Source organism: Furipterus horrens, unplaced genomic scaffold (genome assembly GCF_987537825.1).
Source record: "Furipterus horrens unplaced genomic scaffold, mFurHor1.1.pri manual_scaffold_11, whole genome shotgun sequence".
Lineage (NCBI taxonomy): Eukaryota > Metazoa > Chordata > Mammalia > Chiroptera > Furipteridae > Furipterus > Furipterus horrens.
In genome coordinates this window covers 84,157,823-84,446,180 of record NW_028327181.1, presented here as the reverse complement: position 1 = coordinate 84,446,180, position 288,358 = coordinate 84,157,823, and the positions used below count along the sequence as shown (strand labels likewise).

The following is a 288,358-nucleotide window of genomic DNA, read 5'->3' as shown; positions in this document are numbered from 1 at the left end:
TATGGGCCCACCCAGGCTGCTTTTCCATAAGAATGGCTGGCCTTGGCTCATGCTTCACAACTTCCCTAAATTCTCACAAACAAGCAACAGCTGGCCCCAGTGAGCCCCAGGCCCTGCACTAGCAGCAGCCAGCCTAGATTCACAGGTTGGCTTCACCTGGGAATCTCCAAGCCCAGCACAAGCAGCAGCCATCTCAGATTGCTTTATAGCTCGGGCAGGGTGGCCACGGGCAAAAGACAGGTGGGGACTGACCTTGGCCCGCACCGTCTGGGGAACCCCAGGTCCAGTGCATTTAGTGGACAGCTACAGACCACAATGGAGCACCATTACCCTGCCCCTGCACAGCTGACCCTCCACAGAAGGAGGAGGTTGGTGGTCAGTAGTTACGGTGAGTCCTTGCAGTTGACTGGCCTGGGTAAATTACTCCAATGGATCTGCCAACAGCAACCAAGGCTCAACTACAAGAGGAGGGTGTACTCAGCCCACACGAAGGGCATGCCTTGAGTACCCAGCTTGGGTGATAGGGGAGGCTGTGCCATTGGAACCTACAGGACACCTACTACTTTAGGCCACACTACGAAGACATGGAGTCAAAGCAGTTCTACCTAATACATGGAAATGAACACAGGGAGGCTGCCAAAACAAAGAGACAAGGAAACATAGCCCAAATGAAAGGATGGATCAAAACTCCAGAAAAAGAGCTAAACGAAATGAAGATAAGCAATCTATCAGATGCAGAGCTCAAAACCTTGGTTATAAGGATACTCAAGGAACTTAGTGAGGACCTCAACAGCATAAAAAAGATCCAGTCAGAAATGAAGGACACACTAATTGAAATGAAGAACAATTTACAGGGAACCAACAGTAGAGTGGATGAAGCTGAGGATCAAATCAATGATTTGAAACATAGGAAAGCAAAAAACAACCAATCAGAACAACCAAAAGAAAACAGAATTTTAAAAAACGAGGATTGTATAAGCAGCCCTTGGACAACTTCAAGAGGTCCAACAGTTGCATCATAGAGGTGCCAGAAGAAGAGGAAGAGCAAGGAATTGGAAATCTATTTCAAAAAAAAATGAAAGAAAACTTCCCTAATGTGGTGAAGGAAATAGACATGCAAGTCCAGGAAGTACAGAGAGTCCCAAACAAGATGGATGCAAAGAGACCCACTCCAAGACACATCATAATTAAAATGTCAATAGTTAAAGACAGAAAAATTTAGAAGCAGCAAGAGAAAAGCAGTTAGTTACCTACAGGGAAATTCCCATAAGACTGTCAGCTGATTTCTCAAAAGAAACTTTGCAGGCTAGAAGGGATTGGCAAGGAATATTCCAAGTCATGGAAAGCAGGGACCTACAGCGAAGATTGCTCTACCCAGCAAAGCTGTCATTTAGAATTGAAGGTCAGATAAAGAGCATCCCAGACAAGAGAAAAATAAAGGAGTTCATCATCACCAAATCATTATTATATGAAAATTTAAAGGGACTTATTTAAGAAAAAGAAGATCAAAACTATGAACAATAAAATGGCAAAAGATACCTATCTATCAACAATTGAATCTAAAAAACAAGCCAAGCAGATGAAGAGCAGAGATGGAATCATGGATACAGAGAGTGCTTTGATGGTTGCCAGATAGGAGGGGGGAGGGGAAGAATGGGTGAGGAGGTGAGGGGATTAAGAAGTACAAATAGGTAGCTACAGAATAGCCGTGGGGATGTAAAGTACAGTATAGGAAATGGAGAAGCCAAATAACTTATATGCATGACCCATGGACATGGATAGTGGTGGGGGGATTGCCTGAGGGAGTAGTGGGTGCTGGGGGGAGGGGAGCAAAGGGGCAAAAGTCAGGACAACTGTAATAAACTTATCCTCAGGTAAGAATCTATTTTAAAAATAGATAAATCATATAAACATAATGTTAAGTAAAAAACCCAGACTTAAATGAGTACATGCCATGTGTTTTCATTATACAAAATCCAAACAGGCATAGGTAATTTGATGCTATTAGAAATTATGGTGGAGGTTTCCCTTGCAGAGGTGGGTCGTGCCTGGCTGGGGCACAAGGGATGCTCCTGGAGCACCAGTGGGAGTGTTTTTTGGTGTAGGTACTAATCACAGGAATGTGTTCACTTTGTTAAAATCATGAAACTGTACAACTATCATTTGTGCAAACGTTTGTGTGCATGTTACACTTCAAAAAAGTTCACTAAAAGTTTATTAAAGAAGATAATCTTTAACCAATTAAAAAGAGAAGAACAAATTTCAAGTTAATAAGATAGGTTCTCTACTCCTAAATAGTCCCAGTATCAGCTTAAACCTACAACTGTTTTTAATTCTTACATTTTTTTTTTGTCTTTAAGGATGTTTTTCATTTTCTTAAAAGTTCAGCTGTGTATTTGAGTAAAAGTGGCTATATTTGCTCCACTTTTCAGGTGGCTTTTCAGGAGGAGCATTTTCAGGTTATCTAAGTCACATTATTGTCCAAAACATAAGTTCTCTATGAAAAAGTCCTCAACTTTAATAGTCATCAGGGAAATGCAAATTATAACCACCTTACAATACTTTTATACCCCGATTTGTTTGAATTTCCTTCAGCAGTTTAAAATTTCAGGTAACCGTTCTAATTGGAATAGGAGTCTAGGCTCAGTTAACCATAAGGCAAAAACACTGGTGATTTAGAATAACCTTAAATTAACAAATGGTTGCCATACATTACCCTGGATTCACTCATGTGCTAATCATGCTCCTGTTGAATAAGGTAATCTATCTGCCAGCAAGATGAGGAGAGAGAACAGGAGCAAACTTGGGTTTGAAAAAGTTTGCTTTTTCTTTCCCTTGACCCTAGTCTGTTAGAGAATGCTGGTCCTTATGGCTATTCCAGCAGATTCATTCATAAAAGGTCTGTATAAAACGTGCTTAGTTGAAGCAAAGAAAAACAACAAGAACATGAACACTAAATCTTGTCTTCTGGAACTGTTAGTTCTCAGGTTGGAGGGCAGAAGTTAGATGAATAATTTTGATATAGTGATAGTTTTGATTAGGTCACCAAGTGGCTATTTAAGTCTCTCCTTAAGGTTTAAGTCAAATTAAGACAAATCCACAAACACAGGATGAATCGGGTCGTTTCAGCCCTCTTCCTCTGTGGTTAGCTCTCTAGCAGATTTCAGATGAGAAACAGAAGGGAGGACATGCCTCCATAGTCAGGAAGCTTGTTATTACACAGAACTGGCTCATGTGCAGGAGCAGCAAAAATGTGGGGTGTAATTACCACCCATAACGTGGGTCAAAGAAGTTCAGGGAGCTTCTTTCCTTTGTATCTCCTAACTTAGACCCTTCCTTATTTTTTAAATTGTGTATTGTATTTATCTTAATACATATTTCCTAAGTGTTTGTTTCTGAGAAGAAAAGTTTTATTTTGTAAATGGGTACCATTACTCTCTTAGCTCTAGTGGTTTTTACTTGGTTCTCTTGAATTTTCTACTTTGATAATCTTATCATTTGCAAATATTGATAAGATTGCTACCTCTCTCCTCCCCTACCAAACTTCTTTCCTTTTATCTTTTTGTTGAATAGAATTTACTTTAACGACAATAAGTGTAGTGATAGTGAACCTTCTTGCCTTGACCCTGACTTCCATTGAAATCTTCCAGTGTTTCATCCTTGTGTTTTCTTTTATTATATATTTGATTATCGCATCTGTTCCCATTTGTTTGATTCTTTTTAAGAGCATTATTTATCCACTGGCTTCTATGTCTACCATGTTCTCTCTCATTATGGTTTTCCTCTTTTCCTTGGAATTTTGCATGAGTTCTTCTATAGCTTAACTTGGGCTCTATACACGAATGATTCAGAAGTTGAGACAAATTACTTCTCTTTTGAATATCAACATCTGTATTTCTGTTGCCTTCTGGGTATTGTTACCCGATGTCCTATGGATGCGCCAAGCTGTTCATGTTCAAAACTGAACTCTTTCCCCACACAAGAAAGCTCCGCCTCCTGTGTGTCCTAATCAGAAGCCGATGACTTATCAATCACCTGGTCACCTAAGCTAGAAACCTGGGGGTCAGTGATGTCTCCGTCCTTTTTTCCCCCTCTCCTTTTTGCATGTATTCAAATACAGGTGTTTTTGTTAAATAAGGCAGAAAGAGTGAAATAGCAAAATTAGAGACTGTCATGTGCAAGGAGCTATGAATGATGTGAAATAGGATATGGCCTTCACACTTGCAGCGGTGAGGAAAAATTCTACTACAAAAAAACAAAAACCCTGATTGCTGCCGCTTCTACTACAGGAAAGTTGAAGAATTGACCTTGAGGATACATAACATTATTGTTTAGGAAATACCCTGATGCAGCGGTTCTCAACCTGTGGGTTGCAACCCCTTTGGGGGTCGAACGACCCTCTCACAGGGGTCGCCTAAGACTGTCAGAAAACACATATATAATTACATATTGTTTTTGTGATTAATCACTATGCTTTAATTATGTTCAATTTGTAACAATGAAAATACATCTGGCATATCAGATATTTACATTACAATTCATAACAGTAGCAAAATTACAGTTATGAAGTAGTAATGAAAATAATTTTATGGTTGAGGGGGTCACCACAACATGAGGAACTGTATTAAAGGGTCACGGCATTAGGAAGGTTGAGAACCACTGCCCTGATGGAATTCCTGGCTGAGAAAAGCTCAGCCTAAATGTGCTGGGCAAAGAGAGAGCTGACATTTCTGCAGAAGGGAGGGAGAAGGCTCAGGTTTCCGTAGAGAATCCTGTGAAGAAGATGGGGTGGGACCACAAGACAGAGATATATGTTTGCAAATATGAGGAAGGACTGGGGAGAAGGAGGGCCTAGGAAGACAGCAGTAGGCTAGAACTAAAGAAAAGAAGGTTTTTTGGGGGCGGAGGGGACAGACGGGGGGAATTCTCTGTAGCAGGGATGGCCTGAGGACTCTAGGACCTCGACTCTTGCTTCCAGGTTGTCTGCTGTCCTATGCCATTAGCTCTTCCCTGACTCCCATGGAAATAACTATCCGTAACAGCCTTGCAGAAACGGTGTTGAAGGAAACTAAGGGCGAGGGAATAAAAAGTGAAAACTTCTCTGCATCCCCTCCTCGAGGCCAGTGTGGCTGGTGGCAGCAGTGTGGAGGGAAGACAGTTCAAAAGTATACCTTGAAACACAACTCCCTTTCCTCAATCTCAGAAGAAAGTAACCTTTGAAAGGGGGCATGCAGACACTCACAGTCTAGAAGAGGGGGTAACACCAGTAAAATCATAACCATGCGACAAAGCAGTGTAGAGACAAGCCGTAGAGTTTTATATACAAAGAACTATTGGTGTTCATTCAATGAGCAAAATGGAAACATTGAAAATCAGTGCACCAAGGGAGGGCTCTGGTACTAATGAAAGTACAATGAGGCAGAAGTACCTGGATGTGCATGTGATAAAAGCGATGTGCATACCAACAACACGCAGACAAGTGAGCTATGAATTACTAAAACTGTAACAATAATTTCCGTAAGAGTAAATGAAGAGCACATTTTAAAGAGTAAAACTGACCACTCAATGTTTTTTGATTAAATGAACGGATGAAGAATTTGTTACAGTAATTCAGAACGGGAACATGGTAAATGAACCAGTGCAATTGATCAAGCAGGAAAGACTGCAAAATAAAGGAGCAAATGGCTTACAAAAATTATCTCAGCTTCTCGGTGACAGGTGATTGGCATGTTTTCTAAGAAGTCAATTTGACTAGAGAGAGAGTGAGTAGCACAGATGCTAGGACATCTCATCACACTACCAAGGTCACAGACCTTGGTGCTAGCCAGGGTGAGGACAACTGTGAAAAGGTTGATCGGGAAGGAGGGCCTTAGAAAGCTTCTTAAATTGTGATAAAGAGCAGAAAAAGTGGGATTGGAGGCTTTTAACCAGAACACCACACCACTGCGACGGATCATGATTCATTTTGATCGTAGCTGACTACCCCGAGTAGATTATAGTAACTAAGAAATACCTGTGCAGAAGTGCACACGCGCGTGCGTGCGTGTGTGCGTGTGTGTGTATGTGTGAGAGAGAGAAAGAGAGAGAGAGAGAGACAGACAGACAGTTTCTGTGGCATTTGTGAATGAAACTTTGTGACTGACAAAATGCAAATCAGAATGCCTAATTGTACTTTGTCATAAGTGATCCTCCCTAAGGTTCTATGCCTGTAAAATAATATTGGTTTTTCATTTGACAAATATATGGAGCATTATGCATAAGTTGAGTTGGAATGGTTAAACACATGGCATTAATATTCCTGAGTATTTAAAGAAAAGGAAAAAAGTCAGAAGCTCTGGCCAACAATTATTTCTCTACTATGATGTCCACAAAGGCCAAATGTACAGATGCAAGTCGGAGGATGGTAGAGGAAAGATTTTTTGCCAAAGGTCACAGAGGGCTGAATAGGTTGACTGCTACTAAGTGACTGCCCTTCCTATGGTAAAGGGAACAAACACCTGTTGGGAGCTTTGTGTCATGTAGGTACTTGCTCTGTATCATCTTACTGATTCTCACAAGGGAGTAAGGCAAGGACCTTCATATAACAGACAAGAAGACTGAGAACCGGGAGCTTACATAGTGGGTAAGGATTAAAACTTGGTTCAGGTACCAGGTTTGTTAGCTCCATCTTTCCACACCACCATGAACCCTAAATAAGGGTAAGGATTCCTTTTTACAATTTCTTACTGACTCTCAGGAACCAAAAAAATCTCTTTGAGACTTGAACGGTTGTTTGACACTAAGCAGAATTCCCCCAGAACAGGTGAAAGTTATCAACAAAAGCCTGTGCTTTTTGAGGGCCTCTAGAGACAGACTCCTGCTCTGGAAAATAAAGAAAAAATGTGTAAAAGAAACTGAATCAACTCCAGATTGATCCCAACCAATACTATCCGAGAGGCACTAGGGAAGCCATTCACTAAGGGTGAACTAAATTCCAGCTTATCTTTCCTCCTGTGAGAAGCAATTATATAAGAAAAGAACAAAGATAGTAGTAACAAACTATATTAAAACTTCTGCTTAGCAAAAGTCAGCATAAATAACTGAAAAAAAAGTCAGTAATATATTTGTCACACATCAAATGATAAAGATGTAGCACATATAATTTCTACAAATTAATAAGAAAAAGATAATTTCATAGATAACTGGGCAAAAGACTTGAACACGTGCCTCACAAAAGAACAGATATGATTGACAGATAAACATGAAAAGATGTTTAACCTTATTGGAAATAAGAGAATTTAAAAAATCAGAAGAAGATAACATTTCACATTATTTAGATTGCCAAAATTTAAAATGTCAAATAAAACCAAGAATTAGAAAGACTATGGTATGTGTTTATCTTATTATTCTTCTGCCTACTATTTACTTTATATACATTCTTTGGATGCATAATTCTAAAATATGAAGAAAGAAGTAGTAGTAAGGGCTCAGAAATGAATTTACTTTAATAGGAACCTTACTAACTTCCCCATCCTAATCAGTTACTATCCATCAGATACTTTTACTTTGCCTTAATGACTCCCTTGGAATGGAATTCACAGTGAATAAAAGGATTAGACAGCAGAGGTAAAACTGCTAACTGTTGGTAGATCTACAGTTTGCTTTAGACATTTAAAAAGTAAAATGTTAAACTTCAGGTTTGGTCGACTCCTAAATGTTCCAATAGTGCCTCCTTTAATGAAGAAGATTTTTTTCTGAAAATCCCTTTGTTGATAGAAAGACACGTTGTTTCTAGAGACAGAAATCATGTCGGCAGCTTGGGGTTGGGACTCAGAGCCATGGATTCCTCTCCTAGATCCCAGACCAGGCACCACAGCCAGATGCCGGGAGCCAGGGGCAGCTCTCTTCTGCCCACGGATGGGGAGGTCCCCTATGGTGGCTGCCCAGCTCTTGCTCTGTCTTTCTTCCAGCTGGGGCATGTGCCCGAGTTACTGTCGTGGCTCCTCTCCCTCAGCTACCAAAGTCCTAGCACTTGAGAAGACCAGACCCTTCCAACTTCCCTCCGATCAAGCTGACCACTGTAAGGAGACCAGCTGCCTGAGTGAGTCATCTGACTCACGTCCTCGCAGCCCTCCGTGACTCCTGCCACACCTGTAGAATTATTAGCTTTTGTCGCTTGTCTGATTTCTCAAACTTGGTATTTATAATGTCACTCTTGAGAGTTTTCTCTTGGGAAGTAGTTTTCCAATTTACCTAATATTTTGAATGTCTTTACTAGCTTTAGTGGCCAGCTTTAGGGGGAGAGCGGAATAAGTGAAGATCTTAAGATGAAGAGGTTAGAAGAATTTTCACTATTAATTACTATAGATATTTTCATGTCTCTGAGTTACCAATAAGTGGCTACCAATAAAGGCCAGTGTATTATATGTCAGGCTATGTTGACTTATCTTTTCTGTTTGTATGAAACCTTCATGGCAAGTATAATTGAGGGTTAAATATCTATTGGTCAAGGTCACATCACTTGTAAAAACCTAAGTCAGTTGCTGACTTCAACCCTCCACAGAGCTGCCCCACTTGGAAATTTAAATGTCTATAAGGGCGAGAACAGCTCTAGTTCCCGGTGGTGAGTGGCAATGAAGGTCACATGACATGTAACTCTGAATATGCAATAACATTGGATTCCACTCATGTCCACTGCCCTACTTCAGCGTGTAGGAAATCCACATTTCTTTTAGAACAATAGCCTCCTCTCGTGTGCTCCCTGACTGGGGACCGAACCCGCAACTCAGGCATGTGCCCTGACCCAGAATCTCACTGACGACCTTTTATGTTGTGGGCTGATGCCCAACCAACTGAGCCACACTGGTCAAGGCCTTAGAAGCCCATTTTTACCGCACGAAGTTTGAGGGGAGCTTATAGGAGTCCCCCAAATGTCTCAAACTAGAAACGTCTCCATTTTTGAGCACACAGCTTAAGAACAGCTAAGAGACCGGATGCCAAACTTCAGCCCAGAGTGAATTTTTATGACTAGAGCCGCAAGCCTATGAAGTTAGGGGTTTAAAATGGAAACGCTGACAAAATCTGCACTTGGTAGAGCGCTGAGTGCAGGTGGGGTAGTGCCCTTCTCCTGCGGCTGCTGGCCTCTGCTGTGCTGGGGGACTTCCTGTCCAGCTTTCTCCACTTTGGGGCCTCTGGCTCTCCTCCCAGATCTCCCCAGCCCTCCCTCTGGCCCAGTGAGGAAAATCAGCTCCGATCCAGGCCCATCGGGAGATGTTCGGTGTGAGGCCGGGACTGGCTGCCGAGCCCAGCCTGTGGGAGCCTCACTCATTTCAAAGCTCTCTAGTGCTGCCCTGGGTCACTGCCTACCAGGCTCTCCAAGTCTCAGATCGCTCACATGAGAGGTACTGCACTGAGCTGTCATCTTTCTGGGGCCAGCTGCCACCTTCCCGTGACCCCTTCCCATGGTGCCGAAGGGCGCCATCCCTGAGATGCCCAGGGCTGCCCCTTGGGTTGACCAATGACTTTTGGCTAGTGCTCAGTTTGCATCCTGCTGAAAGAAAACCTCTTTCAGAATTGTTTTCCTTCGGGGCAGCAGGAGTGATAGTTATTGATGGCCATCTGAAAGCTAACTCAAATCAACATGGCTTTAAGAACGTTGACTTTGTCAGATTGCCCGGATTCAAATCCTTGCAGTACCTACTCACAGGATTGTTTTGAAGATTAAATGAGGTAATATTCGTGAAGTGCTCCACACTCACTAGGGGAGTCCTAGGTGAGGGCATCTTCTTTTACTCTGAATCAAGTGGCGGGCCCAGAACTAAGAGGACTGGCCCTGGGAGGACTGCACAGGAGTGAGCCCAAGCGGGAGGAGGATGGAAGTTGTGACTTCAAAATGAAATGTTATTTGCATGGTGCTTTACAGTTTAGGCCTTCCAATTTAATCAGATTTTCCCTATAAGGTCAGTTCTCTCCATTTTACAGACTGAGGTTCAGAGAGGTTCAGTGACTTGGCCAAGGTCACATAGCTAGAAAGTGGAAAGCCGGGGCTTAAACCATGCCCTGATACTGAGTTTGGTGCTTTTTTCACTCTTCCATGGATTTCACGAAATCAGAGGAATGGCTGGTGGTGGTGGTGGAGTCCTCATCACCTATGGGTTCTTAATTTAAAAGACTGATTTTATACCTTTAAAAAGACTCCCTTTCTAAAGAAAGCTTATCTCACTTCTTTATCACTGAGAAACCCATAAAAGGGCCTTGGAGTGTGTACAAACTAGGTTCAAATGAACATAAAGTTTTTAAATGGAATTGAATCGAGTTGCCTAACTTAATTCCGCTTTTTAAATATTTTTCCAATTTTAGCTTTAGTAATTTTCTTTTCCTCAGACATTGGGTTATAACACCTTTCAGTCCATGATTAGAATTTAATTAGAAAACAAGAGAGTAAAATGACATAAAAACAAAAATAGCTAGGAATTTTTTCATAATTCAGTAAAATGTGCTTAGGTATTTGATGTCCACATAGATTTGGGCCTGAAATAATTAAACAATAAAACTCAAGTTTTGCTACAGTCAGAAAAGAGATACGGTGGGACACAGGAACTATTATTTCTTCTGCACAGTAGAGAAGACTTTTCAGGTTGGTACAACCTGAAAACTGTTTTTTTGTTTTCCCTTAAGAAACAAAACAGAGAAAGACAGAGAAGGGGAGAGAATACAGACAAGGGAGTGGGGCGAGAGGAATCCACGCTGTACCAGGTAGAGAGCGATGGTTCTGGGGTGCCTTTTGCAGGGTGCACAGTGTGAGAAACAGAGCCTTCCTATATCATAGTTTTAAATGGTTCCATCAGCACCAGATGGGGAACAGCTTTGCTAGTGCTATGGAAATACAGTTCCAAAGACTGTAGTTAAAGGCAAATTTTGAGGAACTGCAGATTGAGGAGCTGAAAATTCTCCGTAATTCGTTAGAAGCACCTGAACAAGGTGGAACAGTGAGGACTATAAGACAGCGTGGGACCGGAAGATGGCAGACAGCAAACCACCAGGCAGTGAACAGGATCTGGAAAGAGCCACCCCGCTGGTGCTTGATGTCAGAATCGCATTATTTATTACTATAGATGTGTTTATAGATTTATGTTTCAATTAACTATTTGATAAAATATAGTTCATTCTATAAATATATTTAGTCACTATCAAAAGATCCTTTTAAAGGTGTTTATGAAGTTCAAACTGACAAAACCCTTAACTGTTGATGATACTTGAAACAACTGAACTCCAGCTTACAAATATTGTCAAGATTTTATGTCAAAAAATTTACCAAACAAGACAAACAGCTCAAAATAGTGCCTGATGACCACATTTGAAACTGTATGTATTGTATAAATGTTTGTGTTATTGATTTTTTATGCTATAGTCTTCATATAATTGTCTTATCATCTTGACATTTTTTTCTTCCTTTTTTCTTTTATGGGTGGAAAATTATAGTCATACTTCATCTTGCAGCTTCTCATGGTCTCAGTTTTCTATGGTATCACCACTATCCCTATCCAAACAAATTCCAAAATTTATACCATTAGAGCATACATCTCACTGGAGACAGTGACTTAACCAGACAGAAACACAGGAAAATCAGGAAGAAAATAAAAATGAAGGGCAAAATAAGGAAAGAGAATATGTATCAGCTACTATATGTGTAGGACCCCATTATATAGTTCATATATGTTTCTTCATTTAATCATTGTCATTCTGTGATATAGGTTTTATTTTCTCTATTTTAGAGATGAGAAATCTGAGGTTCAGAGAGGTCAAGTAACTTACCCAAAGTCACACAGCTAATATAAACAGAGTAGTTAAGATTCAGACTGAGATTTGTCTAACTCCCAAACTCTTGTTCTTTCCACTGCACTACACTGTTTTGTGAAAAGGTCACTGAATAACCAAGACTTATGTTTCAACCTGTAAGTCCAAAATATGTGATCATGTATTTAATTTCACATATATAATCTAAAACCCTCACGCAGAACTTGGTTGCTCTTACACATAATTTTAAGTCATGGTCACCCAGTTTCTAAGTCCAGAGCAGATCAGAAAGAACTAGCAAATTAAAAAATGGGAGCAGGGTTTTGTGAGCAAATACAATGATCACAGTGAGAAGAGACAAACGGCAGCTTGATGGAAGACTGAAAACCACATTAATAATAGGCAGATATAAGAATAAAAGCATAAATATGAATAAAAAGTTCACATTAAGTGATGCTAATACTAAACCACTGTTATTTAAGAAGTACCTACTAAGTGTCAGGCTTCGTGCTAGATGCCATGATTTTAAATACTCAGAATATTCCCACTTTTATTTGTTCATAACGGGGCGCTGCGTGAAATTTCCTTTGTAAAAAGAATTTGGGGGTGAAAAATACTTAAAAACGATGGCATTCTATCACTTACTCCTCAAATCATCGCTGTTAAGTTGGATTCCACCATTCCCATTTTCTAGACCAGAAACCTAAGAAAGCTGCCAAGGTCGCGTAGCTATTAAGAGCAGGAGCCAGCATTCAGACGCCGGGCTGCTGACTTCAGAGCCTGCGCTTTTTCCACTGTCATCCTGCCTCCGCCTTCATCAGCATGGCTCTGAGTCATTAAAAGAAGCTTAACTTAAAAAGTTTTAAAAGCCTGGGGTATGGCACTGGTTAAACTAATGGAAGCGTGTACTTAAATGGCAAGCTCTTAGTGACCTGGAAAACGTAGCTTTCTAGAATGAGCAGATAAATAATAATAGAGGAGCTACTACGTAATAGGGTCCTTACACCTTTCCCAACTTGATCGTTATATTAGTGTGGTTTTGTGATTTTCATGTCTCTCTTTCTTGTAGATGATCTTGCACGGTCATTTCAGTGGGCATTTTGAAGAAAATCCAATTCAGAAAGGATTTTGTCCTACCAGTCGTGAGACCTGGACACTTTTCAATGGGGTGTGTGTTTTCCTGCCTTCTTGGCAATTACTTTATTAAACCACTCTTTATTAGTAGGATATGTACAAACACATAAATATAATTTATGAATTATTATTAATAGAAAGATCTTTGTGAATGATAAGCTGGGAGCTGCATATCTTTCGTGACATCTTTCTAATGATATTGTTGGAAGGAAAAGGAGTGCTTGTAAATCATTCCTTAAATCCCCCAAAGGCCGAAAGGTAGGTAGTAACTAGTCATTTTCAGAACTCATTGGATTTACAAGTTTATCCTTGAATAGGTTCATGACTGAAAGTAAGCCTCATTAATCTTAATCATATCAGAGTACCCAGTAAAGTTAGGTCAGAAATGGCTGCTATCAGAGACAGTCAGGACATACTTCAGACAAGAATGCACTCACTTCTTAGACCCACATGCCCAGGCCAGATAACAGCCAGGGATTTAGGCGAGATTCACTGGAGACACAAATAATCTCAACAATGACAATAGCTGGAGAGAGGATCCCAGAGGCAAACACACAGCTAATAAAACCACTGAGCTGCAGGGACAGACCAGAGCTAACCACAGAGCCATCCAGAACATTACTGACTCTATTAAAAAATAAAATAAAAGGGCAACAGAAACCTTGTGTGCAGCAAGTGGCCAATTTGGAGCTCCAATGGGTAAACTGTGATGGTCCTAGGAGATAGGGCTGGCTACCACCGAGGTCAGGAAGAACTCTGCTCTGAGCCTTCCATTTAGCTGTGGGAGCTCAACACAAGATCATTTAAAAAATTTAAAAAGGGAGAAAGAAGAACCACATAATATAAGCATATTTTTGCATGTGTTGGAGGGTCTAAACTCCACAAGTTTAGATAGACCTGACCACAGAAGTGAAAAAGAGTCATCTATCACACTGTGCTGTGAGCATAACAAGTCGGGTTAGTATTTTTGAATTTTTTTAACCTTGTGAAACATACAAATTTGCCAAGAAATTCCAGGATAGATATTATCTTCTCCCTCCGTCTCCTCAGCCCAAATAGATTGGTTACTTACTCTATCAAATTTCTCCTAGAGTAAACTCTTTATGAACAAGAAAATCACATTTTATACATCTTGGTTTCCCCTACAAAGCCTAGCACAAAACATACAGTAACTGTTTGTGGATTTTAACCACCCTCTCTATTTACCTCCTCCTTCATTGTTACCATTAACTAAACCCTTTGCCTCTTGGTCCTAATCTTTAGAAGTGGAAAGAAACGCAGGACTTGAAACTGACAATGGACGCTCTCGTGATATAGAGAAAGGTCCCAACACATGAGGTCTTAGGGGATGTGATTCCAGTCAGTCTTGACTTTCTGAGCTTTCAGATTTGTACTTCACTTTATTATTATTATTTTTCTTTTTAAATTTTTATTTTTCAGTTACAGTGTACATTCAATATTATTCTGTATTAGTTTCAGGTGTACAGCATAGTAGTTAGGCAACCATGTACTGTACAAAGTGTTCCCCTCCATAGTTCCAGTTGTACCTGGCACCATGCATCGTTATAACAACATTACTGACCACATTCTCTATGCTGTACCTTACACCCCTGCGACTACTAATTTGTACTTCTTAATTCCTTCACCTTTTCCACTCAATCCTCTACCCGCACCCCCCTCGGGCAACCATCAGTCTGTTCTTTGTATCTGTGAGTATGTTTCTATTTTGTTCATTTATACTTAAGCTTCCTATTTTTCTTTATTCTTTTTAAACATTTGGAAGATTTTTGTTTGATGCGTCTTTGTTTGGCTTTGTAATAACGGGAATAAGTGCTCTAATGATAACACTTTCTGCCATTGATGCATTTTTTTAAACAGCTTTGTCAAGATATAAACATGTACCATCTAATTCACCTATTTAAAGAGTACCACTCAAGCATTTCTAATATAGTCACACAGCAGTACAACCAATACTATATTTACTTTTAGAATATTTTCATCACCTCAAAAATTAATCCTGTATCCTTCAGCTCTCACCCCCTCAAACCTCACACACCCTAGCCCTAGGCAATCACTGATTGCTTTCTGTCTCTATATATTTGCCTCCTCTGACACTTTATATAAATGCAGTCATGCAATGTATGGTCTTTTGTGACTGGCTTCTTTTACTTTCACTTAGCATAATTTTTCAAGTTTCATCCATGTTGCAGCAGGTATCAGTATGTCATCCATTTTATGGCCAAATAATATTCCATTGTATGCATATATTATTTTTACTTAACCATTCATCATTTAATCGACATCTGGGTTTTTTCCACCAATTCAATCTCTTTGTCAGTTCTATTAACTTATATGTCTCTCAGAATCTGTCCATGTCATTTAGATTATCTAATTTAGTGGCATCTGATTCATAATTTATAGTATTCCTTTATAATCTTTTATATTTCTGTATACTACCCCCCTCTTTCCTTTTGGATTCCAGCAATTTGAGTCTTCTCTCCTTTCTCTTTTCTTTTTCCCCTCTTTTTCCTTTTCAATCTAGCTGAAGCTTTAAAAAATTTTGTTGAACTTAAAAAAAACAGTTTTGCAGTTTGTTGATTTTTTTTCTATTCTTTAAGTGCTCTAATATTTATTATTTCCTTCCTTCTTCTTGCTTTAGGTTTAGTTGCTCTTCTTTGCTTGTCATATGGAAGGTTACTGATTTGAGAGCCTTCTTTCTTTAAGAAGATACAGCTGTTAGAGCTATAAATTTCCCTCTAAGTATTGCTTTAGCTACATCCCATATGTTGCTATGTTGTGTCTTCATTTTCATTCATCTTAAAGTATTTTCTAATTTCCCTTTAGATGTCTTCTTTGACCACTGGAATGTGTTAATTTCCACATAGTTGTGAGTTGCCAAAATTTCTTTGTGCTATTGACCTCTAATTTCATTTCATTGTAGTAGGAGAACATACTTTGTATTCTTTCTTTCCTTTAAAACATATTGAAGTTTGTTTGATGGCCTACGTTAAGCTGTAGCTAAAGAATCATTAGATCACGGAGAATCTGAATGAGGAAAAAAGCACTATCCAACTGGGTTCCAAATTCAACTTTTCAATTTGCCAACAATATAGACTTGAAGACTCCATTTTCTTTCTCTGGGATTCAGTTTCCCTGTTTGTATAAAGGGGACTGGTTTAGACTACAGGGCTTATAAGGTGATATGATTGCTTTTAAATTCCAGTTTTCTCATTAGCTTGAATGAATCCCTTAATCTCTCTGAAGCAAGTTTCCTTATTTCTAAAATGAGGGCAATAATATCTTAATTTGCTAACTTGTCTTAAGAATAGAATAACATATGCATAACTGCTGGCACATGGTAGGCCCTCAAAAATGAGGTGTGTGTGTGTGTGTGTGTCTAATGATGATAGTTGTTGACTCTTTTCTATGTTCCCTGTGAAAGGTCTGATAGATTCTCTGAAGCTGTTTGAGGAGTTGCTTTGGAATCACTTGTCTCTCTCAGTGATTCAGGCCGACCGTAACCCAACAGGCTGAGTTCATCTTACACAAAACTTCTCTGGACTTTGCCCTCCCAAGCCACTAACTGATGTTAAGATCCCATGGACATAATATACTAGAAATGAGACATCTCATGGCAGAATCAATCCGAGCCTCAATGAGACTTTTTTACATAGTGATGCTTACTATTTTATACTTGATGTCGATTTTCCTCCTTGGAGATCATGATGTTTGATAATTGTTTTCTTTATACTTACTTAGGCAGAACTTCTCTCTTAGAGGGTGTGCAGTCAATTTTTCTAAGATATGGAGAGAAGCAGCCAAAGAAACGTGGGACTCAAAATAAGTATTGGGACATACTAGGCCCTAATCCAGAAAAGAAAGGCCTCTCATTTTAATAGCTTTAACAGCCAAATTTGTACGCGCTCCTTGTCTTTAGTCAATCCAGCTGAGGACGAGGAAAACAAGGTTGAAACCCAGCAGAAAGAAAGAAGAAATGCCTTATCAGAACCCTACAGTGTATGAAGATATAAAATCTACCATACAATACCACACAACATACATACACACAAGGGGCTAAACCTGACAATATAAGTTGGGGCACCAGATTCAGAGACCTCATAAATATAAGGTAAAAAAGAAAAGGCCATTACTATCGGAGGCTTGCTAAGATTACCCAGATCCTGATAACAGAAAAACCGACTCAATTTTGAAGAGTGATTGTGGTTTATACCTTTTGGGTAAAATACCGGAAAACACCTACTGTGGGATACTATGGCAGAGAATGACCAGGGGAGTGGTAGGCATTAGCCTAGGCATTTACAATATGTTTTTCTGAAGAAGCCTGGCTCTCAGATGTGGCACAAAATATGAATTTGCTGCCAACCTAATTTGGGTGCTGAAGAGGGGGTAGGAAGAAGCTAGAAAAAACTATCTCCACACTCTCTTCCTTTCCAAAAAGTAAGCCTGTTAACAACTCCAGTATCTCATTTATTCCAAATTTTGTTAATACAGGAACACAGTCAAGTTTAATTTATTCCCAGACAAGAATTTGCCAGGAGTCTACCAGGTGCCCCATCCCACATCCCAGAGAACAGCAAATTCACTAGAGGAATTGGCAGCGCTTCCAAACCTCTCCACTGGACCAGTCCTGCAAAGGTACAGCAGCCACAATGCTTTCCTTGGACCAGCCTCCAAGCTTTTATTAGCTTTTTGCTGTTTTTCTAGGTTAAACCCATTGGAAATTGGATTCCCTTTAAAAAGAAGTCTGTTTTGACTGAGGATACAGAGTGTATGGTATAATCAAGTCACGTAATCTCTGGGGCTGTGGATTAAGAATTCTCTGTCTATAATATATCATAGTTAGCATTTATTTTTGATGAGAGGTTAGTCTAAGAAACTGTATAGAAAAATAAGCAATGATAAATTAGGAAGAATAGAAACAATGTTTGACTTAAGTATTCAGTAAATCTTGAGGATTCTGGCTTTGTCCTTTTTGCTTGTTTTGAGTTGACAGCTGTTTCCAGAAAAATGAGTCATATTGTTTAATGCCAGTATTGGGAGCCAATAAAAGAGGCTGGATTTTTTGGCTCTTAGATACAGTGTGATTTGGAATTTTTCTCTCTACTACATTAACTATGCATTCCTTAAAGGGTACTTATAGAGTCCTGGGATGAATGTAAAATGTCAACACTGAACTAAGATCACAAAATTCCTGGAATCATAGCAAACATGTTATTAAGGATCAAACTGAAGATGTGCAAATCAAAAACAATAATTTAAATATGGTTTCAGCTTTTCAGTTCATCCTAAAAACTCATCTATTGCTCCCAACACAGGGAAATGGCCCCCGCCCCCCCTTCTACGTACTACTCTGAAGAGCTCAGAGCACTTCCAGACATGACTTCATTCATTCTCCCAGTAACTAACAGTAAGAAGAGGATAGCAAGAGTAATTCTTTCTATATTACATATTGAGGAGAATGCAGCTTAGAAAAGAAATTATCTTAACATTGCATGGGATTTCAGGTGGAAGATTCTGCGAGCCTCTCGTATCTCCTGACTTGGAAAGGCAAAGTCTCTAGAATGTGAAAGCTGGGAGAAAACTTGGATGCTATCTAGGGCAGTGGTTTCCAGCGTTTTGAATTCTATGTACAAGTAAAGTCTCAAAATAAATTTAAGGATTAACTATAAGTTTTTCCAAAAAAGGGACATTTGAAGAATAATACCTGTCATCTCATGAAAAAGTGATATTATAATACCCTGAGACAAAAAAAAAATTGATAACACATGATGTAGAGGGAGAAGACACTTTGAACTTTAAAGAAGAAAATAATGACATTCAGGATAATAAAATCGTAATTAGAAGTGAGGTTGAAGATGGTAGGTACCCAAGCTATGAATTAGTATGTTAGAAGAACAACCTAAAAATAAAGAATAGTCTTTCTCAATTAAGGACCCTTTGCAACTTTATATCAACAATGCATATAAACACAGTATATATTCCTAATTTTTATATTTATCATCAAAGATCAGCATTAGTACAAGGGGAGATATAGGAATTTAGCCTACATTGTTATTTAACTTGTGAGAAAATTAAGACCTGAGAAAGAAAGTAGCATTGCTAGAAAAAATACAGGACCCCCAGTTAAATTTGAATCCCATGTAATATCTGGGATATGGTTATACTAATTATTTATATGAAATTTCAGTTTATCTGAAATTCAAAATTAACAGGGCACCCTGTATTATTTTTATTTGCTAACTCCAGCGACCTTAAAAGGAACTGGCTTCTTGTGACTTGATTTGAAGTAACTGTTGCTTAATGGGAGAATTAGGAGAAATTAGTTCTGACTCCAGTGGTTTTTAAAAAAATACACTGTGTCATCTTTTAATTCATCATAGTCCTGCCCTAATTCAACATAACCTACCAACTATACTAATTCATAGTTTTAACACCTACCATCTTCAACCCCCACCTTTAATCCTAATTCCATCATTCCAAATTCTGTTACTTCACTCTTTAAATCCCAAAGTTTCTTCTCCCTCTCTACCTGCAGTTCTCAAAATTTTTGGTGTCAGGATCCTTTACTCTTAAAAATAATTGAGGACCCCAAAGATTTATTATGTATGTGAGTTATATCTATCGGTATTTACCACACTAATACAAAAGTTCAGAAAATTCTGTGTACTTATTAGTTATTTAAAAATAATATGCCCATTACATATTAATATAAATAACATGTTACTTAAAAACTGTATTTTCCAAAACAAAAGATATTAGGAAGAATGGTAATGCTTTATATTTTTGCAAATCTCTTTAATATCTGGTTTAATAGAAGACAGAGGATTCTGATACCTGCTTCTGTATATGATTTGCTGTGAAATAATTTGGTGGAGGCATAGGAAGAAAAAGCAGCCTCACACAGACATGTAGTTGAAAAAGAGAGAAGTGTTTTAGGTAACCTTTGAGATAATCATGGTTATTTTTCTTAGATAATATACCAAAAATTAACAAGTGGTAGTTTATTAAATGTTTATTGCAAGATAGAATCTGAAATCTTATCAATAAACTTTTTGTACTGTTACATTAAAATCACTGGTCTCTCACGTACTATTAATGGATCATTTACCCCTGAACAATTTGTATCAACATTCATTGGTAATTTGGAAAATATTTGTTCACTGAGTTTCTAAATGTTGGCACATATCATTATACAATCTCAAAAAAAATCACACATTAATATCACTATTGATATAATTTTTAAAAGTCTTAAAGTTTTTCAAAATTCTATTTTTGCTTGGAACCTAGACTTTAATCATTGGCAAAAGATACCGTATTAGTAGCTGGCTCCCCTTTTTCACCACTGAAAAATATGTCTTCCAAATCTGAGTAACCACAACTTGCCTGTCAGTAATTTTTTCAAGTAAAAATAAGGTTTAGTGAAAAACGCAGCTAGTTCAACCTGCAACTCAAACACCTGCCCAATGATTTTCCTTGAGAGATCCATCACACTTTGGTACAGAGCAAAAGTGCTTTATGTACTTCGTGTTATACAGACCATTAAAATGGTGCTGTACTCAAGAGTTAAGATTTAATAAAAGTAATAATTTTTACTGCTTCATCAAAGATATTCTCAAGTGAAACTGGCTATTTGTGTTTATTGTCATGTTTTTGTTTTTCTTTTCACTGCGAGTGTGTGTTGATGAAGAATGCAATGACTGCTATTATATGTTGGTATTAACAGCTTTATCTACCACTGCTTTTGATCATCAATGCAAACGTCAACATAGTGAAAAAGGCAAATAATGTCTTAGTGTTGTTTTAAAAAATTGTTTCGCTTTATGGACCCCTTGAATGGATCTTGGGAACTCCCAGGGGCCCCTCCATGTTGAGATTCACTGCTCTATATTACCTTTGTTTTAACACACAACCAACTGAAATGCTTAACAAGAAATGCAGTAAGTCCAAAACTCATTAAAAGGGCCAATCCCTTTGTTCCAACTCATTACCAAAGTACATAACCTGCAGAAAAGCCTCAGAAGTCACTTTCTTTAAGTATCAAAAGATAGCTGTGGCTTACATGGAGGAAACTGGACTGTGAAATTCTCCCAAGCATATGTTGTTTCTTGGGCCTAGAATGTTCCTTAACCCTTTCATACCCCTAACTACCACATGATCTTCAAGTTTCAGCTGAGGCATTACCTCTTCTGGGAAGCTTTCTCAAATCCTCAAAGACTACATGCCCATAGCACTGTGTCTGTCATCAAGGGGAAGGGTTAGGATGGAAGTAGGGAGAGAATAACATTGTTAAGTGTCTACCATATTTCAGTCATCACGCAGGATATTTAACATGGGATACTTACAAAAAGTTTGTGAAATAATTTTATAAATGAGGAAACCAAAGTTTAGAGAGGTTGAGTAATGTAGCTAGTAAGAGAAAGAGCTGTCTGAACCCAAAGCATATGTTCTTTGTATTTGATCATGGTGTAGTTTTTTATTGCTTAGAGAAATTTGACTTAGTTAACAAAATTTTCCATCTTATTATTTATGAAAGGATTTAATCAATAATCTGATTCTTTTTAGCATTACAATTTTAAAATTTAAAAATTGCATTAAAAGTTTATAAATCTTGGCTCCTTAAAGAGCAACTGGTCTTTTACTTGGCAATCTATATAGAGATAATCGTAATTTTTTACATTTTGCTGAAAACCAGAGAATGCAGCAGAAAGGCTTAAATGGAGATGGGAGAGAGGAGGAGCAGAGGTAGGAAAGATATATTCAGTCTATTTGTTGAAGTCACCAGATGGCTGGAAACTGATGTTTAAATAAAGTCATACTATTTGAAAAGCCAGGAATAATTACACTTTCAAAATCCAAAGGCATCATTTTGAAAAGCAAGGTGGAGAAATCTGTCCCACCAAAAGTCAAGATCTATTATAAAGCTGTAGCAGTTAAGACACAGAAAGCATAAGCCACAAAGGAAAGATTAATACGTTTGACTCTTTTAAATATTAATACTTCAGTTTATCAAATGACACATGACAGAAAGGGTGGACAGGCAAGATATCAACTAGAAAAAGAGACATGTAATACACAGAACCAACACAGAATAAGTGTTCAAGAGATATTAAGGATTTTTATAAATCTGTATAAGAAAGACAAATAGGACTTCCAGCCAAAATGGAGGCCTAGACAGATAGCTGCATCTACCTCTACAACTAAGAAGGAATATAACTACCTCAAAACTAGAGACAACCAGAAAATTGAGCTGCATGAAGTCCAACAAACAAAGAAATACTCATCCAGACAGGTAGGAGGGGCAGAGCGGAGAGGACATGATGTGGTGGCAGCGGCGGCAGCAGCAGCAGCAGCAGCAGCAGCAGCGACAGGCCAGTGAAAGGCACAGTAACATTTTGACAACTCGGGAGGGACACCTAGGGAGCACTCCCAGCACCAGACCAAACCACGCAGCTCATGGTCCAAGTGCCAGGGAAAATAAAGCCTCAGTGCTTCCGACTGTGCAACCAGTGGGAGTGGGGGCAGAGGAAGAAACTGCCGGTCTCTCAGCAGAGTCCACTTGTTTAAAGGGTCCCCATGGTCCTAGAATGTCTTCAGACCCACCAACTCTGGGATGACGACCAGGGCAACAGCTACAGAGGCACCAGAACCATATGGAAGTGGGAGAAGTACCAGGAAAAGGGGCGAGTGCTGAGCAAGCAGCATTGTTCCCTCTCAGATCCCTCCCCCATATCCAGTGTCACAACGTGGTAGAATGAGTCCCCCATACTGACGAATACTTAAGGCTCTGCCCCTTACAATGTAATAGGTGTAACAGCTCTACCTAAGATGCAGAGGCAAACAAACACAGGAGCCTGTCAAGATTAGGAGACAGAGAAGTATGGCCCAAAAGAGGGAACAGATCAAGGTTCCAGTGGGAGAACTAAGCAATAAAGAGATAGCCAACCTAACAGACGTAGAGTTCAAAACACTGGTGATAAAGATGCTCACAGACTTGACAGATATGCTTAAGTACAGCAAACACATAAGGGAAGAAATAAAGGCTATACTAAATGAAACGAAGGAAAATTCACACAAAACCAATGGTGAAGGGAAGGAAATCGAGGTTCAAATCAATGATTTGGAACATAAGAAAAAGTCAACCAGTACAGAATGAGGGAACAAGAATTGAATAAAATGAGAGAGGCTTAGGAACCTCTGGGACAACTTTAAACATGCCAACATCCAAGTCATAGGGGTGTCAGAAGGAGAAAAGGAAGAGCAAGAAATTGAAAGTTTCTGTGAGAAAATAATGAAGGAAAACTTCCCAAGTTTGGCAAAGGAAATAGACATACAAGTCCAGGAAGCACAGAGAGTCCCAAACAAGCTAGACCCAAAGAGGACCACACCAAGACACATCATAATTAAAATGCCAAAGGTTAAAGATAAAGAGAGAATCTTAAAAGCAGCAAGAGAAAACCAGAGAATTACCTACAAAGGGGTGCCTATAAGGCTATCAGCTGATTTCTCAAAAGACACTTTGCAGGCAAGAAGGGACTGGCAAGAAGGATTCAATGTGATGAAAAGCAAGGGCCTACAACCTAGATTACCCTATCCTGCAAAGCTATCATTTAGAATGGAAGGGCAGATGAAGTGCTTCCCAGACAAGGTAAAGTTAAAGGAGTTCATCATCATTAAGCCCTTATTATATGAAATGTCAAAGGACTTACTTAAGAAAAAGAAGTTCAAAACGATGAACATTAAAATGACAACAAACTCATAACTATCAACAACTGAATCTGAAAAATAAAAACAAAACCCAACTAAGCAAACCAGAGTAGGAACAGAATCATAGGTGTGGGGATCATTTGGAGGGTTATCAGCTGGGAAGGGGAAGGGGAAGAAATGGGGATATGCTGCAGGGATTAAGAAGCATAATTGGTTGATACAAAATAGACAAGGGGAAGTTAAGAATAATATAGGAAAGAGTGAAGCCAAAGAACTTATATGCATGACCCATGGACATGAACTAAGGGGGGTGGTACTGCTGGAGGGAAGGGGAGTACTGATCAGAGGGGAGCAAAAGGAGAAAAACTGGGACTACTGTAACAACATAATCAATAAAATATACTTAAAAAAAAGACAAATAATCCCCTTGTCCTCCAAAAGAGAAAAGACATAAGTTTATATTTTACAGAAGATGAAACATGAATGGCTAATAAACAAGTAAATAGTAAACCTCCCTAAGTAATCAGGGAAATAAGATTTTATATCCATCAGATGAGCAAAAATTAGAAAGTGTCAGAATGTAAGTGTTGCTGAGATAGCGAGCGACACAATTCCTGGCAGTGGGGGCATAATTTGGTTAAACCACTTTGGAGAATACATTGATAATAAATAGAAAAAGTGATACATTTACTTTTGAGATATGCTCCAGAAAATTTTTGCATGTGAGCACAAACAGATATGCACAAGAATGTTCCTCGTAGCTATGTTAATAATAGCAAACAATACTAAACAAGCCAAAAGTCCATCAACAGGAAATCTGTAACTATGGTATAACCATGCACTGTCGCACCAGACAGCAGGGAAAATGAACAAGTCAGAGCTAAATGTATCAGCATGGATGAGTCTCAGACTCAAAATTTTGAGAGAAGAAAGCAAGTTTCATAAGAATACTCATAGTATAATAACATTTATATAGTTTTAAAAAAATGAATGGCAATGGGACAAAAATGGGACAACTGTAGTAGAACAACAATAAAAAATGGAAAAAAATGGATATTACTCCTATATATTGTTTAGGGATACATACATGTGTATTAAAAATACACAGAAATGCCTGCAAATGATAACCAGCAGGAGGATATAGCGCGGGAGGAAGGCACACAGAGGGCTTTGATTTTATTGCTAATGTTTCATTTCTTAAGTTAGGCAGTGAGTAGAGGTGTTTGTTGCATGATTTTTTACAGGGGTTTGTGTATGTCATAACAAATCTTTAAAAACCCAAGGACAAATGCCTATAAACAGTCATTCTTTAGGTATACCGATGATATAAATATATTCTCTAGGCAACCAAGAACTTTTTTTCTATGTTGAGAATATTGGATTGTCACTATTGAATTGCATTCGAGAATGGTTTTAGGCAACAAAACCTCGTTCTCACTAGTTAAGCTTCACGTCGTGTGCCTTCCGCATTAAAACCATGCAAAGCGGAACCCAGCTTACGCCACGTGAGGGCAGGCGAAGGAAAAACAATGATACCTGGCAAACAGCGTGGGGAAACAGACCCTGTGTGCACACAGCTTATTTGTTCAGGCTTGCAGCAAGGAGTAAGGGAAACATGAAAATACCGTGGTCATAAATTGTCATGTAAAAGACAAAGAGAAACTCTGGAATATTATGAAACTATAAATCACTTCTGCTGAAAGGGTAGAATTTGCAGTATCCCCTTAACCGAGGTTTCACCTCCCCGTTTTTGACAGAACAACTCCTGTTCTTTGGAGAAAAACACATGAAATAAATGTAAAACCCGAGAGGGAAATCATCTAATATGTACACCACCTGCCTAATAAAATGAGAATAAATTTGGCTTTTTGGCTAAGTAGATTTACTTATGTTTTAACTTAGTTAGAGGCACACGCCATCTAAATTACATGTATATTTTTATTTCAAAAAGCCAACATGAAGGGACAAAAAGTAACTTCAGAATGTTTAAATGGTTTGCTTTCGAAGCGGACATCATACAACAGAACTCATACTTCTAAAATAAGCCACAATCAGCTCTTAGCTTAACACGGAACCATGTCCATGCATTAAGGACACTAATGAGATTCGGAAACATCACAGTTTGGGGACGCCAGCTCAGTCCTGGGCTCTGAAACCTGTAAATGCTGAAGTGCAGGGCCACAGAGCCACATACTTTTACTCCAGACATTGCCAGCAGTTTAGTTACCGAGCTAATGGCTGCAGGTACCAAAACAATGACTCTCAAAAGTAAACATCCCTACTCATTTAAAACTCTTTTTCTCCCAAATCCTAGAAGGCGGCAGGCCTCATGAAGAGCTACCTGCAAAATCCTTCCTTTGAAGAAATACACAAATGAGTCAATCCCTGTTAAAGATTTGCTAAAAACGAAGTTCCAGGAAGCCACGTAAAAATGATTTGTGAGGCTGCTTGATGCCTGACATTTTAAAAAAGTACCCTTTCTATGCCCCATTTCAAAAAATGCATCTGCAGGCAGCTTGACTGCTATTTAAGGCTAAATGCTGGTCTCAGATGTATATTTGAGGCGTCTATTCAATCTGGAGTTTACTACAGCCAAGATCTAAATCATAAAAATGGAGTTGGTAATGAAAACAGGGAAAGCCTGAGAGCCAGGGCCAGATCCCTATCCTGACTCGTCCAGCACCTTTCACTTGTGAATAGTCACTGCCAAATGACGCTGTGAGTCCCTCTTCACTGGCCAACGCGATTCACCATACTGGAACCCTGCGGTGCCTTGGCGCTGCTGGTTTTTGGGGTTGTGTTTGGTAAGACATGAAGCTAGAACTTCAAAAACCCATTCTGTGGGCGTTGCTTTGGCTCGATTCCATTCATTATATTAGAGGATACAAGCAAATATGTATTTCTCAATATTCTGTATTCTGTACTAGAGAAAGAATGGCCAGTATCTGAGTGTCAAAATAGAACCTCTTTTTGGAACCAATTGGTTTTTGTTTTTTTGGGAAGAAAAATTATAAGAAAATTACTTCAACAAGGATTTACTATGAAAAATAATAGTCATTTTTTTTTTGAGGGCTTACAAGTTAGCCACTCTGCTTAGTGCTTTTCAGACCCTGAATTGTGTGATCCTCTTAACATTCCTAATAATATGACTATTATCTCTGCCTTATAAATGAGAAAACTGAGGCCCTGGCATTAAGTAACAGGATCCAGATCACAAAATGACTAGGTGGCAAACTTTAAAACCGTTTTCACTGCCCTGTAGTGCTTCTTCAGAGTTGTTTTGTGTGTGAACCACTAACTGTGCTGTGAGACCAGAACACTTCGATACGTTAAAACACATTTTGTTTCCCTAAATAATGCACAGCAGTGGTAGGTACCAAAGCCTCCACTCCGCAGTGGGAATAAAGTATGAAGCAGTCGGTTATTTAGTTTAGCATTACACTGTGAGGAAGAGCTGTGGTCTTGACTTGACCCTTGACTTCACCGCTCTAAGAAAGTTATAAAATACTCCTTATATGACTCCTCTTATTCTAACCCTGTGTTTGATCTGACAGCAATAGTTTACAAAGCCTCCTTTGTTTCAAAACAATGTTAAGTAACAGAAGGGAGAAAATTAGTCCCCATCCCCCAAAGTCATGTACAAATAAATTGGCTAAAAATACAAAAAAAGCAAAACAAAACAAAATACTATGAGCTCTTTTTGGAATTCATTCAAAGAACCATTTCAGTATCCATATCCCTTTCCATCAGCCTTCCCATCTGGAATTTATTTTTTAGGCACTCATTGCTTCTCACAGGTTCAATGTTACCCATTTCACACCATTTAACTATTGAAAGCACTTGAAATTCCGGACCCTAGAAGCAGAGCTCGTGTCTTTCCCCGTGATGCAGCTAATGTGTCAGACTTGTAAAAGAGCTCTTAGTGGCGGGCCTCCATTTAGAGAAAGACGGAAACTAGCTTTAAATACTTAGACCTTTAATATCTAGTCCATTATTCTGAAGCAGGGTCTTGTAAAGAGTCAATTATGGGATACTTCTGATTTGATCCACATGCAAGGGAAATCCGCTTCTTTGCCTTTAAATCCCTGTTATAAGTGTCTTGTTTAAATAATTAGTGACACTTTTTCTTTGATCAAATTGATTCATATTGTTATTCTTCTATGCTAATTTAAAACTTAATCCATGTAAAAGTCTAAGGCAGATTTTAATCTCTCATGGAGGAAGCTTTCCCTGAAAATGGAGTTTTCCAGAAAATATTAATTAATTGAAAGTAAATTAATTTTTCTATTAGGGATTTGTGAGTTCATCACAATCCAAGATGGTACTTTTATTTTTTTGTAAGTGATGTATTTCATACACACACACATATACACAATACATAATACATAAGCAAGCAACGAATATTATCGAGACCTTTTAAGACAAAGTAATCTCATATGATGGCTGAGGGCTAAAAAGTTTATGTGTATTTGCAACATACTGTCAAAGGGTTAATATCCTTAATATTAACTTATTCACAAGTAAAGAATTAATAAGCATAAATAAAAACAAAATGCGAAACTTTACTTATCAAATTCATATTCTTAAAAATTACAGTTGGTTGGGGTACTGGGAAACTGGTACTCTCATGAGCTAGTGATAGGTATTAAATAATATTTACTGAAAGGCTTCTGGAAATAACTTATCAAAGACCTAGAAAATGCACATTACATTTGATCCAACAACAACACTTCTAGCAACTTAGGAATCTAGTCTCAGAAAATAATCACAATAAGAACTTTGTTATAGAGGTATTTCAACACTAAGAAATACTGGGAAAAATTTAGAAGCACAACAGAAGATTGGTTAAACATATTATACTTTTACTCATCACTGTAGTCCTAGTATTTACCTAGTATTTATTGAACTTTTAAAAGGGATAGTGTACACAAATATTTTTATGTTAGGGCAGATAATCACAATTTAAAGTGCCATTTTTATTTTTAAAATGCACATATGTGAATTTTAAAATTGACAGGTTATATATCAAAATGTTAATAATGTCTTTTGGGGGGGTACAGGCTCATTTTCATTTTCTTGTTTTCCTTCTCTGAGTTTTCTATAATAAACATGATTGCTTTTATAAAAGTGTCATTACAAACATTTATGTAAATTTTAAATTGTTTATACAAGAAATATGTTCTCATAAAATTTTTCAAAATATGTAAGTAGATAACATAAATATTGAAAAGTTCTTTCTTCTTTTTACTATCTCCAATTCTGCTCCCTTTCCAAGATATAACTTCTATTAATAGTTTGGTATGTCCTTCTTGACCATTTTTCTTCATATTTACTCTTATATGTGTGTGTATATTTTTTGATTTTTAAATTGTTTATAAATCAGATTGCATTTCAAGAATCCATAGAACCAAAGTCTACTTAGCTTCATGAAGTTATAGTTCTATTTTGTATTTTGCTATTATAAACAACGCTTCAATAAACATCCTCATATATATTTCAACATATACGGGCTCAATTATTAATCTAGGATAAAAGCTGAGAAACTGAAGTGATACGTGGATGAGAATGGTTAATGAGAACTTAAAATCAGTCTCGATGATTCATGTGAGTGCCTGCCTATTGCTTACATCAACAATGAATATTACCTCTATTTAAAAACAAATTTGGTCAATCAGATGAGCAAAAGAGTTGCATCTCATTTTTCTTTTCCTGATTGCTAAAGTATTTGAACATCTTTTCAAATCTTCATCGGCCATTTTTATCTTTTTCTGTCACTTGTCCTTTTTGCTCTTGCTCTACGATGTCTCTAATTGCTTTAGAGCACTCCTTGTATTTTGAATGGTCCCATTACTTATTACATGTGTTGCAAATATTTTCTCCCTGCCATTTTTTTTCTTTCCCTTTTCATAAAAAAATGAGGTCTAATTTACATATGGTGAGTGTACAGTTCAGTTTTATAAAAGCTTGCTTTTGTCTCATTTTTGAACACTGTGTTTTCAGTTGTAAAGAAGCTTTTGTTTACTGTCAATCTCTTTAGTGGCTTCTAAATTTTCTTCATGCTTAAGAGGGACTTAAACAGACCAAATTTAGAATATTCTTTTATATTTTTTCTGATACTTTTTGATACTTTTTATTTTCTATATTTAGCTTTCTAATCTATTTAATTTTAGTGTTGTATTTCATATGAGATTGTGATATGTTTTTGTCTTATTTTTCTAACTTGACAGTTAATCATCTCAGCAGTACTTGCTCATGCACTTGAAGTACCATTTTTATCATAAACAAAGTTTCTTTGTACGAATGTGTCAGTCTCTGAGCTCCATGCTTGTTCCTTTAACCCAATTGTCTGTTCCTGAACAAGCTTCACAATGTTTTAATTATCGTAGGTTTATCTATGTTTTCATATCTGGCAAGGCTCTGCCCATCATGAAATCAGATAGCTCTCTATGGTCTTATTCAGTTCCTCTTCATTACATAATTGATAACCAGCTCGTCAGTTTCCATGAAACACACTTACTGGGATTTTGACTGGGATTGCACTGAACGTATGGGCAAATGAGGATAACTGACATTTTATAATGTTGGGTCTGCCAATCCAAGAATATGCTGTTTATCTTCATTGATTCTTTTTTTTTAAATGACTTTTATTGAAGTTCAGTAGTTTATATAGGTCATATACATTGTTTGTTAGGTGTACTCCTAGGAATTTATTTCATGTAATTACTGGGATATAAAAAAAATCTATTGATTTTCTATATTGATATTTAATGAGCTATTTTGCTAAATTAAATTCTCATATTAGTTTAGAGCTGTGATTTTTCTAAGCAGACAATCATGTGGTCTGCAAACAATGCAACTTTTGTCTCTGTTTCCAATATTTACATTCCCATTTCTTTTCCTTTTCATATTGCATTGGCTTTCAATAGAACATTACAGCAGTTATTGTGGACATCCTATCCTGTTCCTGGTTTTGAGGGGAATGCTTACATGTTTGCTGTAGATTTCTGATTGATAAACTTTATCAAATTAATGATATTTACCTCTATCCCTAGTTTACTAAAATTTGTTATTTTTTGTTTTTTTAATGAGGAATGGTGCTGAGTTACATTAAGTGTTCTTTTTTGAGTTGGGGACTATTGAGATTACCTTCTTTTCCTCTGTTAACCTGATCATTTGTAGAATATTAAGTTATATTTGCATTCCTGAGATAAATCCTAATTGGACATAATCACTTGTCTTTTAAGACATCACTGGGTTTAATTTTTGAATATATTATTTAAATTTTTGAATCTTACATAAATAACATTGCCCCATATCTAAGTGTATGCTGCCCTTGTCTAGTTTTGGTTTTAGCTTAGGAGGCTGAGTTAGAAAGTTTTAATCCATTCCCTATGGCACAGAGCATTTTATCTATCAAAAGGAACAGTAATGCCTTAAGGCTACGTAGAATTCATCTGTTAAAAAACTAGGTTTGATGCTTTCTTACAGGATGACTTCTTCCCAGTTTAAAATTTTCTTTTATTGTTGATATATTAAATTGTTTATCTTGTGGAATAGATCTTGCTAAGTCATACTTTTCTAAAAAGCCTTCCATTTCATTTAGATTTCAATTTTTGGTATTGAAGCACAACTTTAAATCCCTTCTAATGTATTTATCTGCATTTTTTTCTGGGTCAGATTTACCAAAGCTTTGCATATTTTATTGGTCTTTAAAAACCCTCCAATTTTTTGTTTTATTGGTTCGATCTATTCATTTGATCATCACCTTAATTTCTGCTTTCATTATGGTTAATTGTTTCCTCCTTTTAGGGTTTATTTTCCCCACTACATCTCTGAGTTGAATGTCTTATTAATTCATTTTTAATCTTTCTTATATTCTTTTTTTTTTGAAACATTTTTATTTTATTTTATTTTATTTTAGAGAGAGGGGAAGGAAGAAAAAGAGGGAGAGAAATGTCAATGTGAAGGAGAAATATGGACTGGTTGCCTTCTGCAAATGCCCCGACCAGGTATGGAGCATGGAGACCAAAACCCAGGCATGTGCCCTGGCCAGGAATCAAACCGGACACCTCTCTGTTTGAGGGACAATGCCCAATCAACAGAGCCATGCTTGCCAGCGCAATCTTTCTTATTTTCTAATAAATGCAGGTAAGGCTCTAAAATTCCCTTCAGATTTCACTTTGCATCTACCAGGTAAGTTTTGCCTTTATTGGGTTCCATTTCTAGATAGTCTGTGATTTGATACAATAGCATTGTTTAACTTTTTTCTTTGCACAGAGATTTGGGGGGTGGTGATATCCTTTAACTATTAATTTCTAATGAATGTTTTTACTACATTTTTATTAGAGATTTGTAGAATGAAAGATTTGTGTTATTCTGGTATTTCTTAAAATTTCCATTGTAGTTTACTACATGGTTAAATTCTAAGAATCTTCTATGACTATATGAAAATAGGTGTATTTTGTCTTTGTTTGGTATAACATTCTATGTTTATCATTTAGAACACGCTTGCTTGACTCTGTAATTTAAATCCTCCTCTATATCTTTTCGTGTGTGTACTTGATTATCTGATTTCTGAGATAGAGTTGTTAGAATCTCCCACTCAATAGACTTGTCAATTTCTCCTTGTATTTCTATCAATTTTTAACTAATATTGTGTATTTCAAAACTGCATTTTTAGATGATAAATTTCAAAATTCTTATTTATTTTTGGTGCATTGTACTTTTCATCAATATGAAAAGTCCTTCTTTGTCCTTTTAGTTGCCTCTCACTTTTTAGACTGAAACTAACACTTTGTCTGAAATTATTATTGCTATATCTGCTTTCTTTCTGTTGACATTTACATGGATATATTTTTCTGTTTATTTATTTTAAACTTTCTTTACCATTTTATATTATACATGTTTCTTGTAAATATGATATGGCAAAAATTTTTAAAAACCCAATTGGATTTTCTATCCTTTAATTGGAGAATTTAACTTATTTACATTAATTGCACTTATTGGTATATTTAGACTTAATCTTGCTACCTTATTTTATGTTTTCTATTTACTATGATTTCTTATTTTTATTTCTTCTTCTTTATTGTCTTTGTTGGATTGATTCAGTTTTCCTTTTTCCCTTTATTGTCTGGGAAACTATATATCACATTCTTCTAATGGTTACTCTTACATTTTTAACTGATTTAAAATTTTTTCTATCATTTTTTCTATCAATTAATCTATCCACACATTTCTTGCCCCCAACACAAGAATCCTAACAAGCATTCACTCACTTACCTCTCCTTTCATCTTTCCCCTTCTGTTGCTCATCCTGAAATTATCTGGTATTTTAGTTCCAGGTTGTAGTTAATTATTTTCATTATCCACAAACATCATTCGACTTACTTTAGGTTTGTTTTTTTGCTTATCGACTGTTTTTTAAAAATATCTTTTATATTGTTTTGAATTCCTTTCATGGGAGAAGGAGCTGAGTTACATCATTTTGTAATTCTCTAAAGAGAAGGTTTGTAAGTGATAAGCTAGCTTCCAAGTCTTACCACGTCTAAGAATGTCTTAATTCTGCCCCTTCCCCACCCCCAACTTAAATGCCAACTCAGCTGGAAATAAGATTTTAGCTTTAAAATAATTTTCCCTCATTATACTGAAATATTGTTCATTGTCTTTTGGCATCTAGACTTAGTAACAAAACATATAATGCCAAGGTGGTATCTAGTCCTTTGTAGATTATTTGTTTTTCCTCACCTTATCCTTGGTATTCTGATGTAGGTCCTTCCAATGTGAAAGCTTCTATTTTCCTTTAAATCTAGGAAACTTTCTTCTGCCATTTCTTGGATTGTTTCCTTTTATTCTTCGTGGGCTCTTTCAGGGGTTCTTCAAAATGTGTAATCTGGTTAACTTTTCCTTCTTTTTAATATGTTTTCTTACATTTTATAATTTGGGGGGAGGGGAAGTAGGCACATAATCAGATGACAATTTTAATCCAATCTGTCTATGCATTATCAAGGAAATTTTAAAATATATTTCAAATTATACCTTTAAATGTGATTGAATTGGGCTCTGGCTATTTCCTCAAAGAATCTTATTTGTCTACCTTTGGATGGATTCCCTTCACAGAATCTTACAGAATTTTTCACTCACCTAACTTGTCTGGCATTGTTCTGGGTCCTGAGGATACAAAGTTGAAAAAAAGGCACAAGCCTATAGTCTGGCATTGTTTCTCAACCTTGGTACTACTTTTCTTTTTGTTTTTACATTTTCAACCATATATCAGTTATTCCATAACTGGTTGACTATTGACTCTGAAAGCCAGACCATATGGGTTTGAATTCTGGCTCCATTGTTTATTAGGTCATCTTGGGCAAGTTACTTAATTTTCCTGTGCCTTAGTTTTCTATCTATGAAATGAGGATAATAACAGTATCTGTCTCATAGGGTTGTTGTATTAAATAATACACAGCACTCAGTGCTCAATAAATTATAAACATTCTCAATAAATGTTACTTCTTATCATTCCACACATTACCACCAGCCTGAGGCTTTTCAACACATGCTTTGTAGATTTTTAAAAATTAATTAAGTTAAATTTATTCATCTTGTTCAGAATGACCTTGGAGACAATGACTGTTGAAGATTATGAGAAGCTGAAGATACTTTCCCAAATCACCTTCATGGTATTTTGACCAACTTTAAATAGGTCTCACCAAGAAAAAGTATCAGTAGCAAATAGCAAACTATCAATAGCAGATTATAAAAATACTTAAGGTAATTGTTATTCATCTGAGCCCCAGAAATTAAAAAAATTAAAAATAGAAGATAAGTGACAGTGTTGAACTTAAGGAAAAAGCTGTGAAATAAGCACTGAATCAACATACACTTTAATTGTTTTAAAGAAAGTATGTACCTTTTCATCAAATTTGTAGGGAGAGAAACTGACATATGTGAAAGCAATTTAGATGTACTTTGGATATAATTACACCACTTCACAGTATTGTTTTTCCCGTTAACAGATCTCCCAATACCCCCTTTTCTGTTACAATTACAAGAGGCATGCAGACGCATGTGAAGAGTTAGAGAAGGGGGAGATATCAACCCTCCTGCAATGTGCTCACATGGAAGCATTTCCCCGTGACTCTGTGTTCCTTCCTTTGTCTCAGAAATGGGGAACAAGCTAGAAATGTAGTTTTGCAAGCCTTGGCAACCTGGGGTTTCTATCCTGTATATGGATCACGAGGGAATCTTGAATATGCTTAATTTGATTGGTGAAAATTTCTTCCATTTCCACCCAGCAAAGGCAGCCAATTGCTCAAACAAGACAAAGGCTGAGTATCTCAGGCTATCATTCTCATAATCTAATACAGTCCTGGCTGAAAAGGGATGTCCCTTGGATTTTGTTCAGGATGATGGTCAGTCTTTTTAAAAAATATTTATTTATTTATTTGTTTGTTTTATTTTTAGAGAGAGGGGAAAGAGAGAGAGAGAAACATCACTGTGTGGCTGCCTCTCACTCGCACCCCCAACTGGGGACCTGACGTGCACTCTAGTCATGTGCCCTGACTGGGAATCGAACCAGCGACACTTGGCTCGCAGGCTGATGCTGATGGTGAGTCTTCATACTCTTGTGAATGACTTTAGAACTCATGGGATCATACAAGCCATGCACCAGCAGGTCTAGGACAGTTTTCTCATACTTTCTATCCTATTGGGATTCTCACAGGCCATGGTTGCCAGGCCTCTCATGGCCATGTGACACTTTTTAGCACTGGGATCCCGGGCTCTTTCTGCCAAGATGGAAAAACACATTCTTCAGAGGCTCCTGGTCCTAGAATCTCGGTTTCTAAGAGACCTTAGAAAAGAAAGACATCATTGATGTCCCTTAGTCCTTGGGCCAGGAGGTGGGGATGGGAAGGGGCTGGCTCAGGATTCTTCTCTGTGTTTGGTCCATCAAATCAGACTCACTCACTCTGAGCTCCAGTGCTAAGGCAGTAGTTTGAAAGGTACCAGGGACAGACAGGGAGGAACTGAGTTGTCTGGCTTCAGGGTGAGAGCTGGAAGGGCAGCTTTCTCCCAGACAGAAATGCTGGCAGTAGCTGTTGTTCCTTTGCTGAACCCTTTTCACTGAGCTGGCAGATGGGTGCCATATCTGAGTCTCCATCAACCTCAACCTTGGTACTGTTGACATTTTTGATTGAATAATTCTTTGTTGAGAGGCTGTCCTCGCTTCTGCCCACTAGATGCCAGTAGTACTCCCCTGTGTGACCATCAAAAAAAATCTCTAAACATTGTCAAATGTCCCCTGAAGGGCAAAATTGCATCCTCTCTCCCCAAAGCACTGGTCTAGCAGGAGAAATGCCTAATCTAATATGGGGGGGGTATGTTAATGGAAAAATATACACCATATACTATTCACACAAAGAGATTAAGAGCTAACCCTGCCTGAAAAAGTTAGGTGTTTGACAGGCAGACGAGGAGAGACAGAAGACTTAATGGCAATATTAGAGAGAAACACAGCATGGAAAAACAGAAAGGTTGAAATAGTTTGATGTGTTTGGAGAACTCTAGCTCAGTATCAGTTGGAATATAGATTTGAGAGCTGCGGTGAAGGGAGAAGGAAGCAATAAAGATGAAGATGTAGTTAGAGACAAGGTTATAAAAGAACTTGCAGGCCATGCTAGGAAAATTTGGGCTTTATTGAGTCATGATGGTAAACCACTGAAAATATTAAGCAGAGAAATGGCATCTTAGAAAGGTAATTTAAAAAATAGGCTGGGAATTGTAGAGAAGGAGATCATTGGAAATAGAGAGATTAGTTAGAAAACAGCTACAATAGCTAAGGGTCTGCACTAGTGCTGCGGGGCCTAAAGAGACAGGAAATGGCACAATCAATACATAGGAGGTAGAACTGATAAGAGTTAGTGATAGTTTAGCTGTGGAGGGGAAGGAATGGAGAGGCGTTAAGGACAGTGTCAGATGCTGGTGGAGAGAGATGGTAAGTGGGAATGTTCTTAGTGAACTGTGTTCACAGGCAGATAATTTGAAGAATAAAAAAAAACAACAACAAAGTCCATCTTAAGTCCCTTGCAGATCCTTGGTTCTAAACACAATAGACAGCAAGTAAATTGGCTGTTATTAGAAAACCAGAACTGACCTCCAAGACTCCCCAAAAGTCTTTGCTCTTCTTCATCTCGAAAAACTTTAAAGTATTTTAAAACATTTCCCTATGGCCTTTTTATTCCAAAATTTCAAGAGGATGGTTTATTTATTTATTTTTTCAATGTCCCGCTGTTGATTTAACTAATTTTTGACACATTATTTTGGCTTTACACAAGATGGTAAAATTTTAAGCCACAATCGGAGAAGAACTAATTTTTTTCACTTATTAATGATTTATTAATAGATAATTGGAACCATAAAATGACGAAGTTCTTCAAGTACCATGAATACCAAATAATTCAAAGGTGGGATACTTTTTCAGCATCTTAGTTGAAGAACTATGGTACTGAGGACCTCTACTGTTGAGAATATGAATAGCTTCAACATTAGGATTAAACGTTCAGTAAAACATCAGACAGGTACGGGCAATCGACAGCCTGCCCAAGGTTCAGAAATTATTTTCAAAGGCACACGGAGAGTCATGGCACTGGAACCTGTCCAGAAAGACTAACAGGGCAGAGTGTTGGTGGGTCTCCTCCCAGCTCCGCAACACTTCTTCACCCCCACACACCCAGCATTCTAAGGGTGTCTTCGGGCCTATCAATCTGTATTGGGCCTGATTCCTACTGTTTTTTGTTTTTGTTTTTTGAGGCTTAAAGTTTTTCTGAGGCTTTTCTGAGGAATAATTACAAAGCAAATTTAATGTTTATGCAGTTTAAATCTACTGATACTAAGAGTTGGAAGTATCGATTATCTTGTTTCTCCCAGTCTGCTTAGATCCCTTTAGAAAGGGAAGAGAGTGTTTCTTCTGCCCAACCCTTGCCTCTAGAAACAAGAACTCCATCTAAAATGGTTAGTGATTAGAAATGCAAAACGGTTAATAAAAATATTCTCTTTTCTAGTTAACTTTTCCTGTATGTAGTCTATGCCGATGCTGATATGTTGGCTAAAAGCACCAGGTTCTCCTACAACTTATACTCCCCCCACAAAGTCTGAATCCGAAAGATGTTTGATTCTGCCAAGCAATTGAGCCTCAGACACACATTTTCCTTCAGACTTCCTTACAGTTATCACAAAAGATTTTTAAATTGGATGATTATTTCTAAAGTGTTTTTTCTTTTTGGTGAGAAGCTCTTCTCAAATGCCACAAGCTATAGGGTTGGGAAAGCCTTCTGTTGTAATTATATGTAATATATGCATGGGTATGGCCCTGTACATGGTGAGCTTTCCCTTTAAGGGAGCCTTAGTTCCATTATTTACATGATGGCCATTGATAGCAATTAAACTGACCCAAGGGCCTCCCCAGGTATAGCTTGGCTAATAAGGATCAGACACGCTAGGGTTTGAATTTGAGCTCTGCTATTTATTAATTTATTGTTCGAATTCTTTAACCTTTCTCTCAATTTTCTCCTGTGTTAAAATGGGGGAAAATAATATTTATCTTGCAGGTTTTATGAGGTTTGAATAACTTCACATTTATGAAAAATATATGACAGAAACTAGCACAAAACTAATGCTCAATGTATCTAAGTTTCCCTTCTCTTCCTTTTCTTTCCCTTTATAAAGAACACGATAAATAATCACTCCAAAGTGAGAGTTATCTTTGTTACAAAAACATGCCTAGGTGGGGTCCTCAATCAACACCATGTTTTCAAGCCAAATATGAATCAAATCAAATTCTTCTCTTTACCAGATTGTGTTTTTAGCACAAGAAAGGCAGTCAAGTGAGGGTTAATGCTGACGGAAGAAACTGGGAATTAGAGGGTTTGGCTGTACACAAAAAGTACCAAAGGCATAATCCACTTTGTATAAGGAATTCAAGAGGATGACAAAAGAATTTAGTCAGCTGTCACATGTGCCCATGTCATTTGGAACAGGGATCACTGACGGAAAAAACCCTCTGAAAGTTGAAATGTGAAGCTGAAGCCCCGAATGCGGAGGAGGCTCACACCGTCACGAGCACCGTTTAACCACGTTCACACGCAGCACGGCTCGTAGGCAGTCCATACAAAGGGAGTTCAACAGTGCCCACGACATCTGTCACACATTTCTTCTTGTTAAAAAGGTATCTCCCACCATATGCGGAGAACCACAGGCTATAGTACAAATTCAAGCTAGTACATGAATGTATGTTCATGCTGCCAGGAGATTTTGTTGTTTTCAATGCTAGGAGTGAACTGTGAAAGCTAATGGCTCCTATTCATTTTGAAAATGAAGAGGGGGCAGCAATAGGGTTGAAGGAATAGTGGGTCAGCAATCAAGAGATCAAGGGTCCCAACCTTGCTTCTGTCACTGCCTATCCGTGAGACCCAGGACAATCCTCTAAACACAGTGCTTCAGTTTTCCCCCCAGAATGCTCTCTGTGACAATTCTGGCACGCACCTCAAAGGGAAAAGATAATAAGCATAGAATACTTTGCAATCTTCCTTAAGACAGTGTTACCTAAATCCCCGTCATTACCACCGCTAATACACTAGGATGATAGTACCTGCAGGGAGGTAATCATCACCCTGGAGGGAGAGAGTAAGCTATTAATCACCTCAAATCCCTCAAGTTCTGTGTCAAGTCAAGGACAAGTGGGAGATACGCTAACTAGAGCACTAGTGTCAGAATGATTTTCTGTAAGCCTCAAGCCTTCACTGTGGACATGTTGCTTCTGAGAAAATGATTCTGAATTCAAAGTAACCTCATTGCTGTAAGAAGATATAATCTTGACTGGTTTACCTCTCTTGAGGCTTTAAACCTTGGCAGCCGTGCTGGGCTTCCCACTTAAGCTGGAGTCCGTGTGTAGGATTGAGCTGTCAACACAACCAGGGGGAGAGATGCTGACATCAACTAAGAGAGCCATGTCCAATTTAGGATTAGAAAATGTCTTTCTAAATCCAAATGGTGACTTTTAACTTAGATTTCACCTCTAATTAATGTGGTCGCATGCAGATCAAACGCTTAGATTGATAAATGCGACTTAGTCGTGGAAGGGACTCACTCATGACAGAGCCCAGAGTCCAAATGGGGATTAGCTGACGAAACAGGGAAGATGAGCACCAGACAACCTGGTTTGTCATTTTGCCACTTAATCACATTAATCCCTTAACCAGAAGTTCATCTGCATGGCAGGAAATTAAAAACTGACAAAAATAAAACCAAAGCTCCCAGATCAGTTTAGACACCTGTCTCACAAGAGTGGGTAGCAATTTTTTTCTATAAACATTCTTAAGCTTTTTGACACAAATAATTTTCATAAAGGTGTTGCTTTTTCTATACAGTAGATGTTATATTCCAGGTAAAAAGCAGACCAAATTCTAATTGAAAGCAAAAAGTATCCTTTAGCTGTGGTTACTAAATCATAAGCAATATAATTCCTATTTCAGAAGGAAGTCAATTTAGAGATTTCTTCTAACCGCACCAAAAACACTAAAAGTGACCTGTGTTTCTACACACACGCTTAACCTATTTGATTCTGATAAATTTTCCCTCATGATCTTTACATTGTTTAAATGAATGTTTTATAAGACAGACTCTAACATTCTACAATCCTAGTATATGAGAGTACTATTTAAAGGTTTTTTAAAATCCAAATGAAATATATTAATTTAATAACTTTAATCATTTTTCTTAAAAAAAAAAGAAAACCATACAGCCAGTCCTATAACATCATTTGATAACTGCTTTTCTCCTATGTTCCCTTTTTAATTAAAATTACAGATATAAAAACATGTGCAAATCAATTAAACATTTGAGGAAATATTAGTGAAAAAGCAAAGTAGAAAATACTCTCTTCTGAGAAACATCTACCATTTATAGGTAGTGCTAATTTTTTTTTTATATTTAAAATGGAAAACTTTTAATCAGAGTTCACTTCAAGCAGAACTTAGCTTTCCTTTAACAGTGCAAATGTACAGAAAATTCCAGAGATATTCAAATGCATTAGGCACCTCGAGAGTAACAACATCCAAGCAGATAAAACTTGGGAAAGATCCATGGAGGGTTTTCATTACCACTGAAAAGAGGCGGCCCCGAGTACCACAGCTCTTCAAAACCTACCGAAGTGGGGCATAAAGCATTCAACTCCGAAATGAGCACTCAGCAAGAGCTGCAGAAGTCTTTTACCTAATTAAAAGCTTAAATTTTCAGAACTTCAGAGCATTGCCGGTTCAGCTTAACTTTGCCAAAATAATCACGCAGAATAAAGCAAAACAAATAGGGGAACAACAAGCCCACCGCTCTGGTTTTGATTTGCTGCCCATTACAGCTGAGCAGTTCGGCCTGCTTGGGCTCCACGGATTTCAGACGTCTTCCAAATGCCCTATAATGACACCTAATTTTACATTTCACTATTAGAGGAAGAAGCTGTTTTCCTTGGGACAGCATTTGTTCTATTTGACCATTATCAAACTGTTTGTTCTAATCTGTTGGGAAAAGACCATAACATATTAGGCTCATCTAAAGGCTTTTCCTAGTTCGGAAGGTGACTGAGAAGATTTAGCCCTTTAGCCTGTCTTTAAATCTTCTAAATGAAAGATGATTTACAATGAAGCTAGGAAAATGTGAACACTCTCAAGTCTGGAAAGTTTCAGTCCGAGTGCAATGCAAAAGGCTCTGTCTCGCTGAACCAAATCTTACAAAACTCAGCCTCTTTGCTCAAATCTTGTTAATAAATTATAAAGGGTTTATACACTATGTTTAATTCAGCTACTTTCAGCTGAGACGCTGCCAGTATTTCCTGTAATGTGCCATGAAAAAATAACAGGCCTTAAAGACAAAATGGGATAAAGGACTAGGAAATTGCCACACAAAAATCATTTTCCTACTCTTGACACCTCTGTGGCCCTATTAAGCAATGTCACCCCCCTGAATCTAATACAAATCATTTTCCTTAAGAAAAAAATAAGTACACGTCTAATAATTTGATAATTAGAACAGAAACATAAGGCTGGCTAGGCTCTTCAGAAGACCTTTCTAGGTTTAGTTGCAAATTAAGGTAAATTTTTACAAACAGAATCCTCAAACTGTTTAAATGTTTAACCAGTTTGGGACAATCAAGGTTGGGGGGCTCATTAGCATAAATTCCTTGCTTTCCCTTCTCTGTACCCAGTCAACACCCTTGCCCGTGTTCTGAGACCTTATTTCTATTCAACAGGCAATGCAAGAAGTATTGTAGAAAGACCAGAGTTAGAATCCTGGATTTCGAGCCAGGCTATATACATTCTTTTCACCGGAGCTCATTTTTTTACCTGGAAAACAACAGAATTAGACCAGCATCTCTAAGAATTCACTCCAGTTTAAAGCTCTGAGTTCTCAGCAAAGGAAGAGTACCCAGCAATGGCATCCACATATCACATCATTCAGGTCTCTCAGCAGACCTGAATATTGAAAACAAGAACTAAAGGCCAAGAAACTAGGAGATTTGAAAAAAAAAAAAAAAAAAAAAGAGGGTAAATAGGCTAGATAGATAAAATCAAGAGAGAGAGAAAATTGCATAGAAAAAGTTGTTGCACGCATTACAGCTACACATAAGTTCCACTTCAGATAGTTAAGTAGAAGGAGAAAAAAGAGAATATAAATCCAGAAAGAAGACTATGACAAGAACGAGATTTACAAAACTATGTCAGAAATGACACTTCCCAAAAATACACAGACAGAATTTCTCAGTTAAATTTACCGGGGTGACACTGATTAACACAATTATATAGTTTTCAAGTGTACAGTTCTATGATGCATCATCTGTGTATCGCACTGTGTGCCCACCACCCATTGTCAAATCTTCTTCCATCACCATATATTTGACCCCCTTTCTCAAAAAGGAGGGTGATGTACTCACACCTTTTTGTCCCAGAGACAAGGTATGTGGTGGCCGAACACTGAGCTAGGACGCAGAAGACAGATTCCACTGCAGTTTAGACTCTGCCGCTTATTAAGCATTAAGTCCCTTCACCTGTCCAGATATCATTTTACTTATCTGGAAGAGGAAGAGGTGGAACTCAGTCTTTAAAGTCCCTTAGAGATTCTAAATTGTATACATTGATATAATTAAACAAAAACATTCTTAATTAAAGTTAGCCAAGAATCTCGGGCCTTAAAAGTGAAGATAATAATAATATCCACTTCATACATTTTGGAAAATTCAATGAAATGATGACCATGAAAGTGTTTTGTAGGCAGCAAAATACTATATAAACCATGGTAGTGAAAATTATTATTTATCAGCATTTTTTAAAAATGAGAAGTAAATGTTGATAAAATTTTGGCAGTGCAACAGTAAGTAGCCATCACGTACTTTCTGAATAAACAATGCATTCAAAGTAACACATCTACTCTCATAATGAGAACACCTAATAAACAGATTTGCACATATAAGGGGTGAGCTCATATACATTGTGGAGAACGTGGGAAAATAGGAAGTCTAGTTCAATAACAGAGCAGGAGAATGTTTGGAAGAATTTTGGGGGGTTGGTTGGTTTGTTTTTTTCCCCCACGTTAGATTTTACCTTGAAGGTCCTTTGGTTTCAAAAACATTATGTCAACTATGTGCCAGACTTTATGTTAACTTCTCAAACACAGACAGTAGGTGTTTGGGCTAAATAAGACAGTTCCTGCCCTGAAGCAGCTTACAATTAATTTGGAAGAATGACAAATACATACTAACTATAATAAAATGTGGCAAGTACCAATAATAGATTATTACACATGTAAGACCTTTCACTTCTATTTTTAAATATTCATGTGCAGTATAATGATCTTTAGGCCAAGAGCTGACCGAGGGTTGTCCCATAAGGTTACAATGGAGCTGAAAAATTCCTGTCACCTAGTGACATTGTAACTGCTGTGCTGTAGTGAAGCAGCACATTACACCTGTGTCTGCGGTGATGCTGGTATAAACCAAACTACTGAGGTGTCAGTCATATAAAAGCGTAACCCATACAATTATGTACAGTACATAATACTCGATAGTGATAAAATGACTCTGCCACTGGTTTATGTATTTACTATACTATTCTTTTTATCATTATTTTATAGTATACTCTTTATATATACATAAAAAAATTTCTATAACAAGGTAGGCTGTGTTACTCCAGCATCAGCTTCATCCATCCTGTGTTCACTGCATCTCCTGATCGCCTCATTTTCTCTTGTATCTGATCTACTCTCGTGTTGTTTTGTACAGAGACGTGCTATACAAGCTTGCAGCCTAGGAGCCAGAGGCTGTAGCATATAACATAGCTGTGTAGAGGGCTATAACATTGAGGTTTGTGTAAGTAACTACTATTGTCCCAATGATGAAATTGCCAAAAAATGCATTTCTCAGAACGTATCCCTGTGCTAAGTGGCACATAATCATATTAGAAACTATGGAACCATAAATAAGGGAAAATAATTCTGTTTGGGAAGAATGAAGGGTAGGGAATGGAGAATACAGTAGTTTCCGCAGGGGACAATATGTAATATTCCTTGAAAGATAGAATAGGATTTCACTAAGCTAAAAAGGTCAGATGAATGAGAGTGTACCAGAGTGGAAATATAAGTGAGAACCGGAATCCAAGAGACAAAACCTGAGTACGAGTGTGATAAACTCTGGTTAAGGTTTCATTGTCTGAGACGTAAGAGAAGTCGTCCTCTTCACGATCACAATGCATTTTTTACGGGTGGTATTCTTGGGCAGATGTTTTATATAACAGCATTGTTAACTCCAAAAAGTATCAACATGAATGCGTGTGTTTTGCTGGGTATTTTACAAAGGAAATCAAAAAGATAAGAAAATAATCTCTTCGGAGCTTACTTTTAGACTAATGCAGTTTAAGGGACATCATACAGCTTTTTTTTCTTTTTTAAAGAGTTCATGTCTTAATTCAAACCCTAAAATAGGCTTAAAGACAACATTGCCTGTAATAAATCACACCAAAAACTATGTAGCTAAGTATCTTATACATAAATAAATAAATATACACATATTTAGGGCTTGGACTCTTAGTCTAACCCAAGTCACGTTTAAGTGTTCTCACTTCTATTCTGAAATAGCAGGAGGCCTGCAATGGTGCTGACTTTTCTCCCGATTGCTCCACTGTATTATCTTACTTAATTCCATTTTTCCCCCAGCACATTCTTTTAGCTTTCTTTCAAAGAGGTGGCATATACGTTTCTCACTTTTCTATCACATCTGACTGCTTGCTAATTAGCCAGGTTGAAATATCTTCTCAAACCTGTCCTCACCATGAGTTAACCGTCACTTTTGAGTGCTGCAGTGTAAGGCATACATACTATCCCCAACACGTTCTCAGGCGCTGCTGGATTGGGTCCAGAGTTGGGGACTGGAAATTCAATCAGAACTATGCTTTCCTATGGAATTTGACCTTTATATTATTTCTAACACATACAGTCCAACAGGAACAAACAGCATGAAAAGGGACTTCACATATTAAGCACATAGCAAGCCGAAGAGGTAAACATCCCATATTGCACCAAGTATATAGTTGCTAGGACAACATTATCCGGCAGGTCTCACACGTAGGAGATTCATTTGGCATCTTAGCTGTTAGGAGATGTGAGCCTGTGCATCTGAATGTGGCTGAGTGACACTGAAGCAGGTGGTCTCGCAGGGGTCCTTTGGAGAAGACAGTTCTAGGGAGGTGCAGAAAAAACCCTGGGGCTTTTTTTCAGTCCTTTTGCACTTCCCATGTTTCACTAAGGTCAAACAACCTTTATAAAAGGAAATTAAAAGTTAAAAATCAGCACAAAAATCAAATCACTCTATTTCCTCACCTAACTCCACCAAAGTCAGAGTGGTTGGAGCTCATATCTCCCCGTTTCAACTAAACAGCAGATCCCAATTTAGGATTTTATTAAAAACAAACCAACTGTTTCATATGCAGTAACTCTTCAGAAGAGGATATAATGCTGGTTTGTTTTTTAAGAAGTAATGAATCAGATAATAATGAACAGGATAGTTTGATTTCTAAATCATGACTGAATTTCATTGATTTCCTTTACCGATTGCAACATGTGTAAGTACATTTAGTATATGTGTGATTTTATCTTAAAATACATGCCTATCAAGGAGGAAAACACATTATTTCTAGGTGCCTGAAAGTCCTCATTTGCATGACAGGTATGTTTTGCTCTGTAACACTCCCTTTTGCTGCCAAATGGAATAAACCCACTTTGTTTAAAGCATATATAGTTTCAGATACATATAATGTAAATGGGAAGATTTATGTGGCAAAATTCACCTGTAGGGAGCACACAGTAACTCGTCGGCAGCCGTCCGTCTCGAGAGACGATGGTGTAGCTTCTTAAGAGTCTATCTGCACCGCCGAGAATGGCTGTGCAGTCCGACTCGGGAGTGACATGGTATCTGTCTCCTCCCGTGTTGAATCGACATCTTGTGATGACGCTGAAGCTACAGAGCCTGGGCAGGGTGATATGGAGGGTCTGCTGTTGCCCATGCAGCAGACCCCCCCCTCTCTTCGCAGCTGAAGGGTCCAAGGGAAAGACGGAGTCAATACAGCTTGGCTTCACGTGCGCCGCAGGAGTTGCCGGTGTTGACTACAACGTCAAACCGCCTTAGGGACTCCGGCTCCGGATTTTCTGTCGGGGTTTACTCCCTTAGCCTTTCCCCTGAAGAGGTATGCCGCAAGGCAGCGGAGGTTTTTTGGAGTCAGAGTTTTCCTTCTCTGATGTACCCTGACTGGAAGATCGAACCAGCGACACTTAGCTCGCAGGCCGATGCTCAATCCACTGAGCTAAACCAACACAGTAACTATATTTATAATAATTAATATTTGGGAGGCAGCATAGCATTCTGGGTAAGCACGCTGGCTACGGATTCAGACTGCTGTGCTTGAATCCAGTCTCTACCACCTGCTATCGTAAATTTTTCTTTGCCTTGATTGTCTTATCTTCAGTGGAGATTACAACAGTACCTAGGATTAAATTAATTAGTACGTGTAAGTTACTTTGCACTACATACAACACATACTAGTGCTCCCAAAAGGTAGTTATTATTATTTGCATAATACTGGGTGCTTTAAAAGTGTCCTCACTAGCGCCTCACATGGTCCTCCTAATAACCTTGCTCCTGTGATGCAACTGTTAAAAGGGTGCATTCTGGAATCAGGCTGCTTAGACTAGAAGCCTACCTTCCCCAGTTATTAACTATGCAAAATGGTTAGATTTCTTTTTTACAGCTTCAGTCTTCTAATCTGTAAAACAAGGATGATAAATGCAGCTACTTCATAGCATTATTGTGCACACATGCAAAGTACTTAGAAGAATACCTGTAACATAGCATATATTTAATAAATATTAGCAATTATTATCTTCATTTTAAGATGGAAAAAACTATTTCAAAGAGGCAATTGATTTGCCTAAGGGCGATTGGCTAAAAATGTAATAAAGCTATAAACAAGAAAAAAAACCCACCTACCAATTTCTTATGAACTATTACAATTACTCCAGAAAACAAACAAACATATGCATTAAGTTTAGTGTTAGGGACTCATGCCATAAAAAGAAGACATATCCTCTATATATACATAAATGATTTCAATAAAATATGCTGAATGGAGATTTGCAGAGGCCATTACGGGATTACAGAGAAAGGGACTTAAAGTACAACCTAGGACCCCAGGAGAGTAAAAGATGAGTAACAATCAGCCAGGCAAAGATTCATGGGAAAGGCAATCCAGGTAGAGGAAACATAATGAGAAAAAAGGCACCATAGGTAGGAAACAGCACTTCATACCTCTGTGCATATATTATAATAAAAAAATACGCTATTACAGGAGCATAAAATTCTAGATGGAGGGATGCAGAAAATAAGATTGAGCAATGAAGGGCCAGAGGTCTCATATGCATAATAAAGAACTGAGGAGCTACTGAAGTTTTAAGCAGGAAGTTGTAAGATCATTCAGGATGAATACCCATGACGGATTTAGAAGGTGAGATTAGAGAGAGGCAGGCAACCTGGCTAGGAGGCAAGATATGAAGCAGGTTTGAAATAAGAGTGTTGTGAGCAGGAGAACATCTACAGAACATTAACAAAACTTTGAAAAAAGTGAGACTAGTAAAAACGTTTTGTAGCAGTGATACTATCAAAACATGTTACTATATCACCAATATTACAGTTTTCTTTTAATGACTTTTCTAATTGGTGACAGTTTACCTGGCTATTATTTTGATGTCATATATATCTTTAATCCTATCCATACTATACTAATATATGTTTATGTCATTTTCTCAGCTAGACTGTAAGCTCCCTGAAGGTACTAACCTTTTCTTATATTTGTCTAACACTGTATCTAGTCCATTTCTAAATATGTAGTAGGCATTCTATAAATACTTGATGACTGAACCTTAATTATATTAATATAGTGTGACCTTATAAGGAAAGAATAATTTTTACGACAATAAGCTTAATATCAGTGAATGACATGGCTAATAACAGTAGTTATTAATTTATCTAAATAGGAGAAATTCTAAAAGTAAAATATATTCCCAGAATGGCCAGTAATTAAGTTTTCAAGTTACTTTTATTGAAACTATTTTTTAAAATAAATAATAATAATAATATCAAAAATTTTCAGCAAGGGGAGCTATAACTTTAAGAAAAGTTAGTGCAACATATCTGGGAAAGAAAGCCTTTTCAGAGACATGATCAAAGGATTACCATGTTCCGTTGCAAAAGCAGCCTGCACACCTGCTGAAATATTAGTTTTCCATGAATGTTTACATGGCACTAGACTCTACAGTGGTTTTCTTACAGCTCTTCCATGAGACAGAGAGTTGACAAAAGTTTATTTCTTTGTACCTTTTGAAAATTCTACTTTTATCCAGAGGCTGAAACTTCTTTTGTCCCTCTCTTTTGTTCCATGGCACACACTGGTGAATTTTAATTGAAGTGACTCACCATTGATGCAAGTTGTGAAAAGTTCAGCATAACTGGTAATTAAATGAAGGCAGTTTGGAAAACATTACAACTTTTGTGTTAGTGGGTGGGACCCAAAAGATGGGCCTAGTGAATATTCCCTTTTATGTATTCTGACTCCACCACATTAAAACCAGATGATAAACAAACACTAAATACACTTTAAAGTGCATGGTATTACCAAGCAGAAGTCATTGATCTTGAACCTAACATGTTAACAATGACCAAACAATATCACCTATGAGTAAGAGAGTACTGTATTCTATATAAATGGTAAATTAAGCTCATTCAAAAATATTTTCAATTTGCCTTGAACCTCTTTTCACTGCAAACAGCTATTACCAGGGGCTATTGTCTCCTTGAAAACTAGTGATGAAAATAAGGCAAAAACAAGCTGAAAATTCTTTAACGAACACCTATTTTTCTTTAGAGCTGGGAGGTTGAACATTTTAAAGCATTTTAAAGCTAAAAGAAGTTTCAAATACCGAGATGAACATTGAAATCGCCTTTCTTTATCTGGTTTTTAAACATGCTGGTTGGTCTCCAAGACAAGAAACTGCATGCTCATCAACACAGGCTTCATTTCAAGTGAAAGTTCAAGGAAGAAGCCCGTTTTGGAAGGCATGACAGAATTATGGTGACTAATCTGCCTAAGAACTTTTAGGTATCTTTGTTTTAAGTGTTTTATGTGCTTTTCTGTTACTCAAAGCCCATTTTTACTTTAGGTGTCTCGAGAGCTCTTGGTGGGAAACATACCCTGCCTACCTCCACACACTCTTTTTTTTTCTTTTTCTTTTTCTTTTTTAATTCCAGACTCAATCAATACCCACTGTGAAAAGAAGCCAGGAAAAAATATTACAAATGTGCAAGTCATTACTATAAGCACTGAAAATAGAATGCCTTGACAGGTTCAGATGAGCTCATCTATCTCCTCTGTGTTTACCTAACCAGCCACACCTATGCTTGTCATAATGATTCACGGAGGAAAATAAGAACCCGTATTTAAGCATAAAGATCAACAACAAAAAATACCACCCAGGAAAATAATGTTATTGAGTGAAATCATGAGTTAATCAGAAGGATGTATGAATGATTTGCCGACCTAATGGCTCTGGTACCGGAGGATACTAATTGGAGCCAAACCCCTGGTGCATCTTGGAGTTCTTGCAGCTGATGACTAGCACAAAAAAGAGGCAGAGCGGGAGAGGGGAGGGTCGGGTCAAGGATTTACATCAGCCCTCAGGCCAGAACAAGTGCTTTTCCTGAGTCAAAGGAGAGGCTGTCTTTGTCACATACAGGAGGTATGAAAAGTAGCCACACTGGGGTGGAGCGTGGAGGTGCCTGAGGGATGAATAAAACCATCAAACGCCAAAGTTCACCCCCTGATAAAAATCAGTCTCTCAAAGCAAATATGGTTGAAGATTAAGTATACGACTGTTGCAAGTTCTCGTGTAAAAATGTCACCCCAATACATTTAATTTAAAATTTTAGAAAAAGATATAAACATACAGACCCCATATATAGGTTTTAAATACAGTTATGATCTAGCCCATAGTTTTGGTTTTATATGGTTATCTACATAGTTCTGTTCCCAAATTATCTGAGTATTTTGAACGTGCTTGCCATTTCTCAATAGCGTTAATTTTTACAAAATGCTTGGACTACGTATATGGTTAATGTTCCCCACAAAATGAAATATAATTAAACAAAAATTCTTGGGTATTTACTGTACATTTTAACTCTGGTTTTCTTTGACCACTTTGTCTTATAGCTTAAATTCTGCAATCTTAGTTCTAATAGAAGAATATGTAGACCATAATGAGACCCAAATATCCACCAACCGATGAGTGGTTTTCACCTTTTTGCTATTGTGAATGGTGTTGCTATGAACTTTTGTATACAAAGTTTTGTAAGAACACATGTTTCCAATTCCTGAGTGCGTAGCTGGGAGTATGGTAATCTTATAACTTCCCAAAGAACCACTGAACCGCTTACCCCAGTCACTGTGCCATTTTACATTCACACGAGCCATGCACAAGGGTTCCAATTTTTCTACATCCTCACCACCGCTTGTCATTTTCCCTTTTAAAAGAATTATTATGGCCACCCTAGTGGATGTGAAGTGATGTTTCACTGTGGTTTTGCTTTGCATTTCTCTAATGATAAATGATGTTGAGTGTCTTCTCGTGCTTATTGGCCATTGTCTATCCAAGTCCTTTGCCCATTTTTAAATTGGACTGTTGGTATTTTTGGTGTTGAGCTGTAAGGGTTTTTTATACATTCTGGATACTAGATCTTTATCAGATATATGATTTACAAATATGAACTCCCATTTTTTAGGTTGTTTTTTAATTTTCTTGACAGTGCCCTTTGATGTACAAATTTTTTAGATTTGATGAGGTCTTTTGTTGCCTGTGCTTTTGTAATATTTAAGAATCCGTTGCCAAATCCAAGGCATAAAGATTGACAGCTAAGCTTTCTTCTAAGAGTTCTATAATTTAGATTTAGGTCTTTGATCCATCTTGAACTAATTTCTGTGTATGGTTTGAGGTAAGAGCCCAACATTATTCTTTTGCACCTGGCTACCCAGTTGTCCCAACACCGTTTGCAGAAGAGGTTATTTTTCCTAGTCTTGGCATTCTTAGAAAAAATCAGTGGGCCATGGACACGAGGGCATATTTTTAGACACTCAATTCTGTCCCATTGACCTCTCTGTCTATACTTATGCCACCATGTTTTCTTAAACACACCAGAGATAACAAATTGTAAACACTTTCATAACGATGCAGGATCATTACTTTTAGTATCAATTTGCCTTCAGGGTACACTGAAATAAATTCAATTATTGACTCCACAGCACATAATACCAAGCTGGTATTTTTAGTAATTTATGTTTTATATGGTGTTCTATTTTCCCCTTGATGAGAGGTGTCTTCTTTTTTTTTTTTTTTTTTTTTGCTATGATAGGGTGCTGATCATAACTTATAATCTCATTTCTTCCTTCCTCATTATTTTTAATGCCTCTGTGAATTCAGATAACTGAGCTTTATTCACTCAATAAACATTCTGAGTGCCCATTCTTTTAGTTTTTGAGGAACTGCTAATGACTTTCATACTCTTAAGGTGAATATGAACATGTTCACAATTAGACAGACATAATATGTACACAGCTCATTGTAATTTTATAATTTTATAAGTGTACTAATAAAGGTAAGAATAATGTTGTGGGAACATAAAGGAGAAAGTATCCATTTAAATCCGGAAGACAGGGGAAGATGTCACAGGGTTGATAACAGTTAAACCATGCCTTGAAAGAAGAATTGTATTTTGTTAGGTCTTATGACATAGAAAAAGATCTGAAGTACATCTTAGGGAAAAGGAGAACATATTATGTTTAGGGAATAATAAATATTCTAGCGTGGTTACAGTCATGGAAAAGGGGAGGAGGATGAGAGGGACAGAGGCAGGGGGGAGAGAAAGAGAGGAAAGAAGGAGGAGGAAGAGGAGGAGGAAGAGGAGGGGGAGAAGAGGAGGAGGAGGAGGAACAGAGAGATGAAGACTGAGAGATAAAGAAAGAGGGAGACAGAGGAAAAGGGAGAAAGAAAAAGAGAGAGAGAAGGAGAGAGAGGGGGAAAGGGAAGGAGAGAAACAGATAAGCACAGGGCAAAGTGAACTGATTATGAAGGCAATTGGAAGGCAGTCAAGTTTTTGTCTGAATAGTGATGTGAATAGCTCTGTTTTAGGAAAATAACGTAAGTGGTTTGCAGCATGGTGCTGGTGGTAAGGCTGAGGCAGAGCTAGGAAGTTAGTTTTTAATCGATATATAAAATGATGAGTAGGAAGGGAAATAGATTTGTGATTTATAAAAGTGAACCAACTAAGGCACAATTTAAGGAATTTTCTTGCAGGTAAAGTGCATAAGGAAGTTATAATGTATATAGTCTTTGTGATGCTTAACTTCTGATTACTATGAAGGAAGAACAAGATAGGGTTCAGGACACGCTACCCCAATATATGGTCCCTTAGCATGGTGAATATTTTAAGTTGAAAAAATTTGAGAAGCAACATGTGCAGAAGAGCTTCCTGACCTTCCCTTGAAGCAGGTCAGAAGACCCCGTTGTGAGAGGTGCCCTCCATATGCCTAGAAGGAAGGAGCAAACATCCTTATGTCTGAAGACAGAGGGACACAGAGTGGAGTCTGAATAACCGGCCTTACTAAAGTTCCCCCAGTTCAATATACTTAGCTTACACAATTTTTGTCCTATCACGTTTTCCACAGCTTTCCACTCTTCATCACACCCAGCGTAAAATCACTCAGATGTAATCACGTCTATGGATCTTCATTTCCTTTCCATGGAAAGGCTCCCATGTCATATAAAATCTATATTAAGTCAATTTGTATGATTTTCTCTTGTCAATCTGTTATAGGAGCCCCACCTGAGACCCTGGAATGGTAGGGGAGAAAGATAACCTTTCCTCCCCTACAAAGGCACAAAGAGAGCACAGGGTTTACGGTCACTAGAGCCCCAGCTCTGGCTCTGCCATCCCCTAGTTTGCTCTGGACAAGTTCCTAATGCTTCTAGGTCCTAGCATAACACAGGTTGGTGAGAAACTAGTGATCCTGTCTCTTCTCTTTGAACTCAATTTTTTTTCCAAGTTTTTCACTGTAGTACTAGAGCTAAATTATATTATTTAATGTGCATAACATGCTTTGGTTTATGCTGCCGCTCTGTTTGGAATACCCTTCCTCTATCCCTTCCAGTTGGCTAGGCTAGCCTATAAGATACAACTGAAATATCATTTCCTTCAGGAAGACTCCTCCCCTCTAACCCAGGTAAGTTTTGCCTGCTCTGTGCCCCAATATTACCTTATTATACAATGTAGGAAATGCAATAGTGGAGCTCGCTGTGTTGTAGTCTGCTATTTGTACGTTGGTTTCCCCTAAGTGCCACAAAAGGGCAAGAGCTGCGTATTACAGTTCTTATACTGGGCCTGGTACATAGCACACATTTAATAAATATTTACTGCATAAAGAAAACAAATTTTAAAAATCATCCACCACCCATTTTAAGTGCTTGCAAATTTGATCAATTTTTCTGTCTTTAATCTCTCACGTCCTACCTACCAGTCTGTCTTTCTCTTTAGAGAAGCAGCTGTAATTGCTCTGAAGAAAATGATTTTGTATTTCAAAACCCCTGCATTACAGCCTGGCCCCACCACTGTTAGCTGTGCAATTCTGGGCAAGTCACTGAATCTCTTTGCGTTTGCTTCTTCATGCACAAAGTCTGAATAACTGGGTTTGTAACATGGGTTAAATAACAGGATATAAAAGAGCCTTACATAGTATCTGTCACATAGTGAGTTTTCATCACTTATTGATTACTCATTTTTTCTTAAATTTTGTTAAAATTTAAGTTAGAATATAGCTGGATGTAAAAAAGGACTTTTCGTGAAAAATTGGGATCTTTCACGCAATTAACTGGATTATTCCAATCATCTGGGGGACTCTGTAAAACGGCTTTTATTTTTGGCTCTAACTGTTATCACTAGCACCAGGATGAACCTGTTAACCAAAATAAAACAAAGTAAAACACCCCACCTCAAAGTCATTGCCAGTCATAAATAACTTGAAAGTTATTTAAATGAAGATATATTGCCTCTATAATGGGGTGCTGTCTATAAATCAGGAAGAAAAGCAAACAAATAAAAGACCCATTAATGTGAAATGCTGACAAATCTGTGTTTTCAAAGGCCCTGCAACGGGTATCTTGAGAAGCTCTAATAAAACCCACATTCATGGTGTCTTCCAAACGCCACCACAAACGGAACGTGCTCAAAGCTTTCCGACGGTAGTGAATTTAGAGGCGGCTGCTTGCACAGTAAAGAAAAGTTTTCTCCCTCAACAAAGGAAAGCCGTGGCTGGTTTTCAGTGAATGAACTATAGCCCTCCGGGAGCCGGAGAGCTCTTAACGTCGTTCTCCAATTCAACCTGGGAGGCTTCAGAAGGGACGGACACGTCAGTGTGATGCTGCCACCTAGAGCCAGAATTTTCCATCTGCTTCCAGAAAACAATGAAAAAGAGCAATTGTAGGCCCGTCCAGTGAGCATACGCTTTAAATAATCTCTTAGGTTGCTCAGTTGAGTGAGGACGTACTCATCAGGTCCAAAAGAATTTTTGGCTGAGGTTTCTTGATTAACAAGGAATCTATTTTAGTTTCACTTCACGAGAAAACGAGTTTTCTCCAATTTCCACGGCATGCATTTCTTTCAGACGGGATAATTACAGAAATATTTTTAAAAAAGAATTATGTTTGTATGCTCTAATAATTACGTAAAGTCACTTGAGAGTAAAGTTATAAAACTGTCAGACATAGGCAGGCCCAGGAGGTGCTTATTGCCAAGTATCCAAGTACGGCTCCCTGACTGCCGGGCTTGGGTTTTGCTTTTTCCCTCGTCTTTTGACAGCAAGCAGAAGGGAAAAAGATGACAGCAGAGGGCATCAGTCTTTTCCCTAGGGGACAATGCTGCCTCAGTAAGTAGCAATCAAGTAATATCCCAGAAATAACCAACCAGTTTTACAAAAATGAAAATCACGCCCACTCTTTCTAGTCTCTGCCTTGTTAACAAGTTTGGTCGTTTTCAGCTAAGTAACTCAATTCTGCTAATCGTCCCACATTATTTTCTGAATTTTTCTTATGGCTCATTATGAGTCCTCCTCTTTCCTCAAGCTAAGTTTGCTTCTCGTATATCTCAATGCTCACTTAAAAACAAAATAACAAAAATCAAGAATCTTTCTCAGATATACTAATATGTAGCTCATTTACACCCTTATAGTGTTTCAGTGTATTTTAGATTAAGAGTTCAACTAGTTTCCCAAATATGGACCAAGTTATCCTAAAAAATTTACAGGTAGTATCAAAAATATTGGTTTGTTGATGTCTTTCCAAGGAACAGATTACAGTTACTTGATGTTATACAACTGCTGTTGGTCATTATAAGCAGCCACAGAACTAGACTATTCTTTACTCTCGTTTGGTAGGTAAGAAAAATAAGACATGTAAAGATTAAATGATTTATTTAAGATCATTTCAAGTAATCTGTATAAACACTTAGAGAAGAGGATCTTATCATTAAGGCCTATACTGAGGTACTAGCAAGAATGTTAGGCCTCTGCTTTTTAACTTCAAATTTTTCATCTGTGAAGTAGGTATCAATTTATCACATTGAACAGTGAGAGAGTAACTTATGACAACCCACGTGATTCCTAAGAGACAGACAGGGGAAGAGCCATGATGCCATCTTAGAAAGTTTAAATTGGAGCGTTAAAGGGAAATGGTTTCATCTAAATTCACAGTGATAGTGTTTGGTTTTTATACCTTCCGTAGACAAATCACTAAAAAGTCATTCAGTGCAGGAGTAAGTTATTCAGCTGGTTTATAAAATAGTTTTAAAAAGGTTACTAGTAAGCTTATTGTAAAGGCTTAAGTAGAAAAATCCAGTCAGCTCTTCCACAATCTTATGACATACTTAGGATAAAACACAAACGTCTCAGTTATAATTATTTATCACTTTGACTTATACCTATACAGGCAGTTTTGGGTTTTTTTCCATAGCTTGAAGAGAAAAGACAACTATTATTCCTCTATCACCATCAGATGTTTTTTGTCTGGGCATGATATATAATCATCTGTTTGAATTCTAAATCAACAAAAGGAGACAAATTTTTAAATGACTAAATATTTAAAATAAGTTCAGAAACACATGAATTCTTCTAAGCCCCTTATTTGTCTTTCATTGTATTGCAAAACCATCAAACACACACATTTTTAATTTTTCTAAATTATGTAAACAAACAAGTAGGATTTGGTAGATGGTAGGTTTCAAATTAAATTGAAAATGTGCTCATAACACAGCCAATTATTTCATTAATTCTGAATAGTTTAAATTCTTACAATAGAACAAGGTCTCAAATGAAAAAATAATCTATACATAATACCAAATCCACTAAACAGAAGCAAGCAATTGGTATATTGTCTACACAGTTTCGTTTTGTTTTTGAAATACAATCTATGGTGGTGATTGTATAACTCTGTGAATATACTATAACCACTAAATTACTCTTTAAAGGGACTAATTTTATGATACGTGAATTATGTCTCAACAAAATTTATTTTTAAAAAAGTATAAGCAAATGTTCCATAAGTAAATCCTGCTAGGAAATAATATATGATTTTTTTTCCTTGTTAGCATCATATTTAAGCATATATATGAGTGAAATAAGTAAACTACGTGTTCACTGCAGCTCAGTTAAGGTGAGGCTGTTGTTTAGAGTAGGATATTTTCTGTGCTATAGTTACAAACTCCAACTTCTAATCTCAGAGATTTGTGTGAAAGCCCCACGGAAACCAGTGGCCATTATACTACAAAGCTTAAGGCATAATTTGGCACATTCTGCCATTTACTTATATTTTTAAAGGATTCTTTGTTATAACTTTCATCTGTGTTTGTTTAACTGACAAAAGGATCAAGCGAAAGTTATGCTTTCGTCATGATATTTCTTTAAAGTAAATCTGGATAGAAACATGAAAGCTAACCCAGTATAGCCATATAGATTTGGACTCACTGAAAGTTTTGGAAATAAATATTGGAGGCACTTTCCATTTGGACTTCGGAAGGAGGAGGAGTTGGAAGGGTCATTCTTTTCTGGAAAAAATGGTTTGGGTAGTATCAAAGAATCTTAGAGTCAGAAGCACTTAAGAGATACTCTGGTTAAATCCACTGTCTTCCTCGATGAAGAAATAGAGACCCAAGGAGGTTATGTAATTTGGGCAAGGTCACGCAGTACGCTAGTGAAAGAGTATAATAAAGAATGGGTCCCTTGATTCCCTAACTAAAGCTTTCATCCTTTCATTTCCTAGACTATTATCATCTGGGGAAAATAAAAATTTGTTAGGTGTTCTGAGTTTAAAAAAAAAAAAAGTGTATGTAGACTAAGTTCATGCATAGCAGGAGCTTATTTTTAAATTTGAGTCATTTTTCATTTATTTTCACTGTTTTTTCACACAATACTTTTGTGAGATATTTTGTAATTCATCTCAAAAGAAAGAAAGTTGTACATGGAGAATTTAGGGAGGGTTTAAGGAAAGGGTCAAAGAGCAATCACATTTTTTTCCCACATTCCACTGTGCTTCATGAAGTCCCAAGAGAGTTTCAAAAATCAGGCATTTGAATGAGCCATGTAAACCGAAGCAACCATTCTGGAAAACAAGTTCACAATTTCTATCAAAATCCTTTTAAAAGGTTTTAGATTCTAATCTAATAATTCTACACATGGGAACCAATTTTATAAATATAAATCAAGATCCAGAAATACAATGCCGCAGAGAGCTGTTCATTGCAGTATTACTTCTCAGGATGAGACACGATCAACGCCAATGAGGCAGTGGTTAAGAACATCACAATATACTCATTTGATGGTTAGCATTATAACTAATAAAAGGAAACTGAGAATAATTTAACATGAAAATAAAATATTAAAATGTGATATGCTAAGTTTAAATAGCAAAATGTACAATTTTATATACGGTCTATATTTTTTAAAATGTAAAAACCTGTTCATAGAAAAATGTATTGTTTGCCTTTGAGTTGGTTTTTCTTATATTAACCAATTTTAAAATAAAAATACGTATTGCTTTTATAGTTTAAAAAATCTTCAATAGATGTTATTATTAAATATAAACTGAATGAAGCAGTCAAAAACCAATTCAGAAAATATAATTAGAGTCTACCACTGGAATGAAGTATTTACAGGCTTTGGGCTCTGATGCCTTTTAACTACGTCACATTATCCAGTGTCATCATTTCTCATGTCATTGTCAAATGCTTTTCTTTACAGCATCACATACGATTACTATCAAACATAATATGCAGTTTGTTGAGATTCTAAAGAATACCATTCACTCCAGAGCTTATAAATACTTCATTCCTTTGATTTGCTTGATCAGACTGCACCAATTAAAACCAAAATGCACAGCTCTCCCAAACTTAGTTCAGGTGGAGAGGGTACAGTGGCTGCTTCCTGAGAGATTTCTGAACTCAAGTCAGTCTCTCTTTCACTGCACGTGGTAAAGTCATGTTTTCTCTTTGTCCTGTGACAACATCCAAACTCACACAAAAGCATGAGGGGCCATAATTCCTCATCTCACAAAATTCCAAATTAACCATAGATCTGGAAGGGTAACAAACACTTTAAAGGGAATAGCAGCCATCTACAAGGATAATAAGACATTCTTTTAAACAAGAAAAGAGCCTCTAATGAACTATTAAGTAAAAATGGCCTTCATTTAAAGAAGACAATTTGTCCAAGGGGACTTCAAAATTTGTGAGTCTCACCTTTAAAAAAACTCCCCCCTGTAGCTTACACTTTGGAATTATAAGGCCAGGTAGAAGAACCTTTTATTTCTGTCAGGGTGACTCATGTCCCAACACTTGAAATGAAGAATATCCTCTCCGGACTAGATCTCAATAAGACAACCATGAAGGCAAACTGACAGCCTCAGTTTCTGCTGTCGGAGATTTGCGCATCAATCAATGAGACTCCATATGGCATCTGTTTTCAGTGATCATGTCAGTTACCATCAACATCACATTAAATCCTTGCAGTAAAAATGGGTTCCTTTCCCCATATTCACGAGCAGATGATCTCTGATTTCATCCTCAGGCCTCTCAGGTTGGAAAAAAACAGCGCAACAGTGTCTCCTGCTGCCTGTTAGCATGGTGCCTTGAACCATGTGCACGGGAGGGACTCTTCCTAACGAAAAAGAATGAAGACTTAATCCTTGGCAGTACTTGACTTCATTCCAGTGGATACTTTCTCTACACTCAATTAAACTGTGTTTTGAACTGTGCATTGCTCATTTTGGAGTGTAAGAATACCATGATCTCTGGTATCAGAGCTCTTCTATCATTGAGCAATTTCTGACATTCATTTAATTTTGTACATGTTTATTTCCATACTTGCCCACTCAGCACTCCTACTCTCAAGTCACAGAAGTAATACACAATAGCCAGTTCAGTTTGGAGAACAGTTATATCAACAGAAGGATCCGAATGTTGGAGGCCCGAGAGAAAAAGACCGGTATCAGGGCATATCCTTTCAGTTTCGCAGGTTTGGCATAACATTCCTGGGAGATCATTCTGGATGAGTGCCATGAAAACCCACACAAATACAAGTTGGCTTTTTAGCATTATTTTAGATCCTTGACGGAGGAAAAATACATGTCTGGGAGCAATCACACTCAAGCATATATCTTCTTCTGATGCAATTTTGTGAATCCAAAGTGATAAAAAGAAGTTGTGACTTCTGACATTACTAAATAAATTCTGAGGTACTGTTTGAATCAATCAGGTTACTTCTTCCCCTAAAATAAATCCAGTATGTTTACACTGCTTACCATATGTTAAAAGAATGCATTTGGAAATCTCAGGAGTTAACTTATTTTTTTAAAAGGCGGTGGTGGCAAGGGGGAGAGCTCATGTAGAGAACTGCACAGTGTTGCCCCAACTCTTTTTTTTCCCCTTCAAATTTCCAGTCCTTTTCTAATTTTGAAGATTCGCTCCTGGGAAATGGTTAGTTTTTATTATTTCTTGCCTTGGGAAAATTTGACAAGCAGGGTTGCACCCATTTTAGATGCTAATGTAACTGTCTTTGACTATAAGGGTAGTAAGTTCCATGTGTGTTCAGAGTTAGCCGAGGAAGGGCAATTACCTTCCCTGGTCTCAAAGTAACTACCTAAGTAGTTAGGGTGTAAGACAAAATCATGCTGCTTTAACGCCTCCTGTTTCTAAGGAGCAAAATAGCCCTTTGCTCTAAGATCAACTACAGATCTGGTTTTCTACCTTTCTACTCCGATCTAGCGCACTTATTGTCTATTTTGGCACATAATCACATCCAACCTATTTTCCTTCCAAAACAGGGCTTACTTAAGGGTATCTTGAATGTGCTGTGGTCCCACCAGCCCTAAGTACACTTATTGAAACAATCTCTTCTTTCTTTGCCTTAGTGACAATGCTAGAAGACTTTGAGTGTCACAGAATCAATTCGTTAATATTAGTACAGCACTTAAGAAATAAAGTTCTAAATATTGTAGTAGGTAGGAACTTAATAAGATATAATAAACCAACCATTTCTAACTTGAAACTAAGTATGGACATGTTTTACTTCTGAATATTTTATTCTTCCTTCCTTTTATTGGCTTAAGCATAATACTGAACATTCTGATGACTCAATTTGAGTGGAAAAAAAAATATTTTAGTTTGAATAAGAATTACCATACTATTTAGCAGCATCATTTTCTCTCAGTATACAAAATGTTTTTTTCATTTTAACATGCCATTTTTTATGCCCCGAGTACAAAGACCATTAAAGGTAAACACCTAAGCTAATCTCTAGTTAGAAAAGCATTTGATCACTGGCTTTGCTTTACATTTGAACAAGGACACTCTTTAGGAAGACAGCCAACCCCTCCCAGGGTAGAAAGTGACTACTCATTCCTATTGTATACACAGTTAAACCTTCCATTATGTGTCCTACTAATAATTATATTTGCTTTTGCAATGTGTATGGTGTCCTGGTCTCTGAGCTCATACCTATTATAATCCTCTCGAAATAAATAACATTTGAGTTCCAATCTCCTGGCAGAGATCATTTCCCTCCATTTTTTTCAAGCACTCTAGGGTCCAAGCATATAATGAGAGCCTAAAATTATTTTAAAGCAAAAATAGAGTGAAATGACAATTAGAAGTCACTAAAAATTTATACAATGTTTAAGTGCATTCATCTATATATATATATACATATATATAGATAGATAGATAGATAGATAGATAGATATAGATATATATATAGAGATATATATTTGGCACGATGTGATGTTGAAACCATAAGTCACTCTTAGCTTAAGGTATATTGAAGACAGGTAAGCAAAAAATAAATAAAACAATAATTTCAAGTCAGTAATAGAAAAAATAAAGAAAATCATTAGAAATAAAGATTTTTAAAAAATAAAAATTATAAAGTCTCATTTATCCTGCTGAACATTAGGTTTAATGCTATCATTACTATAATATTATTCTTAAGAGAGAGTTTATTTTATTTTGTGTCCTCAATGCTTAACACAAAGCCTAGAACAATGAAGGCACTTAATAAATATTTGACAAATGAGTGAGAAAATGAATAGATAAGTGGATAAATGGCCAGTGTATTCTAAATACACACTGCAGTTTATACATAAGCCTGTCCCTTACCACTGATGTTGTTTACAGACGTTTCTGAAACAAAGATATAAGAGACAAACATAAAGAATCAGAAAAAGCGTCGTCCTGAGTAGTCAGAAAGCTTTAAGTAAATTCTTAGGTCAAAGTTGGGAAACTTTATTGCTAACAATTCTTCAACTTCTGCTCTAAATAATTTCTAATATTATTTCACAACTTCACTCAATTCTACATTATATGCAAATAATGTTTATATAGGTAAAGGATCATATTATTTTTCTGAAGTATATTTAATTTTCAAAGCCATAACCACAGAAGGAAAAGCACAGGGAAGCTGATCTTCTTGTTGAGAGGAAACAACATTTGGAGTTCTCATTGAGACCAGGGTCAAGAATACCCCCAGAAGTGTGTTTATTGAGGGCAATACAGAAAACCTTGGCATATGTTATCAATTTGGGAACAAGTACATGTATCTACTTTGGCATCAGGCAATTTGTTAGACCCAGAGGCAGGATTCTAAGTGATGTATTAACAAGGCAAAAATAAGAAAACCATTTAAAAAGTACATCATTAGATTCAGAATAAAAACACTACCCCAAATAGTTTATACATAAAACATGCCACCTTGTGGAATAAAAGATAAATGCTTTACTATGTTCTGCCAGTTGTGAATGATGTCATCACTGAGATTACATGAAGAGGAAACTTCTTAGCTCCAGATGGTCACCATTCTCTCTCTCTGGTAGCCCTAGTATTCATAAGTTAGTATAATTTTTGTTCAATTCAATTGTATAAAAACACATTGCCTCTCTCACTGATATGGGTGGATGAGCACATTATCTTATCTTATTACTCTCTTCGGTCTTTGCTAATGTGTTTTTCTATGTGATTTATTCTGTTAGTATAGTGATTATAAGCTTTGCCTAGATAACCAGAATAGACTTTTTAAAACCTCTTTTCTGTTAGTTTCTAAGGGGATCAGAGATCTAAAAAAAAAAAGAACGTTTATTAAACTCTCTTGTATTCAAGCAAAGATACTGCTTTACTTCCTACCTAGATGATGAGCGGTACCCATTAATTAATGTGGAAAGAAAAGAATATATAATTCCTGTTTGTTCACATTTATATACTATGTAACTATCTCAAACTTAACTATTTCCAAGATATCATGGAGTTGAGAAACCATGCGGTTTAATATCATTTTTGAAATTAGGAAATTGAGTTTAAGCAAATCACCCAAAGTTACACTATCAGTTAATGGCTGAGACCAAATCCCAGGCCTTTTATACTCGTTAGTGCACTTTCTACTACATGACACGTTATTGCCTGGAAGTAGAGTGAATTATAAATGGGCTTTCCAGACAGCAAAATTCATTTGGTTTAGCAACCATGGAATTTATTCAAAAGCTATCAATCTTTTGCCATTTTTTGTATTTCATGTCTTAAATGTAATGCTAAAGTTTCACTGTGGTTAAAATAAAGCTATTTTGTTCATTTCCTAATTGCAGTTTTTATTTTTATTTATTTTTTATTTTATTGATGTTCTATTACCATTGTCCCAATTTCCCCCCGTTGCTCTCCACTGCCCCGCCCATTTATTTTGAGACTTGCTTTGTTGTATGTTCATTTTAAAAACCAAGAAGATGGAAACGCTTCTGATTTTTTTCATTAGTTATAAAAGCAACGTATTTGCTTTAAGACAAGAAAACATTGCAGGTATTTACTCTATTGCACAGACGGATTCTGCCAGATGCTGAGCTGACCCACATTACATAAGTTTGATGACAGCTATCTTGCAATTTCTAATTGAAGGAGCTTTAAGTAATTGTGCTAAAGACATGTTCAGTGTGTGTAGCAATGAGGAAGCCCAGACACTGGTGAGGAATCTTTCACTGGAGCTGTTAATAGAATCCAAATTCCAGTTTGTAGAGCAGCCATCTGCAACCCACTTGTGATATGCCTTATGAAGAGGAACAGATGAATTTGATAAAAATGATTTATTTACGAAAGCAAAAACCTGCTATTTAAAATTCACGCTAGCTGATTTAAAAAATACGTCTTTGATTTTGGACTATTACTTGGAAATAAGAATGAGGAACCTAAGTAAAAATTCTTCGGCATCCTAAAATATGCAACACCGAGCATATATAACTTCCTTCTTTTGAAAATATTATTTTTAAATATGGAATTAGAATATCATTTGTATCCTTTCCTTTGTTTTAAAAAATGGGTGGGAAATTCAGAAAAGATGTTTCTTGTATGATTTACATCTGGTAAACAAAATGTTCTAAGTTCCCAGTTGACTCTTACAATAAAATATGAATCAAGTACACTAGGTTTCTTTGAAAGAAAATGTACATATTTGTCAGCTAGGGGAAAGAAGGATCACATTAAATAATAAATCTTATTAAACTTGATTTGGGTAACCTATGTCATCATTTTCTCCTCCTCCTTCTTCACTTCGTTCTTCTTATTCTGGTAGCTGTTGACACTTCAAAGCATTAATTTTCTAACTATAAATTTTGACCAGTTTACATGACACCATAAAAGTCCTAGAGGAAAACACAGGCAGGAAATTTTCAGATATCCCACGTAACAATATTTTCACTGATACATCGCCTAAGGCAAGAGAAATAAAGGAAAAAATAAACAAATAGGACTACAGTATTCCCTCACTTATCGCAGGTATTAGGTTCTAGAACCACCACCACCCCACCACCCCCCGTGACAGGTGAAAATCCGCGAAGTAGGAACCTTACACTTATTTTAGTATTTATATATATTTTAAGGCTTTATAAATCCTTCCCACACACTATAAAGCTTTCCCAGTCCCTTATTAACCTTTCCCACTCCCTTATTAACCTTTTTCACACTTTTATAAAACTACTTATGTTCTTAAACATATTCTACACTCTTAAACCTACATAACTTTAATAACATACGTATACAGTATGTACGGCAAAATCCCATGATATAGCGAAAAATCCACAATAAATAATTAAATATAATATTTTAAAAAATCCCACGATACAGTGAGGCTACAATAAGTGAACCGCGATATAGAGAGGGACTGCTGTACATCAAACTAAAGAGTTTCTGTTCAGCAAAGGAAAACATCAACAAGATGGAAAGGGAACCAACCATATGGGAAAACATTTGCCAATGACACCTCAGACATGGAACTGATCTCCAAAATGTATAAAGAACTTACACGTCTCAACACCAAGAAGATAGGCAGCCCAATTAAAAAATGGGCAAAGGGCCTGAACAAACACTTCTCCAAAAAGGACATACAGAGGGTCCACAGGCACATGAAAGAATGCTCAACATCACTAGCCATCAGAGAGATGCAAATAAAGACCACAATGAGATACCACCTCACACCAGTCAGAACGGCCATCGTCAACAAGTCAACAAACAAGTGCTGGTGAGGATGTGGAGAAAAGGGAACCCTAGTGCACTGTTGGTGGGAATGCAGACTGGTGCAGCCACTGTGGAAAACAGTATGGAGTTTCCTCAAAAAGCTAAAAATGTATCTGCCTTTTGAACCAGCGATTCTACTGCTAGGATTATACCCGAAGAATCCTGAAACCCCAATTGAAAAGAACTATGCACCCCTATGTTCATATCAGCGCTGTTTACAATAGCCAAGTGCTGGAAACAGCCTAAGTGCCCAGCTGTAGATGAGTGGATCAAAAAACTGTGGTACATTTACACAATGGAATACTATGTAGCAGAGAGAAAGAAGGAACTCCTGCCATTTGCAACAACAAGGATGGAACTAGAGAGAATTATGCTTAGCGAAATAAGCCAGGCAAAGAAAGACAAATACCATATCACCTGATACAGGAGACTAATGAACAACACAAACAAATGAGCAAAACTGAACAAGGAACAGAGTAACAGTTATCAGGGGGGAGGGGAGGAGAGGAGGGGTAAGTAGGGGAAGGGTTTAGTAAAGGAACCAGTATAAATAACCCATGGACATGTACGAGGTGGGGACTGACTGTGGGAGAAGGGGTGGGCTGGGTGAGAGGGGAGCAATGAGGGAAAAAGTGGGACAACTGCAATGGAAAAACAATAAAGATAAAATTTAAAAAGAAAAAGAGAACACTAAATCTTTGTATGAAGGTTGAACATTTCCCTATGGAAGAGAGGTCATTTTGCTGACAGTGACAGGGTAGGGAGGTAACTGGTACTTTGAGGCTAGAGGACAAGGTCTGAAATAATATTGATGAGGGTTGTAGGGCAAGTACTGGGGGTGTAGTGGGGGGCAGGGCATGTTGGGAAGGTAGTGTGCCAGGCAGGGCTGAGGGCCAGGTGATGTTCTCCAGTGGTTGCCAGTTCCTGGGGCACAGGCACTGAGAAAGTGGGGACATGGAATTATCCAGGGCTGTGGATGCTAGACAGTGTGAGAAAGAACAAAGGAGCATGGGAATTTAGGAGATTAGCAAGACTGAACAATGTGATGGAACATGACATCTACACTCAATGAAAGACAATTAAGTGTGTATAGGAGACAATGGATTAAAAAAAAATTTTTTTTTTTGACCAGTTTATTGGGTTCTGACCAGAACTTTAAAAAATGATGTAAATAGCCTCAAAGGTGCATTACGTATACTGGGGATAATCACTTTCAGTCTTAAGATAAAACGTATTTCCTACTGTGAGTCATGGTTTAAAAAATTTCAAAGGCACTAATTTAGAGTAAAACATTGCTAGTTTTCGTCAACATTTTGTGCATCATTTTTTTGTTTGTTTATTTGTTTCCTTCTTGGTAACCCTTGACTCATTTATCATTAATTATCATATCCTGGAGTTTACTTTCCACACTTAAAACTTGGCAGAAGGAAGAAATACATGTACTCATAGATAACACATATAGCAGGTCCTCAAATAACATCATTTCATCCAATGTCATTTCATTATAACATTGATGAAATGTCGTAGGAAGTAAACTCGCTTATATTAGCCTATGGTAAAACTGGTTTATTATATGCCAATTTGCTTAAAGTCGCAGCACCTATCAACGGTGTTCAGTGAGGACTTCCTGTACTAACATATGTATTAGTATTCTAATGTATACTAATAATGTATAAAGGAACCCATAGCTAAACCTCCCTAGAAATCAACTTATTTTTAATAAATATCTAACTTGGAGTCAGGATAGCTAAATATTATCGCTATAATTGTCCTAAGACCTTGTACGAGTACTTTGTAGTTCCCTTCTATACTTGGTGAGAATAATCCCTGCTGGCGAGTCCCTTTCCAGAACCCTTGGAAAATTAGTAGTGGCAGCTGCTCTGAGCAAGCTGTAATATAAATACATGGATGGGGAGACATGCTAGAGCAGCAATTTTAAGACCCCTATTAATTCTTTGTATTGCATATTTTCTTTCTGTTTGTTCCTTATATCCTTAAAATATTTTTCTTAGGTAAGAGTTTTCTTCAAGTGTTTAAGCTTCGCATTACAATCTATGAGGTCTTTTTCTTTTTTTCTTTTGAGAATGTATAGCATAACTTAGAGGGCTCAATATGATTTTAAGGCTCAGAAAAGAGCACTAAGAGATGTTTATAATGAATAATTAAATCATGATGAAGAATGAAGGACAGGTGAAAAGTTAAAATTTATGAGGAGCTAGAAACAGATTCTACCCTCTTTAAAATAAACACTGTGAAACCAATCAGGAATATAGACTAGAGGAAAAACACAAAGAGGTGTGGATCAAGTATGCTGGTTTGTAAATAGGTTAAAAAACTGACTTCTAGTTTGGTATATATTTTAATGTATTGCTGATTTTATGACAGAAAGCTTCGTAGTTTTGTTCTAATTTGCTTTAGTTGGATGTTTCCCCATCATTGGGTACAAAGGCTCTTGCATCATAGTATAATGTGTCTACCTACCTACCGAAGACAAGGCAGGCTTTCCTTGAAGGGCCTCATCAAGGGCATCTAGTTTAAAGTGGTAATTAAATTTGGTTCCATTTACATAATGGCATATTCAACGTGGAGATATGACCAAAAAAATGTTATGATGGTCAATTCATTCCCTGGGAGACTGACAGAGCCTGGCAGCATGGTTCTCACCCAAATTGGAACCTGTGCTTTGAGAGAAGGTATAGGTATCAGATTCAGTAACTGGAAATATTTCATCAACACTCTCTTCTCCCACTCTTTTGCCCATATAAGACTATCAAATGGCAAGAAAAATTCCCCATGAGGAAGGATTGGTGCACCGCCATTCTCTCAGAGGCAAAGATCATGAAATGTTTGTTTCCATAGAGTGGGTTATCAAAAAAGGACCTGAGCCTCAGTAACAACTTTTTAGGCTATGAGGTTAGAAGTCAGCCATAGATCTTCAAGGACAGTTGAGAACACAGCAAGAAGATGCTCCATGTTACAGTAAAAAGTCGAAAAAAAGATACTTGACAGAAAATTCCTGGTGCTCATTTTGAAGGAAGTAAAGCTGCCTGAACACCGTGACACTGGTGAGAAGGTGGGCCACAAGCAGAATTAGTGATAGAGAAGAGATTTTAAATGGGCATCTTTGTATAGGATGAAGGTCGGGTTTTAGTTCATTATGTGCTCAAGTAAAGTGGAAAGAACTTGGCATTTGGAATGATGTAGACCAGGCGTCCTCAGTCTAGCTCTTCCAACTGCTAGATGCATGATAATGGGAAAATGAATAAATCTCTCTTAGATTTGGTTTCTTTTTTTTTTTTTTTTTTTGTTGATTAGTTTTTATTTCATAATCATAAACTTAACTCTGCAATCCAGCTAGACTTGGAAGGGGTAAGGAAAATATGAAACCCAATGAACTGCGGCGAGAGCACGAAGATTACAGAACATTTCCAAGCAGAGAGGGGTGAAGGGGTGCTCTCCTGAGCTACAGAAGGAATGGTCTGGTGGTTAAAATAAAACCCACATCAAATGTATTAGAGTTGTCCACAGTCAGTAATGGTAATCTTCTTGCTGGTCTTGCCATTCCTGGACCCATAGCGCTCCATGGCTGTCACAACACCCATGCCATCTTTCACCTGGCCGAAGACCACATGCTTGCCATCCAGCCACTCGGTCTTGGCCGTGCAGATGAAGAACTGGGAACCGTTTGTGTTGGGTCCAGCATTTGCCATGGACAAGATGCCAGGACCTGTGTGCTTCAGGATGAAATTCTCATCATCGAATTTCTCCCCGTAGATGGACTTGCCGCCTGTGCCATTGTGGCGTGTGAAGTCCCCACCCTGGCACATAAATCCCGGAATAATTCTGTGAAAGCAGGAACCTTTATAACCAAATCCTTTCTCCCCGGTGCTCAGAACACGAAAGTTTTCTGCCGTCTTTGGGACTTTGTCTGCAAACAGCTCGAAGGAGACGCGGCCCAAGGGCTCGCCGTCGGCAGCGATGTCGAAGAACACGGTGGGGTTGACCATGGCTGGATGCGGGAATATCCGGGGCGGCGGCGGCGGCGTCTGCAAGGCCTGGTTTCTGAAATGAAAAAAATAATACTTGCATATTAGGTACTTAGCTTAGCATAATTTCTGGCACATAGTGCAAGATCTAAATGAGATCTATTGCTGTTAACAGGGAAGGTAGATTTATTTCTCTAATCTGTTCTTGACCATGATTTCTCCTGTGACAATAATGCATATTTTTGAGATGTCTGATGAGCGCCTGAAGGTACCATCTGTGGCTGGACTCACTCATTAACTTCATTAAACTGAGCCAACCTAATCTCACAGTAGTTGGGACCCTTGAGAGCTATCTTAGTTGGCAAAGGATTATTCTGTGTTTAATAGTATTTTTGCTTGGGGGTGGTATTTAAAGTAGGTGTGCCAAAGGCACTTTATTTTCTGGTGATGTGTGGCCAAATTATGGTGATAATTAATATGTAAGTGCTTTGCACATTATTAAGTGTTCAAAATAATGATGTTGATAACATTTACTAAACATTTCTGGGGTCTTCGTACTATATCATGGTCTCCCTGAAGCTTCGAGCAAGGCTCATACATATGTAGAGATTGTATCTAAAGGAAACAAGAATTATTAAGCAAAACAAAACCAAGCAGAACATTTCTGACTGTATACTTCTAAATGAGCAGTGCCCCCTGCAATGGAGTCCCCTTGGGAAGCTATACAAACATTCTAACAGTCCTGCCATTGCCCAAAATCACCTTTTGAACTTCTCTTCTGAAACTGGCTTTTGACCCAGTTTATGAGATATACAAAAAAGTCAGAGTCTCTAATTTATAAACACACATATTTTTTCACCTCTGATAGTATTACCCAGCTTGATTTTCCAGCTTGGCTCTGAGTGCTTTTGCTGCTTCCAAAATAAAATCTAACCTCAAGGGGTGAATGTTTGTCATTATCTAGGGCATTTAGGAGAATATGGCAAATGTTTTGAAGGCAATCTCAAAAAGAATAGCATTTCTCACGGCAATGAACTTGCTGAGGACAATTCTCCTCTGAACAGAAAGTTATAGTGTATTTTTAAAAAGAAGATTGTTTCATTTGACAAACTGTTACTGAATGCTATCGCTGATTTGTTCACTCATTCAACAAGTATTTATTGAATACCTGCTACTCAATGATAGGCATCGGGCTGTGGATCCAGCAGTGAATAGGACAGATATGGCCACTTACTCCTATAGAAACTTCATCTAGTCAAGAAGGTAAATATTGAACAAGTAATTTCAGTAATGGGAAGTGTAATGGGAGCATATTTCAGAGAGATCAAAGGTAGTCTAGGGATCAAGGTTAACTCTCCCGAGGAAATGACTTCAAAGCTGAAATGTAAAAGATGAGTAGGAGTGTTCCAGGTAGAACCAACAGCATATAAAAGTTTGAGGGCAAGAAAGAATGGTGTTGCAAGAACAAAGAAATTCAGTATGGCTAGACATTTGTGGGCAATAGCAAGAGAAGGTTGGCAGAGGCCAGACCATGCAAGTCCTAATAAGCCATATGAAGGAGTTCAGACTAATTCAGTTGTAGAATGGATGGATATGCAACTCTGGCTGCTGAAGGAATTAGTGAGAAGAGAAACTCGAAGTAGGGAGATCAGTTAGTAGATTATTATTAAAATTAGGAGAGAATAATGGTAGTGTAAATGGAGAGAAGTACATGGATTTGAGAAATGCTCAGGGGAAAGCAACATAACTTGAAGGTTTATAGAATGTCACAGATAAGGACAGGGAAGAGTTAAGGATGATTATCAGGTTGCTGCTCTTGAAATTAGGGTATGATGGTGTCACTCACTGAGCTGGGGACAATGGAGTGGTGCTCATCATTCAGCAGGGTAGGGGTGATCACTTCACTTTTGGATGTGTTATGTTTGAGGTGTCAGCTGTGTATCCAAGTACAGGTGTTAAGTAGGCAGCTGGACATGCAAGTGTGTGTCTCAGAACAAAGACTGAACTTGGAATTATAGGTTTGTGAGTCATCAGCAACAGGAATAAATAAGATAATCTAAGACCAGTGTATGGAGTAAAAACCCTGTACAGTAGAAACCTTCTTATGTAATGTGTTGTGAGTGGGAACTCCTAAAACTCAATAACAAAAGCCCAAGCAACCCAATTCAAAAATTGGCAAAGGCTCGAATAGATATTTTCCCAAAGAAGATAAACAAATGCCATTTAAGCACATGAAAAGATGCTCAATATCATTAATCATTGGAGAAATGCAAATCAAAACTACAATGAGATGTCACCTTACATCCATTTAAGATGGCCACCTTCAAAAAAGAAAGAAAGAAAGAAAGAAAATAACAAGTGTTGAGGAAAATGTAGAGAAATTAGAACCCTTGTACACTAGTGGTGAAAATGTAATATTGTACAGCCACTGTGGAAAAACAGTTTGACAGTTTCTCAACAAAATTAAAAATAAAATTACCACATGATCCAGAAATTCCTTAAAAAATTAAAAGCAGTGTCTCAAAGAGACATTTGTACACACATATTCATGGCAGCATTATTCACAATAACTAAAACATGGGAGCAACCCAAATGTCCTTTGACAGATAAATAAGTATATGTGGTATGTATATATACACACACACACACACAATGGAATATTATTCAGACTTAAAAAGAAAATTCGGACGCATGCTACAACATAGATAAACCTTGAGGATATTATGCTAAGTGAAACAGGCCAGTCACAAAATGACACGGCATGATTAGACTTAGATTATACAAACTTATAGAGCTAGAAAGTAGAATGGTGGTCACCAGTGGCTGAGGAGAAGGAGAAAATGGTAAATTATTATTCAATGAGTATCAAGTTTCTGCTTTTTAAGATGAGAAGAGTTTTGGAAATGAACTGTAGTGATGGTGGCACAAAATTACGAATGTGTTTAATACCACTACAGTATACACTAAAAAATGGTTAAGATCGCAAATTTTATGTTATGTGTATTTTACCACAATAAAAAAAAAATAAAAGATGACTTTCAGCCAAGATGGAGGCATAGATAGACACACTTCACCTCCTCATGTAACCATAAGAAGAATTACAACTAGATCTCAAAACAAATAACACCCAGAACCATCAGAAAATTGAGCCGTATGGAAGTCTGACAACCAAGGATTTAAAGCCACGTTCATCCAGACGAGTAGGAAGGGGCCGATGGGTAGGAAGAGTCACAGAGATGGGGCAGAGAGGCGTGTGGTGCAGAGGCAGCGGCAGAACAGGTGGTCCCACATACACGTGTGGTGGATTCAAGTGGGAAGAAATACCTTGATAGTGAGTGATTCCAGCCCAGGCCAGACTGCATAGCCCAGGGTTCCAGCACTGGGAAAATAAATTCCCATTACCTCTGGCTGTAAAAACCAGTGGGGGTTGGGGTGGTGGAAGAAGCTGCTGGATTTTTGCTGCTTAAAGGTCCTGCATGGACTTATAACATACACAACCACCCACTCTGGGTTTCACCATCAGGGCAGCAGCTGGAAGGGCACAAGTTATACAAGGAAAGTGCGTGAAGTGACTGGAAATGGGGCAAGTGCTGGGAAAACCTCCAGAAGCCAGGCAGCAGCATTGTCCGCTCCCCATCCCGCCCCCCACCTGCCAGAGCCACAAAGCGATGAAGCAGCTCCCCCTGCCCTGGTAAATACCTAAGGTTCCACCCCATACAACTTAACAAGTGCACTAAGACAGGGAGTCAAAGCAGCTCTACCTAATACATAGAAACAAACACAGGGAGGCTGCCAAAATGAGGTGACAAAGAAATATGGCTTGAATGAAAGAACAGAACAAAACCCCAGAAAAAGAACTAAAGGAAACTAAGATAGCCAACCTATCATATGAAGAGTTCAAAACACTGTTGATCAGGATGCTCAGAGAACTCATTGAGTATGGCAACAACATAAGGGATGAAATGAAAGCTACACTAAGTGAAATAAAGAAAAATCCACAGGAAACAAACAGGGAAGGGAAGGAAGCCAGGATTCAAATAAATGATTTGGAGCATAAGGAAGAAATAAACATTCAACCAAAACAGAAAGAAGAAACAAGAATTCCTCCCCCCTCCAAAAAAATGAGGATAGGCTTAGGAACCTCTGGGACACCTTTAAATGTACCAACATCCAAATCATAGGCGTGCCAGAAGGAGAAAAGAAAGGGCAAGAAATTGAAAACTTATTTGAAAAAATAATAAAAGAAAACTTCCCTAATTTGGTGAAGGAAATAGACATACAAGTCCAGGAAGCGCAGAGCGTCCCAAATAAGTTGGACCCAAAGAGGACCACGCCAAGACACATCATTAATTAAAATGCCAAAGGTTAAAGATAAAGAGAGAATCTTAAAAGCAGGAAAGAAAAGAAGAGAGTTACCTACAAAGGAGGTCCCATAAGATTGGCAGCTGATTTCTCAAAAGAAACTTTGCAGGCAAGAAGGGGCTGGCAAGAAGTATTCAAACAACAACAACAACAACAACAAAACACAAAGTGATGAAAAGCAAGGACCTACAACCTAGATTATTCTACCCAGCAAAACTATCATCTAGAATGGAAGGGCAGATAGAGTGCTCCCCAGACAAGGTAAAGCTAAAGGAGTTCATCAACACCAAGCCATTATTATATAAAATGTTAAAGGGACTTATTCAAGAAAAAGAAGATGAAAACTATGAATATTAAAAAGACAACAAATTCACAACTATCAACAACTGAATCTAAAAAACACCCAGCAAACTAAGCAAAAAACCAGAACGGGAACAGAATCATAGGTATGGAGATCATATGGAGGGTTATTAGCTGGGAGGGGGAAGGGGGAGAAATGGGGAAACGGTGCAGGAATTAATAAACATAATTAGTAGGAACAAAATAGACAGGGGATGTTAAGAATAGTACAGGAAATGGAGTAGCTAAAGAATTTATATGCACGACCCATGGACATGAACTAAGGGGAGGATTGCTGGAAGGAAGGGAGTACCAGGCTGAGGGGGGCAAAGGGGAAAAATTGTAATAGCATAATCAATAAAATATACTTAAAAATGAAAGAAAAAGTGCTTGTGAAGTTATCTGAGTGCAGAATCCTACATGCTTATGATCTTCCACAATCTCTTCTTGTTCACCCGAAGCCAATGAGAAAATTTTAAGCTGTTCTCCTTTTATGAATTTTCCCAAAATGTTCAAATTAATTTTATTAAAACAATGATTTTCTTTTTCCTATTTATATTTCATATAACAATTATGTAATGGTTTACCTAATAGTCTGTTAAATTATATAATTACTTTAACAAGTATACCCAGCATAAAAGTTTGAAAAACACAACTGATTCTTGATAAGTCTACCAGTCTAACAAAAATCCATGTGTATACTAGGCAGTAGCATATTACCTATGGTTTCAGTGTGTTGTGGGCATCAGCCAGTATGTTTTATAGAGGTCATGGAGAGTACCCATTAATTTGTATTGTGTTGGTTAAATAGAGGTTAGTTACGAGTTTCTACTTTAGTTTCAGAGGATGACCAGGAAGAAGTCAGAGTGCAGTGTAGAGAGTAAGTAGAAGTTAAACGAATATAAAGATTGAATCAGACCATTCTTTCAAGAAGTTTGATTGTGAGGGAGAAGAGAGTATAGTATCTGAAGGCATAACTATAGTTGGTGGAGAGATAAATATACAGTTTTCTTAAGACAGTTGAGACTTGAGCAAGTTTAAATACTAGAAGGAGTAAATAAGTATAAAGGAAAGAGAGAAGATAGTCAATAAAGGCTCTGAGAATTATGCAGGAATGAAATAATTATGCACACACATAATAATTAATCTTGAATAATAAGAAAGGCATTTTTCCATTGTAATGAGAGGAGGAGGAGGAAAAGATGAATATGGGGGGTACAGGTAGGTTTTAGTTTTAGCGGCACAAAGGACTTCACATCTGATAACATTTTTTTCCCTAAGAAGTCAGAGGAGCCATCTGCTGAAAGTGAGGGGAAGGAAAGAGAATTTAATGTTTATGGACAATGGAAAATATTTGAAATAGTTGTTGCATAGGATGGAGAAAATGATCACTAAAAAAACGCAGTAGGATTTTAACTGTTGAAGTTCTAGTTGACAGGTAAGCACTGTGTTACATGTTGGGTTGAGGAGAGTTAGAATGGGAGGCGTACGCAAAAATAAATAGGACATAGTTCCTGTTAATCAGATGGGGAAGACAGACATATAAACAAATAGTTTAAAAGAATATGTAAATTATTGTTAAATTTAGTGAAGTATGGCTATACATAGCAACATGAATGAATCATAAAAAGTGTTGAGTGAAAGAAACATGGCACAAAAGATGCAGACAGTAAAATTCCATTTCTACAAAGTTCTAAACCAGATAAAACTAAACTATATATTATAGGAATGCATGCACATATATGTGATAAAATATAAGGAAAAGTAAGGGAGAAATTACCACGCAAGCCAGGTTATGGTTCCGTGTGGGAGAAAGAAGAAGGTGCTAAGGGAGGGACACACAGGAGACTGCTGGGGTGCTGGCGATATTCTATTTCTTAACCTGGATCATGGTGCATTTATTCCTAGTTTAATCAGGGAAGCAGACCACTGTGGATTAGGAAGAAAGATTCATTACAGGAATTTAACCTTGGATAATTATGGGAGGAACTGGAGAAGTGAAGTTCTTCAGAAGGGATCTGGAGGACCAGAGGAGTTACCAGCCAATCTATTTCAGAAGCCAAGCAAATCCAGCCACGGCTATCGCACTGCAAGGGGGTAACTAGTGAAGAAGTCTGTGGGAAGCTGTTGCCTCCGTAGGTCTGCAGCCAAACATGTGGTAAGAGGCGTGGGGTTACTGCAGGGAAGAAGAGTTGCACGAGGAGCAGAGAAGAGCGAGGACCCGTTGGAACCAACCAGAAACAGAAGCTGCTTCACCTTTGCCTCCCAAATCTCGCACAAGCTTCTCTTTTGGCCAACTCTAAAGCAGAGCCATGCAGGCAAGGAGATTCTGGGAAACACAGTACCCAGATTAATCAGTTTAAGAATCAAATAATCTAACACAGGTGGTCACATGAGTTTCACTTTATAATTTAATTATCTGTGACATACATTTATGGTAAGCACTTTTCTGGAATTATTGTAAATCACAATGAAAAGACTATTAATTAGTCAATCAATCAATAAAAGAACAAGAATGTCATTTCAAAGGCCATGTATGACATATTCCTATGGTGATATTAGATTATGTATAAAAGTTCTATGAAGCTAAAGGAAAAACTCTGCATGATAGTGTCAGGAGAAGTCTCACAGAAGAAGAAACACTTAAAAATAGGAATAAAATAATTAGCTACCATTCATTGACCACTTGCAATGTGTCAGACATTATAATATGCTCTTGACATATCATTTCATATAATTTTCACAACGATCTTATCAGATAGATATTATACTTCCTACTTTCTTTATAAACTGAGGTAAAGGGAAATAAATTAATTCGCCCAGTGCCACACTAATTAATGAGAAACAGAGCAGTAATTTGAACTCACCTTTGGTTTACTCCAACTACTCTTGACCATTATTCTCTACAACCTTCCATCTGAGGCTTGACAGGTAAGTGCCTGGTGAGCAAGGGAATGGCCTGAGCAGAGAACAACAACGTGAAGGAGTGTGGTTTGCTTGTAGAACATTGAGAAGGTCAGTGTGGTTGATGGAGGTCTTTGTGGGGCACAGTGAAAGAAGAGAAATATAGTGTTGTAAATTTTGTTTAAGGTTCTTTCTAATGCCATGATAAAGTGTTTCAAATTTATTTTATGGTAAACAGAGCTTTATTGGAGTTTAATCAGTGGGGAAATTGCATGATCAGACTCATGTTTTAAAATTCTGGCAGCAATAACTTAATAGTTGTGTATACCTTTGTATATGAGAATAATCCCTTTCATTTGGACACTTCTTTATTCTTTACACAGAACTTTTATTCACATTATGTCTTTTAATTCTCCCAGTTAGCCTATGAGGAATGCAGAATAGGTATGCAGGTATTATTATCCCCATTATATGAATTTTAAACTGGTGCTCAGTAAGGTTAAATAATTTGCTCAGTGTCCTTTGGCTAATAAGTGTCAAACTCTGGATGAGAAACCAGATTTCTCTGATTCCTTGCTTTTTCCTCTTCTTCCTATATCATATTGCCTACCTTGACCTAGGCAAATGCGAAAGTAAGAAAAAATGAAATGAATCTAAATTCCCAAGAGTATTCCAGTGAGTTTTAGCCATATCTGGTCAATTTTCTATTTCTTGAATTCTAGAAGCTGAGAACTAATTGACATAATCATCTTCTGAGAAATTAAATTTTAGTCATGAAATTTCTATTTGACCTAAAATTACATGACTCAAATATATTTTAATTTAACCCTTTGTGACAGCACATTGGTTCATGGAGGCAATACAGCAATTCTGAATAAACATAAATTTTATGTTTCAAAATGGAACACAGTTTTCTAATTGTAATGAACAAGAGAATGTAATCAGTCTCAGTTACCTAATGAGACACTGTGCTGGGAATTTCAAGAACAGAAAAAAAAAAAAAAAGAAAGAAAAAGAAATTGTATTCAACATGAATGCCAGGGAAAGAATGCTTCCAGAGACTCTAAGACTCTCCACGGGAAATAAGTTCCTTTAGCTCTTTAAATCTCCTTATCTATATCTTTCATCAACACCAAGAAGTTCCTCGGTTTTCAAATTTCTGGTTTAATATTCTATTTTCCTTTATTAAAATTTGTCATTGCTCTGAAATCTTCTCCTCAGTTTATAAAGCCTAAATTTATGAAGGTCTTGAGGATTTTCTTTTCCAATAGTATCAAGTTGTTTTCTTTCTATGTAACTGGCGGGGAAGAATATAAACAAGGACTGGACAGGGCCCGCCAGCACCCAAAGAAATTGCACCCCTTTCTTTATCTCTAGCTTATTGTCTAAGAAAATGCCACCGGTTAGGTCCTGATAACTTGCTGCGCCTGTGAAGCGGCTGCCGATGTGCAGCTGCCCCCTGATCCTGAGAGTGATTACACTGAGACGCGGAATCTCAACCCGAGACAAATTTTCTCAGTTCATCACCCTTCTGAGAACATTACGCTGCATCACTTTCCAGAGGGAGCAACAGCAAAGCAGTGGAGGAAGTGGCACCTCAGGTTTCTGTCTATTCCAATGTATATTCCCAGCTTCCTGAACTGGCTTTTTAGCTACTGTAAGGATGCATTAATATCGTCTCTTTGCCACACTGCTCAAGTCTGAAGAGTTAAAAACAAAGAAGAATACATATATATTGTCAAAGATAAAGACATTTTCTTCTCATGCACTCAGAAACTGGGGGTAGGTGTCAAAACATCACGTGATTCTAGTATCTTATTAAAATTGGTGTTTTTTGTTTGTTTGTTTGTTTGTTTGTTTTACCTACAAAAGCTTCCTCTCTTTCATTATTCTCACTTGGCTTGAAAGATGCCGCTTCATATCCAGCCAAAAATATGAAAGATTCGACTTCCGGCCAAGATGGAGGCTTAGACGGACACGCTAGGTCTCCCTCTACAACTATAGAGGAATACAACTACTTCAAAACAAAGGATAACTAGAAATTCCAGAAAATAAAACTACACGGAAGCCCAACACATGAAGTTATAAACCAGCGGTGCCATTTGGGCAGGTAAGAGTTAAAGAAGGCAAAGCTGTTTGCGGGGCGGCGGGCGGGGCAGCGAAAAATCCCGGAGGCAATCAAGCCCCTGGCGTGCGGGACTCCAATCAAGCCCCTGGTGTGCGCGACTCCGGCGCTGGGGAGAGCAGCCGCAGCATCGCCTTGAACAGTGAGGCCCAGGGGGGCGGGAGGACCGATCCCGGTCTCCTAGCTGAATAACTGTGTGAATCCATCTTGGACCCCCGCCCCCACAGAAAGCACCACAGGGCTGCGAAATAGGTCGCAGACAGACACCGGTCGCTGATTTGTGACGCTTACACAGGCACCGCCCCGGACAGCCGGCCCAGGAAAACAAAACGCATCTGTCAAAATGTGGCAGACAACTATAGAAATCCCGGTGGCACAACTCACCAGACAGCAGATAGAGAACCTGACAGATGAACAGATAAGAAACCTGTCAGAGGCTCAGTTCTGGGCCATTGTTATCAGGTGGCTTACAGAATTCACAAAAGAGCAGGAAAAAGATATGAAAGAAGCGAAAAACTTTCATAACGAAAGGAACAAAACCACATACGAGACAGAAGGTGAGGAATCCAGAGTTCATTTCAACAAACTGGAATATGGAGAAGGAACAAGCAGTCAACCAATGCAGCGAGAGGAAATAGGAAGCAACAATGAGAGGATCAGAAACCTCTGGGACAGCTATAAAAGGCCCAACATAAGAATCATTGGTTTGCCAGAGAATGAGGAAGATGAACTAGAACTTGAAAAATTGAGTGAAAATATAATAAAGGAGAACTTCCCAGACTTGGGGAAGGGAATAGACTTGCAGGTCCAGGAAGCAAGGAGAGTTCCCAAGAGACTGGACCCAGGGAGAACCACTCCAAGACACATTATAATCAAAATGTCAAAAATTAAAGATAAAGAGAGAATCTTAAAAGCAGCAAGAGAGAAGAAAAGAATTATGTACAAAGGGGTCCCAATTAGACTATCAGCTGACTTCTCAAGGGAAACCCTACAGGCAAGAAGGGACTGGCAAGAAATATTCAAAGTAATGAAAATCCAAAACCTACAACCACGAATACTCTATCCAGCGAAATTGTCATTCAGAATAGAAGGACAGAGAAAGTGTTTCCAGGACAAAATAAAACTGAAAGAGTTCATTAGATCCAAACCACTGTTATATGAGATGTTAAAGGGACTGGTTTAAAAAACAGAAGCTAGGGAGATGAAACAAAGGCAAACGAAACAGGCAACGAGAGTGGAAAAGGAACTGTGGGTAAGGGAAGCATAGTGGGGGGAGGTCAACAGGGAGGGGGAGTGGGGAGAGGGAGGGAGATGATATAGGAATTGGGGATCATGGTAAGAGGGAATGGAATAGACGGAGAGAGGTTGGGAGGAACTGTATGCACAACTAATGGACATAATCTAAAAGGGGGGGACAACTGGAGGGAGGGGGGCCACCGGGTGGAGGGGAGCAGAGGGAAGGGAAATTGGCACAAATGTAATATTTTAATCAATAAAACACATTAAATCTGAAAAAAAAATATGAAAGATTCAAGTATTAAGCATTTAAGGATTGGGTATATTGCAACACGTGGTGGTGGCTTCAGCAACCTATTGGCTCCCATCCATCAGAACTCAAAATGGAAAATGTCCTTAACGAAGGTTTATACATAACTTCTGGGAAACTTCTCTAGATTTAATTTTTAAAAATTTAACCCTATTATTCATTTCATATAAGTGGTCCCAGAGAGATCTCTGTTAAGTGGCCTGCTTTAATTTATATACCTTAGGGATTCACAGCACTATAAATGGACAGGCTGGCACTGGTCTTAAAATAACAGCTTGCTTGGTTATAGGCCTGATACAGTAGTTTGAAATTAACCAAAATTAACAGAGCTATATATTCTACCTCTGCTTATTTAGCTGCCTGAAAGGTTATTCTAACTGCTTCTGGTCAAATATATTAGCTGAATTAGATTTCATCCATTGTTCAACACCAATTCCTTGAATAGTATTAGACAAATCATCTAAATGTCCTGTCTTCTCTAAATGTACGAATAGAGATTATGCTCTTGCATTCTGTGATGAAATACTAAACTTCCTGCCTTTACTTCCTCCACCCAAGGGCCTAAGGTTTCTTCCTGTGTCCATGGCTTGGGAAGGTAGCCCTTCCTCTCTCTTGTACTTCTCTTGATTTGTCCATAGCAACACACCCTCAAAATACTTATCTTCTGTGAATGGGAAAAAGCCCTTTACTATTTATTGAGATTTGTAAATAAGAAAAGGAAGATTAGGTTGACATTATAGTAGACTAAGTCCCCCTATAATCTAGCTTTTTGTAGCACAGGGAATACACCTAGGAAAAGATCTTACTTCTGGATACCTTTATTCAGACACATGGCTAACTTCTCCACTTAGTCTAATCTAGATCCTTCCCTGGTCAATTTGAAAATGAGATAATATTAGTCAACCCTTCTTTTTTTTACAAAAAAGGATAAACTTATTGTTACAGAAACAAGGGAGTTCAAAAATCCCCAGAGCTTGCAGCTGGGGAATGGGGAGAAGGAAGCAGCTTTTGGAATGCCTCCACATGCCTGAGGCTGGTGGCTACTGTCTTTCTTATGCAAATGGCTTTAATGCATCCAAAGCCTCAGGCAGATGGGAGGAGTCTTGAACCAGGGGACGGTATGGAAAGCACACAGAGCCTACGTAAGGGTCTGTGAATGGTCAGAACTGTTTGCAACGCCCACTGCGTCAGATGACGCAGTCAGGGATATATAAGCAGCTGCGGACATTTTAGCTGGGACTCTCTCAGACTCTCTCTGGCTCTCGCTCGTGCTCTCTCTCTGAGAGACTCTCGCTCTCTGACTCGGGCTCTCACTCGCGCTCTCGCTCTGGCTCTCTCGCTCTGACTCTCTCTCTGGCACGCTTGCGCTCTGGCACTCTCTCTCTCGCACGCGCGCTCCCGGGCTCTCGCTCTCGCTCTCTCGCTCTCTCGCTTCCTCCACGTGGCTTGGTGAAGGGGCCTTCTCCATGTGGCTTGGAGAAGGGGTCTCCAGGCTGCGTTAAGAGGCTCTCGCCATGCGGTTTTGAGGAGGAGAGGAGATCTGCGCAGTTTGCAGGAAGAAGACAGTTTGCAAGGAGGCTGAGAATCCAGGTGGTTCTGCATTGAGAGCTGGAGGGCACCACAGCACAGAAAGGACCTCCCCAATCAGATTGAATGATTGGCAGCCGCTGGTAAAGCTGAACTGTGTTTGGAAAGTAGGGAAACGGTTTCTCTGACTCTCCTAAAACTAGCCTGGTTTGGAAGGGGGGGAGGCAAGGATATGTGTTTGTGGGTATTTTAAAGAGCATAAGACTTAACAACAGAAATCCGCAAATAACTAAATCTATATAACTGTTAAATAAACAATTCTTTTTCTTTTCACCAAACTCTGGTATTGAGAGTTATAATTTTGGCGGCGGGCAATCGGGCCCCTAACTAAAGAGCCCGTGGGTTTGTTTTCAACTGGAGCAGCCCAGGGGTTCTGTAACATTATGAGTTAGGTTTTCGTGCTTTGACTTACGCTCTTCCCTCTACAGTTGTATATTAAAAACCTACTTATATGTTTAAAAATGAGTTAATACATTTAAAGCAGTTGGAACAGTACCTCGTACATAGTATTACATTAACACTTATGCTTATTAATATATTTTAATTCCAACTCCTTTGTAAAGTCTTCCCTACTTTCACCTGGCCTCTCCTCTCTGCACAGCCATATGTTTTGGGGGGCTAATTTTCCTAGTTAAACTTATATGGAACTTAATTTTTTATATTTCCCTCTCCCTCCCTAGACAGTAAGCTATTACAGAGCAAGAACCATGAATTTTCTCTGTTATTTGCATCCTCCCCAGTGCCTAGCACATTGCTTTTCAGGCATTACATCCTTTAGAAAAAGTGTTCTTTGGTTTAATTGTAATGATGACCTTCAAAACCAGTGGGAGAACGTATTTGCTGATACATCTAATAAGGGGTTAATATCCGAAATTTATAAAGGACTTATAAAACTTAACCCCCAAAAAACCAAACGATCCAATTTAAAAAATGGGCAAAGGACTAAAGAGACACTTTCTCCAAAAAGGACATGTAGATGGACAATAGACATATAAAAGGATGCTCAGTGTCACTAATCATCAGAGAAACCACAATGAGATATCACCTCACACCTATCAGAAGGGCTGTCATCAATAAACCAACAAACAAGTGTTGGAGAGGATATGGAGTAAGGGGAACCCTACTGCATTGTTGGTGGGAATGCAGACTGGTGCAGCCACTCTGGAAAGCAGTATGGAGTTACCTCAAAATATTAAAAATAAAACTTCCTTATGACTCAGAGATTTCACTTCTGGGAATTTATCCAAAGAAACCCAAAACAAAAATTCAAAAGAATATATATGCAACCCAATGTTCACTGCAGCATTATTTACAATAGCCAGTGTCCATCAGTAGATGAGTGGATAAAACAGCTATGGTACATTTATACAATGGAATACTACTCAGTGTAAAAAAGAAAAAAAGGTTACCCTTTGCAACAGAATGAATGGACCTGGAGAACATTAGGCTAAGTGAAATAAGCCAGTCAGAGAAAGACAAATACCATATTATTTTACTCATATGTGGAATCTAATGAACAAACTGAAGTAAGAAGCAAAATAGAGACAGACTCATAGAGAACAGGCTGAGAGCTGTCACGGGTGAGGCTGTGTGAAGAGTTTAAGCAAAAAAAAGAAAAAGAGAGAGAGACAGAGAACTCATGGACACGAACAACAGTGTGGTGACTGCCGAGGGTGGGGGTGGGAGTAGGCAGAAGAGCAGGGGATTAATGGTGACAGATGGAGACTTGACTTGGGGTGGTGAACACACAACACAATGTACAGATTGATGTGTTGTAGAATTGTGCACCTGAAACCTGTATAATTTTGTTGACCAGTGACACCCCAATAAATTCAATACAAAGGATAAATAAATATTTAAATCATATGTAAGTTTTCTGAAAATGCACTTTAATCAGAAATCAATAACAGAAAGATATCTTTAAAATCCCTAGATATTTGAAAATTAACAATACACTTCAAAATAACCCATTGGTCTAAGAAGAAATCACATGGGAAATTAGAAAGTATTTTGATCAAAGAGAAATTTTTAGTACTAATAGTCTATATTAGAAAAGAACACAGGTCTCAAATAATTGACTTATCAACTAATATGTTAAGTAACTAGAAAAGGAAGAACAGATTAAATCCCAAGTAAGCAAAGGCAGAAAATAATAAAGAACACAATAGACCTCAAAAACTAAAAGAGAGTAATACAGAAAAATCAATAAAACCAAATATTGGTACTTTATGAAAATCAATATAATTACTAAACCTGTAACTAGACTAACCAGAAAAATAAAAAGAGAAAGTAGAGACACAAAATACTAATTACCAGGAATAAAAGAGAGTACAGTGCTACAGATCCTACAGATAGTGAAAGGAAAATAAAGGTGAGGGACACCTTTCTTATCATGCGCTACATCTAGAAACTATTAATAAAAGAAGACTAATAAAACTGGCTATATAACTGACACATAACAAATTAAGTTAAAGTATAAACTTCAACATGGTACACAAAAGGTTAATATCATCACCCAAATCCTGTTACCAATCAATAAGAAAAAGATAAATATTTATATAGAAAAAGAGCATTTATTTCTTGGCATTTCACAAATGAATAAAGCTAAAAATTGTCAATAAATATATAAGATGGGCTACTCTGTCACATCTAATTGGCAAATATTAGAAACATGGATTACACATAGTGAGAGTGTGGAGTTCTCTTCTACACTGTTGGTGGCACTGTAAATTTGTATATTGATCAGCATAACTCTCTCAGCAATTTGAAAAGATATATAAAAAATTTAAATATATAAACACGTAATCCAATAATTTGAATTTTTAAAAATTTATCCAAGGAAATCACTAAATAAGTGCAATCCTGTGTATAGAAGTCCCAAATTGAAAACAATTTAAATGCTAGAGAGATTTATTAAATAAATTGTGGTTTACTGACATGGATTTAACTATGACTAGAATACTATATCATTAAAAATTATCATGATATCTACATGTATTGATATGGAAAGATATCCATGATATAGCAAGTGGAAGAAAAGCTGTTTGCAAAGTACTATGCATAATATAAGTAAATTAAAAAAATATTTTTTAAATTTAAAAATCTAGAAGAATATACAACAGAGTATTAACAATGGTTTTCTCTGAAAGGTAAGATTATAGACAGAATTTCCAATTTTGATACTTTTGTATTGTTTGATTTTTACAACAAATATATATATTAGGTGTTATAAATCAGTAAAAAGCTTCCATTTTGGGAGACTTCCAGCCAAGGTGGAGGCCTAGACAGACACACTGCATCTCCCTCCACAACTAAGAAGGAATACAACTACTTCAAAATTAAAAACAACCATAAGTTCCAGAAAATCAAACTGCATGGAAGTCCAGCAAACAAAGGTGTAAAGAAAAAATACTCACCCAGACAGGTAGGAGGGGCAGAGCTGGGGTGGAGAGGATGTGGTGTGGTTGTGGCAGCAGCAGCGGCAGCGGCAGTCCAGTGGAAAGCACAGTTAACATTTTAAAAAGTCAGGAGGGACACCTAGGGAGCATTCCCAGCTCCTCACCGGACCACGCAACTCATGGTCCCAGCACCAGGGGAAATAAAGCCTCATTGTTTCTGACTGTGCAAACCAGTGGGGGTTGGGGCGGAGGAAGAAACTGCCAGTCTCTCAGCAGAGTCTGCTTGTTTAAAGGGCCCCCACAGACCTAGAACGTCCGCAGACCCATCCACTCTCGGAACAACGGCCAGGGCAACAGCTAGAGTCACCAGTTCCATATGGAGGTGGGAGAAGTGCCTGGAAAAGGGGTGAGTGCTAGGCAAGCATCATTGTTTCCTCGTGGACACCTCCCCCACATACAGCGCCACAACGTGGTGAAACAGGTCATCCTGTAGTGATGAATCCCTAAGGCTCCACCCCTTACAACGTAACAGGAGTGGCAGCTCTACCTGAGACATGGAGGCAAACAAACACAGGAGCCTGTCAAAATGAGGAGACAGAGAAGTATGGCCCAAAAGAGGGAACAGATCAAGGTCCCAGTGGGAGAACTAAGTGACGAGGAGATAGCTAACCTAACAGATGAGGAGACAGGCAACCTAACAGATGAAGAATTCAAAACACTGGTGATAAAGATGCTCACAGACTTGACAGATATGCTTGAGTATGGCAAATGCATTAGATAAGTGAAGGCTGTGCTAAGTGAAATGAAGAAAAATCCACACAGAGCCAGTGGTGGAGGGAAGAAAACCGGGGTTCATATAAATGATTTGGAACATAAGGAAGAAAAAGACAGTCAACCAATACAGAATGAGGAAACAAGAATTGAAAAATTGAAGAGAGGCTTGGGAACCTCTGGGCCAACTTTAAACATACCAACATGTGAATCATAGGGGTGCCAGAAGGAGGAGAGGACGAGTAAGAAATTGAAAACTTATGTGAAAAAATAATGGAAGAAAACTTTCTAAATTTTGCGAAGGAAATAGACATACAAGTCCAGGAAGCACAGAGAGTCCTGGGCGAGATGGACCCAGAGGAGACCACACCAAGGCACATCATGATTAAAAAGCCAAAGGTAAAAGATAAAGAGAGAATCCTAAAAGCAGCAAGAGAGAAGTGAAGAGTTGCCCACAAAGGGGTACCTGTAAGACTATCAGCTGATTTCTCAAAAGAAACTTTGCAGGCAAGAAGGGACTGGCAAGAAGTATTCAATGTGATGAAAAGCAAGGACCTACAACCAGGATTACTCTATCCTGCAAAGCTATCATTTAGAATGGAAGGGCAGATGAAGTGCTTCCAAGACAAGGTAAAGCTAAAGGAGTTCATCATCACCAAGCCATTATCATATGAAATGTCAAAGGGACTTACTTAAGAAAAAGAAGATAAAAACTATGAACACTAAAATGACAACAAACTCACAACTATTAACAACTGAATCTAAAAAATAAAAACAAAATCCAAGTAAGCAAACCAGAATAGGAACAGAATCATAGGTATGGGGATCACTTGAAGGATTATCAGCTGGGAGGGGAAGAGGGAGAAATGGGGAAATGGTGCAGGGATTAAGAAGCATAATCAGTTGATACAAAATAGACAGGGGGAAGTTAAGAATATTATAGGAAAGGGTGAAGCCAAAGAATTTATATGCACGACCCATGGACATGAACTAAGGGATGTGGGATTGCTGGAGGGAAGGGGTGACTGGGCAGAGGAGAGCAAAGGGGAAAAAAATTGTAACTACTATAACAACATAATCAATAAAATATACTTAAAAAATAAAAAGAATTCCATTTTGAACAATTCTGTTCTAATGTTAAACAATAAGAATTTTATAAAATTATGAAAAAAATTCACTCCAACCTAGGTTTTAAAATATTCTAACTGGTTCATTGAAAGCTTTTAGGAAGTGTTTCTTCTACTGAAAGATCATAAACAATTTTCTTGAATTGTGATTTTTAAACATTTACAAGCAATGGTTCTTAACCAAATAGTTTTGAGCATGAAAAGTACACGATGTTGGACTTGTATAACCAGCTCTGAGTAAAATACATCTATCATCACTTTGTGAGATGACTTTCCACTAAACAAACACCTGGGCTAAGAAAATTAATGGATAAACCAATATTGCAAGCCTGGGCAACATTCATATATATTGGATTAGTTTTCATTCACATCATTACCTCTTGTTGAAAAGTATTCCATTTAAAGTAGTTTAAAAATTCACTTTTCCCAAAATCTTGTCACATTTAAATATACACTAAAACACTCTGGATAATGTTACACAAAAACTACAAAACCCTGTGATTATTTTTGAAAAGATACTCTATAATAATCATCTGTTCTATATATTTGCGCATGAAAACAAAGCACTATGAGGAACACTAGTTATTAGAATAATGTGTCTCAAAATGAATCATCTTCAAATTTAAAAATTTCACATCAGGGAAAGCTGGCAAGATCAAGGCATGATTAAAGATAATAAGTCATACATCAAATATGAATTGCATCACTACTCTGCACCAAATTTTATCACTGCTGCCTATGACAATTTAAACAAAAAAACCCAAACACATTATAAATCATGCACCCTCACACACACTCTCTTAAGCAAAAACACCTACCAGGTATACAATGAAATTAAAACCGTAGGAGAGATTTATTAGCTTGTAGATGTTCCTGATTATTTGAAAAACGTGTCTTATGTTCAATAGCAACATCTTTCAAGAGCACTTTTCAATCTTAGGAAGGGGAATCAAATCACCATAAGAGTGATCATAGAGAGTGTTTATTAAATCAACATTGCAGGGCAGAGCAAAATTTCGTGAAGTGTTGTGGGTTATTTTCTACCACACACACAATAGTGCTCAGCCTTTGTCTCTTCTAGAAAACTTGCTAAGTATAGGAGATACAATAATATAGAAGGTATACTGACTGGGGCAGGGGCAACACAGAGGGGAAGGGGGTAAGATTTATTACCTTCAATTATTTTTGTTAAAAACGCTCCTCAGGGCACAGGCACATAATATATTGTACTTTCCATTACTTAGTGCAAATGTAAAACATATCTAAAAAACACATTTCATCCTTATAACATATTAAAATAACAAGTAGGATGTCATGACATTAATTTGACAGATGGACTGTCATTTAGCAATGTTGTACAACATTAGTTAACAGCAAATTAATATCATCATACCCTATTTTTCTTAACATCTAGAAGCTATCAGATTGAAAAAACTTTCCTAGTAAGGTATCTTTGATTTGCTTACTAATCTAATGAGGCAAAATAGCTAGCTAAAAATATGCACATGTAATCCACATGTAATTTTAAAATGGCTCTCAAAAATTTTTTAAACAAATGGTAGAATAATCTAAAAACTCCAGTCTTAGCCACTATCCCCCAACTTTATCCTTCACTAAGGTAGTGATTTTTTTTTTGACAAGTTCACATGTACATTATGAATTGACTCATAAAAATTTTCAGCATATTGTACTAGGTTTATTATAACCACCCTTACTATATATTAAGACCAGTATCTTTTCATCAACACCAGCTGTTAAGCAAACTCTAGTGGCATAGTAGATTAATGATTAGTCAATAGAAAAGAAAGCAAAAATAAAGTGACATAAATTTAATTTCATTACACTTTGGCATTTAAAGCCACAATTTATGCCCCACTGACCACAAAGGACTTCTCTATTGTAAAACAGTCTTGATGTATACAATTCTAGTAACAACACCATTCACCAAATGAATGTTAATTTTAAAGTCTTCATATCAAATATTGATGTTTTCTCAAATAATTTTAATAGTATTGAAATAACATGCGAAAATTATTTCTTGCAAATTTATCCCCATTGATAACTCAAGTGTTTCTGTAGGTACTTTCTGTTAATAATTTTTCACTATCTAATGTACAAAGGGGAGGGGCAAAAGAGGAAGGAGAACTTCCAGCCTAATACCAGGGTTTGAGTCAAAACATCAGCTTAACTTTAGCCAGCTCTTGGAGCAGCAATAGGAAGGGATGCAGAAACATGGCTTTAAATCTTTAGCAGCTACATTCTAGAAAAACATAAAAGAGAGATGTTATAGCATTAAAATAGGCCTGCTTCTCTGTAAAAAGAGTTGTGGTAACCATACTTTTTTTAGCAAAGAAGTTATAATTTCCTAGTGGAAACAAAGAAGGCCTGATTTCGGGAATGATTGTATCAAACTTAAGGAAAAAATTTGCATGCTCTTTGTTTAATGGTTGCAAATTTTACTGCCTTTAAGAAACTAACTCATTCCATAAAAGTACCATATAACTTATTTCTCTAGTTTCCTTATGTATGTTAATTCAGTCACTCCCATGGGATTTTATTAATACATTCTTTGAAAGCAGAGACCATGTCTTAAACCTCCCCATCTTTCCCTTTATTAGCACAGTGTTAGGCACAGAATATGTACTCAATAAAATACTCAATCGTAAAATTTTAGTAATGTTTATCGGTTAAAAAATCTAGATGTATTTTTTATCCCAAGTCCAATTTTATTAGGTAAGTGTGTCTTCCTTTTTCTGCTTATGACTTAATCTGAATCCAACTTTTCCTTCATTTTATTAATTTATTACTCCTGATCTTTCCTTCTTCTTTTTCCTCCCACTCCCAGGATATAGATATAGCTATAGATATAGATCCAAGTGCACACACACATACACAGACATAATACTAAATACATAAAATTCTTACAGAATTATTATAAAATAGAATTTTATGTAATTGACTAATCATAATGAGTATACTTTGTTCCTATCTTATTGCTTCAAAAAACATCTAGAAAACTAATAAAAATGATTTTTTTAGGTCATCTTAAGTTGATTTTTCCCACCAAAAACACTGGTCCTCTCTTCTAATGATTGGTTTTCATTATCCCAAAATACAGCCATGATTTCACTAAAATGTTAGGTTTCCTACTTAAAATATTTAATTTTATTAATTTCTTTAAATTTTTAAAAATGTGCTTATTGATTTGAGAGAGAGAAGGATGGAGAGAGAAACATCGATTGGTTGCCGTGACTAGGAATTGAACCCCCATCCTTTTGGTGTACAGGATGCTCCAACCGATTGAGCCACACTGGCCAGGGAAGTTTTATTATATTCTTGATAACTGTGTGTTTTGCCACATTTGCTGATTCCGTTGGAAGAAAGCGATGGTTGTTACTGATAAAAGAAGATTAAAAAATTTTTTTTTTATTTCTTCTTATGGTGGTGTTATCAATTTTATTTCAGATTTAATGCTCAGTCAGCCATTTATAGATCATATAATAAGTCTTCATATTTTGTGATTTATGATTATTTTAGGATAAGGAATGTACATTTAGTATAGAAATTGATACAGACCTAGAACTTAGTAGGAAATCTAAATTCAATTCCTACCCTTCTAAAAATAAAAACTATGGTTGCTCAGTTTCCATGTCTATTAGATTTGAACATGTTGTTCATTATTCATAAGAAAATCTATTGTGTCAATTGTAAGTGCTATCAATAAAGGACAAATAGATCTAGTAATGCAGTAATTATTATATTGTGCTATAATTTGAACATCAAAATATCTTACAGAAGATTATATTTAGTGATTTGAATCACACTATGAATAAGCATACTGAGTACTGGCTTATGGAAAGTTAGTATTCAGATTTGAGTTTCTGGCATTAACAATGTGTGGCTGAAGAAAAAATTGATCTTCATTACAAGTTGGCTTATGATAAATAAGAACAATTTTCAGTGGGTAGAAACTGCAAATTTCAAGTAACCTAAATGGTGTTTGGCATTTGGTATAGTTTAAGGTTTCTTAAAATATAAAAGTGGAATCAGAACATTATTTTCATGATTCTTTTAAAGATCCATAATAACTGGTTACTTATTTGATATAGAATCACTTACTTTAAATGTAAACATAGAATTTAAAACATTGCAATTCCCACAAGAAACTGTCTAGTACATACTGCTGTTATTAACTGATTATCTCTGCATGTGAAATTCCATCAGAATTATCTTTTGAAATACCTCTTTGTTTTTTTACCTCAATGACAAGTATTTGTAAGTATAACCATTATAACAGGCAACTGTGGTATGATTAAAAACTTTATTTGTAAGGGGCGGAGGGATCGAGCAAAAAGGAAAAAGGACTCATGGGCATGGACAACAGTCTGGTGACTGCAGGGGGCGGGGTATATAAGCGGAGTGTTAAATGGTAATAGAAAAAAGATAATTAAAAAATTTTATATAATACTATATTTGACCTTTGTCCCTGGTTCATGGTACAGAGCTTCAAAACCTTTGGAATTTCCTGAGCTATAAGAGTGTCTTTATTATGCTAATGAGGTGACTCTAGGCTGGGCCCTAGATAGTTTCAAGATGGTGGCTAGTCACCACAAAGACCGGATCACATTATTAGGGAGTTGGAGTTTTGGGCCAGCTCAGCCTTTAGGGAAAGGAGGCAGGTGGAGAGTTCAATCACAGGGTCCTGTGATTTAATCAATCATGCTATGTAATAAAGCTATCTGGACACCCAGGCCCAGGGGAGCTTCCTGGCTGGTGAACATTTCGATATACCAGTGGCACACCCTGACCCCACAGGGACAGAAGCTTCTGTACTCACGGCTCTTCCAGACCTTGCTCTATGTATCTCTTCATCTGACTGTTCATTTGTATCCATTATAATATAATGGTAGTCATGAATATAGAACTTCCCTGAGTTCTGTGAGTTATTCTAGTTAATTAACAAACCTGAGGAGGTTGTAGGACATTCTGCCTGAACTTATAGTAGGCCAGGCAGAAGAGTGGGTGTTTGGGTGACACCCAAAACTTGCAACTGGCATCCGAAGTGAGGGTACTCCTGTGAAGGACTCTGTCCTAAACCTGAGGAGTCTGACTCTAACCTTGGGTACTGGGTGTCAGAATTGACTTGAATTGTAGGACATCCATAGCAACAAACATTTTTATCTTAAGAATTACAAACTTTTGGTTTTATTTCTATTCTGCCCCCTGCAATATGTAACAAACAAAACAAAACAAAAAGGCCTTTAAAGAAAATATGTCAGTGCCATTACTCTAGTTGCTTTTTCTAAATATTTGCATCTAAACAAACAAACAAAAAACAATTAAAAAAAAGTTTTAGTAATACATATGCCAAACACAGAGAGGACAAGAATAAAATACATTGTATACATATTCAATGGTCTTTAATTCAATGATTTTTATAGAGGTCAAAACTGAAGCCCAATACTCTTTGATTTAATGGAAAAGAGCTCAACTGCTAAAAACCCCAAACACTAGCAATTTAAAAATACAAAATATATTGCAGTTGCAACTTTGTTTCACTAATGTCTTTGTAAAAGTGTCATTGTTAACTACAGAATATTAATTATGTAAGTTAAAATAAAATTTATATTAAACCTTAGATGAAAAGCATTCTACTAATTTGTTTTGCAATAAAAGATGCACTTCCATGAAAAATATTGAATTACAAATCAAGAGCACTTATATACAAGACTATATACTAAGAGTTGAAAAATCCTTGTAAACATTGGTGAATGCCATGTGTTTTAAAGAGTTATCAGTTTTAGAGACTGAAGAGAAACAGATGAAGTACACTGTAAAGTTGTCACAAAGGCGGAGTAAAAGTCCTGGCCACTATTCTTACCAACATTTAATAGTCAATAACTTAAAAACATTTGCTAAATTTACTTACTAGAAACTGAAGGATGTGGAGAGTTAGTTATAAAGAAGAAATGCTAACTAAAGATTAAGGAAAAATGTCAGTTTCTTTATGATACGATGCATGTCACAATTAAAATAATTCATCTGGTGGTAGAATCTGAAAAATACATTTTCCAGCACACCTTATCCACTTATAGTATAGGAAAATACAGGGATTTCAATTTGGTGATTTTACCTATAGCTCTAAATCTTTAATAAATAAATTTTAAATTCCAAAGTTTAATAATGCAAAGGCCACAACTGAAATGATGTCAGCCCTGGATATGAATCTCTTCCCAACATGATGAAAGCCCCACTTGCGGAGCTGCGCTTCTGGTCAGCAGCTGCATTCTTGTTTTAATAAAAGGAGAAGGGGTGCCGGCACACCAGTGCAATCCAGGCCATGGTTGCTACATAAGCAGCAGGATTAATTGCTTTTCCAGAAAGCTGGAATAAGCTCTCCTTCCACTGTCCCATCAGGATCAGCTTCCATAAAATAAGTGTAATAAGATAATGTATTACATACGCCAGTAACTCCTACCACCAGTGTTCAGCCGAACAAAGCCATCCATATTTATATCAGTCAATAAAAACTTCATTGCTACATATATTTCAGACATCACATTTTAGCCATGTCTTTTCGGTGGAGATAAGGCAGGCTGTAAAGAAGCAAAAGCGTATATCCTTACTCCCTCAAGGACCTGCCGCCTTTCCTCCAATGTCTTCTTTGGCTAATGAGATGAGGAAAAAAAACAAACATGTATTAGGGATTTTGAAAAATAGCTCTACTAATATGAAGGATCTTATTCATAAAAATAAGAACAGAACTGCAGATGTTTTAATTGGCACCAAAATGGTCATACTGATCATAATTAGTATGATTTCGTGGTTGAGAGGTCATGTGATTACCCCATATACAGTCATGAGAAGGTACATTTAGGTTGTGATGGACCTTGATGATTCCATAGGCTCACATTATCCTTTGGAAGTAAGCATCAAGGAAAAAATTATTTCTAAATTTAAAATTAGCACAGAAGGGAGCAAGACAAAGGTCACACTCCAATCAGAAAAAGAACTCTTTTCTTCTGGTTCCACAGTCTGGAGCTGATCCACTAAATCATTTGGATTTCCAGACTGCAACCTAAATATACCTTCTTTTGGCTATATATGGGGTAATCAAATGATCTCTCCAAAATCCATCAGTCATTTTGTAAACTATTGGAGATCCTAAAAACCATAGTTTACTTCATGGATACAAATTTCTGAGATTATTTTGGAAATTCTGGCCTATTTATGAAAATAACAAAATGTACTCTATTAGAAACTGAAGTCTTCCCATGATAGCTTTAGGGATAATATGTAGAATAATATTATTTTCAAAGTAAGCTATAAGCTGCTTAAAATGTTTTAGTAATAACCTAGCATTTTCTAAATTTTTAATAAAATTATTTTTGGTTGTAGCCTTTACCTACCCTGAAAAAAAAAATACAATACTATCTTCCTCTATTATGATGTCCCTGATGATTTCCAAATGTTTCTTTGCTATGCAGTAGAAGTATATGATTTCTGATCCAGATGCTTTAAAAAGCAATTCTAAGAAAGAAACTTAGTCTGAGCTGAACTTGGCACAGATTCTAAAAACCTATAGGATGATGTTTTGGAAGCTGCTCAAACAAAAACTGAAACAGAAATATGTGTCCACAATCATATATCCCTGGCTGATAGTAATAAATGAAGGATACAGACTTTTTCCATAAGTATGGGTGAATAGAAGTTAACGCTTATAAAATACAGTGTAAGTACCAAAACAGGATTTGAGATTGATGCTTTTTTTTTTTTTTAGCAAAAACATCCGTTTATTTCACAAGAAGCTATAAATCAAAGAAAGATTATATTCTTTTGAAAGCTACTCAGAGGTTTGGTGCTCTTCTTAAGTAAAAAAATTACTTTCATTATAATATTTAACACGATTACAGTATAATATTCTAAAAATGTTACCATGGATGAGGGCACTTTGAGCCAATTTATTTCAGTGAAAAAGGGAATACATTGGATACGAAAGTTCTGAGACTCATTTTGAGTCCCAGAAGAGGAAAGGGAGAGTGAAACAGGAAATATTTGGTAAGATAACGCCTAAGGATTTTCCCAAACACACAAGAGACATCAAGCCATACATTCAAGAACTGCAAATACCCAGGAACAATAAATACAAAGAAAAGTATACTAGGAGCATCATCATAAAAGACCAAAGACAAAGAGACAATCTTAGAAGCAACCAGATGAAAGAAAATTCCTATGATATTTCATTGAAAACAATGGAAGTGAGAAGACAATAAATTATTATTTATTGTGTATTTTTTAAAGTACACTTTATTGATTATGCTATTACAGTTGTCCCAATTATTTTCTCTTTGCCCCCCTCTGCCCAGTACCCCCCCTTCCCTCCAGCAATCCTCATCTCCCTGAGTTCATGTCCATGGGTTGTGCATATAAGTTCTTTGGCTTCCCCATTTCCTTTAGTATTCTTAACATCCCCTATTTTGTACCTACCGATTATGCTTCTTAGTCCCTGTACCTTTCCCCCGTTCTCCCCCTTCCCCCTCCCTGCTGATAACCCTCCATATGATCTCCACACCTACAATTCTGTTCTTGTTCTAGTTGTTTGCTTAGTTTGTTTTTGTTTTTTAGATTCAGTTGTTGATAGTTGTGAGTTTGTTGTAATTTTACTGTTCACAGTTTTGATCTTCTTTTTCTTAAATAAGTCCCTTTAACATTTCATATAATAAGGGCTTGGTGGTGGTGAACTCCTTTAGCTTTACCTTGTCTGGGAAGCACTTTATCTGCCCTTCGATTCAAAATGATAGCTTTGCTGGATAGAATAATCTTGGTTGTAGGTCCTTGCTTTTCTTCACCTTGAATACCTCTTGCCAGTCCCTTCTTGCCTGCAAAGTTTCTTTTCAGAAATCAGCTGATACTCTTACGGGAACTCCTTTGTAGGTAATTCCCTTCATTTCTCTTGCCGTTTTTAAGATCTTTTATCTTTAACCTTTGGCATTTTAAATTATAATGTGTCTCGGTGTGGTCCTCTTTAGGTCCAACTTGTTTGGGACTCTGTGCTTCCTGGAGTTGTATGTCTATTTCCTTCACCAAATTAGGGAAGTTTTCGTTCATTATTTTATCAAGTAATTTTTCAATTTCTTTCTCTTCCCCTTCTCCTTCTGGCATCCATATGATGCAGATGTTGGTACTCTAACAAGTGTGTGATGGTATCTCATTGTTGTTTTAATATGCATTTTATTGATGACATAGGTTGTTAAGGATCTTTTCATATGCTATCTGAAATCTGTATATCTTCTTTGGTGAAGTGTCAAGGTCTTTGGCTCATTTTTTAATTGGGTTCTTTGTTCTCTTGTTGAGTTTTAAGAGTTCTTGGTACATCTTGGATAACTGTTCTTTATCAAATGTGTCTTTTGCAATTATTTACTCCCAGGCTATGACTTGCTTCTCATTCACTTGACACTGCCTTTTACAGAGCAGAATTTTTGAATTTCAATGAAGTCTAGTTTATTAATTGTTTCTTTTATGGCCTTGTGTCTAAAAAGTATCATCATATCCAAGGTCTTCTAGGTCTTTCTCCTATGCTATTCTAGGAATTTCATACTTGCGTTACATTTAGGTCTGCAGTCCACTTTGAATAAGTTTTTGTGAAGGGTGTAAGGTCTGTGTTTAGATTTCTTTTTTTTTTTTTTTTGCATGGGAATGTCTGGGTTCTTCCAGCACCACTTGTGGAAGAGTCTCTCTTTGCTCCATCATACTGCTTTTGCTCATAGGGCGGTATGGATATAAATGGTATGTTTTAAATTTCAAGTTCCACTTGTTCACTGATGGTATATAGGAAAGGAGTTACATTTTCTGTATTAAACCACATTTACTACAACCTTGCTATAATCACTTCTTACTTCCAGGAGAATTTTTTTGGTTGATTGTTTTTTGAAATTTCTACATGATGATCATGTCATCTGTGAACAAAGATCGTTTTATTTATTCCTTCCTAATCTGTCTACCTTTTACTGTCTTTTTCCTTAGTCAGAACTTCTAGTACAATGTTGAAAAGAAATGGAGAGGGGACATCCTTGCTTTATATGTGATCTTAGTGGAAAAGTTTTGAATTTAAAGACTATTATTAACCAAGTTGAGGAAGTTTCCTTCTTTTTCTAGTCTACTGAGTTATTTTTTTTAATCATAAATAGCTATTGGATTTTGTGTTTTTCTGCATCTATTGATATGATCAAGTGATTATTCTTTTTTAGCTTGTTGGTATGAGGAATTACATTAATTGATTTTTAAATGTTGGACTGGCTTGCATAGCAGGGATAAATCCCACTTGGATGTGGTGTATAATTCTTTTTATACATTATCAAATTTGATGTGATGAAATCAAATTATTGATTTTGTTGAGGATTTTTCATCTGTGTTCATAAGATGTTGGTCTATAGTTTATTTTCCTTGTAATGTTTTTTCATCTGGTTTTGACATTAGAGCAATGCTGATTTACAGAATGAGTTAGGCAGTATTCTCTCTGCTGCTATTCTCTGAAACAGATCGTAGAGAATTGGTATAATTGCTTCGTTAGAAGTTCAGTAGAATTCACCAGTGGGCTTGGTGTTTTCTGAGTTGAAAGGTTATTGATTATTAATTTAATTTATTTAATAAATATAGGTCTATTCAGATTGTACAAGTTATAGCAGGTTATGTCTTCCCCAGAAATTGCTTCACCTTGTAGGTTTTTCAGAGATACCCTTCCTCAACTTTATTGAGAATAAATGAATGGTGGACTTTCTAAATTCTTTTCCTGCGTCTATTGAGACATCACGAATTTTCTTTTTTAGTCTATAAATGGGGTTATTACATAAATTGTTTTTAAAATCATTTATAAATAATTATAGATTCACAAGAAATTGCAATAATAGTACACAGGGGTCCTGTATGTTCATTCCCCCCTGTTACATCTTACATAATTATATACAATATCAAAAAAGAAAACTGACATTTGTATAAAGTGTGTCTATTGTTCTATGTCGTGTTATCACAAGTACAGATTCATAATACTGCTACCACAATCAAAATCCAGAATTGTTTTCTCTATGGATCGTGCTTTTAGTGTCAAGAACTGTTTGTTTAGCTCTGGATCCAAACTTCTCTTCTGTGTTTTTTTCTGAAACTCTATAGCTTTGTATTGTATGTTTAAGTCCATGATCCATTTTGAGTTAATTTTTGTATAATGTTTGAGGTTTAGGTCAAGGTTTGTTTATTGGCCTATGATTTCCAATAGCTCCAGCACAACTTTTGGAAGGGACTATTTTTCCTTCATTAAATTTCTTTTGCACCTTTGTGAAAAATCATATTTATGTGGATGTATTTCTGGATTTTCTATTTTGTTGCATTGATCTGTGTGTCTATTCCTCCAGCAATATCACTCTGTCCTAATTATTATTATATAATAAGCCTTAATACAGGTTAGTGACTCCTCCCACTGTATTCTTCTTTGTCAAGATTGTTACTCTAGTTCCTTTGCTTTTCATATAAATTTTAGAATAATCTTGTATATATCTATAAAAACTCTTGCTGTGGTATTGATAGGAATCACACAAAATCTGTATATCAATTTGGGGAGAATTGACATCTTTACTATAGTGAGTCTTCCATTCAATGATATGTCTCACCACTTATTTAAATCTGCTTTTATTTTTCATCATTATTTTTTTATTTTTCATCATTATTTTTTTATTTTTAACATATAATTCCTACAGATGTTTCGTTAGATTTGACTCTAGGTATTTTATTTAAAAATTTTTAAAAAGATTTTATTTATTTATTTTTAGAGAGAGGGGAAGGGAGAAAGAGAGGGAGAGAAACATGAACATATGGTTGCCTCTTGAGTGCTCCCAACTGGGGACCTGTACTACAATCCAGGTATGTGCCCTGCCTGGGAATTGAACCAGTGACCCTTTGGTTTGCAGGCCAGCCCTCAATTCACTGAGCCATACCAGCCAGGGCTAGGTATTTCATTATAAAGCAATTTTAAATGGTATTGTATTGTCTATATTAACTTTATAATCACTGTTTTGATATCTATAAAGGTAGTTTTCTGGAGTACTGATTTAAATTGCATTGAATTTATAAATTAGATTTGGAAAGAAATGACATCTTAACAATATTGACTTTCCATCCATGAACATGGAATATCTCTTCATTTATTTAGATCATTTTAGATTTCTTTCATCAGAGTTTTGTAATTTTATGCATATAGATTCTGTGCATGTTTTGTTATATATTTACACCTAAGTAATTCACTTTTTGGAGCTACAGAAAATAGTATAATTCAAAATTTCAAATTCCAATTGTACATTGCCAATATAGAAAAGCAGTTAATGATTAAATATTAACCTTGACTTCTTCGACTTTGCTATACTCACTGAATTAGTTCCAGAAGACTTTTTTCACTTTGGGGGATTTTCTACATAAAAAACCATACAATTAGTTAATAAAGACAGATTTATTTCTTCCTATCCAATCTTCATATCTGTATTCCCTTATCTTGTCTTATTGTACTAGGATGTCCAGTATGAACTTAGGAATGGCAAAATCTGATCTGATCTTAGGGGGAAAGCATTCAGCTTCTCACTATTACATATTATATTAGCTGTAGGATCATTGTAAACATTCTTTATCAAGTTGAGGAAGTTTACTGAGAGGTTTTAATCATGAATGGATATTGAATTTTGTCAAATGCTTTTTATGCTTCAAATGTAATCATCATAGGACTTTTCTTCTTTAAACTATTGAATTATATTGATTTTCAGATGCTGACCAGCCTTGCATACTTGGGCATGGTGTATAGTTCTTGTATACATTATTGGATTTGACTTAATATTTTCTTAAGGATTTTTGCATCTGTGTGAGATAATGGTGTGTAGTCTTTTTTTGTACTGAGTTTGTCTGGTTTTGGTATAAGGATAATATTAACTCTGTAAAATTGGGAATATTCATTCTTCTATTTTATGGAAGAGACTGTGTAGACTTAGTATTAATTCTTATTTAAATGTTGAATAAAATTCTCTAGTAAAACCATCAGCAGATATCTTTTTATGGTGTTCTTAAATAGTTACAGTGCTATTCAAATTATTTATTCCTTATTGAATGAGTTGCAATAATTTTGCTTTTTAAAGAATTGGTCCGTTTAACTTATCAGATTTATGTGTAGAGTTGCTTGTAGTATTGTCTTATTTTCCTCTGCAGGCTCTGTAGTGATATCCCTGTTTCCTTATTGACATTGGTAATTTGTGCCTTCTCTCTTTATCTCTTTGTCAGTCTCTCTAATTGTTGGTCAATTTTATTAATCTTTTCAAAGAAGGTTCTGCTTCATTAATTTTTCTATTGTTTTTCTGCTTTCAATTTTATTGATCTTTTCTCTTATGTTAATTGCTTATTTCCTTCTACTTGCTTTGGGTTTATTTTGTTCTTATTTTCTAGTTTCTTGAGGTGGGAGCTTTGATTATTGATTTCAGACTTTTCTTCTTTTCTGTTGAGATATAATTGATATATAACATTATATTAGCTTCAGGTGTACAACATAATGATTCAATATTTGTGTATATGGTGAAACGACCACAAGAAGTGCGTGTATGTACCATTCTTTTATTCATTCATCCATCAATAGACACTTAAGTTGATTCTATGTCATGGCTATTGTAAACAGTGTTACAATAAACATAGAGGTGCACAGATCTTTTCCTTAGAATAAATATCCAGAAGGGAATATTTGCTAGATCATACAGTAGTTCTATTTTCGTAGTAGCTGCACCAAGTTACATTTCAATCAACAATCTGCAAGCATTCCCTTTTCTCTCCATCCTCACCAATACTTGCTGTTCCTTGGCTTTTTGATAATAGCAGTTCTAACAGGTATGAGTTGCTATCTCACTGTGATTTTGATTTGCATTTTCCTGATGATTAGTGATGTTCAGCCCCTTTTCCTGTACCTGTTGGCCATCTGCATGCCTTCTTTGGAAAAATGTATATTCAGATCTTCTGCCCATTTTTAAATCAGATTTCTTTTTTGGTATGTATTTTTAAATATTAACCTCTTATAGATATGTGGCTTGCAAATATTTTCTCCTATTCAGTAAATTGCCTTTTAATTTCAAGGATCGTTTCCTTTGCTGTGCTGTAAGTTTCTTAATGTAATAGTATATGCTAACAAATTTAATTTTACCTAGTAAATCATTCAAACTATTGTTAAAAGCAATCCATTTTTATGATAAACTGTGTAAGTAACATTCTTGGAACAAATATATTTGCAACTTAAAAAATTCTAAAACTTTATTTAATGCCCTTGATATGTAAGTTGGAGGGCTTTTATTCAAAAATAACCTCAACAACAACAATAAACACAGAACACAGTGCTAGCAAGGGGGGGGGGGCGGGGAGGAACCTCTGTACTCTGAGAACGTAAGCTGGTGCAGCCATTGTGGGAAAAAGTACAGCAGTTCTCAAAAATTTAAAAATAGATTCCTGGGTGTATATATCTAAAGGAAATAAAACCACTATCTTGAAGAGATTTGTGCACTCCTAAGCTTATTGTAGCATTATTCGCAATGGCCAAGATATTAAACAGACTAAATGCTGTCAGTGGATGAATGGATACATGAATAGATACATGAATGGCATATATAATGGAATATTATTTAATCTTAAAAAATAAGGATATCCTGACATTTGCAACAATATGGATGAACCTGGAGGACACTAAGCTAAGTGAAATATGCCAGACATAAAAGACAAATACTGCACGATCTCACTTACATGTGGAATCTAAAGAAGTCTAATTAATTGAACCAGAAAAGAGAATGGTGATTGGCGAAATGGAGAAGTGTTAGTCAAAGGGTACAAACTTTCAGGTAAGAGATAAATAAGTTCCAGGGACCTGATGTACAACACAGTGACTATATTTAGTAATAATTTATTGCATCCTTGACATTTGCTGAGAGTGGATCTTAGTAGTTTCATCACATGTAAAACAAGGTAACTATGTGAGGTGATCGACACATTAATTAGGTGGATTGTGGTAGTCATATCATAATATAAAATATCAAAACATCATGTTGTACATCTTAAATATGTACAACTTTTATTTGTCAATTATATCTCATAAAGCTGGAAAAATCCCAGATGCACTGTAAATCTAAATGAGAACAGTTAAACAATAAAGATAATAGAGAGCCCTGGCCTGGCAGCTCGGTTGGAGTGTCACCCCTTACACCAAACTGTTGTGGGCTTGATCCCCAGTCAGGGTACATACGTAGGTTGTGGGTTTGGTTCCCGGTCAGGGTGCGTATGGGAGGCAACTGATAGATGTTTCTCTTTCACATCGGTTTCTCCTCCCCCTTCCTCTCTCTTAAAACTCAATAAACATATCCTCGAATGAGAACTTTTTAAAAAGGTGCTAGAGAATTTTTTTAAAAGTATTTTCACTCTTAAATAGAAATAATTGACAGCCTATAATAATTTAGTTATAAAATGTTTGACAAAACTCATTCCTAATATAATTTGCAATATATGAATTTGAGAAATTCAGTTTCTTAATAAAATATAAAATAATAAATATTTTCCCCTAAAACTCCCTGGTCAGAAAACAAGGACAACATCTAATTCAATCTACTCAAAACTTTTAAACCAGATTAAAAAGCTAAATCCACCTTAATCCTTAACTGGTGAGGATTTCATTTCTAAGGCTGCAATAATTTCATTTGTGGCCAAGTCTCAGTTCCAGGAGCAGACAGATTACCAAAGACATTCTGAGATCAGTATGAAGCACATTCTGCTTAAACCAATTAAAAATTGTCAGATTGCACACAACAGCCAATATCATGCATTTTCATAGCCCTTACACTTATTTAATTACAATATTAGAAATTGAACAAGAAAGATGTCACATATATAAATCTTTTGGAAAATCAAAACCTTAGATGAATATTTTACAAACAAAATTCTGTGGGACAGCAAATACAATTTTAAGAAAAGATGTTGGTAGGAAAATGTGAATTTATAAATATATTGCTTAATAATTATACTTTATTGTTATTTTCTGCTTATTTCTATCTAATTGATTAATTTGAAGGGAAAACTAACATGTAAATTTAATTCATTTATTTAGTATTTTTCCCTCTATCATTTTATCAATGAAAGTGAATGATAAAATATATCAAGGTAGAATAGCAATTCTTACAAAATTCTCACTTTTGTACATTTTTAACACATAGATTCTGAATGGTATTCTATAATATACATAAAAGTAAACTATAATAAACATAAATATCAATTATTTCATGCATCCTTCAATATAAAACCCTGTTTTGAATTGAGAAGAGAAATTCATATACACTTTTTCTAAGACTGTATTTTATAGTGTTTGCATAACAATAAGATATAATCTGTTAGAAAACAAGTGGAGGACAAATTAATAAGGTCATAATTTGGTCTAATGATGTTTAATACAGTTTTAGCAATCTGCTCAAGACAAAGGTAACCACTTGGAATAGCCAATTATGCATTTGCGTGGCAGATGAATCTTTAATGATGAATCTGATTAACATTCAATAATAAACATACAGGCTGAGAAAATGACCAAGCACCTCCTGCAAACATCAACTGAGGCTTTGTTCAGATTGAGGTCAGACTGGTATTCCAGAAAGGCGCATTAAGATAGAAAGTTTATCAAATGTGTTAACATGGATGCCCCTAAAATAACCCAAAATCCCTATTACACAAAGGTCACCTTTTTAACAGCTGACTTGTCTGATCAGCTAGGAAAATAATAGACCAGCCTTCTTTATGAGCTGTATGTATTTAATTTTTAGAGAAAAATTAATTTGGTTTGGTCTCCAAACACTGGAAGTATGATAAAATCATGCCATAGGACATTTAGCAATTCCATTGCTTAAGTTTTTCTACCAATGATCCCTTTTGAGTAACCTGAAGTGATTCTATTTTGCTCATACATATATTCCTAAAATGCCTTGGATCCAATGAGGTTTGATAATTGTTTCTTATCTAAGTAAGCACTAATTAATAAAGTATGAAAGAGATTAGATGAAGACATCACAAATTATATTTTAAATGTTGTATTTATGAATAGCGTACATATTGAAAAGTGCACAAATAGTAAGTTAAGAGCTCACTAAATTTTCACAATGAACATACCCATTAACCAATAATTGGATTTTAAAAACTAAACATCAAGAAATAGCACCCTAGCCTCTTCTAGTCACGACCCCTCCCTGCCAGCCCACTAACCTGACTTTAAACAACATACATTAGTTTGGCCTGTCTATGAACTTGTGTTTGGCTTTTTCTCTCAACTTTGTATTTGTGAGATTCTTCAAAGTTTTTGAGCATAGTTATAGTCCGTTCATTCTCTTTGTGCAAATATACCACAATTTATACCCATTCTGCTGCTGATGGTGAAAATCTGAAAGCTTTTCTCCTAAGATCAGGAACAAGAAATAAGGATGCCCACTCTCACCACTTTTATTCAACGTAGTAGTGGAAGTCCTAGCCACAGCAATCAGACAAGAAAAGGAAATAAAAAGCATCCAAACTTGAGAGGAAGAAGTAAACCTGCCACCATTTGCAGATAATGTGGTACTATATACATAAAATCCTAAAAACACTACCAAAAAACCTATTAGACTAATAGATGAATTCAGTAAAGTAGTAAGATACAAAATTAATATTCAGAAATTGCTTGCATTTTTATATGCCAATAACAAAGAAAAATTAAGAAAATGGTCCCATTTCTTTCATTGCACTAAAAATACCTAGAAATAAATTTAATCAAAGAGGCAAAATGCCTGTTCTCTTAAAACTATAAGACATTAAAGAAAGAAATTGGAGAAGACACAAAGATGTGGAAGGCTATACCATGCTCATAGATGGAAGAATTAATAATGTTAAAATGTCCATACTGCCCCAATCTAGTTTCAATAAAATCCCAATAAAAATACCAATGGCATTTTTTCACAGAAGTAGAACAAATAATCCTAAAATTAATATAGGACCACAAAAGAACACAAATACCTACAGCAATGTTGAGAAAGAAGAAAAAGGTGGAGGTATCACCCTCCCTAATTTCAAACTATACTACAAAGATAAATGAATCAAAACAGTATGGTACTGGTACAAAAGCAGACATAGAAAAATGGAACAGAAGAGAAAGGCCAGAAATCAACCCACATTTCTTTGGTCAACTAATCTATAACAAATGAAGTAGTAATATAATGAAGGGATAATGAGGGGATAAGACAGTCTCTTTAATAAATGGTGCTGGGAAAATTGGATAGATATATAAAAAAATGAAGCTGGACAATTTTCTTATATCATGTATAAAAATAAATGCAAAATGGATTAAAGACTTAAATGTAAGACCTGAAGCCATAAATCTCATAGAATAAAACAGGAGTAAACCCTTTGACATCTGTCTTAGCAATTTTTTTTTTTTTTATGTTTCCATGGGCAAAGGAAACAAAGGCAAAAATTAAGCAAATGGGACTACATTAAACAACAAAAAAAAACTTTTGCACAACAAACAACTAAACAAAAAGGCAACCTACTGAATGGGAGAAGACATTTGCAAATGCACACTATCTCCAACAACTAGTTAGTATCAAAAATATATAAAGAACATATACAACTGAACATCAAAAAACCAAATAACCCAATTAAAAGATAGGTAGAGGACCTAGACATTTCTCTAAAGGCATACCAATGGCCAACAGGCACGTGAAAAGATGTTCAAAACAAATCTATGTCTCTCGCTCTCTCAAATCAATTTAAAAATTAAAAAGAGCATTTTAAAATCATGGAAGAAGAGAAAGAAAGCATGTTTTTGCCAATGAAACCATTACTCTTGTCAGTCTTAGGATGCAATCGAGATTTTTGGTTCATCCCTCATAGTGCTTTAGAGATATCGTGATGGCTGTGATATAATGATCCCAGGGTATTTCCAATACTTAGGCAGAAGTGCTCTCCTCACTGAGTAGGATTTGTTTTGGATTGACACAGTGTTCTCTTTTAATAGTTGCCAAACAGGGTGCAAGGGCTTTCTATAATATTTTGGGTTTTTTGTTTTTCATTTTTGGTCAGATTTTCTTTTTATTATTGATTTATTCTTGGCTTTCTAACACAGTTTCCACTAAAATAAAGACATTTAAACAATACACATGTAGGTACATCATCAAGCCATATGTGTAAAATGTGAAAACATTCCTAACTACATTTACTACTGAAGTAAGAGTGTTACACCACCTACAACAGACAAAATATTTTTATGGAGTAATGTAATTTTTATTGGTGCAGTTATTGAAGGAACACTAGTAAGCAAACCCTAATTTGCTATAAATAGTAAGCAGCAGAAAAAGAGAGAATGGTCCTAAATAGGCATAAGTGAGAGAAATAAGACAACAAGAAAAAAATAAATTTACAGAAAATAAAAACTGATATTCAATGGGTGTGTTTAAAGATAAAAGGAAAAGGGGATATGTTAAGAACTATAAATCAGAGAAAATGTAGTTTGTTCCTTCTGCCTGGTATAAAAAAATCATATCTTCCATAAGCTATTAAGTTACATATGATGTACTGGGTTAAAAATATTAACAGCTCTAGAGCACACCTTATTTTCATCAGTAAGATTACCAACAATAACTGTAAGGACCACCTTCATATAGTCAGAGGCAGAGGAATTAATCCCTCATTTGCAAAGTACACTTGCATGTACAGTCATTTTAGATTTTAATTCCCAAATAAATTCAGTATTTAAAAAGAATCATTATATTGAAACAAGAAATTAATATCTGAATTTTGGTGTGCTACTGTTGGTAAGACTGAAAAAGAGAATAAAAAGTAAGTTACCTCCAGTAACACAGGTGATGCTTATATTTAGTTAACACGTAAGATAAATTATGTAATTTCCTAACTCACTGATAAAAGAGAGTGTGATATGGATGAATATGATACGGACATAACTATAAAAGAAAAAGTTATGTGTAAGAGCTAATTCCGGCCCTGGCTGCTGTGGCTCAGTGGATTGAGCGTCGGCCTGCGAGCCAAGTGTTGCTGGTTCGATTCCCAGTCAGGGCACATGACTAGGTTGCACGTCAGGTCCCCCAGTTGGGGGCACGAGTGAGAGGCAACCACACAGTGATATTTCTCTCCCTCTCTTTCTCCTTTCCCCTCTCTCTAAAAATAAACAAACAAATAAATTATTTTTAAAAAATTATCTTATTAGAAAAAAAAAAAGAGCTAATTCCCACTTGTCCCAACCAAAATCAGGTTATTCTTAGCCTCCCGTCTTAATCTCATCAGGCAAGACAATGGAACAAAATCTTGTTACAAATTTTTTATTACATTTTCAATTGGGAAGAGTAAATTAAAAAAAATAAAATGCATGACCCTGCCAGAACTTTTCAATGATCCCATACTGCCAATTTTACCTTCCTTGGAAGAAAGACAGGCTCTATTTTTTGCCCCCACAGAGTATTCATTGTGAGGCATAATTTACCAGCCCACAAAGGAACGGCGCTCTTCCTGTGAGCACTCAATTAACTGTATGCTTATAAACGGCATTTCCTCTAAACGTGTATTGAAACTCACCTTATAAAACCCGCAACAGTAGAGCATTTCTTACTGCTAAGGGACTATGACACTATTTCACGATGCTAAAACAGGAATATTATAGTTTAAATTGTTCATGTGCCTAGCCATCATCAGACAATTTAAATACTAAAACAGATAAATGTTCTAACCTCGAATTACGTTATTTAATGTTGGGATAATGAATAATCCTGTACTTTTTAAAAACTAAAGACTTGTAAAGTAATATCAATAATAATAACAAAGCATTATTATCAATCTAATTATAGCTACATGAACTCTTGCATCCTGCCAGGTACTGTTCTATGTGGTTTATAGGAATTAACTCATTTAATCCTTCTAATAGCTCTATTGGTTAGGTATTATTACTTCCCGAGTCTTGCACAAAAGGAAACTAAAGCTCAGAGAAGTAACTTGCTCTAGGTCATGGAGCTAATAAAGAGGAAGAAGTAGAATTTTATATCCAACTGGTCTCACTGTAGCGTTTACATTCTTACCCTCCACAGTATATTACTATGAAAAAAAAAAAACCATTAAAAAAAGTCTTACGTTTAGTTACCTGGGATTTAATGTTTATTTTAGAGTGGCAGTATTCATAGTTCTTTAAGAACATACCTAGTCTTATTCATACAATATATTTGCTGAAAGTATTTCAATCCTTTGGTGGAACTGTATTTATTACCAAATTGTTTACATTATTAGGATAACTTTGAATTTACTTGATTTAGGGATGTGCAATAGCAGATTACATTGAGTGGAAATCCGATCCTTATTTTATAAGGCTAATCTTTGGCTCATGTCTTTGTCTCCCCAACGTATATTTTAATCCTGATTAGGCTTAAACGAGCAGATTTAAAAACACACAAAGAGGTAAGGCAGAACTGCTTTAACAATGCAAGTTTTTAATGTGTAATTTCACTGCAATGTAGAAACATAACGTATCTAATTTTTCTGTGCAGCTACATTAAATGGCTTTTTAGTTTTGGCTTTAATGCCAAATTTACTAAAGTACTATATTTAGGGATAGTTCATCTTTAATACTATATCACACTTTATATTTGTTTTTGTTTTAATTTAAAAGACAGAATGGGCCTTATTAATACGTTTATCTGCAGCATAGCAATAGTTCATATATCTTAATCATAATATAAGTATAGTTATGCATAAGCAAGCTCTGCATTAGATTTTAAGAAAAAACATATATAAACTTACCCTTGATTCAGAAATGTTTCTAGGGTCACTTATTTCAGCACTGATTAAAGGACATGGGAATAGAGACTGGCTGATACAATTTCTACACTGTAAGTAGCTGGTTAAAGAACATTCTTTCATATTCCAGATGGCATTTAAAGATAAACCTGTCTCCATGCCTACCGAAAATAAAAAAAGGCCTTTCATAAACCCCAAACTACCAGATTCAACATCTCCATTTCACTTATAAAGGTCTAACAGAAAGTGAAGTGGATGTTAAGACTGGATAAAATTTTTGAAAACTATTAGTTTGAAAACTATTTAACTTTTACAATCTTTAACCTAACATAGAACAGTACAGAAAATAAGTTTAAAAAGAGTTAATAGCTTACATTTGCTCATGCCTATTATGTAAATTCATTATTTTATTCTCATAGCAACTCTGAGGTATTATAGTCCTCATTTTATAGGTGAGGAAACAGTTTCGGGGAACATAAATTAAAGTTTGAAAGCAGTAGGCTGGGATTTAAATGTCCAAATCCAAAACTCATGCTCTGTCCCTTTGGCTTGGTGCCTTCCTAAGAATCAAAACTGTTTTCAAGAGAAAAATGTAATTCTCTGTTTTCAAATAAAACTATGTATAATTGAAAACACTATAAATAAATCTACATATTCTACAATAAGATAATCTGTTTACATTAGTTGTGAAGTAGTACTTTTCAGAAATTTAATACGTTAGTTTTATTATATTTTTTTGTGATTGCATGATTTTATTTTAATTATATTTTTTCCATTACCATTTAGTCCCCTTATGTCCCCCTTCCCCCAGCAACCAGTTAGTTTTAAAACAAATTTGTTTATCATACAAATCTATGCGAATGTAATTTCCCACAACTAGAAAAAGCAAAGTAATTTTGCTCAAGCTTTCGCATTGTAATACATCTGCAGGAGTAGCTTTCCTTTTACAGTACATTCATAACAATAATAGATATTACTATTTTATTTATATATATGTATAAATGTGTGCGCGCGCGTGCATGTGTGTGTGTATGTATCTAGTTTCAGGACAAAAAGTTAATCTATATTCTTTAGTTGAACAATTCACCAAACAAATCTCAAATATGCTTCGGACAATCTTCTTTGTGTTGGACTGCCTTTTGTATAAAATGGGTACAACTCCAAGTTTTACGGAGGAAATGAGAGTTCCAGGTGTTGAGGGAGTACCTGCTACCTCTGTAGGAATTATGGCACCACGTATACAACAAAGGTGTACACTTACGGCAGAGGAGAGACAGTAGACCGAGAGAGAACCTCTCTTACACACTGCACTTCCCCAGTCTACTGTATTTTGTGATTGAATTACATTTGTTCCTGGAAGTGACTGTAAAAAAAGGAGTGGAAACTCAGAATGAGGAGACATTAGAAGATGTAGTTCAGAAAAAAATTAACAACATAGCTTTTTACTTGAAGCTGAAGTGTATGCAGTTGAAATGGGAAGAATTTGTGTAAAAGATGACTATGAATCTATGCAAAGTTGTAGTTCTCAAAAAAACTTACAATATTCCATATTACACTAAGCCAAGAAATTTTAACAACCACACATTCATTTTTTGATAAATGAGTACATTTCCACAAGAAAGAATTTCCAATTCCAGAAAAAATATTGAAATTGGTCAAAGCTGCAAAGTACTAACGGGAACATTATTAGAAACATATGATCTGACCATATGTTTCTGCAGACATTTGTAACCAAAGTAAACATACAGACTTGTCATGAATGGTCCACTTTTGAGAGGGTAGCAACAAGAAATATCCCAAGTTTTAGTTTTAAGGTCTTTCATATGAAAGTACTGAATGAGTGTATACTATCATAGAGCTTGTTACCCTCAGATTTTAAATGGGTACAGAAGTTTAGATGAATGCACTGATATTGAAAATGGGTAAATAATAGATACCTGGGTTATCTGAAGTCAGCATTTTGGAATAGAAGTAATATGCTTCTCCTTGATCCTACTGCTTCTAGGAAGAGTGGAACTTAGATTTATTTCTTATGAGTGGGATAAATAATGCTTGGCGTAGTCCTTTCTATCCAACATGAGAATCATGCATTGGGCCCTGGCTGGTGTGGTTCAGTGGGCTGAGAGCTGGCCTGCAAACCAAAGGGTCACTGGGTCGATTCCCAGTCAGGGCGCGTGCCTGGGTCGCAGGCCAGGTCCCCAGTTCGGGGCATGCAAACGGCAACCACACATTGGTGCTTCTCTCCCTCCCTCCCTTCTCTCTAAAAATAAATAAATAAAATCTTTTTTAAAAAAAGAAGAAACATGTATTGGCAGAATTAAAATGAACATGATGAGCAGACTTGAAAGCAGCTGGGAAACTGTAAAAGAGCAGTAAGCAGCCTGAGACATATTTATGCCAGGGAAAAAGAACCTGGGTTTACGGGCCATTTGTCTATAAGCATCTATCCCATCTTTTTTCAGGAACAGTTGGTGAAACGCAGTTGCTTTTATCCTGGAGATTGCTCCCGTGAGCAACCACCCATCCTTTACCTAGGTCAAGCCTGCCCAAGTATGCACGGGATCTGGATATGTGTGTCTTGTAATGTTTTGGAGGGAGTGATTATCAGACACAGATAGATCAATGCCTCATCTGTTCTAATGAGACATTTCTTATTTATATATTGTTTTGAACAGAGTTTGAAATTCTATTTTTTTCTTTACAATTCTTAAAACAGTAAAACATTTTAAAAAGCAACTTAAAAATTGCTTTTGAGAATTCACATGAAAATGAAATGGTGCCTTATTTACATTTGAAGTTTAGCAAGTGACAAGAAAATAATGTAGCTATTAAATAAGTTTACCGTCATTCTTTACTGAAGTCTGATAAACCATTAGTGTGGTTTTTAAATAGTTAAGGGCAGGATTGTCACCAATGACATAAAATAAAATTTCTTCTTCTAAACTGTAATTGGACTCAGTTAAGCAATGGCAAAGGGATTTTGTACAACTTAATTTAGTATTTAGGAAGATTCTTTGAATTTTTATCAGCACAAAATTGTTAGAAAAAACTTAAAAAAAAATTCCTATGGAAAATAAGGTGAAAAAAAGAATGAGGAAAGGCATATCACACTAACAGTTATATTAATTTCCTACAAAAATATTTCTGGCTGTAGAATTAAAGCCTGTATATGTATGTCAATCAAAACACAATTCAATGGAGAATAATTATTGCACATACTAGTAACAATAAAACAAGGAAGTATATTACAGTATTATTAAAAGTGGTACCTACAGGTACCACTTCTCATGGTAAACTTTATAGTTATATGAAGTTACAAAGAATATGATTGAGTGGCTTTTTAATTAATATCTTAATTTGTTACTTTCTTGGTTACCTAAAATTATACCTTTCTCTAAGAATGCCTTGAAAAAGGCTAAGTGAAGTTAATATAAACTAAACTACATTAAAAACAGTGTGGTGTGTTGCCGTCAATGACCTTGGTCTGGGTAATAAATCTCTCTAGACATCAGTTACCTTATGTTTAATATAAAAGAAGTAAATGATTTCGAAAGTTCTGGCCTACTCTAAAATATTAAAACAGCAATAAACAATATAATGAACAAATCAAAGCAGCCTCTAAATAACGGTAGCCAGTCTCAAAACAGCATGGATCAGTTCAGTTTGCCATAAGTTTGGAGCTTACTGTTTAAAGCATGTACCAGATGAAAGAGTGACAAAGACAAACATGGTCTTACTTTGTACAAATGTGTTAAGTCTGCCACAGAAGAGAGAAGCAAAAATAAACAACTTAGCACAGTGTGGAAAATACTATCTTGAAGTTATGCAGTGAGGGGCCAAGAAAGCTAGATGAAGCACACTTAATAGGTTGGGAAGTTACAGTAAGTGTTCAGAGGGATAATTTAGTTGAATTTCTCAGGATGAGGAGGAGTCTGTCAGGTAAAGGAGAAGGAAACTGCACAGGTGCAAGAGCATTAGCAAAGGTGCTGGGTATAAAACAGCATGATCTGGTTTTAAACTGTTAAGTATAAAGTCAGCAAAGGCTGGCAGGAGATGAGGTTGGAGATGTTGGCAGAGACCAGACCCAAAAGGCCAGGCATGTCTTCATGTGGAGTGAGACTCGGTCTTCTACAGGGTGGGGCAAAAGTAGGTTTACAGTTCTGAGTATGTGAAACAGAGTTTATTCTTGTATAATTATTTATTAATTATTGTATTATTTTCACATGAACAACTGTAAACCTACTTTTGCCCCATCCTGTACATAGAAAGCTTTTAAACAGGTGAGTGACAGTCAGATTTGCATTTCAGATTGGCTAATTGGCAAGAAAGTGGAAGATGGACTTTAGGAAAAGGACTGGTGGCAAAGTAACTAGTTAAGAACTATTGGATTTCCGGTCAAGACAGCAGTGTAGGCAGACATGGCTCACCTACTCGCACAACTGATCAAAATTACAACTAAAATATAGACCAACCATCACACAGAAACCTTCAGGAATTGAGTTGAATGGTCTGATAACTACTGAATTAAAGAAACCACATCCATCCAGACTGGTAGGAAGGGCACAGACACGGAATGGACTGGTCCCACACCCATGTATGGTGGATAAGAATTCAAGAGGGCCCCAGCTGGTGTGGCTCAGGACTTAGCGCCAGCTTGCAAACTGGAGGGTTGCTGGTTTGATTCCGGGTTGGGGCACGAGCCTGGGTTGCAGGCCAGTACTCTGGTGGGGGCATGTAAGAGGCAACTGACTGATGTTTCTCCCCCTATCTTTCCCCTTCCTCTGAAAATAAAAGAAATAAAATCTTTTAAAGAGTCCCAAGCAGTTCCTCTTAAAGAACCCACACATGGACTTACTCAGATCACTCCTTATGAGCTCCAGCACCAGGGTAGTAGCTTGAAAGGCACCAGTGGCATATGGGGAAGAACTGAAGAATCTGGCATCAAGGCGAGCAGATGCCATTGTCACTTTCCTAAATCCTCCCAACAGTGACACAGAGTGGGTAGGCTGGTGCCATATCTGAGACTCCATCAACCAGTCTAACACTGCCCCACCCTGGAGATCCTGAGACTCCTCTCCACCCAACTTAAGAGGCCTGCCTGAGCTGCTTTTCCATATGAATGGCTGGTCTTGGCTCAAGCTTCACAACTTCCTAAATCCTATCAAACAAGCAACAGCTGGCCTCAGTGAGCTCCAGGCCTGGCACCACCAACAGACAGCTTATATTCACAGCTTGGCTTCGCCTGGGAGCCTCCAAGCTCAGCACAAGTAGCAGCCATCTCAGATTGCTTTATAGTTCAGGCAGGGTGGCCGCAGGCAAAACACAGGTGGGGGCTGACCTTGGCCTGCACCACATGGGAAACCCCAGGGCCAGCACACCCAGGAGACAGCTATTGACCACATCAGAGCACCACCACCCTGCCTCTGCACAGCTGATCCTCCACGGAAGGCAGAGGTTGGTGGTCAGCGGTCTCAGCCAGTCTTTGTAGCTGACTGGCCTGGGTAAATCCTCATTGACCTGCCAAGAGCAACCAAGGATCACCTACAAGAGGAGGGTGTACTCAGCACACAAAGGGCACACCTCGAGTACCCACCCTGGGTGATAGGGGAGGCTGTGCCACTGGAACCTGTATGACACCTACTACATTAGACTATGCTACCAAAACAGGGAGTTACAGCAGCTCTACCTAATACATAGAAACAAACACAGGGAGGCTGCCAAAATGAGGAGACAAAGAAGCATGGCCCAAATGAAAGAACAGATCAAAACTCCAGAAAAAGAGCTAAACAAAAGGGAGATAAGCAATTTATGAGATGCAGAGTTCACAACACTGGTTATAAGGATGCTCAAGAAACTTAGTGAGGATCTCAACAGCATATAAAAGATCCAATCAGAAATGAAAGATACACTGATTGAAATAAAGAAAATTTACAGGGAAACAACGGCAAAGTGGATGAAGCCAAGAATCAAATCAATGATTTGGAACATAAGGAAGCAAAAAACAACCAATCAGAACAAGAAGAAAAAAGAGTTTTAAAAATGAGAATAGTGTAAGCAGCCTCTGAGACAACTTCAAGCAGTCCAACATTTGTATCATAGGGGTGCCAGAAGGAGAAAAGGAAGAGCAAGAAATTGGACATCTATTTGAAAAAATAATGAAAGAAAACTTCCCTGATTTGGTAAAGGAAATAGACATGCAAGTCCAGGAAACACAGAGAGTCCCAAATAAAATGAATACAAAGAGGCCCACTCCAAGACACATCATAATTAAAATGACAACGGTTAAAGATAAAGAGAGAATCTTAAAAGCAGCAAGAGAAAAGAAGTTAGTTACCTACAGGGGGGTTCCCATAAGACTGTCAGCTGAATTCCGAAAAGAAATTTTGCGGGCAAGCAGGAGCTGCCAGGAAATAGTCAAAGTCATGAAAAGCAGTGACCTACAGCCAAGATTGTTCTACCCAGCAAAGTGTTATTTAGAATGGAAGGGCAGATAAAAAGCTTCCCAGACAAGAGAAATCTAAAAGAGCTCATCATCACCAAACCATTATTATATGAAACTTTAAAGGAATTCATTTAAGAAAAAGATCAAAACTATGAACAATAAAATGGCAATGAATAATAGCTATCAACAATTGAATCTAAAAAACAAACTAGGCAAACAAGAACAGAGACAGAATCATGGCTATGAAGAGCGTTTTGATGGTTGCCAGATGGGAAGAGGGTGTAGGGGAATGGGTGAGGAGGAGAGGGGATTAAGAAGTACAAATAGGTAGTTACAGAATAGCCATGGAGTTATAAAGTCGTCGTCGGCAGCCGTCCGTCTCGAGAGACGATGGTGTAGCTTCTTAAGAGTCTATCTGCACCGCCGAGAATGGCTGTGCAGTCCGACTCGGGAGTGACACTGTATCTGTCTCCTCCCGTGTTGAATCGACATCTTGCGATGACGCTGGAGTGTCCTCTCCAGTGAAGCTGAAGCTACAGAGCCTGGGCAGGGTGATATGGAGGGTCTGCTGTTGCCCATGTTATAAAGTACAGTATAGGAAATGGAGTAGCCGAAGAACCTATATGCATAATCCATGGACATGAACAATGGTGTGGGGATTGCCTGAGGGAGTGGGGTTGCTGAGTGGAGGAGGGCAAAGGGGGAAAATCGGGACAACTGTAATATCACAATCAATAAAATATTAAAAAAAAACTATTACACCAGTAACAGATTATGAGGGTCTAAATTAACAATCACAATGAAGATGGCAAGTAGGGGAGAGTTGCGCATATAGTTGAAGAACTAGATGAAAGGTCATGTCACCAGCTGACACAGAAAAGACCAGATTTCAGAAAAGAATTGTTTTGCACAAGTTAAGTTTGAGATGCTACGGGACTTCCCAGCTGTTGAGCAGTCAGCTGGACGACAGGTCAGGAATCATCAGCATGCAGTGCAAAGCACGCTAAGATTAGCCAGGGAAGCACATCAACTAGAAAGAGAACTGGCTAAGAAAAGAAGTCATATGTGAGTTTAGTCCACTGCTGGTGGGAGAGGGGAGAATGAGGGACCGAGTCAGGGACAACACATGAGCTGAAAAAAAGAGCTGAGGACCCAACGAAGTCGAGAAGCCATAACCGTGTACTACGTTCACACTACCACGCAACCTTCATCAGCCGTGGCCCAACTTGCCAGGTGTAGTAACGACAAAATCAGACTGCGATTCAACTAGGTTCGCCGATTTTGCAGGACTGGGATAGCAGAATGACAAAGGTAGACAGGCATTCAGGACACCAGTGAGAGGATAGTTCCAGTGACTATGAAGTGCTGAGGTACAGACTTGGAAGGAAGCAAAGACTGAAGGGGGATGATAAACTTAAAGAGAACTGGGGGAGCAGGTGTCTAAGGAGGAATGGCATAAAAGCTAGAAGGGAGGAGGACTGAGAAGGTAATCAGAGAGAAAGTTCTCAGGGTTGCATGAGTGAGGAAGTCTTAGGGTCGAGCCAGTGGAAGGAGGTGGATGAAATGGAAGTGAATTCACAAGAGGTGGAATCAGGAAACTGAGGCTTTGCTATGAGGTAAGTAAGGTAAGGTGTTAAGAATCTGGAATTGGAAGTTCTAAACCTGGGTCCGAGTCCTGGCTCTAATGTCACTAGTTAGCAATGTTACCTAAAGCAATGTCAATTTTGGGGGATTGTTTTGAGAAGATTTCTTCTCATAAAAAAATATTTGCTTCCCTGGCCGGTGTGGCTCAGTTGGTTGGAGCATTGTCCTGTAACCAAAAGGTTGCAGGTTTGATTTCAGGTCAGGGCACATTCCTAGGTTGCGTGTTTGACCCCCGGTCCAGGTGGGACGGGAGGCAACCAATTGATGCTTCTCTCTCACATCCATATTTCTCTCTGTTCCTTCTCCTTTCTAAAAGCAATGAGAAAAATGTCCTCAGGTGAGGATAAACAATATTTTTAAAAATATATTTACTAAGCAGCTACTATGTGTCAAGTATTATATACTATGCTCTAGGATTGTTTCTGCCACCAGAGTTTATATTCCTCAATGGATGTTAATGTATTTTTATTTAATATTATAAAAGTACTACAATTCTAGAAAGTACCCCCTTGGGAAAAAAGTAAGAGCATGAGGCTTGCTTTCAGAATTCTAAGCCTAGGCCTTTCATAAAGAGATTTTGGCAAACAGAGGCGAACTAAAATCAGTGCAAAAATAGTTTGAAACAGTGAATGACCTTGACTGTGCTCTCATTATGTTTCCTTTTCCTCATTTATAAAATAAGGCTAATACCAACTGTATTGCTGACGCTGACAGGCGACTTTGAAAACCAGGTGAGTTAACGGCTGTGGAAGCTCCATGACACACTACATGGCGCGCTCTACAGCACCATGGAAGACGTGCCTGCCATGTTCCCGCTCCGCTTTGCTCCCTTTATTTAGGTTAGGAAATAATCCAGAGTGGAGAGGCGAAGACATCTGAAGACGGGAACATCAGGGGAAAAAACAGCATATCCTGAATTTCCTCAAGAATCTATTTTAAAATTGCAAGTATTTTTTGTTAAAAACTTAAAATCTGTCAAGATTATTTTCTATGTTAAACATATTTTGCTGTTAACTTATAGATCCTCTAACGAGAATCATAACTGTACATACCAGTATGCCTATACTCAGCCAACATTGCTGTGTGCCTTGCCTCTATTATAGCTCTTATCACAATGTACCATGTGCTTATTAATATGTGAATCAGGCTATCAATTCCTGGTGAATACGATCCTTGCCTTACTGATCTTTGGTATCCCTAGAGCATAGCACAGCTCTTATTGCAAAGCATACTCTCAAAATGTTAGCTGAATGAGTGGATGGATGAAAAAATGCTAATATGGAAAGCTGTCCATATTCAGTGTGCCAGAAATACAGATTTCTACACAATTAATTGTAATATCATACAGTAAGTATTACATTGGGAACAGACAGAAAAAAATTAATTTCTCCCAGGATGGTAATGGGCTTGAAAAGCTTACAAAATAGTGACATTTGGCTAATCAATTAGTTAATATGAAATTCATTTTTAGAATTCAATGCTGGATTCCAATACATTTTAGAGTTCAATACTGTTTACAGACCTCGCATACAGAACTTGGCAAAAGTCCAACATTCTTTTTTTAGGTAAAGCTGGTAAATGTACATCCTTTAGAGTAAAAAAGAGAGAAAAGAGAATCTCTGGCCTGTAACAGATGGAATAGAGAACGTATGAGGAATCTGATGCTCTTAAGGCTATAAGAATAAAAAATCTGGAAAGAGAAAGGTCACTAGAGTTTAGAAATTGGTCAAATGAAAAAGGTATTTATGAGACCCAAGTGTCATATAACAAAGTCCTGACAGAAATAAACACATTAATAGAATGCTCCATTCAATTCATTTAGTAATAGTTAATATAGTGTTGGAAATACAAGAGTGAATGACAGAGACCCCCCCCCCCAAAAAAATATCTCTGCCCTGCCCTGTGAATCTTACACAGAATGTTCTCAATGGATTTCAGTGTTCCTTTGGTAACTTTATTTTTTGCAATTTACATACATTTTATGATATAAACATGAAATGTAAAAAACAAAATAAATTTTCACAATATTTAAGTCTTGCTAAATAAAAGAATAACTACATAGAATTCTTTTTTCCAAAGAAGCTCTAAGTTCTTTTCAGGCACATGAACAAATTTTGAAGGTGCAGTATCAGGATGCTGAGGTAACAATTACAGTAGATTACTGTTTCTGCTTCTTAACAACTAACATCTAGAGAATGCTTCAAAATTTACAGACTACTTTCACATATTGTACAGCATCTCATTTAATCCTCACAGTAATTTTCTTAGGTTGGTATTGCTCAGCTTCCCCCCCGCCCCCAGAAAATAAAGCTAAGGCTCAATGAAGTAAAATACTATGACCAAGGCCAAAGCTCAAACTCATTACTTTGACCCCAAATTCTGTTATCCTTCTCCCTGTCTGATGTTTAAAAAAAAAGCTCTTATGCACTCTATGGCATTGGTATCCATAATGTTTAATTTATTTCTTATGAAATGACTATTTATTTCCATTTTAAAATGAAAAAACAGAAATTCTAAGAAGTAGGTTGTCCAAAGTCAGTCAGTGGGTGGAACTGGAATATGTTTCCAAGTCTAATGATAACAAAGCCCATGAATATCGTCAATCAACTTTAAAGACCAACATGTGAAAATATTAATACATCAATCTACTTTACTGCTATTTAGGTGAGCCTATATTAAGGATGGCACGAAGTAATTTTTTGTATTTCCTACCTCCTGCTCTAGGTAATAATTCAGTTCCACCAGCAATACAGTAAAGTCCTGACTGGCAAGGCAGGTTACTTGGGTCCTTTTACAATAGATAAGAGAGATCAATGTTTGAAAGAATGGTTAATATTTAAATATGAACACTGTAAGAAAGTTTTTAAAAAAGAGAAAATATATCAATACTTGATACAAAATAACAATCAGTATTTAATATCCTTAAATCTTTTCAACTACATTGAATTATGTATAAATGATGGTATGTAACTTAGTTTGCATAAATGATCCTCCACTTACACAACCTCATGCTTTATAATAGCAAGAAACCAAATGAAACATTTTAACATTGAGTTTTGTAAATACTGATGTAAAATAATTTAATGTGAAGTGATGAAATTTTGGGGAGAAAAATTGAGAATCAAAATCATATAAACTGCTTAGAAAAGACCAAGATAAAAAAATAAATATTTATTATGAAGAATACTAAAATATCTACATGACTATGCCTTGTTAACAGATATTCCCTTTAATCAGTATTTACCATTAAATTTTCAAAGGTTAATTTCTGGGAATAGTAAGTTTCATACAGCTTTTGTTTTCCTTCTAATATGATACATTGAAGCTTGTTTATTACAGAATAGAATTTGGTATAAGATGGGTTGTTTTGTACCTAGTCCAAGAGTTTGGCGACTGAAAGCACTTCATTATAGACGGTTTCACCAATAAGGTGATCCCCTGGCTCGGATCCCTTGGATATTATAACAAGGCTCTAACTGTAGAGTACAGGAAGCAGCCAGGCAGCTAATAGTTTGTTCTATCAACTGAAAGTTAAAAAACAAAATTCCTTTTTTTTTTTTGGTAGGCATGAAAATCATTTAAGGCTAGATAATCAATAAGCCTAGGTCATCAGCCTAAATTTCCATTTCCTGAAGTGATGTTCTTTTTTGTATGTTTAATGGCTGCACTGATACTTCATGTTATGGTTTTAGCTTCCTTACACATTCGTTGTCTGATAGTTTTAAATTTACTTTTTATTATCAAAAAATTCAGTATTAATACTGACTTTCTACTTACAAGAGATTGACTGCATTTGTCTATGAAGATAAAAAACTACCAAGAATTCATAAAGGTTAAAGTAAAATCTTTTTTAGCTCATTAATAAATCCAAGATTACAAAGAGCATGAGCAAGAATAATTGTGTGGTACTGTACTCGTATACCAAAAAATAAAAAAATAAGGAGACATCACTGAGATTAAAGGACTGCAATACCCAGTCTTTCAAGTGATTTTATATCAGGCACTTTGATTTCATGAAATTTTATAAGCAATCCTAAAGAATGAAAATTTTGATGTTTTTTATTATAGGAAAATAACATGACAAAGCCATATTGCAGAAAAATAATATGGGAAAGCCTTTTTAAAAATTAATGTCCTGAAAGATCATAAGGAAAACTAAAAACAAAGCCTTATGTGAACTTTGAAACAATGCCAAATAAAAAAACCATGTAATAATTAAATGCATAATGGTAGCATAGTAAGAGTTGTCATTAATTTCCGTCACAGCTAGTTTTAAACGATTCATCTAAATTTCAAAAGTCAAAACAGTAAACAACTACTTTTTACATTGTATCTTTCTTCCATGAATAAAGCCCTTTGTTCAACTGGTAGTTTTCCTGGTTCATGGCCTGTATGTTCTATATACTTTCAGCCCTTGAATAAATTCAGTATTAGAAAATTATTTCATATGCATTAAGTGGGTAAAGCAAATTACCTGATAAGCAATTTCTGTCTTAAATATCTCAAAAGTCTTAAAGAATAAACCAAATAATTTTTCTTTCCTATCATACAATAATTCTCTATTGTTGGTTTATCTATCTATCTATATCTATCTATCTTCCTCATCAGCATTAGGATCATCATTAGGAAAAGCTTCATAGAAAGCAGGGGTGCACTGTAGATATATTTTTGATTTACCAGCTAATAACCGATGGCTTACCACATGCCAGATACTCTTTCAAATGCTCTTACATGTTTTAACTTATTTAATTCTCTAAAGCACCTCTTTAAAAAGTATGCAGTTACTACTGAAAATGTTTTACCTCCTACTCTATTATAAAGACTAGTATTTTACTTCTTGCGATATCATCCTGGTCAAAGTTATGATCTAACAAAATACCTGCAAATAGATACTTGTTTCAAAAATTTTGAAACACCTCTTAGAATTACTAAAAGCTGTGGCACATCTCTACATACATTATAAGTAATAGAGATTTTTAGCCTTGGACAGAATTTGGAAAGGGAATAGTATTTGAGATCAAGTTGGATAATAACACTAAAGTATAACTAAAAAGTAATGTACTTGGTTTTTCTCTTGTAGTTTACCAATTCTTCTAAAGGCATTCTTAAGGGCCCCAAAAGTTTTTACCACAGCATTGTTAAAATAAATACCTTGCTTCCCAAGTTATAAAGTACATATTTATACAATTACTCCCTAAAGGTAGATGAGTACCCTTTTACCTATTGTATATAATGATTTGCTTTACTTCACTCATTTTAGAAAACAATTAAAAATTAATTCAGAGTAAATAACATATATTCCCTTAAATTATGGATTTTTAAAGCTAAAAGGAATTTGCATGATTTTATAGTACTAAATTCTGCACTTCACAGTTAAACCATTCCCCAAAAGGCACAGTAACTGCCAACATGAGTAACTGATTAGGGGCAGAGCCAGGAATAGAGCTGAAGTCTCTTTTCTTCCTCCACCTGGTACCTTCCTATTATCCCACTACCCTTATCTGTTAATTAAAAACAATACCACATAGGAGAACTGATTATACCCTTTCAAAACAACTTAGAAATTACCTTCTAATACAATGTTTTGTAACTAACCGACTAAAAAAATATGTAATACTAGGGGTATATATAATACATCACAATCTATAAATTCTTTAACTGATAAATTATTAAATTTCTTTGAATTACACTTAGAATTGTAACATCCAATGCTATAGAAAGAGTTAAGCTGTAGTCAATCTAAACACCATCAAAATAAAAGTAAGCATATGCATATATAATAATTCATTTATCCAAATATAAAAGAAACTTGATTGCTGGGAATTTTTACTTGAAAATAATAAACCACATCCACAACTCATAAAATTTCAATTCAAATTACTCATAAGAAGCCTAAATGTCCATAAAATAACAGATGTTTCTTAGAAAAAGATCAATAAATATAATTTTGGAATGATGGCAGAGAAGAGCATGTTTTTAATCATTTTTGATAAGAAGTATAGCTTCATTCACAAAAACATAAAGTCAAAACTTAAAGAGTTACTGAGCTTTAAAGAAACATTTTTCAGCTATAGTTACATGTTTAAACTAGGTAATTAAAATGGAAAATTTGGAGTCCTTCATTTGTCATTTTATAACTTTACATAAGTTTGCTTAGAACATGCTTGACTTTAGTTTATCACACAAATGTAAAATAATGTCAATTTAAAATGTATGCAGTTTTCTTCCTTAATTCTTAATTACTAATTATTAAGCAGTAAAGGAATAAACTTTTCAAGAGAACTTTGATTTCTAAAAAAAAAAAAAAAAAAAAAAGAAATGTCAGACCAATCTGAGGAAAAAAATCTATAGTGAAACATGGCTAAATTAGGCTATTAATTTTTATGTATCATATGAAAACAAATGGATGAAGACAACTACAAAATGTGTAGGTAAAATTTTAAATGCCCTAGACAACTATACATCTTTTAGACCGATTTTGAATTGCACTTAGCTAAGGAAAAATTTTGTATGACTTGTTTTACCAAGACTCAAGAATAGTAAAACTTACATTGCTGAATATAATACTTTTAAAACTCTGATGACAATGAATTAAAGTAAAAAATATATCTCAAATTGCAAAAAAACAAAACATTTAGCCAATGTATAAATTATCATTTATAACAGAGTTTAATGGAAGTCCAACAACATAATTTTATAGCTTGACAGTTAAGTATTATTATCTAACACCGGGAAACACACCTTTATTTTTGGAAGGAGACTGTTTAAAGTTCTTTATCTCCATTTTAGGAGTTTATGAGTTCTCTTTATGACCACCAATGTCATCATGTCATCAACTTCACTTCCTTTAATACGCATGAGTCTGTTCAACTCTGTGTCTCTGCAATCCTCAGCTTTCATTTCCCTGACTGACTACTTCTCTCACAGTCCTAATTTCAAAAAGATCTTCAGCTAAAACACAATTTGAATTACTTTTGTCAGTTTCAACTGGTTCATTTTTTTCTTCATTTGTATCTACAGGATCATAAAGTTCAGGTGTAAAATAGATAGATTCATCTTCTGCTTCTGTTTCAAAAGCTCTATTTGAAGTAGAAAGTCTGTCTTCTTCATTAACTAGAGGCAATTCAACGTCTGGATTCAGGGCTTCTTCAAAGCAGAGCAGCTGTTTGGAATGATCTTTTGTAAGAAGAGCATCAGTCTTTATTGATGGAATAACAGTTTCTGACTGAGGGCATGGTTCAAATGATGCATTTGTTCTTAAAGATGAGGACTCAGATTTATCAGTGAGTGGCAAACCAGTTTCACAACTCTTTCCTGTTTTGAAAGTGGAAAAATGAGAGGCACGGTCCTCTGAAGACCTAGACTTACGTGTTGTAGCCACAATTTTACCAGTGAGACACTGTCCCAAAGAATTAAAGCTAGACCAGCTAACTCTGCTTGTTTGTTTGTTGAAGGTTGGGCTTGAGGATCTGGAAATCACAATGTTTTCTTCTTGCATTGTCTGGCCAGACTTCTCCAATAATACTGGATCATCTATGAATACAAAAATTTAAAAACCTTAACTTTCTGTTCCTAACATAATTGTTCTATTAAAACGATCTTGTTAGAAATACTACAATAATTGTATAGGATACATAATTTTGAGCTCACAAACACTAGTAGCAGGATTTCGATCTTAGAATGTAAAGCACAAAATATTAACTGAAAAGAATCTAGGTCTCCAGTGATTCCCAATCCAAGTTAAATGCTATATGGTAAATTTTCAAATTCCATGCTGTGAACCTCAGGAGTGAACGAGAAAAGGAAGGGTGGAAAGAAAGAGGAAGAGGACTGAGTAAAGGAAGGAACAGGTCGTACAGTTTGCCTTGAAAATCCACTAACTGATGACAGACGTGGATTAATTCCCTCAAGGAAACTGACAACTACAAAAACAGAGATGTACAACTGGTTAGCCATCAGAGCTGGTCTAGCACCTAGGTTTCCTGATCCCGGCCTCATGACCTTAAATTCACTGTAACATTTATTGTGGATAGGAGAATATATTACAAAATAAATATTGAAAAATTGATATATTAAACTACTACTATATATTAATTAAAACAATTGAAATAATATCCAATGATATAAACCACAGTTTGGCAAACTTTTTCTAACACAGGCCAGACAGTAAATACTTTAGGTTTTGTGGGTCATGTTGTATTTTTTGCAACTACTCAGTTGTGCTGGTCTAGTGTAATACATACAATTACTCAACTCTGCCTTTGTATATATTATGTAAATGAAGGGGTGTGACTGTGTTCTATTAAACTTTATTTACAAAAACAGATAGCAGGCCAAATTTGGTCCACAGGCCATAGTTTGCCAAACCCTGATATAGACTATCATATTTAATATATTTTAAAATATTGTTTTTATCATTTAGAATAAATGACGTTCATTTCCCTAAACTAAGAAATTCATATAAGAGAAGTATGTATAAATTAGATACTATCAAATATAAATGGACAGAACTTTTCATGCTTTTGTTCTTTCTGGAGGTGATGTCACCTGGTAGAGATGGACTTTTACTTATTCATTTTAGGACATCATGGTTCTTGGACACACATTTTTGCATTACCTTCCCTCGGATTTTCTGGTGATAGACTACTCGCTGCTTCTAATAAGTAAGTTGAGGTACTGTCCTTCAAACAAGCCACTTCAAGTGTAGACTCACTGTCCTGTAGAGACTTTCTATCCTCTTTGGATCCATCAGTGACCTTTTGGTGCTTTTTAGAAAATTCAGCCAAGGACTCCAGTGCACTTTCAAAGGTTGAATGGTGCTGAATTTGCTGCCGTACCCATTTAGAAAGTCCTAAAAAAAAAATGTAAACCCAGGGAAAGATTTAGGTACTTTCATTATTAAGATATTATGTAGTAAGAAAAAACTTGGATAATTTTTCTAATAAAGTAATCTAGAATTTAGAGTATATAGAATGGTTCTCAATACTTTGCCTGCCTTTTTACCTTCATAGTACAATATACTCATGTAGTAGTAACATTTCTCTTTATACTCAACGACTGTCAACTGGAGAGGAGGAAGAGGCAATGGGAATAGAGTGGGGAGGGAGAAATTTTTATTTGTCAGTTTAGAATAACTGGGAAGAAGAATAAGGTAAATTTAATTTCACAATTCCCCACAAAAATTGCCTGACTTCTAATTGTAGGGAAACTAGAAGTTGTGAACAACACGATCTTGCATTCTGAATTTCTAAATTTGACTTCTTTTGCAAAAATAAATTCCAGATTCCTATCCCACAGTTTATTTTGGTTCCCCTTTTCCCCTAATTCCAAATATGCTTTAAAATATTCTGGAGGATAAAAGAAATAACTCTTTTTTTATGGGTAAATCATGTCCCCTCTAAATATTATATTGCTTTAAAAATATATAAATCAAGTTGCAAGGTACAAAATTTGACCAGTGACATATTAAAACTGCATAAAAATGAACCATATTGAATATAAGGTATTTATTTTTGTACTGATTTGAGATAGAGAGAGATGGATTTGCTGTTCCACTTATTTATGCATTCATTGGTTGATTCCTTTAATATATGTGCTGCCAAAGTGAGTACTCATTGGTTGATTCTCACATGTGCCCTGACCTAGGATCAAATGTGCAATCTTGGAGTCTGGGGATGACGCTCTAACCAACTTAGCTACCTGGCCAGGGCTAAGGTGTTTTACAGTATGACTCACTTTAGAATGAAATTCAAAATCACATATTTGACCTTTTAGGAAATAAATGTTCTGTGCCAATGTTACTAAAATTATCATCTTTTGAAATAATTTAAAAAGTTACTATGGTGTTTTAAATTCAGGGAAAGATAAGACACTGCTTCAAGCAACTTGAACTACTTACTATTATTTCAAATGCACTCCTTTAGTTTGATATTTCAATGGAGTTTTTCTATCAATCTATATTTAGAAAAATTGAATTTAAACAGAAATCAGTCATCAAAAGAAATCCGTATGTTGTGCTTTTATTGCCTACATAAAAGATTTCACACTTTGAGTCTCAGAAAAAAAAAAAAGAGAAATAATAAAAAATATTTAATTAAAAAAATCTCTCAACAGATCTTAACAATAAGGTAAAAGTTTAAGTTCTAGATTTTAAAATAAGGAAAATGAGTTAAATAAACATTTCCTTTAAAGTTCTTTATTTTTGGTTGCTAGGAGAAAATAATTACACCACAAAAAATTTGACATTTTCCAAAATTGAGAAATTTTTGTATTATGGTTACCTCTTCCATTTCGACTATTTTGTAATCAACGTAAGGCTTTTCAGCATAAAATGTCAGTTTGCTTTCGAACTTCAAAGAATCTGAGCTCCACCTGCTGACTAAATATAAGCACTTAACATTTTTTAGTTCTGTCTTGACCTAAGCACAATGGCTTGCTTCACAAAGGGAAGAAGACTAGCAAAGTGGCATCTGCTGCTTTAATCCAGGAGGTTATGTTTTGATATCAAACCAAATATAGTAATTAGGCTCTGAAATGGAAAACATATAGTCCATACCATACCCATAGACAGCTAATCTGGAACATTTAAAATTTAGCATCTCTTCATTATAATATGGTATGAACTTTCTAAAATTACGATAATAAAGATGTAAATATTTCCAAGAGTTCTTTAATAACTGATGGATCCCTGGTACTGCCTCTAAAGAAACTGTGTTACTGTAAAATAAAAACTACAGATATTCCTTGACTCATGATGGGCTTATGTCTCAATAAACCCACTCTAAGTTGAAAATATCATTGTAGAAAACGCATTTAATACACCTAACCTACCGAAGATCATAGCTTAGCCCAGTCTACCTCAAATGTGCTCAGAATGCTTACATTAGCTTTAGTTGGGTAAAATCATCTAACATGAAGCCTATTTCATAATGCCCAGTTTCACCAGAGAATATCCTACTGCATATCACTATCCCAAGAAAAGATCAAAATTCAAAATTCAAAGTACGGTTTCTACTAAATGCATGTAACTTTTGTAGCATTGTTCATTTGGGTGGGGAAAAAAATGACCATCTATTTGATTTTGCAGCATGTAATGGTGTTTTTCCTTTTAGAAAATACTAGCTCTGACTAACATAAACTCTAGTAACTGAGGCATTTCTAAATCAACCAACAAACACAGCAACAACTTCAACATAACCCAGAACGAAAGAATAAAGAACTCTAAGCAGCCAAAGCAGATGTGCTTGTGTGCTTCAATGTAAAAACTTAGTATTTCATAGAAAATTGTTTCTGTAGAACAGCATTTTCCCTGACAATGCTAAATAAATTAGGTTACTGAGTGAAATCCCACGTTCTATGAAATTGAAGGAGCCTAAGTGATTAATACTATGTTGATAACTAACAAGATTCTCCTCTATAGATTTTTTGCAAACACATAAGCATTAAAAGGCTAGAACTTCAGTCAATATTAGTTTTCCATGTTAGATGTAAATTCTCAAGTTTTAACAATACAATATACAGATGATCTATCATAGAACTGTGCACTTGAAAGCTATAATTTTATTAACCAATGTCACCCCAATAAATTTAATTTTAAAATTCTGTCCAATTCTTTGTCTTTAAAAATAGAAGTAACTAAAGATTGTTATTAATTCTTACTCTCGGCCCAGCTGAGAATCTTACCAGATATATATCGATTTGGGTTACTCCTGAAGCGATCATCCACTAGAATAAGAGCGCCCCAATCATTTTTGTGTCGAATACATCTATTAAAAAATAGGAAGAAAATAGAAAGTAAAGTAGACGTAACTTAGAAAATAAAAGCTAACTTTCTAACGGGACAGATAGAATACTGAGAAAATCAATGACGTGTCATGGATTTATATTCCTTTAATCAGACTCATTATTATGAACAATGTTATAGAAACTGCTATTTCTACTACTACTGCTACTACTACTACTACTACTACTACTACTACTACCACCACTTATTGGTTTTTGACATTTATAAGTTATGCATTGAGACTCTATTTATCGTATATTACTGATACTTCATCACCTCTCTATTCCAATGGAGTTATATCACGATTCTTGTATAAAACAATATTCAATGAATTACCATTTATAAAAGTGAGTTACATGGTGTACTATGATTACATTTCCCTTCTTAGACAAGATTTTTTGTCTTCCCTGGAGTTAATTAACTCTCCATTTTCTTTTCTTTTTTTCTTTTTGCTTAATTTTCTGTATTTTCTTTCATTAATAAATTCCCAAGCTTTGTCACAGCTGTAAAAGTTCTTCTCAATATGGTTAAGCTCTCCATCTTAGAAACCAATCTACTGACTACAACGGGACTGCTGCACAGCTGTCATCACAGAGCTTCCCTTCCTGGTTTGTTCTGACAATTCTCTTCCTCTCTTCAGGGTTGAAATTCCAGTCTCCTGCATCCTTGATACTCCTCTTTCTGAATTTTCTCTTATTCACTGGAGCTTATCTTCCAGCAGCATCCTGAGAAAGTGTGCATTTGAAGCAAATGCTTTAGTTTCCTCGCACAGTGAAGGCTTTATTTGGTCTTGCAGTTTATGGATGAGCTGGGTTGTACAGAACTTAGACTGCAAGTCAAAAATGACCCTCAAAAAATTGGAGATGACTTTCAATTGTCTCTTAGCTTCCAGTGTTGGTTTCAAGAAGCCTGCTTCAATTGTGATTCCATATCTTTTGTATGAGACCTGTCTTTTTCTCTTGGAAAGTTTTAAGAAATTTTCTTTATCTCAGATAGTTTTAAACTGCACAGTGAAGACTGCCAGTGAAGATGGAAGCATAGGTAGACATGCTGTGTCTCCCTCCACAACTAAGAAGGAATACAACTACCTCAAAACTAGAGACAACCAGAAGTTCCAGAAAATCGAGCTGCATGGAAGTCCAGCAAACAAAGATATAAAGAAATGCTCATTCAGACAGGTAGGAGGGGCAGAGTTGGGACGGAGAGGATGCAGTGTGGACATGGCAGCAGTGGTGGGGGTGACTGCGGCTGTGGCCGGCCAGGGGAAAGCGCAGTCACATATTAAAAAAAGTAGGGAGGGACACCTGGGGAGCGCTCCCAGCACCAGACCAGACTATGGAGTTCACAGTTGCAGCACTGGGGAAAATAAAGCCTCATTTCTTCTGATGGTGAAAACCAGTGGGGTTTGTGTCAGAGGAAGAAACTGCCAGTCTCTCAGCAGAGTCCATTTGTTTAGAGATCCCCATGGTCCTAAAATGTCCGCAGACCCACCCACTCTGGGAACCACAGCCAGGGCAACAGCTAGAGAGGCACCAGTCCCAAACAAGAATTGGGAGAAGTGCCTGAAAAGGGGGCAAGTACTGAGCAAGCGACACTGTTCCCTCTCAGACCCCTCCCCACCATACAGCGCCAACTAAGGCTCCATCCCTTACAACATAACAGGTGTGACAGCTCTACCTAAGACACAGAGGCAAACACAGGAGCCTGTCAAGTTGAGGAGACAGAGAAGTATAGTCCAAAAGAAGGAACAGATCAAGGTTCCAGTGGGAGAACCAAGCGATGAGGAGATAGCCACCTAACAGATGCAGAGTTCAAAACAATGGTGATAAAGATGCTCATTGATTTGACAGATATGCTTGAGCATAGCAAATGCAGAATAGAAGTGACACTATGCTAAGTGAAACGAAGGAAAATCCACACAAAACCAATGGTGAAGGGAAGGAAGCTGAGTTTCAAATCAATTATTTGAAACATAAGGAAGAAATAAACAGTCAAACAGTACAGAATAAAGAAACAAGGATGGAAAAAAACGAGGAGAGGCTTAGGAACCTCTGGGACAACTCTAAATGTGCCAACATCCAAATCATAGGGGTGCCAGAAGGAGGAGAGGAAGAGCAAGAAATTAAACAATATGTGAAAAAAATAATAAAGGAAAACTTCCCAAATTTGGCAAAGGAAATAGACATACAAGTCCAGGAAGCACAGAGTCCCAAACAAGTTAGACCCAAAGAGGACCACACTAAGACACATCGTAATTAAAATGCCAAAGGTTAAAGATAAAGAGAGAATCTTAAAAGCAGCAAGAGAAGAGAGTTACCTACAAAGGGGTGCCTATACGACTATCAGCTGATTTCTCAAAAGAAACTTTGCAGGCAAAAAGGAGCTGGCAAGAAGTACTCAAAGTGATGAAAAGCGAGGACCCACAACCTAGATTATTCTATCCAGCAAAACTATCATTTGGAATGGAAGGGCAGATAAAGTGCTTTCTAGACAAAGTAAAGCTAAAGCAGTTCATCATCACCAGCCCCTATTATAGGGGCTTATTTAAGAAAAAGAGGATCAAAACTATGAACATTAAAATGACAACAAACTCACAATTATCAACAAAAGAACCTAAAAAAAAAAAAAAAAAGCAAAAACAAAAACAAGCGAAGAAAACAACCAGACTAAGAATGGAATCATAGATATGGGGATCATTTGGAGAGTTATCAGCTGGGAGGGGAAAGGGGGAGAAATGGGGAAGTGGTGCAGGGATTAAGAAGCATAACTGGTAGGTACAAAATAAGGGGAATTAAGAATTACATAGGAAAGGGTAAAGCCAAAGAACATATATGCATGCCCCATGGACATGAACTAAGGGGTGGGATTACTGGAGGGAAGCGGGGTACTGGGCAAAGGGGAGCAAAGGGAAAAGGAATTGGGATAACTGTAACAGCATGATCAATAAAATATATGTTAATAAATAAATAAATAAGCTTCGTAGTAAGGTGCTTTGTAGCTTTTTTCCACTTTACTGGTGCTTGAGTGAGCTCTTTCAATCAGAAAATTATGTCCTTTAAATCTGAGCATTTTTCTTAAATTATTTCTTTGATACATTTCTTTTCTGTATTTTCTCTAGTCTCTTCATATGGATCCTATCAGAAGTTGGCTCCTGCATACTGATCCTCTTTTAGTTCTTCTTTCCTACTTTTCCTTTGTCTTTTTAATCTGGAAAATTTCAATTTTATCTTCTAAGCCCAATTCTGCATTTAAATTTTGTTTCTATCACATTAACGTCTAGGAGCTTTTCTTTTCTCTCCTTTTATGGAGGCGCTATCTTAACACTTACTTTTTTATTAAGTTTTCTTCTATCTAGAGGAGAGCAAACTATAACCCACAAAGAAAATCTGGTCTATATCTTATTTTTGTATACAGTCTGCATCGTAGAAGTAGTATTTATATTTTTAAGGATTTTTAGTTTTAGAGAGAAGGGAAGGGTGGGGGAAAGAGAGGGAGAAAAACATCAATATGAGAAACATCGATGAGTTGCCTCTCACATGCACCCCAACTGGGGACTGGCCCACAACCCAGGCATGTGCCCTGACTGGGAATCGAATCGGCAACTTTCCACTTCACGGGGATGATGCCCAACCAACTGAGCTATGCTGGCCAGAGAGTATTTTTATTTTTAAAGGGTTAAAGAAAAAACAAAGAAGAAGATGGACACAGACTGTATATAACATGAAGAGCCTAAAATATATACTATCTGGCCCTTTATAGAAAAATTTTGCTAACCACTGTTCTATTGCACTGTTTCTGTTTTCTATAAGTTCTTCCACCCTGTTTTGTTGGTATAATTTTGCTATTGTTTTGGTTTCTATTTTTCATTTTACAGATATTCTTTGAGTGTCTCAAGACTCTTAGGACTTAATTAAGAGTAAGGCACTAAAATGCTGATTGGCAGCTCTGTGTACATGGGTGGGGCTTATAGGCTAGGAGCTTTGCAGTAACATAATATGGTAGGAATACAGATACTTGGTTACTATCTGTAGACCCTTACTCATGGAGTGGTCAGTTTCCCTAAAGAGAAATATTGTACTTTCCTGCCTTGAAGAAATAAGATTGAACGTCAGCTTACTCAGAGCTGAGAAGAAAAAGGATATGGAGTTTTCACATCCAGTAGGTAGACTTTTCTTAACCCTCATCTTTAATACATCCTTAGCTGTACCTGTAGTTGAAGAATATATAGACTCTAGTTTAATCTCCCCAGAGAGTAAGACTCAGTGGGGAAGAGGGCTGTCAAAATATTTTTTATACTAACTTATAGCTTTGACTGAAACTTTAGAGTGTCCCATGCCCAAATCTGGAGGATCTTGTTAGCTTTCATGAATATAGATTTAAATTTCATCTATCTCTTGCTTGCTAAGTCATTCAATCATTCATCTGTTTTCCAGTTTTCAAAATTTGTTGACATTTCATCTGCTGTTGTCTCTTCTCCCATGTTTTTTAATTTCGTAGGTTTGGCATTTTTATTCCTTTATTATCATGGGATTTTGAGAGGGGGTAAAAATTAATATAAATGTTTGATTTTCTATACAGACTTAAAAAAATCTAAATTTTATAAGATATTCTTCTTTGATATAGTTTTTAAGTAATCCATGGATTACGAGGTGTCAGGCCCTAAAATTGGGCAGAATGGAAAGATGGGTGCTGCCAATATTATAGAAGTGTTGAAAATCAATAGAAAGTCAGAATGCCATTCTGTTTTGGTTGCAGTACAGTTTATATTTAAAGTTCCTTATGAAAGAAAAGCATTTAAACAAAACAGTTCAGAAAAAAAAAGGTTACACCTGTTCATTTTTCCATTGTTTTCATACTGCCTTGCTCAAATGAATTATGCCCACTTGAGACAAAGATTATACTTTCAGTAAAGCAGACCTGTTAGGAAATTCATAGTGCAGTTGTAACCTGGTCACAAAACCATCTGGTACATTCCCAAAGGCTGTTATTACATTTCATGGACTTACATTACTTCAAATACTCCAATAGTCCCATGTGGCCTTTAAAAAAAGATAACACTTTTTAAACACAATTTGTTTCTGTTCACTTTAGACCCTTGGACATATCCCTTGTAAGGAGAGTGCCTGAGTATAAGTACCTTTCATGTCAATCAATATGCATTATGATTTTCATCAAATGATGTAAAGAATTTACTTGAATCTTAAATGGACGTATTTCTTTATAAGTTGTTCCTTGTTGATAATGTTTCCATTAAAATCAGTACAATGACAGTGGGGCTACCCATTTTTTAATTAATAAAATACTAAGACGACAGTACTATATACCAATATTACAAACACATGCTTTTCATTAAATTCTAGAAAAGTATGTTTTGAAGCTCTAGAAGCTCTTTGACCAATATGACCAATATGGTATAACAAAGACAAGCACTGAGCCTGGCATTCTTCAACAAATATTACTTGAGCATCTATGTCCCAAACTGAGCTGTGGTTGCTGACAATGCAAAAATGTATAATACATGTTTAGGGCAGAAAACAGAGAAATAACGGGCTATTATAATACAATGAGATATATGCTATAATAGAGACACTGTATAAAATGTTATGGATTTCCTAAATAATAAAGAACTTTAGGTGGAGAAGTAAAAAGAATCTTCATAGAAGACATGATTTTCAACTAGGTTTTGACTGGTAAACTCGCCAAATGAATTGTACAGTAGCTTGTATGCTAAGGCAGAGAGTAATGGAAGAATATGGTATGTTAAATACTTCAATAGTGATATTATGTTTAATATTGAGAACTTCAGTGGATAAAAGTAAGTATAATGATAAGAAAAACAGGTCTTGAAAGTTTTAAAAATAAGCAGGGTGAAGATGTTAAGGCCCATCTAGTAGCTGTGTGATGTTAAATAAGTAATTTCATTTCTCACAATGGTATATGTAAAAAGGTTTATGGGACTTTCGGTCAAGATGGCAGTGTAGGCAGACATGGCTCGCCTCTCTGCATGACCACATCAAAATTACAACTAAAATATGGAACAACCATCAGCCAGAACCATCAGAAATCGAGTTGAATGGAAGTCTGACAACTACAGAATTAAAAGAACCTGAACCCACCCAGACTGGTAGGAGGGGTGCAGATAAGGAATAGGGGCTGGTTCCTCACCCATGTGTGGTGGATACAAATTTCGGAGGGATACCTCGGGAGCGAGGAGTCCCAGTCCCACACCAGGTCCCCAACCCCAGGGTTCCAGTGCCAGGAAGGTAAGTCCCCACAACTTTTGGCTGCAAAAACCAACAGGGATTGAGTGGATAAAAGAAACTTCCCCAAGCAGTTCCTCTCAAACCACACACATGGATTCGACTACTCAGACTTACTCCCTCTGAGCTCCAGCACCGGGGTAGTAGCTTGAAAGGCACCAGCGAAGCATCTGGGAGAAACTGAAGGGTCTGCCATCAAGGCGAGCAGAGGCCATTGTTCCCTACAGAGCAGGCAAGCTGGTGCCATATCAGACGCCATCAACCGGGCTAGTGCTGTTTGACCCACCTTGGAGATCCCCAGAGACTCCGCCCCACCCAACTTACAGGCCCACCCAAGCTGCTTTTCCATTTGAATGGCTGGCCTTGGCTCATGCTTCACAACTTCCTAAATCCTATGAAACAAGAGACAGCTGGCCTCAGTGAGCCCCAGGCAAGGCACTAGCAGCAGCCAGCCTAGATTCACAGTTTGGCTTCACCTGGGAATCTACACGCCCAACACAAGTAGCAGCCATCTCAGGTTGCCTCATGGCTCAGGCAGGATGGCCCAGGAAAAACACAAGTAGGGGCTGACCTTGGCCTCCACCACCCAGGAAACCCCAGGGCCAGCACACCCAGGGGACAGCTACAGACCACATCGGAGCTCCACCACCCTGACCCTGCATATCTGATCCTCCATGAAGGACGGAGATTGGTTGTCAGTGGTCACAGCCAATCTTTGCAGCTGACTGGCCAGGATAAATCTCTCCCACTGCCCTGCCAACAGCAACCAAGGCTCAACTACAAGAGGAGGGTGTACTCAGTTCACATGAAGGGGGCACCTCAAGTACACAGCTTGGGTGATAGGGGAGATTGCGCCATTGGACCCTATAGGACACCTACTACATTAGGCCACACTACCAAGACACAGATCAAAGCAGCTCTACCTAATATATAGAAACAAACATAGGGAGGCCGCCAAAATGAGGAGAAAAAGAAACATGGCCCAAATGAAAGAATATATCAAAACTCCAGAAAAAGAGCTCAATGAAATATCAGATGAGGAGTTCACAACACTGGTTACAAGGATGTTCAAGAGACTTATTGAGGATCTCAGCAGCATAAAAAAGGTCCAGTCAGAAATGAAGAATACACTAATTGAAATAAAGAACAACACACAGGGAAACAACAGTAGAATGGATAAGCTGAGAATCAAATCAATGATTTGGAACATAAGGAAGCAAAAAATAACCAATCAGAACAAGAAGAAGAAAAAATAATTTAAAAAAATAAGGACAGTATAAGCAGCCTCTAGGATAACTTCAAGAGGTTCAACATTGGCATCATAGGGGTGCCAGAAGGAGAAAAAATAATGAAAGAAAACTTCCCTAATTTGGTGAAAGAAATAGACATGCAAGTCCAGGAAGCACAGAGAGTCCCAAACAAGATGGATGCAAAGAGGCCCACTCCAAGACTAATCATAATTAAAATGACAACAGTTAAAGAGAGAATCTTAAAAGCAGTAAGAGAAAAGAAGTTAGTTACCTACAGGGGAGTTTCCATAAGAGTCAGCTGAATTCTCAAAAGAAATTTTGCAAGCTAGAAGGGATTGGCAAGGAATATTCACAGTCATGAGAATTAGGGGCCTACAGCCAAGACTGCTCTACCCAGCGAAGCTATCACTTAGAATTGAAGGGCTGATAAAAAAGCTTCCCAGACAAAAAAGAAAGTAGTTCACCATCACCAAATGATTATTATATGAAATGTTAAAGGGACTCATTTAAGAAAAGATCAAAACTATGAACAATAAAATGGCAAAAATACAAATCTATCAACAATTGAATCTAAAAACACACTAAGCAAACAAGAACAGAGACAGAATCATGGATACAGAGAGCATTTTAATGGTTGCTAGATAGGAGGTAGTTGTGGGGGAATGGGTGAGGAGGTGAGGGGATTAAGAAGTACAAGTAGGTAGTTACAGAATAGCCATGGGGAGGTAACGTACAGCATAGGAAATGGAGTGGTCAAAGAACTTACATGTGAATGGGGGGTACTGGATAGAGGGAGGGCAAAGAGGGACAAACAAGGAAAACTGTAATAGCATAATCAATAAAATATAATTTTAAAAAATTTTACAGGTTTATAAATGACAAAGTGAAATACTAATGTATAGTCATGCATCCCTTAACGATGAGGATATGTTCTGAAAAATGCATCAATAGGTGATTCTGTCATTGGGCGGACATCAGAGTGAGCACTTGTACGAATCTTGGCTATATGGTATAGCTTATCACTCCTATACTACAAGCCTGTAGAGCCTATTATTGTACTGAACACTGTAGGCAAATGTAACACAAATACTTATGTATTGTGCATGTAAGCAAACAAGCAAACAAAAACAACAGTAAAAATAAGGTACAAAAGGTAAAATGATACACCTATGCAGGGCATTTACCACGGAAGGAACTTGTAGGAATGGAAGCTGCTCTGAGTCAGTGAATGAACAGTGCGCAAATGGTGAAGGCCTAGGGCATTACTGTACACTAACGTATACTTGATAAAAACCGCCCTACCCCTGCTTTGTACCGACAAGGTCAGAAACAGAATATCGAAGCTACCAAAACTGCTTCATGAACAGGGAGGTGGTTTGGACTGACTAATTATCAAGGAGAAACTGGCTGGGTAAGGTGTATATCACCTTAATAGTAACTGTCAGGAGGTAGTGAAAGGTGGCCTGAGAATCAGTAGGAATAAGAAATCAAGATGGAGAGAAAAGGAACATAGAAGATTGCCATGCCATGTGGTTTTCGCTATTGCATATTGGAGCAGCAGTCAGATTAGAAACTTTTTGGTCAATGAGCAGGAAGAGATAAACAGATGAAATGCTTCAAGAACAGCTTGCAGTACAACTTGCTGCCAAGTATCAGTGGAATTCCTAAGCAGAGAAGGGAAATAGCTTAACTATCAGTAGATATAGAACTAAATCATTCAGTTTGAAGAGAACCCCCTACAGAATAGCAATCTGAAATAACGGGAGGGGAGGGATGATGTGTTCTGGGACTCACGTCCAGCACTTGCAGTCCTGTGTCATCAGCTATATGTAAATCTGAACTTAACAATAAAATAAATAACTAAATTTAAAAAAAAGCCAGTTCCACAAAGTACAAATCTTAATGAATCAGAATCCTTAGAAAAAGGAGTATTATAATTAAATTTTATTGTTAGTTGGTATTAATTCTTTATCACGAGCATGGTTTGGTTTAATCCTCTTGAATGGCTTGCTTTTTACCCATAAAATCATCATGGGTCTGATGGTCATAAGATAAAAATTTTATTGTTTGGTGGTAAACTTCTATAAACATTTACTAGATACCTTTGTGTGACATTCATTGAACAAATAATAATCTCCTTTACACTTTAGCAAATTGAATTTTGTTTTGGGTTTCATTTATTTTATTGATTCTTTTCAGCTTTTACTTATGAAATCTAACATTGAAAATATACCAGTTCCTAGGGTTCCAAGTGAAATAAAATTCTATCAAATTTATTATAGGGAGTAAAGTAGTAAGAAAAGCTCTACATAGTGCCCTGCTCACAGGTAATGTTACAGTAACATTATATTAAATTTCACTCCACTTACCTACCTAGGGCCTGGTTTAAGGCCCTGTATGCTTGAATTTCATACCACTGACGACCAGGTAAAAGACCTCTCAATTTTGAATGCTGGTCATTATACTGGCGCTTTAGTTCAACCTAATAATTTAAAAATATATTAAAACAGAGTAGATAATTAAAGCTCATTTTAAAACATATTAACTTCGAACACTTCAAACATCATTTTAGTAGTGTAGAGGGATTTTGTCTTTCAGTACTGAATATGTTCCACTTCATTTAAAATATTTCTCATTTTTTAAATAAAGATTTTATCTATTCATTTTTAGAGAGAGGGGAAAGGAAGGAGAGAGAGAAACATCAATGTGTGGTTGCCTCTCGCGTGCTCGCAACTGGGGACCTGGCCCGCAACCCAGGCATGTGCCCTGACTGGGAACCGAACTGATGACCCTTTGGTTCACAGTCCAGCATTCAATCCACTGAGCCACACCAGCCAGGGCAAAATATTTCTCACTTTTAAACTTTTTATTGCATTTATTGGGGTAACATTGGTTAATAACATTACATAGGTTTCAGGTGTACAGTTCTATAATACATCATGTGTATATTGTGCTCTGTGTTCACCATCCTAAGCCATCTACTCATCCTACATTCCTTAAATTCCAACATGCACATAATTAATTCTGTATGATGATGTAAGTTTCATTGAGAAATAATACACATACCATAAAATCCACAAACATTTAATGTACATGGAAATAAGTTTTGATAAATGTGTAGTCATATAATCACAATCACAATCAGAACGTAGAATATTTAACTGTACGATACTGCCCTGGCTGGTGTGGTTCAGTTGGTTGGAGCATCAACCCATGAACCAAAAGGTTGCAGGTTCAATTCCCAGTCTGGGCACATGCCGAAGTTGTGTGTTCAGTCCCTCATTGGGATGTGTACAAGAGGCAACCAATTGGTGTTTTTCACATCAGTGTTACTCTCTCTATATCTCCCCATCCCCTTCTCTCTAAAATCAATAAGCATGTCCTTGGGTGAAAATTAGAAAGAATGTATGATATTGGCATGAAATCAGACATATAGACCCATGGAGCAAAACAGAGATCCCATGCAGATATGGTTAGCTAATCTTTGACAAGCATATCAAGAATACACAATCAGGAAAGGATAGTATCCTCAGAAAATGGTAGTTGAAAAACTGGATATGTACATGCAAAGATTAAAACTGAATCCGTATCTTACACCATACATAAAAAAATCAATTCAAAATGGATTAAAGACCTAAATATATAACCTGCGACCATAAAACTCCTAGAAGAAAATGGGAAAAATTCCTTGACATTGGTGTTGGCAATAATTTTTTGGATATGACACCAAAAGTACCAGCAAAAACAAGTGAGACTACATCAAACCAAAAAGCTCTGCACAGCAAAAGAAACATTAACAAAACAAAAACACAACCTATAGAGTGAGACAATATTTGTAATCCATATATCTGATAAGAGGTTTATATCCAAAATATGAAGACATATAAATGGTCAACAGGTACATAGAAAAGTTTTTAACATAAATAATCATCAGGGAAATGCAAATTAAAACCACAATGAGATAACACCACATACCTGTTTGGATGGCTATTGTCAAAAAGACAAGAAATAACAAGCATTGGCAAGGGTGTAAAGAAAACTCTTGTACACTGTTGGTAGGAATGTAAATTGGTAGGGACACTGTGGAAAACAGTATGGAGGTTCCTCAAAGAATTAAAAATAGAACTACCATATAATCCAGCAATCCCAAATCTGCGTATATAACTAAATGAAATAAAGTCACTACCTTGAAGAGTTGTGCGCACACTCATTCACTACAGCATTATTTACATAGCCAAGATATGGAAACAACCCAAGTGTCCATCAATGAATGAGTAAAGAAAATATTATATATATAGGAATATTATTCAGTCACAAAAGAAAATAAGATCCTGCCATCTGCAACATCATGGATGAAACTGGAGGACATTACACTGAGTGAAATAAGCCAGACACAGAGAGAAGTACAACTATGATCTCACTCACATGTGTAATCTAAAAAAGTCAAACTCACTGAAACCAAGAGTAGAATGAATACCACCAGTTGGGCATGGGCGTTGGTGTAGGAAATGGGAAATGTTGGTCAAAGAGTATAAAATTTCAGTTATAAGATAATATGCTCTGGAAATCAATGCATAGCATGGTGACTATTCTCAATAATGTATTATATACTTGAAATCTGCTAAGACAGTAGACATTAAATACTATCACCACACACTAAAAAAAAAAGTAACCTTGTTAGGTGACAGATACATTAATGAACCTGAATGTAGTAATGTTTAATATAAGCATATTAAATCATCACATTTAACACCATATATATATAATTTCCATTCGTCAATTATACCTGGAAAAAACTGGGGGTAAAAAGCCGTCCATATAATGTGTGGTAAACTTCCCACTGACCTTGACCCTGGTCTTGGAAAGCTGGACCTCTCACCCCCTGATTAAAAATGTTTCATGGCCACAAACAACCATAATTAACATTGAAAGGCAAATTAAAAACTGGAGAAGAGATTTTGTTATCAAATATACAACGAGCTCATACACATGATCAATAACAAAATCTGATGAATGTAGTAATGAAACCAAAGAGAGAAGTGAGAAATGTCTATGAGAAAGCAAGTCATCAAAAATGAATAATCAAAGGCTCGTAACCCACATGAAAATACGCTTAACTTTACTAGTAAACAAAGAAATGTAAATTTAGCAATTCCATTGTTTTTATTTGTACAATATTTATTTACTAAATGTGCTTATATTTTCCCTTAAGAACAGACAGATATGTACAAGGCTAATCATTGCACCTTTGTTTGTATTGAACAAAAATAGAAAATGTTCATCAAATGGATCAATTTAACATTACATTTATTCTGATATAAATATTGGATTATTAAAAGAAACAGATTTATATGCTTTGACATGGAAATTTGTCCAAGACACACACACACACACGCACGCACACATGCACACATACATTATGTATATAAATATAACATATACAAGGTCTGTTGGGAAAAGTACAACCATTGTTAATATAATGAGAACAGCCTATGCATCACTGATGTAACCTGGCAATAAAAGAGCGGACTGGAATGCACATGCGTGAACAATGACAACTTCACTGTACTAGTCAGTGGGGGCGGTAGATGCCATTGAGTGAACATGTGTACGGTGTGGCTGTCGCATTCAAAATGATTGAATGAGTAGAGCAATGAATCTGCACCAAACTTTGCATTAAGCTCAAATATTCCTCTGCAGAAACCATTCAGATGATTCAGAAGACCACAGCTATGGGCAATTGGTGATTGGCAGCTTCTGATCACAACAATACACTCACTCACTCATGCATCATGCCTCGTGCAGAGTTTTTTGGCAAAACATTAAATCATCCAGGTGACTCAGTTCGCCTGCAGCCCAAATTTGGCACCCTGTGACTTCTGGCTTTTCCCAAAACTAAAATTACCTTTGAAAGGGAGGACATTTCAGACCGTCAATGACATTCAGAAAAGTATGACAGGGCAGCTGATGGCAACAGGGAGAATTGTGTGAGGACCCAAGGTGCCTACTTTGAAGGGGACTGAGGCATCATTGTTCTATGTACAATGTTTCTTGTATCATCGTCAATAAACGTCTCTATTTTTCACAGTATGTGGCTGGATACTTTCTGGACAGACCTCGTATATATTACATATAATATATATTAAGTAAAATACACACACACATACACACAGAGCCAGGTTATTATGTTAGGAATAAGAACCACAATTTACAGCAATGTCAATTATAAACCTGCCTGCCAAAAGACTTACACCAAACCTTGACAAGAACCACAGGGGAGAGAGTTTAAAGATTGTATACTTTGAGCTTTTCCCAGATCTCCCCTAACAAATTCTCAGATCATGCCCATATCAGTTTAAGATGATCAGCTAATAACTGACCTCCCCACAAACCTCCCCCGACAAAACTCAATATTCTTCAGAGTATAATAGAATCCAGAATCACTATAATGTACCAACTATAATGTCCTGCATGCAATACATTATTAGAAAAATTATTAGGAATATGTGGCCCATAATCAAGGAAAAAATAGGTAGTCAACAGAAACCAGTCAGTTGGAATTAGCATACAAAGACTTTAAAGTAGCTGTTACTTAAACATATTTAAATAACATATAGTTTAATGAATTTTGGGGGATCTCAACAGAGAAGTGGAAATTATAAAAAAGAACCATTGGAAATTCTACACCTTAAAAATACAGTAACAGGAAAAAAAATCATTGATGGGCTTAACAGCAGACTGGAGAAGGTAGAAGAATTAGCTAGTAAATCTTAAGACAGATCAATAGAAGCAATGAAACATCAATGAGAACAAAATAACTTCACACAAAAACAACACTGGTGTAGAAGAATCAAAGCATTTAATGTCAATAATGATCTAATCAAATTTAAATTCAGAGTTGAAATGCTACTAATGCATTTGATGCATTATCTATTGCCTCAAAGGCTCCACTTGTTAAAGGACATCAAGAATCTCTCACTTTTCCAAGTGACTGAATCCACACTCATTTTCTATCTAGGGACTAACACACAGAGACTGTGTTAAAGTAAATTTCTACTTCTTTGCTGGAAAGAAATCATAATAAATTCTGCTATCTAGTCATTGAATTAGATATTATAATCATATCCCTTTTCAAAGAGACTCAGAATTAATTACAGGGCATAACACTATATTCCTATTAAAAGCAATTCACACCAAAGGATACTACAAACTCAGCTTTCATCTGGTCTTTGCAAAAGTCCCACAAGTGAACTACTTTTATATAAAGTCAGAATATATGGTATACATAACTCAGACTGAGCTATTCAAATATGTAAGTTAATAAGCTTTTTCCTGTAAAAAGCTCTCCTATAAAAAGTAAAATACAAGCTCTGAGTGAAAGAACATTATGCATTATGATTTCAATTTTTCATACACTAATTGAATGAAAAAAGGGACGTATTTTAAGCCACTGTCAAGAATACCATAGTTAACTATGCCTCAATAAAGTTTAACAAAGGAAACTAAATTTTTAAAAATGCTGTAGAAACATTAAAAACATAACATTTAAAGTAGAAAATTGATATAATTGGAAGAAATCTTTGTTAACTTAAAGAAACACTCCATTCAGTTCAATATTTAGTTTTGGCTGTGTGCAAGGCATCTGTGAAAGGCACTAGATAGAAAAAGATGAGTTAAAAATATTTTCTGCTAACTAAGAGCTTACAAAGATCAGGAAAATAATATGAAGTATAAATGGCCACCAAGTAAAAATAAGTGTTAAAATATTAACTTTGGTTACAGTATATAGAAATAAGGAGTGATAGCTGTAAGTTTGTCATTTTAATGTTCATAGTTTTGATCTTCTTTTTCTTAAATAAGTCCCTTTAACATTTCATATAGTAATGGCTTGGTGATGATGAACTCCTTTAGCTTTACGTTGTCTGGGAAGCACTTCATATGCTCTTCCATTCCAAATGATAGCTTTGCTGGATAGAGTAATCTCAGTTGTAGGTCTCTGCTTTTCCTCACTTTGAATACTTCCTGCCAGTCCCTTCTTGCCTGCTAAGTTTTTTTTAGAAATCAGCTGATATTCTTATGGGAATTCCTTTGTAGATAACTCTGCTTTCCTCTTGCTCTTTCAAGATTCTCTCTTTATCTTTAACCTTTGGCATTTTAATTCTGATGTGTCTTGGTGTGGTCCTCTTTGGGTCTAGCTTTTTTGGGACTCTCTGTGCTTCCTGAACTTGTTTGTCTATTTCCTTCGCCAAATTAGGAAAGTTTTCTTTCATTAGTTTTTCAAATAGTTTTCAATTTCTTGCTCTTCCTCTTCTCTTTCTGGCATCCCTATAATTTGGAAGTTGCCACGTTTGGAAATGTCAGTGTCTTCTTAAACTCTCCTTGATTTTTTGAATTCTTGTTTCTTCATTTTGTCCTCGTTGAATGTTTATTTCTTCCTTATTTCCAAATTGTTGATTTGAATACTGGCTTCCCTTCACTGTTGGTTCCCTGTGGATTTTTCTTCATTTCACTTAGTGTAGCCTTCCTTTCTTCCCTTATGCTTGCCATACTCAATGAGTTATCTGAGCAACCTTATCAGCAGTGTTTTGAACTCTGCATCTGATAGGTTGGCTATCTCTGTTTCCCTTAGTTTTTTTTCTAGAGTTTTGTTGTTCTTTCATTTGAGCCATATTTCTTTGTCACCTCAATTTGGTAGCCTCCCTGTGTTTGTTTCTGTGTATTAGGTAGAGGTGCTTTGACTCCATTTTGGCACACCAGTTACATAATATGGGGGCAAGTCTTAGGTAATCGCCAGGGCAAGACAACCCGCTTCACCATTTTGTGGCTCTGTATGTGGGGGAGGCAAAAATGTTGCTCCCTGATTGCTGGAGGCTTGCCCCATTTACAGTCTATTCACCCACTTCCCATATGCAACTGGCACCCCTCTGTTGTTGCCCTAGTGGTGGTTCACAGATTGGGTGCTTTTGGTACTTTATAGGACCATGCGGGCCCTTTAAATTGACTCTCCTGAAAGACCAGCAGTTTCTTCTGCTGCCCCAACCGCCACCACTGGTTTTCACAGCTAGAAGTTAGGAGGCTTTATTTTCCCAGCACTGGAACCCTGGGCTGCGCAGTCCTGCTTGGGACTGGGATCGCTCGCTCCACCACATGTGAATGGGGGACTGCCTGTTCCACTCATCACTGCCACGCTGCTCCTCTCTGCCCTGGCTCCCATCTCCACCCCCACTACCCATTTGGATGAATGTAGTTTCTTTAAATCCTTGGTTGTCCAACTTCCATACAGTTTGATTTTTCTGGCAGTTCTGGGTGTTTTTTGTTTTAATGTTAGTTGTGATCCTTCTTATGGTTGTGCAAAGAGGTGAAGCGGCTCTGCCTACGTCTCCATCTTGACCAGAAGTCATTAAGTATACTTCTTTTTAATGATACCAGAATACATTTCATTGTACACTTAGGAGGCATGAAAATCGTGCCCATTTTAAAATGACATAAAGCATATGTGAAAAAGCCAGTTTCTCCTGCCAGCAAATAGCCTAAATGTTAAGTAAACCAGGGGCTGGAAGGGATTAGTTGAAATATCAAAAGACAACCTTTTACTTTTACCTGCTCATCCTTATAAACTCATTCTCATCCCTCAGGCATGCTTTCTAAACAAATAGTTTCAATGTGCAGCAGCGAAAGGCCCATGGCAAGCACTGTCATCTTGTAATTGTCAAAGAGACTAGTCTTTGATCTGTTTGGGAGGTCATGTCCACATTCATGTTAGCTATACAGTCTAACGATATTATACCTGTTGACCAATGCTTCTTAAATGTCTAATGAGACAGACAGTTTAAATTACTGAAGTTAACTGTGAATGTTTTTTTCTAAGTTTTGGCAAAAAGTAAACACCATAAAATGAGCAAGTGTGGTTTAGAAAAATGATCTTTTAGATCAGTTACCATTACTTTTCAAATACATTTTACATGGGTTTCCCAAAATAGAAAGCTATATTTAATTGTACTCTCTGGAAGAGGTTTAAACTACTTGGTGCCCACCCGTCCCCAATAAATTAGCATATGTGTAATTTTGGAGGAGTTTGTGAACAGCAAAGAGATGGTAAATTATTTTATCAGAGGTTGCAAACTGAAGGTCCAAAGTTTGTTTTGTAAAGCCTTTACTGTAGCTTAAAATAATTTGAACTATTTGCCAACTCTCAATTAACTCATTCATTTAGATAATCTTTTTAACTTCTGTAGTGACTTGAGTTTTGCACCTATTGATTCAGATGTTGCATTAATTCATAAAATTTTTTTTTCATAACTGGAGTTCAAAATTCACACAAAATTAAAAATTCTCTTAATTTGGTAGATTCTAGACAACTGAAAATATTTCTGCATCTAAAGCTAACCTGACCTAAGTAGAGATGAGATCCTGAATAACAAACACAGATGAATCAATACTGAGGTGGTACTTAGATAGTTATGTGAAAATACCCATATAGCATCCAGGCAGAAGTTATGTGGTTTTGAATTCTGATTTTACCATTACATTATAATAAACTTGAGATCAAACAGTATGTTCCTGAAGTCCCTTAGTGACCTAGTTTTACTGCAGACAGTGTAAGTAGTATATTACTGATAGTAGTAGTAGATACAAAATAACCAAAAAGATTATACTGTATATGCCAACAAGAAATTTAAGTCACAATTTTGAACATTAGATTATTTTTTCAACTTAGTCAAACCCAACAGCGTTGAGCTTAAATAGCTCTGTTCAAGAGTAGTCTTTTATAAATTTTATAAGTAGCTTCTGAAGAAATTAATGGTGTGATAAAGCTAGAACTATAAATGCATCTCTTCACTCTACTACTGCCTCATATCCCAATTCATATAAATATGTATTATTATTTCAGTAATAAATGCCTCGCTAAAAGCAATTGATATAGGCAGAATACATATTTTTTCTTGTATGTCAGCTTTACCACAAAAGTTCAAGCCTCAAAATAAGACTAAGAACAAATAATCAGCTAAACTTAGTAATTAAAAATATTAAGAAAACTTTGCTTCAGAAAAATAAACACATTTGTCTAGCAAACACTCAAGAAGAATAGTTTTATCTTTAGCCAAGATACAGAACCTAAAACATAAACATTTATAGCAAACCAAATCTGGAAGACAGAGACTGTGTGCATTAGAGGCATTTACTGCCCCATAGCCTCGCAGTGTAAACACTTTTATCAGGGTATCACAATATAAATTCCAATGGTCAGAGTTCTAAACTCAGCATAAGATCCTGTATGTGAAATAATTTAGCTAGATAAAAGGAATATAGCTGGTTTTATTTCATCTGGCACATTTTCAAGATTTCTGAAACACCAAGTTAACCAAATATAGTATATGTTTTTTTTAATGGGGAAAAATGGGTTTCTGCCAAGAGTTAAGAAGCCAGGCTCCCTTTTAGATTTTAAAATTTTTTTTAAAAAGGCACATTAGAAGTGGTTTTCAATTGTTATATACTTCCTTGTTATGTTAGGAATTGACCAAAATAATCTACCGAGAAATAAAAATCAAGAAATAGTAACAGACAAAGCAATAGTAATATAACTTATCTCACATGTGCTTTATGGCTGCTTTGGATAAGATTTTTTTTATGTGGAAAACTCTGTATTAAACTTGGTATTATAAATTGTCAATGTTGAAAAAATAGCCTAAAATTTTCAAAGACAAGAAAAAGAGCAAAATATATTCCCCTTATATAGGCATTTCTTGTTATCAGCATACACACAGTGTGGTGCAAAAGTAGGTTTACAGTTGCAAAACATGAAACGCAATAAAGCTATTATAATAATCACAACCTGCAAGTGTTAACCTACCTTTGCCCCACCCTATATGTATTTAACATATCCAACCTCATCTGGTTATAATAATTTAACTACTACCCAGAATAGTTTATCAGTATTTCTGTAACATTTAAACAATCCTAAATAAATGCTGCAGATAATACTAATGCAAAATCAGCATTAGTTTTTTTAACCATAGAAAGAATTTATTGAGATCAGAAAATAACAGGAAAAAAAAAAAAAAAGACAGTATTTTAAGACATGTAGAAATCCTAAATTTAATTAAAAATTAAAAATTTTTTGAAAAAAGTAAGACGTTTTGTGGCAGTCCACACTAAAATATTGTCTAAATAAAATCTAAAAATGCTTAAATTATCATCTGTAGAAAATGCCGTATATATCCCCTCGTATTCCGCAGCCCATTTTAAGGGAAGGAGGGCTCCTGACAAAAGCACATGGCTTAGAGACGAGGCTTTGAGGCTTTTTAGTTGTTTGACTTTGGGCAAATCACAGTACCCCCGATTTAGCTTCCTTTCTCCACTTATTCCTCTGTAAATAAAAACTAATAATTCCTGCCAACCATATCACAAAATTACAATGGATGTGAAACAGTAAAGTATCATATATTAGCGGGGAGTAGGGAGTCATTACTTATCCCATATTTCGAAAACCCAGTGCAGGTTTGGGTGGGCTTTACATGCTGTCATAATGTATTAACATTTGGCTCAACTCTCCCTGAAGTTGTTTAACCTACACTACTCAATATATAAACACATTATTTTAGGTGACTTATAAAATAAGTTTCTTCAGCTTATGGAGTGGCTACTTTTTCATTACATATCAATGAAAGTATATATGTATACTAGCAGGATACATAAGAGTTCAATGTTTAGTTTTGAAACACTTTTTTCTCAATAACTTCCACAAATGATCTTAATTTTTCAGAGAAATTATATTGGATCTCTTTAACATTCTTCATAATATTTTTTGGATCACTTTGCAACCTATGAGCTGTATTTAAAGCGGAACTATATAAAATATGTTAGTGGTCTAATCAACAGAATGAGTGCATGATTGGTCCTCTTAGTCTAAATACGATTTCATTCATATATCTTATAAACTAGAGCTTCCTCTATTAAAGTCACGATACTCTCAACATTATGAGAGCCAAATAACTATGAATAAACCCTTGTGACAAAAAAAGGAAAAAGAGCCCAACATAATTAAATATTATCTTACCTAACAAACCAAGCTGAGGCTGTTACGGAAACCTAGGCTCTGAAGGAATGAACCAATATTAAGAGGCCCTGTTAGGAGAGCGAGTAGTGCCGCATCTAGAGGACTGCAAGACCTCTCATGGAAGAGGCTTGTGGATGCTAGAAGATGCAGTAGTACTGTGGCCTTGAGGAGCTGGCATAAAAGTTGGAAGGCAATGGAAGGCAGAGAAGTGGAAGATAATCCCAGGGAGAGAAGCTCATATTCAATTTACGTGATTAAATACTGTGACATTTAAAAATGCACACGAGCAAGAGAAAGTATATGTAAAAAAAGATTACATGAGTATTTAAAATACACTTAAAACTTTAAAACTGTTTATCATCTCCACCGCCCAACAAATAAATTACCACACCTTGCCATCTACATTTTTATGAATATCTTCAAACTTATCTTTAAAACATCTTTACATTTTTTAAGTATCACTTTCTAACAACAATATTATTGTTACAAATATTTGATTCAGAACTTCACAAATGTGAATGTGGGAATAAAGAATATAGGATCATAACAACTTTAAAATACTTTATCTTAGAAAGTAATGAAGAATTCTGGTTTCAGGAAGGCAAACAAACAAACAAACAAAAAAACCTTTCTTCCCTTGCCTCTTAAAAAGTAACCCAAAATTAAAGACAAATGAGAACGTGGAATACAGTCTCCATCTTCAATTAAACTAAGAGATGTCTGTAACCTCAAACACCAGTCTAGGAACAGGAGGCGCACATGGACAAAGGGTAAATGACAAAGAGGAAAGGTGAAAGTTCATACTGAAGTACCCAGAGCTACTGAGGGGAAATAAGCCAGTTAGGCCAGCAGGAGGCCAGCAGGAGCCAGGAAACAGATGCATAAGGAAACACTGGAGGATGTATCCCTACAAAGATGAAACAGTCAACAAGAAACAGTAGGAAGATCTGAGACCCGAGAAGCTTGGGATCCAACGCAGAAGACAGGCAAATCAAAGTCCTAGGATGACAGCCAAACAAAGTCTCGGGATGCTGGCAGTTAAGTCGGCTTAAAGAGCAACTTACTTAGTCCTGATTGAAGCAGGAGATCAGGAAGCTCCAGAAGGGATGTCTTCAGGAGGAAAAGAAAAAAGAACTGACCTATTTTCTGACAGGTCTGATAGGAAAATTATATTGAAAGGCATTGGATTTATTAAAGGGTGAAGGATGATTTATTTAAAGATCTTTCAAAAAGAAAATAAGAAGAGAAAATTCTTAAAAATTCAAGAAAGGAAATCACTTGATTACAGTGAACAATATTTTTATAGTCATAATAATGTACTGGCTATGAATTTAATAAAAACTTTTGATATCATTACATGGGAGGATAAAAAGAGAAAGGTAAAGTAAGCTAAACTCTTATCTCATAGAGGACGTAAATAAAGTCTAAACTTGATTAAATAAAGATAAAATGTGGAGGTAAAAATACCAGCTAAAATAGCTAAAAGAAGTAAAAGCCACTGCCCCTCAGAAGCAGCAGCTGGGAGTGGGGTAGAAGCCAAGGACTGTTAATATAAGAAGCCATCTACTCTATTTAGTATAAATTAGGCTCTTAGTAAAAGCTTTATTGGACTTTTTTCAACTTGATAAAAAATAATTTAAAAATAAAAGCAGATTGTTAATTTTAATTCATGACATGAACGTGTATATTTTACTATAAAGCAATGGCGTTCAACCAGAAGACAGTGGCATGGCAATGTCGTCGCCACAACTGGTGGAGGAAGAAGCGCTTGCTACCGGCATCTAAACATACTCAATACCCAGGACGTCACTCACAACAAAGAATTATCCTGCCCCAAATGTCATCAGTGCCAAGTCTGAAAAACCCTACTATAAAGTAATTTTAGGCAACAAATTTGGAAATTTTGATGTGATAGGAAAATAAGTTGTGTAGCTTATTATATTCCCTGGTACATTGGGGCTATTTGGCCCACAGTTAGAAAGAATAAACCAAACTCATTCCTAAGGTATCAAACCTTTAATCTCCATGAAAAACAAGAAAGACATGTTATAAACACCAAATAGTGATGTCTACTACAGCTTATGTTATCTGAGACCTTAAGGTTTTATAGTTGGAAAAAAATCAAGTGACACACTCGCTTGAAGTCTATCTGCATATCGACACCCTGCAGGCTTTAGGGAGATCTAAGTAAGTAAATTAAAATCCACTACAACCAAAATTCTACTCTGGAAAAAAAAAAATTAAAGCTTTTTCAGAGAAGTTAAAAAACAATTCTACCACTTCTCTTGAATTAGTGCTGCAGCGGCTGGTCTGGGCCAGTGGAAGTAGTAAAGTGTCAAACAACTTTACAAGCCCCAGGGTGGTAATTTCACTTTTAAAACCTTCCACCTATTACGAGAGCAAAAGTGAAATACAAAGGTCAACAAAATTCTTCTTCTCTCTCATTAAAAAAAAACAAACAAGAAAACACAAGAAAATAACTGCAGAATTTTTCAAAACAAAAGTTTTTGTTGGTTTTATGGCTTTTTTTTCCTAAGGAAATACAATGACATGAGTATTGAGAGAAAAAGAAAGAGGCTATTAGCCAAACTTTAAAAATTTAGTGATTTAAAAAAATACTTATTTTTCTATTACAATTTGCATTAGATACTATTTTGTATTAGTTTCAGGTGTGCCGCATAGTGGTTAGACAATGACATCCTTTACAAAGCAGCCCCCCCAATATTTCAAGCACCCACCGACACCATACAGTCACGATAATACTATAGACTATAGTCCTTACAGTGTCCTTTACATTTCCGGGACTGTTTTGTGACTACCGATTTGTACTCCTTAATCCCTTTAGCTTTTCCACCTAGTCCCCCAAGCCCCCTCCCTTCTGGCAACCATCAGTCTGTAAGTCTGTTTCAATTTTGTTTGTTCATTTATTTTGTTCTTTCGATTCCACATTTAAGTTAAACCACATGGTATTTGTCTAAAGTTTTGTGATGTTAAGTGTTTCCTCCCCAATCCCACAACATTCCTTTAAGATACATGGGAAAATTTTTTTAATTTAAAAATTAAAACTACCTTGGCAATTCATCCATTTATTTTGTGTTTTTATGTTTGCTTTTCAGGAGGAACGGGAACAAAGGACTTGGTTATTCTCATTTTTCACTGTCCAAGGAAAATTACAAATTATCAATCTAGATGGCATACTTAGATTTAAATAATATTTTAATTTTGGAATTTCAAGACGTACTTAGAACCTGATTTAATATTACTTTGGCCAAACTATTATTATCATTAATTTTTTTTATCCTCACTCGAGGACACGCTTATTGATTTTAGACAGAGGGGAAGTGAGGGAGAGAGAGAGAGGGAGAGAAATATCAATGGGTTGCCTGGATATTGTATATACCTCAACCAGGGACCAAACCCACAACCTAGGCATGTGCCCTGACCAGGAATCAAGCCTGAGACCTTTTGGTTTATGGGACTATGCTCTAAACAACTGAGCCACAGTGGCCAGAGCCCAAACTATCTTTTTTAAAATAAAGCTGAGAAAAGAAAGTTTCCTGAGAAAGAAAAGAAGGTTTAAGTAATGGAAGATAAATTCATTCTAGACCTTCAGAGGCAACAGGTTTTTCTTCCATATCTGTGAGTTGGCCTAAGTGTTTCCAACAATTTCAACAGCAAACTGATGGACTCCTAAATGTCAGTTTAGTATTACGACCCTTTAAGTTTACATACACAGCCGCTTGTTTCCCCTGGATAACCACGTGTTATCATCCAGGCTAGGTCCAGGTAGGTTTCTGTATCCGATGCTACACTATGACAAGAACTCCACTATGCTCTGACCTCAGCTTCTACTCCTGGATCTGATTTTCCATAACTTATGATAAAATCTCAAATCCTAAAAATGACATACAGGACCCTAAATGATTTCACTCCTTAATACCTCTCTCAGCCTCTATTCACATGCCACTCTCCCCAAACTCACTCTTTACCTCAGCTTCTTTCAGTTCTTTCTCACCTAGGGCCTTAGCATACGCATTCTCTCTGCTGAGAATACTCTTACCCAGTCTTTGCACCTGCATAACTCCTAGACTTCTCCAGTCTTTGCACCTGCATAACTCCTAGCCTTCTTTCCACCGTCAGCTTAAATATCACTTCCTCAGGAAGTCTTCCTTTATCCCCCGAAACCAGGTCAGGATCCTGTAATACACTCTCATAGTCCCTGTGACTTTTCGTCCTGCTTTCATCACAACTGGAAGTAATTACTGCTTCATTATTTAATATCAATATTCTTCAGCAGACTGTAAGTTCCATGAGACGAGGGGCTATAATCTGTGTAGTGCATCACTGTGTCACCAAAGTCTATTAAATTACTGGTACTACAGCCAGATATTAAAAAAATAGTTGTTTCATTATTCTGAATAGTCTTAACAATCTGAATAGTCTTGTAATCTGGCCTTTGAGGAGGCCATTCCACTTTATCAAATGTTTGTACATTTGAATCTCAATGTACACAAGATTCACATCTCATCTCTCTGGCTCCTCCATCTGTTTTAGGCAAATCAGCCAAAGTAAATGGATATTTGGATGGAAAGTGAAAGGTGTTGCTCAACCTCACCTTCCCTAAGCAACCAAACACCCAGCTCTTATCCCATCGAAACATCCTGTTACATGTTCGAGTCCCTTACTAAGTTGTAGCTATCACCAGTGCAGAGATAGCATCTTGTTCATAAAGGCACCTACTACATTTAGTACAATTAGGCATTTAGTAAAAGTTTATTAAATGAATAAATTAATTAATTAATCCTAAAATACTCAAGATCATTAACATAATTATGAAAGTGGCTCAACAGAAATATATAAATTTACTCAAAATCATTAAGACTTTTTAAAATCAAGTTTGTTTTGATATACCATAGCCCTTTGCATTCCTGCCTTTATCCACCTACTCGTAAATACTTACACTACTGTAAAAGCAACAACAAAAATGAAGGAACAACATCACTCTCCTTAAAATGAAATGTTGGGTTTAAAAATTCTAATACTCCCATCATCTAATAATATTTTGACACTGGAAAGCACTGGTTTAATGTGCACTCTATTTTATTAATGATGTTAACCTTTGGGGCAAGCAAAGGATAACAGCCTTTTTCTGAGGTTTATAAAAAAGCCAAGATTCATGGAAAGCTATAAATTAATGTGTTTGTTTTAATGTCAATAACTAATTCAACAAAATTAAAATAGATGCATATAGTTTTCAACCATGAATGTAATTTTTCAAAATTAAAACAATATCCTCAAATAGTTCAGTACCTTCAGAGCTAAGAGAAGTTTCCTAATCAAAAAAAAAAAAAAAAAAAGTTCATAATGGTTATTATATGCCAATACTAAGATAATGAATCAGATCGCTATCTGAATTTTAAATAGTTTCTAAATGAAATTATTTTGGTAACTCAATATACTATATTGTTAAAGAAATAGAGTACAAAAATATAAAATTTATCTTAATTATTTCAATAATTGTAAGTGCACTAATATTGAATATTACCATCAGATTTTATTAAACCAATCATAGAAATCTAACATGCTCACTTGAACATTTTTAAAGTATAACAACTTTTAGCCACATTCCATGCCTTTATAATCTGTTCCTCAGAGAAGTAAAGGCACAATACCCACGAAGGGAGAACGTTCCTATGTACTCCTAAACTAAACTATGCCAATAAATACAAATAAAATGCAATTTAAAAAATCTAAGTATTAAGCCCTGGCTGCTGCGGCTCAGTGGATTGAGCGTTGGCCTGTGAGCCAAGTGTTGCTGGTTCAAGTCGCAGTCAGGGCACATGACTAGGTTGCATGTCAGGTCCCCAGTTGGGGGCGCAAGTGAGAGGCAACCACACAGTGATGTTTCTCTCCCTCTCTTTCTCCTTTCTCCGCTCCCTAAAAACAAATAAATAAACAACTAAACAAATAAATAATTTTTTTTAATCTAAATATTCTAGTTTATAATGCCTCAGAAATTATGACCATGCCACCAACTTGAGATGTGGATGCCTAAATTATAAAATTGAAGGCTTTTGTAGTTTTCAGATCATGCTAATTGGCCAAAGGATTTGCCTTAGATATCCATGAAAAGGGCAACCTTGTTATACTGTGACTTAATAGCACTGTACGAAAACAACTTTTCTTTTAGCTGTACTTTTTCACCATCATCTGATCGTATAAAATCCTTCGTTCAGTCTTCTGCCCCTCAAATACTTTGGTTTAGTGCATAGAAAGTTTTCTTTTTAACCATTACACGATTAAGTATATCCTTATAGAATGATCAGACGCATCTGGAAAAGGTGGCCGTGAAAAAAATCCTCACTGGGAAAGTTAGCTTAATGCTTGCCCTTCAGAGCGGCCCATTATCAACATTTCATAGTGGGTTTCTTTATTTTCAGGTCCCTGAGGTATGTGCAATAAATTATGACTTGAACTAAACAAGTCACACTTGGCTCCAAAATGAAATTTTCCTACCTCTACTTTCTAGTCCCCAAGGTGGGAAGAGGAAATCCTGGTCACAGCCAAAGAAGTCATATTTTTGGCTCTAATATACATTTTCCTGCTTCTCTAAAAGCCAAACTCTGCAATTGAGACTATAAAAATCTTAAGTTTGTATTTTAAACTACATTTTAATTTTTACTTCCATAATCTGTGCCTGAAATTTAAGAAAAAAATTTGGTATCATAAAATTAATGTCATTGCCTTCTTTTCCCCACTCAAATCATTTATCCAACTCAGACACTGATCTTAACCACTTAAACTAAGGATTCAGTGCTAGCTTCAGCAGCACGTATACTAAAATTAGAGTGACAAAGAGATTAGCATGGACCCTGTGCAAGCATGACACGTAAAATAAGAATTCAAACGAAACAATGAGAAAATAATGCAGAAATACCGTTTCATTTCCATAAGCTAGAATATTTAAGGTTTGCATTTATAAATTTCTACTTATTCTTGCATGATAAACCGAATATTAATGCAGGAAACAATAAAGTCCTATTTGTGTCCTCTAATCTGAAGCACTGTGTTAGTTTTGAAAAAGCCACGTATGGAAATCATTTAGTTCACTATCCCATTTTACAGAAGACAAGAATATGGCACACAAACCCAGAGAGTCGTGTCTTGCATAATCCTCTCACCTTGAGTGAGAGAAGAACCTGTGACTTGCTTCTAGCCCACAGAAAATGGCAAGGGTGATGGAGAGTCACTCCCTTGGTTAGGTTATATTTATAAGGCAAAGATATGGGGAAGTTACTCTTGTGATTAACTTATATGACTCCATTTTTGTAGACTGGAGCTAGAGAATAACTTGTTGACCTTGAAGAAATAAACTGCCACGCTGTGAGAGGGTCTGTAAGAAGGTCCTGGGGCAAAAAAACTCTGAGTAGCCTCTAGAATATGTTTTAGATTTAACTGTTGAGAAATAATGGCTGAAACCAGATTAGGTTTTGAACAAAGAACGTTTATTTGGAAATGCTACTGAAGTACGAAAATGCAGCAGAAGTGTAAAGACAATTTAGGACACAATTTCAAACTGATCTGCCTACTAGACTTACTATCAGACGAATTAAGAGATAAGTTTGAAACAGATGGAGCTGTTCAGAATGTCCCTAACAATGTTCCGGAAAACCAAGAACATCGACAAACACTGCCATGGAAGAAAGGGTGTTGGAAACATATCATCAGAATTCAAGAACATCTGTTTGGCAGGCTTCTCGTGAGTTGGGATTAGCAAAGGACAGTGTCCATTGCATTCTGAAGCGCTTCTGGTGGAGAAGTTACAGACCAAAATTAGTACACGCTCTTAATGAAGATGGTCCAGGTAGGAGAATGGAGTTCTGTGAATGGTACTTAGCGAAATGGGAAGAAGATCCGTAGCTTCCAAGATGATTAGTTTGGAGCAATGAGGCCACATTCAAATTAAGTGGCACAATTAACCGCCACAATGGTACTGATTGGGCATCTGGAAATTCGCACAGTATGGAGGAACATCATGTGAATTTCCAGGACTGACGGTTTGGTGAAGCTTATCCATGCATGGATTAATTGGCCTTTTCTTTTTTGCAGGCACTGTAACTGGTGCCACTTACTTGAATTTACTGCAGGAATCAGCCATGCCACGTATTCACGAAGATTTTCACGACGAGGACTTTTATTTCCAACAAGACGGAGCGCCTCCACATTACCATCATGATGTAAGGGCCTATCTTAATGAGAACCTGCCAAACAGATGGATCGGGTGAAGAGGTCCTGTAGATTATCCTACGCATTCTCCAGACCTCATATCACTAGACTTTTTCCTTTGGGGGTTTCTCAAGAATAATATTTATGCTAAAAAACCTAAAACCACTGATGAGTTATGAGTGGTCATTGAAAGAGAATGTGCCCATATACCTAACAAAATGATTCTTGATGTTTGTGATTCTGTTGCTTCATATTGCCAGCAATGTCTAGAATAGAATGGTCATCAGTTTGAAAAGAGGCGCTAAGTATAAAGAAGTACATTTATGTAGTTTATTGTGAACGTTGAAAAGGAACTGTATGCTAATAAATACAGACTTTATAATCATTAAAATTGTAGATACATTTTTTTTTGCAACACCCTGTATATTCTGGTCATTTCCAAATGATAAAAGGCCTTCTTAATTAGTAGGAAAAAAGCATACCCACACTGTTACAGGTTATAAACATCAGTCTCTTCGATGGATGCCTTACCAATATCCTTTAGCTATTAAAAAAAATAATAATAATGCCAGGATTCCTTTTTGAAGTCTTAATTCTACATCTTTTGCCAAGTGTGGTAGAGAATCACCACCACCTTCCACCCTCACGCTCCTGATCTTGGGCTTGGGCATATGTGACATGCTTTGGGCAAATGGTTAGAAAATGTGAAAGTTCTTACACAGCCAAGTCTGCCCTCCTGTAGCTCTGCCACTGCAATGACAACATATTTTGGCTAGTCTGTTGGTCCATGAAGGATGAGATATACATGTAGGGCAGACCTTACCCAGCTGAAATTAGCAAGCTGTCCAGCCACGCACAGCATAGGCAACCCCCCCATAGACATGTGTCCCATAATAAATGACTGTTGTTTTTTAAGTCACAGAGTTTTAAAATTATTTGTTACGTAAGAAGAACTGATCCAGACACAGAGCAACAAGAAATACACTTCCCTTGCATCTGATTTTGCAAGTAAAGAATTGCCCTTTTTATCTGTCCCTTTTCCCTGCAACTTGGGCTACTTTTGGGTGTATCCTTTTTGGCCCTTTCAGGAACCATACCAGGCAAAGTAGGTAAACAACTTTAGAATAGCCCTCCTCCTCCCTACCCGGACCTCACTGAATCTTTGGTTATTTTACTGTTTTACATAACTAGAGCCACTTAAATGCCTGTATTCTCACCATATTTTATTTTTTATTTGTTTTTTTATTTTTGTTGAATTTATTGGGGTGACATTGGTTAATAAAATTATATAGGATTCAGGTGTACAATTCTACAATACATCATTTGTATACTGTATTTTGTGTTCACCATCCATTTTCTTGAATCTTGTTTTTTTACTAAAATAAACAAGCATTAAAGAAAAAGCTAGCCCTGACTGATGTGGCTCAGTGGATTTAGCGCCGACCTACAAACCGAAAGGTCGCCAGTTCGATTCCCAGTCAGGGTACATGCCTCAGCTGTGGGCCAGGGCCCCAGTTGGGGGCGCACAAGAGACAAGCACACATTGATGTTCCTCTTCCTCTCTGTTTCCCTCCCTTTGTTCTCTAAAAATAAACAAATAAAATCTTTAAAAAAAAGAAAAAAGAAAAAGCTAAAGTCCCTTTGGTAACTACCCTCAATATCATTTCTTTCTCTTATTCTCAAACATAATCACTATTATAAGTTTAAAATGAATCCTTTCAGGTGTTGTTACTTTGTATTTAATACAAACTAGTATTAGCTATAAAATTATCTTCTTTTCTGACTCTCACTCAGTCATGTATAGGTCCAAAAAAGAGAAGATTCAAGCAAAAATTGAAAGAGCTAGTTTTAGGGGGTAAAACTACATTTAAGACATTGGGAGAATGTGTGGTTCAGTAAGAAGGCAAAGGTATTCTTTCCACATGAACAAAGCAGCATCAGTGCAATAATATAGGGCAAAGGGAAAATAATAAGACAAAAGAGACAAAAGAAAAAAAAAGAGAGCGCGAGCACCGCCGCCACCAGCACGCAGCTGCAGGGGACTGTAGCACTGACGCTGTGGGTGGCGAACGCAACGGTTTTCTTGAGTGGATGTCAACCGTTTCATCAGCCACACTAGTCAGGGGCAGCACTAGCCATTTTAGAATAAGGAGCCCGGTGTGGCCATCAGCATTTTCCACAGTAGCATCGGTAGCTGGAGAAAGGCAGTGGAAGCCACAGGGTACTGTAGGCTGAAAGGGTTCTATACCCCTTGGGGACTTTCAGAAATTGTGAGGAGGTCCGGAGGTTAGGAAAGAGTAGGGGTTAACCAGAGAAATAATGATTATTATTGTTAATATAATTCACAGTGTCTAATAAAATATTAATAATAAAGAAGGTAACTACCTGTAGAAAGTAAACAAAAATCCTCCCTGATGGAAGATAACATCATCTTTGGTTTCAAATTATTGCTACAGATAGTTTTTCAAATATAATGTTTAGCAAACAATCAGTGATAATGAAGGAAAATTCCTGTTCTGGCCAAGACCAGAATCAGCGGTTCGGGAATATCCCTCCCACTGTAACTAACTGTAGAACTGGACACAACAGATAAAGCTTCTGCTTTCAGGGAGTAGACCAGGCGGCATATGACTAATCTCAGAGATATGGGAAATTCGTTAGGTGAACTCCGTGATTCTCAGCCCTCTTCCTGAGTAAAATTTCCTGACCACAGTACAGAGCACTAAAGAATAAGCAGTGTACCGTGGTCCTGCTGAGCTGAGGTGAAAAAAGGGAAGAACTTGGAGACGCTAATTGGAGAGAAGGCAGAAAAAGGGCCCCCCAAACTATGGGGGACCCGTGTGAGTCTGTGGCTAAGAGCTTCATAGAACACAAATTGCTGGGCTCTACCTCCGTAATTTCTGATTCAGTAGGTCTGGATGGAGCCCGAAAACATGATATTTTTATCAAGTTCCTAGGTGATACTGATGTTCTTGACCTGGAACCACAATGGAAAATTACTCTTGTTGAACAAAAGACAGTGTAAGTTAAAAAAACACAAAAACCCTTATCTACTAAGCCTTTCTCACTCATTGAGTCAAGACAGAATTAAAATAAAATGTCCGAAGACACAAGAAAAACATATAATTAACTTTACACAAGATCAACAACTTTATGATAAATCAAATTTTGTAAGACTCTGAAGGCCCACCTGAAGATCTTTCACATTTGGGAAAGGAATTCCTACTGTGATGACAGCGCGGGCATTGTCGTCTGAGAAATCCAGGCCCTCGCTCACTTTACCACGGCAGACTGCTACCAGGAGGGCTCCATCTTAGGCAGCAGAAAAAAAAGATTCTTAAAACCACACTCAAAAACTTCCCCCAAATTGCCTATTGTCGTCATTTTGGAAAGCTCTGATTATTAAGTAATCATAGTAGCAAACTTAAAATAATCAAAATTAAAACTATTATGAGATAAAGTTTAAAAAGTTCAATGCCTTTAAATAAACAAGGAAAACAAAATCACACTTAGCTGCAATGTGGTAGTAAAACCACTTACTAACTGCGTATCACCCAGAAACTTAAACAGTAAAACCACATCAGAGCAGTGACTTGCACACAAACTGAGCAATTGTGAACCATTTTACCTTTAAAAATTGAAATTGCAATCATTACCATTATCACCAGCATGTAAAGTTCTTAGAACTATTTAAATCACTCTTAATTTGTACAATATATCATATGGAATCAATATTACTGAAAAATATGTAAAATACACACAGAACACTCTATTATACAAGGAGATTGACAATTATGTTATTAGTATCTTTATGATCTTGCACGGTTCATAAATTATTACTATTGGTCCTTCCTATTAACCTCTTTATGGACATTCTCTAACTTTGATATTGAGTCTTCAGTTATGTTTTGAAAATTCAAGTTTACATAACAGAATATAAGCACAAAGTATATTATTTGCATCAAAATGTAGGGCTCATTGGCTAGTAAGGTACTTGCATTTATGCATGCTCTTTCTGCTTTCCTTCAAAACACACTGTAGGTAATATAGGGAAGACTATGGAATAATAGCTGAATTTTTCCCCAAGTGAAAACATTTATATGAGATAGATCCAAATAAAGAATTACTTTAACTTATTTTCTTTTTACTCAGGAGTATAAAATATAATTCTTCTTTTAAGTGAAATTCATTTAGAAAGATAACACCAATAAAATTCTAACAGTACCAAGTTCTTATTTTATAGTAAAAAATATTTTCTCATTGATCATCCAATAATTTCCAATTACCTTTCTCTCCTTTGTACTTGATTGCATCATAGTACACCTGTAGTAATCCATCAAAATCCGTTTTTTCTCCTCCCTGTGGTTCTACAATGACTGTCTTCACCAACTCCAGATGGTGCCATAAGCCAGTGAAGAGCCAACGTTCTTTTAACTTTTCTAGCAACTAAAAATGAAGGGGGGAAATGAATGTTTTATGTCCAACTGAACAAACTTACCTTGATTTGTTTAAGGCCAATGTGGCTAGAATGTAACTATAGTAAACATATTAACATTCCTGTGTATTACATTTCTCACCTATAAAATGAGGAAAACAATAATATGTCAAAGAGTTGTGACTGGGTTAAATTCATTAACTAAATGTAGATAGCTTTGAACAATGACTGGCACCCATAAATGTTAACTGCTGCGGCTACTGTTACTGCTACTAACACTACTGCTGCTGCTCCTGCTTCTATTATTGCTATCCTGGGAATTTCAAAAGCAGAAAAAAATGATTTCTGTCAAAGTTGACAAATTTTAAGTTATCTCTTTAAACCTAAGGTAAAATTCTTTAATATTCTTAACTACAGGTTCTTTACATGAAAATTCTTTAAGATCATTTTACCTAATCCACAGGCAGCTAAAAGGTTAGAAAATTTGTCATATTTAAAAAACCAAATCAGATAAATATACAAATAGACTCAACTCGGGAAGCCAGCAAGTAGAAAATATATAGACAAGAACACTTACAAAAATAACCGTGTGTTATGATTACAAAAGGATCTTCAAGAAATTTCAAAGAATCTTTATCAGATTAACCACACAGTCTAACAACAAGGCAATTCTGATTAAAAGTCAAGCCCTGACCAGTGTGGCTCAGCTGGTTGGGCACCATCCTGCAAAGCGAAAGGTTGCTGGTTGGATTCCCCGCCAGGGCTCATGCCTGGGTTGTGCTTTTGGTCCCCAGTCAGGGCGTGCATGAGAGGCAGATTGATGTTTCTCACGCACATCTATGTTTCTCTCTCTCTCTTTCTCCCTCTCTTCCCTTCTCTCTGAAAATAAATAGTTGGAATCCCTTTTTAAAAAGTCAATAATACAAAGTTAGTGGGGAAAAATATACAAGCTCCCCATCATTTCTCATGTTCAATCTATTACCAAATTCTGTTAATTTATGTCTCCTTCTAAATATCTCTCCATATCCAAAACCACCAACCCAGTCCTAGCTATCATAATCTCTTGACAATCTCTCCAATGATCTCCTAAATGGATTTCTTGTGTCTCATCTATCACTCTTAGGTCATTTCAGTCGAAGTAATATTTTCAAAATATGAATCCACTCATATCTCCACTTTAAAATTTCAATGGGGGGGGCGGTGGTGGTGCATCAACAGACCCTCCTTGCTCCTAATAGAAACACTGATTCAAAAACAACAAATAGACCAATTACTTTTATAAAAAGTTTGAAAAAGTTAAGAGGCTCATGACTCCAAAATGAGTAGGAAACCAACTGCATCAAAGATGGTAGGAAAATTCATGGCACCGACTTAGTCCCTTCACCCCCACCCCCCTACTCAGCATGATGCAACTAGGAGAAAATTTCCAACTCCTGACTTCTCCCTGAATAAAGAAAGAGAAGGCTGAAACGTATGTCCAATGCGCAGACTTTTAGGGGGACTACTCAAGGGATTGGTTTCTCTCTTGCCTGAAGCTAAACACTCACAGGAAATGGCACAAAATTTAACAGAATATAGTGGAGAAATACGCAATTCTACAAGTAAAAGACTTCAATACCCCAATTTAAGTAACAAATGAAACAACCAGACAGAGTTCATTAAGGAAAAATAGAAGTTGAAAAACACCATAAACTAATTAGACCTAACAGACACGTATAGAACACACCTCCCAACAAAGTAGAACATGCATTCTTCTCAGGTGCACACAGAACATCCTCTAGTATAGATATAGGTTAGGCCACAATACAAGTCATAATAAATTTTAAAAGAACTGAGTGGTTTTTCTGACTATAATGAAATGAAACTAGAAATCAATAACAAAGAAAACTGGAAAATTCACACATATATGGAAACTGAACAATACATTCTTATTGCTTAACTGGATCTAATTAGTAACCACAAGGGAAATTTAAAAATATTTTTAGTAAAATGCAAACTAAAATGCAAAAAACCCTAAAAGATATATATAGCTGTAAATACATACATTAAAAACAGGTCTTAAATGAAAACTAATTGTACATTTTAAGGAACTAGAAAAAGAATAGCAAGTTAAACTGAAAATTATCAGAAGGAAAGAAAAAACTAAAGGGTAGTGCACAAATAAATGAAATAGAGACTAAAAAAAAAAAAACCAGAGAAATGAACGTTAGTTCTTTAAAAAAGATCAACAAAACTGACAAAGCTTTAGCTGGATTGACTAAGTGGAGATGGAGGAGACTCAAGTTACTAAAACCACAGAAGGAAGTGGAACCATTACTTACTACCAACTTAACAGACACAAAAAGGATTATAAAATGATATTATGAGCAACTGTGTTTACACATCATATGGTTTTATATCTAGACAATCCTAAAGAACTCACACCAAAACAAAACAAAACAAACAAAAACCCACCTGTTAGAGCTGATAAGTGAAGTCAGCGAAGTTGCAGGATACAAAATAAACACACAAAAATCAATTTCATTTCTGTATACTAAAACAAAGAACTATAAAAGGGAATTAAGAAAACGATTCTCCATTCACAATAACAACAACAACAAAAAGATATATTTAGGAATTTAACCAAGGGGTGAAAAACTTGTATACTGAAAACTACTAAACACTGCTACAAGAAAATAAAGAAACATAAATAAATCGAAAGATATCACATGCTCATAGATTAGGGCCTACTACTATCAATATGACAATACTACTCAAAGCAATTTACAGATTCAGTGCAATTCCTACAAAAATCCCCAACATGTTCTTTGCAGAAATAGAAAAATCTGTCTTAAAATTCATACGGAATCAGAAGAGACCTAGAATAGCCAAAACACTCTTGAAAGAAAAAGAACAAAGTTGAGGGACTCACATTTCCTAATATCAAAACTTACTACAAAGCTATAGCATCAAACAGTGCTACTGGCACAGGGATAGAAATACAGACCAATGGAATACACAGTGCAGAAAGAAACCCACACATATTTGATCAATTGATTTCCCACCAGGGCGTCAAGACCATTCAATAGGGAAAAAGGAGTCTTTTCAACATACGATCCTGAGGAAACTGAATATCCACTTAACCAAAAAAGAAATGAAGTTAGACCTTGCTTATACCATATACAAATTAACTTAAAAATACCAAAAACATGAATGTAAGACCTAAAACTATAAAAGTATTGTAAAAAATCATAGGGCAAAATCTTCAGGATGTTGAATTTGGCAGTGATTTCCTGGATATGACACCAAAAGCACAGGTAACAAAAGAAAAATATAAATTGGACTTCATTAATATTTAAAAACTTTGTACATTAGAGAAAACTATCAAGAAAGTGAAAAGGTAATCCACAAAATGGAAGAACATATTTATAGTTCATATATCTGATAAGAGGTTATATCCAGTATTGATAAAGAACTCCTACAACTTAATCCAATTCAAAAATGGACAAAAGATTTGAATTTACTCTTCTTCGAAAATATACAAATGGCCAATAAGCACAAAAAAGATGCACAACTTCACTAATAAAAACTACAATGAGATACTACCTCACACCCATTAGGATGGCTACATTACACACATTATATTTCACAATTTAAAAACATAAAGACTAGACATCCGGCCAAGATGGAGGCCTAGACTGACACGCTCTGTCTCTCTCCACAACTAAGAAGGACTACAGCTACTGCAAAACCAGAAATAACCAGAAGTTCCATAAAATAAAGCTACATGGAAGACCAACGTATGAAGTTATAAACAAGTGGTACTCATCCAGACGGGTAGGAGGGGCGAAGCCGGGGCGGAGAGGTCAAGCTGTGCTAGCGGCGACGGTGGCGGGACGGCGGTAAGCACAGACACCTGTATTTAAGGGAAGGCAAGAACCGCTTGGGAAGCACCCCCAGCTGCAGACCAGACCTGTCAGCTCGCGATCCAACGCCAGGGAAGGCAGACCTCCACTGCCTCTGACTGTGAGGCCCGGAGGGGGTGGGGACGGAGGAGGAGGCTCCCGGTCTCGCAGCAGAGAATGAACAGCAGGAATCCATCTTGGACCCCCGCCCCCGCAGAAAACTCCACAGTGTGGTGAGAAGGGGCACCCGGTTGTGACAAGTGCACGGGGCTCTGCCTCCTATAGCGTAGGATGTGTGACAGCCCCACCCAGGAAGCAAAGGTAAACACAAAACTGTCAGGATGGCACAGATCATGATAAAGATCCTGGTGACGTAGCTGACTAGACAGCAGATGTCTAATCAATCGAAGCAGCAGATAGGAAATCTTTCTGAGGCACAGTTCAGAGCTTTGTTTATAAAAAAGACAGGGAAGGAATGAAGGCTAGCCCTGCTGAAATGAACGAAAACACATACTAAATTAGTGGTGAGGGAAGGAAAACCAGGGATCAAATCAACAAATTGGAACATAGGGAAGGAAAAAACAGTCAACCAGCGCAGAGAGAGGAAATGAAAAGTGAGGAAAATGAGGAGAGGCTCAGAAACCTATGGGACAGCTATAAGTGGGCAAACATCCGAATCATAGGGTTGCCAGAAGGTGAAGAAGAACTACAAATTGAAAAATTAAGTGAAAAAACAATGAAGCAGAATTTCCCTAACTTGAAGAAGAAAATAGACTTACAGGTCCAGGAAGCACATAGAGTTCCAAAAATACTGGACCCAGGGAGAACCACACCAAGACACATTATAATCAAAATGTCAAAATTTAAAGATAAACAGAGAATCTTAAAAGCAGCAAGAGAGAAGAAGAGAATCACGTACAAAGGGACCCAATAAGATTACCAGCTGATTTCTCAAAAGAAACTCTGCAGGCAAGAAGGGACTGGCAAGAAATATTCAAAGAAATGAAAAGCAAAAACCTACAACCACGATTACTCTACCCAGCGAAGCTGTCATTCAGAATAGAAGGGCAGAGAAAGTGCTTCCAGGACAAAGTAAAACTGAAGGAGTTCATCAGATCCAAACCACTGTTATATGAGATGTTAAAGGGACTTGTTTAGGAGAAAGAGGATCAAAGCTATGAACATTAAAATGAAAACTATATCACAACAACCAACAACAGAATCTAGGGAACCGAAACAAAGGCAAACTAAGTAGGCAGCGAGAGTGGGAAAAGAATTATAGGTATGGGGAACATTATGGGGGGAGGTCAGCGGGGAGGGGGAAGGGGGTAAAGGGAGGGAGATGGTACAGGAATTAAGAAGCATAGTAGGAGGGAGTCGAGTAGACAGGAAGATGTTGAGAAGAACTATATGCACAACCAATGAGCATGGACTAAAGGGGGGGACAACTGGAGGGAGGGCGGTCACTGGGTGGAGGGGAGCAGAGGGAAAAGAAATTGGGACAACTGTAACAGCATAATCAATCAAGCATATTAAAAAAACAACAAAGACTAAAAACTATTATTCCAACATTAAAACATATTGGTGAGTTAGAGGAGTTAGAGTGGGTACATTTAGGCAACTAACACAGTAATCCAGAGATGGATGCAGCTTGAATTAGAAAGTGTAAAAAAATTATGCAAACTTGAGAGGAAGAAAAGATATGTAGCACAACCTTTCAATTTTATACGGAGGCAAAAACCTATCCAAGGATTATATAGGGAAATGCACTGGACTGAACTCACTGTTTACTGTTAAGATCTAGACTTACTGAAATTATTTGAACTTACATATTTTTGTCCAGTAGAAATAAAAATAATTTCTGTCTAGGAGAAAAGATAAGCCCCAGTTTTGTATCCAGGCCTGCAATCTTATATTCCATTCCTTTATTAAATTGCCCATAAGTCCATAGCTCCTTTAAATGCTCGCTGAATCAGACTTAACAACTATTCAATACCCTCATTAATCAATAAAATGAATAAACTCTTTGACAGATGTTCACTTTATATTTACATGTGAGTCATAATTTCACCTTTTTGAAACAAATGTTGTAGAGAAAGTGAGCAGATTATAAAATACTGGATAGGCCAAAAAGTTCCTTTTGCTTTTTTCCCCCCATAAGATAGGTCTAGTAGTGCTTTGTCGTCTTTACTTCATTTGGAACGAGTTTCTTAAGACTGTTTGTGACAGCTGTCATATCAGCGTGCATTTAAAAAGAAACATCAAAATTAGTGAACTTTTGTGTAGCCATTTCAATACCGAAGATAGAAGAAAATACATAACATTTTCAGCATCATATTATGCTTTATTATTTCAAGAAAGGTGAAAACGCAACTGAAACACAAAGGAAGAAGTGTACAGTATGGAGAAGTCACTGTGACTGATTAAACGTGTTAAAAGTGGTCTGAGAAGTTTTGTGCTAGAGATTTCTTGCTGGACAATGCTCCGAGATCAAGTAGACCAGTTGAAGTTGATAGTAATCAAATCGAGGCATTAATTGAGAATAATCAATGTTACACCACCTGGGAGATAGCCAACACACTCAAAATATCCAAATCAATAAAGTTATTGGTGAAAATAAAAAAAAATGTGTCTTTTATTTTATGGAAAAAAACGTAACGGACTTTTTGGCCAACCTAATATTTAAAAGTAAAACGATCATACCCTCTGATTATCTGATTAGTCCAAACCATTCACTCAGAAAGGCAACAGGAGAAAACAACCAAGATTGGGAGGAAGATTTACAAATTTGTTGCCTTTGAGACTCTCAGACTGATACGTTAATCTGACATTGAGTGTATGACTGAATGTGACGTTGTTATTGATAATAAGAAATAAATATATTTGGTCTTTATCCCTGCTCTCGAACAGAGCTCCTGAAACCCTTGGAATTTACTGAGCTATAGCAGCAAGAAGGACATCTTTTGTTCCCAGATCCTAAAACAGCTTCAGAGCCATAAAGGTGAAATTATTTATACAAGCCCCATTCAACCACACCCTCAAGTAACCTAAGAATGGTGGCTGGATGTCAGGGGAATCAACCACATTATTAGAGGGCTGGAACTGTCAGCCCCATCTCCTATCGCCAGGGAGGGAAGATGGGCTAGAGGTGGAATCAATCGCCAATGGCCAATGATTTAGTCAAGCATGCCTATATAAGGAAGCCTCCATAAACACCCAGAAGCACTGAGTTCAGAGAGCTTCCTCCACATGCTGGAGGGGGCACACCCAATTCCATGAGGACGGAAGCTCCAGTGCTTGAGATCCCTCCAGACCTCACCCCATATACTTCTTCATCTGGCTGTTCATCTGTCCTTTATAATAAACTGGTAGATATAAGCCAATGTTTCTCTGAATTTTGTGAACCCTACAGCAAATTAACTAAACCCAAGGAGGGGGTTGTGGGAACCTCCAATTTACAGCCAGTCTCTCAGAAGCACAGGAACAATCTGAATCCGAGATTGGCGTTGGAAGTGGAGGCAGTTTTGTGGGACTGAGCCCTTAACCTGTGGGATCTAGTGCGACCTCTAAGTGGGTAGTGTCAGAATTAAGCTAAATTGTAGCCGGGGTCAAAGAATTGGTTGATGCGTAAAAACCCGCACACCTAGAGCCAGAAGTGAGGTTGCCTTGTAGATTACTGAGAATAGAGGGGACACACAGCAGTGAGTTTTTTCCTTAGAGTGTGGCACTGAGGGCAGAGATCAGAACTGAACTACAAACTGGGAAACCAAGACAATAAATGTTCCTGCAAGAACGCACATAGATGGGACTGACGGGCAGTCGATTACACGTAAAGGAAAAAGCCCGCCCAGAAAGCCTTGCTCCCTCCCTATCACACTGCACGTCCCAGCTATCAGCAAACCCCGCCAGCACTACTTTCAAATTGCATCTCGGCTCCAAAAATACTGCTGCCACGGTGGCCACGGCACCACCACTTCTCACACGACGTATTGCAGGGGACTCCTACACAGTCCTCTTACTCTCTGCAGTCCATTTCCGCACCACAGCCAGCACAACCCCTTACAAATGAAGGCTAAAGCCTCAAATGGTTTCCTACTGTATTTAGAAAATATAGTAAGAAATACTGATTCTTTTGACGAAAATGGTCTACAGCAAATTTTCCATTTGAGATAACAAAAGATTCAGGTCTACAGCCTTTCTGTTATCACTGCAGGGTGACACTCAGCCTTCACATTTATACATCTTAATTACTTCCCCTTGCCAGAGAAATCATACAAAATAACTAAACACACACATAATTCAATTGATTTTTTAATTCTCTGAAGTATCCTAAAAGTCAAATAACTTAGAGGGAAATACACTGATACGGAGCCATCTCTCAGGTTGTAAGACTTATGTATATGAAAAAATGTGAGGTATGTCTGTTATGAAATCGTTTACTTAGCTCTTAAAGAGCAAACACTATTCACACACTGAGAGACAAGCCCACATATAGTGATAGATGATTTAACCAATTACTTGGTGTTCACATCATTTCACTTGGATTTGGTAAACTCAGGGACTTTTTTAAAAAGTCAGATCTCACCAATTAAAAGACACTTTGGAATGTTATTTCCTTATCTGGTTATTGTCATTTTACTTTTTCAAGCTTCTTAAAACCGGTATCTCACTAGGGAGGCAGAAAGTTAGAATGCAACCTAGTGGGGAAATCCTGCATTTGCTCAACGTCTGTAGCTTTTACACAGTTCCAGATGTTCAGTACATTAATAATGCACTAACTCAAAGCCTCTTTTTGAAACTTTAGAAAGTGCAAATTGCATTAAAACCTCTTTGCCCTCATTAATGGTATTGTTACAATCTTAGTCCTCTGGAAAATGTTTTTTGGCATGTGTTTAACTTTATAATATTGCCATTTACTCACTTTAATAGCCAGTACTCAAGTCTTAATGCTTTTAATAGGCCTGCCTAAACAGACTACCATCTTTTGTAATCTTTTTCACATAATTTACTCACACATAAAACCTGTCATATTTTTCCATCTGAAGATGATTCTTCACTATTCATTTCATGAGGTACTAATATTTAAGAAATGTTTACTTTCTTTTATTCAGTTATACGTACCCATACATGGCACATGTTAGGAATAAAATAGTTCCTTGTAAATAGTAATAAAAATTGAAAATAAAGTAGCAGTGTTTTTCATAAATTTTTAAATTACAGTAAAAATGAATATATCCTTAATTCATGCTGTATTCAAACATAAAATATAAGAAAACCAAAGTTTTAATTTCTATTGAAACAACTTCCTATACTCTAGCTATTTGGCGATATCTGATTTAGCACTTTCACCTTAAGAGGCTTGGCTATATTTCAGGATCAAACTTTCAACAAATTTGGATGCTGTTAGTAATGCACTAGGAAGAATAATATCAAGGAATACCATCCTGAAGTGAACGTAAGATCCCTTTTACTTGTTGCCAATCTAAATAAAAATCAAAGGTTCTACAGTCCTCCTAAGGAAAGTTCTCTTGCACAATTTTATTAAAAGAACCACTCTGGAAAAGTTAAGAACTGCACTACTGAAACTGATATGCTTATTTGCAGTCGTTTATTGATACATTTTATCGATACATTCTGATAAAAATACACAATGATACTTACAATGTAAAAAATTTCAAATGAAATAGAATTTCAAAACTAACTTATACAGTTCCTCATGATAAGCTACTTTGTTGAAATCTCTTGGACACAAAACAATAAAGACTCAATACCCACTTATGTATGGAACAAATTCCTGACTCTTTAAAACATAAGTTCTAAATTTCTTTTGATTGATCAACATAATTAAGTTCATCAATGTCTGAAGAAAATATTTGGTTAAAATGCATATATTTGACCAGTTTTGCTACTTTAGAGTTAAGAAGTAATGGCTTCCTAAATGTTGGCTGAAATGTGAACTAATAAATTTATCCACACATTCATCTATATGTTTCATTTCTTACCTGAATAGATTAATTGCAGGAAAAAAAAAACACAACTCATTTTCTTTCTATTCCTCTATTAAAGGTTAATAATTAAAGTAAACTATAATGAGGTCAGTGAACCTGCACTATTATTGGGTTGGCCAAAAAGTTCATTTGGTTATTCGGTAAGATGGTTCTAGTAGCGCTTAATTGTCTTAAAAGTTGTAGCATAAAAACCCATTTATTATATCGTATTTTCTGTATATCATGAGTCCAGGCACAGCACAACTGGATTCTCTGCTCAAGGTCTCACTGGGCTGAAATTAAGATGTCTTCTGGGGCTGCAGTTCTCACCTGGACTTGGGGTTCACTTTCAAGGTCTGGTAGTTGAACAAATTCATTTCCTACTAGCTATAGGACAAGTGCTTCCTTTTCCCCGCTAGCTATTGGCCAGAACTGTTCTCAGCTCCTACGAATTCCTTGACACATGCCCCACCTCTCCCACCAGTCAGTTTACAACTTGAATGCCTGCTTTCTTCCAGGCCAGCTAGAGCATGTCTCTCTGACCTCATCTTCTGCAAAAATCATCATCTGTCATTAGATCAGGACTGACTAGATAATCTCACCCTTTCTTAAAGTCAACTAATTTTTTAAAAAATTTAATCTTCATTATATTTTTTTCCCATTACCATTTAGTTCCCTTACACCCTCCTGACTTCTTAGGCAAAATCCCTTCACAGCAGTACCTACATTAGTATTTGATTGAATAAATGGGAGGAGTGTGCAAATCAAAGGCCAGGGATATTGGGGGGCCATTTTAGAATTCTGCCTACCACACATAGGTAGATATCAAAATGTGGTTCAAGGCATTCATAATGCAATGTGCTTTGAAAAAGGTATACATAGGACAGAAGCATGCTGGGAGTAAAGCTGAAAAATAACCAACGTTTCTAGGCAATGCAAAAGATTTTAGGCTTTATCTTTCACAAAACAAAGAATCACTAAAGATTCTTAAACCTTGGTATACTATGAGGGTCTGATGGACCCATTTTTCACTTTTGAACATTTCTAACTATTTGTAAAGATTGATATTTCATCACTTTTTTTCTTAGAGAACTTCCCTCGACGCCCCCCCTTAAAAAAGCAAAAATTTACTGTAAAAATTGGATAAAACCCATTGTATTTTGCAATGACCACATACTTTTACTAAACTCTTTTATAATTCTAATTATGGGATCTTACTGACATAATTTTTCTTTTTTTTTTTTTTTAGACCAAGGCATTTTTATATTATTTTATTTTCCAATTACAGCTGACATTCAATATTATTTTACATTAGTTTCAGGTGTACAGAATTGTGGTTAGACAATTATATAATTTACAAAGTGATCCCCCCGATAATTCAAGTACCCCCCCCCCGGCTCCATACATGGTTACTAAATTATTACTGACTATATTCCCTAAGCTGTGCTTTACATCCCCGTAACTACTAATATCTTAAAATATTCAGCTATTTCAGTATCTTACAAATCATTCCATAATTAGCCATTATTACTCATCAATTATTTCTAATAATGCTAAAAAAACTAAAATAAGGAAACAGAAGATGGAATGATGCAATAAAACAACACAAAGACCTGCGCACGGATGTTTACCGCACGTTTCTTCGTAACCGCCAAAACATGGAAACAACCAAGATGTCCTTCAGTGGGCAAACGCATAAACGGCAGCACATCCCGACAACAGGATAATACTCAGCACTAAAAAGAAAAGAGCTATCAAGCCAAGAAAAGACATGGAGGAACTTGCAATTCATAACACTAAGTGAAAGAAGCTAATCTGAAATGGCTTCCTATGTATGATTCCAACCGTATGACATTCTGGAAAAGGCAGAACTAAAAAGACAGTAAAAAGACCAGTGGTTGCTAAGGACTGGCAACAGGGAGGAATGAACAGGTGGAGCAGAGAGAAATTTTTAGGGCAGTGAAACCACTATGTGTGGTACTATAATGGTGGATACATGACAGAATACATTTATCATAACTCATAGAATGTATAACACTAAGAGCAGCCCTAATGTAAACTATGGACTTGGGGTGCTATAAATTCATTGAGTATAATAAATGTACCACTCTGGTGAGTGGTGTTGATAATGTCAGAGCAATGCACATGTTGGGGTAGGGGGTATATGGGAGCTCTCTCTACTGCCCACTCAATTTTACTGTGACCCTAAAACTGCTCTAAAAAACGTTTTTCTTTTTTTTTTTTTTTAAGAAACAGACATTACCTATAGCCTTTTCTGCATTGAGATGCTATCTGCACTATCTTTTACTTGAAGATATTTTTCCCTTCACTATCTGTCATGTTACCCTGACTTCCTAGTTATAACATCTTCAAGCTAACATTATCTCAACCAGGCAAGTGGCTAATTTTACTTCTAAAAGCTCCTCAGAAATAGTACTTTGTACCAAGGCAAATACCAATGCACTGGTATGAGCTCTAGCCATTCATTCACCATTTCCTATAAAAAGTGCTGTCTCTTTTGAAAGAATTTTAAAATGTGATAATTCTTCAGTACTGGGCACCTTAAAAATGAAGGCAAGAGATTGAGAGAATTCACATCTATAGTTTGTATATCTGTATATTCAAGATCATTCAAATTCTATTACACAAGAAACCAAATGGATGGGTAAAATTCCTAAGATGTTTACACCATAGCTAAAAGCTGAAAACCTGTAAGACACCAAAAATTCAAGATACAGTATTCCCTCACTTATCGTGGGTATTACATTCTAGACCCCCCCACTCCCCAATAGGTGAAAATTTGCAAAGTAGGAACCTTACATTTATTTTAGTATTTACATATATATTTAAGGCTTTATAAACCTTTCTCACACACTTATAAACCGTTTCCAGCCCCTTATTAACCTTTCCCACATTTTTATAAACACTACTTATGTTCTTAAACATATTCTACACCCTTAAACCTACGTAACTTTAACAACATACGTACACAGTAACACAAAACCCCGCGATATAGCGAAAAATCCGTGATAAATAATTAAATACAATATTTTTTTAAATCCCGCGATACAGTGAGGCTGCGATAAGTGAACCACGATATAGAGGGACTGCTGTATAGTAAATATATCTGAGTCATGTCGTTGTCGTCGTCGTCGTCGGCAGCCGTCCGTCTCGAGAGACGATGGTGTAGCTTCTTAAGAGTCTATCTGCACCGCCGAGAATGGCTGTGCAGTCCGACTCGGGAGTGACACGGTATCTGTCTCCTCCCGTGTTGAATCGACATCTTGCGATGACGCTGGAGTGTCCTCTCCAGTGAAGCTGAAGCTACAGAGCCTGGGCAGGGTGATATGGAGGGTCTGCTGTTGCCCATGCAGCAGACCCCCCCTCTCTTCGCAGCTGAAGGGTCCAAGGGAAAGACGGAGTCAATACAGCTTGGCTTCAGGTGCGCCGCAGGAGTTGCCGGTGTTGACTACAACGTCAAACCGCCTTAGGGACTCCGGCTCCGGATTTTCTGTCGGGGTTTACTCCCTTAGCCTTTCCCCTGAAGAGGTATGCCGCAAGGCAGCGGAGGTTTTTTGGAGTCAGAGTTTTCCTTCTCTGTGAGTCATGTAAAACACTCAATATTCATAATATATTAATTTAGCCACCCTTCGTGGCCCATGCATGATATTCCCAAGAAAGGCAAATAAATCCACAGTCACTCGGCAGGCTAATCGGTGAACTACAGGTGTGGCCAAATGCACTTGCCCCTAGTTTTCTCTTTAATGAAAGTGTCTTAAGCACTTTCCATCTATTGGGCCATCTTGCTCAAACCTCATTTCTTGTCTCTGTAAACACACTATCTACAAGGATAGTGGATGCAGCAAAGAGAAAAATCCATAACTCGGGAATATAGGTAATGTGGTCCTTCTACCCACTTGGACTCTACCCTAAATGTATTTACTCTCAATTATTCCCCTTTGCTTAGTGTGTGTCTTAAATTTATTTTAAAAACTATGTGATTGAAGCATCTTAATTTTTGATCTGTCAGTTTCTCTCTGTCCCGTTACTTCTGGGATAGCCTAATAAAGGTGTTTGGAGGCTACCATTGCATCACAGTCATTTCCCACCTGACAATACCCAAAATTATTTAAATTCAAAAACTGCCAATCTGATATGTCAAGCCAAAAGGAAAAATCCATTGGCCTCTATTACAAAGCTTAACTATACGTGAACATTAAAGATTGGAACGAAGGCCCTGGCTGGGTAACATAGTTCGTTAGAACATTGTGCCAACACACCGAGATTGCAGGTTTGATCTCCAGTCAGAGCACATACAAGAGTCAACCAATAAATGCATAAATAGCTAAGTGTAACAACAAATTGATGTCTTTCTCTTTCTCTCTCTCTCTAAAATAAATAAATTAAAATTAAAATAAATAAATGATTTTTAAAAAATGATTGTGAGCAAGCCCTGGCCAGGTGGCTCAATTAATTGGAGCATTGTCCCCTACACCAAAAGGTTGCAGGTTTGATTCCTGGTCAGGGCACATACTTAGGTTGTAGGTTCGATCACCAGTCAGGGCACATATGGGAGGTAACAGATCAATGTTTTTCTCGCATCGATGTTTCTTTCTCACATCAATGCTTCTCTTTTCTCTCACTCACTTTTTTTCCCTCTCCCTCCCTCCCTCCCTTCCTCTTCCTCTCTCTCCCTAAAAATCAATAAAAAACATAAGTTCCGGTGAGGATTAAAAAATGGTTAAAATGATCAATTTTATGTTATGCATATTTCAAAGATTTGAGGAGCCTCTGAGGTGTGGAACTGGAATGTGAGGAGTGAGGCAGGGGATTATTGTTTTTCATTATAATCATTTTATTATGTATGTATGAGAATCAATTTAATAAATAATTTTTTAAGCTTCAAAAAATTATAATTCAATAAGTGAAAAACTGGAAAAATTTTTATATGTATTATAGAGTTAATATCCATGCAATATACTAAAAATGTTAAAAAGTATATTTAAATGTTATAGTCAGTCTCTAAAGTCACCCAATAAGCAAGTCAATTTCAATAACTATAAAATTACTATAAAATTATAATACTGTTTTAGCTATTCCAGAACATTAAATTAGGAAGTGACTTTCCTTTTATTTGCAGAGTATTACTTTCCTTCTGTCAAGTGACAGCATTTCACCTCAATATGTCAATAATTAGAATATATTTTAAACAACTAAAACTGGCTCATGAAAATTAAATCATTTGAGAATATTGGTACCAGAAGGTATGGTGTGTTGTTCAACAAACAGGCTGTTTTTTTCCACTGTAACTTTTTCATTGACAATTATATTATTGTCCATTTAAATAATTTATATAAGATTTGTTTTTCCTCTATATATACTAAGAAGAAACCCACACCAAGCTTGTTCCTAGCATATAAAGAATCATTCTTTCCATGTCTTTGAAGCCTAGCAAAAAAATAAAATTGTTTATTTACTCAACTGGGCAATTCTTGGCTCACTTTTTGCTACTGTGATTGGAAAATATAAAAGGTTTTATTATCATGTGTTGAGATATTGCTTTACTTTAGTTCCAGACTTAATTATTGGTTTTCCTTAATATAACTATCGAGTGTAGATGTTCACACTCAGGAATAAATACTGCTTTCTATAAGAATTTTTAAGATGTTTATGTCCATTTTATTTTTAGAAATTCTAATAAAAAAAGCAATCTGATTAAATCCCTTCTAAAAGCAATTCCTTCAGTTTATCTACAGGAGGACTAATTTACTGCATCTCTAGCTAACAAAGTATGTCTCTTAGTCCCATTCAGGCTGCTATAACAAAATACTCCTGACTGGGTAGCTTATAAACAACAGAAATTTATTGCTTACAGGTCTGGAGGCTGAAAAGTCTAAGATCAAGGCACTAGTGTGGTCACATTTGGTAAGGGCCCTCTCCTCGTTCACAGGTGTCCTCACATGGCGGAAAGGGCAAGGGATCTCTCCGGAGCCTCTTTTATAGGACATGAATCTTATTCATAAGGATTCTTTCCTCATGACTTAAGCACCTCTGAAAGGCCCCACCGCTTAAAGTCAGTATTTCCAGTCAAATATATTGCTTGTACTATTGTCCTTACATATATAACCTCATATGAAAAAAAAAGAAAGAAATCGCCACTTCTCTACATTGGAATTTAGCTTTGATTTTGACAAATATATTATATGTGGTTTTAATTCTTTGAATATTAGGACTAAAATATATAACTCAATTTAACTGGAGAAAAAATTAAAAATCAGAGAGATTCTAAAAACAAGAAAAAAAAATCATTCTTCTAGCCAGAGACCCAAAGTGATCAGGCAACAAAGAAAGCTGATTTTAGATTCAGATAACTGAAACTTTCAAAAGTATAATTTATGAAAGTGAAAAAGAATGTTCCTTTTCCCTTCAACTATGAAAATAGCAAGTTGCACCTAAAAATTAAAATACCATACACATAAATTGTCTTCTTATGAGAGTATATAACTAACATTGCTTGCTAACATTTTTAGACTGTCAAGTAAAACAGTGACAGAACAATCAGTCAGTGCCTCAATCAATAAATAAGGAAAATAATGTGATGTTTAGAAAACTATAATTGCCTTGCTTCTGACCTTAGGAAACTTATTACGGTAATTCCACATGACTTTTTGACGGCAAAAGATGGTGGAAATGCATATTGGTGCAGCCACTGTGGAAAGCAGTATGGAGTTAGCTCAAAAAATTAAAAATGGAACTACCTTATGACCCAGTGATTCCATTTCCGGGGAATTTATCCAAAGAAATCCAAAACACTAATTTGAAAGACTATATGCACCCCTATGTTCATTGCAGTGTTATTTATAATAGCCAAGATTTAGAAGCAGTCCAAGTGTCCAGTAGATGAGGGGATAAAATGGCTGTGTGTATTTACACAATAGAATACTACTCACCCATAAAGGAGAAAATGTTACCCTTTGCGACAGCATGGATGGGCCTGGACAACATTATGCTAAGTGAAATAAGCCAATCAGAGAAAGACAAGCACCATATGATTTCACTCATATGTGGAATCTAATAAACAAACTGAACTAACAAGCAAAATAAAGACAGGCACCTAGATAGAGAGCAGGCTCACAGCCCGGGGTGGGTGGGGGATTAGGAAATGGAGGGATCACACAAAAAAGAAAAAGAACTCATGGACGCAGACAACAGTGTGGTGACTGCGGGGGTTGGGGGTAGAGGTGGAAGAGGGGATAATGGGGATAAAAGGTAATGGAAAAAAATACAATAAAAAATAAACTTAAAAATAATAATAATAATAAAATTAAAAAATATATTCCCCTACCTTGTAAGATGGCAAGAAACACAAAATTCCTTGGCTCACAGTCTGGCACACAGACAACACAAGGGCCCCTACTTCATCCTGGAACTCAAATGTTTCTGTGTGCTGGAAGGTAGCACAGAGATTCCGGCCCTTGGGGCCTGACCCAATGGTGCCAACCCAAACCTAGAATATAAATGTATCAGTATTAGAGTTAGGCCTAAACTAGGCAGGCAAAGCAGCATTTAGTTGGGAGCCTTAATTACCTACATGTCAAAAGAAGATCAAAGAAGAAGTTTAGAACTTTATTTCTAAATTGTTGGGGTTTTTAAAATTACTTTTATATAAATATATAGATTTAATTTATAGAAGTTTTACTTTTGGGCAGATCATCAAATTCTCCTAGGAAGAAAGCAAAAGGGTTTCATTTGTCTATTCCCTTAAACAGTATTGCATGATTAAACATGTAACAAAATTTTGTTGGATGATATGAATGAAGGAAATGGATAAATCAAAAATAGTTCCAGAATATTGGAAGTGAGGGCTGGTATGATCGTCTGTAGGCAAGTTTCTAAGATTCAACTGTGATAGAAACTACACTTTCACAAACACTGATGCTCAATGACCTACGGTCATAAAATATCAAATCCCCCAAATTTTACAGTTGTATGCAATTCCTTTAACTCATTCAGCTCTAACCTTAGTGTAGTTAATCTGATCAAGAGAAAGAACAAACTTTATTAGTAATCTACAGACAATACAAACACTTCAGATTGTTGAGAAGTGTAATAGTACTGTATTTTGAAAAGATGTATGAGACTAAAGTACATTTTGCAAGATGACATCTGACAAATACCATATTAACCAACTATCACTTAAATGATCAAGTAGTCATATGAAAAACTGATAAAATGTTTCCTGATATAATGCAACAAAAGTAACAATATGGCCTGTATCGTATCCTTGCTAAACTGTTTAACCTGAATGTTATCATACGGAAACAATCAGATAAATCCAGATTATAAACCATTCCTCAAAGCAATTGGTGACTTGAATTTTTTATAAAACGTCAGAAAGACAGAAAACAAGGGCAAGAAAACTGTTTTAAAGACTAAAGAGAAACAAAAACCAAATGCAATATACAGTACTTACTTGGATTCTGAATTAAGAATTAAAAAATAAATAGATTAAAAGGCTTTTTGAGAGTAAATGGAGAAATATAAATATTGACTCTATTACATTAATATTAAATTCCTTGGACATGATCATGGTATTGTGGTTATATAAGATTATGTACTTTTCCTTAGGAAAGACATGCTAAACAAATTAAGGGCAAAATGTCATGATGTTTACATATTATATTTTATTCATTCATTTTTAGAGAGAGGATAAGGGAGGGAGAAAGAGAAGGAGAGAAACATCAATGCATGGTTGTCTCTTGTGCGCCCCCAACTGGAGTTGGCCCACAACCCAGGCATGAGCCCTGACTGGGAACTGAACCCGCAACCCTTTGGTTCGCAGGCTGGTGCTCAATCCACTGAGCCACACCAGCCAGGGCTACACATTACTTTTAATAGTTTATCCAAAAATGTGCCATATATGTATTTCATACATATTACATATATTTTGCACACACATATGTAATTTTAACATTTTGCAACATTCCTCTTCTCTCACATATATACGCATATACAAAATGTTAACAATTGATGAATCTAGGTGAAGAATATAAGATGTTCACTATATGAATATTTTTTCAATTTTTCTTGTTTATAATTTTTAAAATAAAAATCTGGGGGAATCAACAAATGAATGGACATATAGGCTCATATATAACGCATTTACTAATAACTTCCCATATTTATTTGAGCCTTTAAAGAGAGCAGCTTTAAAATGTAGAATTTTTTTTTTTCTTCACTCTTATTTATTGCAATGTTGGAAAGCACAATTCTTAGTTATATAGGAGCTTATCATTCAGGCTCTCAACTACTAAATGCTAGTAGTAACTCCCAAGTAACTGTGAGAAATAAAAATGTCCCCAACAAATATACCTTGGTTGAAAACCACATCTTCATAAAGTATTAGAAGAGTGTTAGGCACAGAGGTGGTGTTAAAACACGTAGCTAACCACTTTAAATTACTTAAGAAGAAACAGAAGATAGATCGACAAATGATAATTAAAGCATTCCTAAGAAAACTAAAATGACATTTATATGGTACTGTTACAAAAAATTAAAATCTTAAGTCACAGGACTTATAATTTATTTCAGATCTCAAACATGTGCTGAACAATTGCTAACTGATGCCAGATATTAATCTAGGTGCAGTGGAAGAACGTGGACATATAAAAAAGAATAAGGATACACCAGAGTCTAATGGAAAAGAGAAACACATAAACAATTAAACAACAGGAACTATAATAAAGAAGTTGAATTTTGTTTCGTTCTTAATTTTCACTTAAAAACACTAAACATTTAAATTAGGAAATTGTAATACAGCCTTTGCATCCGAAGTGTATTTTTTACTCACTGGGTTGAAGGAGTGCATTTATTAGTATTTCCTTTTTTTGTTGACACTATTAAATAGATGACAGATTTTCTTTTATTCTAAAATTGAAATGTTGAATTTCCTATCAGGATCTGTTTGCTAGTACTTAGGTACCTTCCAATTTGTTTATGTAGAATTATATTGAGGTAAAAAAAAGAGACTGAAAGCCTTCAAGAAAAAAATCCTAACCTGTGAGTTATTGATGATATGGTTAGCTTCTAGCTGGATAGTAAATGTAATACCAAGTTCTGATGAAAAGGATTTCATTGGTGATAATGTCCCAGATGTCAAAACAATCGTCCACACTTTGCCATTAATATCCGAAAAGGCCTAGAAGGAAACAACATTCAATATATAAAATTATTTTTAGAGAAGTCAAACATATCTATTTAGTTGTCTGTGTTGAGTTAGAAGACCAAATTTTCAGATGTAGCAATCAGCTTACCACAGCTGGATTTAAGCACCAGAAGTTTAGCACACGAACTGCAGTTTTCTTTCGTGAACGTTTCTTATTTTTTGGTACAGCAAAGAACCCATTTTTATCTGAAGTATCAGTCTGATTTATCCAAGAATACGTCTGTTGAATAGCAACTTTATAATCATCTGCAAACCTAAATGAAAGTAAAATGGTAATTAAATGGCAATACTTCATTAAACATATATAATGTCCCAGCTACATACAACATAAAAACTGATACTAAAACTATTATTGAGAGTCCTAGTATCTTCCCACTCCAAGAAAATATTTTCCCCACCAAACAACCCCCACTAATTAAATTCAGTAATTCTGATAGAAGATAAACTATCGTCTTAGAAGCAACCCCCACTACAGAGACTAGATACCATCTAATGGCCCTTCCTTTACCACTTCCCCTCCCTATGTTCAAACACTACATAAATCATGGCAGAATCACAGTTAAAATCCAAGCCTCCTAACTCCTCGTCCAGAGATCCTTGCACTCTATGTTACATCACTAGTTACAAAATAGATAACAAGATTTTTGTTAAGGAAACTAAAATATGGTTTATACTTCTTTATTACATGAGAAAAGAGAAAGACAATTTTTACTGAAAGTTTAAAAGGTTTAGAAGACTAATTAGAAAAATTTTTAATTCCTTTAAAATCCAGGTCTCAGTCTTCATCTATTTTTAACAAAGGTACTGAATCCGATGACCTCTGTGATCCCATCATTTTATAATTTCTTTCAATAAGAGGCTATAAACACTTAGGCTTAAGCAGAATAAAATGTGGTATTCTCTCCCATGTCCTCACAACACTGATGGTTAATTTCACCCTAAAATTGGTGGAGAGAATTTTATTAAAATATTGAGAGCTAAAAACTATAAAACCTAGAAGAGAACAAAGGAGGAAATCTTCATGACATCAGATTCAGCCATATTTCTTGAATATACCAAAAGAAAAAGTAGCAAAATAAACAAATAAATAAATAAATTGGACTTCATGAAAATTTTAAAACTTCTGTATATCAAAGGACACTATCAAGAGAATGAGAGAGACTTCCGGCCAAGATGGAGGCTTAGACGGACACGCTAAGTCTCCCTCTACAACTAGAGAGGAATACAACTACTTCAAAACAAAGGATAACTAGAAATTCCAGAAAATAAAACTACACGGAAGCCCAACATATGAAGTTATAAACCAGCGGTGCCATTTGGGCAAGTAAGAGCAAAAGTGGGCGGTGCTGTTTGCGGCCGCACCAGGGACAGCGGCAGGGAGAGCAATCCCAGCGGCAGGGAGGACAATCCCGGCTGCAGTCAAACCCCGGCGGCTCGCGACCCGGGCGAGGAATCCCGGCGGCCAAGCCCCGGGCGGTGCGCGACTCCGGCGCTGGGGAGAGCGGCCGCCGCATCGCCTTGAACAGTGAGGCCCAGGGGGGCGGGAGGACGGATCCCGGTCTCCTAGCTGAATAACTGTGTGAATCCATCTTGGACCCCCGCCCCCAAAGAAAGCACCACAGGGCTGCGAAATAGGTCGCGGACAGGCAGGCGCAGGTCGCTGATTTGTGACGCGTACACAGGCACTGCCCCCGACAGCCGGCCCAAGAAAACAAAACGCATCTGTCAAAATGAGGCAGGCAACTATAGAAATCCCGGTGACACAACTCACCAGACAGCAGATAGAGAACCTGACAGATGAACAGATAAGAAACCTGTCAGAGGCTCAATTCTGGGCCATTGTTATCAGGTGGCTTACAGAATTCACAAAAGAGCAGGAAAAAGATATGAAAGAAGCGAAAAACTTTCATAACGAAAGGAACAAAACCGCATACGAGATAAATGGTGAGAAAAAAAAATCCAGAGTTCATTTCAACAAACTGGAATATGGAGAAGGAACAAGCAGTCAACCAATGCAGCGAGAGGAAATGGGAAGCAACAATGAGAGGATCAGAAACCTCTGGGACAGCTATAAAAGGCCCAACATAAGAATCATTGGTTTGCCAGAGAATGAGGAAGATGAACTAGAACTTGAAAAATTGAGTGAAAATATAATAAAGGAGAACTTCCCAGACTTGGGGAAGGGAATAGACTTGCAGGTCCAGGAAGCAAGGAGAGTTCCCAAGAGACTGGACCCAGGGAGAACCACTCCAAGACACATTATAATCAAAATGTCAAAAATTAAAGATAAAGAGAGAATCTTAAAAGCAGCAAGAGAGAAGAAAAGAATTATGTACAAAGGGGTCCCAATTAGACTATCAGCTGATTTCTCAAAAGGAACTCTGAGGGCGAGAAGAGACTGGCAAGAAATATTCAAAGAAATGAAAAGCAAAAACCTACAACCAAGATTACTCTATCCAGTGAAGCTCTCATTCAGAATGAAAGGGCAGAGAAAGTGCTTCCAGGACAAAATAAAACTGAAAGAGTTCATTAGATCCAAACCACTGTTATATGAGATGTTAAAGGGACTGGTTTAATAAAACAGAAGCTAGGGAGATGAAACAAAGGCAAACTAAATAGGCAACGAGAGTGGAAAAGGAACTGTGGGTACGGGAAGCATATTGGGGGGAGGTCAACAGGGAGGGGGAATGGGGAAAGGGAGGGAGATGATATAGGAATTGGGGATCAAGGTAGGAGGGAATGGAATAGACGGAGAGAGGTTGGGAGGAACTGTATGCACAACTAATGGACATAATCTAAAAGGGGGGGACAACTGGAGGGAGGGGGGCCACCGGGTGGAGGGGAGCAGAGGGAAGGGAAAGTGGCACAAATGTAATATTTTAATCAATAAAACACATTAAATCTGAAGAAAAAAAAAAAAGAGAATGAGAGAACAATTCATAGAATGGGAGAAAATATTGAAAACATAAATCTCATACAGGATTAACAGGCAGAATACATAAATAACTCCTCTAACCCAACAACAACAAACCCAATTCAAAAATGAGCCAAGGATTTGAATAGATATGTCTACAATAAAGACATACAAATGGATAATAAGCACATGATAAGATGCTCAATATCTCTAGCCATTAGAAAAATACAAGCCAAAACTACAGAAGATACCACTGTACCCATTTGGATAGCTATTATAAGAAAAGAGTGTAACTCCTATGAAAAATAGTATGTTGCTTCCTCAAAAACTTAAACCCAGAATTACCATGTGATCCTGAAATTCCATGGCTAGGTATGTAACCAGAAGAACTTAGAGCATGGACTCAATATGATACTTGAACATAAATGTTCACTGCAGCATTACTCAAATAGGCAAAAGGTGCAGACAATCCAGATGTGCTTCAACGTAAGATAAACAAAATGTGGTATACATGTACCCTAAAATGTGATTCAGCCATAAAAAGGAATAATCTTCTGACATATGTTACAGAATGGACGAACCTTGAAAAGTGAGGGAAGCTGGACACAAAAGAACAAATATATGATTCCACTTACGTGGGATACCAATGAAGGCAGACAGAGATGAGAGTGGGATAGGAGTTAGCAGAGGCCGTGAAGAGAGGGAAGTGGGAGATACTTGGGAGATACTGTTTCATGGGTTCATGGGTATAGAGTTCCTGTTTGGGACGATGAAAAAGTTCTGGAAATGGCTAGCGGTGGTGGCTGCACAACAGTGTGAATCTACTTAATGCCACTGAACTGTGCACTTAAAAATGGTTAGGATGATAAATTCATGTTATGTACATATTGCCACAATTCAAAAAAGCAAAAATACTGGAACCAGAAAGCACTGTAACTTAACAAAGGGTAGTGTCAGGAAGGTGCCTGCTTTTCATTTTGTACAATTCTCTAAATAGAGGCTTTATGCAATAAGAAAAAGACTTTCGAATACTGGAAGAAACATATGTAAACTATATTTAAGAAAAAACAAATGCTTAAGCTTAGTCCTAGAGGACTATAAATTTAATGCTGAATTAGTATATTTACTGATTTCAATATTCATTTTCATTAATAAAGACTAATTTCAATTAATCTGAATCTGTACTAATAAGAGTAATTTTTATACCACTTTTTATGATTATCCTATGTACTCATACAAAAAAAAATGCATTAAACACATGCTAACACCCAATAAGGCTACTATTTTTAAGAGAAAAAATACAGATCAGATATCTTCATTTACCTGCTATTTTGCCTAAAAAGATAGTCAAGTACCATAAAAAGTCCTTTGAGCATTATTTGAGTTGAAGCACTAATAACAGGTACTTCTCTTGCCTCCTCTTTACCATGAATTGCTAAGACTTTTTCTTCTTTTTGAAGGACAGCAGAAAAATGTCCCTATAAGAAATTACAATATTAAGTATACTGGGGGGGAGGGATGAAGGAGTAAAACAAACTTTTCAAAACTATAATGAAACTCAAATAAAATATACATTGAAATTATAGGCAAACATTATTAATACACAAGTGCTAACAATATACTTTAGATGTCCACATGTTCCCAAATTCTCTTCAAAGAACTTCAATAAAATTATACATTTATTTCTTCAGACAATTAGGGTATTATTTAGTGCCCTTCAAAAGTAATGAACCACATAAAAATATACTTACTAAATGGTTTCTCCAAGGAGCTTAAAGAGTTGATATCCCACCTAAATACCTGAATTATTTCCAGAGTACTCTGATGCTTAGAATAATATGACTATATTATAAGAAAAATTAAAAGAATGACTCAAAGTTAATTCTAAAGTATAAGTTTAACTCAAATATTTATTTGAATATTTATATGCCCAAAATGCTAGTGGTGATCATGTTGTCAATAGTAGTTATCTTTTGGGGTTCAAAGCGTCTTTAAATTAATATGGAAAACTTCAAAACTCTAATTTAAAAAATCAAAGGAAATTAAATAAATGGAGAGATACTCCATGTTCATATAGAAAAATTCAATATTATTCAGATGTCAGTTCTTCCCAGCTTGAGCGATAGGTTCAATGCAGTCCCAATCAAAATCTGAGCAGGTTACTTTGTGGATACTGACAAACTGATCAAAGTTTATATAGAAAGACAAAAGACCCAGAAGAGCCAACACAATTATTGAAGAACAAAATCAGACAGCTGCTATGAGTAATGTCCTTTCTGCTAAACTTTTCTGGAAACCTAAAATAACTAGTTTAAAATATAAAGACTTTTCATTTAAATAAGTAAGTAATTAAGAACAAAAAGGAAGAGAAAAACACTCTGTTTTGAAAAAGAAACCTCTCTGAGAATATACGTCATAAAGTTTCTATTCAGAAAAACATACAGAATACATACTCATAAAATTTTTCATACAATTTCATAATGTTCACAATATCTCATAGCCCACTCACAATCTCCATCCACCCAGGTTTATAACTAAATTAAGAAGAACAAAGTATAAATTTATCTTTTTATTTTCCAAATTTTTAACTTTTACAATTAACAAAATAAACTTACAACCTAAAAATATTGACTTCTTTGAACAAGCAATTAATTCCTTTCAGCCTTATTTCTTTCAAACTAAATAAGGCTACTTTTTGATCCACAATTTATGCCATCAAACATAAGATTATAAAAAATTTTAAACAATTAAATTGCTACACTTTTTTTACCCTGTATAAACTTATTCATTATTAATCATTTCTAATTCACTAAATGAATTTCCATAGGTGGAAAAAAATCTTACCTGTAAAATGGGAAAAGTAGCAGTGGTGATACCCATTTTGTGTAAATTTAAGAGCATTTCACTTCCACTCCATATTTTACAGTATGATTCATAATCCCGTTCCACAAGATGTTCAGAGTTTGCTTCTAACCAACTGGAATAAAATAAAACAATTCCATCAACCACTATTGTCCTATGTGCACCATTTTCACAGACCAGAGAACTGAGATACATTAATCTGTATTCTTTGAAGCTCTTAGGACACAAAAATAGATTAATTAAGACACCTTTTGAAAAGCATGCCTATCGCAATTTGCAAAAAAAACAAACAAAACAAACTCATTTACATAGCCAAAAGAGCAAGCTTTTATTCAGAAAAGAAAAACATGCATGTCATTTCCCAATTGTGTCTTGTGGATTCACACTGCTTTATTTGACTCTCTCTCCAAAAGAGAGCCATGTCTTGGGGCTCAACACAAATGCTAAAAGGAAATACAAAACAACCTAATAAAAAATTAAAGTTACATATTAACACCAAAGAGAATTACTAGAAAATATATAAATATATTCATTAATATATATACACATGTGTACATTCAATACAGAGAAGGAAAACTCTGATTCCAAAAAACCTCCGCTGCCTTGCGGCATACCTCTTCAGGGGAAAGGCTAAGGGAGTAAACCCCGACAGAAAATCCGGAGCCGGAGTCCCTAAGGCGGTTTGACGTTGTAGTCAACACCGGCAACTCCTGCGGCGCACCTGAAGCCAAGCTGTATTGACTCCGTCTTTCCCTTGGACCCTTCAGCTGCGAAGAGAGGGGGGGTCTGCTGCATGGGCAACAGCAGACCCTCCATATCACCCCGCCCAGGCTCTGTAGCTTCAGCTTCACTGGAGAGGACACTCCAGCGTCATCGCAAGATGTCGATTCAACACGGGAGGAGACAGATACCGTGTCACTCCCGAGTCGGACTGCACAGCCATTCTCGGCGGTGCAGATAGACTCTTAAGAAGCTACACCATCGTCTCTCGAGACGGACGGCTGCCGACGACGACGACATTCAATAAGTGCTTAAAAACCGATTCTTACGCCAGCCACTATACTAGGCAGTAGAAGTACAGCAGTAAATAAAATAGACAAGGCCTTTATTCTCATGGGAATTACATTCTACTAAAGGGAGAAAAATAAATTTAGAAACAAATATATTAACAAGAAAATATCGGGTAGTAAGAGGTATATTAGGTTAATGTAATCTAATTGCTACTTTAATTTGAATATCAAGAAAGCTCTACACAAGGTGATATTTATTTTAACAATTGAAAGCAAAATGTACCAGTCGTGGAAGGATCAGAAAAAAACAATGCCAAGATCCTGAGGTGGTTAACAAATTATATTCATTGAAGGGCCTGAAAAGAAGCCAATGTAGCTGCAACACAATGGGCAAAAAGGAATAAAGGTATAAACAATGTTAGAGTGATAAGCAAGAATCAGATCATGTTAAGCCAGGATAAGAGATTTGAATTCTATTCTGAGTACAATGGGAAGGTTTTAAGTGGAAGATTTTAAATGAGAGACACCATCTATTTTAAGTGTTTAAAAGATGACTCCAGCTTCAGAGTCAGAATGGGTTATAGGAGAAAGGCAAGAGTGAAACCAGAGACCTGTTGGGAGGCTGTTACAGAATTCTAGTTGAGAGATGATTGTGGGATGGTAGATAGAAGACTGAAGGGTTTGGGATATGTTGTGCAGGTAGCATTTACAAAACTTACTGATAAATTGAATGAGATGGGGCAGTAATCAAGAATAACACTTAAATTTTGACTTGAGGAACTGGTTAGTACTGTTTGCTTTGATGGGAAAGACAGGAAGAGTAGGTAGGGAAAAGGAGTAAGTTTTGTTTTGGGGAAGCTGAAATTTGAGAACCAAACAAAGATATAAAGTGCAGTTGGATATACGAACACAGTGTTGCAGGGAGAGGTTGGGGCTAGCTACAGGGTCAGGCCTCAGCAGTACTGCTACGGTACTGGGTTAGGTAATTTAGGGAAGTGCACAGCTAGAAATGAAATGAGGTCCTAGGACCAAGTCCAGAGGCACTTCAACATTTAGACATCAAACAAAATAGGAACTACCAAACAAAAATGAGAAAAAATCGGCTGTGAGGAGGAGGAAACCCAGAAATGTCACGGAAGGTATCCAGAAAAAACATTCCTCTGTGTCGCCTCTACTCTTAGTACCTCACTTCTGACACCTCTGGTCACTAACTGGATGCGGGGTTTTCCCCACACCAGCCAATTTGAGATACCAGCTGGGTGTCCTATACAGTCACCTGTCACTTAGTGACAGGGATACATGCTGAGAAATATGTCCATAGGTAATTTTGTCATTGTGCAGAAGGAAACTTCCAGAGCTGAGGGTTACGTTTATGGCATAGGTTGTGGTAAGTTTCATGGATGTATACTTATCTACAAACTCATCAAGCTATAGACATTAAATATTTACAGCCTTATACCTCAATAAAGTGGTTTAAAAAACATAAAATATATTTTGGTGTTTAAAATGGGGAAGACAAAAAATGTATATATAGTATGCCATCATTTGGGTAAAAAGGAAGGGACAAGAAACAGTATCCAACTTGACTCATACATGCATAAACATGTACTGGATGATAAATTTATATAGGAGGACAAGAACTGAGTGTATGGAAGATGGGGTGAGAAGAAGGTTTCTACAATATAAATGTGTGTATACCTGTTCTGTTCAAACATGTGACTGTATAACTTTCAAATTTTTTAAAAAGTATATTGTAAAGGGAACAAAAAAATGCTGCAGTATTTGAAATGGGATGTAGAGTCAGGGGATGTTTTTTCTAAGATGAACAGATAAAAAAACCTAATGTCTAATGAAAGAGAAATTATCTAATGTAAATTTTATGGTATCATTATTTTTATCTAATGTAAATTTTAATAAAATTACTATTAAATATATTATTTTATAGTATTAAAATCTTGGTTAGTTGAAACTCACTAAACTCAAATCCTACTCAAACAGGATGATAAAGTGATGAATTAAAGCCATGATCTAAATTTTAAAATGTTAAATGAAACCGTTCAACCCAGTGTCCTATACATAGCCTATGGGGCTATTAAATTATTCTGTTAAATTAGGAATAAGATTCACAATTACCAATTTAAAAGATCGATTCTGTCCATTATATTCTTTTGAATAAGACAAAAGTTTGGACTAGCCTGTCTTTAAAAGTTTAACTGGCAAGGAATAGTCCATTTCCAAAGTAATCTGGTCAGTTCACTAAGGGCAAAATACTCTGGCATAATAAAACATGCTTTTAATACAAAGGCAGCACAACGACACTGAGAGACAAAGGTTCTTACTTAATGAGGCTGTAGCACACAGCTTGTAGGGGTTCATGGTCTTTCTTCCTGATGTTATTGTTGACCATACTATCCAGTTCATCTCGAGCAAACCGAAGCTGCACTTCCGTTATACTGTAACTTGCTGATTCCCGAGCACAGTCCTCAATGTTATGAGCTTCATCTAAAATGACAACCTGTTCTTTCAGATTGATATCCATCTATAAGATCAAAAAATTTTCCTGTAAAACCTTCAGAAAAAATGGATTTAACGGCAATAAGCATGATATTTCATTTAAAAACATGACACTATAGGCCAATATAACAACTGCAATTATATAAGGAACTGATTCTAGGTCTCAAAACTTCTAAAGTACTAAAGCCAACCAAATATCAGCTCAACATCATTATAGTTTGCCACTTTCACTCTCAAAATACTTTGCAAATGTATCACAACCAAAATAATGTGTTACGTAAAAAACCTTTAAAACTAAAATAATACAAAATTCAAAAGGCTCTAGAAATATTAATGTAATACAGTATGTAGCTTTCATTTTAGTCTGTCCTGAAACACTTCGTTCTGACACCTGCTCTTCTCCAGTTCCCATGTAATGCTGGTAGGACTGTTAATCTGTTAATCAAGGACATCGCCACTCTTACCACGTGAGGAGACTCAGACACCAGGCTTGCTGATCGGTTCAGGAATGGATATGAGATTCAGACTAGGTCAATCACAGTTAATACGGAGTGACTAATATAAGATCAAGTCCTTTTTTTCCAGGTTAGCTAACTACCTATCCTTATCTTTGTCCTCACTAGAAAGAACTTGCCTTGAACACAAAGCCATCAAAACAATGAGTTCGTCAGCAGTTTTTCTTAAGCTCTACTAAAGCTGAGTCTGTGTCACTTGCAATTGAGAGTCCTGACTAATACACAGAAATGTCACAAAACAACTGTCATGAGTTACTCTGAAGAAATAATACTGTACAGAGGGTTGAAGATGACCAAGAAAGAGCCATGAAAGAGCTGGCAATATACACTGGGGTTCAAAGAGGACCAGGACTTGGATTTGGATAGACAAAGAGAGAGCAGGACATTTCAGCACAACTGTCATCAGAATCAGAGACAGGAAAGAACAAGGAAGCCTTAGGGGACTCTGAGGCGATTTGTGAGGGGGCTCTAGTTGGGAGTTTGCAGCAGAGAAGACTGGAAGTGTAGATTTAGGTAAGACTGTTGAGCAACTGGAAGTAAACTTAAGAAATATGGACTTTACGCCATGAGCAAAGAACAGTAAGAGATTTTTAAGCAGAGGACAGATTAATAAAAGTAATACTAGAAGACTGATCTGTCATTGATCTGCAGCCACTCAGAAAAAAGAGACCTAGCCAAGAGATAACCAAATAAGAGATAGGATAGTAGGGACAGTAAACATAATGTCTAATAATTTCAAACTTAAGAAGATAGAAAGCTAATGAAAATTTTGCAGTCAGATCTAAAGAGAGAAATAACAATTGAATATACTAAGTTATTCACTTTTTTTGGTTTTATACTGTAACAACGGGATGTTTCTAAGAAAAAGCAGGCAAATAAACACAAATGCTGTATACAAAATTCACTTCTCAAAAGCTCACAAAGCATAATTTGCAGTCTGTATATTCTTCCAACATAAGTTCTTCCAAACAGAACCTTCAGATAAATGTTTTAAAATCATTCTTTCTGACTATTCATAAATGGAAAGAGTGACAGCTATAAAGGGGTCTCAACTGGGGGAAATTTTGTCTCCCCAGGGATATTTGGCAAAGTCTAGGGCCATTTTTGATTGTTACAATGTGAAGGTGCTACTGGCATCTAGTGGATTAAGATGCTGTTACTACAATGCACAAGACAACCCATCAGAGCAAAGAATTTTCCAGCCCCAAATGTCATCACTATCAAGGTTATGGAAACCCCTGCTATAACCCCACTTTAGTACTAGGTCCTTAAAAGTACAATAGTTATTACTTTGGAAATTAAAGTGACAAGGTCTAAAATTCAGTTTTTATTACACCTTGAAATGTTTTCAGTATTCTCATCTGTTTATACACTTCCATAAATTAACTATAAAACAAAAAAATAAAGTAAAGGATATTAAAAGATCTAAGAGCTTTTACATTCACCCTTATATCCCAATAAGTAGGAAAAAGGTTGTAATTATTACATAACTACTCACACTTTCCCTTATTTGTGCATCTAGAAGATAGTTGTAGGGACAAAATATTATTTCAGCATCTTGTATTAGCTCTCGTGCTGTGTAATACGGACATGCCTTCAGTTTTTTGCCCAAGCTGACGAGTTCTTCTATATCCCAGGCCTTGCACATCCCTGGGAGAGTCTGGAACGTTTGTTGACCACTAATTTTATGAACACCATGATAAAAATAGCAGGATTTGCCCTAAAAACAAATATGCACAACCGAAATGTGAACCCAAACTGGAACAGAAGAAATAAAACAAGTTTATGTCAGAATTTTAGGAAAATCATTAACGCCACAAAGCAAACATTTTATAGGAGACGAATTATACCATATCTACACTCCCAACCATTTTAAAGGCACTATGTTAGTTGACTCAATAGAGGTCCAGATCAGAATAGCTCTAGGTACCCCAAATTAATTTGAGAAATATATTTTTTAAATTGTGTTTGTTGTGGCTTTGTTCTATTAAAGTGATATTAGGCAAAAATATTTCTGTAAGGATATACAAGAGCAATGGTAGCACTGGTTGCTTGCAAAGATGAGAGCTAAGTGACTTGGGGACAGGAGTGGAGGGATTTTTCTCAACAGACACTTTTGTACCTTTCAACTTGAGACATGAGACAGTATTACTTACTCAAATCTAAATAAGTAAAAAGAAAGGAAGGAAGAAAGGAGAGAAGGAGAGGAGAAATGAAGGAGCTGGAATGAATGTCCTAGGGAAAAAGTAAGGAGTGTTTACTATAAAACATATGGAAAATACATATGAGTATCAAGGGATAAAATCTATATTATAATTCTATCACACACAAAAAATATACTATTAACAATTTGATATGTTTCATTTCATATATCCTCTACATGCATGTAGTATATATGGATAGATATGTCTTTACAATGTGACCTACTATTAAAATAATAAGAATTAAAAAAATTTCCCCAGGCATTGAGGATTATTAACAATCTAGCCACAATAAATGCTCACAAAACTAGGATCACATTTTTTTCTCTCAGCCTATTTTAGTAAAACTCGTATAAGAAATATTTTCGCATATCACTAAGGAGTTTTCCATTGTTGCTCACATATGTACATTGAATTGATGTGCCACAGTTGATGAACCGGTTTCATTATCATTGAGCATTTAAGACTGTTTATAATTTTTGCTTTATAAATAATGCTTCAATGAGCATTTGTATACCCATTTCTAAATATTTTCTTAGTATACATTTTTAGAAATGGCATTATGGGATCAGGGAGTATAAAGTATTTTTAAATTTCTTGGAAACTATATACTACCAATTGATCCTCCAGGAAGTGTATACCATTTTATATTATCCTTTTTCTATACCTTTATCAACACTAATATTGTCTGTTCTTATCTTAGCCAATTTTAAAGGTAAAAAAACAGACTTTCATTGTTTTGATTTGTATTTTTTTATACTCTCTAGCAAGGTTTGGCATTATATTGTATGAATACTCTAATAAGTTTCAACAGTAGTTTGTATCTCTTTTTTCATGTACAAATGTCCTTAGTCATTCTATTATTGGAAGTAAAAATTTTTATTAACATACATTAATCAAAAAATAAGATGTTTGATAAAATCCAGCCCTAGCAAGGATATGTCATAACCTTTAAAATGTATAAAATTAGAAGTACAAATATACACTATAGAAAAAGACATAGGCAACTTGTCAATAACTTATCAAATTTTTAAATTTTGCCATTAACATTCATATATATATATATATATATACATGTATATATATATATATATATATATATATATATATATATATAAAATACTGTTTAATAGCCAAAAAATTGGAAATAAACCAAATGTCTACCAATGGGGAATATGTTAAATAAATTATGGTAAATTTATATAAAAGAGACAGCCCTCTAAAAATGAGTAAGATTTATCTGTGTGCTGATGTGTTTAAGCTATTAAAAAAAAACATACAAAAAGATTAAAGCAAATACATATTTTAAATGTTTTAGAAGAACATGCATAAAACTTGACAATAGTTTCCATGAAGGGTTAAAGGATGGAAAGAGTTGGAAAGATGTAACTGAGTCTTAGAATCACATATATTTTGTATTTCAGTTGTCATTTGATACTAAGTGGTGGAATAATGGGTTGTTTTTATTTTCACTAATTCTGTGTATCAATAAAAAATTAAACGTGATTCTGAAATCCAATACTTACCTTTCCCAGTCTGCTGTCCTTAACAAGTAAAAAGTATTTATATGTATTTTTATCTATGAACTATCCAAAATATAATCCTGTATTTTCGAAACATACATAATTTACACAAAAGTACCTAGAAATTGCTAGAAATAGAGTAAAGCATAAGAGGTCCATAACCTTTAAAAGAATGTCTGCAAATCCAAGGACATGATCAGTTCTCCTAAAGCTTTATACTTAGCCACATTAAGGGAAGCCCCTTGTTGGTCCTCCAAGGTATTAAAAATAAAAATTGGGAGGAAAGGGCTCACCCAACTTTCTTTATTTAGTTCATTTTTTATGTTATTTTCAGTTACTTACTCTAAAGTCTACTACTCTTTTTCACTTCTCATGCTGTGTCAGATTTCCTTGCCATCCGCCATCTTTTGTTAAACCAAAACAGCAATGGCTAGGAGTTAGAAAACTTGCCTCCTTTTCTTGCTAACTAGTTGTGTGATACTGGGCAAACTGTGACTAGATAGCAGAAGAGCAGTTGAACCAAAAGCTTTTTAAGATTCCTCTGGCCCATTTCCTTCTAGCTCTAAAATTTTATAATTCTGGCATCCAAAGACAGGTAGAGATGTGCCAAGTATCTTTCATTATGAGTTTGATACAGACTGAGTTTCATAATATGACATTTCTTCATTCCAAGTACCTTCCATACTATTCAGAAAACTTGTATTTGTACAAAATTATCACTAAGGTAGGTGCCTCCAGAGTCTGTGATTAAAAACTGTTAAATCTCATCTTAACCTAAATCAATTTTTTTACAGCTATTTCTGGGGCTGGTTGATTTTTTTCCTTAACTCAAACAGAATTAACTTTTAACAGAATAAATCCATTGCTTTTCCAGTACAAGAGAACTTTAGTAAAAGAAACAGTGAACAAAAACACATGTGCCTTTGGATCAAGCCAAAAAATCAGAAAGTTTACACTTTAAGGGCACTTGGAATGACACTCCTGTGCAGGCTGATAGCAAAACCAGAAAAGCTCATCCATTTTCGCAGTGTAACACAACCCTGGAGGGAGTCTGTCAATTGAAGTGTTATCACACTTTAAACTCTTTTTCACTCAAACTGCCAGTTATCTATTTATCATTCGCTTTGGTAATTCAGCCATAGTAAACACAGACACCTACCGTGACTTTGTAATTGGCCCTCATTACAATACCAAATTACCATGAGGGCTTGGGAACAAGAGAAAGAATGTTCCTGTATACCTATGAGCTAAGTATTCTGAGGCAGAATTAGGTCAAGACAAAAAAATACAAGCAGGTCTATCTTCAGTTATGGATGTCGCTAATATTCAAGAACAAAAGATTTGTTTACTTTAAAATAGAAACTAAATAACAATGAAAAATTCTGAACATGCACATCTGTTAGATTACTTTTAATTTTTACATGATTCACATTTATGACAGTAAGGATCAATCAAAGAACATAATCAGCACTACAGGATTCTAGAGAATGACAGAAGACTATTTGCTTTCAATGCACAATCTCAAACTTTATAATTGTTTTTAATAATGAGATAATAAATTGTTATAATTTTCCCCATAACAATAAAAAGATAATGGCAATGTCAGCAAGTCTTCTTGCATAGACTATATAGACAAAAAACAAATTTCAAGAACTTGAGGAATCCAGTAGATAAATTAGCCCCTTATAGAAAGACATCTACTTAAGTATAAAATTTATCGGGTTTTTATCATGAAGAGCCTTTTGTCTATTTTATTATTTTTTTAACATTTGACTTCTACTGTTTTCGTCTCTCCTTGAAGCGAACTTCTTAAAATAGTGTGAAGATTTCACAGTTCCTTGGTTAGTTAAAAAGGACTTATCAAAAATAAATGTAATTAGAATTTCAAAAATGATTTTGAGTCATTAATCTGTATTCTCTTCCTGGCTCTGAACAAGTCACTTAAGTTTTCCACTTAAGTTCCTTAATACTTGTACTTCATATTCACATGAATGTCTATTGAAGCATCTTCTGAATATCCCCAAAGAAAGCTTGAATAAACTTCCATCTAATAAAAGAAAGCACCGAGAAAGAAAAGCATAATATAAAATAATTTATTTACATTATATAGTAGAAGGTGATATATTAATAAAACAAAACTCCAAGGGCTATAGGTCATAGCCTTTTGTGTAAAAACAAAATACTAATGAAAAGTAGAACAACTTTCAAAATACATTAAAATATCATTGGTCATTTCACGTATATCAATTTATGGTTTGCCAATAATTTCTGGATATAATTCCAGACTCAGAACTTCCATTTAGAGTAAACTAGTTATCAAACAGTTACATACACTACTAAATTAATACCTTGCCAAAAATTATTTTAAAATTATATATTTTTAGTAAGAAAGACTTCTCTATATCCACCTCAACTAGTCCAAATTCATGTTAATCTAGATTTTCCTGGAAAACTTCAAAACCACCAAAGACATATCTTTAAAGTTAGTAGTTTAGTATAATTTTTTAGAAAGAAATTTGTATTAATCAGAATAAGACAGGATAACCATTATATTTCCCATTCAATTAAAAAACATTTTAAAATTTGCTTCAGAGAGCCTAAATAAACTATCTTCCTTTGAAGTTTTTAAATATGTAAAAGGTGATTAGTAATTAAATCTAATTAGATTAAATCATTTAAATACTTATATCTCTTCACTGACATCATCCACGTTTGACTATTTTTAGTAGAAGGACTTAAAAGAAAGAAGACATCTGATCTGATTAAAATGGCTATTAATTTCAAGGAATTAAATATCCCTAAACTAGAACAAAACCCCATAATTTTACACTTAAGTGAAGACTTTCTTATGGTAAAATTATTTTTCAAAAATATCAATACTAGCAATTAATTCAAGTTTCATGTTATTTGATTATCACTGGAAGTGTACATATAAAACAAAATGAACACAAAAATGACTAATTTTAATCTTTTCAGCCTCATTTTTTTCTCTGAAACAAAATAACTTTACTCACATTTTTCCCATCCAGCAATTCCATGCACTTCTCATTTCTGTTGAAGTTACCTACTACTTCAGGATGGACACAAGTATGATCTCTGCTGGAAAGAATAGTCATTGGGACCCCTGAGTACGCTGTCCTCCGGAGCTCTCTAGTAATTTGAGCAATCTGCTTGTGGGTACGTGTCCCAAAATATATTTTTGGTACCTTGGATTTCCCCTTATGATCCTTCTTAATGGCATTTGAAGAATCTTGACTGTTACCTTGTTTAGTAGAACAACAGCACCTAGAACAGTGATCAGATTGCTGCACCAAAAAAATAAAAAAAAGATAACTAACGTCTGGATGGCATAAAAAATGTTATCAAACCCCTCATAGAATCAACCCATAAGTAATGAACCACAACTGTCAAATAAAGAGAAATTTCAAGACACCATCTAATACTTGCCGTTAAAGAGAAACTAAAAATTCTATTTCAAATTGGTCCTCTTTCACTCTTAAAACTTATGATGCTTCCATATTTGCACTGGTTTCTAACTTACCACTCCAACTCTCAAATTCCAAATGTTTTAAGTACATTTTAACTTTCCTCTTTCATAAATTATAAAAATAATAAGACAAAACTGAGAATTTTAATTTTGCTTAGGCTTTAAGTGAACTTGTGATATACAGCTTAATTATGATAGCACTATTTTTGTTCACAGCATAGCCCATTTAAATATTCTATAATATACCAATATTTTTTAAAGTATTTAAAATATAGCTTACAAAAGAATAGAAATATCAGGTTGAATCTAAAGTATCACTGAACAACAAGAAGCGAAAACTATTCTCTAGCAAAGGTATGAAAATGAATGCATATTATTAATATTTAATAATAAAGGCAGGTTGCTTGTGTGAAACAAGTATATCTGAAATTCAATTACCTGTCATAGAATGCAAATCCATGAGTAAAATTATCATTGAAGATAGTTTTTCCTGGTCAATTTTACTCATAATTCAGTTTCATAATTTAAAGTTACATAAATGTCTCCTTAAATATATCACATATAGAACTTCAGAAATATAGTCTAATGTTTACCTGATTTTTCTTCTGTCCTGTTTCTATACTCTCAAAAATGAAAAAAAAAAGTTTAATGCTATATAATAGAACCCATGGGTTGTGAATAACAACAACGTAACAACCTTAATTACGACACATATGAGACAGTGCAGCCTCATTTAGAGAAATACTGTGAAATAGTTACTTTATAGACATGGTCACTGTTGGGGAAAAGAAACTAAGTAGCACAGAAGCTTAAAAGAATTTGTATTGGAGAGTTATAGTTTAGTAGAACAAACATGCCATTTAACTGAGGTTTTTAAAAAAAATTATAATCAGTAAGATTAGCCTTCATCAACAAATGCTAAGTCATAGCATGTTACACCACAATACTGGGGATCAAGCTGTCTTTTAGCTTCAACTCAGTGGAAAAGCAAGTTCAAATTACTCCCAGTCTCGCTCAACCTTGTCCGCCATTAAATATTACAATACATGATAGAATGGATGTAAATGTGACCCTTCTGGAACTGTCACTCACTGGGATAAAAGGTTCACTGATGTGCCAAATAAACAGTCAAAGCAGATAAAGTTACAGCTATGCTGGAATTGTTACATTCCCCTCTCAGGTTGCCAGTAACAGCAGATTTCATTACAGAGTGCTGCCACATTAAATAGCCAGTTCCAAATATCCTGCCTTCTATATTGAATAATTACTTATTCACTGAAAGGATAAAAAGAAGAGTTATGAATGGGGCTCTTGTCAACAGTGAGGCAGGAAACAGCTGACATGTGGTTTATGTTACATATGTTGCAATATCTAACAATTTATGGTTACACAGAAAATGGGATGCAAATTATATCATGATATTTCTGACTGAATTCTCTTTTGGTCTTTGCAATGATCACATTAATTAATTAACATACTAAAAGAATTAAGGTAACTCTAGGTAGCAGAATTAGTTTACTTTTTTATACCTTCAATCTTTTTGTTCAATTATACTATTTCTCTTCCCTCATGATACAGTTAAATTCATCCTGTATATCAGAATGCTAGGGTCCAGTCCATTGTTATATACTATGTGAATATATTATATCCAAGCATACAAGTAATCCAGTAAAGGGTTTTTTCCTCAAGGCTTTTGATGGAACACTTTTCAACACCAATTCCACTTAAAACTTTATCACTCACACCTTTTAAGACCACTCTTTTACTGACCAAAAATTCAAACAACACAGAAATATACAAAATAAATCAGACAAATAATTCAGTATAACTTGAAAATAGTTCAATATAACTTACAAACCTTCAGATATGTATATATACAACTTTCATACAATTATTCAAACAAAAAAGAACGCTATTAGACAGCTTTATAACTTGCTGCTGTGTATTCAAATTTTTTAAATTTTAAAAGGTGTGCAATGGGCACCAATAATTTAAGTAATGAAATGTGTTTCTCTTAAAATGTTATGCCAGTAGCTGTACTAATAAAAAAATTGAGAACTAATTTCAGAAAATGTTCCGTACTAGAGCAGTTTTATTTAGATACCTTAAGTCTTTTTTATTTCATAATTTAAAAATTATAAAACATGGCTAACTTTATATTAAACATGTTTTTGCTTGTTTTTTAAGATTTAAAGTGCTCTGAAATCATTATACCACCTATGAATTTATGGTGACTCCTCAAGAAGATGGTTTTTCACTGGGTGGATGGGCAAGTAGAGTAGAAGAAAGATATTAATAAAGAAAGTTGATTCTTTTTCTTTTGCTATATTAAAGAGAAATTATTTCTTCAGGAGTGATCTTCTACTGACATTTCCATCTAAAGGATTTGGTACAATCATATTTGAGGATGGAAAAAACTAAATGTGGCAATAGAGTAGAGGCTTCAAAAAGACATTTAATAACAAAATAATTATTTGAACTGAAATCAGCAACTCTCAATGCAGTAAGAAAACTAGAAAAAGAATCAGAAAAACAGCACTGACAGGAGGTCATAGTACTCCAATTCATTAAAGACTAACACTTGAAAAGATAGATAAGACACTTTAAGAAAGATATAACACATGGGCTCCCCAAAACCTGTAATCTCTAAGACCTATAAATCAGCTACATTGAGTGGTAGAAACGAACCCTTTTAAGAGATGGCTTCTTCTTCCAAAACTAGAAACTGTCTAGAGTCCTTTTTGTTTGACAAAAGGCAAGAAAACCCAATCCAAATAACACCACACATGTGGGTGAGACAGGTATATTATTTCCAAATGCAGAATTCAATTGTTTAAAAATACATTTCAAATCTACAGTAGCCAAAACTGGTCTTAGAAGGCCAGCAACCAAAAATTTTTGGAAAATGTTCCTCTAACAACATCTATCTATTCCCTCTCTTGTCCTGGTATATAGAGACATATATCAAAATGGCTTAAAAGGATGAGGAAAGATTTTAAGATTTGATCTTAAAAGAAAGGCCAACTGCTAAGTCCTTGCCAGTATTTCTTTCACAAGGCTATAATTAGAAGTTCAAGTAGATTAAGATACTACAATGTCAACCTCTAAAGTTTCATAACTTTCTCCAACCTCTCCCCACAACAAAAAAATTACTATACCTAAATACATGACAATCTGTTACTTTTCAAGGCCAAAAAGAAAAATCACCTTGTTATGCTAATACTTGGGCCACTTTAGTTTTGAGTGACAAACACATATCCTGACATATTCATTATTAATAATAACTACCATTTATTAAAGCTGTCCCTGTGACTAACCACCTTATATATACTATCCCATGCATTCATTTATTTGTTCATTCATCCATCCAACCATCAAAGAAACATTAGGATTCCTAATATATCAAGCCAACAGAAGACAATGACAATGGTCACCTCATCTCACTAAAAGCTTCACTCTTTAACTGTTCTATAAAGTGCAGTTTTTTGGAGTTTATTAGTATCAGTTTCACTCATGAATTAAAGAATTGTTTAAGTTAGTACTCTAAGTGCATTATTTTTATGAATATAATTATAAAATATTCCTAAGGGTAAGCTATAAAATTAAATTCATAAAAAGTATTTTAGCTTATTATTAGCTGACATTTAAATCAAATATTCACTAACAATATTCCCATTATGTTCCACAAGGGAAAAAAAAAAAAAAGACTCTCAAGAGACTCTTTAAAGCAAGAGTCAACAAATTCTCTGTAAAGGGCCAGAAAGAAAATATTTTAGGTTTTGTAGGCCATACGATCTCTGTCCCTATACAGGAAAATATCTTTTATGATCCCAATGTAGGGAAGGATTTCTTAAGCAACACACCAAAAGCACGACAACTGAAAAAAGGATCTCATTAAAATGTCAAATTTCTATTTAAAAAGATACTCCTCTTAAAAAAATAGTAACAAGGCACACACTGAGAGAAGGTATTTGCGATGCATGAAACCAACTGAAGCTCAGTATCCATAACATATAAAAAATTCCAACAAATCAACTTTAGAAAGACAAATCCAGTAGATGGCCAAGAACAAGAAATCACTGGGGGGTGGGGGTGGGGCAACCTGAAAGGCCAATAAACATCTGAAAAGACATGCAAACTAAGGCTCAACCTCATAACTAATTAGGAAAATGCAAATTAAAGCCATAACCAGATTCTATTTCACAACCACCGGATTGGGTGGTAGAAAGGACATGAAGCAACTCTCATGACTGCTGATCCAAGTATAAACTGGCAGATCCATTTTGGAGAGCAAACTGGTGATCTGGTTAAATCGAATATATACAAACCCTCCGACCCAGCACGACAATGGCAGGTAAAAATGCTAGAGAAACTCTTGCACTTTAAGGGAGATCCAATAGTGTACCATCTGCAGCATTGTTTTTGTAATAGTGAGGAGAACAAGCTAACTGCATCAACAAAAGAATGGATCAGTAAAATGTGGCTTTTTTTTCAATTAATGGGATACTATATATAATGAAAAAATATAAACCAGATTGGCATGTCTCAACAAATAAAATATCAAAAAACAATTTTGAGCAAATTGAATATGACTTAAACATTATTCTCCCCATAAAATTCCAAATAAATTGATGATAGGAAGAAAACCATAAAATCTTTAAGGAAAAGAATTAGGAATCCCCCATATGGTAGATAATCCTTAGAACTAATGATTGTAGTGGATAATACACTTGAAAAATGCTAAAAGTACTGCAAAGAAAGCATAGCACAACAAATATACACTATTCTGGTTCTTCCTCAGCTGCTTAATACCTAGCAGAATACCTTTCTTTGTAATCCCTCCTGACCAAAAAATTTTAATCCAATTTATTATGAAATAGGTTCTTAGATTAGGGCCCATGAACTATAACAGAGGGTTAGAGATGACCCAGAAACTATAGACACAAGTTTGTGTGCATTTTTAGAAAATAAGTCCATAACATTCATCAGGTGCTCAAAGAAGACTGTGACTTATTTGGTTGAGGGCTTCACCCAAACTTATGTCTGATTTTACAAGGAAATTAAATGGAAACAGTATTTTCTTTACAATCAACTTGGCCAGATACAATTATTCTGCAAAGTAATAAACAATCTGATAATTCAAAGAAGATAATTTTATAAAGGTTCCTCTACTGCCTGTAAATTCATTTCTCTTTTGATGTTTGTTAATTACCTAATTATTAACATAATTCTAAAACAGTTCAATAATATTAATTTTTAATTCCATTTTACAGGCAAAAAGTTTTTTTCAAGTTACTACAAAACACAATGGAGTTGCAGAAAAGTTGAAATTCATAACCTGAAATCTTAAAGCTTTAACAGAATTATTTTCATTTACCAATTAACTTGGCAAAAAAGCAAAATATTGCCCTCTTTATTTCAAAAAGTCATGCACATATAGAGCTAGCGGTAAAAGCTGATGAAGGTAGAATTATACTACAATCTTTGAGGCATAAAAAACAGGGTTTATTGTTCATCTTTATCAACCATTTGCTGTTGTCCAAGCAATCTAAACAGGTACTGAATGCCTGCTGTGCAAAATCTCACATAAGCACACACTCTAGTAAGATAGCAAAAGTGACATAACTATACCTTTTCAACTATTCTTTTTAAAAAATTCAAACAGTAGTAGTACTCTACTGCCACAGTTTCATGATTAAACTGCACAAAGCAGCTGTTTATCCACTCACAGCAACCAGCAGGTGAACCTGATTCAATATTTATCACAGGCTTTCACAGATCACTGCTAACCAAGCAAACGTTTTAATTAAGCTGGAACTTGCTTCAAAGAGCTCATTCAAGATGTCAATCAGCAGGTAAGGGATCAGATACAGTGTCAGGTGAGAGTGTGTAATACAAATCCACAACTTTCTTCATCCCATCGCTGTAAATTAGCCTGCTCTAAAGTTCAGACTCTGATTGTAACAGACTGCCAGTCTCCTGGAATGTGTAACTGAAGTCACTCAAATTCTATTGTGAAGGTTGTAAGCAATATGTTAAACTGCAATGGGCTAGCACATTAAGACAGATCCTTTTCACGGTTGTTTTTTGATACCATAAGTGTTTGTTACCCTACTCTCCACTTACTGTTTACTTTCTTGCCTAGTGTAAATGGGAATTCCTTAACACAGTTGCCCCAGTTTCTGAGAAGTTTATGTTTCAGTAGAATTAATCAAGAAAGACCCAAAGTGATATTTTTTTTTCTAAGTTAATACTTGAAAAATCTTATTCTATAAGAATTCTCAGTTTAAATCAAAAAATAAAAATGTTCAACCTGCTATAAAGTAAACATTCCCCTGGATTAACAGCACTTCACACAGATGTGACTATCCATAACAACGCGTCCGAAAGTATGGTGATGTGTCACACCACCCAACTTCATAAAAAATACCTGTGATGTTTATTTTAAAAAGGCGGGGGGGGGGGTCTAAGGAAACAGAGATAGGGGGAGCTCTTTCTTAGGGAAGAATGCCAGCCAAAAATTGTAAATGGAATGACAGAATTTTTTAAATCATCATTTTGCAACTCCCTTATAATAATTGATTCCTGAAAGCTACCTAAATGGATGCTAAAATCATTGGGTGAAAAGTTGCTGGGAACAAGATATTCGCATAGTCTCTAAGTAGCGCCCCCACAGAGTACTTAATAATTACAAAAGAAAAATATGCCTTTACACTGGAGAGACCTGGTAGTCACCATTTAAACAAATTAGTGAAAGTTGCCATCATCAGTAGTGAGACAAACTGGCATCATGTGCCTCTTGATGAGAAATATACTGAGGTGTTCTTGAACGCTATGATTATAAAATCCAAACAATTAAGACATGAATCAGAAAGAACCCAGGAATGGAGAAACTGCAGTAAATAGACATATATTATTTAGTTGGTGAAAATTAATCCAACTGAACAGTTATGATATGTGTACTTCTATATTACACTTCAAAAAGGCTATTTAAAAATCTTATCCCTTGGGGTTGCAGAAGATATGTATTTTTTCCTTTATGGTACTTTGCTAATTTTCAAACTTTCTTTCATAAACCTTTTAAAATGAGAAAATAAAGCTATCTTGACACCATCTTCCACATATTGACCAAAATAGTATTTTTTAAAAACCTATATTTTTGCTTCTTTCATGGGCATTAAAAATCAGATAAGTTATCAATATACAAGCCTCTAAAGAAGCACTACCCAAAAAAGACTTCTGCAATGATGGCATGTTCCATATCAACATTACTCAATACACTCGCCACTAACCACATGTGGCTATTGAGCACCTGAAATGTGAAATCAAAACCAACAATGTGTTAAACACACACACACACGCATGTGCGTGCGCACACACACACACACACACGCACGCCAAAATCAAATGAATGATTCCCAACTGTTCAAGGCCGGTTCAACATCTGAAAATCAATTAATGTAATCCATTACATCAATAGGCTAAAAAAGAAAATGCACATGATCATATCAGCAGATATAAAAGAAGTACGTATTTGCCAAAATCCAACACCCATTCATGATAAAAACTCAGTAAATGAGGAACAGAGGGGAGCTTCCTCAACTTGATAAAGAATATCTGCAAAAAAATCTACAGCAAACATCATGCATAATAGTGAGAAACTAAAGCTCTCCCACTAATATCAGGTACAAGGCAAGGATGTGCTCTCTCACCACTCCCTTCAACATCACACTGGAAGTTCTAGCTAATGCCATAAGAGAAGAAAAGGAAATATAAGGTATACAACTTGGGAAGAAAGATATAAAACTGTCTCTGTTTGCTGATGACATGATTGTCTACAAAGGAAATTAGAAATCATCAACAAAAAGACTTCTGGAACCAGTATGTGATTATATCAAGATTTCAGGATACAAGGTTAATATGTAAAAGTCAATTATTTTCCTATATACCAGTAATGAACAAGTGGAGTGTGAAATTAAAAATACCAATAATATTAGTACAGTACTCCCAAGATAATTAAGTATAAATAAATCTAACAAAACAAGATCTATATGAGAAAAACTATAACACTATGATGAATGAAATCAAGTAAGAACTAAATAAATGGAGGGACAGTCTATGTTCATGGGTAGAAAGACTCAATATTGTTAAGATGCCAGTTCTTTCCAACTTGACTTACAGATTTAACACAATCCCAATGAAAATCCTAGCAAGCAATTTTGGGAATAATGACAAACTAATTATAAAGTTTATATGGAGAGGTTAAAGACTCAATAGCCAAACAATATTGAAGGAGAACAAACCTGGAGGACTATGCTGCCCAACTTCAAGACTTATTACAAAGTCCAGTAGTTAAGACAATGTAGTACTGGTGAAAGAACTGACAAATAGATTGGTGGGACAGAATAGAGAGCACAGAAATAGACCCACATAAATATAGTCAACTGATCTTCAATAAACGAGCAAAGACAAAAATGGAGTGAAATTAGTCTCTTCAACTAATGGTGCTGGAAGAACTGGACATCCACATGCAAACAAATGACTCTAGACGTAGTCCTTACACCTTCACAAAAATGAAGTCAAAATGGATCACAGACATAAAAGTAAAACACACAAGTATGAAACTCCTAAGAGGATAACAAAAGGAAACCTAGATAATCTTGGGTGTGATTTTAAATTCAATACAAAAGGCATGATCTATGAGATTTAACCAATAAGCTGGATTTCATTACATTTGAAAATTTCTGCTGCAAAAGACCATGTCAAGAGAATAAGAAGACAAGTAAGAGACTGGGGAAAAATATTTACAAAAACACATCTGAAAAATGATCGTTATCTAAATATACAAAGAACTCTTTAAAACTCAACTAGAGAAAACCCAATTTTTAAAAAATTACTATTTTAATCCTTTTAGACTTTATTAGAACCTCGCTTTTTCATCCTTATTAGAAACCTCACCAAAGAAGATACAAAGATGGCAAATAAACATATAAAAAGATGCTCAACATAATATGTCATTATGTCATCAGGGAAATGCAAAACAAAGCAACAGTGAGATATCACTACACACCTATTAGAATGGCCAAATCCAGAAAGCTGACAACACTGAATACTAACAAGAATGTGGGGCCACAGGAACTCTCATTTATTGCTGGTGGGATACAAAATGGTACAGCAATTGACTGTTTCTTATAAAACTAAATATACTCTTATTATATAATTCAACAGTCATATTCTTTGGTATTTACCTAAAGAAGTTCAAAAAATATGTGCACACAAAAACCTCTACACAGAGGTTTATAGCAGCTTTGTTTAGAACTGCCAAAATGTGGAAGCAAGCAAGATGTCCTTCAGTGGGTGAGCGGACAAACTGTGGTACACCCAGACAATAAAATATTAGTCAGCCCTAAAAAGAAATATCTATCCAGCCAAGAAAAGACATGGAGGAACCTTAAAAGCATATTACCAAGTGAAAGAAGCCAACCTGAAAAGGCTACATACCATATGATTCCAACTATATATGAAATTCTGGAAAAGGCAAAACTATGAAGACAGTAAAAAGATCAGTGGTTAAAGGGAGGATAAATGGTGATGGAACGAGAGTTGACTCGGGGTGGTGAACACACAATACAATATACAGATGATGTATAATACCTAGAACTGTACACCTGAAACCTATATAACTTTATTAACCAGTCACCCCAATAAATTCCATTAAAGAAAGGATCAGGAATTGACAGGGGTTCTGGGAGACAAGGACATGACAAACAGATGGAGCACAGAGGATTTTTAGGGCAGTAAAAATACTCTGTATGAAATCATAATGATGCATACATGTTATTATACATTTGTCCAAACCGATTAAAATGTACAACACCAGGTATGAACCTTAATGTAAACTATGGACTTCGGGTGATTGTAACATGTCAATGCAGGTTTATCAACTATACTAAACATACCATTTTGACGGGAGATACTGATCATGGGGGTGGCTATGAATGTGGGGAGACAGGGCACATATAGTAAATTTATGTACCTTCCGTTCAATTTTGCTGTGACCCGTAAACTGCTCTATAAAAATAAAGTCTCAATAAAAAATTAAAATTTAAGAAAAATGACTGATTATTTAAAGCAAAAATATTAAAATATCTGTCATTCATGATATATATATATAGAGAGAGAGAAGTATAATATATGACAAAAATTGTACAGAAGATGAGAATGGAAATGAAAGCATAGTGGTAGAAGGTTCTTACACATTACATGTGAAGTAAAATACTTGTATTTGAAAGTACAGTGATAAATTTAAGATGCAAATTATAAACCCTAGAGTAAGCCCAAAACAAATAAACCTTTGTAACGTCACTTTGTAACCCTTCTCACCGAGAGGTGAAACTCCATCCCTTGATGGGTTTGGCTATGCGACTTGCTTTGGTGTGAAGAATATTAGCACACATGACCCAAAGAGAAGCTCAGAAGATACTTGTACATTGGGGTTTCTTCTCGTGCAGCTATTGGAACCCTGGGGCCACCATATACATAAACCAGGATTAGTCTGCTAGATGATGAGATACCTACCTCCTGGCCCCAGGGGACTGCCAAGCAACCCCTGTAGCAGAGCTACCTTGCTGACTGCAGCTGACCTGTAACTGACCACAGACGCATGAGTGGCCCAGCTGAGATCAGCAGAAGAAATGCCCAGCTGAGCCCAGCCTAAACTGCTGACCTCCAGAATAGTAAGCTAAATAAATGGTTGGTTTGTTACATAGCAATAGATAACTAATTACGTGTGTGTGTGTATGGGTGTAAAAATAGGTAACAAGCAAAATATCAGGGATTGATACTGAGGGCATAGTTGAATTAATAATTGTTAATAACTTAATATACATTTTGATAGTTTCCAAATTTTCTCTAGGAAACAGATGATCTTTCATATACAAAAAAATAAATAAATGTCATTAAAAATTTAGAATTCCACAGCAAAAAATTATTTTTCATTATTTCCACTAAATACCAAGAATCTATAAATAGGATATTCTTGACCTAATACATCTGAATGAATCGACAGATTTTAAGTCCTATCAGAGTTTGGATATAAACAGTTATAAGTATATAGAAAACTAAGTAAATGACAAGACAAATATTAGCACTAGAAAAAAACAAAACCTGGTTTGTGGAGAAAAAAGCTACAATCACACAGTAATATTGGTTCAGTTTTTATTACATTGACAAAAAATTATAATAATGTAAACAGCAAATACTGAAAGGGTTAAGGGAGAGGAGGAATGAGAACATTAAAAAAAATAGTAAGAAAGCAATAGAAGGTATCTAAAACCAGAAATTCAAGAGAAAAGAAGTTAAGCATGTTATTTTTAATCAAATAAATAAGTATCAGAATAAATAGATAAAATGATTTAAAACTATTGACTTCAGATAGTGGAAATTGGTGGAGAACAGAACTAATGCAGGGGCCTACTAAGTTTTGTTTGAAGCCATGTAGAAATCTTTGTTTCCGACAGAATAGATACATACTTTGAAAATGTAAAAATTTAAAGAGGAAAATAAAATGTCCAGGAACCAATTCAAGTATGTATTTGGTATATGATAATAGCAAAACTTTGTATCAGGGAAAAATGACTCTTTAATTGACAGTATGACAATTGATCATCTTTGGAAAAGCATACAGAAAGAGTCTGGCCTCACACATATATGAAAATAAGTCCTATAAATAAGACAGTGAAAATAAAAATTAAAAATTTAACTACAACAGAACTATGAAAAATATGTATTGTAAATTTATACAAAAAGATCCAGAAAGATTTTCCATGGAAGTGTTTATATTGTTTACTTGTGGGAAGCAGAGAGGTATGGGAGCAACATTTTGAGGGAGAGTATTTTGCTTTGCACTGTGCACTGGTTTATTTTGTTAAAGGTCTTTCAAACAATTTTTTTTAATTTGAGTTTTAAATTTCCTTTGAGTCTTTAGTAAATAATATACAAAAATGTCTAATTAAATCTCTCTCCAACTATAGATTGACTATTTAACAAAAGATATTTTAATGCCAGACATATTGAATAACATAATCTATTTTCTCTTGCACAGAACTTTGTTTTTTCCTCACCAGCTAACAGGAGAGAAAAATTTTTCCTCGCCATTCCTTTTCTCTCCTTTCCCCCAGTTTATAATCAGGAATCTACATTCACTCAATTTTAGAACTAGGCTCAAATCATGGTTCCACTCTTTACCTGGAGTATAACCATAGTCAAATAATCTAATATCTTTGAGCATCAATTTTCTTATGTGTAAAATGAGATGAATATCTGCTCTATTTTCCTGTGTTGATAAAAAAATTAGAGAAAACATAAATTACCTGGCACAAGTATATATTCCATAAAAGCCATCATCATATTATTATCAATAACTTTTTAAGAAATATAGGTTATTGTTTTTAAGTGTCTGGAATATAATAGGTTTCAAAATTTGTCTGCCTTGAATAAATTATACTTTAACTAGTTGGCAATATTATTTAACAGCTTGTTCCAAGGGTAGCTATAGAAATCAAAAGTCGTTTCTAATCTTTTGTTTACACTAAGCACCAATTTACCTGTTGGTCCCTGAAATCACTGTTTGAACTTTTATTTTTGTGTACTAGTACATGGAAACTACAACCCAAATGTACCACATAGGAAGAAAAAAACATTTTAAAATCTGCTTTCAGTTGCTTCTATTTACTAGAACTGTCACACCGCCTTCAGTACACGGATCTGCGTAAAAGCTGTAAGCTACAAGAAATAGTGGTAAATTGTGCACATCCTTAACCTGGGCCATTTTTTTTTTCATTCATTGGTTTAACAAACGTGTGACTACCTACTTGGTACAGGTCTTCTGCCAGATACTGGTTATAAAAAAGTGAACAAGAGACATCATATTTGTCCTTATGGACAACCTGGCAAGAAGGCAAACAAAATAGCTACACCTACAAATAAACAGATAAACTCTGTTAAGCATTGTAATGAAAAGAAAGGGGGTTGAGAGAGAGACTAAATGAGGACCTAATCTTGAATGAATTCTTTTTATGATACTGCATATAATGTGAGCTAGAACAGTGCAAAAATGAACTACTTTCCCCCAAAGATCATAGTAAGAGTTTATTTAGAGGCAGAATAGTGAGGTGGTTGAGAAGGTCAATTCTAGAGCTGATAGCCTGGGTTTTACTCTAAACCAGTCTCTCCACGTTAGTTTTGTGCCATAAACAAGGTATTTACATTTTCTGTGCCTTAATTTCCTCATCTGCCACTGAGGAAAATATTAATGCCTTTCTCATTGAGTTATTATAAGATTAAGTTAAACTCTTGTCTTATTTTGAAAACTATCAAACCTACAGAAAAGTTAAAAGCATTAACTCACAAGAACCTGTATTTACCAGGTAAGCTAATATTTCTATAGTGCTTAGAAGAGTTTTTGGCACGTAGTAAACATATCACTACATAAGCAGTTGTGTTAAATAAAAATAAATTAAAATTTTGAGAAAATGGCTTGTAAACTACTTTTCAGAGAAAAGCGGTCATTTTTACCTGAGATCCTACAGAACATGCCAAATATTGAAAAGAAAGAGGGAGAGAGGAAGGAGGTGGTGTGAAAGAGAAAGACGGAGAAAGAGACAGAGACAGAAAAGAAAGAAAAGGCAAGGATGTAAGATAAAAAAGGAGAAAAAACCGCAAGGTTTTGCCCAACAACACTTTATCTGAAGGTCAACAGCGCTCTCTGCTGGACTCATATCTTTTCTACACACTAAGCAAAAGTAATTTACGCTACTGCTACACAAAATCAAAGAACATCATCCTTTATGTAAAGGTATATAAGAAAATGTTAGCGTTTAATGAACAAATACGAAGTAAATATAAGCATAATAATGAATCTGTGAGAATACGTTACTAAAAGAATGAAAAGAGTACAAATAAATTCTAGAGAAAATGATTATAGTAGGGGAACAAAGTAATATCAGAATGCTAATGTTCTATTTTTAAAAACAATGTTTTTCTTAACTATATTTTGACCATATGAGACTGATGCCTCACTAGTTCTTCAACATGTAAGTTATGAGTACAAAAAAAAAAAATCTAAATATCAATTCCAGTGGACAATGCAAAGTAATTCAAATCAGAGAGGAGGTACTGACACCATTTTCTGACTTGAAGAGCCAGTGACCACACTGGAGATGATAGGAAGGTAAAAAGATAACTATTCAATTCTCCAATCCACAAGTTGAAAACCAAATTATTTTAATAATAATTGAGAAAACTTAAAAGAATAACCTAAAAAGTTTCATTTCAAATTTAGAAGAAAGCGAAAATCATTAACTAATTTGTCATTTAATTTACGGAGAAAAGTTTTTCAAAAAATAATACCACTGCAGATTTCAAATGTTATCATTACTATAACATTTATATCTTCGTAGGGGTAAGAGAACAAAAACATTATTTATGACTCCAAATAACCATTCTTTTAAGAAAGAAATACTGTCCTCCCTAACATCATCTTATAAGAACCTAAAGAGGAAAAACATTCTTAGGATTTAGAGGTGTTAGATACAAATGAAATATAAGGTATACTAACTCTAGTCCCACCATCTCTTTCCTCCCATTGAAGGAACAGGTCCTAAAAAAGAAATGTTACCTGTTCAAGTCCCTCAAATGGCCTTATTTAAGATCTTTAGATGACCTAGATTAAGTTACGATTCATAAAATGTGAGACATATGATCTGTCAACATAAGAAAAGTTCTATAATATAGGCTGCCTATTTAAAAATTACTTTAAGGGTTTTGGTGATCAACTTATTTCAGAAGCTGCTATGCAATAAATATTAAATCTTATGAAACTTATTTTTCTTCTACTTCTTTATGAAATCACCTATTTCAGAACAGAAAATATTTTTGTGATGTATAATACGCCCCTCTGCAAAGATTAAGAAATGTTGTATGATAAGGAAAGAACAGTCTTTTCAATAAACGGTGTTGGGAATACTGGAAAAGAAGGAAATACAACTATTTCACGACATACACAAAAATTAACTCAAAATGGGTTTAAGAATGTAAGACCTGATATCATAAAAATCCTAGAAGAAAACATAGGTGGTAAGGTCCTTGGCCCAAGTCTTCGTGATGATTTTTTTTTAAGTGACACAAAAAGCAAAAGCAACAAAAGCAAAAATGAACACAGCTACTACACCAAACTAACAGCTTCTGCACAGCAAAGGAAACCATCAACAAATGGATAGGAAACTGACTGAATGGGAAAAGATATTTGCAAATCATACATCTGATAAGGGGTTAATATCCAAAATACATAAAGAATGCATACAACTCAATACCAAAAAAAAAACCTCCATTAAAAATGTACAGAAGATCTAAATAGTTTTCCAAAGAAGACTACAGATGGGCAACAGGTACATGAAAAAAAAAATGCTCAACATCACTTATCATCAGGTAAATGCAAATCAAAACCATAGTGAGATATCACCTCACAATTATGACAATGGTCAGAAAAAAAGAATGAGGAAGAGGAGAAAGGGTAAAAGAATGCAAAACATTTATAAAGGCCTAAACACGGTACAGGCAAACGGGAACATTATAAGTCATCTAAAGACGTTTGAAACTTGTCCCCAAAGTTAATGTTTTCTCATCCCCTACCTGAAAAAACAAAAATACGGATGGAATGTATAACACAATGGTTTTTAAGACACAGGACATCAGGTAGGGAAGTGATCCCTCAGAGACAGGAAACCAACGGGACAGGCCCTGTGACTGCCTCAGCTTGTCTGGTGAGAGTTTCCAGTCTATGGCATGGAGAGGGGGACCCAGGTACAGCCCAGTAACCCTGAGTTCAAGAGACACTGATTGCCGAGAGTCCAGGGAGACCAAGAAGACTGAAGTTCGCAGGGACAAACCAGAATGGAGAGAGTGGCACAAATGAACTCCAGAGATTTGCAGAGGGACCTCTCAAGTGTCCGGTGGAGTAGTGATTAGCACCTGCCAATGAGGAAGCAAACCAAAATGGTGGGAAGAACCCCCCGAAATGATGAGGCAGTCACATAGGGTGTGGAATAGAACCTCTTCCCACTAAGCAGGCTGGAAAAACCTCCCAACTGATGGAGCATTAGGTAGATGGCTCAGCAGGAGCTAGCTTCTATTGAGCCCCAAACTAAACCCTGCTCAGGTCCCACCGAACAAATCCTAAAAGCAAGACCCCAAAGGGTGACACGGATTCAAAGTAACTTTACTGCATTCCAGCACAAAACTCTGGAGTATTTGTAGAAAAACAGCCCAACATCCAGCACCCAACAAGGTAAAATTCACAACACGTCCATGCACCACACAACATCTCAGTCTACAACAGGTGACACACACCACAGCGGTCCCGTGAGGTCATGGTGGAGCTGAAAAATCCCTGCTGCCTAGTAACACCGCAACACCAGAGAGCACCCCGTAACTCACGCCTCTGCGGCGATGCTGGCATCAGCAAACCCACTGTGCTGCCGGGCACATAAAAGTATGGCACACACAGTCATGTACAGTCCATGCTACTTGTTCATGATAACAAACCATTATGTTATGGTTTGTGTGTTTACTACACTTTCATTATTATTTTAGAGTGCACTTCTTCTAATTACAAAAAAATGTTTCCTTTAAAACAGTGTGCCATGTTACACCACTAACAACCTCATCTGTGTCATGTCTACTGTGTCTCCTGATTGCATCATTTTCTCTGTGCTTGATTTAATCTCGTGTTTTTTTATACAGCAACATGTGATATAGGCTCGTAGCCTGAAAGCGACAGGCGATACCATGTAGCCTAGATGTGTAGTGCATTTATGATGTTCACATAATGATGAAATTGCCTAGTGACGTTCTCAGAACATAACCCCATCAATAAGCAATGCATGACTATCTGGAACTCAATAAAGGAATTACCAGGCGCGGAGGGAGATGGGTGAAAACTGAAGAGGAATAAGAGGTACAAATTTCCAGTTATAAGTCACAGGGATGGAACAGACAGCATAGGGAATATGGTAATAACCTTACACAGTGACAGATGGTTGAAGACTTATCATGGTGATCACCTCATAAGGTACATAAATGTCCAAGAACTATGTTACACACCTGAAACTAATATAATAATGTATGTCAACTATACTTTAAATTTTAAAACTTTGATAAGAATAAATTTCAAAAAAATTACCACGCATAATTCCATTTACAGGAGTCCTCATCTGCAGGAAATAGGTACCGAGACCCCCAGTGGATGTCTGAAACTACAGAGTACTGAACCCTATATACGCTGTTCTTTTCCTACACATACATACGCATGAGAAAGTTTAATTTATAAATTAGGCACAGTAAAAGATTAATAATAATAGTAAAATAGAACTATTAAAACAATATACTGTAATATGAAGTATGTGAATATAGTCTTTTTCTTTCTCACTCTGTCTCAAAATACTAACAACCATTCTGATAACCAAGACATCTACTAAGTAACTAACAGGAGGGTAGCGTTTACAGCATAGAAACAATGCACAAAGAGAAAATTCATGTCCTGGGTGGGACGAAGTGGAACACGGAATTGCACACAATTTAAAATCTGTGAACTGTTGCCCTGGCTGGTGTGACTCAGTGGATTGAGTGCCGACCTGCAAACCAAAGGGTCACCGGTTCGATTCCCAGTCAGGGCACATGCCTGGGTTGTGGGCCAGGTCCCCGGTTGGGGGTGCATGAGAGGAAAACGCACATTGATGGTTCTCTCCCTCTCTTCATTCCTCCATTCCCCTCATTCTAAAAATAAATAAATTAAATCTTTAAAAGAAATTAAAAAGTAAACTTGTGAACTGTTTATTTCTGGAATCTTCTGTTCAATTTTTGGACCGCAATTTGACCACAGATAACAGAAATCTTGAAAATCAAAACCGTGGTTAAGGACTACTAGAGAGAGAGACAGACAGAGAGACAGAGAGAAAGACAGAGAGAGAGAGAGAGAGAGAGAGAGAGAGAGAGAGAGAGAGAGAGACAGAAAGAAAGAGAAAAAACATCAGCTGTTGCCTCCCGTATGTGCCCTGACTGGGGATCGAAACCGCAACCTAGGTATATGTCCTGACAGGGAATCAAGCCCGCAAACTTTGGTGTATGGGATGATGCTCCAACCAACTGAGCCACCAGGCCAGGGCTAGCAGCAATTACTTTAAATTCAAACAGACTAACTATTCCAATCAAAAGACATACTGTGACTGAATGAATAAAAAAAAACAAGATTCTTATATATGATGTTTCTAAGAGACCCACTTCAGATCAAAAGCACATACAGGCTGAAAATAAAGGGATGGAAAAAAATATTTCATGAAATTGAAAATGAGAAAAAAAAAAAAGGAGGGGTAGCAATACCTAAACCAGACAAAAATAAACCTTAAAACGAATGCTGTAACAAGAAACAAAGAAGGACCCAGTAATTCAACTTCTGGTTATTTAGCCAAAGAAACCCAAAACACTAAATCAAAAAGATATATGCATCCATGTTCACTGCAGCATTATTTACAATGGCCCAGATATGGAAGCAACCTAAGTGGCCATCAATAAGATAAATGGAAAAAGAAGAGGTACATATATACAATGGAATATGACCAGCCATTAAAAAAAAAAAAAAAAGAAATTGTCACCTGCAACAACATAGATGGAACTAGAGGATACAGTGAAATAAGTCAGAGAAAGAAAGACACCATATGATTTCACTTATATGTGGAGTCTAAAAAGTAAAATAAATGAACAAGCAGACCAGAAACAGACTCAGGTCCAAAGGACATTTTGACCCTCACCAGAAGGTAGGGGGTTTGGGGAGACGGCGAAAAAGGTGAAGGGGTTCAGAAGCACAGATTGGTGGTTACAGAGTAGCCACGGGGTCGCAAAGTGCAGCACAGGGGATATAATGAATAACACTGTAATAACTGTATGAGGGGGTGTAGGTTTGCAGTTGTGAGTACATACAAAACGCAGTTTAGTCTTATATTACTTAGTAATTATTGTATTACAACTGTAAACCTAATTTTGCCCACCTTTGTATGGTGTCAGGTGGGTACTAGGTTTAATCGGGGTGATCACTTCATAAGTTATATAAATGTTTAATCACTGGGTTGTACACCTGAAACTAATATAATATTGTGTATCAACTTTAATTGAAATACAAATTATTTCTAAAAAAGAAAATTTAAAAAGAAATAAAGAACAGCAAGAGTAATAAAAAATAACACCACTGTAGCTATTAAAAAGCAAAATAATTACCGCTGTTATTCTGTCAGTCACGTTGTTCCATGAGGAAACCGGCTAGCTCAGCTCACAAGCCGAACTATCCTCCCAGCGCTTTTCCTCAGGACAACCACCCGGCTTCCGTGCAAGCGTGTTATGAGTACCACTCATCCGTTCACACAGAATGTCAAAAATCTCAAGCACTGAGACTTGATAAAATTAGTAATTTTTACTGCTTCATCAAGGACATCCTTACGTAAAACTGGCTTTTTAAAACTGTATTAATGATGGTGAAGAAAACAACTGTCAGTACAGACTGATGCCACTGTCCTGACTATGTAAGGCACCCACAGCTGTACCCAACGTGGCTTCTGCTCATCAGTGCACATGGCAAGACAGTAAACAAAGGCACATACCATCTTTTTTTCTTTTTCTTTTTTATTGTTTTCCTATTAACAGTTGTCCCATTTTTTTCCCCCAAAACATCTTAATATTATGAAAATACTTTTGGCCTCATGGAGAACCTGAAAAAAATCTCAAGAAGCTTCAGCGCTCCTTCCTTCCAACCCAGAGCACTCCAGCTCTGCTGCCATGCCCTGCGGGTCATCCTCAAAGGCAGCCAGGGCCTGGGGACAGCGGGCAGTGAGACAGCTGCTCCCTGACACCCACTGTCCCTCCAGGACCACCAAGGGGACAGCTGAATTGTGGATGGAAGAATACACACGGTACTGTTAGCTGCCCGACTGCTACTTCTTGAGAACTGCTGCTCTAACGACCCTGAAAGAACTTTAGGGAAGTGGAGTTCACAAACATTAGAACACTGAAGAGGCAAAAACAGTCCAGATCTCTTTCTAGTCCCATTCTATAATTTCAGAGCAGAGATGTGATAGCACTTAGGACTTGTTTTATACTGTTCATTGCATTATAGTATTCTTCCTCTTTTCTCAAAAATAGATGTAGCTAATTCCACATACTCCTTTAAATTGAACAATGGCATAAATACATACATTTTGTGGAGAAACGGAGTTTATCTTTCTTAATGGAGAGCTGAGTTTTATGGTCTTTTCTGAAGCAACTTTTGTATCCAAATGGTGTACTTCCTTTTCAAAACAATGACGTTTTCTAATCTGTAAACATGAAACCAAAATAAAGTTTAAAGTAAACTAAAAGTTTGAACAGGCTAGTTGTTCTCAACGGTCAAAATAGCTATGTGTGTTTTTAGTATTTGAAAAAATAACTAACTCCAACTGGCAACAATCAAATAATTTTTAAAAACACAGATAGGCACCTCATTAGAAGACTTAGAATATAGTAACACCTCTTGAACCTACTAAAAAATGATCTTCCCATATAATCGTTCTAACATATGAACACCAAATATGTACATAGCAAAGTCCAAATCACGTATCTAATTGAAAAATAAAAACAAATAAAATGGAAAAGAAACCTCATTCTATATTAAAAGACTGAATAAAAAATTTTAATGTAAATATTTGTAATTTCCTACATGATGGAATAAATTACCTAACTACTGTAATTACTACTACTTACTAGATACTTGATAATCCAAGTTGTATTTGACTAAATTTCTTTCATAAATACCATGAAGTTTTCTTTCTAAACAGTTTATGCTTTTTCCTACTTGTCAAAACCCTATTTACTTAAATAATAAAGGGGGGATGGCATGTCTATCAAAGATCCCATTCCTACCAAAAAAGAAATGAGACCAAATGGAGTCAGGGAATGAATGTTATATGCTCAGTCCTACCTCACAACACCCAACTCTATGCACACATTTTTTGGGGGGGAAAAATCTCTAAAGCATGCTTCATTTGTAATTGGTGCTTTTCTAAAAATAAACTATTCTATTTCTAAACACTCAGTTTAATTATGCACATCAAAGATTATAAGTAGAATAGACTACATAAGAATGCAAACATATTAAATATATTTAATTAAAAATAAACAATTACATATAAATGACATGTTAATAATCACTTTCTTATATATAACTAAGTCTATTAAAGTCCCAGCCTCCCTATTTCACTGCCATTATCTCTGTTAGAAAGCATGGTATTCATCTATGAAAAGTATATGTCATTTAAAATATATAATAATTTAGGTTTTTCAATAATTTTTAAAAATAAACCCAATACATAAGAGCCTTGTAAATGTACTAACACTATCAATAACAAAAATATCTATGACATAAATATTTATATCAAAGGTACTTTGCCATTATTAGATAAAAGCAGCTGAGGAGTTAAAAAGTACAAAGTAACTATATTATTAATATGTCTTAATTAAATATTTTATTATCAAATTCCTTGTATAAAAGAAAGTACCATGCAGTTTCACGTTAACGACATTACTGTAAATAATCTTTTATAATAACAAACTCCACTGTAATGAGTAACTACATAAAGTTAAATTACAGTAATTTACTATTTAATTTATGTCTGTGACCTACCTAATCTCTGTGAGTGTCACTGAAAACCAGATTGATACTTGATAACCTTGTGCAGCTATAACTAATGGGGGATTATTTCACTGTCAATAAGCTCTATTCACCTGCTGTGTAGTTTCTAAGGATCGAATTCTTTTCTTCTCAACTTGAAAATCATCATTTTCATCTCTGCATGTGGATGCTTGTTTCTTGGCAGATAACTTTGCAGCCAGTGTAGTTTTCTCAGGAGATTCTTACAGAAGAAAGTTAAAATTAGCATAAATAAGTCACACTTAGGCAATTTTTCTAGAAAAAAAACTGGAATCAAGATGTAGACTTATTTCTGAAAATAACATATTTAAAAACATGAATTCCTAAACATGTTTAAAAGCACTTTACCACCCAGCTTACTTTAACAAAAATATAGCAAACATTTTGAGAAATATGCTTTCAATAGACAAGTCCAATTTTGATTTAATAGGTTTATACTTTTGCAGACCGCTACCAATAATGAGATTTTTAAAAATATAACTGTAAGCCCTGGCTGGTGTGGCTCAACTGGTTGGAGCACCGTAAACCGAAAGGTCATGGGTTTGATTCCCAGTCAGGGCACATACCTACATTGTGGGTTTGTTTCCAGTAGGGACACCTATGAGAAGCAACTGAACAATGTTTCTCTCTCATATGGATGTTTCTCTCCTCTCTCTCCCTCTCTTACCTTCTCCCTAAAAACAATAACCATGTCCTTAGAAGAGATATGTATATAAAACTCATATATATATATATATGTGTGTGTGTGTGTGTGTGTGTGTATATATATGAGTGTGTATATTAAACTGTAAGATTCTCTCAAGGAAATGTACAGTATTCCCTCACTTATCACGGGTATTACGTTCTAGACCCCCCCCCAGCGCTAGCTGAAAATCCACAAAGTAGGAACCTTACATTTATTTTAGTATTTATATATATTTTAAGGCTTTATAAACCCTTCCCACACACTATAAACCGTTCCCAGTCCCTTATTAACCTTTCCCACTCCCTGATTAACCTTTTCCACACTTTTATAAACACTACTTATGTTCTTAAACATATTCTACACTCTTAAACCTACATAACTTCAACAACATACGTATACAGTACCTCAAAATTCCGCAATATAGCAAAAAATCCGCGACAAGTAATTAAACATAGTATTTTTTAAAATTCCGCAATACAGTGAGGTCACGATAAGTCAACCGCGATATAGAGAGGGACTCCTGTATTTCATTTCTGTAAAAAATTATCTTTAGTGGTCAATGTCCTTTTCTTACTAAGCTTCTGAATGTTCACTAGGATTAAGAATATAGTAAAACTCGCCCTGGCTGGTGTGGCTCAGTGGATTGAGTGCCGGCCTATGAACCAAAGGGTTGCTGGTGCCAGGTCCCCAGTTGCGGGTGCGCGAGAGGCAACCACACATTGATGCTTTCTCTCCCTCTCTCTCCCTACTGTACCCTCTCTCTAAAAATAAAATAATAAAATCTTTTTAAAAAAGAGGAATATAAGAATAATGGATATACCAGAAAGAGAAAAGAGGGAGAAGGAAGCAGATAGCCTATTCGAACAAATAATCAATGAGAGCTTCCGAAACCTATGGAAAGAACTGGGCCCTCAAATCCAAAAAGCTAACAGAATACCTGATTATCTCAATAAAAAAGGCCTTCTCCAAGGCACTTTATATTAAAACTGTCAAAAACTAACAACCAAGAAAGATTTCCCAAGGCAGACAGGAAAAAGAAGATGGTAACCTATAAAGGAAGCCCATTAGATTATTATTGTATTTTTCAGTAGAATACTGGCCTCAGAAGTTCAGGCAAATTTATCAAGAATAAATGAGGCTATTTAGATTTTGTCTTATAATACAAATTAATATGTCTTATAAAATTTTGTCATATAATTAACAATACTACCTACAAATAGCATGAATTCCTGAGTATCATTTTTTCTGCTTTGCCTCCTTCAAAAAATAATTTTAAGCTAGCAAAATGCCTGAATAAGTTAAAAGTTAAGTTAATAATAAAAGAATCCAAGGATTTCTGACCAGTCTATGAATTATGCAAAAACAATTCCATAGAAAATATGTGGAAGTGCATAATCAATTATACTCACCAAATTTATCAAAATAAGGTCTCATAACAGCAATAAATAAGGCTTCTATTAAGATACTAACAGACCCACACAAAATATGAACTACCTTGCCAACGTGATGAAGCACCATTTCTTTCAGAAGGTGGTGTACTGGGACTACTGAAATGGTGTGAAGTTCCTTGGTTCATGTCATCATTTGAAAAATTCTTTGAGTGGCACGTACAACAGCATGACAATGGTACTTCGGCTTTTTTACTTGAGCTTTCATCCATTGGCTTTCCTAAAAAAACAAAAGAACCTCTAGTTATGATATTTCTAATTAAAAAAACATCAATCTTTCTCTCCAGCAAGGGTAAGCAACCACCCCAATTTGCCCAGGATTGGGAGGTATCCCAGAATGCACAATTTTCTGTGCTAAAACTGAGAAAGTACTTGGCAAACATGGACAAGCTGGTCACCCTAACTGCAGCAAAAATTTGGACAGGAAAGAAACACATGCCAGAAACATGTTGAAAAGTTATAATGATATTTACATAATTTATACAAATCTAGTAATAGAAAATTAATAATGTAATAAAGACACAATGACTCAAGAATTAATTTAAATTGAGGTTTATTAAAATATCAAGCATGGAGGATTAAAATAAAGACCTAAAGTATATTCTTAATTGTTGCTATTTCCTTAAATCAAAAATTTGAAAGTTCAGTATGTTAAAACAATAATGTAAAATATGAGGATTAAATCAATGACACATTATACTCCTATTTCAAACAAAAACATATTTCATGATGTAGCAATTCTGATATATGTATCAAAATACATTTTAAGGTAAGTATTCAAATTAAATAAAACAGGTAATTTTTAATACTTAAATACAAAATTATAATATCTACATTGTATGACTATGTAAGTATACAAATCATAGATATAAAAAAAAGCTGAATAATTTACTTTGTTTTCTCTAAAGAGTACTGACATTATTTTCCTATCGGTACTACATAAATACTACTGATTCTATTTTCCAGAAACTCATTAAAATTTTAAGTTATTGCCCTGGCTGGGGTGGCTCCGTAGATTGAGCAGCTGTCTGTGAACCAAAGGGTCACCAGTTCAAGTCCCAGTTGGGGCACACGCCTGAGTTGTGGGCCAGGTCTCTGGTTGAGGGCATGTGAGAGGCAACTGATCAATGTTTCTATTCGTCTCATTCTCCCTCCCTTCCCCTCTCTCTAAAAATAAATAAAATATTAAAAAAAAATTTTTAGTTATTAACAGATAATCTAATTTTCCCCCCAAAGACTAATTAACATCAGTGAGACTCAAAATGCCCAACCAAAAGCTTACATTTACTTTTTATTTTTAGTATTTAATAGTCCTATCAAACATTTCCCTTTAAAAAACATCATATATACATACTTATATACACAAAGAAACATAAACATACACACATACATATATACACCCATGGTTAACTTTAAATTCTGCTAACACTTTAATGCAAAGCGATCTAATTATGTAACTAAAATGTATCCAATATTGTATTTCAGATTCATTATGTATATTACTTTCATAAAAATAAATGTTTCTAGGTATTTGTTAGCAAAAGTAAATAGAAATAATGGAAAATAATATAAATTCATAAACACAATATAACAACAAATGCTTATCTGGCATCCAAACAAGTAGGAAGATAACTAGAATGTTTTCTTTCATATTTATTCCATGTTTTAATGTTATGAGAAAGGAACAGATTATAGCAAGTATATTAAAGGATTTAAGTATATGCGTGTGTGTGTGTATATATATATATATATATATATATATATATATATATATTCCTACATGTTACAGCATCATGACAGCCCCATCTCGTGTCTTTTACATAAAAATTATTGTAATTATTTTGATAAAAATAACTCTAAGCATTCCCAGATTCTTATCTATACTCTGAATTATCAAATGAAGGACTATATTCTGTTGAAAATTGTCTTGAGATTAACTGAACATATTTTGTCATACTAAAACTCTTTTGGAAGATATATAACATTACAAAGGAACACCCTAAAAGAGAATACTTAAAATTAGCTAGAATACAGATGAGTCATTCTGAGAAGTACTTTGTTATATCTTTTCAGGTCCCAGTAGGATACCAAGGAGAGCAACCAACTACTTACCACTAAGAGACTGTTGCCATGCTAAAGCAGAACAAAGTAAAGCCAAGCTTTTCCCGCTTCCTGTAGGGCTTTCCAACAAACAATGCTGCTTACTGTTTAATCCTCTGACAATCTATGGATACAAAAACAATAAAAAACATCAATAAACAATTTACTTCGTTAGGGTCTCTCTCCATCACAAGTACATATACAACAGCAATGGGACGTAATGTTGCACTTCAGGGAACGTAGCAATAGCAGAAGGGAGAACTAGTATTTAGTTAAATCTAAACTTTATTCCTTTATACCTCTCCCTAAAATTATGTTGAACTTAAAAACATATCAAGCACAAAAGATATTTAAAAAAGCAATCTGTGCCTTAATTATGCAAGCACCATCATTTCTAAAACTAGAATACACTAATATCATTGCTGAAAACTTAATGGGGATATTGCTAGTGGGAGTGTAGATTGTTACAACCACTTTGTACGCTTTGTACAGACATGAACAATTTCTAGTAAAGTTGAACCAGCTCCAGCAAGTCCAGTCCTATGTATATGCCCCAAATCTTTTCCACATAGACGCAAAGAAACATGCATAAGAAAGTTCATAGCAGCCCCTGGCCTGGTAGCTCAATTGATTAGAGCATGATATCAATACACCAAGGTTGCAGGTCTGATCCCCAGTCAGGGCACAACAATCAACAGGACGACGTACTAAAAATAATATTAAGCATGTCCTGGCTGGTGTGGCTCAGTGGGTTGAGCACCAGCCTGCAAACTGAGGGGTCTCAGGTTCAATTCCCAGTCAGGGCACGTGCCTGGGTTGTGGGCCAGGTCCCCAGCTGGGGACAAGCAAGAGGCGACCTGTCGATGTTTCTCTCGCACATCAATGTTTCTTTCTTCCTCCCTTCCCCTCTCTCAAATAAATAAATAAATATTAAAAAAAAAAAAACTAATGTGAATCACAAAAAATCATTTTACACAAAGGTAGATATCATATCATTGTGCCAAGTTCAAAAATGCGTAATATTCTATATTGTTTGTGGATACATATATATGTAATAAATATATTAAAACATTGCAAGTAAACAAAAAGAACAAATTCAAGATAGTAGTAATCCTGCTACTTGTAAACAAGATATATAGTAAATATGGCAAAATATTAAGATATAACAAAGCTGGAAAGTTCGTACTCAATGTTTGTTTATTAATTTTCTATATTACTGAAGTATCTCAAAAAATTAAGAGAAGAGTATTCTATATGAAAGATAGTAAATACTTTGTAAAAAGCAGTAATTCCGTAGACTAGAAGTTCCAAATGGGCTGAGAACATTGTTCAGAATGTCCTCCTTTGCCTCCTAACCATGGACATATACAGTTTAGCAGTGATCGGTATTATTTTTCGAAAGGTTAGATGTTCTTCAATGTACCCAGCAAAGTTGTCAATCCATTTACTCTCCAAGAAAATAAATGCAGTCACAAACTTGATATAAGTTATGAATTATGGGCATATATATTTTAATAAAGACACAAAATAAATGCTGAAAAATACTTACAGCATTCATCATAGCAAGCTGGGATGGATAAGCTTTGCAAGGAAAGTTAATCTTCACCCCACCAATTGTATATTCAGACCATGTTGAAGACATCATACTTTGTTCACTGCCGATTCCTAACTGCAATACAAATGAAAATCAACACTGAAACAATGCCATTCAAAGAAAACTAGATACCCAGCACTAGGACAGAAATCTGGAAATAGAAATTGTAATAAATATATAAACAAAATAAAGATAAGTAAAAGAATATCCTAGTCTTGCCCTGACTGGTGTGGCTCAGTGGACTGAGTGCTGGCCTGAGAACCAAAGGGACAGCGGTTCGATTCCCAGTCGGGGCACAAGCCTGGGTTGCAGCCCAGGTACCCAGTTGGGGGCATGCAAGAGGCAACCGCACATTGATGTTTCTCTCCCTATCTTCCTTCCTTCCCCTCACTCTAAAAAGAAAATTTAAAAAAATTTTTTAAAGAATTTCCTAGCTTATAAATCACAGTGGTTGAAAGCATGTCTTGGCAGCTGACAAATCTGGATGTGTACCCCTCCTCCGCCAAAGCTGTGGACCAGGAGTTAGGAAACAGTGGTTCCAGATCAGGTCAGGTATGTGTTACCCTGATCCGGTCTCTTCACTTCCCTAGGCTACAATCCGTATCTGTAACAATCCATCATTTAAAAACTGCCGTAAGGGGGGAAACTCCGGGGCATACAGTAGTAGGTGCTCAAGAATTCTTCCTTAAAGGTCAGTATGGTCTCATGGAAAGCGGGGGCCTCGGAGTGAGGCAGCCCAAGTCTGAATTCCACTGTGTGGTCCCTTCAGCTCTCGGAGGCTGTTCCTGCGTCTGTGACATGGAGATAACGCTGCCTGCCTGACAGGGCTTTTATGCAAATAGCCAAGCACGGAGTTCAGAGTAAGGTAATGGGTCTGACACAGGCAGTGATGGGCTCTGATCTCTGCATCTTCTCCACCACCCTTTCTTAATCTGGGATCCACAGAGGGCACTCAGAGCCTGGGAGCTCCCGGCAGAGTGCGCAAAGCTTTCTGTGCATGATTGCATTTTTCTGGAAGAGAAAGTCCAGAGGGTTCTCAGTTCCAGAAACGTTAGCCTAAGGAAATAACCGAAAATAGAGGCGGAAATGAGACGCAGCGCTATCAACTGAGGGATTATTTGCAATAGTGAAAAAACACGGTAAAATCAATCTGGGGATGCAGATACGGTTAAAACAATCCTACAGATTGCGGAGCCAATAATAACCTCCACCATGGCCAAAGTGTTCCCAAAGCAGTTAAGAACCACTACGCTAACCCACTGTCCAGTTATAATACTTTGTGATTCTATCGCTGAAGCTCCGAAAAGGAGACCTGGGGGAATCTGACCCCTTATCCGAACCAACGACCCAATGGCGGCCTAGTGACTCAGATATTACCTGGAAATCAACCCATCCCCCGCCCCAGTGGAGGCAACAAGCCTTTCAAAATGGGGTCGCTTTCCCCCAAATAATTGAATTACGGAAGAAAAAAATAAAAAATTAAAAAACTGATCTGCCTGCCGCCGTGGTCCCCCGCCTCCCAGAGTTCAAGCGGGGCCCCGGGCTAATAGGCCTTGGCTCCGGGCAGGTGAAGACAGGCTCGCTCCGCCCCCGGTGTTCTTCCTCGCGCTTCCCCGCTCCCTCGGCCAGCGGAGATCCCCCGGGCTCTGGTGATCCCGCCAACACCCACCGATGAGCCCGCCACGGGGCTGGCGAAAGCAGAAAGCGCCCTTCTGTCCGGCTCCGCGTCCTCGGCACGGGAGACAGACTTGCCTGGTGTGAAGCAAACAGAAGAAACGCGGATTGGGCTCCGTTCACGGAATCACAGGAAACATATCGGCGAGCACAGAAAGCGGAGCCCTGGCACCGAGGAAAGGCCCCAAGCCTCTCTCTTCGTCGCTGGGCTGCTGCTCCCCGGCCAGGTGGCGGGCTCGGGCCCCCTTTATTTCTCCCCTCCGCCAGCTCTCATCACGATCCTCAGGAACTCTCCCGGACGAATTCCCGCCGCCCACCCCTCGACTCCCCGCACCCAATCGCCGGTCGAGCTCAGGAAACCAATCACAAGCGAAGACCAGAAATCAGGCAACCAACCATAGCGCGACGTTAGGCCAGGGGACTTCCGCACCCAATGGAGTCTCGCAATAAGAACAGACCCGAGCTAATTGGCGGCACCCGGAAGACAAGCCCGGGAAGAGGGAACGACTCCGCGAAAAACCCAGGGCTTTAAAGGAAAAGCAACTTCTCCGTTTGACTTTTTTTTTAAACCGGTTATTTAACCCGTGTCAGTTTCTTTGGAAACTCGACATTTTATTCTTAAGGTCTGTAGATAAACGGAAAGAAAACATATTTAAGCCTTGCCGAGTTCTTCCCGAAGCGTTCTTCAATGCCGCTGAATTCAAATTTACGAACTTTATTATTAGAATACCCAGGGTATCGAAAAGAACGAGGCGGGAATTGCTGGACTACCGAACCAAGCAACGTGAAAAGGATCGTTGGCAACGGGCTACAGTATCTCAATAATCAAGGCTTTCCGAGATACCAAATTCAACCAGAAAAACGCCCTCGAGGTCTCTCTCCAGAACCAGATCACTTACTTCTACCTCCATAAGGCTTATCCCTCCTAAAAATCAGTTTATTCTTTTTTGCAAAGTACACTTAAGTTTCCTCAAAGGTAGGCGATTAACAATGATCTCGCCAAGTAATGTTTTTTCTAATTCTGCAAAGCCAAAACCTGGCTCATATATAGTAGGATACCAAAAAAGCAAAACCTGAGTTTCTCAAATTCGAGACAACACTCTAGGGAGAGAGGTTTGCTGCAGGAGAGCAGCAGCAAAGTCGATTTGTCTGTCTCATCTTGAATTTTACAACACTTTCCCCAAATGACAAAAATTAGTCATAAAAATAAGTCCTACTCTTTAATTTAGTAATTTCAAGCTCAGAAGTTTATCCTGAAAAAGTAATCCTTAAGAAAGAAAAATTGTAACAGTGCCTATTGTGATACAGAAAAACCATCACCTTCCCAGCCTACTATAGGGAGATGATTAATGATTTACGAATTCAATCATTATGAAGCCAGTAAAATAATCATAAAAACTAAACAGCCTACAAACAAATTCCATCTAAAGTTAAATAAAAAAAAAGCAGACTCCACACTGTGTATTATGAATTGTGTGAAAATATAACCCCAGATGAAGGGAAGGTACAAAATAATTTACTGTTAAGACAGTGGAATAAAGGATACTTTTTAATAAATCCCTAAAAATACCTTGAAATTGTTATTCTGCTTTTACAAATCTTTTAACTATCAAATCTTTCAAGTAACTGCTCCAGAGTAGCTACTCTGATTTTTCTCTCCCAGATTTCTAAGGCTCTGAACTGTCCCTAACCTTGTGCTGCCATTTGATGTGTGTGACAACAGAAAGGGATCCACAAGGGCTCTGGAGCCAGACGGTCCTCGATTCCAGTTTCCTGAAATGAGACAAAAAACTACAAGTTCTTTTGATAGAGAATATGAATGTTTATAAACCAATATTCAAAATAGCTGCACACATCTGTTTTCACTTGAATAAAAAAAATCACATTGTGACAAATTTTATAACCTTAACTTAAAATACATGAATATTAACATTTACTAATATATTTACATTTTATTTACATCATCAACAAATCTGAGGAAAAACAGCATATGTTATTATTTTAACACAGCAGGTGTTGACCAGTCTTTGAAACTGATCCAGGAATGTGCGCTGCATTTAGTTAGAAAACTTACTTCAACCTTTTCTGAATTCCTAGAGGTTACCTGCTCACACAAAATATTCCAAAGCCTCAGTTTAAAAACAAAACAGAAGCAGGTGTATTTAATCTTAAAAGACTACAAAACTGCCTTGTTTAAAAATATGAAAATTCTTATGGTACTTTTTTAAATGCTTTTATCTTTCACAAAAATTACTTAATTGAACATTAAGCATCTACCATCTATGATACTGTGCACTTCATGATTTGAAACAGCTACAAATTAGTCCTCATATAATACCCTTATGAGGTAGGGCCAGTAGTAATCCCACTTTACAAAGGAGGAAAATGAGATGTGATTATTTGCTAATCAAAAGGCTGAAGTTTAATTTCTTAAAACCCACGCTTTCTTATTAGTCTGCCTAATTTCTTTTACAAGTGAAGAGGTCTGCTTCAAGTGGGGGCTGCAGCGGGGCATGTCTGTCATCCAGGTATATCTCATAAAGCAGAAAAGTACCTTTTACATTGGATACTTAAGAAAACAAAGGAGGATCATGGACTATCTGAATGTATCTACCTAATAATCAATGGAAGTTACTAACAGAGGACTGCAAAATCCTTCAGCAACATGGTATTTCCTGTTTGTTTTTTTTCCTGAGGACCACTATATATATTTTCTTATTCAAAGATCTTTTAAAACTATGTGAATTATAATCCTGATGACAAGCCAAGAGCTCTTTAATCCAGTGGGTTTTATTATTCTAAAATTTAAATAGGTACCAATGTATTTCTGACCATCAGATAAATTAGTAAAGCATTATAAAAATAAATTTTTAAAAAAGTAAATGAGACCCTCTTTTCAGGTTCTTCTCTGCACAAAGATGTTTCTGTACAGTTTTAAGCCAGTATCTTAAAATCCCAAATTATTCAAGTATCTCTTTAAACATATGGCTTTACATATTAGTAAAAATTGAAGCAAATATGTAAAAATCTTAAAATCCTTATCTGTAATTCCATGGAAATAATTTACAAAAAAAGCTATTTGCCTTTTATAAAGCCTTCTCAATACTGTTTCTTGAGAACTAGAATTCTATCTTGCATTACTATAATTGCATTGCAAGCTTGAGATTTCTATTTGATTATTTAAATTCCTAATTTTTCCTGAATTCTCCCTTTTTCTCCCTCTCATCGTCGCATCATTGTCACACTCTGTTACTAGTTCACACAGTTAAAATACACTAGGGCTACCCACAAACTCATTTTTTAAGAAATTAAATTAAAGGCATGGCAGTTTTTCTTCACTTCAAAAGCTAAATATAAGGACAAATTCACTTTCTAGTAATGAGTTTCTTAAATGTGTGCCCAATAGGAAAAAAAAAAAAAAAGAAAAAAGCTCAGCTGGTATAATATAAACATACCAGTCAACTAGATCCAAAGAACTGCCAATCAAATACAAGCAAGCATAATTCTCAAGAGAGTTCTAAACTGTATTCATAAATTGAATCATTTTAGTGATTCCCAGACATTATTGTTCCCATTGAGTTTAGAGTTGTTATAAGATATAGGTTCATACTGGGTATATGCAGCAAACAGCTTCCTTTTTTTTTTTTTTTAAGTTTTTTCTTTTAAATTCCACTAACACTCATGTTTATTATTTCAATTATTGTGCTTTCAATACAATGACAGAGCTGTACATCAGGATCCATGCTTCCAATGTCCCTGGATCCATTTTTATAAGATGGATCTTTGCAGATTCCAGACCATCTACTTGGTTTCTCCTTTATTTGCTGAAGACCTAAAAACAAAGAAAAAATTCATCAAAGCAAGAAATCTAAAAACCATTTTGGGTTTTTTTGTTTGTTTGTTATACTAAAACAAGTCTGAAAATAAGTTATTACTTACGTGTAATAATTGGGTCAATGTCTCTTGTCTGCGTGGCAACATCAGAGGCACAGACTTGCCCTATTTGGATCAGCAAAGACATAATATCTTCATACAGTGGAGGAAATGCTCGACAAAAAGAGACCAAACTTGGCAGAGTTGGCATGAAAAAAGCATATCGCTTAGCCTGTGTTAAAACTGTTGGAAAGAATGACAGAATTTTTGTCTTTATAGGTATATATTCAACACACATGGCCTATACAATACACGAAGCACCAGGCTCTGTGCTGAGGATACTCAGTTTTCTAAGGCACAGCCAGACCTTGCCTTTAGGGAGCTCACAATCCAATAGTCAACCATCATCCAACATATACATTCTTACGCCCAAGCACTGCAATAAGTGCACCCCATGTAGTAGTTCATTTAATTCTCACAATCTTATGAATGAGGAAAGTGCTATAACGATACCTATTTTCATGAGGAAACTTTTTAAAATACAGAGAGTTTAATAAACTAGTTCAAGGCCACACAGCCAGTTAGTGGTGGGGTTGGGATTGAACTTGGGTCGTTTAAGTGCTTAACCACTACGAATAGTTGTAACAGGGGATGAATGCAATGGGAAGACAAATTAGCAGGTATTATGGGAGCCCTGAACAAATGTGAAATTAACTAAGCCATTACTTTTAAAATTAAATTATAGTTCATACCTTCTAAAGTAGTTTATTTTTATATGATTTTACTCTTATAAACCAGAAGGTGGTTAAAATGTTAGGGTATGTTTTAGAATTTCAGGAAACAACTAATATATTTACCTTATTTATGCATATGATTATATTTTCCTAAAATTCAAAGCATTTGTAATGATTGCAGTTGTTTTCTATTGACATAATTACATTCAGAAAGTAGATTTAACTTCCACTTATAAAATATGTGACGCTTATTACTTACTATAAATCTATACATTCACAAAATGAAAGATACAATTTGCCTACCTATTCATCTCTATATTATAAATCACACCTGTAATAGAAAATTTTTCAAAAATGGCATTAATTAAACTATTAGTAACACAGAAAAGTGTCACTAAATTCAGAAAAAATATGTACTTCTTTATGTTAGAAATTTTGTCACTGATGCTGGTTGGCTACACACCTGTCAGCAAAGTTCCCATGACATTGACAGCTAAGCGAGCCACACTGAGCGACTTTGGTAATGCATACTGGATACACAAATGAGAAAGCAACTGGATAGCAAATATCTGCAATACAAAATCCAAATATTACATGTTGCTGAAAAATATCTTTAAGTATTAAAAATTAGAAAAGGTTTTACATAACTAGAAAGACTGGAGAGAGATCAAAATTTCCCAAAAGCTCTAAGTGCTCATTACCTGTTTTTCAAGCTCTGGCTGTGCTATAAGCTCAGGTATGAAATCCAGACAGATGTGCATAGACGGAATACCTGCGACTGTCAGAGGCAGCAGTTCACACGGATAACCCTATCTCAACAAGAAAGAAGGGAAAAGGTATAAATAAAATAAGATACAGATAAAAATAAAAAGAGGGTTTCACTTCCTTTACATAAAAGTTGCTCAGAAGGCTATAATACCCTACATCTATCCTGGCATTTCACCTTTCTGATGCACTGGAACAGAGATAAATTATCTAAACACTTTTAACAGGCTAAAATAAAATCTAAAAAATTTCATTTTTCTCCATATTGCAAAGGAGCATGACTATTTGCATCATCTCCAGTTTCTAAACAATCATAATTTAGTATTCAACTCCCAACCCTCCCCCACCCCAAATTTCAACCATGAAGCATCATTCTTTGAAAACAGACCTGAAAGTGAACAAGCTTAGCAATGTTGGGATCCGCAATGTACATTTGATGCAACAGACAACAGATAAGGCACTGAACTTCTCGAAGGTTACAAAGCAAATTATCTTCTCCTTCCTCCATTCCCTTATTTGGAGTGCTGGTAGTAATAACACTATGAACATTCCTTAGCAAGCTGTCTGGATTGGCACCCTTTGCTTTCTCTTCTTCAGTAGGTAAACAGATCTCCAGGAGAATCTGGACAGCTGCACTATCCTACAAGCAAATAAAAGTTAATTTTAAGAAGTTTCTGAGAGGCCTTGGCTGGTAGTTCAGTTGGTTAGAGAGTTGTCCCAATGCGCTAAAGTTGCGGGTTCAATCCCTGGTCAGAACACATATGAAAATCAACCAATGAGTGCAAAAATAAGTTGGTGGAAAAAAATCGATGTTTCTCTCTCTCTCTTTCTCTCTCTCTGAAATCAATAAATTTAAAAAATGTTTCTGAGATGTTTGTTTGAAAATAAATCTAATTTTGTTTTCACATAAACAGAGGTGATAAATAACAGAGTTACTTCTGGGGGGAAAAGTGAGCAATCTAGAGGGCAGTAGGCCTCGCCTTTTTTAGCATTATATATCCTTTTAAGAATCTGAAGAAAACTATAAACCCTCTCCCTATAAAAATTAACATATATAAAAAAACATATTGCATAATTTCAGGCAGGTCACACATCCCTAAGGCAGATCCATGCACTTCAGTTTAAGAACATCTACTAGAAGAATTTTCTGATTCAGTGACATCCAAAACAAGCCCTAGACAAGAATGACCTCTACCTAAATCACCTTTCCCTCCTCGTAAATTCCTATCTCTCCCAGGACCCTATCCTGTAATGCCCTCTTTTTCACAACTACCAACTAAGTAATTCCTCTAAAGATGGTGATTAGTAATTAATGCCTAAAAGTCACTTTCCAAAGCTCTTTTTCCTTTTAATTTGAAGATGGACTCTTCAAGGCCTTGGCTTTGCAAGGAAAGACTCTACTTGACCATCCATTCCACCTGTATAACTCAATGTTGCTCAGTCTACAAGCTGGAGTGTCATTTCACAGAACAGTAGTTTCTTAAGGGGTGATCTACTTGACACCCCTACACGTAAAGAAGAGCTAAAACCACTCTCATTTAGCAGGAAGGAGTAAAAAAAGAATGAATATATGACATGCATCTCTAAAAGACAGGCATTGCCTGAAGAAAACAATTCCTTCATCTGATTAAGAACTTCATTATAAAGTAAGGTTACGCTTACATTATAATATAAAGTAAGGCTGGCTTTACTTTTTAATCGTCATTTTGGATTCAGGGGCGTTTGGTTTTGGGTTATTACTGTTTTGTTTTGTTTTGTTTATGTTTGTAGACTTTGGAGCCAGACTGCCCAGGCTTGAATCCTAGCTCTGCCACCTACTAGATGTGTAACCTTGAGCAGGTCACTTAACCTCTCTGGGTCTCATCCTCCTTTAAAAATGGAGATCATAATACTCCATACTTTGTAGGTTGGTTGTAAAGACTGAGCTAATATAAATAAAGAACTTAGAATAGCACCCAGCATGTAGTAAGCATTATATAAATGGTAGCTATTATGATTCTCAATGTCTTATTTGAAAGTCTGAGGGCCAGATTTATTTTAAAACTCAGAATTATTTTTACTGAAATATATAATACCTCCAGCAGAGACTAGGGTAGCACATTATAATCAAACATGTTAATATTTCTGCAGCAAAATATACCATTACTCACATTAAGTGAGATAAAGGCCATAAATAGGTTCGCATCAATTCAGGTCAAGTTTTGTCACAAATGAAGTCACATCAGGTCAGGTTTTTCTGCCAACTGAATTATCAAAAAATGCTTCAGGGGGCCCAAGTCATTCTGATCAAGGCCTCCCGCCCCCCCCAAAAATGCTTCAGATTTCATAGCCTTTTGGATATCCCTATTACAGATAAGGGAGTATGGACCTATATTATTACTCTAATTCCCTTCATTGCCAATGAAAAGATTTCAGAAAATATATTTTAAACTAAGAAAATATTTCTACTTTGCAGACGTCAAATTTCTCAACATTTAATCATTTCACATCTCCTATATTATTCAAAATGGCTACTTAAGGCTTCAGTAAAATTCTACATTGTTGTAAAACTTTTCTAAGTATAAAACTGAATTGCTTATGTTGTCATAGTATTTAATACTGCTTGACATTTTATTGTATACAGGGATGGGCCAAAGCAAGTTTACAGTTGTTCATATGGAAAATAATATAATAATAAATAATAATACAAGAATAAACTGTTTCTTGTATTCACGACTATAAACCTACTTTTGCCTATCCATGTATATATAATTCTTGCTGCTTGTATCCACCATTTAATTCTTTTCCACCATTTGATTTTAAGGAGCAAAAGTCTTATATTTGTTAACATGTAAATCTTATTTAAATGACTATTAAACTAGTATCATGAAGATTATTCCTGATTTTAGTAATACAGTCCATCTGATATTTAGAAGTAAAGGTAACACCATTATAGCATGTTCTATAATAAAAGGAATGCACAATATGTTGCATTTAGTACATAATATGCTTTCTACTTAACTGATCATATTAGCAGTGAAGCCCTTGCCCTTTTTGACTGAATTTTAATTTATTACCTGAGCAGCCAATAATGCGTTTTTCAATTCTTCTCTAGTAACTTCTGGGCCATCAGTTTGTCCAACTAAACCTAATGTATTATTCTGGGAAGGTCTATCCTGCTCTGCTGTTTCCTTCAGATGAGCACTAAGGTAGGCTTTGGATGCAAGAAGATATCCATTCAACATGTGCAGAGTAATATCCATCAGTGGGGGACATCTAATACAGAAAGAAGAAGAAATACATGAGAAAGAATATAAATTTATAAATTAGCCAGGACACGATCAGTCAGTTCAACTTGAACAGGCCCTGAAAAACCTGAGAAGAGTAGTAAAGTAACTCTTTCCCCATAAAGTAACATTTTTCCCACTGAAATACTCATTCTCAAAATAAAAAAAACCTGAAATGCCACTTTTCAGTCTATCACAGACAGAACTAGCATGGGCACATAAACAGGCATTAGAGATTTGTTTGTAACTGTGAAACGCTGTAAAAACTTCAGTGTCCATCAATATGTCAATGGTTTTTATGAAATGTCCAGATTTTCTATAATAAACATGTATGTGTTTATAGTGGAAAAAATGTCAATGGTTAACTAAATTATGGCAATGTTTCCCAAAATTGAAGATAAGAATCTGTGCTGGAGGTGCCTCACACACCCTGGGCTTGTTTGGAAGCTGCTCTGTCCAGCAGAGGCTTCATGACCACGGCAGAACAAACTTTTACCCAGGACTTTTCATTATGTCTGGGGGAAGGAAGGTGACTGCCTCTCTAGTGGAGAACAGCAGTTAGACCTTCGTCCCTCATGCCTTTTATTGAGGAGGATACATACAAGAGATCGTCGGCAGCCGTTCGTCTCGAGAGACGATGGTGTAGCTTCTTAAGAGTCTATCTGCACCGCCGAGAATGGCTGTGCAGTCCGACTCAGGAGTGACACGGTATCTGTCTCCTCCCGTGTTGAATCGACATCTTGCGATGACGCTGGAGTGTCCTCTCCAGTGAAGCTGAAGCTACAGAGCCTGGGCAGGGTGATATGGAGGGTCTGCTGTTGCCCATGCAGCAGACCCCCCCTCTCTTCGCAGCTGAAGGGTCCAAGGGAAAGACAGAGTCAATACAGCTTGGTTTCAGGTGCACCGCAGGAGTTGCCGATGTTGACTACAACGTCAAACCGCCTTAGGGACTCCGGCTCCGGATTTTCTGTCGGGGTTTACTCCCTTAGCCTTTCCCCTGAAGAGGTATGCCGCAAGGCAGCGGAGGTTTTTTGGAGTCAGAGTTTTCCTTCTCTGATGTGCCCTGACTGGAAGATCGAACCAGCGACACTTAGCTCGCAGGCCGACGCTCAATCCACTGAGCCAAACCAGCCAGGACTACAAGAGATACAAGGTCAAGATTCATGAATCATCAATAGCTTGGAGGCGTTAGGATTACAGCTGACAGTAACAGATTACAAGTACCAGTACAGAGGGCACAGTGACCAGTCTGTGTCAGGGTCTATCAAACATCTTGACACCACACTGGCATTAGGTGCAAGGTTTCATACATTCCTTGCTAGAGATTGTTTATGTTACATTAATGATAAAGAAAGCAGCGCAAGTTCTAAAGCATAATAAGCATTCTTTAAATCCAATTCCCATGGAAACGCTCTGAGTGGTCTTCGGTTATGTTCCACCCGCAGCCTTATGTTGAGACTTAAAGACAAGCACAGTCGGAGTGTCGGCAGCAGTCATGCTCAGGCGGGGGCTACAATTCCCTAAACCACGAGGAGCGTTTCCCTACAAGAATAACCTGGAATACTTATTTAAAAAAAAAAATTCCAAGCTCCACTGCAGACATTCTCTACGAGTTTTTGGAAGACAGGACTAGTAATCTACAGTATATAGGATACTATGCAGCTCTTAAAACAAATGAAGCAGAACTATGCACACTATTGTGGAAACCATGTTGAGAACATTACGTTTTTTTAATATTTTTAAATCTTTTTAAATTAATTAATTTATTTAATTTTTAGGGAGGGAGAGAAACATCAACTGGTTGCCTCTCACACGTACCCCAAAACATGCCCTGACTGGGAATTGAACCAGTAAACTTTTGGAATTGAACAAGCGACCTTTCGCTTTGCAGGATGATGTTCTGCCAACTGAGCCACACCAGTCAGGGCGAAACAGTAAGTTTTTAAAAAACAATAATAATAATAATTCCCAAAATATTTAACTACTATTTTTTAAACCACCCAAAACAAAAAGTAAAAATTTCTATTCATAAACTTGTAAATACATAGAAAATAAAGCTACGTACACACCATTACGACAATAAAGTTTCCTCTGGAGATGAAACTAGGATTGGTCAAAAGAGGACAGAGAGAAATTTTGCTTTAGCAATGGCAGCATGGTAGATACGAGTAAGAACAAGACTGTTCACTGTAGATCTTTTCCTTGTTGTTAAACTTCTTGTTTATTCGCTTATTAATGTGTATTATGAAAAGTTTCATATACACATAAAAAAGGGAATACTATAATGAACCTCCAAGAACTCATCACCCAGCTGCGACAATTACCTACACACAGCCAGTCTGATTTCGTCTATACCCCCACTCACTTTCCCACCATTACCACTGGGTTAGTACAAAGCAAACTCTAAACATCACATATTTTTTATATGTGTACATGTTTTCATATTGTTTGATTTTTTAAAACACGTGTGAATGATCACTTTGTAAAAAATTAAATTTTACAAAACAATTAAAAGGCAAAACAATAGAATTATAAAGAAAAAAACAGCAATATATATATACACAAAGAGCTAATATCCTTTACAAGGAGCTCTTTAAATAAAAAAATTAAAAAAAAAAGATAAGCAAGCCAATAGAAAGGTAAGCTAAAATAAAAGAAATACCAATAGTCAGTAAGTATATTAAAATGTTTAATCTAAAATATAAATTGAGTCCTGGCTGGTGTGGCTCCATGAATTGAACTCGGGCTTGCAAAACACAGGGTCGCCGGTTCGATTCCCGGTCAGGGCACAGGCCTGGGTTGTGGGCCAGGTCCCCAGTTGGCGGCGTGTGAGAGGCAGTGGACTGATGTGCACATTGCTATTTCTCTCCCTCTTTCTCCCTCCCTTTCCCTCTCTCTAAAAAGTAAAATAAGTAAAATCTTAAAAAAAAGAAAAATATATATATATATATATATATAAATTGAAATGGGAATCCATTTTTCACCTATCAAATTGGGAAATATATAAAATAGTGTGGGAAAGTGTACAATATCAAACACAGCTATGGGAATACAAACTGACTCAGCATTTCTGGATGACAGATAAAATAGGAAACAATAACTCCATTTTTAAGAATCCATTCTAAGGAAATAGTATGTAGAACAGTCAGCACATCATTACTGATAACAAAATATAGAAATAAAACAGAAGACTGGGCTAATAAGTAACATAACAGTATCTATTAACATGAGAAAAGATTCACAAGTTGTTAACTTAAAAATCCAGGCTACAAAAACATTACATACATATGACAGCATAATTTAACAACTTCTCAACAACTGGAGGCAATTCAGGTGAAAGATTACCTACTTATGTGGATTTATAATACTGCTAAAAATTTTTTAAGTGTTATTTACTATTATTTTCCTTTTATTAGATACTTAAGCCCTGGCTGGTTTGGCTCAGTGGATTGAGCGTCGGCCTGCGAGCTAAGTGTCGCTGGTTCGATCTTCCAGTCAGGGCACATCAGAGAAGGAAAACTCTGACTCCAAAAAACCTCCGCTGCCTTGAGGCATACCTCTTCAGGGGAAAGGCTAAGGGAGTAAACCCCGACAGAAAATCCGGAGCCGGAGTCCCTAAGGCGGTTTGACGTTGTAGTCAACACCGGCAACTCCTGCGGCGCACCTGAAGCCAAGCTGTATTGACTCCGTCTTTCCCTTGGACCCTTCAGCTGCGAAGAGAGGGGGGGTCTACTGCATGGGCAACAGCAGACCCTCCATATTACCCTGCCCAGGCTCTGTAGCTTCAGCGTCATCGCAAGATGTCGATTCAACACGGGAGGAGACAGATACCGTGTCACTCCCGAGTCGGACTGCACAACCATTCTCGGCGGTGCAGATAGACTCTTAAGAAGCTACACCATCGTCTCTCGAGACGGACGGCTGCCGACGACGATTAGATACTTAATGTCACTTTTACTATTTATTCTTCTGATTCCTATTTTCTATGAGACCTTGATCTCGTCAAATCATATTTGGCTGATTCTGCATATTTTGTCACTTCAAGATTATCATCCCAAGGTTTGAGGGCAGATGAGCCTATTCATAGAGTACATCTAGTTAGTCTTCTTTACTCCAGTTTCCTTCCCCGCCAAACCATATAGTGCAAAGCTTCCCTTCTCTAGGTACCACCTAAATGACCTCTTTAGCCTATTAGTCAAGGCTCGCCACCGTATAACCGCAATCCAACAATCCACTTCCAAAGTCTGTTCTCAAAAACTCACCCCTCCACAAAAGTCTTTTTCATTCTTACATCTACACTTTTGCTTATATGATTCTTTTGCCCACAATTCCTTCCTTGACCCTCTAACTACCATCATTATATTATCTGGTCATCTAAATCCTATTTTTATCCTTTAAATTACTACTCAGGTTCCACTTCCTCCACATCTTCCCCGAACTTTTAAGCATTAATTTACTATACCATTCCTCTACCTATGACCATATTATTTTACTTTACATTTATTTGTCTTACTTCCCCATATGTAGGCGAAAATCACTTTAGAGGCAGGCCCCTCGACTTATATATATTTGAAATTATTTAGTATAGCAATTAGAAATTCAAAATTAATAATATGAATTAATTAATTCTGCCCTTTGAAGTGAAGTCACTTCAAAGCAATTAAGTTCAGCAATTGGCAAGAAATTTGAGACAAATGTGGAATCAATGAAGCTAACATCACAGCTGAGGATGCCAAAGAGGTCACAGTTGTAATGCATGTAACGGTTCACAATAAACAAATTTTTAAGCCTTTTCAACAAGGTTAGCAGACATGGTATTATTCTGTACTGGTCTTGCTCTGAGAGAAAGAACAGACATTATTGAGTGTTATCAACACCAAGAATGACATTTCTTTAAGGCTAGGTTTTATTTTAAACTGAATATGTAGTCCATGAACATAGACAACTTAAAAAAAGAAAACCTCACAGGTTATACTGCCAGGAATCTACAAGAACATTAGATAAAAGTTTAAACTGAATTTCTTCAATTTCTTTGACTCTCCAAAGTATAACTCTATAATAAAAATGAAATTCAAATGATACATACCTGTGTACCCTCTGATCACATCTTAGGACAATGAGAGGATCTATCATCAGGTCATTCTGAGTATACTTTTGTTGTCGAACAAACTTTATTGAAGGTTGAAGTGCATTAACTGTCATTACCCACAGCCTAAGGAGAAAATAATCACATGTTCAAAAACAGCTAATTATAATTGAAACCTGTAGCCACCCAATCCTTTCTATCTTAAGAAGATACATTCAGAAAGAAAAGGTAGAAAACTGGTATAAATGAACTTCAAAAAATTTAAAACTATAGAAATTTAACCTATTGTTATATCTTTAAAACAAAGGAAGATAAAACATTAAACACAAAGTAATTTCAAAAATCTTCACCACTGTAATGCAATAATCATGGCATGTAAAATAAAAATTTAAATTAAATTCTCAGTAATACCATACTTGTTATGACTCTAGTAGCTCACTGAGCCTCTCTGAACTGTGTCATTTATGAAACAGGAATATAACAGTCATAATAACATGCACATTGAATACTGCTTTAACCAAAAACTCTGAGATAACTGTATTGAGAGAAACGGAGACAAGGAAAGTGTGTATTGGTAGAAGAGGGACTCAACAGGGGAGGAAGCAGGTAATAATGTTAAATGTTCAACTTGTATAGTAGGAAGTGAAAAGATAATTTCTAAATTGAAAAGTTAGGAAATCATAGTAATTATAAACATATTATTGTGATATATGGGGAAATATAAATGCCAGAATAAAAAGGTAAAAGCTGAAAATAGTTGTTTCAAGAGAATAATATTCTAAAATGGGAAGGTGTGGGCAGACCTTATATACTATTTAACTTCTCAAGCTTTGTGCATTTATTAATTTTATATGTTAATCTTTTTATAAGCATTAAATTGACTTATAATTTTCCAATTTTTTAAATTTAAAAAGTATAAATATTCCCAGACCTCCTGAATGAAAATCTCAGATTAAGTCAGCCCCGTATTGTTTTTAGAGCTAATCAACTGTCTCTGATACTATCTGTGGGCCAGTAGAAAACCACTTGACTAAAGACGACATAATTAATCCCATGTTCTCCAAACTTCATTGCACACTGATATCACCTAGGGAATCATTAAAAAAATACTAATGCTTGTCTCCACCCACATACATTCTGATTTCATTGGCATGAGTTACAACTTGGGGATCAGGAGTTGTAAAAGCTCTCTCAGTAATTTTAATATTCAGCTAAATTTGGAGCTGCTGCAAGGATGATCACAATGCTGATCTAAGTCACAGTTAGCCACAAGTGACTATATATGAGGGCTCCCTTTTAAAGAACTTTCTCAAGTTGGAAATACTTCAAGGTTTCTCTCTGTTTCTTAAGATAAAGTTTATCCTTTTCATTAAAGTTATAACTCTTTAATGGTCTACAGAAAGGATTTATAATGTCAAATAGTCAACAATTTTCTAATATTTAAGTTTACACTACTGTATATAATCACTGCTATATACATACCTATTTACACATAACAATACACTAAAATTACCTTCTAGGCATCACCGTATTAAGAACCATCCATAGTTTATTAACTGTTTGAAGAATTCGCCGTGGAACCCCTGACTTCAACAGCTGGTTCATATTGGATGTTAATACTTCTGCATATGGTATAAGTTCACTGGCAGAAAGTAGAGTCAAGTGTTCTAGAATCTGCATCACTTGTGTGTGACTTACTGGGACAGCTGAAAATGCTAAAAAGAAAACTTAGCAGTCATAATCTAAATTCTATACAGCTTACCAAATAAGAAGTAATAGTGATCTATCACAGCGATTTTTAACCTCGTTCATCTTATGGCACACAGACGCTAACTACTAAAATTCTGCAGCACACCAAAAAATGTTTTTTGCTGATTTGACAAAACAAAGGTGTAATTTTGATTCACTCACACTAGACAGTTATTGTGTCGGCTACTGTCATTTTTTAAATTTGTAGTGCCCCTGACTAAATAGTCAGGTATTGCATGTTTTAAAAATTCTTGCGGCACACTGGTTGAAAATTGCCACTCTATCAGACTGTAGGCCAAGCAAATCAAGAAAACAATATTGTTTAAAAAAAGTAAAACTTTCAAACCTAGCCATAGTTGTGTCTATACTTAAAATAAAGGCCTCAAGAAAAATTCATGTTAAGTGTAGTTATTTCATAAAGAACAAAAAAATAATCTCATGTTTATATTCATGTTAGTGACTCAGAGATAAATGTCATTTCCTTGGTAATTCAGACTGATTTTAAAAATTGACTGAAACCATGAAAATATATGTTAGTATTATTTTTGGTAAAGCATTCATTTGAAGGATTCAAACTTCTTGATACCTTCTTCTGGGTGGTCCCCTTTATAAGCTGTAAGCACCCAGCAGATTGCTATTAGTAAATAATACCTAGAACTATGTTCTTCAATAGAACAGTCACTGACCACAACTGGCTCCTGAGCATTTGAAATGTAGCTGGTCCAAAATATGATGTGCACTAACTATAAAATACATACCAGACTGCAAAGACTTAGTATGGAAAAAGTAGTAAACGATCTCATTAACCGTTTTTCACATTAATTACATGATGAAATGGTAATAGATATATTGCATTAAATAAAATAATGACTAAAATTAATTCTGCCTGTTTTTAACTTTTCTAATGTGGTATAGAAAGTTTAAAATTATAAGTATTACTTATAAAGTTATAAGTATCTATTTGATAGCACTAAGCTAGTACACCATACATTCAAAGCAAGTACAATTGCTCTATTCCATGGCACTTATTTCTGACCAGTTTAGGACCTTCCTAAAACCACATGCCCTGTTTAGTGATATAACTTAGGACCTACAGGGAAATAGTCCAAAATGTTTAAAACTCAAATGCAAAGAGAATTACTTAAAATATATTCACCAAAACATTGCTATATCCCCAGGAAAATTCTGCATCATTTTCAGATTTTAATGAGCCTAGCATTTCTTTGTACCACTAAAGGGGTAAAAGGATTATCAATTTACTATACCTTCTTGCAGCTGTTCAGGAGAGTGGCTTTTGGCATTGCTAGTCAGGAGCATTCGCCTCAACAGAGCGTCGGTCCCCGTGATTTCTTCTTCGCAGATCCAGTCGTCCACAATGCACAGATGTGGGTAATTAGTGGCAAGGAGACGAAGTAAAGCCGAATGCAACCCTTGAGAATTTAGAAAAAGCCAATTGGATTCTCCATTCTTAAACACCAGAATCTCCTCTCTCCTCTCCCCCTCTGCCCTTTCATTTTCAGCAAGCCACAGGAAGGTGCACTTCTCGTGCATGCATGCTACAGTCTGAGACTCCTGTTCAGAAGTTCGGCTAGGGAATCTGCTTAAGGAAAGACAACCAGGTGATCAGACACACGGGACACTGGAAAGTACTTCTTTTATCAAAAGTTCTCAAGCTTTCTTCCACCCTACCCCAACATAAAGTCTCCCACCAGGAAAAGTTGTTTGGCAAAGCAGTAGTTCAAGAGTTGACAGAGGACGAAAGAAAAAGAAAAGAATATCCATTTGGGGGAGACTGCATAGGTTTGAAAAAGGCCTAGCTCAGAAATTCTGATAGGCTTCTGTTGGAGAACACATCTTTTCCTCTAACCCAGTTAGAATCATTGCTATAAACGGGTAAAATTAAAGCTGCCTGCTTTTGAATACCTAAAAGGTCTCAGGCACTTTATGTACATTTTCTCATTTCACCCTAGTATGCCTCCAAGGTAAGCAATATATTCTCCATTCTACTGTAAGAAAACAGGCTGTAAACATTTATTAAGGTTCCCAAAGTAATACAGGTAAGTACGAAGTCTGTCTGAAAAAAGTCCAGCCATTATTAATATGAGAACGGTTTGCACCAAATCACGTAACCTGGCAGACAAGGAGAGTGGACTGGAATGCGCATGTGTGAACAATGACGACTTCACTGTACAGTCAGTGGGGGTGGTAGATGCTCTTGAGTGAGCGTGTGTACTGTGTGGCTGTCGCATTCAAAATGACTGAGGGAGCAGAGCAACACACCTGCATCAAATTTTAGGTTAAGCTTAAACATTCTTCTGCGGAAACTATTCTGATGATTCAGAAGGCTTTCAGGGATGATGCAATGAGTGCAGCACAAATAAAAGTGTGGGACAAACACTTCAAAGATGTTGAATGTGGTCCACATTCTGGAAGGCCTGCAACAAGCAGAACACCCAAGAATGTTGAAAGTGTATGGGCTGCAATCAACAAAGATCAGTGACTGATCGTGCTGATCTGGGGATTCCAAAATCTACTGTGTCTGAGATTTTGACGCAGGATCTTGGCCTGAGACATGTGGCAAAATTTGTTCTGCAGCTTCTGCTACCAGAGCAGAAGGAACATTGTGCTGTAGTTGCTAATGACTTGATTCAAATCGCTACCAATGAACCAGATTTCCTCAAGAAGGTCATAAGCAAAGATGAATGGAAGTCGCCTGGTTCTCCATGCCCAAGAATGTGCAGCAAAGTTGCAGCAAAACCAAGAGCATGTTAACTGTGCTTTTTGATTGAGAAGGTGTTGTCCATCACGGGTACACCCCTCCAGGCCAAACAATGAGTAAGGAGCACCACCTCAATGTTCTCCGTCAGCTGAGAGATGCAATACGATGAAAACAGGCACAGCAACGGGCACCTGGTGACTGGCGGCTTCCTCACAGCAATGTGCCCGCTCACGCATCACCTCTCGTGCAGAGTTTTTGCGGAACGTCAAAAAACCCAGGTGACTCAGCCCCCCGCTACAGCCCAGATTTGGTGCCCTGCAACTTCTGGCTTTCCCCAGAACTAAAATCACCTTTGAAAGGGAAAAGATTTCAGATCAATGAGATTCAGGAAAATACGACAGGATAGCTGGTGACGATTCCAACAAAGGATTTTGAAGACGCTAGGAAGAGATGCTGGGCGAGCTGTGTGAGGTCCCAACTTGCCTACTTGGAAGGGGACTGCCTTCACTGTCCTATGTACACTGCTTGTTATATCTTGTATCTTCTTCGGTAAATGTCTCTTTTTCACAGCACCAGTCATTCCTGGCTGGACACTTTCTGGACAGACCTCGCATGTTGGCCAACTGAAGCAGTACTGATGATAACCACAAGAGGGTGCATTTGCCTTCCTTCAAGAAGTGTTGAAGACAAAGTGAAGGTTTGCAGGGGGGAAGCAAGTAGGGGACTGGATGGAAAAGGGGAAGGGGATCAAGAAGTACAGACTTCCAGTTATAATTCACAAAGAGGTAATGTACAGCACAGGGAATAGAATCAATACTATAATTATATAATAACTATGTACTGATAGATGGTTACTAGAATTATTGAGGTGATCACCTTCTAAGGTATATAAATGTTGAATCACTATGTTGTACACCTAAACTAATAATTTAAAAATAAAATTTAAAAAAAGGAAAAACTAAAATTAAGTCTGTTGTTTTTAAAAAGGGTTAAGAAAGCTTAAAAGAAATGGGAAAACTTCCTTTTATTAAATCAAGGTTGTGTTTCTAATCTTTTGCTTATAGCATAGTATGACTATTTAGGACTAGTATTGAGTAATATCAATAATGAGAAAATAAATGATACTGTAGAAATTCATATTTATATAGAGGAAGTACCACTATGCTTGGCACACAAATACCTAATAAATATTGTTGTTACTATACTATTATTATTATCATCATCAGACTTGTTTGTAAGAGTAGCAATAATAGTATTAGTAGTAATAAAAATACTTTAGATCCAATCATCCCCTTATTATGCGACTTAAATTAACTCCTAATACCACTGCTTAGTCCCAATAGGGATAACATCTTCCTTTCCCACAAAAACTGCTTAAAATTAATGTTTCCTTTCGAAAAGGCACTGTAAAAGTGGTATTATTTTAAAATTTAAATGTCTAAATGCACAAGTGTATGTAAAGTTAAGACTATCCCAAAGTGGTCACAGAAATGACTGCTTTCAAGAGCGCAAATTAATCTACATTTCCTTATTTCTTCCATAAAACATGTTAGTTGCCAAATGCTGCCAAATATAACACTGTTTCTTTGAAAATAAAATAAGCAAAGATATAAATGCAGACATCTGACTAAAGGTGACCAAAGAAGGTTCGTGTTCTGCCTTGAAGCCAACAATTACAAAGAAAAAAAAGAGGAAATTCCAGCTTAAAAGAAACAAAAACCTCAAACTCAAACATTACAAACAGAAATAAGAAAAATAACAAATGAAAAAAAAATTACCATACTTTCATTTGACAGTTCTACAGTAAAAATATTATAGTAACTCCATGCTTTGGAATATTATGAAGCAGGTAAAAGCAATAAGGGAGATCAACATGTGCTGACATGAAAAGATTTCCAAGACTTCAAAAGGAAACAGCAAATCTTGGAAGAGTTGGGGTTTAGTACCATTTATAGTTTAAAAAAATATTTTTTACTGATGTATGTATCTATGGGCTTCAACCATATGAAAATGCATTTTTGAATAGTTGAATACCTGCAATTGCATATGGATCAACTTGGAAGAAAGAAGGTCTGAAATTAGACACCAAAGTAAAACAGCTAGGATTTGGGATGGGGGAAGGGGATGCTCAGGAAGGGATGTAAACAGGAAATTCACTCTGGGATGTTTTGAATTTTTAACACTGAGCAACCTATTAAATTTTTAACATCATAACAGATGAAATTTTTCAACAATGAATGTTAGCAGTAAAAAGCAAATACCTCCCAACTCCTGCTGGAGCCCTTGAGCTTGTCGAATAAGAAATTTGATAGGAATCTGGTCCATTAAAGAAGACGAATATGATTTTGGCTTTCTTTGCATGGCAGCTGTCAAAGACAAAGAGCAAAAGAAAAATAAAGTGTCAGAAACAAGAGAAATCTTAACCTTCAACCCAAATGGAAATATAATGTCAAATTACTTTTAACTCACTTAATCTGAGAATATAGCTCATAAAAGATGAAGAATCACTACCAAAGTAGTAGATACACAGGAGGACAAGGACATACCTAAGGGCAACATCTGGAAAATGCCCCAGATTGGAAACTAGTGGAAGGAAAATCATACTGGGTAAGAGAAATCATCTGCAGAAATGCCCTACACTAAAAAAAAGAAAACCTGGTAAGACTCCGAAATCTAATGAGGAAAACCAAATACAGTCATGACCACATGGCGTAAAGTTTCATGATCCAGTAGACTTAATTTAATCCTATATCATCATAGTGACTGATGCTTTTGTTAAAAATCGTTATTGTTTTGCCCTGGTTGGTGTGGCTCAGTGGATTGAGTGTCGGCCTGTAAACCAAAAGGTCGCCAGTTCGATTCCCAGTCAGGCCACGTGCCTGGGTTGCAGGCCAGGTCCCCAGTCGGGGGCATGCGAGAGGCAACCAACATTAATGTTTCTCTCTTTCTCCCTCCCTTCCCCTCTCTCTAAAAACAAATAAATAAAGTATTTAAAAATAAATGAGTAAATCCTTATTGTTTTTTTCCATTACCATTAGTCCCCTTAGACTCCCCTCCCCTCAGCCATCACTACACCGCTGTCCATGCCCATGAGTCCTTTTTCCTTTTTGCTTAATCCCTCCACCCTCTCACCTCCCCCCACTTTTTAATGGAAGTTGGGCAAATAAATTCGATTTCCTTTTCTCACAACGTCTACCTTCAATTCCATCCATTTTTTTAAAAAAAGAAATCCATCTTAATTTCTGTTCCTTTTCTGTTGGACTAATTCAGTGCCTACACACCATTTGTTTAAGTATCTATTATGGTCCAATTTCCCTGCTCTTTAATTCATCCTTCACACATAGATTTGGCCATGTCATGTGTCTCTGGTTGTATCCTCAAAGGCCCTCAGTGGATTCCCAGATCCCACAGAGTAAAGGTCTCATTCAACGCTACCTTTCTCTGCTCATCACCATATTCTCTATGCCTGGCACACTCATGTCCTTTCAAGGTACTTTGCTTACTCACCACAGGATTACATGAGCAACTCAACAAGGATGGTCATAGTTTGAAAAAGCATATCCAATATACGTATTATTTTTCAAGTATAAATCACAACATGGAAAGCTCAACAATTTTTTTTTTTGGTTGAAGACAGTAAGTATAGTAGTGGAAGTGGAAGAATAAAGGTTGAGAATCATTGCCTATACAGACCATATACCTCTTAATTAGATATAACCTCACTTGTAAATTAATAAATTAACATTCTAGTTTTCCACACCAACCTTTTATGAATTGGGTAAGAATGTGTTTCAGAAGCCTATTAAAACAATAGAGGTTCCAGGGACAGTGAAATCCTGGTTCCAACACTTACTACTTAGAGAAGTTACTTAACTTCCCTGTGTCTCAGTGGTCTCACCTATTAAGTAACCAACAGTACCTATCTCAAAACTGTAACAGTTTGCATGACTCAATAAGTGTAAAGTGTGAAGTAGTGCCTGACACATAGCAAGCATTCAAATTTCAACTAATGTTATTAAGATCTAGAGTCCCCAAGATCAGCTTAGGGTAAAGTATCAATGTTTAGGTTTCTAAGCCCTCACAAGGTAATTCAGTTAGAGCGTTGTCCCGATACGCCAAGGTTGTAGATTCAATCCCCACTCAGGGCACATATAAGAATCAACCAGTGAATGCATAAATAAGTAGAACAACAAATCAACATTTCTCTCTCTCTCTCTCAAATGAATGAAATTTTAAAAAACATATTTAAGTTTCTAGCCCTATGAAATTGAAGACAAAATCCAGATCATATTTTAATAATCCCATCAAAGAACTAGCAGTCCATGAAGCCCTGCCTAAAGCAATTATTTCTCTTTAATATCTCTGTAAAAATACATTATTCTTTGTTTTAGAGAGAGAAAGAGAGAAAGAAACATCAATTTGTTGTTCTACTTATTTGTGCAATGATTGGTTGCTTCCCATGTGTGCTCTGACCAGGGATCAAATCCACAACCTTGGCACATCGGCACAACGCTCCCACCAACAGGGCTTCTCTGTATTTTTCTGTGTTAAAAGTTTTTTGCTAGAGATTAGGTTAAATAAAAACTAAGGGAGTATCTTGGTCCCCTGCTACACTATTAATGGTCTGAGGTCTCCCCTAGAACATCACCTTGTAACTCATTCCTCTACTATCTATTAAATCACAAGTGTCCTTACAGATTTTGTTATACATGGATAAAAGTGAGAGACTATTACCTAACACTTATTATTAGCCCATCTTGTCCCTAATATCACAAAGACTATAATTACAGTTATGGGATACAGTTATGGGATATCACTATATAACCCTAACAATTATAGTTAGGAAAGAAAGCAACTGAGAAATTCACATATATTTAAAACACAATACTTCAGGTAAATAAATGAAACTGATCTGCCAAACACTGAAAAGTAACCTTCATTTATAGCATGCATAAAGTAAATCACTCAGCTGTGCCAAAACCACCACCTGTACAAAGAATTTTCCCTGCATAATACAACACTTATGGTTTTTTAATGACTCTTTTTGTTTCAGGTATGGGACTACATATATTTAGCAAGCCTAAAATACAGGTGAATTTTCCTTTTCAAATACAGGAAAATACACTACTTATACTGATATCTTCCACGCTAAATCTGACTTTCTGGTATTGTATGAAGTAGCTAAGTCTGAAAGCCCTGTTCAGTGATCATTTTAATGGCAAAAGGAAAGTCTTTTGTTTTTTCTAATGCCTTTGATTAGACACACAGGGCAAAAATTGAAATCAAGAAATCTCCTAATTTTTATTTAGTTAATAGGGTCACTAAAATTGTTAAAATACAAGTAATTTGGTCATCTATTAAATTAGCCTGCCATAAGGAGGACTGAGTCTTATGGACTGGTTATGTGCTCACACATACATGTGTTCATGCATCAAAGTGTACAATGCCTACGCTGCAAAAACGATACAGACTAATGCTGAAGGCTGTTAGAATATTTGAACCTTTTCCTGTAACAGCCTGGAAGGTAACAAACTATAAGCAGCTCACATGAACGATCCCTAGGAACACCCCTGCGAGCACAGCTTACCTAAAGTCTTCGTGTTGGCCAGCAGAGCCTCCTCATAGGACAGCACGTAGTAAAGCACCAGAAGCTGTGCTGTGATGCTGAAGCGCTGACTGAGGCGGGCGTTGTCACTCTGGAAGTAACGGGAGTGATTTAAAATAGTGTTACATTCCATGGGTGCTTTTTTGATAGCAAAATATTCAAAATAGACTATTCAGTTCTGCTGCTCCCAAGCTCAGGTAAAACGGGAGAAACATTGCTGTTTGCATTACTCAAAAAGACAACTTGAAATTTAGATTTCAGATGGCATGGGAGATGAAAGTCAGCGTGCTTTAACAGTCTTTAAAACAGAAAAGAAAAAAAAAAAGGCTTCATCTGTTACTGAACAGGAATCCCATCAGGCTGCCTTGGAAAAAGGCTTACAGAGGAGTCTCAAGTATTATTTGAAATTACACATTAAAGTATATTTGTAAAACATGTGACTATTTTTCCTTCTGAAAAAAATGGAGAAAAAATATTTCCTTCAAATCCTCCATAGATGAATCTAGGTATATCTTAGACTCACAGGAAGCTAAACAAACCTGTTTTCAATGTTTAAATGTCACACAGTCCTTTGATAAACACAATCTACAGGGTACTCTCTAGACTTGAAAGTGACGCTTTTAAAAGAATTCCTCAAAAACTGCCTCTTCAACAAGTTACTTGGAACTAATATCATTCTTTGAATTTTTATAAACAATCTAAAGAAATCCCATTTTAAATTCAGAATCATCTATAAGTCCTCTAATAATCAGTGAAAAAATATATAATAAGTCAAAAGAATAAACTAAAAGAAAAATAAGCTAAATAATGTTAAAAATAAATCACTATTTCACCCCAATGACTCCTTGGAAAATATTGAGTATCTCCTGTTCCGTGACTGGCTGATTTGTGGCTTCTGGATTAGACTTAGATGCAGGAGTAAGTACAGAATTTATGTACACATCAATCAGAGGAAGTAACTGAGGATGGAGTGGAGTGGAGGTTTCACATAGTTGTCTATAAATCCAGTCCTAAAAAAAGAAAGTTATAGGCACTAAATCAGTTATGGCAATAAGAAAAAGCAAGTGAAATTTTAAAAGCACATACAATTTTATATGATTTATCAATCAGTGAAACTCACTATTAACTTTTAGCAGTTAGAAATATATTCTCCAATTTCACATTGTTTTTGATTTTAAAATATGAACTCCTTTTATATCCGAATTGAGAATATTGTCCAGTGGAAAATAAATCTAAAAGGGTAAGTTTGGGTTTTGAATTTGAACTTTGTGTTTTTAAGCAGTGGGAAAACTTTTAAGTCCCTGTTATATCTGTACTTAGAGCACCATATATGTTGTTGTAGAAGACCCCACAGCAGAGAAATTTAGGAAGATAAAAATTCCGGTTTATATTTATGTTATACTTTGTAATTCACATGTTTTTCAAAAATCTTCAGACAGATTAAGAAAGTGGCTTTGAGCCCTGGCTGGTGTGGCTCAGTGGACTGAGCACTGGCCTGCGAATGGAAAGGTCGCTGGTTCAATTCCCGATCAGGGCACATGCCTGGGTTGCAGGCCAGGTCCCCAGGTCCCCAGGTGGGGGCGTGTGACAGGCCAACCGATTGATGTATCTCTCATACATTGATGTTTCTCTCCCTCTCTTGCTCCCTCCCTTCTCTTCCCTCTTAAATTAAATAAAAATAAAATCTTTTAAAAAAATGAAGTTTTAAAGAAAAAGAAAAGAAAGTGGCTTTGAGAACCACTGATGGGAGACGATCACTTAACTATCTGCACAGACTGAGGACATGAAGAAATGCTGGGTGTGCATTTGGACTCTTAATTATTTTCTGTCACTTGCTAAAAATACAAAGTAGAAGACACCATGTAGCTAGAAATTAACTTCACTAAATAATAAAAACAAGGATAATTAAAAGTGATATATCAACACATATATTGTTCACTCTTCTTTATAATTTATAAAAGAGCCTCTAGAAAAGGTTCAAACAGATTTCTTTACCTCTTGGGATTCAACCTTTTCTTTAGAGGACCTTTTAACTGTTTGATAAAGCCAACTATTAACAAATAGAAAACATATCAAAATAGGTACAAGTTAGGTATTACATATCCTTGTGACAACGCACAAACACTTGTTATGGATGACTAGCAACTTTCTCAGTTTGGTAAACAAAACCAAGCTACGGAAAATGGCATTTTCTTCCTAAGGCTTAATGAAATAGTCATATACTTTTATTGAAAATATAAATTTATTAGTAACACTACACATCTGTTAAATAACTAACAATTATTTTTTAAAAACTAAAATTAAGTTCCTAATTACTATATATAAATGACTAGTAACTAGACACGTTTCATACACAAAACCCACAGTAAAGGCCTAGAAACTTAACTAGAACTGGGGAAAAAAAAAAAACATTAAGTTAGGTTGTAGGTTGAAATACAAATGTAAGGTCATACTTTTATTGACACTTTGTGCTTGGTAAAAGAACGGCTCCTGAGAAGCTGGTAAATACAATGAATTGGCAAAAATCCAGTAATGTTGGCACTCAGGTTGCTGGTGACAGGGACCCGAACTGCATGAGCTGTGACAACCTAAAAGGGAAAACAGTGTTAATACATATGATAGAACCGAAAATAAAATTATTCTGAAAGAGGGATGATTAGGAGGTAGACTATCCATACTTAATACAACTGTGGACCTTCAGAATAAACAACAGAAACCAGTTACATGATTTAATTATTTTTAAATGATGAATTAGCACACACTTAGGGATTTGTAAAATTCTCTAATATTTCTACTTGTTTTTAAACAGATATGTTGAGGGTGGTGAAGTTAAAAAATATATAAAATTTGGAATCATAATTTGTGCTCTATGACGTTACTTCAGATAAGTCATTTTAACTTCTGAGTCTAGATTCATATCTACAAAATGGGACAACAGTAATTTACTTGCCTCAAAAGGGTTTTGTGAGGTGGAAAATTTTTTTGAAAAACATAGGTGAATTACAAAGTATAACATAAATTTAAACCAGAATGTTTATCGTTATTCTCATTGTGTTATGCACAGACCTCTGTCTTTCAAAAACCCTTCCGAAAGTTGTCTTCCAGTTAGTTCAAATTAAACACACGAAATTCTCCTAAGTCCTAGTGTGACTGTTATGTAATAGTGTACGTACATTGAGGGGAAAAGGGAGGCTTTGGTATAGAGATGAGAAATTACCCTAAAAAGAGTAATGATTACGGATCCATGAGTATTTTCAAATATTTCATTTTTAAAAAGATTTTATTTATTTTCAGAGAGAGGAGAAGGGAGGGAGAAAGAGAGGGAGAGAAACTTCGATGTATGGTTGCTTCTCGTATACCCCCAACTGGGGACCTGGCCCACAATCCAGGCATGTGCCCTGACTGGGATGCGAATCAACAACCCTTTAATTTACAAGACAGCACTCAATCCACTGAGCCACACCAGCCAGGGTAAATATTTCATTTTTTAAGACATATATTTTTGTATTCTGAGATTTAACTTAACAGATGAATCTGGGAATTAAAAGTTAAATTTTAGAACAGTCTCCTTCATTGAAAAAAATATATATATCCTTGGGAATAACCATGGGAAAAAAGTGCTGAGGCCAAATAAGAACATGTGAATATAAGAATAAGGAATTTAGACTCTAGTTTATAATCTAGTTAAAAATTAATCTTATAGCCTAAAGGTTTAAATAGATTTCTATTCTATTTTTCTTCTGACAAATCCAAATGATTACCCCATGTGAGATCCCTACAATCAATATCTAAGACTATACTCTAAATTATCTACTCAAGTCTCCAAAATACGTAAATTTAAAACATGCTTTTTACATGTGGTATGTAGCTTTGAAAGTAAATTTTAAATGGGATTATTCTTTACAGATGTTTCAAAGATTAAATAAACCATCACTGGAAACTAAAAAAGAATAGAGCCTTGGCTGATGTGGCTCAGTGGATTGAGTACCGGCCTACAGATCAAAAGGTTGCTGGTTCAATTCCCGGTAGGGCCACATGCCTGGGTTGCGGGACGGGTTCCCAGTTGTGGGACACGTGAGAGGCAATCAGATCAATGTTTCTCTTGCACATTGATGTTTTCCTTCCCTCTCTTTCTCTCTCCTTTCCCCTCTCTCTAAAAACTAAAAAAATGAAAAATAAAATAAAAATAAAAAATGGAAAAATACCTTATTATTCTCTTAAACTGAGATATACAATTTTCCCCCAAAGAATGTTATAAAAGGAAGTTAAAGAAGTACCTAAGAATAAAGTTAAAAGAAGTACCTGTTCAGTAAAAATTTCCTGTGTGAAAATAGTCTTCATCCGGCTCAAGGAACTTGGCTTAATTACAATCTAAAACAACCAAAAAATTCCAACAGCATATGAAAATATATGAAGCACAATTTTTTCTGGTATATTTATTATCCAAAATGACTGTGACATATAACATTAATGTCCAAATACTTTATTTTAGAAGTGGCTTCTTAGACCCAACATTAAGTGTGTTTTTCCTCAGAAATGAACCACCATATAAAAGTACCTAGTAAATATATTGACATTTCAAGTCAGTGGGAAGAACTGGATTATTCAATAAAGAGAGGTAGGACAGCTACCCTACTGGGGAATACATATAGTAAGTCCTCACTTAATGTTATTGATAGATTCTGCAATTTTAAGAGAAATGACGTACTGAGGTGGGCAAAAGTAGGTTTACAAAAAAAAAAAGTCAAATAATACAACAATTAATAAATAATACAGGAATAAACTTATGTTTCATGTACTCACAACTATAAACCTACTTTTGCCCACCCCTGTATAAAGTAACCAATTTGACCCTAGACTAATTGATAGTAACAGGAGTTAGGATCCTACAGCATCTCTTTTATGGTATAACAAAATGACATTGATCAATATGACGTTATGGGACCTGCTGTATATTTGCATACAACACCATACTCAAAATAAACTCCAAATGTATTAAAAATTTTAACGTAAAACATGAAGCCATAAAAACACTAGAAGAAAATAGAGGTGACCATTTCTATAAACCAAAGGAAAGAAAAACCTTTCAAAGCATAACAGCAAAGTAAGAGAAACAAAAGAAATAATATACTACACACACACAAAAATAGTAATTTCCACATGGCAGAAACAACTGGGTAAAAAAATGAATTGGAACATAATATACTACTCCACTTTTGAAGATACGAAGAATTATAAACTACATCACTGATTTAATAGTAGCTTGTCAAGAAAAAAGGGGGGAACGCACTGCCACGTTACCATGACACAACTGTGAAATGAATCATCCCAGTTCAATGTTGGGTAATTTGTCTTGAAATCAATAAAATATGACAATATAAGGCATAATGCCATATCATTTATATATAAAGAGGCCTTTTGAATCTGTGAAATAAAAATTAAATCATAAAAATACGTAGAGAAAAATTGGGACATTGATAAGTCTTTCATGAAATAAACCAGCCAAAAATTTCACTGTAAACTATAAAAATAACAACATAATAAAAACCAAGTTTCACTAGTAATCAGACAAATACAAAATAAGTGAGACCATTCTCGTCCACCTAATTTTGGTAACGCCAGTGATGTGGGAGCAGAGGAAAACCGTCACCCTCGCTCACTAACGGAAACAGGTAAACTGCTATCATCTTTCCGGGAGATAAGGTGGCAGTACTCATTAAACCTTAACATTATCCTCTTCTTTTACTTAGTAACTGCCTCCTAGAACTTTATCCTAAGGAAATAACACAAAAAGCATTTGAAGATATATTATACATGTACCTGTGTATATATTTACATAAATAAGGCTTTTTAAGCTAAGCGTGTTTTCCAAAACTATAAAACTGATATGGCAAGAAAGGATTCATTAAGAAAGGCATGATTGGTCCATGTCATGGACTACTAAAGAGTCATTAATAATACTGTATTAGAATACTTGCTATGAGGAATCGTTCAACATATAGTACTAAGTTCTTTAAAATTATAAAATATGTATGTCAATTTAAGGTAAGAACAGATACCAGAATGTTGACAATAACTATATTTGATCTCTCTGAACAACAGAAGTATATTTTTCTCTTCTTTTCTGTGTTTTCCAAGCTTTCTACACTGAACATCTATTATTCTGGTAAATAAATATTTTCATAATTTAATCTTTCTAAGAGTTCCTGATAAAATTTCAAACTATTAAGCTAAAATTATTTCAAAATGAAAATCTATTTACTTTACACTACAAGAAAATGCCCAGCTAAGAAACACCTTCTTTAGAAAGAAGATAAAAGAAAATTACCTTCATGCCCAAAGTGGAACAGACCAGGTCAATGATAGCACTGAGCTGGTTGCTATGAAAGTACATGGCGACCAGTAACAACATCTCCCCAAAAGAAGCAGAGACACCGGAAGTACTGTTGAAACAGAAAAGAAAACGTGAATTTCCAAACAGAGGACAAGTGAAACGTACTCAGCTCACTGAAACAAATGAAGTCACCTTACCTCTCAAAATAGGCTTCTTCTTTTATCATCCAACTTAGCCACACCACCATTAGCTGTTCCTGTTCGGGTGTACTGTATAAAACATACCAGAATGTCACCGGTTTAACTTAGATATGCTAGCATAAGAATATGAAAGCATTCTGAAATTATTTTAGGTAGAAGTTATTTTTTCCTTCCCTATTTTAAAATATCAATTCAAATTAATAGCGTATTGAAGATATGAAGTCGTTCTAGAGACGAAGAATGAGGACCTATGCTTTTCTTCAAGAATTTAAATAATGAAAAATCTCTCAGAGGTCTTAGTTATTACATTTGCAAGTTGGAGAGAGTGAACATCTCACACTCCTTGAAAGAGCAAAGGCCCTTTGAGATTAAAATGTTTTTTTTTTTTAATGTATTAACAGTCGATATTTATCACATATAGAAAAAAAAATTTAGTGTTAAAACTCAATCATCAGGAAGTCAAAAACTTCCCTGGCTGGTGTGGCTCAGTGGATTGAGTACTGGTTTGCAGACCAGAGGGTTGCTAGTTCGATTCCCAGTCGGGGTGCATGCCTGGGTTGTGGGCTAGGTCCTCGGATGAGGGCATGTGGAGGCAACCACACATTGATGTTTCTCTCCCTCTCTTTCTCTCTCCCTTCCCCTCTTTCTAAAAATAAATAAAATCTTAAAAAAAAAAAGTCACAAACTCAGTACTAGGATAGTAACAACTTAGTCCATCTTCTACCTGGAAAATGAAATTTAACTTATAAAAACATTTTGAGAATTTCAAATTGCAGAAAAATAAGTGATCAGTACTCAAAAAGAGAAAAAATAGAAAAGAGACAGCCACTGCTCATGAGATATGTAAAATGGTTATAAAAATATACCAACAATGACTTTTAAAGGAAATTCCTAGATTTGGATTGAAAGGTACAAGTTAACTTTGACTTTTGAAAATAATTTTCATTGATCTCCTACTTCATTGTAGTATATATGGGAAAAATAAAAAGCAACTGAAAAGCCTGCTACCCCAAGCTAAGAAAATTTAAGAGGTCATTCTCAATCATACCTAAATCATTTCACTAATAAAAGACAGTGTTATGCCCTGGCTGGTGTGGCTCAGTGGACTAAGTGCTGGCCTGGTCAGGGCACATGCCTGGGTTGCAGGCCAGATGCTCAGTTGAAGGCATGCAGGAACTGATGTTTCTCTCCCTCTCTTTCTCCCTCCCTTCCCCTCTCTCTAAAAATAAGTAAACAAAATCTTGAAAAGTCAGTGTTACGAAGTAGAAAGACTGCACCCATTAGAGCCTGTAAGAGTGACCTCAGTAGTAATCCCATCTATGCTGATTACTGGTAGTGTGATCCTGAACAACAAATTTAAATAACCTTTCTGAACTTTAGCTTTCCCCCCTATAAAATACAGATTTAAAATACCCACCTTACAGAAATAATGAGAATTGGGTATGTTTAGAAATTACTTCAGGTAAAAAGAAAAGAAAGAACTTCATTTCATTTACCTAATTTCATATCTTCCTGAATCTCCACTTAAACAACATTAAAAGGATTTTCTTTTTTTTTTAAAGATGTAATTTATTTCTAGAGAGAAGGGGAGGGAGAAAGAGGGAGAGGAACATCAATGTGCGTTTGCCTCTCGCATGCCCCCAGTGAGGACCTGGCCCGCAAGCCAGGCAAGAGCCCTGACTGGTAATCGAACCAGCGCCACACCAGTCAGGGCTAAAGAGATTTTCTTTAAAAAATAAATAAATATATTAAGATGATGATGAGGAACACCACCACAAAAAACTGAAAGCTAGAGTATAGATGGATGAGTGATAACTGACTTCACAGCCCGGAGAAAGCAAAATATTAAACTTCCAGAAGGAAAAAACAATCCACTTGATACCACAGCATCCCCAAAGGGTTCAGAAATAGCTCCAGGTAGTCCTGTGAGTGAGAGCTAAGACAGAGACTAAATTTTAAATGTTGACCTTCTATACGAAGAGCAGACCTCCAAATCACCTCCTCCATTCTATACCACTAGATGAATCCCCACCCCCCAATAAGAGAAAACTGGAGATTCATATCCTGGAAATGGTATAAGAGGCTGTTTCAGAACAAGGGACGACGAGAGATCCATGGAGCAACATTCAGAAGGCGGGAGAATTAAGTGAGTAACTATACTGCAGGCTGAGGCTTTTTAACTTTATTTATAGGTTTCTTGTCGGACCTTCACACTCCAGGCAAGACAACAGCCTTCTCTAAGACTCTGATAAGCCCGAGAGTTTCCCCAAGACCCATCTATGCGTTTAGAAGTTCTAATCTGCTTTTAAGGTTCCTACCCTTAAATGTGAATAGACAATCAAGAATTTTCTAACCCCTGGGGTAAAAAAGCTCCTAACATGAAAAATAAGGACCAAAAAGAAAAATAAAAGGCAGAAAAGAAGAAACTTAAGAGAAATGAAAGCAGTATAAATAAAATCCCATGAAAAATATCAGAGAAACCATGCCACCATGAAGCAGCAGGCACTAAACAGAAGGAACAGAGAACAAAAAAAAACTCTTAGAAATTAAAAACTATGACAACAAACTCACAACAATCAACAGAACCTAAAAAAAAACCTAAGCTAACAACCAGAATAGGAACTTACATACACGACCCATGGACATGAACTAAGGGGGATGGGATTGCTGGAGGGAAGGGGGCTACTGAACACAGGCGAGCAAAGGGAAACAAAATTTGGACAACTCTAACAGCATAATCAATAAAATATACTAAAAAAAAAAAATTTAAAACAAAACAGAGCGCCAACCTGCGAACCTAAGGGTCACCATTTGATTCCCAGTCAGGGCACATGCCTGGGTTGCAGGCCAGGTCTCCAGTTAGGGCGCACGAGAAGCAACCACACATTGATGCTTCTCTCCCTCTCTCCCTCCCATCCCCTCTCTCTAAAATTAAATAAATAAAATCTTTTAAAAAATAAAAACTAAGTAGAATTAGAAGATAACGTTGAGAGCAAATCTTAATAGGTAGAATGAGCAGTATTTTTCTGGAGTGATGAAAATGTTCTAAAATTAGATGGTGCTGATGGCTGTGATAACTCCCTAAGTATATTTAAAACTATTGAATTATACACTTTAAAACTGGTGAATTTTATGTCATGTAAATTGTCTCTCAATAAAGCTGATTTTCAAAAAGGAGAACAAGCCCTGGCTGGGTAACTCAGTTAGTTAGAGCATGGTCCCGACACGACAAGGCTGCGGATATGGTAGGACACATACAGGAGTCAACCAATGAATGCATAAACAAGTGGAACAATAAACTGATGTTTCTCTCTCTCTCTCTCTCTCTCTCTCTCTCTCAAAAAAAATCAATAAATTAAAATAAATAAATAAACTTAGTTTGGTATATATGAAGCACATGGTTACTACAAACCAAAAATATTCCAGAGATCCACAAAAAATAGAAAGAAATCCAAACACAACACTACAGAGTCAACAACATACAAAAGAAGAGAGCAAGAGAATAAGAAAGGGACGGAGAACTACAAAACCACGAGAAAACAATTAATAAAATGGCAACATCTGCATACCTATCAATAATTACATTAAATGTAAATGTATTAAATGCTTGATTCAAAACACAAAGGGATAAAGAAGTGGTGCATATATACACCACTTGGAATATTACTTGGCCATAAAAAAGAATGAAGTCTTACCATTTGCAACAACATGAATGAATCTAGAGGGTATTGTACTAAGAACAATAGGTCAGAGAAAGACAAATACCATATGATTTCACTTATATGTGGGATCTAATAAACAAAATAAATGAGCGAGCAAGACAGAAGCAAACTCATAGACGCAGAGAACAAACTGATGGTTGCCAGATGTGTAAAAAAACATGAAGGGATTAAAAAGTACAAAGTGGCAGTTACAGAATAGTTACGGGAATGTAAAGTACAGCTTAGGGAATATAGTTAATAACACTGTAATAATTATATGTGATGTCAGGTGGGTACAAGACTTATTAAAGGGATCACTAAAAGTTAAAAAATGTGTAACCAGTATGCTATACTCCTGCAACTAATACAATATAGACTGTCAGCTGATAACTGAAATTTGTAAAAATTAAGAAAGAAACAAAAATAAAGCAACCGAGAAAGCACCTGACAAGTGTGGAAAAGGCCAGCAGCATGCAAAAGGAAAGTGACACAAAGCGGACCCCAGCTGGTGTGGCGGGAGGACGGCTTGTCATCAGCTGCAGCAATTGTTCAGCTTCTTCCTCCGTTGGTCTGAAAGAGGAATACATTATTACACTTTACTGTCTTTACTTGAGGAAAGGGAAAAGAAAAAGGGACTTCCCAGCAGGTTAACCATTCCGATACAAATTTTGAGTTTTGTAATAATACCTCACTAGTTATAAAATCTTTAACATCTTAAGTGGTCAAAAGCAAAACCGTTGAGTTTCCAACCAGTGTTCTTCCTCAGACACAAATACAGGCAGCGCTCACTTTGCATGATAGTGTAGAAGCATAAAAATAACCACACAAGCTCAAACTCTGCACCACATTCTTAATAATCAATGGGAATATTTCACCTGTTCCATGACCTTTAAATTTTTTTGTCAAAACATTAAAAACTCTTTTGTCAGTTGTAATGCCTGGGGAAATTAAAAAATAGTACAACTAATATTTATAGAGCACTCTATAATTGAAAATATTAGACTCATTGGGAATTAAAGTATTTTCTTTGTGAAAAAACAAACGAACTATCAATAGCTTAAACAGCTTTTGTCTTCTTCTTATTTTAAAATGTGCAATACCCTCCTCTAAGTTTGGACTAGCTTCCAACATTTTATCTTCTGTACTTTCAGTCCTGAAATAGCTGAGAGTCCCTTTCACGTGAAGATTTTGGCTGGTATCACCTCCTCAGAAACTTCATCCTTTTTGTCACAATCACGCTCCTCATTTGTGCTGACAAGTTCTCCCTCCCTAAGTTCATCTGGCTACATGTCTAGCTCTCCCACACCGCCACGGTGTTCGTCTTCTCACGAGTCAGCTATTTCTCCTGTTCGCTGTGGTACAGGTCACTTCCACCATTTCCACTTGTTGGTTCTTTGCTTCACTTTTATCTTTACTGGCTAATTCCCTCTTTCAGTTACCCACAGGGGTTTATCACTGATAAGGAGACAATAAAACTATCTACCTTGCTATCTATCCACAAACTGTGTAACGGATGTGTGGTGACCAACTGCTAACAGATTAATAAAAAACCAATGCAATTGGCCACTCATCATGATGTACATGTTATTACACAGTGATCTGTGGCTTAAAGAGCTCTCAGCAATGTGGGAGGTTTACACAATGACGTGGCTAATGTATCATGTAACTGATACATTAGATGTTGATGGAATGGTGATATTTAACAAAACAGTGGTGACGAATTCCTCTGCATCAAAGACGTGCAAAGTGTAGACTGTGTAAAACAGTTGAGGATGTTATTGAAAAGGATACAGTGCACTGACTAAATAATACACCTTGTGCTTAATAATCATATCATACCAATTTTAAACAATTTATGATCTCATTTGTAATGGGAAACATAGGAGAGATTTACTTCAACTAGCTGCATGAACTAGATAAAGGACCACTCACAGATCGTTCATTATATCCATGTCAAGCTGTGGTGAAATCATAAGTTTCTTAAATGGCTCCGGCCCATCCCTTATTTACATAATTATATTTACAATTAGACCAAAACAGATAGATACATCCCAGCTAGGGATGTTTCGCCTTAGGTCTTCATTCTTGATATAGGCCAGCCCACTAAGCCCAACAGAAAACCCAAATCCTCAGGATAAAAGGCCTTTGGCTCACTTTCTTGGTATTGGAAACAAGAAGTAAAATGATAAGAAGGTAAATTATCAAATTATTGAATACTTGAGTCCAGCGATCCCCATCAAAGCACAGTACAGACGTAAGAGTGCACTGGCTTTCACAACATGCTCTTCTTTCAGCCCCGAACACACAGACACATTGGGCTCCATCTCCACATCAGCTTCTTCCCCAATGCGGGTACTTCTTACTGTGGGGAGAATGCCCATCAACTCCAGAAGAAGCTGCCTTCTCATTTGCCAAAGGACAGAACTACTGGTCTCTCTTTTTCTCTGTAAGAAATACGTACCACAAAAAGAAGAAAGCATGAAGCACATAGTAAGTCAAAAGGCAGCTCAAACAAAGCTCCCCAGTTAAACACTTGAGATTAACCCCTTTAAGGTGGCTGTCATAACTGCAGAATTTCATTTTAACCGATCGAGAAAACTCAAAATTCACTGGTTCATTTTAAGAATATTCTATTCACTCTAATTGGGATTGGTTGTACAGAAAATACTAATTATATACAATTTGAGGTGTGAAATATCATTTAAATTGTACTTTCAAATACATAATGACTAATGGAGTCATGTGGTATCGTAGAAAGTAATATTTTGGAGACACAAGATCTGGGATTTAAACAACAGCTCTGCTATTAAGTACTGTTATACACATGAGTTAAACTCTCTGAACCCCAATTTCCTAATGACAAGGAAATGAGTATTTTATTAATAATATTTAACTCCCGGGGCTGTTGTACAATAGGAATTTATAAGTCTATCACCTCCACGCTTTTTCGGGCAGGGATAATGTCTTAGTCATCCTTGGCAGGCCCTATCATTGTGCCTGACATACAGCAAGCACTCAATTTCTGTTAAACAGAAGAATGAGTAAACAAACAGATAATACATATAAAGCAGATCAAACTGTAAGGGACTAGGTAAATGTTAGTTATTATTTTGAGTGTTTCCAAGTAAAATATGATAAACCTGCTTTAATAATAGCATTAAGTTCAAATAAGGAAAGTTTATTGCACACCAAGGACTATTACATAGAAGGTGCTCAGCAGGGTGCCTAACATACACAAGGTACACAGTGAATGTTACCTTCCTCTTTAAAAGCAAAGCTTAAAATTAGTTTTCAAATGGGCTAGAAATAAAGCAAAACTCAGATGCAGAACTTATTTGATGACCTACAGCAGCAGTTCTCATGAGTCTTACCTAGAACCCTGAAGATTCTCAAAGACTTTCAGGGGCTCCAGAAAGTCAAAATAAGTCCTTAATAACACTATCACATTATCTGCCTTTTTTTTACCATTGTTTTCTCACAGGGTACAGTGCAGTTTTCCAAAGGCCATTAAGCTAGGCATTAAAGAAATTTGCAAAAATATAAAACACGACCACTCTTCTCACTAATTTTTTTTTTTTTTTTTTTTTTTTTTTTTTACTTTAGAAAATATGGCTGCCCTGGCTCAGATGGCTGGAGCATCATCCTGTAACTGAAAGGTTGCGGGTTTGATTCTCAGTCAGGGCATATGCCTAGTTTGCAGGTTTGATTCTTTCCCGGGTAGCAACCTGTCAATGTTTTTCTCTCACATTGATGTTTTTCTCTCCCTTCCCCTCTCCCTAAAAGTAATTTAAAAATTTCCTCAGATGAGGACTTTTTTAAAAAATGTGTAAAAATATATATATGGCTATATTTTCCTTAAAAATAAAATACTCATACTTAATGGTATTAATAGTATTTTAAAATAATATTTCAACTATTTCAATTTTCATTTCTAATATGATAAATATGAATAAATAAAAGCACATAAACAACAGCTCTTTGGTATCCTCAATAATTTTTTAAAATGTTAGGAGAGTCCTGAGACTAAGAAGTTTAAGAACCACTGATCTAATGACATCATTCTAAAAGTGTTTCTTCCTATTTTACTGATTGCCAAAATATTTATCCCTCACCTGCTGTCCATTTCGGATAAAAGTTCCAAACCAAGTTCGGACTTTCGCATTTGTTCCAAGAAGCAAACCACTAACAAAACAAACCAAGTCACTCACTCCATCTTCACTAACTTCATTTTTAGTATGATCCAATGTCAAAGCTACTCCAAGGCCTGGCAAGTGACATTCTTCCACCTAACACAGCAAAGAAAACAAATTAAACTCAGTATCTTAAAGAAAAGGGCCCGGATGCTTCAGAATCCAAAGCCTCCGAAGTTTAGACAAGATGTATCACAAAACATAAAAACCAAGGAGAGGAAAGTAATACAACCAATACATATAATTACAATTCATTCTAAAACCATCTTGAGGAAAGTTCCTGGTCTTACTATAAAGCCTTTCATCTCATGAAGATAAGATCTCTTACCACCATGCCTCGGACTTTGAGGGCTTGAGAAGGATTCATTTTACATAAGAAGCGTAAGGCATCTGTCCTGCGCCTCCCTCCAAGACTTTCTTCATCTTGTCGTTCTCCATTTTTGATCAGGCCCCTACAAACTGAATAGTGAATGGCCTCTATTACTTTAAGCTTTGTAAGTAAACTGTTAGAAAAAAAAACTTCAGCCTTGAGAATCAATCATTTATGTAGATTAGACACCATAGAAGAAAAAGATTAGGAAACTTGAAAGCATAGCAATAAAAACTGGTCAAAATTAAGCAAAGAGTGAAGAGACTTAAAAATGCACAGTGACCTGCGGGACAATATCAAACAGTCAAACATACTTGTAATTAGAGTCTCAAAAAGAGAAAGGAAATAGAAGACAAAAATATTATTTTTCCAAATTTGATGAAAATTATGAACCAAGAAACTCAATGAGTTCCACTGATAAAGAGAAAATCTTAGCCAGAAGAAATAAAATTTAAAAAAAATAAAGTATCCAGAGGGAAAAAACAAACATTAGGTACAGAGGAACAGAGATAAAATCACCACAGAAAATAGAGACATCCGCAAGAGCTAAAAGAAAATATCAAGCTAAAATTTTATACCCAATATCTTTCAAAAATGAAAGCAAAATGAATTGTTTTTTTCCAGATTAAAAAAACGCCCTGAGCCCTGGCTGCTGTGGCTCAGTGGACTGAGCGTCGGCCTGCGAGCCAAGTGTCACTGGTTCGATTCCCCGTCAGGGCACATGACTAGGTTGCACATCAGGTCCCCAGTTGGGGGTGTGAGTGAGAGGCAACCACACAGTGATGTTTCTCTGTTTCTCTCCCTCTCTTTCTCCTTTTCCCTCTTTCTAAAATAAATAAACAAACAAATAAATAAGTAAACTATTTCAAAAAAAAAAAAAAAAAGCCCTGGCTGGTGTGGCTCAGCGGATTGAGTGCTGGCCTACAAACTGAAAGGTCACAGGTTCACTTCGCAGTCAGGACACATGCCTGGGTTGTGCTCCAGTCTCTAGTTGGGAGCATGCAAGAGGCAACCAATCGATGTAGCTCTCTCACATTGATGTTTCTCTCCCTCTCTTTCTTCCTCCCTTCTGCTCTAAAAGTAAATAAAAAAACAAAACCCTTGGGAAATTTGTTACCAGCAAACCTGAACTATAAGACATGTTTTAAAAAAGTTCTTCAAGCTAAAGGGAAATTATAACAGATGGAAATGTAGAGCTACAAAAAGGAATGAAGAGTACCAAAAAATGATAAATGTGGATAAAGAAAAACTTTTTTCTCTTACATTTTTAAAGTCTTCAGGATATAATTAACTCTTTAAAGCAAAAGTACTCAAAATGAACTCTTGAGTTTGATAACACGTGTAGAAGTAAAAATCTATGACAACAATGACACAAAGGACAGGAGGGATAAATAGAAGTACAGCACATTATATGTGAAGAGTTATAAAATCATTTGCAAGTAGATTGCCATAACTTAAAGATGAGTACTGTAAACCCTATAAACATATATACATACAAACATAAATAAATGCAAAGAAAACAATGAAGGATAGCTAATAAGACAGCAGTGAGAGAAAATGCAATCGTAAATGATTTCAACCCAAATAAAGGAGAAGGAGAAAACAGGGAACAAACAGAAAACAAACAGCAAGATGACAGATTTACATCTAACCACCACGATAATCACATTAAATAATCTATGTAAATAATCTAAATAGGCCAATTAAAAGGGCAAACTGTCACTGAATTTTTTTAAAAACCTACCCACCAAGAAGAAACCCACCTTAAATATAAAGAAACCAATTTTAAAAATTTTTAATGGAAACACATATATACCATGCAAATATTAACTGAAAGAAAGATGATGTAGCTGTATTAATATCAGATAACAGACTTTAAAAGAAGGATTATTACCAGGGAAAAGAAGGACATTTTATAATGAAAAAAAAAAAAAAAAAAGGCTCAATTCATCAAACAGATTTAACAATCTTAAATGTACATGGACCCAATAACAGCTTCAAAATACATGAAGCAAAAACAGACCAACTAAAGGAGAAATACACAAACCCACAAATGTCTGGAGACATCAACACCTTTCTCTCAGTAACTGATAGAACAAGTACACAGAAGATCAGCAAGGACACAGCTTCTAAAGGGCTTTTACATATCATGTGATACTCAATGAATATCTTAGAAATGTAAGGAAAATATAATCGATATCTCCATTTTACAGATGAGAAGCTGAATATCTTCATGGAAATCACATACAGAGGAAGTGACAAATCCAGAAACTATAATCCCCAACCAAGTCCAGTGCTTTTGCCTCCTTAGCTCCCAATTCACAAATTACCTTGCTCAATAAATGTTTTTATTTTTAGGTCACTCAGATCTAAACAATAATTTTCAATCACTAGTAGTTTGGAATAGATGTCAAAATTTCAGTTGATTTTTCCCAATTTCTACCCTATACTTTCCTGCAAACTGATAGCAATAGGCCTAAAAAACAAAGGTCTCGTAGCTGGTGTTTCTTATGACATACACCTTGCACTGATGGCTCTCTGGCTATTTCACAGATGTATGTCTTCTCTACCCTTTGCTTCCCTGAACATAGGAAGTGTATCTTCTAGTTCTTTGGTATTTTTTGCTGTCCTATTACAGCAATGGCAAAACATTTTCATGCTATGTACTCACTGTACTTAAAACTGTTAATCTCAAAACAATTTTGAAATCTCTAAACTCAATATTTCTATAATTAGTACTCACTAATAAACTTCCAAAAGACCAAATATCAAATAAAGCCCCATAAATATTTCTTATTAGCTCAAAAATAGGTCCTTACATGCCTAAGTAAATCTCTTCATATCCCACTTTTAAATTATATTTACCTTCATTGAAACTGTCAGGAACATTGGCCACCAACAGACACAAGAACCAGGCCCCATTTCTAACATGTAGCAGGGCTTCAGCTACATCAACTATAGGAAGCAGGGAAGGGAGCTCTAGGAGAAAACAAAGTCACTGTTACTACGACGGAGTGCTATTTCATTGTACTTGACGTTTCAGTGATATCACTTATGAGCAAGTAAATTAAGGCATTTTATTTTCATAGTCTAGAGCTGAACTGACTAGTAGGACAGCCACCACCACATGTGGCTATTAAAATTTAAATTAAATAAAATTTTAAAATAGTTTAGTTCCTCAGTCATATTAGCCACATTTCAAGTAACCTATAATCACATGTGGCTTGTGGCTACTGTATTAGCACAACACAGGACACTGCCACCACTACAATGCTGGTCAAAGAGTTATTTTCATTAAAAATCTTCTTTGCATTTTTATGTCCCGCTATCTTTATTTATTTTTTTTAATAGTAGTATGTACACTACCCACCAGTGAAGTCAGGCGGTCTGCTATGTGCAAAAATAATGCTGGGGAATAACAACTTTTAAAAATAAAATCCTGAGCCCTGGCTGGTGTGGCTCAGTGGACTGAGTGGCAGCCTGTGAACCAATGGGTCGCCGGCTCTGTTTCCAGTCGGCACAGGCCTGGGTTGCGGACCAGGTCCCTCAGTTGGGGGCCGGAGAGAGGCAACCACACTTTGACGTTTCTCTCCCTTCCCCTCTCTCCCAAAGAATAAATAAAAATTAAAAAATAAAATAAAATAAAAATAAAAATAAAATCCTGAAAAGGGAAGTTAAATAAAAGAGGCCAGAACTCCTCAGATGCCCAAGCAGAACTTGTGGCATTACTCGCAGGTGCAGTTCCACCACTGCCCATCATGGGAAGTCTGACCTGCTCTGTGTTCAGCCTGGGTTGGGTCCCCACTCCTTAAACAATCTGGTACCCCGGACTCTCCCAGGAGCCCCACGCTGGTGCCAGGCCCAGTGTGGATGCCTATTTTACGCAGAGCTATATTTCCGAACCCTCAGGGACCCATGATCCCCTGGCCTCAGCCTCCCCAGGAGCTGGGATTATAGGCAACCTGCCACTGAGCCCAGCTATCATCTACCTTTAAATCTGCTCATACAAACCTATTGTAAAACTAGCTCTACTCCCATCACTCACTTAATAATATGAAATATTTTATTTTAACTTTTGACAAAAGTGGGGTTTTAATCTATTAACCATTTTGCTCTTTGCTTTTCTTTTTTTTCATTTTAATATATTGTGAACATTTTCCCAAATCATTAAATTTCTTCAACTACACCATTTTGATGGCTGTATAATATTCCACACTCTGGAATATAATTTACTTAATCACTGTCCTACTGTTAGTCATTTTTAAAAATTAATTTATTGTTGTTCTATTACAGTTGTCCCATTTTTCCCCCATTGCTCTCCCCCGATTAGTCATTTTTGACTTAACTTTTCGAGGTACATTCCAGGTTAAGAAGTTATATAGTACCATTTAACAAAAAATATAAGTGAAATGTATCTTAGCACTCATGACAGTACCTGCTTGTAAAATACAAAGTACATCTGCAGCTTCTTCTAAATAGACAGGACTCTCAAATAGTTCAGATGACTTGATAAAAAATTCTCCACTGGACTCAGATACCTTTCATCAGAAAGAAAAGATGAGCTCTATTAAGTTCAGGTAATTAATTAAATCCCTTACTAATTTTATAATTATTTGTTGAGCTTACACACCATGTTTCTTACTATGTCATTAATACTCATATCCTGCATCAGGCCCTGGCCATGTAGCTCAGTTAGAGCATCTTCCCGATACGCCAAGGTTGCAGGTTTGATCCTGGGTCAGGGCACACACAAGAATCAACCAGTGAATGAATAAATGAGTGGAACAACAAATCAATGTTTCTCTCTCTCTTAAAAAAAAAAAAAAAATTCAAAAAAAATTTTTTAATTAAAAAACATACATATATATACTGCATCAGAATATGCAGTATTCCATAAATTTGAACCAATTTAACCACTTAGCAGTCACATTGATTATTATTCAGACATGGTAGTATGTGGCTCTATAATTTATGCCTATATAAATGTTTGGAGACATCTGGAATTAAAGGTAAGGCAAACCAAAGAAACAGACTAGAAATGCTACCTACATTAAGTCGTAGCTGAGAAAGCCAAAAAACTGTAAATATAACACAATATAACAAATATAAATTTATGTTCAATTCCAAACAAACTGTGAGAAAAACAAAGAATAAAAACTTAGGTTAACAAAACTACTGCCGTGGCTGCTATGGCTCAGTGGATTGAATGCAAGCCTGCAAACTGAAAGGTCGCTGGTTCAATTTCCAGTCAGGGCACATGCCTGTGTTGTGGGCCAGGTCCCCAGTTGGGGGTGTGTAAGAGAAAGCCAATCAATGTATCTCTTGCACACTGATGTTTTTTCCCCTCTCTTCCTCCCCCCCCTCCTCTCTAAAAGTAAATATATAAAATCTTTTAAAAAATTTTTTTAAGAAAAGTACTAATTTTGAAAATTTCCTATAGTAGTTTCATCACCACATTTCCCATATGCTAAAGAGTATTGAACGGAAAAGTTGGGAACCTCCCATAAAAGAAAGGTCACTTATTTTATTAGAGCAGTCAAGTGAGGTATAAAGAAAAAGACATGAAAAAATATTGGCTGAAATTAAAGACTGTCAGTATAGTATAAAAGAGTAGAAAAAAATAATTGTAATAGAAATAAATTTTGTAAATATTTGTAACCTATCTTAAAAACCATCTAAAACTGATAAACCATCCCCATCCCTTAACAACTATTTTATTTGAAAACAGAATTTAGTCTTTTTCCTCCACGATTTATAAAACTAAACTTTATTGATTATAACTTAACTGACCTTGAAATTCTAACAGTAAATAACTTTTGCTCCAAAACTCTGGGCCTCATCTCATTTAAGACATCTTAATATGAAGATCCAACTTAGTTCTTTGCATGGTGGATCCCTGATATTCACAAAGTTAAAATTCAGAGTTTCAATTAACCATAATAACCCCAAAGTCCATGACCTAAAATAATCTATCATTTTGCTGAAATGAGCAATTGAATGGCCATCATTACTGTACAGAAGCAATTCAAATCATCTAGTGAGTGAGGCTAGCCAATGACCCTACATCAATTCAACTTTAATATTCCCTACTCACTGCTATGTAAGAGGTAAATAGTGCTCATTCAGTGTCTGAAGGAACTGGATATATTTTTCAGTTATACATCACATTTTATGGGGGAGTTAAAGATAAGGCAAACTTATATTGTATCCTGGAGGTACTATCAAATTTGGTAATCTTATCTATCAAGAAGCCACTGTATGAACTCCATACAGAAAAAAATTCCTATAAGGGAGAATACAGAAGAGGCATAAATGAAAGAAAAGAGTAACAAGAGAAAGAAAGCTGTTAAGGCAGGCATTCATCCTCCTGAGCCTTTGAAAGGAAAACACTTACAAAACAAACAGAAATAGGTGTAAAGGAGGATGCATCCTGTCTGCTTTCTTGCCTCTTTTTCTACCTTCCTATATGTAGACATCAAATCATGCATACTTTGAGCTGTGATTAAAATAAATGTACCTTGTTCATAATTGCCAACAGCTCACTAAGCACAAGACGCAACCGACGAGGTGAATCACTGTGTTCAAACTCTAACGTCAGTCCATGCTGAAGCTGTGACACCAGGATGCTCTCTCCAGTGCCTCCTCCAAGTTTATGCCTAAATACAGTACAAACGTGTAAAACAACAATTAAGAGAACAGTAGCAAAGAAATAATAGCAGAAAAGTCATGTTTTACTGAAATAATTTACAAAATAATATATGAATTCTTTTCATACATTTCATGAATGTATTACTTCTGAAATACTATTTAGTTTGCCTATTTCAGGAATTTACAACTGATGTAAAGACTCCCATCACAAATGATAGTTAACAGCCACTTCCATTAACAACAGTGGCTCACTACTGGATTCACAATGAGCAGGGAAGAAGAAAACATCTGCCCAGAATTTGAGGGAATCAATATCAGCTTTAAGAAACCTCGCAGGTGATTCCAATAAATCCTTCTGCTCTAGGGGAACTTACTTGTCCCAGTTCTGACCAAGAGTAACTGGCCTGATCAGTTTAGCCTGAATACAATAGTGTATACGTATAATCAAACTTCTCTATACAACATTTTATAATATGGAATTCCAAAGAATTTTAACTATAAATAGAAAAAAAAAAAAAACTCAGTAAAATGCCCTCCAAAGTTTAGACTCTCAATCTTCTCTTTTCTGGAGGAGAACATCGAATAAAAAGCCCAAAAACTCCAAAATATATTTGATTCCTTCTTCTTTGGCAAATCGAAGTAAATAACCCAATGCACATATTGTATAACATAACATTACCTAAGCTGCTGTTCTTTGTTGGCATCCTGCTCCAAGGCATGAAAGTCCACAGACAATAACGCAACAATGGAGTTGACAGCTTCCACTCCAGAGAGAAGGCGAAGGATGAGTTTCTTATCCTGGGCCCAGCTTTGACTCTGGTCAGCAGGAGCACAAAGTGCCATCCGCACCAAGCAGGGCAGGAGAAGTCTTAATTCTGGGTCACTTAGAGATGCCAAACGAACAACATCCACCTTCTGCATTGCCTCAAAAGCAAAAGGGCTTACAAACTGGAGGCTTGTACACTCGGTCATTATCACTGTGGATCCTAATGAGAAAAATAAATAAAGGAGGCGTGTAACTCCCACATGCGAACACCCCTCTTTTTAAATATCCTGAAAAACACGGTCTATCTTTAATAGGCCCCTATGTTGCTAAAGGGTTCCTGACAAAACTAAAGGTTTCCTATGTTTCTACTGCTATCTGGAAAACGAGAAAGAGAGCAGTATATTAATTTTTCTTCTAGCCTTAGGCACCTTCTGTTCTAATACTCTTACTTTGCAAAGGAATATGAAGCAGAGAGATTAAGTAACAAGTCTATGGGAATATTACTGGTTAGCAGCAAAAGCCAAGGCTGAATCCTCATCTCCTATATCCCAGTCCAAGGCTTTCCCCATTACACCAGTCATATGAGTGCCACAAGGTAAAATAAAAATAAATGAATTGCAAAGTCAAGCATGCTCCTCTTCTGCACCTCTTTAGATTCACATGCCTGCCCAACATATGGAAAGAATGGTAGGCTTCTTTCCACCCTCCAACAGTCGGCATTGGTAAATCTCCTCAGTAGCCAAAAGCAATGTCAGATCTGGAGGTCTTAACACTAGCCTATGTACTCTGGGTTAAAAAAGAGAAAAATAAAATTGAAAACAAAACAAAGCAGCTGAGAAGGTGCAATCTGCTATGGGAGAAAAATGAGTCCACTTGGGCACTTCTCTGAGCTCGGGAGAAATGAGGAGGGAAAAAAAGACAGGGACCAGTAAGCCAATGCCATCATGGGTAACAGAGTAACAGTCGTGGGCAGAAACGCCGCTTTGCTTTTAGGCAAGAGGAGTTGGCCTTTTAACAGAGGGGCGGGCTGATGGGGCAGAGGTGCCCGGTGCACTCACACGTCTCGCTCCTGGTGTAACGATAACCAACCAGTCCCTCTGGCTGATAAAAGTCGGGCGGGGTGCCGACAGGGACCGGGGGTCGCGCTGAGGCCTGAGAAGCGGAAGCTTCATACCTTAAGATCTACCCTCCAACCTCCCCGGAGCCCACCCGGATTCCGCGTCCTAGAGGCGGGGCACTGTAGAAATCGACAGCGCGGTCCGAAATTGGGCCTAAGCGATAACCTGGATTCCCAGACCCTAGCTTGTACCCCGAGTAGACCCGGGCACCAAGAGGTCGCTGACGCCGGGATCAATCGGGTCAGCGGTGCGATGGGGGCTGGACAGGGACACCGCACGAGGGCAGAACCCACACTGAAGGGAGCAGAGAGCGGAGGAGACTGTTTCAACCTGCACCCAGCACCTTCATTCATCCCCAGCGTCTGGCTCCCGTCGGCCACCGTACTGGACTGAAGGGCAGAGTGGCTGTGCGAGGAAACCCAGGAACGTCGGCGCTGGGGCAACGGTGCGCGTGCGCGGCCCCGCCCCTTCCTCCCCCGCTGTTTGCCTCGCCCGCTTGCACCTCTCAAGTATGTTTTTAGAATTTAGTGTTACTAGTCCATTATTCCTGATCCTAACAGCTGTGCCATTAGCCCTTTCGAGCTGCAGTCTTGTCGTTACAGGATTATCCCGGCCTTCAAATGACTTAACGTAGGTAAAAGAACTATTAAAGTTGTCCCCGCTATTCTTAGACCGGAACAGACTGTACTCTTCCTTCCATCTCTGCCTAAGCCCTCCCTGCAGCAAAGTTCTAGAATCCTAGGATTCGTAGAATTGAAAAAGTAATGTAACCCCAAGCCTTCTTTCGTTGTCGACCTCACACACAGCACTTCATTTTGGGTTTCTTAAGTTAGGGTCTATAGATCCTTAGAGCGCGATGGATGGGGTTGCAGGAATTCCCTTCAGTCTGCAGAAATTCTGGGTGCTTGGCAGGCCTTCTGAAAAGAGGGTCCAAAACTTTCAACTTCTCAAAAGAGTCCGATCACTCAGAAAGATTAAGAACCACTACTCTGTATTATTCATGCTTTTTCTAGTATCTGGTTCAATCGTAGTGTGTTTAGCACCTTCTGTTTACAAAACATTGTGCTAGGAGCTGGAAACAAAAATATTTGGCATAGAGACAGTGTTTCATACTTTACAGTTTCCAAGGCTTTGACAAAGGGGTGCTCTCTTTTAAAATAAGGTCTGCTTTCGCATGAAAAATAAGCAAAAGAAGGAAACTAATATGTGTTGCAGCGTTTCTCAAACTTTTTCCACCTGACCCACAGTAAAACATTTGAAATTGTGCATCAGAACACACATATGCATATACACACACATCTAAATGGAAATAAACGTCAATAATACACAGAGTACATGTTATATATTCGATTTCAAGTTGGTGGTCACTGCACACAAATTGATTTCACAACTACAATATTGTTATTTTTAAACTGGTATTTCTTAAGGACTTATTTATTGAACACTTGCTAGGCACTAGTACTTTTATATCTATTATCTGATTTAGTTCTCTGAGGTGGGTAATAATGTGCTCCCTTTTTAAGTTGTGGAAATTGAGATTGAGAGAGGTTAAGCAATTTAATCTCCCTGGATGCTTATTTCACAGGAAGGCTAGGAAGGGAATTGGGGGATGAATAGAGAAGGTGGGTGTGAACTGATTTTTAAGATCTCTTCCAACTCTAATTGTTTTTGATCCTGAAATCATTAATGGAGAAACAACACGCAGATCCATCTTGATCAACAGAGAACAGCAAATCATGTCTAGCCTGAACAAGATTGCTGGGGTGTAATGGGGATGAGTGCTGACACTTACCTTCCTCCGAGTCCCCTTTCTTCTTCTCTTTCGATTCTTATCTCAGGTAAGTATCACCACCACCCAGAGTTGCTCATGCCAGAAACCTGGAAGTCCTCCTAGACTCCAGCCTCTCCCGCTCATATCCGCTTAGTCAGCAAGTCTTTTCAAATCTACATTGTAATGTTTGCCAGTGAAGTCATTTTGACAAGCATATAGAAAAGCAGACACCCTAGTGAAAAAAAGACTTACTCATGAACTTTTGAGTTTTAGAGCTGCTTCCTCTGAATCTGATTACCTAACTATATACTACGGTCAATTTATAAAGACTTTGCAGCTCACATGTTTAATTAGGCAGATTTAGGAACCTCGAGAATGGTAAATAATGCTCCAAATTAGCCCAAACATTTAGTTGCCTATAAAGTGCAAAACCTTTTATTATCAGTGGAGTGTCTTATATATTTATGGTTTACTCTTTTGTGATTATAAAATGTTTAAGGAAATAATCCTTTTTGAAAGACCAATGTAGCACTGAGGCTCATTACCATTTCTCTTCACCAGAAGATACAGCTCATCGATTCTGTGGGGACTGTTTTCACATTTTAACATCTCTGAAGTTGGGAGGCCTTAAAATCAATAGTACTGAATTGTACTTGGCAGCATTTTTTACTTTTAGTGGTACCTAAAGTAATGATGTCTTAGATTTAATTAAATATTTAGTCTGTGTAGTCCCTACAGCTTTAGGTCAAAAGAGAAGACACCTTCCTGGAGAAGTAAGCATTCTCCTCTGACGGGCTTGCTTTGATTTACTCTTCTACTTTATTTTTCAATCAGACTGGGGGAAGAAACAAAAAAGAGAAAAAGATGTTACCTACTATGTTTCAGCATAGTACGTGCTTTTATGTAGATTGTTGCTGAGTAAATGAACTTCAAGAAATTAGAAGACCTAGGTACTTAAAAGAGGATCAATGTTCTTCGGAAATAGAATCACAGAACTTCAGAAGTAAAAGGATCTTGGGAGACATCTAGCTCGTTTTCTCAACGTATAAGTAATCATCCTCCATAGTGTGCCTCTTTTATCTTGTAAGATTTCTTCCATTATTTCAGCCTGTTTAGATGTTTTGGACTCCTCTTTTGTTTTTTGAAATTAAAAAAAAAATATATATATATATATATACATGCAGGTAATGTGTATATATAATTTGTACATGCATACATGTCTGAACAGCGCAAATGGATGGAGTTCATAGTTCCAGTTTTTTAAAAATTTTATTTATTTAATTTTAGAGAGGGGAGAAGGGAGGGAGAAAGAGAGGAAGAGACACATCAATGTTTGGTTGCCTCTCACACACCCCCAACTGGGACCTGGCCTGCAACCCAGGCATGTTCCCTGACTGGAAATTGAACCAGTGTCCCTTTGGTTCACAGGCTGGCACTCAATCCACTGAACCACACCAGCCAGGGCTCCAGTTTTAAAAATATAGTACAAGCAGATGGACTCTTTTACATTGGCTATCTGCTTTTGCTATACAGATCATATCTTCATTAATTTTACGGATTAATGTTGAAGAGAACAGGGTCCAACCAAGGTTAGTGACATCCCCCCAGGTTAACATAGCCTCCACCAGTCAAGCCTTTTGGGTTATGATTTTTAACCAATTAAGATATTAACCCAACTATTTTATTAACCAATGTCAACCCAATAAATTCAATAAAAAATGAGAAGCAAATATATCACCCCAACTACTAAAACACTTCCCTGCTTGGGCATAGTATTGTTTTCCTCAAGGTAACATCAAAAGACAGTCTTGCGTGGTGTGTCATCTAACTCTCTAGCCTGGACTTTGGCCAAACCCCACCATGGTGCGGCCTTTTTAGTTATTTTCAGCTATTTGTTTCCCAAATCCTTCGTGCTGGGTCTTCCCTCAACCATCCCTTCTGTCTGGAATGGCTTTTATTCTCCTCTATATAGTAACTCCTATGTATCCTTTACGTAGAAGTGGTCTCTTCCTAAGAAATCATTCCCTTCTCTTCATTAGATTCACATATCCCCTCCTTTTTTGAAGCCCCCCGGCCACCCTTTGCTTCCCTTCCATCATAATACTGCACATATCACACTATAATTGTTAGAACTTGACTCTCCCACCAGAAAGTAAGTACTTACTTTGGAGGCAAGGGCTATATTTTATTTCTTTGCCCTTGGCACCATGTGGCACTTAATATTGGCTTGTTGAATTAATGATTTAAGCATATCATGAAATCTTATTAAATAACCTGTTGAATATGCATTTCTATAATCAGTTCATCAGTGCTGTCAAAGTCAACTGTAATGAGATTGATTCAGCTATTTCCTCTTGTATATGCACTGCATTGTTATTCATCACTTTAGAGGGCTTACTGAACTATGCTTATACAAGTATGTTTCTTAGTAGATAGAAGGCTTAAGGTCAAAGGTTTTGTATCTCATACATATTGTAGAGATGATCAAATTAGTTTATTGAACAAATAGTGCTTTAGTGAAACTATGCTTGTTTCTAATGATTTTGTTCATAAAGTCAAAAAGTTTTGTTAGTAGTTTCTAGGACATAACTTTTTAAAACTATAAAAACTAGGGAGGTTGTGCATTTCCATTCTTCCGGGACCTTTCAGTTTTTCCCCAGCATTTCTGAAAGCTTATCTACAAGTTCTTTCAGGACCCAGAATGTAATTCACTTGGATTTGGAGTCTCCAGAAAACTTAAACTCCTTTAGATCAGTTAACTACCTCAGATTTTAATTCCATCACATGCATATTTTAGATCTTAAAGATCCTTCAGTTTTCTTTTTATTGCTGGTAGGTTGGGACAGATGGGATATAAAGCTTAAGTTCTAAATACTTTTTCTCACTTCCGGCTGAGATATATAGATATTTGTGTTACTGGGGAATCAATTTTTTTTCTTTTACTTTATTATGCTGTTAGTTATCCAAATTTCTTTTCCCCCTGCTCCCTTCCACCTTGTGACCCCCTTTCCCTCCAGTTGTCACTCCCTTAGTCCATGCCCATTGGTTGTGCATATAGTTCATCTCAACATCTTCCTGTCTACTCCACTCCCTCCAACTGTGCTTAATTCCTGTACCATCTTCCTCCCTTTCCCCCTTCCCCCTCCCCACTGACCTCCCCCCAATATGTTCCCTGTACCAATAATTCTTTTTCCCACTCTCATTGCCTACTTAGTTTGCCTTTGTTTAGATTCCCTAGCTTCTGCTGTTGGTTGTTGTGATACAGTTTTCATTTTAATGTTTATAGTTTTGATCCTCCTTCTTCTAAACAAGTCCCTTTAACATCTCATATAACAGTGGTTTGGATCTAACAAACTCCTTCAGTTTTACTTTGTCCTGGAAACACTTTCTCTGCCCTTCTGTTCTGAATGACAGCTTTGCTGGATAGAGTAATCATGGTTGTAGGTTTTTGATTTTCATTACTTTGAATATTTTTTTAAGATAATGTATTTGTTTATTTATTTTTAGAGAGAAAGGAGAAAGAGAGGGAGAGAAGCATCACTGTGTGGTTGCCTCTCACTTGCACCCTCAACTAGGACCTGACGTGCAACCTAGTCATGTACCCTGACTGGGAATCGAACCAGCGACACTTGGCTCACAGACTTTGAATATTTCTTGCCAGTCCCTTCTTGCCTGTAGTCTCCTTTGAGAAATCCGCTGATAGTCTAATTGGGACCCCTTTGTACATAATTCTTCTCTTCTCTGTAGCTGCTTTTAAGATTCTCTCTTTCATTTTTGACATTTTGATGATAATGTGTCTTGGTGTGGTCCTTCCTGGGTCCAGCCTACCCGGAACTCTCTGTGCTTCCTGGACCTGTAAGTTCATTTCCTTCCCCAAGTTAGAGAAGTCCTGCTTCATTATTTTTCACATAATTTTTCAATTTCTAGTTCTTCTTCACCCTCTGGTAATCCGATAATTCGAATATTTATTCGCTTATAGCTGTCCCAGAGGTTTCTGAGCCTCTCCCCATATTCCTCACTTTTTGTTTCCTCTTTCTTCGCTGGTTGACTGTTTGTTCCCTCCCTATGTTCCGACTTGTTGATTTGATCCCTGGCTTTCCCTTCCTCACCACTTGTCTTGTATGTATTTTTGTTCATTTCAGCAGGACTAGCCTTCATTCCTTCCCTGTCTTGATTCAGCCCCGCTGTTAGGTCTGTAAGCTGCCTTATGACTATAGCTCTGAACTAAGCCTCAGAAAGATTTGCTATTTCTTCACCGGTCAAGGCCTTTGTTTTTTCGTTAACTGTGTGAATTGGTATTTCGATCATTAATTCTGCCATTCTGACCATTTTGTTTACCTTTCCTTCTTGGGCAGATCACTGTCACACCTCCTACGCTATATTGGGCAGCGTGTGCTCGTCACAACCTGGCGACCTTTCTCACCACACTGTGGCGCTTTGCGTGGGGGTGGGAGTCCAAGACGGATTCCCACTGTTACTCTCCGCTGAGGAACAGGGCCGTCTCCCAATGGGGTCTGCCCTCCCCGGCGCTGGAGTCGCGAGCCGATGGGTCTGGTTTGCAGCCGGGGCCGGCTCCCAGGTGCTTCTCTCCTCCCCCCAAATATGGGTGTCTGCTTACCGGGTCCCACTGTTCACTGCTGCGGCTGCCGTCTCCAGCAGTTCCATCTTTCAGCCACGGTTTCGCCCTTCCTACCCGTCCAGAGGAGCACCACTTGTTTATGACTTCATACGTTGGACTTCCATGTAGCTTTATTTTCTGGAGCTTCTTGTTATTTTGGGTTTTGCGGTGGTTGTAGTCCTTCTTAGTTGTGGAGGGAGACAGAGCGTGACAGTCTATGCCTCCATCTTGGCCGGAAGTCTCTATTATTCAGAAAGCAATTTTTTAAGAGCTTACCAGAGTCCAGACTTCCGCCCAAGATGGAGGTGTAGACAGACACGCTGCATCTGCTACAACTAAGAAGGAATACAGCTATCTCAAAACTAGACAACCAGGAGTTCCAAAAAATCGAGCTGCATGTAAGTCCAATAAAGACATAAAGAAGAAATTCTCAGCCAGACAGGTAAGAGGGGCGAAGCAGGGGTGGAGAGGAATCAAGTGTGGCTCCAGCCCCGGCAGAGGCAGCGGCAGTAGCCAGCAGGTGAAAAATGCAGTAACACCTTAAAATAAGTAGGGAGGAGGGAATATGGGGAGCGCTCCCAGCATCAGATAAGATTGCAGAGCTCACGGTTCCAGCGCCAGGAAAAATGAAGCCACATTGCGTCTGACTGTGCAAACCAGTGGGGGTTGGGGCAGAGAAGAAACTGCTGGTTTCTCAGCAGAGTCCGCTTGTTTAAAGAGCCCCCATGGTCCTTTAACATCCCCCAACCCACCCACTCTGGGAACCACAACCAGGGCAAGAGCTGGGGGGTGCCAGTCCCATACAGGAAGTGAGGGAAGTGCCTGGAAAAGGGGCGATTACTGAGCAGGCGGCATTGTTCCCTCTCAGACCCCTCCCCCACACACAGCGCCAAAACGTGGTGAAACCAGTTGCCTGTACTGATGAATACCTAAGGCTCCGCCCCTTACCACACATAACAGGTGCCACAGCTCTACCTAACACAGAGGCAAACGCAGGAGCCTGTCAAGTTGAAGAGACAGGGAAGTATGGCCCCAAAGAGGGAACAGATCAAGGTTCCAGTGGGAGAACTAAGCAACAAGGAGAGAGCCAACCTAACAGATGTAGAGTTCAAAACACTGGTGATAAAGAAGCTCACAGGCTTGACAGATATACTTAAGTATGGCAAAAGCAGAAGGGAAGAAGTGAAGGCTATGCTAAGTGAAACGAAAAAATATCCACACAAAACCAATGGTGAAGGGAAGGAAAACGAGGTTCAAATCAATTTGGAACATAAGGAAGTAAAAAACAGTCAACCCAGTACAGAATGAGGTAACAAGAATTGAAAAAAAAATGAGAAGCTTAGGAACCTCTGGGACAACTTTAAATGTGCCAAAATCCAAATCACAGGGGTGCTAGGAGAAAAGGAAGAGCAAGAAATTGAAAACATATGTGAAAAAGTAATGAAGGAAAACTTCCTAAATTTGGCAAAGGAAATAGACATACAAGTCCAGGAAGCAGAGTCTCAAACAAGCTAGACCCAAAGAGGACTACATCAAGACACATCATAATTAAAATGCCAAAGATTAAAGATAAAGAATCTTAAAAGCAGCAAAAGGGAATTACCTACAAAAGAGTTCCCATAAGACTATCAGCTGATTTCTCAGAAGAAACTTTGCAGGCAGGAAGGGACTGGCAAGAAGTACTCAAAAGTGATGAGAAGTAAAGACTACAACCAAGATTACTCTATCCAGCAAAGCTATCATTTAGAATGGAAAAGCATATCAAGTGCTTCCCAGACAATGTACAGCTAAAGCAGTTCATCATCACCAAGCCATTAGTATATGAAATGTTAAAGGGACTTATTTTTTTTTAAAGATAAAAACTATGAACGTTAAAATGACAACAAACTCACAACTATCACCAACTGAGTCTTAAAATATAAAAACAAACTAAGCAAACAACCTGAATAGGAACAAAATCATAGGTATGGGGATCATTTGGAGCGTTATCAGCTGGGAGGGGGGAAAGGGAGAAATGGGGAAATTGAGCAGGGATTAAGAAGCATAATCGGTTGGTACAGGGGGTAGTTAATAATAATATAGGAAAGGGTGAAGCCAAAGAACTTGTATGCACGACCCATGGACATGAACTAAGGGGGGTGGGATTGCTGGAGGGAAGGGGGCTACTGAGCAGAATGGAGCAAAGGGAAAAGAAATTTGGACAACAGCATAATCAATAAAATATACTTAAAAATAAATATCTTATCTTTGCTCTTGCCAGGAACACATTTAAATACTTGTTGTTGCCATAAGCATATTCTTTCTCTTGCAAACCTTAGTTCATTTTGGATTTGACTTCTAGTGTACATAGGTATTTTATCAGTCATTACTTACAATTGGTATTTACAGAGTTCATAGTGGCTTTTGCAATTTCCTTTGAGGCTCACAAAGCTCATTAGGAAGGAAACTGATCTGAAGCAATGGTGTATTTGCAAGTTTGGAGGAGGCTTCCAGGCAACAATAACCACTGGGCTTTCAAATAACTCAATGCCTAAGAGACTAAGAGGAAAACACAGGAGAGTACGATTTTGAGGCTTGTGGAGAAGTAGGCAGGGAACAAACATATCATGTAAGACTTTTGGCATGTATCTTTAGAGCAACCAGCAGCCATGGGAGCTTTAAGCTATCAAGAATACACTGAAAGTAGAGAGACCAAATTAGGAGTATGTTGCAGTGGTCCACCCAGATAAAGTTGTTTTATCTAATATCTATATAGCATTGGGTAACGCTATTTTAGACTAAAGTCAGGCCAAGAAAGATAGAAATGAACATGTTTGATAGTCAATACACAAGACGAACAGCTTTTGATGACTATTTACAAGGAAGAGTTTCTGGTTTGTACAGAACAGATGGTAGTGTTATTCACAGTAACAAGGAACACCATTACAAACTAGTGGTTTCTGGGAGGATTGTTGGTTTTAGTCAAAAGTACAGATTTACCCAAGAAAAGAAAAGAAAAGAGAACAGGACCAAGACAAATTCAGGCATTCTAAATGCAAGTCTACAAGACACTACATGGTTTGGGGATTATTTAAATGTATCAATAAGACTATTTTTTTTTCTCTGTTGTCAGTAGTGGCAGAATAAGGTCTTTAAAACTTCAACCTTTCAACTTCACATAAGGTCATTCTTGACACAATTCTGTTGGTTGGTCTGGAATAAAATATAAAACCACCCCAAACAATATGAGTTTCTATCAATCCAAAACAGAATTTCTAGTTACAGCTACAGACTGAGAATAAGAGTTCTTCAGTTTTCAGTCCAGGAAGGATGATTCTCAGAGTACAAACAGAAAGATATTGAACACTAGAGAATAACAGAATAAATGACTCAGGAATACATTCAAGAGTTAAATTTATCTTTTACCATAAGCCAAACCTATGTCAGATTCTCTTCCTTACTCTTGTTGTTATTTATATGGCAACCTGCAGATAACTCAGTGTGCCCTTTGGACTTCTATACTCTTTAATTTACATGTTCTTGGGGATGTGAGGAATTATCTTGAACTAGTTAATAGATTACTGGGTTTTTAGGTTGACCCTTTCCATTTATAAATGACACAAAAATAATAATGATACAAAATTTTACACATACTGAAGATGGAAATATTTTCAACAGAATAAGACACCACAATGAAGGCTTCATGAATAATTTATTCCATTTGAAGTTTTTTTTGTTTTGTTTTGTTTTTTTTTTAAAAGTATAAACCTTTTCATTTCCTCAATCACAATTTGTACAACTCAGTGTTATGGCATTCGGCAGCAATAGTGTTTGTTCCTTATTCTTTTCTTGTCACGTTAAAAAAAAAAAAAAAAGCAAATTGGACCATATTGTGTCACTACTAAACAACTTTAAAACGCCCCTTCATAAAGTGACCAAGCTATTTTGAGAGAGTTGATGCTGACACATGTCCAGTAATGACGTTACAATTTGTAGTTTAAATTCAGTAACTGTAAGGTCCACAAATCCAGTTTACTTTGAAAACTAAAGCTATTTTAAAACTTTATGAATACATCAACCTGAGGAGTATTTTAGGTCCCAAATCCAGTTTTTAAATTAATACTCCACAAAAAGAAAACACACACACATACACACATATATATAAATTTAAACCACAGTTCTGGGCCCATAAGAACACCAAGAAAAACCAAAAGGTTAAGATTTCCAGCTGATTTGAGGAATGGGGATGGGGCAATAAATGTATGTCAAAACATTTTTCCTTAATTTAGACAAACTAAAACCTTAAGAGGAAACCCAGACCAAAACATCATTCATGCACTTTAAATGTATTAATAGACTGATATGCAATGCCATAGTGGATGAGAGGCAAATTATATGATGCAACAGCATTTAAAAACTTCCTTTTAATGTATTCAATTTGAACATATTAAATAATGCAACATAGTATTTTGATATTACAGTATTAACATAGTGCTTGATTAAAGATCTGCAAATCTTTGTAGTAACACATTAAGTTAAAAATATTACCTCAGAAGGTAAATATGAAGACGAAAGGAGAATATTTAATACAGTAATCTGTGCCATACTGACAATTGATTACGAATACAGCTGAGGATAGTTGACTAAGTAGTAAGAGCTTAATTTTAGTGGTTTAAGAAAAGTTTAGAAAGATTAAAAATTACAACTACTTTAAAATTTAAGTTTTACATATAAGTACACTTGGTGGCCTTCTGGCCAAACAATAAGGTGTACAGAAATGTATTCATACAGTGTTAATTCACAGTCCTGATAACTGAATGGCTTGCATAAGAAAGGTATGGCTAGATGTTTCTTACTGGCTGGAAGCAGACATTACATAAGCAATCTTTTTAAATGCCAAGATGCGGAACTTCCACCCTGCTCTGTAATGGATAACTGCACAAAAAAACAGATATCACTGTAACAAAGAAGTCAAGGTGTTGGTGATCAACTGGTATAAAGTATATTATTTCACTTACCTATTTAAACAAACAAAACGAAACTACTCACACTTGTCTGTGACAGTACATTAGTAAATCAGATCCATCATCCTGCATGAAAGGCTTTTTTTTTCGGAACTAAGTCTCCTGACCTTTTTTTAATGGCTATTTAATAATTTTCTATTTTGAGTGTGAACTTAAGTATGAAAGGAAGAAAAAAAAATCTTATCAGTAAATCCTGTATATTTAGGAAATACTCCCTGATATCCAGATAGAAAGAAATTGTACACTGGGTTCCTTCTTTATGGCTCCATATAAAAGAAACTGTCAGGGAATAATTTTTAAAAATCTATTTTCAAACTGAGGTGTGGTTACTAAAGACTAGTGATTTTAAACAACTGAGAATATAGCTTTTAAAAATCACTATTGTGCTAAGTATATAAAAAAGGATCCTCTTTTTATAGAAATTCCAAATAAGCATCCTTTTCCTTCAAATCTCAGACAAGTTTTTTTAAAAGTACAGAACAAAACATGCCAACATAATCTGTAGTGTGTTAGCACAATTTAAAAATGAATGCAGAGATGTGATCTTTAAATTTCAGTTTCAAAATATGCTATTGGGATCATGTTATAACTTTGAAGAAATTACTGAAAAATCTTTGTCACCAACTGTTTTCTCTATAGAAAATAAAAAGACTTATTAACGTTTTAATATACATAATTTGAAGCAGTTATATTGTTCATAAGAAAGTGATATTTAAGCTAAGCATATAGTATTTACAAAACGTTTCAGTAAAAAAATAAAACAAAACATACTGAATTACTGTTTTGTAAATACAATTGACTTTGTCCTTGAAGAGAATTAGTGAGCTTACAAATTTCGGATTTTGCTAGACTGTTTGCAAGAAAAAAAGGTAGACTTGGCGACTGTGAATTCAAGTCAGCAACACAGGTAGGAGGCTAACTTGGACTCTCTTGTG

General features: G+C 36.4%; 3 protein-coding genes, 2 non-coding genes and 1 pseudogene across 7 annotated transcripts; 1 reads left to right on the top strand and 5 right to left on the bottom strand.

The window, feature by feature from the left end:
- Nucleotides 1-34,721: 34,721 nt before the first annotated feature.
- Nucleotides 34,722-35,578, bottom strand: LOC149998670 (protein maestro pseudogene; annotated as a pseudogene).
- A 33,192-nt stretch (nt 35,579-68,770) lies between these two features.
- On the bottom strand, nt 68,771-69,446 carry LOC149998669 (peptidyl-prolyl cis-trans isomerase A). Its single transcript, XM_090290586.1, has one exon. The coding sequence runs from the start codon at nt 69,406-69,408 to the stop codon at nt 68,914-68,916; it is 495 nt and encodes a 164-aa protein (XP_090146712.1). The 5' UTR covers nt 69,409-69,446; the 3' UTR covers nt 68,771-68,913.
- Nucleotides 69,447-124,126: 54,680 nt separating this feature from the next.
- BRIP1 (BRCA1 interacting DNA helicase 1) lies at nt 124,127-229,201 on the bottom strand. The gene is given in 22 exon segments (XM_090292045.1): nt 124,127-124,282; nt 124,285-124,400; nt 124,402-125,020; nt 126,105-126,338; nt 129,170-129,252; nt 139,149-139,261; nt 161,253-161,374; nt 162,349-162,508; nt 179,714-179,875; nt 182,426-182,566; nt 182,682-182,847; nt 186,831-186,985; nt 188,352-188,484; nt 191,719-191,918; nt 193,907-194,128; nt 199,147-199,437; nt 219,917-220,036; nt 221,481-221,608; nt 223,586-223,759; nt 225,652-225,763; nt 227,189-227,308; nt 228,903-229,201. Coding segments are annotated over 21 exon segments (3,624 nt in total). The 5' UTR covers nt 227,285-227,308; nt 228,903-229,201; the 3' UTR covers nt 124,127-124,205.
- Nucleotides 156,650-156,753, top strand: LOC149998668 (U6 spliceosomal RNA). The gene has a single exon (XR_016507283.1). It is a non-coding gene; the product is annotated as a U6 spliceosomal RNA (small nuclear RNA).
- Nucleotides 229,202-232,327: 3,126 nt separating the features above from the next.
- Nucleotides 232,328-276,453, bottom strand: INTS2 (integrator complex subunit 2). 3 transcript variants are annotated; one of them, XM_090291704.1, is made up of 25 exons: nt 276,325-276,453; nt 274,827-275,133; nt 274,017-274,155; nt 271,935-272,037; nt 270,365-270,478; nt 267,458-267,588; nt 267,052-267,225; nt 265,157-265,383; nt 263,384-263,509; nt 259,236-259,307; nt 259,033-259,147; nt 257,007-257,075; nt 255,158-255,292; nt 253,538-253,714; nt 252,687-252,795; nt 249,361-249,465; nt 245,646-245,810; nt 244,145-244,346; nt 242,632-242,757; nt 237,336-237,534; nt 234,668-234,919; nt 234,216-234,323; nt 233,978-234,083; nt 232,847-233,023; nt 232,328-232,739 (listed from the first exon to the last, which is right to left on the bottom strand). In XM_090291704.1, the coding sequence occupies exons 2-25, from the start codon at nt 275,117-275,119 to the stop codon at nt 232,570-232,572; spliced, it is 3,594 nt and encodes a 1,197-aa protein (XP_090147830.1). In that variant the 5' UTR covers nt 275,120-275,133; nt 276,325-276,453; the 3' UTR covers nt 232,328-232,569. The 3 variants fall into 3 exon arrangements, with proteins under 3 accessions (XP_090147830.1, XP_090147829.1, XP_090147831.1); XM_090291703.1 differs by having other exon boundaries at nt 276,362-276,453; XM_090291705.1 differs by having other exon boundaries at nt 232,847-232,906; nt 276,362-276,453.
- On the bottom strand, nt 271,182-271,478 carry LOC149998666 (signal recognition particle RNA). Its single transcript, XR_016507304.1, has one exon.
- Nucleotides 276,454-288,358: the final 11,905 nt, after the last annotated feature.

What these genes read in the sequence shown, in the direction of transcription:
- LOC149998669 (XM_090290586.1), bottom strand. Translation starts at nt 69,408, where the DNA reads ATGGTCAACCCCACCGTGTTCTTCGACATCGCTGCCGACGGCGAGCCC.
- INTS2 (XM_090291703.1), bottom strand. An exon ending in GCCTTTTCCACACTTGTCAG is followed by an intron (nt 259,308 to 263,383) that starts GTGCTTTCTCGG and finishes TGTTTTATACAG; the next exon opens with TACACCCGAACAGGAACAGC. An exon ending in TGTGATCAGAGGGTACACAG is followed by an intron (nt 237,535 to 242,631) that starts GTATGTATCATT and finishes TTTCTGTATTAG; the next exon opens with ATGTCCCCCACTGATGGATA.